Source organism: Mobula birostris, chromosome 22, assembly GCF_030028105.1.
Source record: "Mobula birostris isolate sMobBir1 chromosome 22, sMobBir1.hap1, whole genome shotgun sequence".
Classification (NCBI taxonomy): domain Eukaryota; kingdom Metazoa; phylum Chordata; class Chondrichthyes; order Myliobatiformes; family Myliobatidae; genus Mobula; species Mobula birostris.
The window spans coordinates 18,556,840-18,826,100 of NC_092391.1; the positions used below are offsets into that span (position 1 = coordinate 18,556,840).

The 269,261-nt window shown below is 43.3% G+C and overlaps 1 protein-coding gene across 1 annotated transcript; it reads right to left on the minus strand.

Moving 5' to 3' along the window:
• Nucleotides 1-23,259: 23,259 nt before the first annotated feature.
• ass1 (argininosuccinate synthase 1) lies at nt 23,260-212,357 on the minus strand. Its single transcript, XM_072240198.1, has 15 exons — nt 212,250-212,357; nt 200,239-200,351; nt 179,807-179,875; nt 178,041-178,229; nt 162,603-162,659; nt 160,866-160,940; nt 130,001-130,071; nt 129,689-129,719; nt 109,051-109,141; nt 103,545-103,629; nt 97,874-97,938; nt 54,889-55,020; nt 38,356-38,512; nt 25,894-25,959; nt 23,260-23,443 (listed from the first exon to the last, which is right to left on the minus strand). The coding sequence occupies exons 2-15, from the start codon at nt 200,344-200,346 to the stop codon at nt 23,404-23,406; spliced, it is 1,236 nt and encodes a 411-aa protein (XP_072096299.1). The 5' UTR covers nt 200,347-200,351; nt 212,250-212,357; the 3' UTR covers nt 23,260-23,403.
• Between the last annotated feature and the right edge of the window lie 56,904 nt (nt 212,358-269,261).

Consider the following 269,261-nt stretch of genomic DNA (forward strand, 5'->3'; position numbering starts at 1 on the left):
CACTGTGTAGGTTGTTGACGCAAACGGTGCATTCTTCTGCATGTTTCGATCTTTTGATGTACGTGTGACAAATATAATCTTTCTTCTTCATTGCGGTGAGAATTGTAATCGTACAAAACTATCCTAAGGGACCACAATGGAAAGAAAGGCCAGCCAATGCATATCTTAGTGTCAAAACATCCTGTTGAACGAACTCAGCAGGTCGGGCAGCACCTGTAGGGGCAAAGGGTCTCATTCCGGGCTGAGACCCTGCATCAGGGCTGCTTGACATGCTGAGTTCCTCCGGCAATTTGCTTTACTGTAGCTTTCATCAACTGCATCGCCTCATCTCTCCACCTTCTAGTGTCATGTTCGAGGCAGGAAAGTCGCCAAATGCAGAAAGACAAAGAGGGTCTCATGCCATTATATAACCATATAACAATTACAGCACGGAAACAGGCCATCTCGGCCCTTCTAGTCTGTGCCGAACTCTTACTCTCACCTAGTCCCACCGACCTGCACTCAGCCCATAACCCTCCATTCCTTTCCTGTCCATATAGCTGTCCAATTTAACCTTAAATGACATCACAAGAAGGTGCAGACCACGGTGTCCACAAACTGAGGCACAAGAGACTGCAGGTGCTGGAAACCTGCAGCACCACACAAAGGTGCTAGATGGGCTCAGCATGTCGGGTGGCATCTATGGAGGGAAATGGGAGTTGACGTTTTGGGTCGAGGCTCTTCATCTGGACGATCCGAGTCCATAAGACACAGGGGCAGAATTAGCCCATTTGGCTCATCAAGTCCGCTCCACATTTCCATCATGACTGATTTATTATCCTTCTCAACCCCATTTTCCTGCCTTCTCCCTGTAACCTAGCAACCTCCACTCTAAATACACCCAATGACTTAGCCTCCACAGCCGTTTGAAGCAATTAATTTCACAGACTCACCACCCTCTGGTTAAGAAATTCCTCCTCATCTCTGTTCTAAAAGGACATCCTTCTATTCTGAGGCTGTGCTTTCTGGTCCTAGAACCCCTCACTATAGAGAACATCCTCCACACGTCCACTCCATCTAAGTCTTTCAATATTCAATAGGTTTAAATGAGACCCCCCCCCCCCAACCTCATTCTTCTAAACTCCGGTGAGTATAGGCCCAGAGCCATCAAACACTCCTCATACCTTAACCCTTTCATTCCCGGGATCATTCTAGTGAACCTCCTCTGGAGCCTCTCCAATGCCCACACATCTTTTCTTAGTTAAGGGGTCCAAAAAAGAGTCCTGGTGAAGGGTCCTGCCCAAGTCCCTCCATAGAAACTGCCTGACCCACCGAACTCCTCTCGTGCCTTTGTGGGTTATTTTTCACAGAAAGTAACACGCACAAAGGCACCAGAGATGACTTTTCATTCCATCCAATTAAAGTGAAAAAATGTGACATATTTCTGACAGGAGAAAACCTGCAGATACTGGAAATCCGAGCAACACACACACACACACACACACACACACACACACAAAATGCCGGAGGAACTCAGCAGGCCAGGCAGCATCCATGGAAAAGAGTATAATCGACGTTTTGGGCCGAAACCCTTCAGCAGGACATATTTCTGATTTTGATTCAAGCATATTCATCTTTGCTTGAGACATCTATAAACCATGCTTCAATCTGTGCATGTGTAGTTCAGAAAGACTTTTAAAGTGGGCACGAGTATCTTCATTCAGGCTACTGTTGGAGCACAAAGGCACTATTTTAAGGAAAGTCTTTTAAAATGCATCTTCTGTCAATGGTTCTGCCACTGGAGGGAAAAAAAAGAAAGAAATAGAAACACAGTTACTTTGATACAATCTTCATTCAATGCAACATGTCAAATCACAACAGGGTTGTCAGGGCCTTCAAAGAAAAAAATATAGATTTAAAATAAAAATTAAAACAATTCACACTGACTGCCTCGGGGAGAAGTATCTTGGAGACCTGAAATAGCAGCCTTCCACACAGACACCAGCAAGCATCAATTTCATCACAAATCACCCTGGGAGGGTGACAGCTGTAGTAGAAGAAATTACCAGAGAGGTAATTCTGACACATAGGAACCTGCCAGTTATTACTTTGGTAATGATGGTAATTATACTGCTGACGGTTACGCTGCAGTAATAGCCAAAACAAGAAATGAATCACCAGCCTCAGTTTGAGGCTCGACGCGTCCATCAAATGAGTCGGGTTTAGAGAGTTTCTATCTGATTAATCCCGTTGTGATATGATAATCCCACTGGAGCTTCTTGGACTCTTCTTACGTTACTTGCTCTTACTTTAAGCGTGCAAAATGTTTATGTTCTTCTGCCAGTGTCTCTCCATGCTCGCCCTACCTACTATGGATGGGCGTTTTAGTATTCGCTCTGCTGCTGGCTGTGTGTGCGCCTTCGCTCCTCCGCCGCTGGAAGTTAGTGACCTTACCCGTGTCATCTCGACAGACCGGGTAACGATGCGATGGGCAGCGTTGGCCAGCCTTGGGGCACGAAGGACCACGAACGAGAGGGCGTAAACTTGGAGTCGTCATCAGGAAGAGTCTGTGCGCCCTTTGCTCTGCCATCTGGGAAGGAGGATCAAAGCTGATGTATTAACTTTCCAGAGGGATTTGGAAATACCCTCGGTGGAGAAAATGCTCAGAATTGCAAGCCTCTCCTCTCTAGTCCGGGGGGCACTGAAGGCAATTACTGAGTTTCTGCTGTTACTCCAGTTCACTGAGACCAGCCTGGAATGTCCCCAGTCCATCTAAATCATCACAATACCCAGCATGGTTTCAGCCACTGACGACTCGTTAGTTGCACTAAGTACAGGGTGTGCTTACTACTATACATTGCCAATTGCTCTCTCAAAAATACACTCGGTGGCCACTTTATTAGGTACCACCGGCACCAAATAAAGTGGCCACTGAGAGTATGTTTGTGGTCTTCTGCTGCTGTAGCCCATCCACTTCAAGGTTCGACGTGTGGTGCGTTCAGAGATGCTCTTCTGCCCACCACTGTTGTAACACGTGGTTATTTGAGTTTCCGTTGTCTTCCTGTCGGCTTGAACCAGTCTGGTCATTCTCCTCTGACCTCTCTCATTAACAAGGCTTTTCCTTTCCCCATAGAATTGTCACTCACTGGATTTTTTTTTGTTTCTCACACCATTCTCTGTCTGCTCTAGAGACTACTGTGTGTTAAAATCTGAGGGCATCAGCAGTTTCTGAGATACTCAAACCACCCCGTCTGGCACCAACAATCATTCCATGATCAAAGCCATTTCTTCCCCATTCTGATGTTCGGTCTGAACAACAACTGAACCTCTTGACCATGTCTACGTGCTTTTATGCATTGCATTGCTGCCACATGATTGGCTGATTAGATATTTGTATTAACTTACTGGTGTACATAATAAAGTGGCCACTGAGTATACATTGCCACTTCCTCTCACAAAAAAATACCTTAGATGCATTCTCAAATAATAAATGCAAAGATTGTCATTCACTCTAAACAAGGGCTTGTCATTTGCGTTGGGAATTATGCCCTCAAGTCAGCACCAGTACTGGATCTTTCTGCTTGATGGCCTGATCATTTGGCCAACAAGATGACTGTTTAGCCACTAATCCACTGCAAGGAGAGACAGATGATTCTGAAGCCTTCTGGATCTGAGAAGGAAGCCAGGTTGACTCGCTATTATTATCCTCTGGCTTTGTAAAGACTCTTGTGCTCTGTATTGAGGAAAAGGTTAAAACATTTAGCTGAAGCACATCATTCCATGAAGTTTAGCATAGCCTGCAACCTATTGTGTTGTCTGTCTGAAAAGTTTAATTTTTAAAAGAATGTACTTCCAACACAGTAAGTTTTAGATTCTTAAAAGGATTTTTTTTTTGGAAAAATGTTATTTAGGTAGAAGTCATCAATACAGTGTTATTGTCCAATTCTTCCATTAATGGTAGGAGATCTTTCCATTGGAGTCAGGAATCGATTAGAATATATACAATTCACAAAAGCCTCATTCAGGGCAAGGCCAGCACACTCACACAGTTCAGTCGCCTATTTGACTCTTTAAAAGAGATGAGCATTAACCCCTTTGCCTAACACATTTCCTTCTGTTGAAAGGCGTTCAATGCAGCCCTCGGCCCAGCCTTAGGTGATGTTATGTTGAAGTCTTTTGACATTCAATCGAGGTTTATTTGAAAATCCTTGTAAAATTATCAAAATGAACAGATTACCTTCCCTGTTCTGCTTTCTCCTTTTATCTCCCTTGGAATGTCATTCTAATTACGCAGGTGAGGACTAAATGAATCGACCAGTTTGTAGGGGCTTTGTTGTGCCTGAAAAGGATAGAAACAAGGTTAAATATAAGAGTCCGTCCATCATAAAGCAGCGGTTTTGACAGTAGATCCCAGATACAGCTTTTCCCCCACGGTCACAGTCCGCTGTGTGCTCGCACAAGGCGAATGGAGGGAGGAACGAGTTATAATGTACAGAGGCATTTTCAGCTCTGGGGTTGAAGGTTCAAGTCCCACTTCAGAGACTGGACCACATTACCTGGCACTCCAGTGGAGTGATGAGGGAATATTACACTGGTGGAGGTGATGCCTTCTAAACAGGGGAGTCCATTTACCTTCTCCGGCGGATATGAAATGTACAATCAGCCTTTGGAAATAACAGTCGCCTGTATACCATGTTCTATAGGATTGCTTTTATTGTTATATTTATTGGGTTTTGTTCAAAGTTGAAAGCAAATTCTATTATCAGAATACATATTATTCGCCACATACAGCCCTGAGATTTGTTTTCCTGAATCTGTGGCATACTCAGCAAATCTATAGAATAGTAACTATAGCAGGGTCAATGAAAGATCTACCAGAGTGCAGGAGACTACGAACGGTGCAAATGCAAATATAAATAAATAGCAATAAATAACGAGAACATGAAATAACAAGTTAAAGAGTCCTTAGGGTTCTTGTTGTGTTCTTTATGCTGCATTGGATCAGAGGGAACAACCATTTTGTTCCCCTTTAAAGTGCTGTACTGAAGAATGACATTAAACTATCTTGAATCTTGAATCATAGTGATTTTTTTTCATTGAAGGGGAATGCCTCCCATGTATCCTGCCCAATATTTATCCCCAGCCAACATTCCAAACGAGAACATTGGGCTGTTTTCAGGAAAAGGGGAAGTACAACGAGATCTAGGTGTTCTTGCACATCAGTCACTGAAAGTAAGCATGCAAGTACAGCAGGCAGTGAAGAAAGCTAATGGCATGCTGGCCTTCATAACAAGCGGAATTGAGTATAAGAGCAAAGAGGTCCTTCTGCAGTTGTACAGGGCCCTGGTGAGACCACACCTGGAGTACTGTGTGCAGTTTTGGCCTCCAAATTTGAGGAAGGACATTCTTGCTATTGAGGGAGTGCAGCGTAGGTTCACAAGGTTAATTCCCGGGATGGCGGGACTGTCATATGTCGAAAGATTGGAGCGACTGGGCTTGTATACTCTGGAATTTAGAAGGATGAGAGGGGATCTGATTGAAACATATAAGATTATTAAGGGATTGGACACGCTGCAGGCAGGAAGCATGTACCGCTGATGGGTGAGTCCAGAACCAGAGGCCACAGTTTAAGAATAAGGGGTAGGCCATTTAGAACAGAGTTGAGGAAAAGCTTTCACCCAGAGAGTGGTGGATATGTGGAATGCTCTGCCCCAGAAGGCTGTGGAGGCCAAGTCTCTGAATATTTTCAAGAAAGAGATGGATAGAGCTCTTAAAGATAGCAAAATCAAAGGTCATGAGGATAAGGCAGGAACTGGATACTGATAGTGGATGATCAGCCATGATCACAGTGAATGGCGGTGCTGGCTCGAAGCACCTATTGTCTATTGTCTATTGTTGCTGTGGGAGTTTGCCAGTTTATGACAGAAAATTCGAGGATCAGTCCAGGAGGTGAGAAAGCAGTGGCAAGAAGGCTGAGGCTGAAGGGAAAGGTGCTGAAGTGTCACACGGTTCCTGCAGCCTGTGGGAGGTGCGGTATTGTAGCAGTTAGTGCAATTGCTTTACAGCACCAGCGATCACCGGCTGGAGTTCGATTCCCGCCACTGTCTGTAAGGAGTTAATACGTTCTTTCTGTGACCACGTGGGTTGCTCCCATTTCCTCTCACATTCCACAGATGTACAATACTGTGCTAAAGTCTTAGGCACCCTGGCTACATATTTGTCAATGTGGAGCGCTGAGCGAGTTCGTAAATCTGGCGGGAACAAAGGATGTTGGGAATGGCGAGCGTGGAGCGCTGCAGGGTGGCGTGGATGCAGATGCACCTTGCCCTGAGACAGCAGAAAAGGTCATTTAATTCCAAACAAATGGGTTCTTGATCATTACAGAATGTCTCTGGTGCTTCCCACTCCCTCCCCTCTCCCTTCCCCTTTATTGTGATGCCACTCTGAGTGAGCTGCAAATGGAGATGAAGTTCATGGCTGCACAATCTCCAAGGCCTTGCACAAAAAGAGTATGTATGGAAGAGAGGTGAGGAAGAAGCCCTGGGAAGGTCCACACCTTCTAAAGTGGAACATTTTGGCCTCAACACCAAGCAGTACATCTGGCATAAGTTTAATACTGCACATCAGCCAGGTAACATTACCCCTACTGTAGAGTCAGGTGGAGGTAGCATCACGCTATGGGGATGCTTTTCAGCAGCAGGGACTGGAAATCTGGTCAGGATTGATGGAAAGATGAATACTACTGAATTCAGAGAGATCCTAGATAAAACCTGCTCGCCTCTGCCTGAAAGCTTAAACTGGAGGGGAAGTTTGTCTTTCAGCAGTACAACGACCCAAAGCACACTACCAGAGCGACCATGGAATGGCTTCAAATGAAGAAAATTTATGTTGTTGAGTGGCCCAGTCGGAGACCGGGCCTTAACTCAATTGAACATCTCTGCCAAGACCTCGAGATTGCTGTCCACCGCTGCCTCCCCAATGAACCTGGTACTGCTTGAGCAGTTTTGCAAAGAAGAGTGGGCAAATCACACTCCACCACATTGTGCAAGGCTAGTAGAGACTTATCCAAGCCGACTACAGGCTGTAATAGCTGCAGGACGTGGCTCAGCTAAGAACTGAACAAAGGGGGTTGAATACTTTTCAACTGCTGACATTACAGTTTTGGAATTTCTAGTTTTTCATACTTTACAATTTCCCCTCTATTTTGGGCTCTATGGTGAATAAAGGAGCATGTTTCACAAATAAAAATTCTCAGTTAAATTGCTCCAAATCCCTGGATGTAATACTCATTTATGTGAACAAAGGGTTGGGAGCTGAATACTTGTACTGTATAAAGAGTAAGAGAGACAACAGTAGGTATTGGATGGCTGGAAAATGATGCTGGAGAGGTAGCAATCTGGGGCAAAGAGATGTAGTATAAACTTAATCAGTCTTCACTGAGGAAGACATGAGCAGCATGCCAGAAATTCAAGTGTGTCAGGGGCAGAAGTGGGTGCACTTGCCATTACTATAGAGAAGGTGCTTGAGATCCTGTAAGGTCTGAAGGAGGTAGCTGAAGAGATCATGGAGGCATTAGTAATGATCTTTCAAGAATATCTAGATTTTGGAATGGTTCCAGAGGACTGGAGAATTGCAAATGTCACTCCACTCTTTAAGAAGGGAGGGAGACAGAAATAAGGAAATTATAGGCCAGTTAGCCTGACTTCAGCGGTTCTGCAAAAGTCTCAGGCACCTTAGCTATATACATATGTGCCCAAGACTTCTGCACAGTATAGGTTAGGTTAGGGTTAGTAAATTGTAGGATGGCTATGTTGGTGCCAGAAGCATGGGGACATTTGCAGGCTGCCCCCAGTTCAATCCTTGGACCGTGCTGGTCGTATTTATAAAAAATGCATGGCACAGTGTTTCGATGTTTTGATGTACACGTGATAAATAAAGCAAATCTTTTTACCTTTAAACGCTGTCGTTTCATGATGGAAAATTCATGGACCAGTCCAGGATGAGCCATAGAGGCATAGAGCACTATGGGACTGAAACAGGCTATTTGGCCCCTCTAGTCTGTGTTGAGAATGATGGGAAGGGTGTTAAAGGGTCACATGGTGCAGTGCAGGGCTGTAATCTCTCAAGGAGGTTTAATTGCATGGTACAGATCAACAAGCCAGTGCAGTGATGGTCAGTCCTGAGTAGGAGAGTCAGATCCTGTCCGAGGTGTAAAACTGATGTTTTGTTCCTTTTGGTAATTCAGGTGGGAAGAGGGGAGAATTAAAGTCAGCAGAGGAGGAGGAATGGGATCCCACCTGATGACGTGGACAACATTCACGTATTCAAGCCAAGCATAAATCGCAAATTATATAAAAGTTACTGGACGAAGGGGAGCAGAAGGAGAGGGGTATAGCTCGGCTCTTTACCTCTTTCCTGAGAGGGTCAGTATTGACATCGTAGTACCTGAGCTCTGAACCTGCCACAGGGTATTTCAGATCGGTCAGCTCATGCAGTGGAATGGTGAGACCAGAACTCCGGTCCGGGGCGAGGAGGTCTAATTCAGGATGGCACCTGCGCATTTTCCCTCTTTCTACGCCCAGTAACAAGAAGTTGGGGAAAAAATGCTTCTGTTCCCTGTCTTCAGTGATCACTGAAAGTGGCTCCTTTGGAACCAGCACTCTGGCATCTTGAGAGGCAGCAGCTCCAGAAAAAGGCCGAAGAAAATCGACTTATGAATCGGTTATGGGGGATTGATCAAACGGACCCTACAATTCATGTTCTCAGTATCACTTATTTTTTTATTTGCACAGTTTGTCTTGTTTTTGCTCATTGGTTGTGTGTCAGTCTTAAGAACATAAGAAATAGGAGCAGGAGTAGGCAATTTGGCCCATCGAGCCTACTCCACCATTCAATAAGATCATGGCTGATCTGGGCATGGACTCATTTCCATCTACCTGCCTTTTCCCCATAATCCTTAATTCCCTTAGTATTCAAAATTCTATCCAACCTTGTCTTAAATATACTTACTGAGGTAGCCTCCACTGCTTCATGGGGCAGAGAATTCCACAGATTCACCATCCTCTGGGAAAAGCAGTTCCTCCTCATATCCATCCTAAACTTACTCCCCCGAATCTTGAGGCTATGTCCCCTAGTTCTAGTCTCACCTACCACTGGAAACAACTTTCCTGCCTGTATCTTGCCTATTCCTTTCATAATTTTATATGTTTCTATAAAATCTCCTCTCATACTTCTGAATTCCAGCAAGTACAGTCCCAGGCGACTCAATCTCTCCTCATGGTCCAACCAGTAAACACCCGCTAAAATTTCATCTCAGGTTAGGATATGGTGACGTATACTTTGATAATAAATTTACTCTGACCTTGACTTTGAAAACATCAGAATAGGCCACTCAGCCCCTTGAATCGGTTCCTCTCTTTCGGTATTGGAATTTGTTTATTATAGTCAGACGTACCAAGATACTGTGAAAAGTTTGTCTTGCATGTTGTTTACACAGATCAAGTTATTACACACAGTGCATTGAACAAGGTAAAATAATAACAATGCAGAATAAAGTGCAACAGCTCTGGACAGAGTGCAGTGCAGGTCAACAATAAAGTGCAAGATCACAGTGAGGTAGATTAACCAATTTGCCCCCGGGATCAATAAAGTATGACTATGACTATGGTGAGGTTGAGGAACCAACTTTGCCTGTAATGTATCTTGCTTTCCTTCATGCTCCTGCCTCACAGTGGAAGCTGTCAATCTCAGAGTGGCATTACCTGAGTTTACACCTTCTGCTTTGCTGGACAAGAGCTTTGCAACTTTTATCATCTGAGGAGTGAATAAAACTCCCTAAATTCTCTCCTGAGTGGCCAAGTCTGATTTTAAGATTCTCTCCCTAAACTAATCCTGCACTTAGGAAAGGGGACGGGAGTTTTGATTGCAGGTAATCTCACCCTGGGAAGATCAGTTAAGCTCTGTTATTGTGCGTTCCAAGGCTGACCACTCGGTTAGCTTTTTGGCTCGCTACCTGAGAAAGGTTCTCCCTGAGGTCCTGCAGCTTGACACTGCCCTGACCAAACTTGGCAATTTTCAGCCACAGGGTTACAGAGGTCATCACGGTGTCATTATCCTAAATCTGTTCTTCGTGGCTTCCATATCAGGGGACAGCGCAGGGACATGAATAGTCAGTGGTGTTGGGTTTCGAGAGTCCACAGCAGTCACCTGTTGCTCCTCTCCCTGCGGCCCTCAAACGTAACTGCAACTAATTCACCTTTCCCTTTTTGTATTGTTGAATTCAGTCCTTCAAACTGGCCCTCCTTGGAAAAGTAAGCGCTCGAGTGGCCAGCAGGTCACTGACCATTACTTTATGACCATATGGGGCTGCTCTTTTAGACTCCTGTTTTGTTCTCTGATTTTTTTTCCCCAGTTTGCATTACCATATCAGTCTCGACTATCTATTGCCTCAGGGTGATTTTTTCGCCCTCTCAGTTCTCTGATCCAGGTTAAATAGGGTCTAATCTTCAGTCAGTATATCAGGGAAAATATAATGTTACCAGTTGATCCACAATGAAGATAAGTTACAAAAATAGATGCAACAGGGAGCAGCTTAGCCATTTTCTAATTAAAACGGTCTCCCTGAGACCAGGTGCTCATTGATAGGTTATTAATACGATAATTTTTTCAGATGCAATTATTTCTTTCCAGTGCATTACAAAGACCTGGATGGCACAAAACTCCTTTGTAGGCTGTAATGTGCAGAGGATCTTAAATTTAATGGCCAATGTGAGGTTAACAAGATATACACTCAGTGGTCACTATATTAGGTACTTCCAGTACCTCATAAAACGGCCACTGAGTGTATGTTCGTGGTTTTCTGCTGCTGCAGTCCATCCACTTCAAGGTTTGATGTGTTGTGCGTTCAGGAATGCTCTTCTGCACACCGCTGTTGTAACGCGTGGTTTTTGAGCGACTGTTGCCGTCCTGTCAGCTTGAACCAGTCTGGCCGTTCTCCTCTGACCTCTCTCAATTTGCCCACAGAACTGCTGCCCACTGGCTGTTTTTTGTTTCTCTCTTCATTCTCGGTAAACTCCAGAGCAGGGGGTTCCCAACCTTCTTTAATGCCATGGACCCCGACTATTAACCGAGGAGTCCATGGACCCCAGGTTAAGAACCCTTGCCCTAGACACTGTTAAGTGTGAACATCCAAGGATATCAGCAGTTTATGACATACTCAAAACACCCCATCTGCAATCAACAACCATTCCACAGTCAAAGTCACTTAGATCACATTTCTTCCCCATTCTGATGTTTGGTCTGAACAACAACTGAACCTCTTGACCACGTCTGCATGCTTTTATGCATTGAGTTGCTGCGACATGACTGGCTGATTAGATACAAACAGGTGTACAGGTATACCTAATAAAGTGGCCGTTAAGTGTACACTCTCTGTCCAATTGTTACTAATGTCCATATTGTCACCAGTTCATGTGATTAATGAGACTATCATTGAAGTGATAAAGAAATGGACGAGTATTGGTAGAATTTGATGAAGATATAATTTGTTGCATTCATGACATGGCCACCAGGAAGTCCTCTGAATGGATGGAATCAAGATGCCTGGTGCTTGGACACCTTCAGGCCATCGTAAGAGGTGGTCATTTCCATTCTGATTATTAAACATGTCTCCTGTTGGTTGGCTGGTCCGCCAGGCTGGGTGGTAACAAACAAAGGGGGTTCTGATGACCCCTAGTGCCATTTTAAGAGGAAGCGTGCAGGTGATGTGTTGACTGGCAACTTTTGAGCTGTTTTTCTGGAACAGGGATGAGAAAGAATTCTCCATGCCCCGAAGTCTGATCTGCACTGTGCAAGTCACTGGCTGCTCCTCTTTGACCCCTTCCGTTACCCCCAAACAAGGGTTCATCTCGCTTCAGGGCCACCATCTCTGGACCACATCAGTTCTGGGACAGCTGCTCCCAGGTACTTACTTTGAGATGTCCTGTGGCTGCATTGAGTTAGTGCTTAAACAAGGCCCCATCCTCTGAACAACAGGACTTGTCCTAAAGATTCAAATTTGCCCAGATGGTACGTAACTCCAGGCTGTTTTATGTGCAGGCCAGTGTCCAACTCTTCCAATTTGGGAAGTTAAGCCAGGGAAGCACTTGCAGGGTCCTGGAGGTGGCCTGTGTTTGTGAGAGTGTGAAAGGAGCTTGTTTTGCTGTTGTTATCCTGTTTCGTTCTGTTGTTGCTGTTGCTGCTTGGGTGTTGTTGCGCTCAACACTGTGGGCATACTATGTTGGCATCAGAATGCGTGGCGACACTTGTGGGCTGTCCCCAGCACGTCCTTAAGCGTGTTGGTTGTTGATGTAAATGAGGGTCGGAGTGTAGTTCACTGACAATGGTGACAGGAGCAGAGAAGGTTGTCACTCTTCCCTTCATTAGTTGGGTGTTGAGTTGGGGATATCATGTTGTGGCTCAGTAGGACGTTGGTGAAACCACTCCTGGAACACTGTGTGTAGTTCTGATCACCAGGCTACAGGAGGCTGGAGAAAGCACAGAAAACTTCCACAAGGGCGCCGTTGGTGCTGGAGGGATCGAGTTACGAGGCGAGACTGGTTTGGCTGTGATGGTTTTCCCTGCAGTGAAGGAGGTTGAGAGGTAACCTAATGTGCAGGTTCATAAAATCAGGAAGGGCCAAGTTAAGGTGACTGGTCAGTCTTCTTTTCCCGAGGGAGAAAGGAGTTTTAGGAACAGCCTCTTCCCCTCTGCCATCAGATTTCTGAACAGTTCATGAATCTATGAAAGCTACCTCATAATTTTGCTCTCCTTTTGCACTAATTGTAATTTATAGTAATTTTTATGTACTTAAGCAAAAAAAAACCTGATTTCCAGACTGATGTCAGTGATAATAAACCTGATTGTGATTTTGGACAGGGGAATCTAAAACCGAGGAGCGGAGGCTTAGGACAGAGCGAAAAAATTTAAATGGAACCTGAAGGACAAGTATTCATAGAGGGATGTGGGTGTAGGGAATGAACTGCCAGAGCGGAAGTTGTAGAAGCAGGTACAGTTACAACATACAAAGTTCAAAGTAAATTTATTATCAAAGTATGTCACCATATACAATCCCGACATTCATTTTCCTGCAGGTATATTCAGCTAATCTATAAAATAGTGTTGCCACACATTCTGATGCCAACATAGTATGCATAGGAGGAGGAGGAGAAGATGATGGCGCGATGCAGCGCGCGCCGCCTCTCCGATGTTGATATTTGTTATTTGTCAAGTAGGATACCATGCACAATTCTGATTTGATGGAGGCAGACGTGAGAGCACGGAGGAACATCTGGTGAAACTTCTGAAATGCCTGTTTCGCTGCCCCCCGCTACTGTGTGATCCGAAATCTCCAGAGGGGAAGGCCCTGACTCCTTGGCTTTGCTTGTTGCTTGGCGGCCGGGGCGGGGTCAAAACGCTTGGCAGAGATGGTGCTCAGTGCTCGGTGTTGGAGGCTCGAAGATTTCGTACGGACTGTGGTCGGGTGCTTCCAGGACGCTGCATCGGCAAGTTTGCAGCGCTGGAAGCTCATGGCAGGGAGAGGTTTTTCCTTCTACCGTCTGCTTGAGATGTTGGGGCTATCAGGACTTTGAGACTTTTTTTTTACCGTGCCCATGGTCTACTCTTATCAAGTTACGGTATTGCTTTGCACTGTTGTAACTATGTGTTATGATTATGTGGTTTTGTCAGTTTTAGTCTTGGTCTGTCCTGTATTTCTGTGATATCATACTGGAGGAACATTGTATCATTTTTTAATGCATGCATTTCTAAATGACAATAAATGAGGACTGAGTGTCCTCATAATCTAATCTAATCTAGTAACTATAACAGGATCAATGAAAGATCAACCAGAGTGCAGAAGCACCAGACTGTGCAAATGCAAATATAAAAAAAAGCAATAAGTAACGAGAACATGAGATAATGAGGTAAAGAGTCCTTAAAGTGAGGTCATCGGTTGTGGGAAACATCTCAGTGACGGGGCAGGTGAGTGTAGTTATCCCCTTTTGTTCAAGAGCCTGATAGTTGAGGGGTAGTAACTGTTCTCGAATCTGGTGAAGCGCGTCCTGAGGCTCTTGTATCTTCTACCAGAAGAGATGGGCTGGGTGCTGGGGATCTCGGATGATGCATGCTGCTTTCCTATGGCAACGTTTCATGTAGCTGTGCTCAATGGTTGGTCACAGTAAAATACATTTAGACAGGTATGTGGATAGGAATCATTTAGAGGGCCGTGGGCCAAATGTAGACAAATGGGATGAGCTAAGAAAGGTTCGTCTGACCATGGTCGAGTTGAGTCAAGGGGTCTTTTTCCTTTCTGGATGATTCTACAACGCAAGGCTTTAATTTGTCACATACAGACCACTACATGAGAAATAGACACTGTATAACTCATCTCCTTCTACCTAAGGCCAAGAACTTATCAATCACCCCTGCTGTGGACCACCTGGAGGTCCAAGACGCTCTCGTTACATGCACATGCAGTTCAACTCTTTGAGTGATAATGCAGACAGTTTGAAGTTAATAGCTCATCTTCTTCTACCTTAGGCCATGAACTTATCGATCACTCCTCATGTGTGTGTGTGTGTGTGTGTGTGTGTGTATTTACTTAATGTAACTCAGTTTTATCTCCATATTTATTTATCATGTATTGCATTGCACTGTTGCAGCTAAGTTAACAAATGTCATGACATATGTTGGTGATATTAAACCTGATTCTGATGTATCAGTGGACACAGATAGTAATGTGCTTTATACTGTGGTAAATATAGCATGAATCAACTTGTTTTGCTGACTTGTAAGTGTTAAACGACGTTGTAGCTTCCAAATACTGTTTGTCATTTAGCAAGAGATTGCACCTATTGAGGTAAAAAGATAATGTGAGTTCCTTTTCTCTCTGTGCACTTTGGGTGTTTGATGGTCTGCCTTTTTATATGTGTATCTTTGGGTGTCTTTGATTTGTGGCTGCCTGCAAGAAGGTGAATCTCAAGGTTGTATAATGCATACATATTCTGATAATAAATGTATTTTGAACTTTAAACAATAGGATAACAGTGCATCTTAGCTGTACAGATTCTGTAGTTTATTATAAAAAGAAATAGTAGCATCCACATCATAAGATATAAGAGCAAAATTAGGCTATTTGGCCCATCAAGTCTGCTCCGTCATTTAATTATGTCTGATCCTTTTTTCCCCTTCTCAGGCCCACTCCCCAGATTTCTGCCCATAACCTTTGATGCCACGTCCAATCAAGGACCTTTCAATCTCTGCCTTAAATACACCCAACGACCTGTCCTCCACAGCAGCATGTGGCAACAAATTCCACAAATTCACCACTCTCTGGTTAAAGAAATTTCTCCACATCTCTGTTTTAAATGGATACTCCTCTATCCTGAGACTGTGCCCTCTTGTCCTAGACTCCCCCACCATGGGAAACATCCTTTTCATATCTACTCTGTCTAGGCCTTTCAACATTCGAAAGGTTTCAATGGGATCCCTCCCCAACCCACCATCCTTCTAAATTCCAGTGAGTACAGACCCAGAGCCATCAAATGTTCCTTGTATGATAACCCTTTCATTCTCAAAATCATCCTTGTGAACCTCCTTTGGACCCTTTCCAATGCCAGCACATCTTTTCTTAGATGAGAAGCCCAAAACTGTTCACAATATTCAAGGTGAGGCCTCACCAGTGCTTTATAAAGCCTCAGCATCACATCCCTGCTCTTGTATTCTAGGCCTCTTGAAATGGAGGGCCGTACCCTCCAAATATCCGGACCTGCCTCTCGGTTTTTTTGCACTACCTTACTTCCCATTTTTCTATTTTCTATTTATGATTTATAATTTAAATGTTTAATATTTACTAATTTTAACTATTTTTAATATTTAATATTTGTAATCCAGGGAGTGTGAAGTGCAGAATTAAGTATCGCTGTGATGATTGTACATTCTAGTACCAATTGTTTGGTGACAATAAAGTATAAAGTATGAATGCCTTCCTCACCACCAACTCAACCTGCAAATTAATGCTTAATGTGTTCTGCACAAGGGCTCCTAAGTTCCTTTGCATCTCAGATTTTTGTATTTTCTCCCTGTTTAGAAAATAGTCCGCACATTTATTTCTACTACCAAAGTGCATGACCACGTATTTTCCAAAATTGTATTTCATTTGCCACTTTCTTGCCCATTCTCCTAATCTGTCTAAGTCCTTCTGCAGCCTAGTTGTTTCCTCAACACTACCTACCCCTCCACCAATCTTTGTATCAACTGAAAACTTGGCAACAAAGCCACCTATCCCATCTTCTAAATCATTGATATACAACATAAAAAGAAGCGGTCCCAACACCAGGCCCTGCGGAATTCTTCGGAATCACTGGCAGCCCAAGAAAAGGATCCTTTTATTCCCAGTCGCTGCCTCCTATCAATCATGGTTACTGGCTCTAACCATGCCAGTAACTTTCCTGTAATACCATGAACTCTTAACTTGGTAAGCAGCCTCATGTGTGGCACCTTGTCAAAGGTCTTCTGAATGTCCAGATATAGAAAATCCACTGTATCCCCTTTATCTATCCTATGCGTAATCTCGTGAAAGAATTCCAAACACAGGTTTGTCAGGCAAGACTTTCCCTTAAGGAAACCAAGCTGACTTTATCCTATCTTGTCCTGTGTCACCAAGTACTCCATAACCTCATCCCTAACAATTGACTCCAACATCTTCCCAACCACTGATGTCAGGCTAACTAGTCTATAACTTCCTTTCTGCTGCCTTCCTCATTTCTTAAAGAGTGCAGTGACATTTGCAATTTTCCAGTCCTCTGGTACCATGCCAAAGTCCAATGATTTTTGATTGATCATTACTAATGCCTCCACAATCTCTACCTCTTTCAGAACCCTCGGGTGCAGTTCATCGGGTCTTGGTGACTTATGTACCCTTAGGACTTCCAGCTTTTTGAGCACCTTCTCCCTTGTAATAGTAACTGCACTCACTTCTCTTCCCTCGCACCCTTCAACACCTAGCACACTGCCAGTGTCTTCCACAGTGAAGACTGATGTAAAATACTCATTTAGTTCATCAGCTATCTCCTTGTCCTCCGTTAATATTTCTCCAGCCTCATTTTCTAGTGGTCCTATATCCACTCTCATCTCTCTTTTAACTTTTGCATACTTGGAAGAAGCTTTTTCTATCCACTTTGATATTGTTTGCTAGCTTGCTTTCATATTTCATCTTTTACCTCCTAATGATTCTTATAGTTACTCTCTGTCGGTTTTTAAAAGCTTCCCAATCCTCTATCTTCCCACCAATTTTTGCTTTGTTGTATGCCCTTTCTTTTGCTTTTACATTAGCTTTGACTTCCCTTGTCAGCCTCGGTTGTAATATTTTGCCATTTGAGTATTTCTTCATTTTTGGAATACATCTAATTTGCACCTTTCTCATTTACCCCAGAAACGCATGGCATTGCTGCTCTGCTGACATCCCTGCCAGCAGCTCCTTCCAATCTACTTTGGCCAACTCCTCTCTCGTACCACTGCAATTTCCCTTAATCCACTGAAATACTGTTACATCAGACTTTACTTTCGCCCTATCAAATTTCAACTTGAACTCAGTCACATTGTGATCACTGTCTCCTAAGGGTTCTTTTACCTTAAGCTCTCTGATCACCTCTGGTTCATTACATAACACCCAATCCAGTAAAGCTGATCCCCCAGTAGGCTCAACAACAATCTGCTCTAAAAAGCCATCTCGTAGGCATTCAACAAACTCACTCTCATGACATCCATTACCAACCTAATTTTCCCAATCGACCTGCATGTTGAAATCTCCCATGACTATCATAACATTGCCCTTTTGACATGCCTTTTTAATTTCCCATTGTAATCTGTGGTCCACCTCCCAGCTACTGTTGGGAGGCCTGTACATAACTGCTATCAGGGTCCTTTTACCCTTGCTCAAACCATAATGATTCAACACCTTCCGATCCTATGTTACACCCTTCTACTGATTTGATGCCATTATTTACAGCAGAGCCACGCCATCCCCTCTGCCTGCCTTCCTATCCCTCCAATACAATGTGTAACCTTGGACATTCAACTTCCAATTACAACCACCCTTCAGCCATGATCCAGCATCATACCTGACAATCTGTAGTAATGCAACAAGATCATCCACCTTATTTCCTATACTCCGTACATTGAGTTATAACACTTTGAGTGCTGTATTTGCTACCCTTTTTGATTCTGCATTCCCAATGCACTGGTACTCACCCTGCTGGCTGCAATTTTGTTCTGTCATCTCCCTGCCCCCCCTGACAGTCTGACTGTAGACTATCTTTGCTTTTTTACCATCCGTCCTATCCTGAGTCCTTTCACTCCGGTTCCTACCCCGCTACCAAATTAGTTTAAAACTTTCCCAAAAGCTCCAACAAACCTGCCCGCAAGATTATTGGTCTCTCTTGGGTTCGGGTGCAACCCATCAGTTTTGCACAGGTCATACCTCCTCCAGAAGGGATCCCAATGATCCAAGAATCTGAAGCCCTGTCTCCTGCACCAGCTTCTCAGCTCTGCATTAATCTGCCAAATCACCCTGAGTGCACCCTCACAGGCAGCAATCCAGAAATTACTACCCCAGAGGTTCTGCTTCTCAGCTTTCTGCCCAGCTCTCTAAATTCTCTCTTCAGGGCCTCTTTGCTTTTCCTTCCTATGTCATTGGTACCAACATGTACCAAGACATCTGGCTGCTCTCCCTCCCCCTCCAAAATGTTGTGGACTCGATCCAAGATGTCCCTGACCCTGGAACCTGGGAGGAAAACATACCATCCTGGTGTCCCATTCACGTCTACAGAATCTCCTGTCTGTTCCCCTCACTATTGAGTCCCCTATCACTACGCTCCCCTCTTCTCCCTCTTTCCCTTCTGTACCATGGACCCATGCTCAGTGCCAATAACCTGGTCTCTGTGGCATTCCCCTGGGTGGTCATCCTCCACAGCAGTATCCAAAATGGTGTACTTATTATTGAGGGGAAAGGCCACAAGGGTGCTCTGCACTAACTGCCTATTCACATTTCCATTTTCCCTGATGGTTGCCTCCTGCGACTTCAGGGTGACAACTTCCCTGTAACTCAGATCAATGATCACCTCACTCCCCTGTACAAGCCAAAGGTCATCCAGCTGCTGCTCCAGATCCCTAACACGGTCTTCAAGGAGCTGCAGCGGATGCGCTTCATGCAGGTCCCCCAGGACTTCAACATGCGGCATGAAGAACACACAACCGCCATTTACTACGCTGGGTTCAATAACAGAAAAATGAGGGAACCTTAACAGAAACTTACCCAGAGCCAATGCCCCTTTTGAGCTGAAGCCTCCTCCGAGTCAAAGCCTGACAATCCTACTCTCACCAATGTCCTAACTCCCAACAATGGCTGCCCGGCTTGTCCCTTCTGTACTTTTAAACAAGTATCGCTGACCTACAAGAAACCTCATTGCTGTGGCCTGCTCTTGCTATTGATGGGGCCGCTGGAAGGACATTCAGGAAGTATCCACTCGACATCAGATATATGAGCTGTCTCGGGCATTGGGATTGCAGCCTTAGTTCACCTCCCACAGATGTCTGCATCCTGTTGGTTGAGGCCTCACCAAATCTGGTTCAACATGTCTCCACACCACTGAGGAGGTGCCAGAACCTCAGAGTTGCTATTTTTGGAAGAGATGTTGAATCCACATCTCTGCCTACCTTCTCGGACAGGAGGATGAGAAGTGACTTGATAGAAATGTATAATATAACAAAAATGACACCGATCGAGTGCACAGCCAGAGACTTCTTCCCAGGGCGGAAATGGCTAACGTGAGGGGGCATAATTTTAAGATGATTGGAAGTCGAGGGGGATGTCAGAGGTAAGTCCTTTACACAGAGAGTGGTGGGTGTGTGAAATGCCCTTCCAGAGGCAGATATATTAGGGGCATTTAAACAGGCATATCAATGGTTAAAAAATGGGAGGGTACTGCAGGAGGCAAGGGTTAGATTGATCTTAGAGTAAGTTAAAAGGTTTGCACAACATCGTGGGCCCAGAGGTCTGCACTGTGCTGCACTGAACTGGTGTATGTTCTATGTTAACAGGTAACAAGGCATTATACTGAGAATGTAGAAGGGGAGCCCTCCTTGTTTTCCTAGTCACCCCTTAGTAAACAAACTGAGCATTTGTCACACTGCTGTTTCCATTATACACAACTGCTGCCGCATTTCCTGCATTGGTACATTGCACTTTTACCTCATTGCCTGTCTGAACTGAGATTTTCTCCACTGCCTCGACCAATCAGAAAGACAAGATGCTGCCCTCATTAAGTGAAGAAAATGGGAGTCACCGAGCCCACATGAACAAAGAACACAATTTCTGTACTCAACAGATCACATCTGTGCTCTCTGACACAGCTCAGGTGACTACATCTACAATAAATGTCATTTTTAACTTATTTCAAGATATAGGGATAAAAGAAGTTGCTTCCTGCAGAATCACATTCCAGGTAGTTTACTAAGTTTGGAACTAGGGACTTCATGGGAGTTTGTTTGAATTATGAGCCAACACTGAACAAACCTTTCCAAATGATATAATGGTTCATATTGCCAGTTAAGAACATTAAGAGTATGGTTCGTGATATCTGTGCCAAACACAATGCTGAATTAAACAAAATTTCTTCTGCCTATACATGACTTCCATTCCTTCATATTCATTCTAACAGCCTCTTTAACACCACTTGCCTCCTCTCACTCTCACCTGACCATCACGTCCCTCTGATGACCCTCCTCCTTCCCTTTCTACCACGATCTTCTCCAATCAGATTCCTTCTTCTTCAGCCCTATACCCATTCCACCTATCACCACCCAGTTTCTTACATAATTCTGCCTACCCCACCAACCCACCTCCCCCTCACTGGCATGCTTGCACTCCTTACCCTCCCCCTGCCTACTTATTCTGGCTTCTGCCCCCTTCCTTTCCAATCTTGATGAAAGGTCTCAGTCTGAAACGTCAAACTGTTTAATCCACTCCATAGATGGTGTCCGACCTACTCAGTTCCTTCAGCATTTTGTGTGTGTTGCTCTGGATTTCCAGCATCAGCAGAATCCCTTGTGTTATCCTTCAATAGTGAGTGCAGGGGTAAGTTTCCTTGTAGGATGTGTGGGACAGACTCCGGGAAAAGCAGTGTCCATCGGAGGTGAAGCACTTGTCATCCAAAGGATGTCCGCTGAGGTACACTGTATCTGGCCAAGATTACCATGCCTCACAAGTGGAGTCATTAAAAGGCTGGAATTGATCATCACTTCCACCACAAGACTCAGTAGATTAGATATTGATCTTGTTGACCTGCAGGAGGCCCTATCAGCCTGCAGAAGGGCATGGTACTTCAGCATTGCTCCACCGCATGGCAATTGGTGGGTTAAACCTTTCCAAATAGAGCAGTGGTCAATAAATGATTATTTCTTGGCTCCCCTGTCTTCAGGCTACCTTGCTTGACCTTCCTCTTGCTGCTTTCCGAACACTAAAGAAATTGCTTCAAAGATTCATGGTTCTGTCAAATGGATCCAATCAAGTTCTTTTTTTTTATTTTGGTATACCACACGCTGCTTTATCATTTCTATGCTTCAAAAGTTAATTTGAAACTTTTTGAAAAAAGGCTTTAAACTCCAGCACTTTGTACTTGAAAACAAACTTCAGACTTGGATTTGTTCAACGGTTCTCCGTAGCTTAGTCACGTTGGTTTTGTTCTTCACTGCAGCTCCGAGATCCCAAGGCTACATCCATCTCTCTTGCTACACACCAGCGATACCACACATGACAGCCTCCACTCTCCTCTCCTATCACATTCTGTCTCCTCCAGCCCTTGACCTTTCCCATCCACCTGGCTTCACCTCTCACCTTCCAACTAGCCTCCTTCCCCTTCCCCCACCTTTTTATTCTGGCGTCTCCTCCCTTCCTTCTCAGTCCTGAAGAAGGGTCTCAGCCCAAAACACTGACTTTATTCATTTCCATAGATGCTGCCTGACCTGCTGAGTTCTTCCAGCATTCTGTGTCTGTTGCTTAGCATTAGGTGGTGCCTACAGTATCCTTGCCTGTAGAGTGCCGTTTCACTGGAGTGATGGCAGTGCTGAGAGGGAACAATTAGGAAACTAGGCTTTATAACCTTAGCTCGTCTCTCCTGGAAAATTGAAGACATGCTTAAATGATCTGATGGTTTAAATACAGGGGAAACATTTTTTTTGGTGGGAGAACAGAGAACAAATGGGTGTATTACTAACATTAGAGGTGACACATATAGAACTGAAATTAGTAAGAATTTTTACACAAAACATAGAGGAACTTTGAATTTACCCCTTTAAAAGACTGTGGGTACTGGTACAAATTTATTAAGTGAAATTGATAAATCTCTGTTGAGCACAGGTACTAGAGGATTTGGAATTAAATGGAGCCAAGAAGTAGATAAATAAATACTTGAACAAGTTAAAACAATCTTAACACAGACACTTGTGCTCACGATTCACTGATTCTTCCAGACCAGAGGAACATTACGCAAGACTACAAAATGGCAAGGCTTCGTTAACATTTTTATCATCTTCAGATTTTTAAAACAAAAAGCCTTGCATCACCTACTCTTGAACTATCCAGCTCCGAGCTTTATTCCGTTCATGATAACTGTGCTGTGGGCCTTTCATGTTTCATCCAGATTTTTCATAAAAGCCTGTAAGGTCTGTAAGTTCTACCTGTGGCCCAGGGGTTTTCTCCGGGTTCTCCAGGTTCTTCCCACGTACATTCCAAAGACAGTAAGTCCTGGGCAAGCTATGTTGGCACCGGAAGCTTATGACACTTTCGGACTGCCCCCAGCACATTATCAACTGCGTTGGTCGATGATGCAAACAGCACATTGCACTGTGTGTTTTTATGTACATGTGACTAATATAGCTAACCTTTAATTTTTAAAAATTCAATCAAAATAATCTACATATTAAAGGAAAAACAAAAATTTAACATCTTGAATGTTAATACTCAGTTTCCTCCAAAGATTCAAAGGTACATCTAACATCAAAATACGTATACAGCATACAACCTGAAATTCGTCTTCTTCACCGACATCCACAAAACAAAGAAACCCCAAAAAATGAATGATAGAAACATTGAAGCTCCAAATGAACCCCCCCTCCCCTCACACATGCAACAGTAAAAGCATTGACCCCCCTCCCTCTCTTGAAAGGAACAATAGACAAGCATCATTTGAGGGGTTTGTTCAAGATGATTCATTTTATTCAAAATGAAACCAGCAACATACATGGAACTTGCACTTTCAACAAAATGTTTTGCGATATGTATATTAAAATGCATTTTACAAAGTAAATGCCAGAATTCGCACAGGATTTTCACTTATTTGAGCTTTGGAGACGATGATATTCTTTCAACCTGTTTAAAAACAGATTAGGACATTTAGCTATTTGCAATAAAAATGGAAATGCAAAAAAAAAGGTAGAGAAATTGTTCAACATAAACTTGAATAAAATCCATTTTTGTCCTTTCAAGTGAAAATAAAAATACTACAACTGCTCGAAATCCAAAATAAGACCAGTCAAAATGCTGGAAACACTCAGTAAGTCAGTCAGCATCCATGGAGGGAGAAGGAGCGAGGGAAAAAATGACTGACAGAATGAGACATTAGCTCTGATTCTCTTTCCTCAGATTCTCCTTCACCTGCTGAGTGTTTCGAGTATTTTCTTGTTTTTTATATTGTACCTTCAGAGCTCATTAATTCTGTGCAGACGCCTGACTGATTGCTTCTCTGTTCTTTCTAAAGCGTGGATGTGCTGTGTACAACGAAGGTTGTACAGCTTCTCTGATTCTGAAAGGGGTTTGTTCAGATCCTCTGCTGTGCAGGGAGCCACTGTTCTTCTCCATCGGACATTACCTGTCATTCTCAGTGCCTCTTTCTGGACAGAACTGCCCTTACCCCCCTCCTGCTCAGAGAGGTTCTGGGACGCCCATTTGTAATTTGCTATTGAAACAGTTTCAGAGCAAGTTAAGACAGACTGAAACAACTGTCAAATTTTGCAAAAAAAAACCACACACACACAATGTCAGAAACATCCAAGTTCTGGTAAAAATTAAAGATACCATTAAAATTTAAAGTTATTTAAAAATAAATATAAACAAGAACCTATTTAAAACAAATGAATATATTTTATTTAGCTCAATTAAAACCACAGGAGCAAATTGGGCCATTCAGCCCATCGAGTCTGCTCTGCCATTCGATCATGGCTGATTTATTTTCCCTCTCAACTCCATTCTCCTGCCTTCTCCTTATTTAAATGACATTGTTACTCAAGAACTTATTAACCTCACTGTAAATATACCCACTGACCCATATACTCCACTAGGTTTCGTTGCAATGAATTCCAGAGGCTCACCACCCTCTGGCTGAAGAAATTCTTCCTCATCTCCGTTCCAAAGGGACCTCCTTGTATTCTGAGGCTGTGCCCTCTGGTCCTAGCTCCCCCCACTGTTGGAAACATCCTCTCCATGTCTACTCAATCTAGGTTTTTCAATATTTGGTGGGCTTTAATGAGATTCCACCCCCGCTCTCATATTCTTCTAAACTCCAGTGAGCACAGGACCAGAGCCAGAAAGTACCTCATACATTAACTTTTTCATTCCCGGGATAACTTTTGTAAACCTTCTCTCCAACACCAGCTTATCCTTTCTTAGATATGAGGCCAAAACCTATTCCCAAGGCTGCGTTAAATAATAAAGTTACTCAATATACCCTCTTCTCCCTTGCAGTTCTTCTCTATTCTAATGAATAGGTCATCTGAACTGTACCAGTTTAAATTGTCATAGATGCATCGATTAAGTACTGGAAACTACGTATGGCCTATGGCCTCAGTGCTGGGCTCCTGGTGAAGATCTTAGCAATCAGTTGGATGAGGATGAGACTCTGCAGGGCCATGGTGGCAACTGTTGGCAGTCCCGTGCAAATCACCAGCAGTTTTGTGCAAGGTTCGGGCCACTTTTGGGGACAGAAATTCCTCAACAGGTTAGGACCTTATTCCCTACAGTGTCGGAGAATGGAGATTTAATAGGGGTATGCAAAATGGTGATAGACAGAGCAAATAGAAGCAGGCTTTTCCCCACTGAAGTTAGGTAAGAGTAGAACTAGAGGTCATGAGTTAAGGGTGAAAGGTGAAATATTTAAGGGTACCATGAGGGGGGGCTTCTTCACTCAGAGGGAGGTGACAGCGTGGAACAAGCTGCCAGCAAAGGTGATGGATGTGGGTTCGATTTCAACATTTCAGAGAAATTTGGATAGGTACATGGATGGTAGGGCTAGGAGGGCTATGGTCTCAGTGCAGGTCGATGGGACAGGGCAGATTAATAATTTGGCATGGCCCAGATGGGCTGAAGGGCCTGTTTCTGTGCTGTAGTGTTCCATGACAATCATAATGTAAGGTGGGTTTTGAGTTCACAGATTTTTAGCTGGAATAAGTACTCCCAAAATGTTGTTAATAAATCGTAACAAATTAGTTAAGATGTGAGAATGAGGGAACATGTGATTGTGTGTGAGACATATAAATACAGTGGTTTCCAGCTCATGCCTGACAGAGTGGGTATTTTCTACTTGATCCAGGAGATAAATAAATTAGAGGGAGATGCACTCGTGCCCAGTTTCAACATGACTACAGCCTGTCCTTAGGATTAGTCAATGGTTCCAATTCACAAGCAGAAGGTAGTCGACCTTGACTACAACTCGGTTTGGCAGTTCAATTGTTCAACGTTTCAGATCGTGTTTGGAGTTCATGAATCACTTACCCATGCAAATAGCATAAAAACCTTTGAACTCCCAGGGCGAAAGATTCACTCACCTTAAGGAGCAGATCCGAATAAATCCGCCTGCATCAATCGGGTCGTAATCCCCCTGCACGTTCATGCTGGAAGAGAGAAACAAGACAAGGTCACCCATCCTCCACTCTGCTCAGAATTGCAAAATCACTGCAAAGGATTTGTACGTTCTCCCCAAGACCGTGTGGGCTTCCTCCTGGTGCTCTGGTTTCCTCCCACATTCCAAAAGATGTGTAGTTAGGTTGAGGGTCAGTGAGATGTAGGCATGCCACGTTGCACTGGAAGCAATGGCAACACTTGTGGGCTGCCCCAACACAATCCTCAGACTGGACTGGGCATGACGCTCTTCACTATGTGTTTCAATATACATGCGACAATTAAGAGTTAATATTTTCTTTTCGTTCCTCATCAGACTTTCAGATAACACATCACAGGTCTATCAGAAATTTGATCAAGTTGCAGTACTTATTGGAAGAGCTGGAGACCGTATGTCAAACACAGAACAGCTGAGAGAAACGTGCATCTCTGATCTCTGCTATACGCTGAGCTCTGCACTCAGACACACCATTGAGATAATACACCAAGAACAAACACTTGCAATCGTACAAAGCTTTGATGAACCAGGAGGGGAATACGGTGAGGAAATGGACATCTACTTAATGGTTGGAGAGGTGACAATGGATACTCTCCATGACCTGCCAGGATGGTGCTGGATGTACACTTAATCGTAGCACTCAAAAGGGAGTGAGTAAATCTCTGAAGGGAAAGAAACAGCAGTGTGGCGGGGGGAGGGGGGGAGAGAACAATATTAAGAGGATTCAACGAGCAAACCAAATTCCAAACATGATCATTATTCAACTAAACTAAATAGAGTTGAAAGTTCACACATTTTTTTCCTCACACAGAGGTTGGTTGGAATCTGGAATTCCCAACTCTGAAGAAGCAGAGATTTCGGGACTAGACAGAGCTCAATAGGTTTTGGCTAGACAAAGGGGGTGGGCAGGTGGGGGAAGAGACAGTCAGAGTGGTGGAAGAGTTGGGGCAAATGGAGCTGATATACATATTTTTGCTTTTATTGAACGGCAGCATGGAGGATGTTAAACAAATGAGGATAAATTCATCAATATGCGTGCAAATCAAAAAGGAAAACTGTAGGGGGACACTGGGTGCATATAGGAGAGGGACAAGTGCGACATTGAGCCAGGGGAGATAAGAGACAGAGGGAGAACTGGGGTATTTAACAGCAGCTGAACACAGAAGATGGGAACATCTCAATACAAAATTCAGAATCGGTGACAGGTGAATCGGATCTGCGTGGAATGAGATACTGGCAGGAATGTTTGGGATGAGCTGATGTAAACAGATTGTAGAGGTTGGATGGGTTTTCATCCAATAGCCAATCTTTTAGGCTATTGTTATTGTAGAAATAATTATAAAATATGAATCTAAACTCACTGTGGGCCGAATTATGAATGCAAGATTATGACCACTCAGAGACAATGAACAAGGGGAAATTTAACAGCAGTCAGATCTATTGATGATTAGATAGATAGATAGATAGGTACTTTGTTGATCCCAAAGGAAATTACAGTACCACAGTATCATTACAAGTGCACAGTGCAACATTTCGATGTAGTTATAAAGAAGGCAAGACAGCGGCTATATTTTAGACCATAAGATATAGCAGAAGTAGGCCATTTGGCCACTTTATTAGGAGTTTGAAGAGATTTGGTATGTCAACAGATACACTCAAAAGCTTCTATAGTTGTACTGTGGAGAGCATTCTGACAGGCTGTCTGGTATGGAGGGCTATTGCACGGGACCGAAAGAAGCTGCAGAGGGTTGTAAATCTAGTCAATTCCATCTTGGGCACTAGCCTACAAAGTACCCAGGACATTTTTAGGGAGCGGTGTCTCAGAAAGGCAGTGTCCATTATTAAGGACCTCCAGCACCCAGGGCATGCCCTTTTCTCACTGTTACCATCAGGTAGGAGGTACAGAAGCCTGAAGGCACACACTCAGTGATTCAAGAACAGATTCTTTCCCTCTGCCATCCGATTCCTAAACAGACATTGAATCTTTGGATACTACCTCACTTTTTTTTTGATATACAACATTTCTGTTTTTGCATGTTTTTTTAAAAATCTATTCAATATACGTAATTGATTTACTTGTTTATTTATTATTATTATTTTTATTTTTTTTCTCTCTTATTGCCTGAACTGCTACTGCTAAGCTAACAAATTTCACGTCACATGCTGATAATAAACCTGATTCTGAAAATATATAAATATTAGAACAGAAGTAAACAGAATAAAAATGAGTTACCGCAAACAGTCTAACAGGAGGAGGTTACTTATTTATCCTTGTAAGCGGAACAACTGCTACACATGCCCTTACACTTTCTCCCTCACCACCATTCAGGGCCCCAGACAGACCTTCCAGGTGAGGCGACTCTTCATCTGTGAGTCGGCTGGGGTGATATACTGCGTCCGGTGCTCCCGATGTGGCCTTCTATATATTGGCGAGACCTGATGCAGACTGGGAGACCGTTTCGCTGAACACCTACGCTCTGTCCACCAGAGAAAGCAGGATCTCCCAGTGGCCACACATTTTAATTCCACATCCCATTCCCATTCTGATATGTCTATCCACGGCCTCCTCTACTGTAAAGATGAAGCCACACTCAGGTTGGAGGAACAACTCACCTTATATTCCGTCTGGGTAGCCTCCAACCTGATGGCATGAACATGCCCCACCTCCCCCTCGTACCCCATCAGTTATTTATTTATATACACACATTCTTTTTTTCTCTCTCTCCTTTTTCTCCCTCTGTCCCTCTCACTATACCCCTTGCCCATCCTCTGTTTTCTTTCCCCCCCTCCCCCTTTTCCTTCTCCCTGGGCCTCCTGTCCCATGATCCTCTCATATCCCTTTTGCCAATCACCTGTCCAGCTCTTGGCTCCATCCCTCCCCCTCCTGTCTTCTCTTATCACTTTGAATCTCCCCCTCCCCCTCCCACTTTCAAATCTCTTACTGGCTCTTCCTTCAGTTAGTCCTGATGAAGGGTCTCGGCCCGAAACGTCGACTGTACCTCTTCCTAGAGATGCTGCCTGGCCTGCTGCATTCACCAGCAACTTTTATGTGTGTAACAGTAGGGGGTCATCACTTCCCTGGCTATAGATTGACTCATTATAACGCCTAATGGCCAAGGGTAAGAATGACCTCATATAGTGTTCTCTGGAGCAGCGCAGTTGTCTTAGTCTGTTACTAAAGGTGATCCTCTGTTCAGCCAAGGTGGCATGCAAAGGGTGAGAAACATTGTCTACAGCTAGGTTAGTTGTATGCCTTGGGTGTTAGGGTGGAGATATGTCTCTACCAAAGGAGGTGTAAGGTGCTCCTTCCCTCCGCTAGCCTGCAGGTCACCCCTGGGCAGGGTGCAGCACCTGCTTAGCAGCCCCCCACCCAACCAAGGACACGTGAAGTCATGGGAGCAGGTGGCGGATGATTGTATGAGCAGCTGGCCCATATCACAAGTCCAGGTTATGTCACCAATCTCCGGGGTCACTCATCTTGTAAAAGAACTGCCCAGAAGAAGGCAGTGGCAAACCGCTTCTGTAAAAAAATTTGCCAAGAACAATCAAGGTCATAAGACCATGATCACCATGGCACGGAATGATGGTGATGATGAGCTATGTCAAAATCGTGTCGATAGATACTTTTTGAATATGAGATAATGACAGTTTTACTCAGGGAGTTGCAAGGAGATCCACGGTAAATGTTACAGAGTTCTGTAGCAGAGTAAGGCTGCTGAAATATTGTGACCACACCTCAGCAAGCAGGGAGGAGACGCAAGAGACTCCAGACACTGGAAATGTGGAGCCGAGAACAAAACTGCTGGGGTAACTGCGCTGATGCAGGCTGCTTACCTGACTCAATGACCAACCCTTTGCCTCTGCAGATGCTGCTCGGCCCGCTGAGTTTTCCAGCAGTTTGATTTTTGTCAGCTATGGGCGGTGCTCCCTTCCCGGGGGCTTTCTGGTAAAGGGAAGTTGGTTGGAAGGGTAGGATAAGGTGAGTGCTGACAGTGCAAGAAATGGTTCGAGATGGTCTTGTCTGTGAGTGAGAAAATGGCTGCAGACTGTGACAACGTTTTCCGTTAACCAGGCAATGAAAGCTGAACTTGCACTTCTTCCCCCCATATAATAACTCTGAGGCAAAAAAAAATCAACTCGCTGTCAAAACCTCAGCAAAACAAATGCAAAACTACTCAGTACCTTGCCCAACTTTGGTCCTCTCAGTAAAAGGATATTGTACATTATTTAAAACTGATGCAATACGTTAGTTAGGTTTATTGTCATTCAGCTGCATACACATATACGGATGGCCAAACGAAACACCATTCCTCCAGATCAAGGTGCACCACACAGTACATATAACTCACACACAACACAATGGTAATATTACCCAAAATAAATGTACAAGTAATAAGGTGCATTTATGACACAAGTCAAAAAAACTGAACAGAATAGGCTACTGGATTTTCATATGTGATGAGAATTGGGTGGTAGCAGTGAGTTCAGTAATCTCACGGCCTGACAGTCCTTGCCCCAACACCACAGTGCGTCCTGCCTGATTGTGGGTGGGGTGAGGGATCAAGGAGATTGTTGGACAGACGGTAGGGTGTCACAGTTGCGTAGCAGTTAGTGTGACACTATTGCAGCTCGGGCCGTCGGAGTTCAGTGATAAATTCTGGTGGCCTCTGTAATACAGTTTGTACGTTCTTCCTGGGTACCTCTGGGTTTCCTCCGGGTGCTCTGGTTTCCTGGCACAGTCCAAAGATGCACCGGTCAGCAGGTTATTTGGTCACGGTGAAACCGTCCTGTGATTAGGCTAGGGTCGAATTGGTGGGTGGCTAAATAAATAAGAGCCCTGTGTAAGCAGAGCTCCTGGTGAGTATCTCAGATGGGGAAGAGGGACCTTGATCCCCTCAGCTGTCCTTGCAATCCTTTGTAGGGTCCTGCAGCGAGATGCCTCGCAATTCCCGTACCAGACGGTGATGCAGCTGGTCAGGACTCTGCCAATGCTCGCCTTGTAAAAATTGTTTAGAATGGGGGTGGGGGGGCAGGGGAGCCTCACTCGCCTTGATCTATTCACTCAGCAAACCTCACGAAACTGAAAGAAGCTTTTGCGGTGTATCTGGAAACACAATACCTCATCTAAGAAGTATTAATATTTATCTCAATAAGAGCAGTTTTCCAATTTCTCTTACTATCAGTACAATAAGCACAGACTGCTGATGAGGTAATTCCCAAGGGCACCTGTACCTCTGTGGTAGCTGCTGTTCACTAAATAGCGTTTGAATCCAAGGTTTTGCTCACACTAATATTCCAGTCTGTTCCACCCTCACTAAATGTAGGCTTAAGTGATCAATAAATGCTTCAAGTATAATGCACATTGACAACAACGTGTTCATGAAACATGCAACACTTTAATTTTACTCCTTAGACTTTTATTACAGCCTGTTTGAAGGCAAGTCTAAAAAGCCACAACATATTGACTTTTCAACGGACAGCTTCTGTTCAACAAATTGATTTGCTTTTCTTCTTTGACACTCAGGGCTAATAAAATGAAATCTCTCAGTTAAACCACCAGAATTTTATTTTTTTAAATTAAAAGCCAAGTTATTATGTATTTATTTTGTTGATCTAAAGTACGTAGGCGGCACTTAACGCTTCCATAGAGTGGGAACTTAACAATGAGAGAAAATTTATCAAAAGCAGCTTTTGTTGTCAGTTATAAGCAGACAATGTCAAGGATGCAGAGAATTTTCAAGGCAACATGGACAAGTAAAGGCACGGCGAATCTGACTGCAGCATTGTATTTGCCCAAAGAGCAACTCAATAAAAATTAAAACAGATCACATGGTTGTGGACGGTTTTTAGGTGCAGTTAACAGGAGTCACTTGGATGTTTAACAAGACAACGCCCCAATACTCCCAGGGACACCTGCCTGGAAATCACGGGTGGCTTCTGGTCCAACCTGGGCAATGGCAATGGAACTGTCTCTGTCCCATTTGGCTGCAAGTATATTCTGAGAGTCCTCCAGCCTCCCGGATAACCGCGTGCGCCAAAGCTGCAGGTTCCCAGAGAATGCGTCAAGAAACTGGAACTGCATCTCAGTGGCCTTTGGCTCATACGGGAGAATGAGGAGGTGATGGACAGGAGCTACAGGGAGGTAGTCACCCCTAGACTACGGGAGATAGGTAACTGGGTGACTGTCAGGTGAGGGAAATGAAATGGGCGGCCAGCACAGAATACCCCAGGGGCTGTTCTGCTCAGTAATAACTATACTGCTTTGGATACTGTTGGGGGGGGGAGGGAAACGCCCTACCTGGGGCAGCCACAGCAACTGGATCTTTGACACTGTGGCTCAGAAGGGAAATGGGGGCAACAGCAGTGACAGGGGAGCAGACACAAGATTCTGTGGACACGATAGAGACACCCGGATGGTACCTTCCCTCCCTGGTGGCTGGGTCAAGGAGATCTTGGATCGGGCCCACGGCATTCTAAAGGGAGAGGGTGAGCAGCCAGAAGTTCTGGTACATATTGGCACTGACGACGTTGGTAGGGGAAGAGAGGAGGTCCTGAAGAGAGAATCTAGGGAGCTAGGTAGAAAGCTAAAAAGCAGGATCTTTATGTAGTAATCTCTGAATTGCTGCCACACACCAGGGTAAGAATGGGATGAGGGAGTGCAGCGTAGGTTCACAAGGTTAATTCCCGGGATGGCGGGACTGTCATATGTCGAAAGATTGGAGTGACTGGGCTTGTATGCACTGGAATTTAGAAGGATGAGAGGGGATCTGATTGAAAGATATAAGATTATTAAGGGATTGGACATGCTGGAGGCAGGAAGCATGTTCCCGCTGATGGGTGAGTCCAGAACCAGAGGCCACAGTTTAAGAATAAGGGGTAGGCCATTTAGAGTGGAGTTGAGGAAAAACTTTTTCACCCAGAGAGTGGTGGATATGTGGAATGCTCTGCCCCAGAAGGCAGTGGAGGCCAAGTCTCTGGATGCTTTCAAGAAAGAGATGGATAGAGCTCTTAAAGATAGCGGAATCAAAGGTTATGGGGATAAGGCAGGAACTGGATACTGATAGTGGATGATCAGCCATGGTCACAGTGAATGGTGGTGCTGGCTCGAAGGGCCGAATGGCCTACTCCTGCACATATTGTCTATTGTCTATTTGGCAGATGAATGTGTTGTCGAGGAACTGATGCAGGGGGCAGGGTTTCAGATTTCTGAATCATCCGGACCTCTTCTGGGGAAGGTTTGATCTATACAAAAGGGGTGGGTTACACCTGAATCTGAGGGGGACTAATATCCTTGGGGGCAGGTTTGCCAGAGTTGTACAGGAGGGTTTAAACTGATTTGTCAGGGGAATGGGAAACTGGGTGTTAGGGCTGAGGACGGGGCAGTTGGTATACAATCAGAGACAGTGTGTAGTGAGAACGTCAGGAGGGTCAGGCAGATGGCAGGGCAAAATTGCAGTCAGTGGGATAAGTTAAAGTGTAACAGGGGGACAAAATTGAAAAAGGTGATGAGTACAGGACTGAAGGTGTTATATTTGAATGCATGCAGTATACAGAATAAGATAGATGATCTTTTAGCGCAGTTAGAGATTAGCAGGTATGACGTTGTGGGCATCACTGAGTTGTAGCTGAAAGAAGATTATCATTGGGAGCTTAACATCCAAGGAAACACATTATATCTAAAGGACAGGCAGGTAGGTAGAGAGGGTGGGCTGGCTCTGTTGGTAAAAATGATATCAAATGGCATAGGATCGGAAGATGTGAATCTTTGTGGGTACAATTATGGAACTTCAAGGGAAAAAAGACTGATGAGAGTTATATACAGACCTCTGAACGGTAGCCAGGATGTGGGCTACAAATTACAATGGGAGATAGGAAACACATGCCAAAAGGGCAGTGTGCAGGTGGATTGCGAAAATCAGGTTGGTGCTGATTTTAGTTTTTGGACTTCGAGGGACAGAATTTGTAGAATCCCAACGGGAAGGCTTTTTAGAGCAGCTTGTGGTTGAGCCCACTAGATCAGCTATTCTGGATTGGTTCGTGTAATGAACTGGATTTGGTTAGGGAGCTTAAGGTAAAAGAACCCTTAGGAGGCAATGATCATAATATGATAGAATTCACCCTGCAATTTAAGAGGGAGAAGTTAAAATCAAATGCATCAGTGTTACAGTGGAGTAAAGGAAATTACAGAGGCATGAGAGAGGAGTTGGCCAAAGTTGATTAGAAAGGGACACTGGCAGGGATGACAGAGCAGCAATGGCTGGAGTTTCTGGGAGCAATTTGGAAGGTGCAGAACAGAAACATCCCAAAGAAAAAAAGAAGTATTCTAAAGGCAGGATGGCTCAACCATGGCTGACAAGAGAGTCAAAGGCAACATAAAAGCAAAAGGTAGGGCATATAACAGAGCAAAAATTAGTGGGAAGTTAGAGGATTGGGAAACTTTTAAAAACTGACAGAAGGCAACTAAAAAAGCCATCAGGTTAAGATAAAATATGAAGGCAAGCGAGCCAGTAATATCAAAGCGGATGCCAAAAGTTTTCTCAGATATATAGAGAGTGAAAGAGAGGAGAGAGTAGATATTCGATTGCTGGAACATTACACTGGAGAGGTAGTAATGGGGGACAAGGAAATGGCAGATGAATTGAATAAGTATTTTAGTCTTCACTGTGGATGACACTAGCACCATGCTGGAGTAAGCATAGTTGTTATTGCAGGTCATGTAAGGACGTACATCCTAGCTGTACTGTGGTTGGGTGGGTGGGGGAAGGAGGATCTTCAAATGCCCCGGAAGTTACTCCAGCTCCCCGTGGCTCTCAATGAGAGGGAGAATATGAGGCCTCCAATAAAAATTGCAGATCAAGCCTCATTAATGTTATTGGACATGAAGCATACATTTAAAAATGCATCATTATACTGGCCTGAAACGTGGACTCCACAGATGCTGCCTGACCTGCTGAGCTCCTCCAGCACATTGTGTGCATTTCTCTAGATTTCCAGCATCTCGTGTCTATCATCATACCCTTCTGCAGTTCTCAGTAAAGCAGATACACAACACAAGAGCTTCTGCTGACGCTGGAAAGCCACACAAAGTGCTGGAGGATCTCAGCAGTCAGACAGCATCCACGGGGAGGCAAAAACAGTCGACGTTTCGGGTCCTGATGAACGGTCTCGGCCCGAAACGTCGTCTATTTATTCCTCTCCATATGAATTGGTTTGTGAGGACTATCCACATTTTACCCAGCCTCCTGTTAACAGCCAAACTGGGTATGAAGATCCACCTCAGACAGAACCCTCTGGAATACGCTAATTTAATGAGCTAGAATGTTGCAACAGCAATATTGCTAGTCACATCCTTCTAAACAGAAGGTGCATTTAAAAGTATCACCTTAATCTAGAAAGTTGCTGGACTTTGGTCTGCAGTTTCACCTTACAATATATCTCCTTGTACTTTCAAGTGTCTGGGACCCAGCCACTGTGGGGGTCTGTCAGGTCAGTGTACTAGAGTGTATATATAAATACATCTACTACATTCAGGAGTATAGTAAAGTACTGGAATTGGCCCAAGGTTACAAAAGGTCCAGTGCAAACACAAGCATTCATTTCTTCTTTGCTTTACGGTGAGATCACAAACTGAATCCCATCCTTCTGTGTTACTCTGCTATGAAGACACTTGCAGAAATCACTTCACACGTATGGTACTTTGCAGCCATTGTGAGTAGCGGCCAGGGGAGAAGATCATCTGCCTGCCTGCCTACCTCTCAGCTGCAGGTGCTGTGACTAGGATGCCCAAAGGCAGATTATCTGTGATATATAAAAAAACCCTTAAGTAATTCTTCAAAGCCCACTTCAGTTTTAACTATTTTTAAATGTCCAGTTCCCCTCACTTCTCTCCATATAGGTTTCAAAACATCACAGCAGTTACCATCCAAACTGCAACTGATGAATTATTTGCAAGAATAAAAAAAAACAAGCAATTTAGAAGAATTTACAATGGTGCTGGATGTCTTTCCAGAAATCCATGCTTTTATTTTTGTGCAATCGAGTGGGCTATATGCCATATAATTACATTACTTTATACCTACTGTGACCAGTCACTTCCAGCCTCCTGTACTGCTTACTGCTATTCTTTTATTAGTATGATTCCATCATCATTCAAACACTTTAAAGGCGCTGATGTAGAAACTGAAAGAGAAATCGCTTTGGAACTGACAGTGAATAAGTGGTCCTGATTACTTTTACTTTATTCATTTAGCTCCTTCTGTGACTGTAAGCCACAAAGAAGGGGATTATTAAGGGTTACTCTGTACACATTTGGCTATAAAAGAGAAAATCAGCTGTGGTATTTATCCTACCCGACACCTTCCTTTCTCAGGAATGAAAAACATTTCGATGCCTTGACAATCTTTAAAAAGTCGGGTTGACAATGAAGATAAATAAACTGTGTGTGAAACACAATACAACATTAACGCTGCTTGAGTAATGGTGTTTACTTATTTAAAAGAAACACAAGCATAAAGGACACGTTTTATTGCCTTTAGAGTGGACTGCAAAAAACTTTACATAGACCTGTATTGATCTCCAGAATGGTACCATGGGCTATTGATCTGTGTGTGTTACTGTTGAATTTTTTTTTGCAGCTGTAATTGGTGGATTGAAATCAATAAAGATTATAACACATAAAATGCATCAGAAGCAAGTAAATAGGAGTTAGTTTTTTTTTAGGCAGTGAGATAGTCAATAGCTAATCTCGCTCTGTAAACTGTAATGTATCATCTCTTTGTATATGATATTTAAAAGACATTAAACTCAATGCAGGAAAAACAATGTATAATTCCTTTCCCCTTCATACCTATATCAATATAGCATCATGGCCTGGTATGGAAGCACCAATGCCATTGAATGGACAGTCCTACAATAAGTGCTGGATACAGTCCAGTCCATCATGGGTAAAGCCCTCCCCAACATCGAGCGCATCGCAGGAAAGCAGCATCCATCATCAGGGACCCCCACCATCCAGGTCATGCCCTCCTCTCACCACTGCCATTAGGATAAAGGCACGGGAGCCTTAAGAATCACACAACCCAGGTACAGGAAGTTACTACACCCCAACCATCAGATTCTTGAACCAAAACTTCTCTCAACTTCACTTACCCCGTCACTGAACTGTTCCCACAACCTATGAGCTCACTCTCAAGGTCTCTCCCTCTCACGTTCTCGCTGTTTATTGCTTATTTATTTATTATTATTATTTCATTTTCTTCTTTCTTTCTGTATTTGCATGGTTTGTTGCCTTCTCGCTATCTGCCCTGTTGGTGTGGTCTTTCACTGATTCTATTATGGTGATTGGATTTATTAAGTATGGCAGCTAGAGGATGAATCTCAGGGTAGTATACGGTGACATATATGTACTTTGATAATAAATTTACCTTGAACTTTGATTTATACTTGGATAAATGAATATAACCTAATTTCACTCAGAAGCACCGGATGAATTCCTAAACCATGTTAACAAAAATCTTACATTAACAAACATAACTGCACCATGAACAGTCATTTCTTCTTAAGTTTAGTTCCTAGCACAATATTTCAATGCAGTTTGGAAAGCATGCATTACAAGGACATTGGAGGTAATTGAAGTCAGCGTGGGTAAACTGGACACACTCAGGAATACAGTATCGAGTTCAAACACAAGATGCACAACTTTTGATTTGATGCAAAAATATATCCCACCTTTCCAATTTTTTTACAGCATAAATGTTGAAGCAAATGCCAGTTGTTAGCTTTTCGAATACTGTCCCTTTCATTATGCCAGGAAAACATAGTGCAATTCTTTTAAAATTTAAATTCTGGATGTGACTCAGTTTGTGGACAGTTCAGAGTGGCACAAATTCATAAAACAGGGGTCCATTTCCTATATTTCTGGGCAACAAGTAATTTATAGTGATTTAATTTTTAACCGACTTTACTATTAAGATACAAAACTCCTCCTAACTGCACAGTTCCTTTCCTAAATTTCCTGGTTTTGTATTTTGACTTTACCTTCAAATCGGAGATTTTGGTCATTAATCTAATTCATAAATGTCAAAAGGGTTGCAATGAAATGCAAATCGGACCCAACAGTGGTATTTATTTTGAATAATTCCAGATGCTATATTAGGGACATTTATAGTTCATATTTTGAAATCAAGAGACCAAATGGTTAACACACACAAAATGCTGGAGGAACTCAGCAGGTCAGGCAGCATCTATGGAGATGGTTCAGGCCGAGACCCTTCATCTGGGCAAGTAGTTCTTAGTCATCCATGCGTATCTTGTGATCGGAATTTTCAGCACTCAATTTTCCACGGTGCTCAAACAACACTGCAAACCAAATATAAACTGTGACGTTACCCACCTGACAAGACTTTCATTGTACAGAGAAGTAGGTGATTCCCGACCAAGGATGTAAACTTGTCCCTTGAGCACAGAAAGCTGAACTTTCCCTCCGACGTTCTCCTGTGACTTGTTGATGCAGTGACGGACAAAAGTACACTCAGGACTGTTCCAAAAGCCTACCAAATCAAGGAGTAATTTTCAAACGAGTGTTAGGCATAACTGGAAACAATTAAAAAGTCATTTCAGTGAGAAAGCATCAGGAGCCATACATTTATTAAGTGTGCAACACGTTGTTATATTCACTGATTGAATCCCCAAAAAAATGCAAAGAATATTGGCAAAGTAAACACAATTAGCCCCTACTGAGCTGCTGTATCTGGGCTGCACTGCAGAACGATGTGAAAACTTACATGCATAGGTGACAAAAGTGTGCTGTAGTCAGATTTCTGAATAATTCAGCAACCCACAATTTCAAACACAAGGATGTTTGTGTGGTTTGGTGGGTAATTTTTGAGAGATGTTTTTAGATCTATTAGGGCTCATTTTCCTCTCCAGCCCTCTTGCCTGCGCTGTAGGCAAAGAAGTGCAAAGGCACAGTCAATAGAAGGACAAGTATTGGCAAATGTCACTGCCCCTACTTTGCCCCAGCTTACGGGCGTACAAAACTTGCTAACTTTCTCCCCCACAAAGAAGAGAAAATCTGCAGGTGCTGGAAATCCAAGCAACATACACACACACACACAATGCTGGAGTGGAGGAACTCAGCAGGCTGGGCAGAACCTGTGAGGACTTCAGCTCAGAACGTCGACTGTTAACTCTGCCTGGCCTGCTGAGTTCCTCCAGCACTTTGTGTGTGTGTTACTTTCTCCCCACCTGCCACCACATTAAGGTAAACAGTAATCGTATTCCATTTTTCTCTCAAAGCACATATTTGTACAGACCCAAAGCTAAATTAAAGAATATCATCACCCAATATCAAGATAAAAAAGTGAACGGAAATAGCAGCAAGGTAGTAATCCTAACTTATTAAAGCTATAGAGTCGAGAATTCTTTCACTTTCTTTAAAGAGGCCAGAACTGGGCCACTTCCTCTCTCATCCGCTGATCTAGAGAAGTGCCTTGTTCTTTTTCTTCATGGCAGGTCATCTGCACACAAGAGAGATAAGGGAGAGGAACGGGAGAATGGAGCGAACGGATGCGTTAGGGTCACTGTCACTTTCTGTTCTTCAATGCTCACTGCAGCATGCTTGTCTGAAGAAGCAGAGTACTGTAAGACCTTCAAACATTAACACCACAAAGGTGTAATGGAGCAGAGACTCGCGAGCAGAGTGCATCTTTCCACTGTTACCAGGAGATGTCACTCCATAACTCTGGTCATAAAAATGTCTGTGATAAAGCCACCATTACCAGGACAATGAAACACTGACACACGGTCCTTCTATTCCCTATGGTTCTCTTTTGTAAAGCTGGTACTTCTAGTAGGCATGTACACACAGTTTAACAAAACTAGAAATCTACAGAGCTAACATGAAATATTCAACATGGATTAAATAACTTTTAAGAGCTGACTTGGAGACTCTAAGCCAGAGAAAACCAACCTATCAACGGATAAATAGTTAAATATAAAGGATTCTGACAACTCTTAAGACCCAGGCTACATAATTTGCCCAGTACGAATCCACAAGCAGACATAACAGTATGCACCAGCTCCACTGCTTTACCCCTCAGGGTATTCGTCAACCAAACAATCTCTGTTTTGTGATGTACACTGTACCTGCATCACACTGCACTGGTACCTTAGCAACAAAACTATTCTTACCAACAGAGTGTCAGGGCTGTTTCCTGTAATAGTAGTTTTATTGGTTCAACTTCAAATACTCCAAACAGCTCCAATTTAATAATAAGCTGGAATGTGCCTGCTTAACTTGGGTTGACAATATCTTGATGCGTTTGCTGAATCGGGCTATTTGAATCAGCTCTACGTAAAACTTCCGACTTGCAAACGTTTGTATGAATGATTTCTTTATTTACATTTTTTTTCCCTGGGAAAGGGTTGGGTGTTTAACATCTAAAAACAAAAAGTCACCACATGACAATTTCACAAATCTACTGGGAATCACCAAACTCATTACAGGAGAGGGACTCCCAAAGAAAGGGCTGAAGAATGGCTCCTTTCAACTTTGTCCAGCCCCACCAGCCCCGACAATGAAGTCACAAAGAGGGCAGTTCAAATTCATCCTGCAGGCTTTTGAGCTGTGAATGAACAGCTGAACCTGTTTTCTTCTGGGCTTGGCGTGGCCTCCTGATAGCTTGTTGAAGTATCCCATGAGGGACTCCTCAGACCTTCGAGTAAATCTAACTGAATAGCCAAGGCCTGACCTATTACTTATCACGATTGAAATCAAAGGCCCATATGTTTCATTTTGCAAATCTACACGTTTTTGTTGATGCTCACCAGTAGCCTCTTTCCAAAATAACATTGCTAATTAGAGCTCAAAGGAGCTGGCAATCTCCAGTTTCTCTCTCTCTCTCTGCTCTCTCTGTTAACAACAAGCTATCACAGGCACATCTGTCCATTTGACTTGCACACACAATGCGAAAACAGGAGCAGGAGGAGATTACTTGGTCTTTAAAGTCTCCTCTACCCCCTCAGTGGGATCATTGATGACCTTCTACCACAATCCCACTCCCCGGTGTTATCACCGTATCCCGCTAATCCCACAGAATCCAAAGATCTATTGATCTCCAACTCGATGACGGTCCTCAATAGTATGTGGAGGTCCGTAGATCCACAACTTTTCGTGAAGTCATTTCTCATCTCAGCCATAATGGCAGGCACCGTAGAAAGAAGGTGAAATATTGCACCAGGAGACCAGCCAAAGATGACCTAACTGAGCATCAGCAACACTCACAACACGCTGGAGGAACTCAGCAGGTCGGGCAGCATTCGTGGAAAAGATCGGTCGATATTTCGGGCCGGAACCCTTCATCGAAGCTGCCCAAACTGCTGAGTTCCTCCAGCGTGTTGTGAGTGTTGCTTTGACCCCAGCGCCTGCAGATTATTTTGAGTTTACTAACTGGGCATGAGCTTGGCATAGTTTTTATAACCTCAGTTGAAGAGATTACCAGAAAAAACTATGCTCCCTCTAATTTGTAATGACCAGTGTGCACAAAAATCTTGTGCCATGCAATTTTTTGCCCAGTGACAACAACATGTGCAGGCTGAATAATTCCTTCAATAAAAACAGTTTAAATAAGCCAGTTCTAAAATCTGCAGACAAATCATTGCAAACTTCACATTGTCGACACCATCTGCATCAGAGACCGGAAAAGGAAATGTGATTGTGTACAGTCGTGCAATATACTTAACGTGCCAATGAGGTAGAAGGTGACAACTTTTTATGTGCAGTTAAATTCCTTTGTGCGCTTGTAGCAAAAGACGTGTGGACGCACACTCCTTAGAGGGAACATTGCAGTAAAGTGATATTTTGACACATAATGTGGTGAGAGAAGACTTAATTAAATATCAGACCACAAAACAACATGATTATCCACAGGTCTAATCGTAAATCCAGTTTTCTATTACAATGATGGGTGAACGCTGTAATATAATTACTGAAGTTCCTGAAATCTGGGTGTTGTCGTTGCTACATTTCATGTCTCTGCTTTTGTCTGCGGTTTCCTGTTACCACATTAGCACAATCCACATCACGATTTACCAGTTATAAGATCATAATACCATAAGATATTGGAATTAGGCCATTTGGCCTGTCAAGTCTGCTCTGCCATTTCGTTATGGCTGATCTGATTTTCCCCTCAGCCCCAGTCTCCAGCTTTAGACCATAAGACCATAAGACATAGGAGCAGAATTAGGCCATCTGGCCCATCGAATCTCCTCCGCCATTCAATCATAGCTGATCCTTTTTATTGAAATCTCCTCCTCAACCCCAGTTCCCGGCCTTCTCCCCGTAACCTTTGATCCCATGTCCAATCAAGAACCTATCAATTTCTGCATTAAATACACCCAGTGACCTGGCCTCCACAGCTGCATGTGGGAACAAATTCCACAAGTTCACCACCCTTTGGATAAAGAAATTTCCCTGCATCTCTGTTTTGAAAGGACACCCCTCTATCCTAAGGCTGTGCCCTCTTGTCCTAGACTCTCCCACCATGGGAAGCATCCTTTCCACATCTACTCTGTCTAGGTCTTTCAACATTCAAAAGGTTTCAATGAGATCCCCCTCTTATCCTTCTGAATTCCAGCGAGTACAGACCCAGAGCCATCAAACCTTCCTCACATGATAACCTTTTCATTCCTGGAATCATCCTTGTGAACCTCCTCTGGACCCTCTCCAATGTCAGCACATCTTTTCTAAGATGAGGGGCCCAAAACTGTTCACAATACTCAAGGTGAGGCCTCATCAGTGCCTTATAAAGCCTCAGCTTTTCCCCCATATCCCTTCATGCCCTGATCAATCAAAAATCTATCAACCTCTGCCTTAAATATACATATAAACTTGGCCCACACAGCTGCTTGTGGCAAAGAATTCCACAGATTCACCATACTTTGGCTAAAAAAATTCCTCCTCATCTCCATTCTAAAAGGACCCCCTTCTTTTCTGAGGCTGCTGTTGTTCCTCTCCAAGCCTTGTGGTGCATTGGGTGACAACCTTGCCATTTCTTTGACATTTGTCTGTATTTTTATGAGGCTGAGTTGCTAGCTCGATGCTCTACCCAGCATGGATGAAAAATGTGCAAGGTGGCCGACTGGATTCAAACCGGGGATCACTCGCCTCACAGTCCGATGTGGATCCCACTACATCACCGGCCAGCAACCTCACGAGTTATTAGCTCTCACTACTCTTTCTCCTACAACAGCACAAATCCTAACACCCTAGTCCCAGCCTTTCAATCTGGGGGAACATCCACCAAATTCTAAGCCATCAAGTCTCTTGAGAGTGAAATATTTCGATAAAATCACTTCAAATTCAGCTCATCTCAATTGCATGGAAACCTAACTAACTCAAACTCTCCTTGTAGGACAGCTTCATCGCTTCAGGAATCCAACCACGGGCTCATCAAAGCATCCTTCCAACTCAGCCCTCCGAAGACAATGCATTTGCAACGGGTAATATCACAGAACCATCTTATTCCAAGCCAAGATGATGGCTGTAATGCAGTTTCCCATAAGGATGGTAAACAGCTTAGTAGTGCCAAGTATATCTTCTTTGAAACTAAAATGTATCTGTAACAGAGAAACACTTCTGCTGTTAATAAACTGCAAGTGTATCTTTAGGTTGAAAAGTTCTGTACTGCAAACTTAGTTGGAATCAAATTCATTGAAGCACAGAATTGCTCAACACAGAATGGGGCCCTTTTGACACACCTCTTTACACCTATCTACACTAATCCCATTGGAACCATCTCCCTCTGTGCTTCTATTGTCCCTACTCTTGTACAAATGGTTCCTAAGGTTGTCATAGCCGGGGATGGTAGTGGGGATAAGTTCCCACTACCTATAAACTGCTCCAAATGGCGTGCGTCTCTAACAGCCTCTGACAACCAAGTCCAACTCTTGGCCTTCACCCGTGGCTTAGCTACTAGGCCTGGCGGAACTGTTTCTACTGACAAGAGAAGGGGCAAAGGCGGATCATTGGCGCCTCAAAACCAGCTGCTTCGGGCAGGTGGGGCTCGTCAGCCTTGGACAGCAGCCCGCCTAGGAGAAAGAAAAATCTGAATTTAAGCCTCTGCTGTCTTGTGGCCATACCCACCCATGGGAAAGGCTTTGGGAGAAAATCCTGAGGAAGAAATCCAGAGCCGGGGTCCCTAAGGCAGTTTGATGCCATTCACAACTTCACTCTGGCAACCTCTGCGACGGCACTGGTGCCAAGCTGTATCGGCACTTGCCCTTCCCTTGGACTACATCAGTGACGTGGAGAGGGGGAACCCACTGCATGGGCAACAGCTGGTTCTTCAAATTTTCCCACCCAGGCTTGTGCCCTGGAGAGAACACAGTCCACCAGAAGCACAAACCCATGATCCCCTGGGATCGACGTCTGCCTACTGTACTTGTACAAATGCCTTTTAAACATTGGAATTGTTTCTGCCACCATCACCTTTTCTGGCAGCTCATTCCAGACGTTCACCATCCTCTGTGCCTCAGACCTCCTTCCAATTTCTCCCCTCCTGTCAAACCTGCACCCTCTAGTTTTAGACTCACTGCATTGGAAGAAAAGATTTGGACTATGCAAACAATCTATGCCCCTCATCATTTTATAAATCTCTTTAAGGTCACCTCTCAGACTCCTCAATTCCAGTGAGAATATACCCAGCCTTTCATCATAGTTACAGCTTCCTGTTCCAGCAATCACCCTTTGGATGTGGAGAGGGTGTTTCCTACGGTGGGGGTATCCAGAACTAGAGGGCACAGCCTCAAAATTGAGAGGCGACCCTTTAGAACAGAGGTAAGGAGGAGTCTTTTTTAGCCGGAGAGTACTAAATCTGTGGAATGCTCTGCCACAGACTGTGGTGGAGGCCAAGTCTATGGGTATATTTAAGGCAGAAGTTGACCATTTCCTGACCAGTCAGAGCATCAAAGATATGGTGAGGAAGCAGGTGTGTCGAGCTGAGTGGGATCACGGTTCAGCCATGATGGAATGGCGGACTAGATTCAATGGGCTGAATGGCCTAATTCTGCTCCTTTATTTTATGGTCTTATGGTCTAAATTCTGTCTGCACCCTCTCACTATCCTTCCTGTCTTGTAACAGCCAGTACCGCCAGCAGTACTCAGAGTGCCGACTGAAACGAGGGACACTAATGCAGAAGATGGAACAATTTACATGTTTGGCTCATGAACTAACATGACCTGTTCTGGTTTACACCAAACGACTCCACTTACTGCATCCAAGACACAACTTACATTTAACTTAAACAGCAATCTTGACAGTCTTTTGGCAGCTGGTGGTGAGCAACAGAACCGACCACCGCAAAAAAAAAAGCTCTGACAGCAGTGAAGCAGATGGCAGGAAATATTAACAAAACCAGGGATTTAGTGTTATGGGCAAGTTCCAGGGTGCCACTCGATGGTGCAAGGAACAGTTATCATGAGGGGAAAGTTTTTAAATTAAAACCAAGTGAAGCTTGTTTCCAGTTGTGGAAAAACAGACGTGGACTGTTGGGAAGATCTGCTTCTACACAAGCCATTGAGCGACATTCACATACAAAAGAAATTCAGCGAAGGAGCATCTAGACCCACGATCTGTTAGTGTCAGCACCCGTCACCAAGCACATCAGATGCATGGGAAACTCAGAAGGGAAATTATGAACTTCATTAGGGACATTGAATAAACTCCTGGACATGGATGATAGAAAAATGGAGAACTATGTAGGAGCTAAGTGTTAGATTGATTTAGAATAGGCTAAAAGTTTGGCACAATGTCATGAGCTGAAGGGTCTGTACTGGGCTGTGTTCTATCATCCACTCACAAAGTTTCAAATTCTATTTTAAAAAAGGGATTTCATAGAAATGCAGTCATCAGACAAACGTTGCTCAAAATGATAAAGTATCTAAGCCAACGTTCTTTACTTCACTGGTGTGTTCATTCTATTTCTTACATCTTGCGAATTCTTGGCCAGGTTGACATCGCAGGGATAATTAATGGGCTGTTTTTGTCTTAGAGACTCACTCGATGAGAAACAAACCAAGGCGGCCTTAACTCATTTCACTTAAGACCTTTACTGCGTTCGGATCTGGAGTTTATCATCATGGGTCTGGCGTTATTTAAATTCTAGCCCCAGAGGCAAAATGACAATGTTTCCAGTTCATTGTGCTCGGTACCGAGGGAATTCCACAAAGGAAAGGCCGACTGAAACTGACATCTTACCACTTAAGAACTCTAAGCCTGTTTCACGTTGATTCTGTCACAGATAGCAGATGCCAAGTGTTGTTACTGCCTCAACAAGGTATTCTGAAAATTTCAGCTGACATTCATCAAAAACAAAATCATCTGCTATCGTATTCACATGCTTTATAACCCCTTAGTGTAACACAGCAGCTTCTATGAAGAACAGGTCTCTGACAAAGTAGTTTCAGGGATGTAACATTAACCCAGCCACTCCACACACCTGAAAACATCATTCTTGTCAAGTCTGCTGTTGCTAATGAAGAAAAGCAATTAGGTATTTAGTGTTTCTTAGATAATAAAGGTATGTGTGGGACTGCCACTGGACTAACCTCTCAAATCTTTCAATCACCCACTTAACCTTAGGAATTATTGCCTAACCTTTCCTTTCCAACGGCTTGTCCCTTTTCCAGAACACACAGTGAGTTCAGTGCTATTGAAACCCAAGTAAGTCTAAATCATGAGTTCAGTAGAATCTTATTAAAAACTTGCCATTAAGTTTTGAAGGGACTGGGAAGAGTTAAGAATCCTCTAGCATTAAGCTTTGCTGACAGAATTCAAAATGGGATTTAAAATATTTTGCTCCCTCAAATCTATGACAACATAACAAATTATTTAACTGATTTCCCCATGTTAAACAGACGAAGACAGAAATTGTTTTAGACAAAAAAAAACATTTTGAAATCTCTAAAATCAGAACTTAGCATTTGAAAACTGAGATCTAAAATATCTATGATTGTGAAAAAGCATTACTGATACTCAAACGAGTGAGTATTTAATGTAGATGATGAAAATAATAACACTCTAATGCAAGACAGGCCGGGAGCAGAAACGGTCTCTCCCTGATGCTATGATATTATACATTATAAACAGTTCTAAAATAAGGTGATTTTCTAAATGATTTCCTGTCTCTCCTCAGCTAGAACAGTGGCTCAGTGACAGCTCTCCGCAGTAGGACAACCACTTCAGTGATTATATAGTGTGGGAGGGAGGATATTTACAGGTGCACAGAATACGTTCCTTTCATCTTCAGTCCCAGGTAATTTCTATCATTGATCTCACCTTCCTCTTCCAAGGTTGGTGCTATTTCTTTGTAACCAACATCTAAACATTAATAAAACAAATCCTATCAATTTCAAGCTCATTAAAAAAAAGACAATAGGATTAAACACCTGGGCTGGACCCTAAGAGGAGGATTTACGGATTTAAGTCTGTTTCAAATGTTCATTTCAACTCAACAAAAGCAAATAATCCTTGGAGAAAGAGGCTAGTTGTAGCAATTAGAGAGATTGTATTTATTTATTTATTTGGAGATACAGTGGAGTAGGCCTTTCCAGCCCTTTGAGCCTTGTTGCCCCAGCAACACCCAGCAACCCTGATTTAACCCTAACCTAATCATGGGACAACTTACAATGACCAATTAACATACTTGGTATTTTCCTGATAGGCTACCTCTTCTGCCTGTAAAGAAGTTTATATCAACCTACTTGCTTTTCTAAAATCTGATCATCAGAAGCTGTTTTCTTATTTTGGTCATTATTAACTGATTGCCCACCATGCACACGTTTGAAGATTTCCTGCAAACCCAAGCCTTCAGAATGAAAGAAGTTATAGCAAGAAAGGGGGCCCATCCATGAGCACTTGGCACAGTCCAGGCCCTTTACCCCTCGATATTTTGCAGACTTTTTGACCTACTCTAAGATCAATCTAAACCTTCTTTCCGAAACTGCCTTCCACTTTTCTGTCATCCATGTGCCCATCTGAGAGTTTTGTAAATGAAGTTCATAACATCCCTACTGAGTTTCCCAGGCACTTTACATGTTCGGTGACAGACACCAACATCCGGCAGCAGATCGCGAGTCTGGATCAGGGGTTCCCAACCCTTTTTTTTATGCCATGGGCCCTTACTATTGACCAAAGAGACCATGGACGCCAGACTTGGAAGCCCTGGTCTAAACGCTCCTTCAATGAATTTCATTTGTGTGTGAGTGTCAGTCAACGGCTCGTGTAGAACCAGATCTTCCCGACACTCGAAGTCTGTGTGTTCCAACAATTGGAAACAAGCTTCTGTTGGTTAAATTTTTAAAACTTTCTCCTCATGATAATCGTTCATTGGACCATTGTGTGTGCCCCTGGAACCTGCCCATAGCACATAGTCCCTGATTTTGCTAATATTTCCTGCCTTCATTGCTATAGTTTTTTTTTTGCCGTGTTTGGTCCTACTGCTCACTACCAGCTGCAAAAAGAATCTTAAGACTGCTGATTGTGTTAAATAAGTTTCTTGTTTGTTATGTCTCCTCTCTCGCTGTGAAATGGGGACACTTCTTTTCCCCTTATTAGAGGGAGAAAGAGCCTGTGGTGTACTGCAAGTCTGTGTCTTTATTGATGCTTGCTGCACACCTGAGTGCTCGTTGGGGGGGGGGCTGATAATTTTTGCTGGTGGTGGGGGGGGGGTCACTGCCTTCCTGCTGCTTATGCATGGGAGGGGGGAGCTGGGGGGGGGGGCTTTGGGGTTCTTACGGTTAACTGTCATTCATTCTTTGGGGCACTCCTCTGTTTTCATGGATGCTTGTGAAGAAAAAGAATTTCAGGATGTGTATTGTATACGTTTCTCTGACATTAAACATACCTATTGAAAATACCCTAATGTTAGAAATTTTTCAACTGCTGAAGCTAGGTGCTGACGGAAGTTAACCACCATTCTGGAACAACTTATATTAAAAAGATGCAGAAGAGCTGACCGAAGCCCGTGAAGAGTTAAATGTCTGTACTCTTGAATCAAGATACTCCAAGGAATGCAGGGTGTTGAGAGAGATGTTCCCCAAGTGGTTTCAGTGACTAAAGGCCACCACGTATCAACGAGATAACAAACTGGAGACACAGGAGACTGCAGATGTTGTACGCTGGGGCAGCAAGCAACCTGCTGGAGGAACTCAGAGGGCTGAGCAGCATCTCATCTGGCAATTCCAGAGTTTGCTGCCGATATGCCGCCTAATTAACATTCAGTTTGAGAGGACTTGATTACGGATGTGATGCTGAGGCTTTATAAGGCATTGGTCAGACCCAAGTTTTGGGTCTCTTACCTAAGAAAGGATGTGCTGACGTTGGAGAGGGTCCAGAGGAGGTCTATGAGAATGATACCGGGTGTGAAAGGGTTAACACTTGAGGAACGTTTGATGTCTCTGGGCCTGAACTCGCTGGAGTTTAGCAGAATGGGCATTGGGATGTCATTGAAACCCATCAGATATTTAAGGGCATAGATCAGGGGTTCCCAACCTTTTTTATGCCATGGACCAATACCATTAAGCAAGGAGTCTGTACACCCCAGGGTGGGAACCCTTGGCCTAGATAGTGGACATGGAGAGGACGTTTCCTATAGTGGGGCAAATCTAGAACCAGAGGGTGCAACCACAGAATAGAAGGATGTCCTTTTAGAACAGAGATGAGAGAAATTTCTTTAGACAGAGGGTGGTGAATCTGTGGAATTCATTGCCACAGACGGCTCTGGAGGCCAAGTCATTGGGTATATTTAAAGCAGAGGTTGATAGGTTCTTGATTAGTCAGGGCATCAAAGATTACGGGGAGAAGGCAGGAGAATGGGGTTGAGGGGGATAGTAAATCAGCCATGATGGAATGGCAGAGCAGACTTGATGGGCCAAATGGCCTCATTCTGCTCCTATATCTTATGATTCGTGACTGTAATTGATTCTTGCCTTGAGGTAAGGAAAGGTTTAAAAAACAAGTTAGGTAATGCATCTATTCTTAATCACCATTCAATGTGTATCTGAATGGAGAGCAAATATGCAGTGACATTTATCAAGGTCCCGACTGGCTCAGCTGTGAATCTCTCCGTGACTGAATAACTTGTCTACATTCACTGCATGGTTCATTCACGACGGGAAGCCACTGGGGTGAGTTACCGCAGGTCTCATAGGAATAGATCCTTCTAACAAATTCAGAAAATGAATGGGAAAAGTCAGGCAGGACTACGTCTGAAATAAAGTTAGAAAATGAAGCAAAGCCACTTGAAAAGGAAAGGTGAAAAAGCTCCAAAAGTTAATCTTAAATGTGGTTGTAGACCATCCACCTGAATTGGCTATGTAATATATTTTACTCAATACATTCATGAAAATCAAGGCCCACAACAGTTGAATCTATAAATGGAATCTGAACTAAAATGAATCTAATATTCTATTTCCATTAGATTCCACGGTAGATAATGGACAAAAGAAAAATGCAGAGCCATGTGGGAAGGAAGTGTTCGATTGATCTTGGAGCGGGTTTAAATGTAGGCCCAACATTGTGGGCCGAAGGGCCTGTAACTGTGTCATAATGTTCCATGTTCTAATGGGTAGGCCTCCTCTCTTACAATAATTTCCTTTCATTTTGAAGGGCTGGGTTTGAGGGAAAACTTCAAAAGTGCACATGGTGGGTAAAGATTAATAATGAGCACAAAACTACTGGATTGTTTCAAAAACACATCTAGTCCTGAAGGGTTTAAACCTGCCAGCTGATCCACCAACGGTGGGTGATCTTAAATGCCCCCTGAAATAGCCCAGCAGGATGTTCAGTGCAAGGACAGTTAGAGATGAGTAATAAAAGCTTTCTGTGGCCCAGATTAAAAAAAATAAACTGGATCACGCAGAGACAATCTGACTTTAGGGCAGGGAAATCACATCGGACAGGTGCACTAGCATTCTTTGAAGGGGTATCAGTCAAAGTGGGTAGAGGGGGAACCAAACACGAGGAAATCTGCAGACGCTGGAATTTCAAGCAACACTCAAAAAAAATGCTGGTGAACGCAGCAGACCAGGCAGCATCTCCAGGAAAAGGTATAGTCAACATTTCGGGCCAAGACCCTTCGTCAGGACGAACTGAAAGAAGAGCTAGTAAGAGATTTTAAAGTGGGAGGGGGAGGGGGAGATCTGAACTGATAGGAGAAGACAGGAGGGGGAGGGATGGAGCCAAGAGCTGGACAGTTGATTGGCAAAAGGGATATGAGGCTGGAGAAGGGAGAGAATCATGGGACGGGAGGCCTAGGGAGAAAGAAAGGGGAAGGGAAGCCCAGAGGATGGGAAAAGAGGGAGAGCCACACAGGTTTGGATTTTCAGAAGGTATTCAGCATGCAATTCAGAAGGCTGCTTTGCCAGATAAGAGATCATGGCACTGGGGGTAATATTAAAGAGAGAGGGAGAGAGCAGCAGATAACTTGTGGAAGCAGTAGGTGGATGATAAAGGTGTCATTTTCAAGTTGACTATCTACAACAACTGAAGTGCCTCAAACCAGGTTCCCACTTGTACAATGTCATGAACACTGATTTCTGTAACTTTCCGTAATTCTTCCCCTTCCCCTCTTCGTCCATTCCCCACTCTGGCCCCCACTGCTCTACTCCACACCTACCTTCCACCTCCTTGTGGTGCCCCCCTCCTTCCCTTTCTTCTATGGTCCATTCTTTTCTCCTATCAGCTTCTTTCTTCTTCAGCCCATTACCTTTTCCACCTATCACCTCCCAGCTTCTTAGATTTTTAGCTTGATCTACATACCCCACATTGTGTACACGTGCACCATGTGCGGTTTAAACTTTCTCCCAACAAAGCAAAACTTGTGAAGATTGGAGTTTGTGGCATCAAAAGAAATCTTGAGAGACAACCAATAATTCTATTTATTTCCTCTGTTCTTTTTTAGGGGCAGCCACATCAATCTCATTCCTGTTTGCAGGCAATGCCATAGCTGATAAAGTTTAGAAGAGTTCAAAAGCTTGGAGTAAATTTATTATAATTAGTCTGCAAGTACCCTGAAACCTCAACCTTAATAACAGATGTTGGTGTCGGATTGCGAGGGGGAATTCGTTGAATGCCTACAAGATAGCTTTTTAGAACAGCTTGTGCTTGTGCTTACACAGGAAATGGCTATCTTAGGCTGGGTGTTGTGTAATAACCCAGATCTTATTAGGGAGCTTAAGGTAAAGGAACTCTTAGGAGACAGTGATCATAATATGTTTGAATTCATACTGCAATTTGAGAGGGAGAAACATAAGTCATGTGTGTCAGTATCACAATGGAATAAAGGGAATTACAAAGGCATAAGAGAGGAGCTTGCCCTGCTGGATTGGAGGGGGATATTGGTGGGGACAATGGCAGAGCAGAGATGGCTGAGGTTTCTGGGAACAGTTCACAAGGTGTAGGATAGACATGTCCCAAAGAAGTAGTTGTTTTCAAATGGCAGGGGTAGGCAACCATGACTGAAAAGGGAAGTTAAGGACTGAATACAAGCCAAGGAAAGGGCATATAATGTAGCAAAGATGAGTGGGAAGTTGGATGATTGGAAAATGTTTAAAATCAGACAAAAGGCAACTAAAAAAGCTATAAGAGGGAAAAGATGAAATATGAGGGCAAACTAGCCAATAATATAAAGCCAGGTACCAGAAGATTTTTCAGTTATATAAAGAGTAAAAGGAAGGTGTGAGTTGATATTGGACCACTGGAAATGATGCCTATGAGGCAGTAATGGTGGACAAGGAAGTGGTGAACTTAATAAGTTCTTTGCATCTGTCTTCACTGAAGAAGACACTAGCAGTATGCCAGAGGTCTGTGAGTGTCAGGGAGCAGGAGTGAGTGCCATTGCTATTACAATGGAAAACTTGCTAGGCAAACTCAAAGGTCTTAATGTGGATAGGTCACCTGGACCAGATGGCCTACATCCCAGAGTTCTTAAAGAGGTTGCTGAAGAGATAGCAGATGCATTGGTCATGATCTTTCAAGAATCACTTGATCCTGGCATGGTCCTGGAGGACTGGGAAAATTACAAATGTCACTCCACTCTTTAAGATGGGAGGAAGGCAAAAGTAAGGAAGTTATAGGCCAGTCAGCCTAACCTCAGTGGTTGGGAAAGTGTTGGAGTCAATCAGTAAGGATGAGGTTTTGGGGTACTTGGAGACTAATGATAAAATAAGTCAAAGTCAGCATGGTTTCTGACAAGGGAAATCTTGCCTGACAAATCTGTTAAGAGTTCTTCAAAGAAGTAACAAACAGGGTGTACAAAGGAGAGGCAGTGGCTATCATTGAGAAGGCATTTGATAAGGTGCCACACATGAGGCTGCTTAACAAGATAAAATCCCATGGCATTACAGGAAATATTACCATGTATAGAGGAATGGCTGACAGGCAGGAGACAGTGAGTGGGAATAAAGGGGTCTTTTATGACTGGCTGCCAGTGATTAGTGGTGTTTCTTTGGGGTCAGTATTGGGACCGCTGCTTTGCACATTGTTTATCACTGTTTTAGATAATGGAATTGATGGCTTTGTGGCAAAGTTTGCAGATGATATGAAGATGAGTGAAGGAGTAGGTAGTGCTGAGGAAGCAATGCGATTGCAGAAGGACTTAAGACAAATTAGAAGAATTGGCAAAAAGGTATTAGGTATACAGTATCAGGAAATGTACGATAATGCAGTTTGGTAAAAGGAACAAGAGCGCAGACTGTTATCTAAATGGGGAGAAAATTCAAACATCAGAGGTGCAGAGGGACTTAGGAGTCCTCGTGCAAGACTCCCAGAAGGTTAATTTATAGGTTGAGTTTGTGGTAGTAAAGAAGGCAAATGAAATGTTGGCATTGATTTCAAGGGGAAATAGAATATAAAAACAAGGAGATAATGCTGAGGCTTTATAAGACACTGGTCAGGCCACACTTCCAGTATTGTCAACAGTTTTGGGCCCCATGTCTCAGAACAGATGTGCTGTCATTGGAGAGAGTCTAGAGGAGGTTCACGAGAATGATTCTGGGAATGAAGGGGTTAAGATATGGGGAGCATTTGGCAGCTTTGGGCCTGCACTCACTGGAATTTAGAAGAATCTGGGGACATCTCATTGAAACCAACTAAATGTTGAAAGGACTAGGTAGGGTGGATGTGGAGAAGATGTTTCCTACGGCGGGGGTATCCAGAACTAGAGGGCACAGCCTCCAACTTGAGGGGCAACCCTTTAGAACAGAGGTAAGGAGGAATTTTTTTAGCCAGAGAGCAGTGAAACTGCAGAATGCTCTGTCACTGACTGCGGTGGAGGCCAAGACCGTGTGTATATTTAAAGTGAAAATTGACAGTTTCCTGTTTGGTCGGGGCATCAAAGGTTATGGCGAGAAGGTAGGTGTATGGGGTTGAGTGGGATCTGGGATCAGCTACAATGGAATGGTGGAGCAGACTCGATGGGCTGAATGGCCTAATTCTGCTCCTGCGTCCTATGGTCTCTTATTATCAAAATAAGTATATGTCATCACACACTACCCTGAGACTGATTATCCTGCAGGCATTCACAGTACAAAAAATAAATACAATAGAACCAGTGGAAAACTACACACAATGACTAACAAACAACCAATGCGCAAAAGAAGGCAACCTGCACAAATACAAAAAAAAACAAACAAATAAAGAAATAACACTAAAAACACAAGTTGAAGAGTCCTTGAAATGACTCGATAGGTTGTGGATTCAGTTCAGAGTTGAGGTGGGTGAAGTTATCTACTCTGGTTCAGGAGCCTGATGGTTGAAAGGTAATAACAACTCGAGAGTCACTTTGCATTTTTGACAGCCAGAATGGATAGTTTGAATAGCATTCCAACTTTTATAAACCATAGTCTGCTACTTTTTTCCCTGCTTACCATTGTACAGCTGCTCTGAAAACTTCACTGCCAAATCCCGTTTGATTTTCCTCACTTCCTTGTCCATGGTGAAGGCCTCGATGTCCGTGTGAGCATGGTACAGAATTGTCCCACCTGGGGTCTCATAGATACCTAACCATTTACCGAGAGAAGAAAGAGGAAAAAAACACAAAAAATTATTGTTGACTGACAAAAATAATCACTTTTCTGACAGAAATAGAGTTGGACACCATTCAGTCCCAGCTTGCTCTAAAAGGCATCTGTCATTATCTGCTCACTGGGACTCACGCAGTCCACTTCACACCTTGCAGTGAAAATTTCCAGATTCCTTGTTCTATCTGCACTCATTCTGACTAAATGACAGGGTTTAAGCACTGATTCCCCTCAATGTATGCCCAGTGGCCTCCCTGAAAGCCTGTAATTAAACAACTGCCAGTAAGCAGAGAGAAACTCAGCTGTGAAAATTAAGCTGTCACCAAGTGCTCAGAGCTGGTCCTCGTCTTCATCCGTTCAAAGGGAAAGCATTTGGAAAAATCTGATTAGGTTTGTAAAATACAGCTCTGAGCTGCTTTCCCAGCTTTTGCACTTGGCGGTGGATAAGGAGAGAAATATTGTTAAAAGGAAAGCAAAAACAGGCAGATTTATCTTTTGGTATGGCAAGTTGTGACAATTATTTAACCACCTTAATTCTCAAGTATGACTAAATATTTTTCAGCTGTAAAAGTGCATGTTTCCTTCAGCAACACAGCTGCAGACAATTTCCATTTTTATACATTTAACATGAAAGTTAGTACAGGTTTCCAAAATCAACATGTTAACCTGTGGAAGATGTCTTTGGTATTTTATACCTCCTTCTACATTTACACTGAAGCTACATTCTCTCTTTGGATTTTATGTTTTCCGATTAACAGGCTGATATTCCACATACTTCAATTAAATGCAGACAATAATACACATTCAGTTCCTTGTGCCTGCCTCAGTCACTCACTAAGATTATGGCTGAACTGTATCTCTGCTACGTTTCTGAAACAACCCCATCAGTCTGACTTCCCTTAACGTCCAAAGACCTATCTATCTCTGCCAAAGATATACTGAATGGATTAGCTGCTGCAGCCCTCTGAGTTTACGAGGTTCACTGCTCTCTGAGTAAAGAAATTTATTTTAATCTCCAATCCAAATTTCTTACTTTGACACTGTGATCTCGGGGCCTAAACATACCAGCCAAGGGAAAAATCCCAGCATCAACCCTGTCAAGATCCAAGAGAACTTCAGATGTTTTAATCTGATCTCCTTGTATTGATCTAAATTTGTGAGAATATAGGCTCAGTCTGATCAATACTTGAGGGGATATCCCAGGAGTCACTCTGGGGAATGGTTTGTCACATTCCCTCTATATAGGTCAGAAGACCAGACTTGCATATGATCAAAGTCAAGGTTAATTTATTATCAACGTACATGCAGGTTACCACACACTAGCTTGAGATTCACTTTATTACAGGCATTTACAAGAAAATAAAGAATTTATGGAAAATGATACACAATCAAAGACTGAAAAATAACCGAAGTGAAAAAGAAGATAAATTGCACAAATATAAAAAATAAATAATACTGAGAACAAGTTGCAATCTCATCAGAATTCTATATAAATTCAGAAGGCTCAGATTCATTTTATTTTACTTATCACATATACAGCCCAAAAGAAACTCTGCTTTTGCCAATGTTGACTGCACTTTCTTCAGCTACCTCATCCCTGCCCATTCACCCAGTTATTCCTCAGAAACCCCTCCCCATCCTCAGGACTCCCTGTGGTATCCCTCCAGTTACAAGATTCAACCTGAGATGACACATTAATCCCCACTCATTGTTTCTGTTAATGGATTATACCTAGTAAATTATCCCCAATCCCAAATGTTCTAAATCTGTTTAATAATCTCTTGTTGGCATTTCCTTGCACACTTTCCTGATAGGCCAAATGCACCACACACCCCACTACATCCCAATTGCCTAGTCACTCAGTTTACAACAAAAAACTCAAATAGATATGCCAAACCTGATCTTATTTTCATAAATCCCTGACCTATCCTAAAATAAAGTGTTCTGTTGTCATGTCCTTAATGATGTTCTAATGTCTTCCTTGATTTGCACAAGTTAATGGCTCTACAGTTCCATGTCTTCTCCCACCCGACTTTCTTAAATAGATTAGATTATGAGGACACTCAGTCCTCGTTTATTGTCATTTAGAAATGCATGCATGTATTAAGAAATGATACAATGTTCCTCCAGAGTGATATCACAAAAAAAAAGGACAAACCAAAGACTAACACTGACAAGACCACATAACTATAACATATAGTTACAGCCATGCAAAGCAATACCATAATTTGATAAAGAACAGACCATGGGAACGGATAAAAAAAAGTCTCAAAGTTCCGATCGACTCCCGATAGTCCCCGATAGCAGGCGGCAGAAGGGAGAAACTCTCTCTGCCATAAACCTCCAGGCACTGACAACTGTTGATGCATTGGAAGCACCTGACCCCAGCCGACTCTGAGTCTGTCCGAAAACCTTGAGCCTCCGACCAGCCCTTTGACACTGAGCACCAAGCACCATCACTGCCGAGTGCTTCGACCCTGTCCCAGCCACCGGGCAACAAGCAAAGCCGAAGATTCGGAGCCTTCCCCTCTGGAGATTCAGGATCACACAGTAACAGCGGCAGCGAGAAAGGCATCTCAGAAGTTTCTCCAGATGTTCCTCCGTTCTCTCACGTTTGTCTCCATCAAATCAGGATTGTGCACGGCACCCTACTTGACAGATTACAGATATCATTCACTGGAGTGGCCGTGCAAGCGCAAATAGTGTGGTTACATTTGCGATACCATCCCAGAACCTGTGGAATTGTAGATGGTGACAGTCCATCCATCATCACTGCTGTATCTGCATCTCTTCAAAACCTTGAGATGGATGACAGACATCCACAGAATTTGTGAATTACTGGCCAAATTTCATTACTCCAATATTTCTTCCCCCACCCAAATGGTTGTTGTGACACTAGTGTGGTAGCGTAGTAGTTAGTGCTTGTCACGCTCACTTTCGACTTCCACCACTGGCTAGCAGTCTTGTGAGAAGGATAGCTGAATGCGCAAGTCTCTCCCTGCCAGTACGCAGCCTCTCCAACAGCAAGCCTCATGGAGTGCCTCCTCCTCACTGGCGACACACGGAAACTGAACTCCTTTCGGACTCAGGCTTAAACAACAGAGGACGAGGAGGAGGTCTGGCCCCTGCACGCGTAGCACGCAGGACCACCGGTGAGTGGACACGCCCTGGTGCTTGTGAACCAGGTCCCCAGCTGTAAGCAAGTAGCCCCGCTGCCTTGTGGGCAGCCTCAGGAGAGACAAAGGCTACAGGAGTAAACGCAGACAGCAAATTCGGAGTGGAGCCCCTAAGGGGGTTGGACGTCACTGAACACCAGCCGAGCTGGTGCCAAATGTTTTGCTTTGCCTTCCTTTGGACTAGACCGGTGAGGCTGAGAGGGATCTTGACAACTGGGTATCTCAGGATCTCCATACCTTCCACCCAGAATTGTAATCCATTCTCCCTCGAGACTGACGGATGTCATCATCACCTTCCCACACCCCCATACTAATGTCTTTCAGCACCATATTCACTGTAGACCACTTCTTTTGGAGTGAGCTTCATGTGTTCTTCCATAAAGCCAAATACAAGATTATTAATTTGCCTGTAATTTCCCTATTCCGAGTAGAATTTTCACAGGCCCAGTCTGTGAAAGACTATGCTACCTGTTGCTATTCTTCTCCATTTTACGATTGAAGCTTTAAACACAGCCTGTTTTTATATTTCTCTTCCCTCATTAATATCTCGGTCAGCAAGTTCTGAACATCTCCCAAACCTCAGGGTGAATGCAACATTATTACATGCCTGATCCTTTGATCTAATGCAACCAACATCAAACAGTAAAAGAAGAAAAAAAAACCCTCCCAAAATGCTGGAAATACTCAACAGGTCAGGCAGCATCTGTGAAAACAAGTTTGATTTCTAAATTATCTCGGTATTAATGAAAAGTTATAGACAGGAAACATTAATTCTGTTTCTTTTACCCAAGACATTGCCCATCCTCTCATATATTTCAGCATTGTGCGTTTTTACTCTTAGCCGAGAAGCTCTTTTCTCTGCTGTTATTTTTGTGCCTTTACGGGATATTTCATGGAATCATAGAGCCGTACAGCACAGAACAAGCCATCTGGCCCATCAGACCCATGCTGACCATTCCATCCATCTACACTATTCTCATTTGCTCGTATTAATTCGCCTCCTTCTTTTGTCTCGCCTATTCAAGTGCTTAAACGCCTCTTTTAGTAGGTCATCTTCACTCCTATAGTCAAACTCTTTCCAACTCCCACCATTTACAAAACTCTTCCTTTGCCAACGATAACTGCACATTCTCGTATCTGCCCAAATGCTCCAGGTAAACTGAGAGACTGTATCTGGTTCCACCCCTTCACCTGACAGAGCATTCCAACTATCAGTCACTTTCTGTGCAGAAGATCTTTCCCTCTCAATCTCCTTTAAAAGTTCCTTCCTACCACCTTAAACACGTATGCAAAAGTATAAGAGACTTAGGGTAGGTAGATTCTTTTCCCCAAGGTAGGGGCATCAGAACCATACCCCTACCTTGCGGAAAAGAATCTACCTACGCTAAGTCTCTTATACTTTTGCATACCTCTAACACAGGGGTTCCCAACCTGGGGTTCGTGGACCCGTCAGTTAATGGTAGGGGTCCATGGCATAAAAAAGGTTGGGACACCCGTCAGCTTCCTTTGCTCCAGAAAAAGCAAGCCCAGTCTATTCAATCACTTCTCAGAACTTAGAAGTCCTCAAATCTGGACAACTTCCTAGCCGATCATAAATCAGGTGTTAAAGACTTAAGTGCTAGTCACTGCCTGTCTTTTTGTTCTATCTTAATGTAGCATCCCAATCTACTATTGCCAGCTCACACTTTATGTTTACATAGTTTGTTTGGCTTGGGGTCAAGACACTCCTTTCAACATTAAAAAAAATCAATTTCAATTTTAATATGAAATTGTATTTTATGATGACTGACCTATAGAGTGCTAGACTTTTAATAATCCTTTGCCATAGCACAATGTCAGGTTTAAAGCAGCTGTTCCCAACACTTTGATCTCAGAATCAGGTTTAATATCACTGGTCTATGGCATTAAATTTGTTGTTATGTGGCAGCAGTACATTGCAATACATAATAATAAAAACTGTAAATTACAGTAAAAAAATATATGAAATAAGTAGCGCAAAAAAAGAAAAAAATAGTGAGGTAGTGTTCATGGGTTCAATGTCAATTCAGAGATCCGATGGCCGAGGGGAAGAAGCTGTTCCTGAATCATTGAGTGTGTGGCTTCAGGCTCCTGTACCTCCTCCCTGATTATAACAATGAGAAGAGGACATGTCCTGGGTGATGGGTGTCCTGAATGATGGATGCCACCCTTTTGAGGCATCGCTCCTTGGAGATGCCCTGGATGTCCGGGAGGCTAGTGCCCATGATGGAGCTGAGTGAGTTTACAACTCCCTGCAGCTTATTTTGATCCTGTGCAGTGCGCCCCCCAGCCCGGTATCAGACAGGGTTGCAGCCAGTTAGAACGCTAGAAAACTCTTGGCTATACTCCATGAATATGGCTACCATAGTATTACTGTAATTTGGTTTGTCTGAGACCAAAATATAGAAGTCCCTCATGATTATGCTAAACACATGTTAGTTGTAAAATTATTTTCTGATTTTGCTATGTCCTACGTTACCACTAATGTCTCCTGCCCTCTGTTTTAAGCTCCGCCCAAATAAATCCTACTTTTCTGAGCTAAGCTTCTTTCTCTCTCCCCCCCCCTCACCATTTTGCATTTTAGTGAAGTTAGAGAACTGAAATAGTTAATTCCCAACCCTGGTTACTGTGACAATGTCTGCTCGATGTATACTAAGTGGCGGCCAATTATTCTTAGTTGTAGCAATATGCTGCCTAACTTGTTTGGACTATCACAATCAAGCAGATAAAGGGCCTTAATATTTTTCATTTTACCTTTCGTACTTATTTTTCTTGGAGGTACTCTTACATTCACGTGCCCTGCTTCTTCCTGATACCTGATTCCCATTATCAATTTTGCTACCTTACTCACCTTTTCCCCTTGACTTTCTTGCCCTTTTTCAGCATCCTACCTCCTAATACTTGGTTTCAAGGGTTGCTAGTGTAGTGCATTTAATACTTCAGTAATATTGTAAACATATTGTTTGATTCGGCAACTGTGTTTGTTTACATAATTCAGTACAGGTTATATGCAAAAAGTATGTGAATGGCATACGTTATTATGCCACCGTGTCACATATGAGCGTCTCACTAAAAGATAGGTCTCCTAGCTTCCGTGCTTTTCTTTCAATTCAGTTCTGGAGTTACAAACTATAACAGTGGGAATGAGTAAGTTTTAAAACAAATCTGAGGCAACTACCCACCTGTTAAGATATAGCATGTTTTTCTTTGCAAGGGGAGAGAGAGAGAGACGATAGAGTTTTTAAAAAAGCGCAGCATGTGGTTCTTTAAAAGGAGAGAGAGAGAGAAAGAGAGAGAGAAAGAGTTCACGTTAAAAAAAAGAAAGACAGAAAAAGGTCGAAGTTAATAAGTGACAAGTTCGGCCACAGGTTCGTAATACATTTTTAAAAATCAGAAAAACTGGCTATATCTGAAAGATAGACACATTTGATTGCACAATAGATAACTGGATTATGTATACTGAATGAATTGAGCAGTATTTTAAAGCAAATGGAATAGCCAATAAGAAGTGAGTGCCAGTGTTACTGAGTTCAACAGGTAGAAAAGCATATAGTTTGTTAAAAGTTTAACTGCTCCAACCAAAACAGCCAAAATGAGCTTTGTTGATATCATGAACATAATGTGGGAATATTTAGAATGAAATCAATTGTTGGCTGCAGAATGCTTTAGGTTTCATAATCAGAATCAAAAGAAAGGAGAGTCCATTTCAGCTTGTGTAGCTGAATCGAAGAAATTGTCTGAGCATTGTCAGCTCAGTGATGGGCTTAATGATGCACTGAGAGATCAGTTAGTTTATGCAATCTTACAAGAAAGCATTCAAAAATGGCTCCTAACTGAAGCACAAGTCACATTTAAAAGAGCAGCTGAAGCCGCTGTATCAATGGAAACAGCATCCAGAGGCAGAAGTGAATTGCAGCCAGGAGTGAAAGTGAATGTGAACAAAATTGCAACATCTAAACAGAAACTTTCCTGGCTGAATAAATTTTGTTACCACTATGGCAGGGGCTCACATACGCCATACCAATGTGAATTTAAAGGTGAAACATGCAGAAAATGCAACAAAGTAGGACACATACAAACAGCAGGTCAGGCAGACAAAATAAATGCACTGCACAGGGAAAAGAAAAAGTACATGAACTTGAATGGCATTTCAAAGATACTGAACTGAAGCCTGCAGATATCCAACTAATAACTTACAGTATACTGGAGAAAAGATAATTTCTGAGGGAATGACATTTCTAACAGTGAAATACAACAGCCACAAGCCACATTGGGCTTGTATGTGGTTTAAAAAAAACAGGAGTGCCATCATTGTGAGGTCATGATTACAAGGGTATGCTCAGAAAATTCAAGCAGTGGTGGATGCCCCAAGGCCAAAGGACATGCTGTTGGATTGTCCTGTTTACCCTTGGAAAAGCAAATAACTGAAAATTTACTGAAAACGACACTCCTCCTGTTGTATTCTCCCTAGTGCAAATCAACGTCTCCCTATTACGGCAGAGATGATCCAAAATGAAACCAGAAAAGACGCCATACTGTCTCAGGTCTATATGTCAACCCAGAATAGCTGGAATGTGCAGCAGAAATTCCAGTTCTCCCATTTTTACCATCGCTGGGATAAACCTGCCTTTGCCAGATGTTGTTTTATGTGGAGAGTTGATATACCATCCAAGCTGAGAGTTAAAGAGTTGGGGGAGCTACATGCCGGCCATCTAGAACATCCCAGAAATTAACTGGGATGGATCAGCAGATCGAGCAGCTTGCCATGCACTGTTCAGAATGCCAACACGTCCAGAAGACGCCAAGAGCAGCACAATTCACAACCAACAACTCACCAGCCACGCAGTTCCTGGGGTGGCCCTTGCACTCACGTTTGGATCTCTTTAAACCCAACCTCAGAAGGATGACGCAGGACATACAGATGAGACAAATTGAGGGCTCCTCAAGCAACTAGGTTTGATGTTTCACTCCTGGCAAGCGGTTCTGGCGAAAGACTACAGAGCTGATCAAAAGTGGGAAGACTATGTAGAGAACAGCACCACTCTCCTACACAGTGGAGACTGCATCTGATGTCATCTGAAGATGACACATCAATCAGTCGAGGGGAGCAGAGTCGATTGTTAGAGAAGAAAGGTGCCCAGAGCTGTCAGAATCATCTCCTGCAGTCCCAGAGTCAACTCCTACAACCACCACTTAGAAGGTCCCAGAACCTCAGATTGTTTCACAGTCACAAGTCTCACCTATCAAGCAGAGTGACCCACTCCCGTCGTTAGGAATATGTTATCCCACAAGTGTAAGAACCTTTCCACAGTGATTAAATCTTCAGGCCTGAATGAAGATTCACTATGCTGTGGATGTCAATATGGTAGTTGTATGATATAGTATACAGTATTAAGACTAGAGGGCAATAAGTTACATATTTGAGTTGAGGTGCACTCTATGGTGAGTTCGTTTATAGCTAAGTAGGGAGGAGTGTAGTGTATTTCATATTTCACTAATATTTGAATAATAATGTAAATATATTGTTTGATTAAGCATTCTTGTTTGCTTACATAACCATTATGGGTTATGTGTAAGAAGTACATAAATGGCATACATCATTATGTCACCACATCATATGCAAATGATTCACTAACAGAAGAACAAAGTATACACATTTCCCAGCTGCCATGCTTTCCTTTCAATTAGTTTCTGGAGCTACAAGACATAAAAGCTAGTTGTTCAATGTAAATGAACACAAGTGAAGTCATTCAAATGGAAGAACTTTGTTCTCCCACTACTGGAGCCTGTTCCCAATTAACTAAAATTATTTCTCCCACACTAGTCTTTGAACCAAATGTTTAGCTCTCTGACTCCTGCTGAAGGGCCTCAGCCCGAAACGTCGACTGTACTCTTTTCCATAGATGCTGCCTGGCCTGCTGAGTTCCTCCAGCATTTTGTGTGCATTGTATTAATTTAACTCTCTGATCTTATTGGTCCAGTGGAAGTAGAGTTATAGAGCACCACAGCACAAAAACTGGCTTTTTGGGCCACCTAGTCCAAGGCAACCTGGTCTTCAGCCTCATCCCATCTACCTACATCCAGTACTGTACTTCTGCTGGCAGCCTGTCCCATGCACTGGAAGAGTTCCCCCTCAAATTCCCTTTAAATGTTTCACCTTTCACCCTGCCCTTATGACCCAACGCGAAGGGAAGTGTGTGCAACCCCCACCCTGGTCCATTACTGTCCTAGTAATGTCGCAACGTTGCGAAATGCGAGTTTCAGAAGCTTGTTGCAGATCGCAATACACAATGCATCACTGTGATGCAATGATTTTGAACTGCATCCACAAACTAAACCTGCCCTTTCAGTTTTAATTTATTTCATGATTAATTAAGCTACCTATCTATGCTCGTTAGTTATAATTTTAACTAGACTCAAATCAAGTGTCAAAATGCCATTTTTAGTTAAAATGTTTAAAATTTCAGAGTAAAATCCTTAAAATTGGAACCAAATTAACTCAAAACATCATCAGATTAAGCCACTGAGCTATAAACAAACAAGGTGTATTTTTATCCTGTAATCTTTACCTTTGACTCATTAAGCTTCTGATTGATCAAAGTCATTATGTTAAAGCACTGGATGTTTTATGTTCTCAAAATCAGCAGAGGAATAGATTAAAGACATTCAAAGAGATCAACAGATAGTTAAACAGGTACTTCACAGTTCTTAAAAACAGATCAGAAAATAAAACTTTGCGGGAAATGTAATCCATTTGTGCCTAACCAACAAATTAAGGGAGTTGGTTATCTTCCAAAAATCAAAATTTCTGGGAAAGTTCAAGCGGATTAAAAGCACGAAATATACTAGCACGCCTGAGGAAGGGAGGGTGAGTGACCTGGAATTGTGAACCAGTTACCTTAACATCAATTGTGAGGAAAACGTTGGAATTCACTACAAGGAAAAGCACACACAAAATGCTGGAGGAACACAGCAGGCCAGGCACCATCAATGGAAAAGAGAGAGTCCGTGCCGAAGGGTTTCGGCCCGAAACGTCGTCTGTACTCTTTTCCATAAATGCTACCTGGCCTGCTGAGTTTCTCCAGCATTTTGTGTGTGTTGCTCGGAATTCCAGCAGCTGCCGATTTTCTCTTGTTTGTGGTGACTGACAATTTATGAAGGGAAGTATAGGAAGCAGATAGATGGTTTACATGGAAACTGCTGGGCGTATTGTACTTAAGTTACCAAAGTGTTGAAAGGAAATAAGAATCCCTCAGGTGTGCTGTTCCTACCACATTAGGGCAGGTCAGTTCTCAGTGTGGGTCCCAAATCAAGAATTCACTGCTCATTAACACATTCACTGGGATTAATTCATGCGGCCATTGGGAATAGAGCCGAGGCTCCCATTTCAATTTTGGACTAGATGTGTAAGGGATGAAGTGGTTGGCTTTCTAAATATGCAACAGCTATGTGTCTGGCAGAGTACAAGAAGGATAATTTTACCCTGGATGCAATCCAAGTGATGTGTATGGAATTGGGCAGCCTGCAGCATATCCTCGAGTGCGTTGGTTGCTTGCAAAAATGACGTATTTCACTGTATATTTTGGTGTACATGTGATAAATAAATCTAAACTTGACTCTGAGATCTATAAAAAATCGGAGTAAGTTTTCTTTTAACACATTTTCTATATTTATCTGCTTTAAACAGGAGACATCCTTTTTAACAATCACTGACATCTGGCTTTCACTATTTCAGTGTTTTCCATGGAGTCATTAAATCCCAATTTATATATGTAAATCAAAATGTGACAATATTCCATATAACCAAATCCTAAGGAGTTTGAACAACTCAGACTGAATGGCAATGGTACCATAGTAACACACACATCAATGGAAATAAATACACAGTTGATGTTTCAGGCCTAGATCAGCACTGGAAGCAAAGAGAGAGATGTTCGGTATTTTAGAACATGTTTCTTAAATTTAAAAATAAAATTGCGGTAGGTTTCAAATTTTAAAATCGTATCTACTTTTAAATATTCTTCTGATTTGAAATGTTTGTGTTAAGCTACATGAAGTTTAAAATCGAATTATATCCTACAACTGTGGCATGAAAGGAACCTCAGTTCAATTTGACAGAACAGCCTCATTTATTGTGGAAAATACAAACAGATTAATTCAACAGTGAAACCTGGATCTGTTCCTACTGTGGTGATATCACGTGTAAGAATGTGATAGGAGAGAGTTCTAAAAGTTCTATGTTTTCCAGAAGATGTTTCTTTATTAGTAACCCACGGTACGTATAAATATAAAGAACACAACACCTACCATTATTTACAACTGTTACTTACTGCATGACTACAATTTTCCTGCAAGCAGGGACCTCATGGGGATTGAAAGCTCTGTTATAGAGACAATATTAACTTAACAGAAAGGGATTAGTTTCATGGTAACCAACATGGCTGACATGCCAATACTCTCGAGCCATTATGTAAGAAGCATGCAATCCTTCACAGACTGGAATCACAGATCACTGAAGACCAGCTTCAACACAAATACATACAATTAAAAACTGGTGGCTTGCAGAATGATAGTGGTTGTAGGTTTCAAATAAAACTTAAAAGTAAATTTTATTGGAAATGTGTTTTATCATTCTCTGTGCAAGGGCAATGTTGTATACCATAAGGTTTAACCTGATTCTTCATATATTTTTTGAATGAAATCATTCACTTCATTTCATTTTTTGAATGAAATCATTCGGGCAGGGTGGTTTATTACTGAAGATCTCCTTGCCTTAAACAGCCTAAACTATTAAATGAACTATCGAATGAATGGTGGTGGGGGAGATTTAACAGGCTCTCGTTCCCTCGCATTCCACCACATGCACGTAAAACTTTTTAAGCTCAACCACTGCAGAAATGGGAACAGAAAGCAAATAGCAAATATCAAGGGCAAGAGTTAATTTAGGCTGTAAAAAAATTATTTATATATTCAGATACATGAAGTTCTTAAAATATCTTTAGGCCGAGGACAAGTGGATCCAGCACAGTCAGGAGGCGAGCAGTTGAAAATCTCAGTACTTGTTCCCATCTCTATTTGCTCTTTCTTTACTCCAAAGTTTATTTTACTTACAATTTTCTCTTATTTTCTTTAATTCCTATTTATCTTTAATTCTGTCAATTGCAATAGGTTAGCAGCAATTGTTTTAGGCAGTTTCAGTCACATTCATCACATCTGCCTGTCAACAGGACATAAACAATGACTATTCTATTAAAACGTTGCTTTCTGTCCTACTGTATTGAGTGATTCTGACATTTGTCTTATTGGTGGAAGAAAAAAAAAGGAGGAAGGCAGCTTTGGAAGCTAGTAATCTTCCTGCATTTCTGTCTAAAGAGAGTGAATTCGTGTACTCCATCAGGAAACAGAGGATGACACGTGTAAAAATTAAGTAATTGCTTGTCAGAACCAAGTCAAATAATCTGCTCACTTCATGCTGATAGGCACTCAGCTTTTCTGCACACTTGATGCACTGCGGCTCCCTGATGTTTTCCTGTTGAGCAAGGATACAGCAAGAGGCCAGAGCTACGAGTAGCTGTTGGTTTCAAACAATTCCGTTTTGCACAGGGGAAGACAAGTCAGACCGAGAATTGGAATCTTGATGCAAACAATAATCTGCTTCTGATACAAATTTGTCAACAACAAGCCTAATATTCATACATCTTATTTCATATTCCACTGAATATTAAAAATATCAGTACCTTAAATTTGTACAGTGTTTTCCCCAAACTCCAACAAGATTTGGTTTGTAGCTGAATATGTGTTATCTTAAGTAATATGTTCTAAAAAGGACAGCATACCAACAGCCCTGCTGAGCTTTCCCCTGAGAAGACATTTCCTATTTTTGGACAATGATCGCATCACAGAGGAGCATATACTATACTATCCAAGCTTCTATTTTTACACGTAATAATTAAAAATAGTTTGAACAACTGAACTGCAGTTGAACGAGACTGGTATTCATAAAGGCATCTTTCACTCCCTTTTCTGAGCGTCTCCAAAACCTTTACAGCCAATGAAGCATCTGTAAACATCAAAAAGGTTAATGGGTCTGTAAGTGATGTTCATTAAACGAACCGTATTGGCCAGGACATCAGCCTCTCCTATCCTTTCTTCCCAATAGTGATGTCCCACTGAAAGGACTGATGTCAAAGTAAATTTATCACCCAAGTACATACATGCCACCATATACTACCTTGTGATTCATTTTCTTGCAGGCATTTACAGGAAAATGAATAAATACTGTAGAATTGATGAAAAATGCTGTACATATGACTGATGAACAGTAAGAAGACAAAGTGTGCGAATAGAAAGATCAATAATACTGAGAATATGGATTGTAGAGTCTTTAAGAGTGAGTCTGCAGATTGTGGAATCACTTCAGCTTTGAAGTGAGTGCTAGTTCAGGACCTTGATGGTTGTAGGGCAGGGATGGCCAACCTATGGCACATGTGCCAACAGTGGCGCACTGGATGACGAGAAGTGGTGCATTGCACCCCAGTGATAATCATAAAAAAGTAAGCCTACTCATGCAAAAAGTATTAACCAAAAACCGATTTGTAGAGAAAAAAAATCTATAACAGGAATTCAAGTAGCTTAAATGGGTTTTACTGAGAATAAATCTAAAACTTAGCTATTATTTTTAGTGATTTTATTATTTTGTGCACATCTTTTGGCGAATGTTATCTCTGTTTTCAATTTTAAAAAAATGTTCAATGAGTCAAACTAGGAATGAAGGACTTTTGTTCTGCAGTCGTTCCATAACTGTTCCAATACACGTTTGATACTTGTTTGATCCTGAGGCGCCAGGCATCTGCACCAGCGGTGCGTCGCAGGATTTGTGCTTTGTTCGTCCTTTGTGAACATTTGCAGTTTTGTACTTTTTCGAAAATTAAGCCTTGTTTTTACTTATCACAGTGCAAAAGAAAAGCAGAAGGTGATAGTAAGTGTGAATTCAATGAACAGTGGGAAAATGAGTTCCTATTTATAGCGGGTCTGTCAGGAAAACCATTGTGCATTGTTTGTAAAAACATATTCTCACATAATAGAAGACATGGTCTTAATAGACACTATAAAACACAACATCAGACTGAAATAGAAGGAAAACTGAAACTACTGCTTGGGTCTGAGACACGGAAAGAATCTGTGATTAAGAAAAAGGAAGAAATCAAAAGAAGACAAAATATATTTCTTAAAAACCTTATTAAGGTAAGTAATGTTTATCTTGTTTTATATTAAATCAAAATATCATGTAAAAATGCTAAATCTGTCTATATTAACATAAGTTTACAAGAATTGAATGGGGGTACAAGAGTTGTACGGCACATCTGAACTCGTGCGTGAAAAAATTGATGCATGGAATGTAAAAGGTTGGCCACCCCTGTTGTAGGGTAATAATTGTTCCTGAACGTGTTGGTGTGGGACCCAAGGTTCCTATACCTTTTACCCAATGGTGATTTGGATGGAGGGAGTCCTTGACAATGGATGCTGCTTTCTTGTTGCAGCCCTGCATGTATATGTGCTCAATGATAGACAGGGCTTTGCCAGTGATGGACTTGGCCGTTTTCACCAATTACTGTAAACGTTTCCATTCCTGTGATGTGGCCACGGTTTCTATCTCATTCCAAAGACGTCACTTCTGACAGTGCAGCAGCAGCCAGGTACAGTCCTGGAGAGTTGGCTTCAATGCTTGGAGTCAGCGGCCATCAAGTGCTTCTCGTGTGTGACAAATGATACTCCAATCTACCAGCAAAGCTACAAACCCACCCATTACCTTCTCCTGCCAAAAAGACGTTACAAACTCTAAATTCATGCATGATTCAAATAATGACCCAACTTATGCAAGACTTGTGCAACTTTTCTTGGATAACAAGGAGGAAGCTTAAGTCTAGCCTCCAAAGGTCTTCCACTCTCTCCTCAGAGGTCAGTGTGGTTGCTGTTACTAAGAAGAATGTGCTTGGGAAGCTGAAAGGTCAATGTGCGAAGGTAAATTAGTCACCTGGACCAGATGGACTACACACCCCAGGGTTCTGAAAGAGGTGGCTAAAGAGATTGTGGAGGCATTAGTAGTGATCTTCGAAGAAGAATAACTAGATACTGGAATGGTTCTGGAAGGGGAAAGTCGTAAATGTCATTCCAATCTGTCAGAAGGGAAGGAGGCAAAGGAGAAATTCTGGGCCAGTTAGAATGACTCCAGTGGTCAGTGGTTGGGAAGATGTTGGAGTCCATTTTTAAGGATCAGGTTTCAGGGTACTTGAAGGCACACAATAAAATAGGCCAAAGTCAGCATGGCTTCCTTAAGGGGAAACCTTGTCTGACAAATCTGTTGGAATTTTGAGGAGGTAACAGGCAAGATAGCCAAATGAGAGTTGGTGGATATTGTTTACTTGGATTTTCAGAAGGCCTTTGATGAGAAGCCAGACATGCGGCGGCTAAATAAGATAAAAGCCCATGGTAATACAGGAAGATATCAGCATGGCTGACTGGCAGAGGCAAAGAGCGGGAATAAAGGGGCCCTTTTGTGGTTGGCTGCTGGTGTTCCTCAGGGGTCAGTATGAAGACTGCTACTTTTTACAATATATTGTTAATGAACTGGATGATGGAATTGATGCCTTTGTGGCCAAGTTTGCATTTGATACAAAGATAGATGGCCAGGCAGGTGGAGCTGAGGAAACAGGTAGTCTACAGAGGAACTTGGGCAGATTAGAAGAATGGGAAAAAAACTGGCAGATGGAATACAGTGCAGGGAACTGTATAGTCATGCACTTTAGTACTTTATACTTTATACATTATTGTCGCCAAATAATTGATACTAGAACATACAATCATCACAGTGATATTTGATTCTGCGCTTCCCACTCCCTGGATTACAAATATTAAATATTAAAAATAGTAAAAAATTAGTAAATATTAAAAATTTAAATTATAAATCATAAATAGAAAATAGAAAAATGGAAAGTAAGGTAGCGCAAAAAAACCTAGAGGCAGGTCTGGATATTTGGAGGGTATGGCCCAGATCTGGGTCAGGATCCGTTCAGCAGTCCTATCGCAGTTGGAAAGAAGCTGTTCCCAAATCTGGCCGTACGAGTCTTCAAGCTCCTGAGCCTTCTCCCGGAGGGAAGAGGGACGAAAAGTGTGTTGACTGAGTGGGTTGTGTCCTTGATTATCCTGGCAGCACTGCTCCGACAGCGTGCAATGTAAAGTGAGTCCAAGGATGGAAGATTGGTTTGTGTGATGTGCTGCGCCGTGTTCACGATCTTCTGCAGCTTCTTTCTGTCTTGGACAGAACAACTTCCATACCAGGTTGTGGTGCATCCTAGGAGAATGCTTTCTACGGTGCATCTATAAAAATTAGTGAGGGTTTTAGGGCACAGGCCAAATTTCTTTAGTTTTCTCAGGAAGTAAAGGCGCTGGTGGGCCTTCTTGGCAGTGAACTCTGCTTGGTTGGACCAAGTCAGGTCATTTGTGATATTGACCCCGAGGAACTTAAAGCTTTTGACCTGTTCCACTTGCGCACCACTGATGTAAATTGGGTCGTGCGGTCCGCTACTCCTTCTGAAATCAACAACCAATTCCTTCGTCTTGCTGAAGTTGAGGGATAGGTTATTGTCTTCGCACCATGCCACCAGGTTCTTAATTTCCTCTCTGTACGCAAACTCATCATTACCCGAGATAAGGCCTACAATTGTTGTGTCATCAGCAAACTTATATATTGAGTTCGATGGAAACTTGGCTACACAATCATGGGTGTACAGTGTGTACAGCAGGGGGCTGAGTACACAGCCTTGTGGGGCACCGGTGCTCAGAGTGATTGTAGAGGAGAGCTTGTCCCCTATTTTTACAGCCTGGGTCCTGTCTGTGAGGAAGATGAAGATCCAGCTGCAGATCTGAGTGCTAAGGCCCAGGTTCCGGAGCTTAGGAATCAGTTTATTTGGAATGATGGTATTAAAGGCAGAGCTTTAGTCAATGAAAAGGAACCTTACGTATGCGTCTTTATTCTCCAGGTGTTCTAAGGAGGAATGTAGGGCCAGAGAGATGGCATCTGCCGTTGACCTGTTGCTCTGGTAGGCGAATTGCAAAGCGTCGAAGTTGACCAGTAGGCTGTGGTTGATGTGTGTCATAACCAATCGCTCGAAGCACTTCATAGCAATTGATGTCAGAGCCACAGGTCGATAGTCATTCAGGCATGCCACTTTGCTCTTCTTCGGCACTGGGATTATCATTGCCTTCTTAAAACACGAGGGAATCTTACACTGAAGCAAGGAGCAGTTGAAGGTGTCAGCAGACACTCCAGCTAGCTCGCTTGCAGGAATAAGGGTGTGTAAATGCGGAGTGAATTCAGAAATCGAAGGTGCAAAGGGACTCAGAAGTCGTCGGTAAGGAAGGCAAGGGCAAAGTTAGCATTCATTTCAAGGGGACTATAATATAAGAGTATGGATATACTGCTGTGGCTTTATAAGACATCTGTTAAACCACATTACTGAGAAGTTTTGGGCCTCATTTCCAAGAAAGGATGTACTGTCATTGGAGACAGTCTAGAGAATGTTCACCAGAATGATTCCGGGAATGAAAGGGTTAATGCATGAGGTGTATTTGATGGCTTTAGACCTATACTTGCTGGAGTTTAGAAGAATGGGAGGGGGGTGGACCTCATTGAAACCTACTGAATATTGAAAGGCTTAGATAGGGGGGACGGGGAGCGGATGTTTCCAAAAGTGGGAGAGAGAAGAAAGAGTGAATAATGGAGCAGACACAATGGGTGAATGGTCAAATACTCATCATATGCTTTATGGTCTAAAATTTCTTAATCTACTCCTATCTCTCCAAGTGGTGAATTTTTCTGTTTGCTCTTGTGGTCTTTCTACACTTCACCGTCAGCCCACACGCTGTCACTGCGTATTCATTTCTTGTCGTGCACTGTCACTGATGGCCGAATTTGTGATTGCAGGGCTCTCTGATATTGAGAACATCAGATTACCTGGTTTCTAAACAGTGAAACTCCACAGATCTTCATCAAGAAAACTGACTTGAATGTCAACGTCCCTTGCCCCGAAAGAAGTCATCGGTGGAAGTGGAAAACAAGGCAAGAATTCTAGGAGAGATGTTGCTATCACCAAGCTACATCATGAAGGGGATGCAGGCGACAACTCCGATACGTTCGATGCTTGTGCGAAATTCAGCCGAATACAAGATGGAAAGGTATTCCAGTTTGTCCCTCTCCAGAGACTGAGAATAAAAAACTATCTTACTGAGGGTGGATTTACAGTAACTGTTGCCATCTTTCTGTAAGACTTTAAATTGACAGGTGGGGATTAAATCAGATTCAGGTTTAATATCACGTATCACGGGCAGATGTCGTGAAATTTGTTGTCTTTGCAGCAGCAGTACAATGCAATACATAATAATAAAGAAAAAAGTGAATTATATTAAGTGTATATATAATAAAATAATTTCAACTATATAGGACGCTGGTCAGACCTCACTTGGAGTACTGTGCTCAATTCTGGCCGCCTCACTACAGGAAGGACGTGGAAACCATAGAAAGGGTGCAGAGGAGATTTACAAAGGATGTTGCCTGAATTGGGGAGTATGCCTTATGAGAATAAGTTGAGTGAACTCGGCCTTTTCTCCTTGGAGCGACGCAGGATGAGAAGTGACCTGATAGAGGTGTACAAGATAATGAGAGGCACTGATCATGTGGATAATCAGAGGTTTTTTCCCAGGGCTGAAATGGCTAGCACGAGAGGGCATAGTTTTAAGGTGCTTGGGAGCAGGTACAGAGGAGATGACAGGGGTAAGTTTTTTTACGCAGAGAGTGGTGAGTGCGTGGAATGGGCTGCCGGCGGCGGTGGTGGAGGTGGATAAGATAGGGTCTTTTAAGAGACTCCTGGATAGGTACATGGAGCTTAGAAAAATAGAGGGCTATGGGTAAAGCCTAGGTAGTTCTAAGGTAAGGCACAGCTTTTTGGGCCAAAGAGCCTGTATTGTGCTGTAGGTTTTCTATGTTTCTATGTTTTTTTAAGTAAATAGTGCAAAATAAAAATTATATGAGTAGTGAGGTAGTCTTCATCAAAGTTGCTGGTGAACGCAGCAGGCCAGGCAGCATCTCTAGGAAGAGGTACAGTCGACGTTTCAGGCCGAGACCCTTCGTCAGGACTAACTGCTTCCTTCAGTTAGTCCTGATGAAGGGTCTCGGCCTGAAACGTCCACTGTACCTCTTCCTAGAGATGCTGCCTGGCCTGCTGCGTTCACCAGCAACTTTGATGTGTGTTGCTTGAATTTCCAGCATCTGCAGAATTCCTGTTGTTTGATTGAGGTAGTGTTCTTGGCTTCAATCTCCATTCAGAAATCAGATGGCAGAGGGGAAGAAGTTGTTCCTGAAATGCAGAGTGTGTGCCTTCAGGCTTCTGTACCTCCTCCCTGATGGTAGCAGTGAGAAGAGGGCATGTCCTGGGTGTGGGGGTCCTTAATAATGGATGCCACCTTTCAGAGGCAACGCTGATAATGTTAAAGATCCAATGGCAATATTTTGAAGTATAAAGGACTAATCAAAATATTGTGGAAAGGCAGTTAGTTGGCTGATTCAGTTCAAAGAAAACCAAGATAGTAAATTTTAGTTGTTCCTTTAAAGCAATAAAAGCTCTTATACCTGTTCACAATTGGGACAGCATGGTAGTGTAGTGGTTAGTACATCGGTTTACAGTGCTGGCAATCACAGATCTGGGTTCAATTCCTGCCCCTGTCTATAAGGTTTTGTATGTTTGTACTAAACGTTCTCCCTATATCTGCGCATGTTTCCTCGCACATTTTCAATTCGTACGGTTACGGTTACGGTTATTGAGTTGTCGGCATATTACTTTGGCGCCAGAAACATGGCAACACTTGCGGGCTGATCCCCACACAATCCTCACTCAGAAAAGAACATGTTTCACTGTATTTTTCAATGTTTTGACATAGGTGTGACAAATAAAGCTAATCTCTTCCCAATTGGTATGATTTAGAAAAGGAAGAATATATAAGCAAAAGATGCGAAGTTCTTTAACAACTGCAGGCAAGAAATCTATAAAAATGTCAAGTGCCGCACTACATTATAAACAAAGAGATAATGGCTTTAAAAGCAATGACATGATGCTGCACTTCAACAGAATATTGTTCAAGCCATTTTTCAAAACTGCAACCCTAGCTACCCAATTAAAGTCGTGAAAATTATACAGGGAACATTCACAAGCAATTCAAAATATAATTTAAAAGAAATGCACTTTCCCCAATGAAAGTGAACAAAGGAAGGAAAGAGAAAATTTTGAGGTTTTCAAATTTAAGAGAGGTTTTACCAGAGAAAATTGTCAAACCATCAGCATTTTGCAAATTATTAACAAGGTAGAATGACAAGGGAAGCAGAGAAACTGGAAATAATTTCACATTAAGATTATTATTAGAACATGGAATCCCCTACCACAAGTGGTTACAGAGGCAAAAACTAGATCACATAAAAATATGTCATCACAAATATTTGTAAAGGATGAATATGAAAGGGTGGAGATATGGAATTAGAGCAGACGGCTCCAATTTGAAGAGATAGCACTGGCAGAGGCACAATGGCCTCCTTCTGTGCCCTAATTTCTATGATTTCTGAACTGAAGTGTTAAATCGAGTATAGCAGAATGAAGTTAAATACCGCAATAATGTTAAATGTTACGCTTTTACAGTTCTAGTTCCTGGTCAGCAGTAGGCGTCAGAATGGAGGAGCACTTGCTTTGACAGGGGCTTGATACTAAAAGGCTGTGGATACAAATCTGACTTGAGAATACATGGCGACAAAGGCGAAGTGTTGGCAACTGCTTATCTGCCTCGCAGATTAAATGAAGTCTGACATTTCAAGGATCTTTTGCTCTCCTGTATTTACAAGAACTCAGGGGAACAGTGACAGCTCTTCAGCTGTAGGCACAAGACAGCATGAGATCACTTGGCAACTGCGCTTCTGTCGTTAATACAGACATTCTATTTTATTTGTTTACCTTTCTACATCACATACCTTTTACATTATACTCCATACTATAAACTAATCATTGTTTAAGCATTAAGGAAATTAGAGTAACCTGGATGATTTGGTAAACGTTTATATAAACTGGAATCGTAAAATGGAGATTTAAAGTAGTTCTTTTATTTTGCATAGTGTTGTTATTTTAAATTATAATATTGTCTTCCTGCGCAGAGGAAGATTAGAAGTCACTCCTCAATATTTCTCTGGTATGGGATATTTCAAAGTAGTCTTCACCCTAGCCCATACAATAACCTTATTTCGACAGTTCCTTTCTCAATATCCATAACATTTAGAGCTCTTGAAAATTCAAGATATAGATAAACACCTGGATGAAATTTTACAAGGGGATCTACTCCAGCAATTTACAGACCTTCACATCTCTTAAGAGTCCCAAGACAATTTACATCTCAACTTGATTTTGTTGGCCGTGGTCACTTTTTGTATTGCAACTCAGCTGCGAACTGCACAACAGATACTTTACAAGGAGCAGTAACTGGATAACCTGTTTTAATTATACTGGTTGAGGATAAATCCAGTTCCTTCAGGTTTTTATAGCCGGGGGTGGTGGAAGGGATAAGCTCCCACTATCTATTAAATGCTCCCAATGGCGTGCGTCTCAAATAGCCTCTGATAAGCAAGCCAAGCTCCTGGCCTTTACATGTGGCTACTTAGCCCAGTGGGACAGTTTCTACTGACAGGAGAAGGGACAAAGGCAGGCTCTTGGCACCTTAAAACCAGTTGCTTTGGGCGAATGAGGCTCTTCAGCCATGGTTGGCAGCTCATTTGGGAGAAGGAAAACTCTGATCTCAGACCTCCACTGCAAGTGGCTATACCGACTCATGGGGAAGGCTTCGGGAGCAAACCCCGAGGAATAATCCGGAGCTGGAGTCCCTAAGGCAGTTCTACGTTGAGTTTGACATTGACTAGTAACTCCTGCAGTGCTGCTGGTGTCAAATTGTTCCTTCCGGCGTTCCTTTTGATTCATCAGCCGCATAGAGATGGGCAGCCTGCTGCATAGGCAACAGCTTGCCCAAGGGAGGCCATACTTGAATCTCCTTTAATGTATATATTGTTTGTTTTGGCATGCCTTTTGAATACAGAACTTTATCTCTGACTTCCTACTGCTTTCTTGCTGAGCACGCCCTTTATTGCTGGACGCTGGTGCTGCTCTTTCCCACAACTGTAAATCCTTTGTCTGTTCTAGAGTCATGGAGCACCACAGCTCAGAAAGCGGCCCTTCAGCCCATCTAGTCTGTGCTAAACTTTTTCTCTGCCCACTCCCATCAACCTGCACCTGAACCACAGCCCTCCATACCCCTCTCATCCACGTACTTATCAATATTTCTCTTAATAAGAATCAGGTTTATTATCACCCGCATGTGTCGTGAAATTTGTTAACTTAGCAGCAGCATTTCAATGCAATACATAATATAGAAGAAAAATTAAAGTAAATAGATAAATTACAGTATATGTATATTGAATAGATTAAAGACTGTGCAAAAACAAATAATATATATATTAAAAAGTGAGGCAGTGTTTACGGGTTCAATGTCCATTCAGAAATCAGATGACAGAGGGGAAGAAGCTGTTCCTTAATCGCTGAGTGTGTGCTTTCAGGCTTCTGTACCTCCTACCTGATGGTAACAGTGAGAAAAGGGCTGGAGGTCCTTAATAATGGATGCTGCCTTTCTGAGACACCGCTCCCTGAAGACGTCCTGGGTGCTGTGTAGCAATTAATGTTGCAATTGAACTATTTCTGTCAGCAGTTCATTCCACACTGTCGTCACCCTCTGAGCAAAGAAGCTCCTCCTCAGGTCCTCTTAAATATTTCACCTTTCACCCTTAACCTATGACCTCTAGTTTGTTTCACTGTTTGCTACTCTCCCGAATTGTTAATCTATTGGTTGCAACACTTAGTTTAGCAAGCAATGATGACCTGATAACATTGCAGCAAGAACATGGCTTATTTAAAATGACATCAATATCAAAGGAGCTTCACTGTAACGCTGGTCTGAACATCCAGAGGCCTATGCCTGCTCAGCGTTATATTTTGAAAGCACCATTGCCTGTGTCAGTCAGGGTTACTGTTTATAAACCACGAAGGCATGGTGGCACAGCAGTTAGTACCACTGCCTCATTCCTCCAGCGACCAGTGTACGGTCCTGACCTTCGTGAGGTGAGTGTGCGGGGACACGAGCTGGCCCCTCCACATCCCAAAAGGGTTAATGGGCTGCTGCACGATGCCCCCAGTGTAAGTGGGGAGGCAGAAGAAGGATTGGGGCAAGCTGATTGACATGTGGGAGAAAGCAGGTCGCAGAGAAGTAAAGTGGGTTATAGAACTCATGCCTGAGAGCTCGCAGAGACTCTGGGGGACATTTACACGAAATGCTGGCAAAAGAAAGCAGCCTCTATCATTGTGGTAAACCATGGATATAGGTTGTGACTGGGTTACCTGTCTGGACACGCTCCTTGCTGACTGCTCCTGTGGCTCCTCCCGCAGACCCCTGAATAAAGGCGATTGTGTCACTGCTCCTCCCTCAGTCCAGGACAGATACTCAGCATGGACCTGTGTCCATTTACTGTTAATAAAAGCCTTTCAGTATTTACTCTATTTCCAGTCTTTTGGAGTAATTGATAGTGCATCAGACATCAGGGACCCCCAGCATATGCTCACTTCTACTACTGAGCAGGAAGCACTGAGGTCTTAAGTCCCACACCACCATGTTCAGAAACAGTCGTTACCCGACCGAATCACCATGGATAACTTCACTCACACTGATTCAGGAGCCTGATAGTTGTAGGGTGACTCTGAACTGGTTCTACAACCTACAGCCTCATTTTTAAGGACTGAACAATTCATGTTTAATCTTTTTTATTTGCATGCTTTGTCTTTTTTTGTACATTGGTTGTTTGCCAGTCTTTATTTACGTAGTTTTTCACAACTTCTATTGTATTTATTTCTTTTCCTGTAAGTGCCCACAAGAAAAACGATTCACAAGGTTACATATATGTACTTACATAGAAAATTTACTGTGAACTTTGACTTTAGTTTCCTTTTATTTCACAAGAAATTATGAACCATATTCATAATTGGAAAAGTTGCTGGTTATCTCGGTGCCATGGAATCTAAAAAGGCAAATACAACACTTTCCACAACACCTACAAAACGATGGAGGAACCCAGCAGGTCAAGCAGCATCTATGGACAGAAATAAACAGTCAACGTTTTGGGTCCAAGGTGAAATGTCTCAGCCTGAAACGTTGGACTGTTTATTCGCCTCCGTAGATGCTGCCTGACCTGCTGAGTTCCTCCAGCATTTTGTGTGTGTTGTTCTGGATTTCCAGCATCTGCAGAATCTCTTGCATTTCCATAGCACTAAAGGATCGAACAGCACCAGGATAAGGAAAGGTAATGTTATTAAGGTTCCTTTATCTGGTCATTGAGTTCTGTTCCTTTTTTTAGTGCTGGTTATGTAAACAATATGCTCAATACAGATTAAGTGAGTGGGCAAGAGAGTAGTCAGTGGATTTCATTATGGAGAAAATGTGTAGCTACCTACTTACAGTAGGTTTGAAAAGCAATGCTTAAAGTCTTCACAGACTGCTTCTTGCTAGAATTCAGGAGCTGGGGAGCCCTTGTACATAAAAGTACCCAAATATAATGCAGACAGAGCAAACATTTACAGAAACAAACAATATCCTTTATCATAAAATGGATTAGCATAAAGCATAAAGACTTATGGCAACTGTGCTGGGTGTTGGCAAGACTACTCTTAGGACCACTGTGCAACACACCAAGAATGCCGGAGGAACTCAGCAGGCCAGGCAGCATCTCCGAAAAGAGTACAGTCGACGTTTCGGGCCGAGACCCTTCGGCAGGACACCTGGCCTGCTGAGTTCCTCCAGCATTTTGTGTGTGATGCTCGGATTTCCAGCGTCCACAGATTTTGTCTTGTTTGTGTGAGGACCACTGTGGTCCACTTGCCTTTGAGCAGCACAACAGTGGCACATTAGATTGCTAGATAAGAGAACTGTTCTATGAGGAGAGATTAAATAGACGAAAGAGGTGATCACATCGAAGCAAAAAGCATGGGAGTTCAAAAGAGATCTAACAGAGTAGGTGACAGGAGGATTTTTGCCCTCTTTGAGAATCTAGAATTAATATTGGTTACAGAAAACAAAAGACAAGGAGCAACTTCTTCATTCAGGCTGTTGTGAATCTTTAGAATGTCCTTCACTGGGTGCTTTGAACGTTTGGCTACAGAGTACACCGGAAACAAAGGATGACGACTTCTGTTTCAGGTGGGAATCAAGAGGATGATTCAGGAAGATGAAGTTCAAAGGGCCAAGTGACCCAGTTCGGCATGTACTTCAAGTTGCTTTAGTTATGACAGTATTGCAGTGACCGTGGCACTATTACAGCTCAGGGCGTCGGAGTTCAGAGATCAATTCTGGCACCATCCATACATTCTCCACATGTCCGTGTGGATTCCCTCCCACAGTGCAAAGACATACCAGTTAGTAGGTTAACCAGTCACTGTAAATTGTGCTGTGATAAGGCGAGGGTTAAATAGGTGTGTTGCTGGGAGGCGTGGGTCATTGGACAGAAACGGCCTGTTCAGCACTGTATCTCAAAATAAGCAAAAAGAGGAGGGGAGGGGATAGGAGGAAAGGAAAAGGGAGGGGAATGGAATTCTATTTTAGCAGAAAACTTGTCCATTTTGTTTACAGAATAAATTAGACTTTGAATGAAGGACAGGAATATGCTAATTAAGCTAACGTCTGGTCAATGGCCTTTCATTATGTTGATTTCAAATAATTTAACAGTGCTTGTAAATGGGAGGAAATGGCAGAAGTCACTGATTTAATTCTGTGCATTTCCACCATGATCTGTAGCTGTTATCTTCTGAAAATATGCGGTATTTATTTTCCCCTGATCATAATGGACTTAAAATAGCACTTGTTATAAGATTTGAAAACAAGTTTCTATTATTTTAAGCAGAACAACAGAATCTCTCTCTCTACATAAACCTTGCATTTGTCAATTAACAATATCTATAATAGGCCCAACTGCTCTTTGATAATGTCAGCACAATGTATTCATTGATCTATTATATATGATGTGATGCATCAAGTTTTAAAATGCACTGCGGCTACAAAGCCTTTTAATTAGGGCTTTTGTCAGACTGGCACACAGTGCAAGAATTCTACAGCTTGAGGTGTTAATACTAATTTCTGGATCCATTCACAATTTCTTTTCTTCTAACCAAGGCAGAAAGTACACAAAAAAAAGAATACAAAATCTCTGTTCTAAATGTCATGCCTGTGTAAACAAAAGCATAGGTGATTAAAATGTTAATAAACATGGCACAGAACATAGAAGCTCATTTATGACATTGTTATTCAGTTGTGAATAGGCAAACAATCCAGGAAGAGGCTTCAATGGGACTGTGTACGCAAACCCACATTTGCCACTGACAAAGACAAGCCATCAACAGCTTCACCTGGACCTCATCCTTTGCTCAAGTCCCTGCCTACATGGACACTTGTGCATTTTTGCAGCCAATAGATTTATATTTACAGCTTGCTTAACATCAAAGTTGGCAATAAACTAATAATGTGTATTCAGATACCCACTAAAATGTCAAGTAGTGCCATCAGTTGCTGCAAATTCAAATGGCTTCTAATATGGTTAAATGGAGGTCAAATAACTCCAGTGATCTGATCGGCTTCTATAGAGGACAAGAAATTTTATGAAGATATTGGACTTTACAGAATTATTAAGTAACACCAGCAGTTGTGACACTAAACAAAATGGCCAATAATCGAGTCACTGAGGAAATGTGGCAATTTAGTGATATCATAAGACCATAACACATAAGAGTCAAATTAGGCCATTCAGCCCCTCAAGTCTGCTCTGACATTCAATCATGGCTGATTTATTATTCCTCTTAACCCTATTCTCTAGCCTTCTCCCCGTAACCTTTAACACCCTCACTAATCAAGTACCTATCTCTGCTTTAAGCACACCCAGTGACTTGGCTTCCACAGTCTTGGCAACAGATTCCACAGATTCACTACCTTCTGGCTAAAGAAATCCCTCCTCATCCCTATTCTAGAGAGAGGAGAAATGGGTTAAAAATTCTATATCTGAATGCACGAAGTGTCAGAAATAAGGCGGATGAGCTTGAAGCTCAGGTGCGAATGGGTAACTACGATGTTGTTGGGATAATGGAGACATGGCTGCAGGGGGATCAGACCTGGGAATTGAATGTACAAGGGTATACGTGCTATCGAAGGGACAGAAAGGTGGGCAGAGGGGGTGGGGTGGCCCTGTTGGTGAGGAATGAGATTCAGTCCCTTGCAAGGGGGGACATAGAATCAGGAGAAGTAGAGTCAGTGTGGATAGAACTGAGGAACAGTAAGGGCAAAAAGACCCTAATAGGTGTTATCTACAGGCCCCCAAACAGTAGCATGGATATTGGGTGCAAGTTGAATAGGGAGTTAACAATGGCATGTGGCAAAGGAAATGTCGCAGTAGTTATGGGGGATTTCAACATGCAGGTGAACTGGGAAAATCAGGTTGGTACTGGACCCCAGGATAGGGAGTTTGTAGAGTGCCTACGGGATGCATTTTTGGAGCAGCTTGTATGAGAGCCGACCAGGGATAAGGCTATTCTGGATTTAGTGTTGTGCAATGAAAAGGATTTGATAAGTGATCTTGAAGTAAAGGAGCCATTAGGAGGTAGTGACCACAATATGATAAGTTTTTATCTGCAAGTTGAGAGGGATAAGGGCAGATCAGAAGTGTCAGTATTGCAGTTGAACAAAGGAGACTATGGAGCCATGAGGGAGGAGCTGGCCAAGGTTGATTGGTCGGATATCCTAGCAGAAAAGACAGTGGAACAGCAATGGCAGGTATTCTTGGGAATAATGCACAAGGTGCAAAATCAGTTCATCCCCCGGAGAAGGAGGGATTCAAAGGGGGGAAAGTGGCCACAGTGGTTGACAAAGGAAGTCAGAGATAGCATAGCATTAAAAAAGAAGTATAATAGAGCTAAGGTGAGTGGGAAGACGGATGATTGGGAAATTTTTAAGGAGCAACAGATCTTAACTAAGAAGGCAATACGGGGAGAAAAAAATGAGGTATGAACGCAAGCTAGCTAGGAATATAAAGGAGGATAGCAAAAGTTTTTTTTGGTATGTGAAGAGAAGGAAGATAGTTAAGAACAATGTTGGGCCCTTGAAGAATGAATTGGGAGAAATTGTTATGGGAAACAGAGAAATGGCAGACGAATTTAATAAATACTTTGGATCTGTCTTCACTAGGGAAAACACAGGCAATCTCCCAGATGTATGGATGGGCCAAGGACATAGGGTAACAGAGGAACTGAAACAGATTGACATTAGGAAGGAAACGGTGATGAGTAGATTGACGGGACTGAAGGCTAACAAATCCCCAGCTCCAGATGGTCTGCATCCTAGGGTACTAAAGGAGGTGGCTCTGGAAATTGCGGATGCATTGGTGATCATTTTCCAATGTTCCTTAGATTCAGGATCAGTTCCTGAGGATTGACAAATGGCTAATGTTATCCCACTTTTTAAGAAAGCAGGGAGGGAGAAAACAGAGAACTATCACCCTGTTAGCCTAACATCAGTAGTGGGGAAGATGCTAAAGTCTATTATTAAAGATGAAATAGCGGCATATCTTGATAGCAGTGATAGGATTGGGCCGAGCCAGCATGGATTTACCAAGGGCAAATCATGCTTGACTAATCTATTGGAGTTTTTCGAGGATGTAACCAGGAAGATAGATGCGGGAGATTCAGTGGATGTGGTGTACCTTGACTTTCAGAAGGCATTTGATAAGGTACCACATAGGAGATTGGTGGGTAAAATCAGAGCTCATGGCATTGGGGGGAGGATATTGACATGGATAGAAAACTGGTTGGCAGATAGAAAGCAAAGGGTAGCAGTGAATGGGTGTTTCTTGGAATGGCAGGTGGTGACTAGTGGGGTGCCACAGGGCTCGGTATTGGGACCACAGCTGTTTACAATTTACATCAATGATTTAGAGAAAGGCATTGTGAATAACATCAGCAAGTTTGCTGATGATACTAAGCTGGGTGGCAGTGTGACATGTGATGAGGATGTTAGGAGAATTCAAGGTGACTTGGATAGGCTAGGTGAGCGGGCAGAAACTTGGCAGATGGCGTTTAATGTGAATAAGTGTGAGGTTATTCACCTTGGGAGCAAGAACAGGAAGGCAGATTATTATCTGAATGGTGTGGAGTTAGGTAAGGGAGAAATACAAAGAGATCTAGGAGTACTTGTTCATCAGTCTCTGAAGGTGAATGAGCAAGTGCAGCAGGCAGTGAAGAAGGCTAATGGAATGTTGGCCTTTATTACAAAGGGAATTGAGTACAAGAGCAAGGAAATCCTTTTGCATTTGTACAGGGCCCTGGTGAGGCCACACCTGGAGTATTGTGTGCAGTTTTGGTCTCCAGGGTTAAGGAAGGACATCCTGGCTGTGGAGGAGGTGCAGCGTAGGTTCACTAGGTTAATTCCTGGGATGCCCGGACTGTTTTACGCAGACAGGTTAGAGAGACTGGGCTTGTACACGCTGGAATTAAGGAGATTGAGGGGGGATTTGATTGAGACATATAAGATTATTAAGGGATTGGACAAGATAGAGGCAGGAAATATGTTCCAGATGCTGGGAGAGTCCAGTACCAGAGGGCATGGTTTAAGAATAAGGGCTAGGTCATTTAGGACAGAGTTGAGGAGGAACTTCTTCTCCCAGAGAGTTGTGGAGGTGTGGAACGCGCTGCCTCAGAAGGCAGTGGAGGCCAATTCTCTGGATGCTTTCAGGAAGGAGCTAGATAGGTATCTTATGGATAGGGGAATCAAGGGTTATGGGGACAAGGCGGGAACTGGGTATTGATAGTGGATGATCAGCCATGATCTCAGAATGGCGGTGCAGGCTCGAAGGGCTGAATGGTCTACTTCTGCACCTATTGTCTATTGTCTATTCTAAAGGAATGTCCCTCTATTCTGAAGCTGTGTCCACTGGTCCTAGATTCCCCCACTATTGGAAACATCTTCTCTCATTCACTCTACCTAGGCCTGTCAATATTTGGTAGGTTTCAATGAGATCCCCTTCCCATTCTTCTAAACTTCAGCAAGTACTGGCCTAGAGCCATCAAACACTCTTCATACATTAACCCTTTCATTCTTGTGAACCTGCTCTGGACCCTTTCCAAAGCCAGCACATTATTTCTTAGATATGGGGGCCCAAAACTCTGCATAATACTCCAAATGTGGTCTGACCAATGCCTATTTTAAGATTATTACAGAGTATGTTTAAAAATCCATAGGCTAAATTAACTCAATAGAGATTGGGAGTTTTTTTGAATCAAACCCTAAAATTCAATGCTACACAGGGATGGTCAAAGATGTGAAATATGTACCCTAAAGAGCAAATACGTTAAACACACAAATCCTCTCAAACTGCCCTGCAAAGTTCATCTGTTTCTTTAGCATATGATTTCTAGGTGCTACGTGTTATTCATGAGCATTACAAAACAAACTCATTGTCAATCTTCTCTGTCTCTTATGATTTGATGTTTTATTTCATTGTTGCTCAGAGCCTGCTTCTATATTTTTCTGCACTTTCTCCCTGCTATTTTTAGTCTCTGGTATTATCTGGCCGAGTACCCCTTATCCATAAACTTCCAAAATCCAGTTCTTTTTTAGCTCTAACATGATGTCACAAATGGAAAATTCTGCAAGACGCTGAGAAGGTTCCTGGGCGAAACGTAGGTCTCTGAGCATCACAGACAGTTCTGAGAAGTGAGCACATATATGTAATGAAAAGAAGTTAATGAAAAATAGAAAAAGCACTGCATAAAAGCGGGAAACGAAGATCTCGATTGTGTATTGAAAGAGTGGATTGGTCAGCGTTGACTGAACATATGCTGTTTAATGGTATGCTAAGGTCAAATAAGCTAAGGTCTATCACAATGAACTGAAAGTTGAAGGTAACTGAATATTCAGCAGGCTTGTTGCAGAAATTTAAGAAAAGGCACGATATTAAATTTTAAATCACCTGCTGATCACGAAGCAGCAGAGAAATTCGTTGCTGAGTTTGCTAGATCGTTGCTGATGAAAAATCTAACTTCAGAACAAGTCTATAATACTGATTGTTTTTATACCTTACATAAAACCGAAAAAAAAGAAAAATACAAATACTGCGTACTGCAGTCATTTGATCAAAACACAGCATTGTAGGGAGACTAGAAGCCTGCAGTGCTGCTTTTGTTAGTCTGCACACATTACATTAATGAATTGTAATGTTTTTTATTGGTAAATACACATATGTGCTGAACAAGACAAAGACTGGTGACCGGTAGCATATAAATTCAGTATCAGAACTTATGGTGTTCACAAGCTATCTCATTATATATTCCAAAATCTGAAATCTGAAACACTTCCGGCCCCAAGTATTTTGGATAAGTGGGACTCACTCAGTGGCCACTTTATTTACTACACCTGCTCATTAATGCAAATATCTAAATCAGCCAATCATGTGGCAGCAACTCAATGCATAAAACCATCCACACATGGTCAAGAGGTTCAGTTGTTGCTCAGACCAAGCGTCAGAATGGGGAAGAAATGTGGTCTAAGGGATTTTGACCATGGAATGATTGTTGGTGCCAGATGGGGTGGTTTGAGTATCTCAGAAATTGTTGATCTCCTGGGATTTTCACGCACAACAGTCTCCAGTGAGTGGTAGCTCTGTGGGTATAAACACCTTGTTAATGAGAGTCAGAGGAGAATGGCCAGACTAGTTCAAGCTGACAGGAAGGCACCAGTAACTTAAATAACCATGCATTACAATAGTGGTGTGCAGAAGAGCATATCTGAATGCACAATACATTGAAACCAAAAGTGGATGGGATACAGCAGCAGAATATCATAAATACACACTGGGTGTCCACTTTATTAGATACAGGAGCTACCTAATGAAGTGGCCACTGAGTGCAGAAACTTACAAATATTGGAATGGGTTGTGGTGTTATTGTAGTTTAACTTTCCTAAGCTTACTTGTATTTTTATATAATCACTTACATACATGTAATCTTTCAGTGAATTTCCAGCAATTAATGGTACAGTTGCTTCAGAAACTTGTTAGTTCCCAGTAGCAGGTGAAATGCATTTGTGTTCCCACAGCCACTTTCATTCTATATGGTCCTTCTTGATTCACGTTTAGTGTAGAATATTTAATTGAACACCTTTTGAATGTCCTTGTATACAACATCAACTACACTGCCCTTATCAACCTTCTGTTCATTCACAAACAAATAATCACTTTGATCTCTTTTCCAGATCTGTACTGACTTTATTTTATTTATTTCTCCTGGCTCATTGCCACAACTGTTCCCAGATCTACCCTTGGTTCCATCACTTGCCGAACGCTTTCTTTTATTTTTGCCTCAGACCAAAGGCTTTATTTTTTCTGCAAAAACAGATTGGATTTACAAAATGCAGCACTGTTTGGTATACAATTAATGCACTTACCAAGGGACGTGAATTATCCCATTAGGTTTTAGGAAGCGTTGAGAGGCAGTTAATTATGGTTTTCACAGATGTTATTGATTTCTGTTTAGCACTGATTCCTAGTTAAATTAATTAATACCCAGAGCCCAGAAGTATAATCAGCTGCTCTTATTTAATTATCTAGTCCAACAAGAAGAATTTCCCCATTCCATTTGTTGTGTGACATCAAGGAGATTCCTCTTTACTAAGTTCAGCATAATTTTGCAATTATATTTAAAAAGGTAACAAGCAAATGAAAGGACAATTGCCTTACAATGTTGAGTACCGCTTCTAATAGAGCTGCATTAGTTTTATTGAGTTCTCTGTGATATAACAACTCATCTTTACTCTAGTAAAATATCCCAAGGCACTTGACTGGGACATTGTCAAAGAAATCAAGTCACATTATTTGTTAGGACAGATAACCAAAAGCATAGGCACCTAAAGACTCACAGAAATATAGCAAGCCTGCAACTTAGGCATTTGACCTAATAAGCCACTGAGAAACAAGTGCTCTGTAACGACATTCACCATGCACTGTGCAGCTCTGCAGGTATGGGTTTTTTAAGTATGCATCCATCTGTACAACTTCAACGTGATGAGGGCTTCTGTCTCGACCACCTGTTCAAACAGCAAGTTACAGACCCAGACACCCTCTCGTCAGGGGGTCCTCAGGCCCCTCGGTTAATGGTCAGCCTCCATGAAGCTTGGGAATCCCCACTCTAAATGAAAACATTTTTCTCATCTACTTTCCTTCTAACCATTATTTTATATCTCTGCCTACTTCTTCCTGATCCCCTTGCTAGGTTGTGTTGGTGCCGGAAGCATATGGTTGTGACCAGACTGTGTTGGTCTTTGATGCAAATGACACATTTCACTGTATGTGACAAACAAAGCCTCCTTCCCTTTCTCCCATGGTCCACTCTCCTCTCCTATCAGATTTCTTCTTCTCCAGCCCTTTACCTTTCTTACTCACCTTCTAGTTATCCCCCTTCCCCTCTTCCCACCTTTTTATTCTGGCACCTCCCCCTTCCTCTCAGTCCTGAAGAAGGACCTCGGCCTAAAACATCGATGGTACATACAGCTCCACAGATGCTGCCTGACCTGCTGAGTTCCTCCAGCATCGTGTGTGTGTTGCTTTTAATCTTTATCTCTGTTTCCTTTGAACAATGTTTATAGAGGAGCTGGCTACCATAAGGAATGATGATTGTGCAGAAGTGGTTGAGGCAACATGCAAACATATGACAAATAAAAATAATCTTTAGAAACAGCCAGATCCCTTATCACTTTACACTCCTCAACTAAATCTCCCACCAGACTCCTCTATTCCAAGTAACAAAGACCACAGTTTATCCAGCCTTTTCCTCATGGCTGAAGTTTTTCAGTCCTAGCAATGTCTGTAGAACTCCTTTGCATCCTCTCCAGCACAATCACGGTAACTGCAGATAGTCGTGGACACAGCTCAGCACATTACAGAAACCATCCGCCCCTTTATAGACTCTGTCTATACTACTTGTTGCCTCAGTGAAGCAGCCAGCAAAATGAAAGACCCCACCCACCCCAAACATTCTCTCTTCTCCCCTCCTCCATCAGGCAGAAGATACAAAACACAAAATACTCTGCAGATGCTGGGGTCAAAGCAACACTCACTACAAGCTGGAGAAACTCAGCAGGTCGGGCAGCATCCGTGGAAACAATCAGTCAACGTTTCAGGCCGGAACCCTTCGTCAGGACTGAAGAGGGAAGGGGCAGAGGCCCTATAAAGAAGGTGGGGGGAGGGTGGGAAGGAGAAGGCTGGTAGGTTCCAGGTGAAAAACCAGTGAGGGGAAGCAGGGAGGGGATAGGCAGGAAAGGTGAAGAAGGAATAGGGGAAAACGCAATGGGTAGTAGAAGAAGGCGGAACCATGAGTGAGGTGATAGGCTGCTGGGGGAGTGAAACCCGACGCAGATTGGGGGACCGCTTCGTCGAGCACCTCCGCTCCGTCCACCACAACAAACAAGATCTTCCGGTTGCCACCCACTTCAACTCTGCTTTACATTCCCATTCAGATATGTCCATACATGGCCTCCTCTACTGCCATGATGAGGCTAAACTCAGGTTGGAGGAGCAACACCTCATATACCGTCTAGGTAGACTCCAGTCCCTTGGTATGAACATAGAATTCTCCAACTTCTGGTAATTCCCTCCCCCTCCCTTCCCCTATCCCAGTTTCACTTTTCCCCCTCCCTCAGCTGCCTATCACCTCCCTCATGGTTCCGCCTCCTTCTACTACCCATTGTGTTTTCCCCTATTCCTTCTTCACCTTTCCTGCCTATCCCCTCCCTGCTTCCCCTCCCCCACCCCTTTATCTCTCCCCTCACTGGTTTTTCACCTGGAACCTACCAGCCTTCTCCTTCCTACCCTCCCCCACCTTCTTTATAGGGCCTCTGCCCCTTCCCCCTACAGTCCTGACGAAGGGTTCCGGCCCGAAATGTCGACCAATCGTTTCCACGGATGCTGCCCGACCTGCTGAGTTCCTCCAGCGTGTTGTGAGTGAAGGTACAAAAGCCTGAAAGCACGAACGACCAGGATTAAGGACAGCTACTACCCTGCTATAATAATGGTTCCCTAGAGCGAGAAAGCAAACTTATGGTCTCACAAACTACCTTGTTATGATCTTACACTTTATTGTTTACCTGCACTGCATTCTCGTACACTTTATTCTTTCTGCATTGTTATTGTATTACCTTCTTCTACCTTAATGCACTGTGTCGTGATTTGATCTGTGTGAACTGTATGCAAGACCAGCTTTTCCATATTATCTCAGTAAATGCAACAATAATAAGCCAGTTCCAATACCACAGTCACGAAGGCTGTGGTAAAGAGGCTGGAGGAAGGGTAGGGCCTTGGCAGCAAACCACAATGCTGCCCAAACTGCAGTAACTAAGTTCAGAGATGATCAAATCCCTGGACTGGCGTAAGTGCAGATACCTCAGAGTCGCATTCTGTAAAGGATGCAGGATAATACATGAGAGAGGTAAATACATGAATTAGTAACAGGACTGGGCTACTCAACCAATGAAGCCTTCAAGGATCAAGAAAAGGATGAGCACATTAATGCTTTTGATCTAAATCAGTTGTACAAATTTCAGCAAGCTGTACAATGGCACAACGCTTGTTACACCAAGCAAGGACCCCTTTACTCCTGCTGTGCTTCCTGTTGTCCAGCCAATTGTCTGTCCAAAATGTTGCTAGTAAGCTTTTATTTTCTGCAGCTCCTTGTCAAATGTGTTCTGGAATCCTAGTGCGTCCGGAGGTTCCCCTTTCACCATGGCACACATCACTTGCTCAAAGAACTCAAATAAATTGTTTCAATTTTATCAACACACACAAAATGCTGGAGGAACTCAGCAGGCCAGGCAGCATCTATGGGAAAAAACACAGTCGACGTATGGGGTCCTGCTGAAGGGTTTCGGCCCGAAATACCGACTGTACTTTTTTTCCTAGATGCTGCCTGGCCTGCTAAGTTCCTCCAGCATTTTGTGTGCGTGTTGCCTGGATTTCCAGCATCTGCAGATTTTCTCTTGTTTGTGTTTCAATTTTATTGTCTTTTAACAAAATCTTGCCAACTCTGCCAATTTTCTTGATTTTATTTTTCTATGCCCTGCTATTATTATCTTTGATAATAGTTTCTATTATTTCACAATGCATTTTGTTAAGATAGTTGGACACTGATTTCCTGCTTTCTGCCTTCCTTTTTCATTAAAGCAAAAGTTCCCAACCTTTCTTTATGTGATGGACCAATACCACTTTGCAAGGGGTCCGTGGAATTCATTAATTAATACCTATGCACGAATTTTCCCACTGGCTATTTCTTTAAAAACCTAAGATGAAACTCTATCAGAACCTAGAGATTATCAGCACATAACACGACAATTCACTCAGCACCCATACTCAAGCGATCCTCTCTCTCTCTCTTTTGATGGTGAGTGACAACCTGTTGCTCCTCAAGTCAGGGGGACTTGGAAAAGCAACCTGGAAGATTGTAACATCAGACGGTGAGCTGCTTGTCTCCCGCTCATGTTATTGCAGGAGTGATCCCTTCCTCGCTAGTGACAGAGAATCTGTTTGAGATACTGCAGTGCTGGGTTATGGACGGTAGTTTTTGATGGACTCTAGATCAAGGTCTCTTTGGGGGCTTTTGCTATTGCTTGCAGGGTGGGGGTGCTTTTTGCTGGGGCAAGTGGGGGAAATGGGAGGAGCAGGTCTATGCTTCCACTGCTGCTTGTGCATGTGGGGGAGATGGGGCTTTGGGGTTCTGCTGTTTCTGTCATCCATTCTTCGGGATTTTTGTTTTGAGGATGTCTGCAAAGAGTAAGAATTTCAGGTTGTGTACTGTATACATTCTCTGATATTAAATTGAACGATTTGAACTACTTTACTGGTGATTATAATTTTCCAACTCTCCCTTCCAATTCCAACTTGCATTTATCTCTGGTATGTCCTCTATAGTGAAAACCAATGAAAAATACCCATTTCATTCATCTACTGACTCCTTTCTTTCCATGATAAATTCCCAGACTTGCTGACTATAGAACTAGCACTCAATTTTTAATACTTTCTAATTGCCTATAGGAACTCATGCTGTTTTTACATTCCCGGTCACCTTTATCTAATTTAATTTTTCCTTTGTCATCAAGCTTTTAGTAACTCTTTATTGATTTTTATATCCTGTCTAATATTCTGGCTTGCCACCTGTCTTTATACAATTATATGCTTTTACTTTAAGTTTGACACCATCAAAATTCAAAAAAAAAAGTTCAAAGTAAATTTATTATCGAAGTGCAGTATGTAAACATCACCATATACAGCTCTGAAATTAGTTTTCTTGCAGGCAGTCACAGTAGGACAGAGAAATACAACAGAATCCATGAAAAGCTACACACAAAGACTGACAACCAACCAATGTCAAAAAGAAGACAAACTGTCTTAAAGAGCAATTACAGACTGCAAATTGCAGTGATAGAAACACAGACCAAGTACTTTTAGTAGTTTTGTGAGCTGCCCGTAAAAAATCGCTGTGTATCACCACCGCCATCTTGACTTTTTAGTTAATTACAGATGGTGGGCCCTCCCCTTGGAATGTCTCCTTCTTGTTGAAAGAGATTCCCTTCGGGTTCTCTGAAAGGTGCCCTGATACAACAGCCAAGGCATCTTGGCTAACCAATCTTTTACCCAAACTTGCTAGTTTATTAATTAGGGATATTATTATTGAGCAGAGCAGCTCCTCCGTTCTTTCACTAGCTTCCTGTTCATGATAAATGTCAATAATATTTATGTCATAAGATCCCCAGTTATGCCAGCCTGCAGCTAACTCAGTGATGGCCATCAGATCATACATATGGTCATCCCTCTATGAGTTTGCAGATGGCACCACCATGGTGGGCCAAAACTCAAATAACAATGAGTCGGAGCACAGGAAGGAGATAGCGAGCTTAGCAACATGGTGTCATGACAACAACCTTTCCCTCAATGTCAGCAGCACAAAATAGCTCGCCATTGACTTCAGGAAGGTGGGTGGTGTACGCGCTCCTGTTGTCATCAGTGGTGCTGAGGTTGAGAGGGTTGAGACCCTCAAGTTCCTAGGAGTCAACATCACCTGTCCTGGTCCAACCACATTGACACCATTGCCAAGGAAGTTCACCAACATCTCTACTTCCTCACAAGGCTAAAGAAATTCAGCATGTTTCTGTCGACCCTCTCCGATGTTTACAGATATACCATAGAAAACATCCTATATCAAATTACATAGCCATAATGCATTCAAATAGGACAGAGACTCCGAACCTTATGATGCCATTAACTGAGAGATCCATGGACCCCGAGTTGCGAATCCCTCCCCTATTTGAATGCATTATGGCTTGGTAAGGCAATTGCTCTGCCCAACTCTGCACATCACTGAAACCAACCCCCCCTCCATGAACTCTGTTGAAACTTCTCACAATCTCGGTAAAGCAGCCAGCATTATCAAATAACCAACCCACCCCAGTCTCCTTCCTCCTCCCTCCCATAGGGGAGAAAGTACTAAAGCCTGAAAGCACGTACCAGCTGTCTCAAGGACAGCTTCTATCTCACCGCCGTAGGATTATTGAATGGTCCCCTTTACAATAAGACGGATTTCTAACCTCTTACTCTATCTCATTATGGTCTTGCACTTTCGCTGTAATTGTAACACTTTATTCTGCATTCAGTTATTGTTCTTCCCTTGTACTCCCTCAATGTACTGATGTGATTAAATGATCTGTACGACAAAGTTTTTAATTGTACCTCAGCACATGTGACAATAATAAACCAATTTACCAATTTCCTTTTTGTTTCAGATGCAGAGACTTTAATTAGTATCTTAATTATTTTTATAAGCTGTAGCCTTGTGCGCAGATTTGTTCTTAAATTTATACTCTCTGTCCCTTTCTGCCATAAACTGATTATTTCCCGTATTTAATATTTTTTCTCTCTAGTCTTGTCTATACTGTTTAATTTATTACATCCCCTCACCTTTGATCTTTTGCCAACACCATTTGCTTTGGAAGTATTTGAAGGTGACAAGGAAAGCTTTAAAACCGAGCCTCTGGAAGAAGGAGAGAAAGGTATTCCATATGCTCCGGTGATGGGTACATGTTGGGACATGGGCAGCAAACCTCTGAAGGTCTAAATCAGGGGTTCAATGGACCCCTTGTCTGATGGTGTTGGTCCATGGCATAAAAAAGGTTGGGAACCCCTGGTCCATATCAAGCACCTCAATAGTATCAGGTCTGATCGAAGTGTTGAGCTGGGGTTGGGATTTGAGAGTGAAATTGTTGTGAGTGGAAACATAGACATGGAGTTTGTTTGAAACAGAGGTCAATAGTCCTGGGATATGGGGTGTCGGCATGTGGCCAAGTGGTTAAGGCATTCGCCTAGCGACCTGAAGGTCATGAGTTCGAGCCCCAGCGAGGCAGCATGTTGTGTCCTTGAGCAAGGCACTTAACCACACATTGCTCTTTGACGACACCGGTGCCAAGCTGTATGGGTCCCAATGCCCTTCCCTTGGACAACATCGGTGTCGTGGAGAGGGAGACTTGCAGCATGGGCAACTGCTGGTCTTCCATACAACCTTGCCCAGGCCTGCGCCCTGGAGAGACTGAAGACCTTCCAGGCGCAGATCCATGGTCTTGCAAGACTAATGGATGCTTTTAAAATGGGCTTGGTGCAGGAAAATGCCACTGAGACAAGAGGATCAGCCGTGATCCTGACAAATGATGGAGCAGTTTTGAGGGACTGGACGTCGTTCTTCTGCTCCTAATTCAAATGTTATTTCCAAAGACCCACTTAAACAGGGAAATCCCACAAGCACTCCTATCAAATCCTGTAGAAGCTACAGACCCAAACCTACAATCTGGGAACGGGATGGTTCCATCTTGGCAACTGCAATGGAAGTGTCTTACGTATTTATTTAATGATACAGCATCGTAAAGGTCCTTTGAGCTACACCACACCAGCAACCCCCAGCAAAACCCCATTAACCCTAACCTAATCATGGGATCATTCACAATGTCCGGACTGTGGGAGGAAGCCAGAGGACTGGAGTAAGTCTACACATTCCTTGGGGAGGACGTGCAGAATGGCGCCGGAATTGAACTCTGAACTCTGGAACGCCCTGAGCTGTAATAACATTGCACTATCCACTACACTACCGTGAAGTCCGCTAAATGCGATATGGAATGTTTGGAGGATACATGCTACTGCAATAATCTGGACTAGCAGATTTTCTAGGCTATTGGATGTCTCTCCTACTCATAACCAAACCCATTTGTGTCTGTTGCTGCCTGACCTGCAGAACTTTTCCAGTACTAGACCATAAGACCATAAGCTATAGGCCATTCAGCCCATCCAGTCTGCTCCGCCATTTCATCAAGGCTGATCCATTTTCCCTCTCAGCCCCAATCTCCTGCCCTCTCCCTGTATCCCTTCATGCCCTGACCAATCTCTGCCTTAAACGTACATAAAGACTTGGCCTGCACAGACGCCTGTGGCAACAAATTCCACAGATTCACCAGTCTCTGGCTAAAGAAGTTCCTGCTCACCTCCACTCTAAAAGGACACCCCTCCATTCTGAGGCTGTGTCCTCTGGTGTTAAAGACTCTCCCAGCATCCTCTCCATATCCAATCTATCAAAGCCTTTCAGCATTCGATAGTTTTCAATGAGGTCACCCCTCATTCTAGTGAATACAGGTCCAGAGCCATCAAATGCTCTTCATATGACAAGCCATTCAATCCTGGAATCATTTTTGTGAATCTCCTTTGAACCCTCTCCTGCTTCAGCACATCCTTTCTAAGATAAGGGGCCCAAACCTGTTCACAATACTCCAAGTGAGGCTTCACTGGTGCTTTATAAAATCTCAACATTACATCCTTGCTTTTATATTCTGCAGTTTTCCCCCCAGTTTTCTTTGTCAGTAGACATTCATGCGCCTTTCTACTCAATATCATTTCCCTGTTGTACTGGCAGCCTGCATTACACTTTCTCTGGAACTGTAACACTTTCTTCTGCATTCTATAATTGTCTTTCCTTGCACTATTTCACTGCACTGTTTTAATGAGATGGTCAGAATGGATGGTATATTAAACAAAGTTTTTCACCGTACTCCAGTACACGTGACAATAATAAACCAATTTGCCAATAGAGTCGTGACTTCCTTGTGAGGCTATTCCACAGGGTAACACGTAAAATTTCTGAAGTGAACAAATTCCTCATCATGATTTAGTACCATCTAGTACTGATTCCAGCTCCTCCTAATATATTTCAGGCCAAACATTATCTGGCAACAGGTTTTGTACTGTTGTTTTTGAAGTATCCTTTAATCCACTCCCAGATGAACTCTGGAGTCCTTCTGAGAGTGGGGTAAGTCCAAGACAAGGTAATGAGCTGGTCTGTATTTAAATCGCTCACATTGTCTATCCCAACGAGATTTAGTCAAGATCTAAGAACTGGAGAGAAAACGAAGGAAATCCAAATTCTGTTTCGCGTTGTAGTTTGGCACAACGGACTGGTTACCTCGGCAACCAGAGGGAAATCAGATGGCTGTACATCTGTAAACATCCTATAGTCCTGTTAAGATCAGCAAATTTCTTTCCCAAAGGCATTAATTAACTGGGCAGATATTATATCGATATGATAGTTTCAACATTATGGTTAGAGGATAGTTGTTCCTTTCAGTTAAAAGGTAAAGTTCCTCCGCACACCTTGTTTGGCGCATCGGGTGACAACCTCGCCGTTTCTTCAGCATTTGTCCGTTTTACGAGGCCGAGTTGCCAGCTCGACCCTCGAACCAGCGTGAACGGAAAGCAGGCAAGGAGTCGGCCGGATTCGAACCCGGGACCATCTGCTCCAAAGTCTGGCGCGGATGTGGCCAGCAACCTTTTAGTTACTGGCTATTTAATCAACCAAATGCAAGTTCTCCCACTCCATTGATGAGATTCTAAGCCAGCACTGGTCCAGGCCTCTGAATTAGCAGTCCCACAGTACAACCACATTCCCCAACAGAAGTCAAGTACCACTCATAACCGGTCGATCAGGTTTCACCTATACAGTATATCATCCAATACTTTTCCTATGTTCAACCATGCTGAAATAACAATGATATGTGTTAATAAAAGTGATCCAAGTTCCCAAAAGTATACAGAACAAGTGGGCATCCTGAAAGGGTGATCCTGCAAATACACAAGGCACCCTGAAACCCAGATCTCCTTATTCTATGACATTTCCATCAGATTTCCCAGACATGATTCCCAGAAAGTACAAGGCGTGGAACCATTTGAAGATAAATTCACTGATCTCTGAATGAGGCAGGCAGATGCTGACATATATACTTGACTCATAGGGAGAATACAGCATCAAAACAGATTGGAAAAAAAACATAAATCAAATGCATCAGAAGTGCCTTACCGCGTGATTTCATGCCAATGAAGCGATTCTCTACGATGTCTATCCGTCCAACCCCATGCTTACTCCTGGAAAAAGAAAGATGAATGGCAGAGTTGAGTTTCCTTTTCAATCGGGTGAAACACCCCCATAAAGGTACAACAGGGCATTAACTAATAGGCTCAAGTGATGTAGACATTAATATGGTTGAGGTTAAAAAGGGCCAGTCAACTGAGAGGCAGTGAGATAAACTCGCACAATGAACATTCTGCCTCATTAAAGGATGTCAAAATTTTTTAGTTCGGCTGCACAGTTCCAAGGCACAGAGCCTGGCACTTTGTCGGGTCCTGAATAGGAGTGAAGTCAGATTAGAATTAAATGAGACTGATCTTTTCACACCCTTTGAAGGGAGACGTCGAGTGGTACACAAAGAGGCAATTCTCCATGTCGACAGCATGCTGCTGGAGCTGTGCTGTATGTGAAGCAGCTGATTAAATCCGGAAGAAGACCTCCAGGACTGCCACATTCAGGGTACACACATAGACAAAAATCCATGCAGAATTCTCACAGTCCAGCCAGCTATAGGCAGGCACTCAGGACATCACAGTAGGCTCGAGGGGGAAAAAAATACAGTAAATCCTATCTCATTTATACATGTCTATTCAGCATCACATAAAAACTCATTGCAATGCAAATCCCGCTTTCATCTTGCAAACACACAGCACTTAAAGTGGCTTATTATGAAGAATGGTAACCGAGGAAGTTGACAATTAAAAGTGACAGTAACCAGGAGACAAGATTTTTTTAAAAAAATAAACCTCTTTAACATCACAGCTGTATTCATACAACTCTCATTGTGCGTGTGAAGTCATTTTGCCGATCTTTTAAATAACAGTTTAAAAGGGGATAAAGCACAGTTTTATATCATTGTAGTATTTTGTCCCAATACAACACATAATTGCTATGTCACGCATTCTTTCATGAACAAAACAAAACAATAAACTTCTACCTAAACAAAACTCAGAGTTGATGCTTGTTTTATTTAACACAGTATAAACCCTTTCCCAGGCCTTTTATCCCTCAAAAGACCGAGCCTACATTAAATCACATCGCTTTCAAATGGACACCGTCTGAATTTCAAATCACTATTAGTGAAAAATATAAACACTAATTTTAAATTACTTTTCATTTGTGATTTTGCATGAAATAGACAAGGCATGAAGCTCAACACATCAAACAGAAGTGATCTCCTGTTGGTCTACGCTTGTGATACTTACACATTCATCTATTTATAATCATCCCATTGATACCATTCTGGATTCACTTCATTTTTGACTTTTTAAACAATTATTCAATTGTATTGAAGGCGTATAAATTGCCCAAATCAGCTTTTGTGATAAAATGTTCACTGGTCCATCGCAGTTGTGATATTACCACACTGTATTAACATGCACAATATTAGAAAATAAAGAAAAGGGTAACAGTGAAGAAATTCCAGAGCACAAGAGGGATCGTGGACCTGCTACCGTAGACTAGACCTTGAACTCAACCGCTCGGAGGCAGGTTGGCCAGTGGCTGTTTGGAAAAGGGCCGAGGCTGCCTCCCAACACCTGAGACCTGGGTTCAGTCCTGACCTCGGGTGCTGCTGGTGCAAAGTTTTGCACCTTCTCCCTGTGACCACAGGGCCTTCCCCCAGACTCTCCAGTTTACCTCTGCACCCCAGACATGAGCGGGCTGGTAGGATAATTAAACTGCCCCTAGCTTACAGGTGAGTGTCGGAAACCATGAGGATGTGTGGAGAATAAAATGGGATGAGTGCAGACTTACAGGTGGGCGGTTGATAGTCAGAGTAGACCTGGCAGGTGAAGCCCCAATGTCTTTGTAATTCTTTGCTTTAAATGGCTGTGATCTTGTTTCACTCTGGCTACAGTCAATTTTCAGTCGTGTAATGATGATAAAGAAAGTTAGATAATCATTTTTCTTAGCATTCCTCTCTTCCCATGATGTTATCTATGGGGGGGGGGGTGATATTTTACTTCTGACTCCTGTCTTTTAATTGACATTTTGCCCAGATGTACAAGCCTCACTAGTGAGTGTTGGCAACTATTTTATAGTCTGGAACCTCTATAACTTTACTGGCCACACTCTTGGTCTTTCTTGTCAGACGCTAATTAAGGGCTGTGATTCCGCCTGACATTTCACCCTTTCCCGAGAAGGCAATATAAGTTAATTGCACTCTCTATGGCTCACTGTTGCTTCCCCCAGCCCCTTGGGCATGCTCCAGCATTCAATTACATAACGGCCATTATGTACCTCAACTCTAATCAATACCCTGACCCAACAGAACTCTGTCAATGTCTCTTCAATTAACACAACACCCACTGCTCTTCTGAGGAGAGATTACCACTACCTTGTTTTCAGGACGGTTAACGATTTCACTTCTAGTTAGTCTAAATTTAATTTTAAGATTATGTTCTCTCCTTGTGGATTCCACCCCACTCAAACCACCCCCCCCCAAAGTTGCTTCTTTTTACCTATTTTATCAAATCTTTTAGCCACAAGCAGATCTAATTCTGGACGTTCTCAGAAATTCCAAATGCAAGGGAATGTAGTCACAATCCCCATGGTTTAATCCTTTAAATTCTAGTATCTGTTCAGTGAATTCTAGTATACATCTTCTTTGTACCTTACACCCTCCTTGAAAGATGCACCTTTTAGGATCAAATTTCGGATTTATTTATCACCTAGATACACAAAGTGAACTGCATCATTTGCATCACAGCCAGCTCGCCTGAGGATGTGCTGGGGCAGCCCGCCAGTTCCCAGTCCGTGTATGGAATTTGCAGTAAGGTAAAGACAGGCTGGGGCAGTTGTGGTCAAGTAGTGAGACAGCCCGAGGCAGACGGGAAAACAGAAGGATGTGAAACACCCAACAGCTAAAGGCCAATTTATACTTGTGTGTCAAATCGATGCCGTACCCTACACCGTACCCTATGCCGTAGCCTGACGTGCACCTCCCCAAAAATGTAACTACGCGTCGCGGCAACGCAGACCGCAACAACTGTGATTGGTCCGCTTGGTAGCGTCGCATTTCCTCCTACGCTGCAATAGCTTGCCGTTGGGCGACTGAAAGGAGGGAAGGAACTCTGGCTGCAATGCTTTCCATAAAGCTTTACAGACCTCCGAAATTATGGAGGACCCTGTGCTCGACGCCAGTTTGTAGCTAGCTGCTACAGCCTGTTGACTTCCACCGGAAGCTAAAACTCGAATGGTGATTGCCAGTCTCAGAGTATACTGTGCGTACACTGATGCGAAATAAATGGTTGAAGGTGATGAACCAAATCGTCAAATCTACCTGCCGACATCTGAAAATATTTGAAATGCATTTCCTCGTCCATGTCTCTCAGTGGCCGGACAAGCACAGAAAATTCACCCTCCTTCAGTTTCAGTTACCATTGTTTGAAGTTTGAGTTTCTTTGTGGTGAGTTTCAACACGAAGAAACTCAACACAGTGGCATAGAAACCCCACCGCCAACTAGTGTTTTGGTGGTGAATTGCAGAGCGATGCAGACACACCAACGCACAAGTATAAATGCTCACAACGGTGTAGCCCACTTGCGTAGGCTGCAGCGTAAGCTAGTACACACAAGTATAAATCAGCCTTAAGGCTCCACAGTCTTTACAAACGTTAAAGTATCATCGGCTGTCTGCTCAAAGTTTCGATTGACTTTAGCACCTCTAATGTGAATGGAAATTAATCTTGCGAGTGAGGAATTGAAACATATACAATTTACAATGATCAATATTAGTAACTGATGAGCCAGTTCTGTATAAAACTAGCAGTTATCCGTTCAGACTTGGGAATAGTGTGGGTGACAGGGAACCGTGCTGTTCTCCTTGTACACAAATAAATAAAAGGAATGTTTGAGTGGTAAGAGTGCATGCATTCTCGGCCCAGTTAGTTTAGTTATTTTATCATATTTTAGTGTCAGCAATGACAGTTACTTTGACACATATTGCAGCGGAGTAACAGTAGTATCTGGATAATGTTACTGCCTGTAATGAACTAACTGAATGACACTTGCTCGCAACCTGTAAGTTCAAAGTAGATTCATTATCACAGTATGTATATGTTACTATATATTATCCCTGAGCTACATTTTCTTGCGGGCATCCAGCTCTTGCTGGAACTTGCAATTTCCAGCATCTTCCGCAAGATGAGCAAGTGGATAAATAAAATAAAAACACAACAATGCTTCAGACTTCAGGCCAGCTGCCCACCTCAGGGCATGGCCTTTGGGATCTATATCAGGGTGGGGGAACTGCCATGCCAGGATCCCGCCTTCCAACTGTTCTTTGTAATGGACTGGAAGTCCTTCTGCCCCGTACAAAGAAACGGCGGTAAAAGGCAGGGATCTAGCTGCCTTGCCGTCATCATTATGGCAGGAGGCTGCTGGACACGGTGGAGTTGGTGAAAATTCCAGTGGGTGCTGGAACGTCTTTTTCACCTGCACTCCCGCCGTTGGGCCAATGCAAATCTTGGTGCTGTATTCACAACACGCTGGAGGAACTCAGCAGGTCGGGCAGCATCCGTGGAAACGATCAGTCAACGCTTCGGGCTGGAACCCTTCGTCAGGTTCCAGCCCGAAACGTTGACTGATCATCTCCACGGATGCTGCCCGACCTGCTGAGTTCCTCCAGTGTGTTGTGAGTGTTGCTTTAACCCCAGCGTCTGCAGAGTATTTTGTGTTTGTGCTGTTATCATAGGGCCAATAAAAATCAATTAAACCAGAATCAGTGTCAGTGCTTACGTAGCTGCGCAGATAAAACAACTGCTACAATCCATAACTAACAATCATACTAAATATTGAAAGCTTCCCATATAGGATTTTAAAACTATGTAAGATCTGTACACAATCCCCTGAGACAGACAGACACACACACACCGAATCCCTCCTACAGCACTGACGCAGTCTTCTGTGCTAAGTGTCATCATTAAGCATATTGTTATTGCTGCAAACCACCCCCCCAGCCTTAATTTGCCCTCTCTACTTTGTCCAAGTTACCCCTCCCTCTGAATAGGCCTGCATGCTCTGTTCACCAACTCAACTCCCCACTCCCGTATTTCTTCCCTTTCTCTGCGAAGGAGCTGGCAAACTCCAGCCTTTCTGCACCTGAGTCACAAGAACCGGAACGTCACACTTACCGCATCAGTTTGTGATACATCCAGTTTGATCTTAACAGGCAAAAAGGATTTAATTGCAACAAAATATTTATAACTGTATTTCCAAGATTAATTCCTGGAACTTAACTAGCGCAATGCTCTTACTGACTGGGGCGCCAGAGCTCAATCCTGGCGTGCCCTGTAAGGAGTGTCCATACATCGTGCCCGTGGAATGCGTGCGTTTTCCCTGGGTGCTCCGGTCTCCTGCCACAGTCCAAAGGCACACTGGGCCGGTTAACTGGTCATCGCAAATTGTCCCATAATTAGGCTGGGGTTAAATTGGGGTTGTCGGGGGTCAGAGGGCCTTCTCTGCGTTGCGTCGCTAAATAAATAAATTCATTAAGCATTTCAAGCTTTTCAGTCGGTCTGCTGGCACGAAAGACTGGTTTGCTACCCTACGTACTGTAATAAGTAAAAAGGGAAATAAATTACTCTGTAGCTCTATGTTGAAAATGTCTGTAATTCTCTTACCCAATTGCATTGAGGTACATGAAGAGTTCAAGGGCAGAGCTGTAAATGGTCTTATCACCCAGGTTGGTGACCTTGACAGGAACACCTGCAACACAACGGGGGAAAAAAAGAAAGCATTTTAAGGCCTAGGTTCTATAACTTCATGGATGGTGCATTAAATAGGGCTGACAAATATGAACTATGACTATACCCTAGTCACTAAGAACTCAGTGAGCCTTGGCTGAGGAAGCTGTATTGAGACAAAAAAAAAACCTCCTTTCTTTTTTGGCCGTGAAATCATGGCCAGGCCCTTTACTAATTAAATTTCACACTTCGGCATTGTGTGCGCCACAGCACCTTCTGTCCCACCAGTACCTCATGCAGGCTGGACAAATGAGCGAGTAGAATAGGCTTTTTCAGGCTGATAAATGGGGGGGAGCACACAGTGCACAGTCGGCATGCACACATGCTCTACATTATCTTGCCCTACAAAGGTGAATGTCTGTAGAAGTCCATCAAGGGGAATAACCCCATGAATTAATCATTGCCCAAAACAGGCAAAAAAAAGGAGATGTCATTGGCCTACTTAATAGCTGCACGAAATGAGCAATAAATGGAAGAGGAAGCAGTTGGGGGTTTGGAAGGGGAGAAGCAGAAAGCCAGTCTCTAATCTCCTTCACATCCATCTGTCTACCTTATTAGCATTTAGCATGGCAATCAGTTGCCAATCAGAGTAAAATAGCCTTTTTAGCCTTTTCTCCACAAAATGTAAGCTCCATATTAATGATTACTAAACCCCGGCAAATTTTTGAGCCTGCGCTATTGTCTTCCGCTCATCCTCGTGAGCGCCAACATAGTCATCCTGTTGTCCATAATGCCTCTTAAGTCTGAAAAATAGTTAATAATTAGATTAAAACTTCAAATAAATTAACTCTTAGATGAATAGTTATAGCAGGGGGGCTTAGTCCAGTACAGCCATTAAAATGTATTAGATTTTGGTGCACCCATTCCCAGACACAAAAGTTGTTAACATAATAGCGCTGTAGAAAAGCACTCTGAAATAAAAACACAATAAAAAGCAGTGTTAAAGGGAACGTTTAATAATGTAGCACTTTCAAGATGCTTCCATTTTTATTTTTTTTTAATCGACAGTCAAATGATCACCTTATATTCAATTAACATCATAACTTAGTGGTTCTTGGATTTATGCCCACTTAATGATAATGTGGCGCCACTACTTTTGGAGTGTACTGGTGTGTGGGTAGATGATGCTATAACTGAAATTAGCCTTGTTCAAGCATTGCCAACTTTGCACGTGGTTTGGAAAATGGACGTGGTGCTGCTCATGCCCATGCAATAACAAGCAAGGACAGGATCAAGGTTCTTGGATTCTCTGTGAAAGCATCTGGGAATTTAGGAAGATTCTGGAGCAATGGTGAGGAACTCAATGCATGACAAGACTGCAATCCTTAAGCTTCTGTGGAAACACTGGGCCAATGATAGGGAGCTTAACATCCAGGGACAGAGATCTAAAGAGCATGTTAAAACAGTTCAATCATCATCTCTGTACTGAAGTTTATTCTAATTTGTAAAGTGTTCAGTGTTCAAAGTTCAAGGCAAATTTATTACCAGGAACGTACGTCTATGTTACCATATATTTAGCTTGAGGTTTCTTTTCTTGCAGGCATTTACAGGGGAAAAAAGAAATACAATAGAATTTCACAAAAAACTACGTCAACAGACAGACTGACAAACAACCAATGTGCAAAACTGAACAAATAAAAAGAAATGAAGAGAACAAGAGTTGTAACAAGACCAAGAAAGTGAGACTATAGGTCACAGAATCAGTTCAGAGTTGGGGTGAGTGAAGTTACCCACGTTGGTTCAGGAGCCTGATGGTTGAAGGGTGATAACTGTTCCTGAACCCGGTGGTGTGGGACCTAAGGCTCCTGTACCTCCTGCCTGACAGTGAGAAGCCTGGATGATAGGGGTGTTTGATGATGGATGCTGCTTTCTCGTGGCAGCGCTCCCTGTAAACGTACTCGGTGGTGGAGAGGGCTTTGCTTTTGATGGACTTGGCTGTATCCAAAGTTAGTGCAGTTTATCCGAACTGATTGATTCCGAGGATGAAAGAATTGTCCTCTGAATAGTTGAGTGAAGAATGAGAGGTTTTCTTATATTGAAAGATTCAGGAATCTGATAGGGACCAATAGGATAGATACTACAAAGGCCATTTCTTCTGGCCTGAGAGGCTGAAGATAAGAGACACTGCTGCAGGACCAGGGGTCCAAAATTTAAGACTGAGAGAAGAAGGTTCTTTACTCAGAAGACTGTAACTCTTCATAACGTTCGATAATCCACGGTGGCCATGGATGCACATTCAGCATTTTCAAGGTCAATACTGACAGAGCTTTGGGCACTGAAAGAAATTCAAGTGTTATGGGAATGGGATGGAAGTGAAGAATTCAGGCAGGGGATGGAAGTGAAGAATTCAGGCAGAGGATCGAATTTGGAAGAACTGGCTCGAAGGGCCATGGTTCAAGCGTTCTTGGGGCTTGAAGACAATGGAAATGTGACTTTGTTACGCTTATAGTGAAAGCTCTTCAAAATGCAACTTAGTGGGTCAATAATGTTAATAAAAACCTTGCATTATGCAGATCTTTATGAATCAGACTCTTACTATAATCCGCCAAAGAGTAGGGCTCTGGGCATTACTACTTTGAAGACGCTGGGTGGATGCAAGCCTGAGACTAAGATTAAGCATAGAGGCCTACCACATGGCATCAAAATCACACCGTAGCCAAAATACCAATAGAAGAGAAAGAGCTCCCCCTTCTTAGCTTGAAAACAAATTCTGGCAAATAGATAAATGAAGATCACAGAGAAGGGTAATCTGGTACTGGCCAGTGAGAAGGAAAAGATAGATACCCTGGATGACCAGAGCAATCGAGATTAAAGTGAACAGCGAGGCAGATTGTGATAAATATTAGGCTGGTAGTAGAGATTCAGATGGAAAGGAAGACATAGCAAATTGCCTGAGTGGTAAACGAGGGGCAATGCATGTAAGAGAAAGCATTTATGGATGATGTGGAATCATAGAAACATTCAGCACAGAAATAGGTCCTATCAGTATCAGAATCAGGTTTACTATCACCAGCCTGTAAATTCGTTAACTTTGCAGCAGCAGTACAATGCAATACATGATAAAAGGGAAATAAAACTGTGAATTACTTCAAGTATATAAGTAGTTAAATAGTAGTGTAAAAATAGAAATAAAAACGTAGTGAGGTAGTGTTCGTGTATTCAATGTCCGTTCAGAAATCAGACGGCAGAGGGGAAGAAGCTGTTCCTGAATCGCTGAGTGTGTGTGTGCCTTCAGGCTTCTGGACCTCCTTCCTGACGGTAACAGTGAGAAGAGGGCATCTCCTGGGTGACGGGGGTCCTTAATGATGGACTCTGCCTCCTCGAGGCATCACTCCATGAAGATGTCCTGGATACCAGAGGGTAGTGCCCATGATGGAGCCGACTAAGTTTACAATTCTCTGCGGTTTACTTTGATCCTGCGCAGTAGCCCCCTGCCCCCACAGTGGATGCTGATGCAGCCAGTTAGAATGAACTCCACCATGTCAATGCTGATAGCGATGCCCACCTGCACTATTTGCCCACGTTAGATTCATATCCTTCTACGACCTTCTTTTTAAACCTCGTGATTGTATCAGTCTCTGCCTCCTGCACTGTCAACTCCTTCCAAATATTCAGCACCTTTTGTAGAAAAACTTCACCCTCAGAGTTACTTTAAATTTCTCCTGTGTAAACAAACTTAACTTTTTTAAAATATGTTTTTTTAAATTGAGCTACAGTGTTCTTCCGGCCCTTCGAGCCACACCACCCAGCAATCTCCCAATCTAACCCTAGCCTAGTCACGGGACAATTTACAATGACCAATTAACCTGTCAGCCAGTACGTCCTTGCACTGTGGTTAGAAACTGGAGTGCTCGGTGGAAAACCCATGCGGTCTCGAGGAGAAGGTATAAACTCCTTACAGGCAGCAGCGGGAATTGAACCTGGGTCGGCACAACAATGTGGGCTGAAGGACCTGTACTGTGCTGTATTATTCTATGTTCTATGTCTATGTTGCCAGTACTGCAAAGCGTTGTGCTAAGTACTATACTACTGTGCAGTGGTACGGGTAGTGGTAGAGGTGAATGCTTTAGGGACATTTAAGAAAGTCTTAGATAGGCATGTGGATGACAGAAAAATAGTGGGCTATGCAGGAGGGAAGGGTTAATTGATCTTAGAGCAAGTTATAAGGCCAGCACAACATTGTGGGCTGAAGGGCCTGTACTGTGCTGTAACGTTCTAGGTTCTGTGAAAGGTTTTAGGAAAGGTAGGAGAGAAACAATACAAAAATCAGAGAGGACAAAAACAATGGAACAGAAACCATAGTTTCATCAATCGAAAAATTACGAGGAGCTCATGGAGTACACCCTCCTGTATCGAGGGAAGTTAAGGATGGACAGTGAGAGAAGGTCAAGAGGCAGACTTCCAATCCTCATTTGAAATGGGAGTGGTACCAGAGGACTGAGAAGTCAAAAAATCTGCGTCCAAGATCTAGTAAGTACAGCCCAACGGCTGTGGTATTAATGCTTACATATGCCACTTGGTTAATGAATGACAGTCAATGTAGGTCTGTAGTATCTGCCAAGCTCGATTAAGCTTTTCAAAGGAATAATCCTGCACTGATGGGAGAGGGCTGTGCATTTGACGTGGTGAAAGGCCTTTGATAAATAGCTTTACAATAGATTGGTTGGAAAAATTGAAATCCATTAAGTATACAATGAGGTCCATCAGCTAACAGGATTAACACTAATGCACTTTTCATTACTGATGTAAACTTTGGAATATGGGGCATTTTCTGAAGTTTGCAAAATGATGCAAAGTTCCAACGTGGCAAAAATAATATTCATGAGAATGGGGACTGAGGAAATTATAAATGGTGAGATGAAATTTAAGGTGGCAAAGTGATAATTGAAAATATTTAGAATAAGAGGACTAAATAATGAATATGAACTCAATATGAACTAAATGATGCAGCTTTGACGAGGTATACAGGCACTTCATTTCCGACGAAATTCAACAGCATATGACAAACTGGCAAAAAAGAATATGGGTTTACGAATACTAACGCACAAGGAGCCAAGCCATGGTTACTTCAAATAGTCATAAATCACTGATTAGGTCCCAGCTGAAGTTCAATGTCCAATAATTATAATGCTATACAAATGCAAATTCCTCCTGCAATTAATTTTAAATGGACAGGAAATCATGGGCCGTCCAAAGTTGGGAGTGACAAACCAAGCAAGCAAATACTTAGGTCCTTATGTCAGTTTATTTTTCAGCAAATTAGATATTGATTATTTTAAATTTTGCAGTTCAGAAACTAATTATGGCTGCCTGCTAGTTTTATATAATATCTTTCCTTGAAACTCCACCCTCCACAATAAAATGGAATAAAATAATCCCTTACCGTGCTTGAATTCAATCTCCAGTTTGTCAGGAATGTCCGTGGACTTTATTGGGTCAACTGTCATGGTCAGCATACCATCTGGTGCATGGTTCTGTCATATTAGCAAAAGAAAATCAACTTTAGCTATAATATTTCACTAGCACACTTAAAATGTTGTCAGGCTTCCAAAATCGCCATTCTGTACTCTGATATTAGGCGGTACTTAAATCATTTTGAGAGAGGAAGATTGGCTGCTTGTGTTTAGTTTCTCCAATACTTGTAGTTTATTTGCTATGCAGTAATATAACAAAAGGCTGAAAAAATTCTGTTTCCCATCTGAGGAGAGCCTACGCTGGCCAATTTCAAACAGAAAAATGTCTTGTGAGGATAGGTTGAGCAGGTGGGACCTTTTCTCTTTGGAGCGAAGGACGATAACAGGTGACTTGATAGAGGTGTGCAAGATAGTCATAGTCATAGACATACGTTATTGATCCCGGGGGAAATTGGTTAAAAGAGATGATAAGAGACATAGAAAGAGTGATGGATACAGCCTATTTCATCATAGGCAGAGCTCCCTCCACCACTGGGCTTTTCTATAAGAAGCATCGCCACAAAAAACCAGCATCCATCATCAAGGGCCCCCACCATCCAGGCCATGCTCTCCTCTTACTGCTACCATCAGGAATGAGGTACAGGAACCTTCGGTCCCAGACTACCTGGTTCAGGAACAGTTATCAGGCTCCTGAACCAGCGTGGATAAACAACTTCACTCACTTCAACACTGCACTGTTCCGACAACCTATGGGCTCACTTTCAAGGACTCTTCATATCATGTTTTCTGTATTATTTATTTACTTATTTATGTATTTGCACGGACTATTTGCACGTTGGTTGTCTGTCGGTCTTTGTGAGTAGTTTTTCATTGATTTTATTGTATTTCTTTATTCTACTGTGAATGCCCACAAGAAAGTGAATCTCAGGATGACGTGTATGTACTTTGATAATAAATTTAGTTTGAACTTTGAAATGGCTGATCGGAGGGTGCATCATTTTAAGGTGGGGCACGTATAGAGGTAGGTGGGTGTGGTGGAATGCACTGCTGGGGTGGTGGTAGAGACAGAAACATCAGTGACATTTAAAAGACTCTGAGTTGGATGAAAGAAAAATGGAGGGCTATGTAGGAGAGAAGGGTGAGATTGATCTTAGAATAGCTGAATAGGTTGGCACAACACCGTGGGCTGAAGGTCCCATGCTAAGTTATATCATTCTATATCCTAAGAGCAAAAGATATTCATGAAATCGCTGCTTCTTGAAATAGCTTCCACCCCTTGCTCTGACATTCGCAATATACTTTCTGTTTTACCTTGTTCCCTTTAATGAACAGGTTCCCGTCAGTGAGTTTCCCCTCAATGTTTCACTTAATATAGCACTTCAGTACCAGAGTCAAGGCACTGCCGAAGTAGAAGGAATCTCAGTTTGCGTGTGAGAGAAAAAAAAAACTTGCAAATTTTTCAATTTAGTTTGAGTTCATGGTGAAAATTCCAACCATTTTGAAGTAAATGTTCTGTGAAAATTTGAGCAGAAACCTAATCATTTCTCATGCTGTTCTTAAAAAGGACTTTAAATAATGGAACTTGCACAGGTAGTTGAATTCACACTCAACAAAGGGTTCAAAGACTGAAGCAGTGACCTATGGAATAACAGATGACTAAGTATTTGAACTGCGTGACTCAGATTTATCTAAAAGGAGCTTCCACTTTACATTCCCCCACCATTTTGCAGCATTGTACATTCGAAAGAAATGTAGTGGTGCAAAAAGACAAAAAAAAGCTTTTTTTAAAGATGTTTTTACTTGTCAATTCATTCTGCAAGCATTGCAGTCTCTCCTAATGCTGGTTCTGTGACTTACACTCAGTAGCCAGTTTATTAGCTACACCTGTCCACCTGCTCGTTAATGTCAATATCTAATCAGTCAATCACGTGGCAGCAACTTAACGCATAAAAGCACGCAGACATGGTCAAGAGGTTCAGTTGTTGTTCAGACCAAATATCAGAATGGGGAAGAAATGTGACCAAAGTGACTTTGACTGTGGAATGATTGTTGGTGCCAGAGGGGGTGGTCTGAGTATCTCAGAAACAGCTGATCTCCTAGAATTTTCACACTCAACAGTCTCTAGAGTTTACAGAGAATGGTGCGAAAAACAAAAAAAAGTCCAGTGAGCAGCAGTTGTGTGGGTGAAAACGCTTTGTTAATGAGAGAGGTCAGTGTGGAATGGCCAGACTGGTTCAAGTTGACAGGAGGGCAACAGTAACTCAAATAACCACGCAGTACAACAGCGGTGTGCAGAAGAGAATCTCTGAGCGCACAACATGTCGAACCTTGAAGTGGATGAGTACAGCAACAGAAGACCACAAACATACAGTCAGCGTTCACTTCATTAGGTAAAGTGATCACAGAGTACATGCTACACACATAAAAGTTGCTGGTGAACGCAGCAGGCCAGGCAGCATCTCTAGGAAGAGGTGCAGTCGACGTTTCAGGCCGAGACCCTTCGTCAGGACAGAGTACATGCTGTCTCACATGGATACAGGTTAGTTTGTTCTATGTGATACAGGATACAAGCTAAAGAACCTCAACCTTTATATTGCAGAGGAAGGCAAATCGTAGGTTGCCTCACACAGAGGAAAAAGTTAGAAAAGCAGAAGGGGGGGGGGGAAAAATGTTTATTAAAGATCTTCTTCCCCTTTCATCATCAATGGGCTTTAGAATCAGACTCAGTCTCAAGTTTAATATCACGGACATTTGTTGTGAAATTTGGTGTTTTGCAGCAGCAGTACAATGCAATACATAAAAACAGCTATAAATTTCAATAAGATATATAATTAATGCTGCTCTAGACGCCAGCAACATAACAGGCAGTAACTAACATCAAATTAATAATTAGTGCAAATAATAGTGAGGTAGTCTTCATGGGTTGGTTCATTGTCCATTCAGAAATCTGATGGAGAAGGGGAGGAGATCTTTGAATGTGTGCCTTCAGGCTCCTGTACCTCCTCCCTGCAAAGCAGCACTGGCAAGGTTTTAACTAAACTTCAAACGTTCTGATCTGGGAAACTTGAAGGAAATAGTTATGCATTTTTACAGCAAATAGGAATAAAATGCTGGGAGCACACATTTATTGCCTGGATCCATTAGTGCTGTGTCACCAACATTTGCTTTCATCATAGAAATGTACTCCCGGGCAAATCTCAAAGTAAATACAAAACCCACAACAGCTACAAAATAAAATGTGAATGAAAGGAGGGGCAACAACAACTGACAAACAGGAGAAAATCTGCCGATGCAGGAAATCCAAGCAACACACACACAAAATGCTGGAGGAACTCAGCAGGCCAGGCTGCATCTATGGAAAAGAGCACAGTTGATGTTTCGGGCCGAGACCCTTCGGCAGGATCTGTGTTCTTAGACTACCCGTTTTTAAATGGAACAGATGTAATAGTTTAAACTAGTTTAAAACTATCGCATCTATGTACTCTGATAGTTGAGTTTTGCAGGCTGTCCTCAGTAATGAATTAATTCTAAACAAGAGAATCTGGCTTCTCATCTCTCTTTTCAGTCCTGATGAAGGGTCTCGGCCCGAAACGTCGACTGTTTACTCTTTTCCATAGATGCTGCCCTGGCCTGCTGAGTTCCTCCAGCATTTTGTGTGTGTTATAATGAACAAATTCTGTTTTTACTTAAGTCCATAAGTCAGAAAATATAAAATAAACACTCAATGTGGTAAACACTCCTCCACATGAAGGACATCAAAAGTGTACAAGACTAATCGGAAAGAACAATTACTAAAAGTGGAGAGGGAGAGAGGGGAAACTAGTTATGCCATTTGTGGGAATGAAGGTATGTACGTAAGCCATATGCTTTAATTTTACAATACAGGTTGAGTATCCCTTATCCAAAATGCTTGGCCCGTTGAGTTCCTCCAGCATTTTGTGTGGGTTGCTTGGATTTCCAGCGTTCACAGATTTTCTCATGTTTGGGACTGGAAGTGTTTTGGATTTTTTTGGATTATGTTATATATAATGAGATGCTTGGGACTGCCATCATTTCAACTCTGAATTTATGTGCTACTGGTAAGCAGTCTTTGTCTTACGCATGTGCATTATGCATATGTACTTAACAGTAAAAATTAATTACATACCATTAATGTAATGAAAATATAGTGTGTTCGGGTAACAAAAGCAGCATCAGGAGAATCAGCTGCTGAACAGCAACAGGCAATGGCAGGCTTTCAGACTCCATATATGATGTCGTGTTTTGATTAAATGATTACAGTATACTTTATTTGTATTTTTTTTAGGTATTATGTAAGGTATAATAAAGGTAATAATCAGCATCATAGACTTGTTCTGGTGCTAATTTTCACGAGCAGCATAAATTTCAAAAATTTAATGCCGTGCCCTTTGCTAAATTTCTGCAATGTTCACAATTACTTTTAATTTTCAGTTCAATATGATAGAGCTTTGCTTCTTTCATGATCAGCAAACTGTTAAATGACATACAGTATGTTCACTCCGACGCTGACAAATACACTCTGTCAATACACAATCGAGATCTTCATTTTTTCATTTTATGCAGTGTTTTTCATTAACTTCTGTTCATTATATATGTGAGCTCTCTTCTCAGGACTGTCTGCGGTTCACAGAGACCTACGCATTGCCTGGAACCTTCCCAGTGTCTTGTGGAATTTTCCATTTGTGACATCATGTCAGTGCTCAAAAAGAAAAAGAGGATTTCGAATTTTTCATATTTTAGAATTTCAAATAAGGGGCACGACCTGTACTATAGGAATCTCTTTTATAGTCATGGGAATCTATAAGATCCTATTTGAAATCCTGTTCTCATCTCTAACTTTGGCAGCTGAAACACAGATAGGAACTGCAGAAGGTGACAGTGAAACAGGGCATTACCAATCAAGCTCAGCACTAACTACAAATCCTGCAAGGGTTCTTCACAAATTAAAGCATTTACATGTTTTTCTCCATGTAGATGGAGAAATAATTGCTGCAATATTTCACAGTTTGCAACAACTTCTCTCTTCTTCAGCAACCAAAATAATCAGATTATTGCAAACTGTAATTTCATGCGCATACGTTTTCAGCAATTCTCAGAGGATCTTCTTCCCCTCTACCATCAGATTTATGAACGGACAATGAACCCATGAGCCCTGCGTCGCTATTTTTAATCTCTTTTTGTGGTGATGGAACAAAAATAAGCTTCAGATATTAACTTATGATATTAATGTATATATAAAGACTTCCAGAATGGAAATTTTAAAAAGTTTATTTTGAATTTGGTGATGTTGTGATAATATTAAAAGGTTAGAAAAACCATGGCTTTAATTCCCCTCAAGCTGATTTCATCTCATCCTTTGACATGTGCTCAGCTGGAGTGAGAGCAGGCTTAGAAAAGCTAGTCAAGCAAGAGGCAAAGCCTGCAGTTGATATAAAATTTGAGTTGATTTGGTATTGAATGAAAACCATTGCAGATCTATGACCTTGGCAGATGTCTGACCACCACAGTTTATTAAAAAAAATGGGTATTTTGTGTGCCTGTGATAGGAGAGCTTAAGATGAAGCCATTTAGAGAATATTTCTGTGTCAATAGATGGAATGCTTTATTTAAGATACTAGCAGTATCAATCGTGGCATGGTGATAGGTCTTTTCTTTTAAAGATAGCTTGGCTACAGGGCAAGAATACAGTTTATGAATTGTATCAAACACTGCGTACAAAGGTTAAAACTTGTTCTTAATTGCAACAATGTGAATTATAATGAGGGATGAGCCTGAGGTATTTGACAAAAATTAGCATAACCCACAAAAATATCCTTCCTCCTTCAAAAAAGTTTGTATTAGAAAGAAAATTGTCCAAATATTTAGAGTAGATTGACAAAACAATGCAGCCATCCTTAACAAAATCCATATCTGTCAATCTTCAACACTGGACTGCTGGCACAATTAATTTAGGTTACTGAGCAAAGGAAGTCATTGAATGGCTGTTGGGATTGGTTGTGCTATAATAGTTACTAAATAGTAAACATGATGCTATAATGTTGAGATTATTAAAAAAAAATGAGAAAGATCTTTAAAATATTTTTCTACTCAAATCTACTTTTCCTACTATCGGTCGTTCTCCAAATTAGGGCTGGGTTTTGTTCCTGTGAACTGTTCGTAAGCTAATCAGTTTGCAAGTCAGAAATATGGCCAAGACCGAGTTCATGGATACCAGAAGGTGCCTACAGCCCTGCAGCAACAGGCAAATCCATCCTCCTGGCTCCCAAATGGTCTTTTGTATGAATGGGCTGTATGCTAGTTGAGTGTTTGTAATCTGAGGAGTATCCGTTTGCAACAATGTGCTTTGTAAATCGGGAAGTTTCTGTAGTGTGATCAGGAATTTACCTCTTAGAAACATTTTGTCTACAAAGTCAGATTTCTACAATCCAAATCCCATATAGCATTCAAAAAAGGATAAGTTTAAAAACTTAGTGTTAAGTCTGTATATGACCAAAATACAATCAATTCATTCACACACTGTGAAGACAAGACCAGCTGTGATGCCAAGAAACATGCAGCTTTTGATTTAATTAAAAAAGGTCTGAATTTGTGTTATGATAGTCATTCATCTGTTCATTCTTTATGTATGACGTGGGCGATCATAGTTTTTCCATGACTGTAATTGGTCTTGGCAATTTTTCCTGGAGAAACGGTTTGCCATTGCCTTCTTCTGGGCAGTGTCTTTACAAGATGGCTGACCCCAGCCATTATCAATACTCTTCGGAGATTGGCATCAGTGGCTGCATAACCAGGACTTGTGATATGCACCAGCTGCTCATAAGACGATCGACCACCTGCTCCCATGGTTTCACGTGACCCAAGGGTGATCTGCAGGCTAGCAGAGGGAAGGAGTGTCTTACACCTCTTTTGCTAGAGACATATCTCTACCCTGTCACCCCTGATAGTCATAGGGAAAATTGGATTAGGTTCACAACCTGCTCTTCCTTTTGTTAGAAGTCTGGAAGACTTCTAATCTATCTTTTAAATAAAAGAGTTTTGTAGTAAAACCATTCTCTTGTCTCAGATGAGCAATTCAGAGAGCCGAAGATGGCCACAGGACATTAGAATTATTTCATGTCATAAGCAAGGGAACACATGAAACGGCAGGAACTGTTTCCGAGTTTTAGAAATACAAAAGACCGACAACAAAAGTACAAAAATAACACTCTTTGTGAACTAATGGCAATGTTGTAAAGCTTAGAGATGACATTTACACAAATTTGTTAAAAAGCGGTGATTAATAAACACAAGAAATTCTGCAGACGCTGGAAATCCAAAGCAACACACACAAGATGCTGGAAGAACACAAACGGTCAGACAGCATCTATGGAAATGAATGAAAAGTCATCATTCCGGGTCGAGACCTCTCTTCAGGACTAGAGAGGAAGGGGGAAGATGACAGAACAACAAGATGGTGGGAGGGGAAGGAGGATAGCTGTAAGGTGATGGGTGAAGCCAAGTGGATGGGAAAGGTAAAGAGCTGGAGAAGAAAGAATCTGACAGGAGAGGAAAGTAGACCATAGGAGATAGGGAAGAAGGAGGGGCACCAGGAAGAGATGATCGGCAGCTGAGAAGAGATAATAAACCAGATTGGGGAATAGAAGAAGACAGAAGGGGGAGGGGAATTTTCTTTTACCAGAAGGAGAAATCATTGTTCGTGCCATCAAGTTGGAGGCTACCCAGATGGTGTTACTGCCACACCTGAAAGTGGCATTATTGTGGCAAAAGAAGAGGCCACAGACTGACACATCAGAACAGGAATGGGAATAGAAAATAAAAAAGTTCGCCACTGGGAAATTCTGCTTTTGGCAGATGAGAGTGGAGGTGCATAACAAAGGATAAGTGCCAGGAGGGAGATTAGTGGGAAGAGACGAATGGACAAGGGAATCACAGAGGGAGCGATCCCTGAGGAAAGCAGGGAGTGGGGGGGAAGTAAAGATGCCTTTGGTGGTAGGATCCTTTGGAGTTGGTGGAAGTTGTGGGGAATGATGTGTTGGATGCAGAGGCTCATGGGACATTAGGACAGGACAAGAAGAACTCTATCACTGTTAAGGTGGCAGGAAGGTGGGGTGAGCACAGATGTTCAGGAAATGGAGATGCAGGTGATGGCAGCATCAATGGTGCAAGAAGCAAAACCCTGTTCTTTGAAGAAGGAGGACATCTCTGATATCCTGGAAAGGAAAGCAGTATCCTTGGAGCAGATGCGGTGGAGATGAAGGAACTGAGAAAAGGGAAAAGCATTCTTACAGGAGACAAGGTGGGAAGAGGTATAGGCAAGGTAGCCATGGGAGTTAGTAGGTTTATAAAAGATATTGGTAGACAGTTTGTCTCCAGAAATGGAGACAGAGTGATTGAGAAAGGGGAGGGAGGGGTCAGAAATGGACCAAGTGAATTTAAGGGCAGGGTGGAAGTTGGAGGCAAAGTTGGTGAAAGTGACAAGCTCAGCGTGGGTGCAGGAAGCAGCTCCAATACAGTCAGTAATGTAGTGAAGGAAGAGTTGGGGAGTATTTCCAAGGAAGGCGTGGTTTGGTGATTAACTTTGATTAACAATAACTAAGAAGCTGACCAGACTGCTATGTGGAGGTCAGATGTTTCCTTACGAGTGAGAGCAGCAAACCAAGTTAGATATCATGGCCCATAGCCTAGGAACTGTAACATGTCTAAAAGCTAGTATCATGTTTGAGTAAAGGTGCCAGAACTGGATATTGCTTTTCCCTCGTACTGATGTGATGAAATGAACTGTATGGATCAAAACAAACTTCTTCACTGAGCTTCAGTATATGTGACAATAATAAAACAATTTAATATACCAACATCGGTTGAAGGAAATACAGGTTCTTGATGAGAAAGGGCATCAAGGGTTATAGGGAGAAAGCTGGAGAATGGGGGTTCAGGGGGATTATAAATCAGACATGATTGAAAGCTGCAGAAGACTTGATGGTCCGAATGGTCGTATTCTGCTACTTTATCTTATGTCTTAAGCGGAGGCAAATGTAGGTGCTACATCTGGGGGAGTAGACCAGTTATGATTGGGCCTTCGGCACCACTAGAAGGTTGATGTGTGCTTCTCAGTTACAACTGATTTCAGCATGAAAGCCGGGCTGTATTTGTAATCAGCCAAGCACAGAGCAGTTACTTCAATGATGCCAGAGCACACCCAGCTGCCTCAGTATTCATACTGACGTGTGCAGAAGACCCATACCCAATTTTACTAAGTGAGCTCCCTGGGTAATGCAAGCTTCCTGGTTGATTAAAATATACATTAAAAATGTGCATAATACGATGTAATTTCTAGGCTTAGGACTTTTTAAGTGCATATTAATTTATTATCTGATAGCTGTAATCTTGATCTGAACAAGACACTCGTGACTTCATTCTAAATTCAGGAGAGAACAATTGAACATCGAACGTTACAGCACAGTACAGGCCTTTTGGCCCACGATGTGCGACCTTATTCAAAGGATTCAAAGTACATTTATTATCAACCCTGAGATTTGTCTTCTCCACAGACAGCCATGAAACAAAGAAAATTATGGAACCCGTTCATAGACAAACATCAACCCTACCTCGCATAAAAAACAAATTGGGCAAAAGGCAACGTCAACCACCCCCTCGCCTCACCCCATCCCACCACCACACGTAAAAAAAATCACACAAATGGCAACTAAAATATCAACACCTCCCCTTGCGCAAAATACATATCACGCAAATCGGTGAGAAATGGAGTCGAGGCGAGCTTCCTAGCCTCGAGGCCACTTGCCTCCCAGAACCTTCTTGGAGACAGGAAAGTGCCAGATTGCCCAATCGGCCTGAAAACACCCCATCAAAACTGCAGATCACAGGGTCCAAAAGTACCAGGACCACATTTAAAAGAAAAGGAAGACGTAAAAGGAGTGAAAGAAATAGTTTTGTGGAGAATATCGCCCATGTTCGTGTTCACTGACACTGCCTTATAACCGAATCTAAGATCAATCTAACCCCTCCATCCTACATAACCCTAAACTTTTTCTACTATTCATGTGCCTATCTAAGAGTTTCTTAAACTTCCCTAGTGTACCTGCCTTTACTACTACCCCTGGCAGGACAATCCACACTCTCACCACTCTCTCTGTAAAGAACTTACCTCTGACATCCCCCTATACTTTCCTCCAATTAACGACAATAAGTTGGGCTGAGTGAAGGGTCTGTTTTCATGAGGTGTTAGTCTACAGTTCTAACTCTCCTCAGAGTCATTTCTTGACCAAATCCAAACAGAAGAGCTCTGAAATTCAACTCCCGGCAGTATTGTTAAACATACACTTATGTTTAACAACAGACTTCTCAACTTACAAAATCTTGAAAGTTTCATCTTGTAGCACATTTGGTACAACTGAACAAGGGTGAACTCCAAGGCCGAGGTGATCATCAGAGAATAGGAAGTGACCTTCTTCAGAAATCGCAATAGTCTGCTCCAGTTGGTTTAATCACTGCCCTCGTCATTGGTGGCATCATTTGGCTGTGTGGCATCAAAGGACCCAAATAAATCTAATGGGCATCAAGGGGATTCACATCTCACATGAAAGTATGTGTAGTTTTTGACAATCAACCATACGAGTCACGGGTCACTGCCCTAAACCCAACTATTTCCAGCTGCTTCAACAAACTTTACCCAAAGTTCAATTCATTTTGCAAATACTCAAAATGAAAGGCGTCATCGGCTCATTCAATAAAACCAAGACAACATTCCTGCAGAGTCTAATAAGAGGCATTCATGCCACAAAAGTGCCAGCCAATCATCATCTCTGATACAAGATTCCTAATTCCTCCCCTTTGCTTCCAAAGGCATTACAGTCTCCAAGCTCCCCCCTATCAATGACCTGGAGTCACCACTGACAAGGAATTCATTAAGGCCTTCCTTTGTACAGGACAATGTCAGAGGCTGGGTATTCTGTGGCAAGTGACTCACCTCCTGGGACTTGAAAGCTTTGCTACTATCTGCCAGACAAGAGGCAACAGTGCAACGAGTACAGCTCCATCAACATCTGAACAGCATAAAGACACCCAAGAGATTTTGCAGATGCTGGAAATCCAGAGTAACACACAAAATGCTGGAGCAGGTCAGGCAGCATCTATGGAAATGAATAAGCAGTTAACGTTTTGGGCCCAGCCCTGATGGAAGTGTCTTGGCCTGAAATGTTGACTGTTTATTTCTTTCCATAGATGCTGCCTCACCTGCTGAGTTCCTCCAGCATTTTATGTTTGTGACTCCAAGACAAAATAGCCAGCATGGCTGGCGGTCTATCCATCACCCTAATCATTTGCTTCTGCTGTTCCTTTCTGTGCCTTGTGGCACATGGGCAGCACCCTCACCATTTATTTAGCATTTTTGTCTATTCAGTACTCAACCCAGCACGAATGGAAAGCAGGCAAGGAACCGGCCAGATTCAAACCCAGGACCTCTTGCTTCGTAGTCCAGTGCGGATGCCACTATGCCACCGGCCAGCTACTATCATCATTCATTGGTGTACAATGCCACATTAGCTAAATGCAACCTTATTATTTACCCAACTGCTCCAATAACATCTCCTAAACTGAGAGGATGTATTTTCTACCACCAAGGAGGACATGAGATGATCATGTCCTGCAGATTCCCCTTGAAGTCGAATTCCATCTGCTCTTGCAAATGTAATCATTTTCTTTCAACATTGCTAGATCCAAATCCTGACACTGCCTTTGTGACGAGAAGCTTCACCAGAAAGGGAGCAGCAGTTCGAGCTCAGAACCCTATTCTCAAGGGCCGTTAGGGATGAGCAACAAAGATTAGCCTTGCCTGTGACATCTTCACACCGAAAACAAATCGAAATTAAAGGGAGAAGAATTAACAGGGACTGGGATGGATACGGCACAAAACAGGAAAGCAGGTGCACTTGGGGTTCAATAATATTTCTCCCTCTTTTCACAACTTCCCCGGAGCACTGCCCGAGTAGGGAGATCATCAATTGACCAGTTCAGAGCTGCGTGATTACACTGAGAATCACTGCATGGAATGGGACCCAATCTAATCACAATGATAATAAAGGCCATGATTTTAATCTTTCTGACTTACACCATCTAAAATGTACCATTCAACTGAAAAAACTCTGCCGTGGTCTTTAACAATAAATTTCATTTTACCTTTTACGTATCATTGTAAATTTAAGTTCTGGTGGCACTTTTCTATTTCAGTTTTAAACAGTTATAAAATACTGCATCAGCGCTGGGACTGGGGTGATTGACGTACTGGTATGAAACAGACAGCAAACAATGAAGCAGACCACAAGCTATAGCAAGCACAAGGTAATATGTCAGTGTGGCGACTAACAAAAACATTTTTATCTTATTCAGATCATACAAATTTCTGGAAATTAAAGCCGACTCTTTTAGACCTTGTGGTGATTTCCATTGTATTTTCTGTTTTACAGACAGTAGCAAGATGTTGCAAATAAAATTGCTATGTAATAGTTCTTAAGTAATGTTTAAAAACACACAGACACTGGAAATAAAGCCATGGAAAAATAATTTCCTTAACAGACTCACTAGAGGCAGCTGATACTCCAAGCTCTGTTATTTTAAGAACCGCACAATTACACAATGACCTTCACTGGTAACTCTAGGGTTAATGTTGCCATTGTACAGAAACAAGGTGAACCAATTAAAGAGTAATGATTGAAAGATATTGACTTGAAGCACTTTAAGCTCACTCCATATACATTTTATTTAAACACAATAACCAGTCTCTTCCTACATATAGAAAATTTTACTTAAATTATTTTGTTCCTCTTTACCAAACATTGAAAGAAGGATTCGGAATGTCCCTCGTTTTAATCTGACCTCGACTACTTCTTAAAATGAAAATGTACTGCTGCTCGATCAGCTTTCTGTGATTGCTCGGCGTTCCGCTTGCTGCAGCTCAGGAAAACAAATCGTTTTGTACACTGTATCACTGCCTTCCATTTAGCCCTCACGGTAGGAGGGCCAGTCTGCAATGTCAGCCGCAGAGACTCTGAAGAAAGTCTACCCAGAAAGGAGTGAAGAGAAGAAATTGGAGGCAAATGGGCCGTGAACTAAACCATCATGTAGAGCTATCGATGCTGATAACATTTATTCAATCGCTTGATATTGTTGAGCTTGGCCTGAATGAAGTCTTTCAGGCTGCTGCATGAAGTTAAAGCAAGTAAATTTCTATCTTTTCCAGCATTAGCTGCCTCATTGCCCTTCAATCAGCCTCACAAAAGCAGAAAATGGTTATACCATCTGCTTTCAATTCTCTGTAGCCAAATGTTCTTGTTGCGTCACTGCACACATTCAGAATCCGTTCCCTTCACCCACCACCACCACTCCCCACTATTAGCCTAGAGTTCCACTGCAAAGCAAATTGGCCTGATCAAAGAAGTTTGCATTTAAAAAAATCTTTAAAACTCTGATTCTTAAAGTAAATTACATCTGTGTCGATAAAAATATAAACAAATTTTAATTGTATGCCTTCATCGCAGTAAGAGTCACTGAATAACTAAATCTTGAAACGGGCAGGACACACGCAGCAATTTCTCCAATTAAACCTTGGCATAATTGTGTCAATTTGTACTTACCAGACAAGTATGATTACCTATTAATCATAACTCTTCCAAATGTATCACTGTTGATGCATTTAATTGCAAAGAAAAGTCAACCCAGTATTGTATTAAATATCTGGAGATCTCCTTCAGGACTGTGTGTTTTTCCACAGGCAGTTGAGCTGACTATTTTCCCTTGTATATAGATCAGACCAGGTTTTTAGAAAATTAAAAATACGCTGAAACTATATAAAATCAGAAAGCACAATTCTAAAATTTTAATAAATCTTCAATGTTTCTAGTAGCACAAATTCAGATGACTTGGTGATCTCAAAGTGAGATTAGCAAGAGTTGAGTCACAATGACGAAAATCTTATCACAGTTTGCTTCACATTGAGAAATAAACTAGGTGCTGTTTTTCCATAAAACACACTAACTTATCAACAAATTGGACTGTAGCCCAGCTGGAAAAGCAGTGGCCCCACTGATAAAGATCACTTAGATGTTCCAATGAAAATACAAATTAAGGACTGATCTAGGTGTCATCCCTTCAGAACCCAGTTTCCATTGGTTGCAGCAGGCAGCAGTGACTGCTTCACTCAAAAGAGATTTCTGGCAGTCATCAATGAAAGCTAAGTTGTAAAAACTTTAACTAAAGTTACTGCGAAGTTATCCATCATGTTATTCTTCAGTTACTCCAGTTCTTCGTTCCAATAGTTATCGGAGGTAGTTTGAAATTGGTGAACAGTCTAGACCAGAGCCAGCAGCTTGCTTCAAATATATTCAACTCAGAGATTAACCACAGCCTAGTGGAACCTATGCAAGATTAAGGAAAGGAGTCTTTGAAGACTGTGACCTACAGGTCAAAAGAAAACTTTTGGTCTATAGAGCAGTCGTCCTTCCTATGTTACTGTTTGGAGCTGAATCATGGACAGTAGACATCTGAAAGCCCTGGAACAATGCCACCAAGGATGTTTACGGAAGGTTTTGAGGATCAGATGGAAAGACAGATGCATTAACTCCAGTGTAATGGAAGATGTCAACATGAACACTATCTCCTCCATGATAAAGCAATACCAACTCCAATGGTTAGGCCATGCCATCCAATGGCTAACTCACATCTCCAAAACAGATTCTTTACTCCAGTTGAAGGGAAGTCAGTGAGCCCCTGATAGGCAAAGAAAACCTTTCAAAGATAACATCTAAATCAGCCTGAAGGTACTCAACATTATATCAAAAAACTGGGAAGGTTTGCACTCAATAAGATATACATGGAGGAAATCTGTTCAAGAGGGAGCTGCGCTACATAAGAACGACCTCAGCTGGGCTGCAGAGAACAAGCAGCAGCTGTGAAGGGGGGGGGGGGGGGGGGGGTTGAACAACCAAAAGACCCAAACGCTAACCACAGCCACCAATTACTCGTACCAACACTGCACCGCAAGATGTGGATCTGGGATCGGTTCCTACAGCCACTGAGGCCTCACCAATAGACAATCCCCTTAGGAGAACATCTTACTCGACTTGAATGATCGCACCGCTCACCAAGCCATAAGGGCAACTCTTTATAAACTTCAAGCGGGTGCAGTTTCATGTCCGAACACAAAATCAATCACTATCCATCCAGCTACCCAATCACTAGTTGCTCTAAACAGGATCAGTAGTTCCTGCCTCCATTTGGCTACAGATTTACAAAAGCAAAAGACAGCAGATCTGAGAAAACTGAAAACAAAACAAATTGTGCAATTCATACTTCAAACATAACAACAGATAGATTTCATTTCAGACTCTCCATTAGAAGTGCTCTGATAAATACTACCGACCTTAAATATAAACTGTTTTTCTCCCCACATTAAACAATTAATGTGGGGAGGATATACCAGCTTCAGAGGCAGTGCAGAGGAGGGCTCACCAGGTTGATTCAGAGATAAACTATGAGGAGAGATTTAGTCGCCTGGGACTTCAGAAGGATGAGAGGAGATCTTATAGAAACTTATATAAAATTAAAATAAGATAGAGGCAGGGAAGTTGTTTCCACTGGTAGGTGAGACTAGAACTAGGGGACATAGCCTCAAGATTCGGGGGAGTAGATTTAGGATGAAGATGAGAAGGAACTGCTTTTCCCAAAGAATGGTGAATCTGTGGAATTCTCTGCCCAATGAAGTAGTGGAGACTACCTCAGTAAATATATTTAAGACAAGGTTGGACAGATTTTTGCATAGTAGGGGACTTAAGGGTTACGGGGAAAAGGTAGGTAGGTGGAGATGAGTCCATGGCCAGATCAGCCATGGTCTTATTGAATGGTAGAGCAGGCTCGATGGGCCATATGGCCTACTCCTGCTCCTATTCCTTATGTTCTTATGTTCTGTTTCCTAGCCCTTTCTAATTGTGTTCCTAATAGTTCTGTGGGAGCCAGATTTTAAGATGATTAACCACTCCACTGATCAACAGTTACCCTGAGGGCCTTTGTCATGAAACATGGCTGTAAAGGGCACGTGGGGCAGGTAGAGCTACATTTTGACATTTCACTTGTATCCAAACAGCAGGAGGAATGTTAAACTCAGTTCCATAGTGGATAAGCGATAAACTCATGGCAGAAATATACCCTGTGAGGGAACTTGATGAGCACGAGGAAAGTAAGGATAGAAAATAGATTGAAAGGATTATCCAAATCAGAATCAGGTTTAATATCACCAGCATATGTCGTGAAATTTGTTAACTTTACGGCAGCAGTATAATGCAATACTTGATAAATATCGAAAAACAAACTGAATTACAGTCATTATGTATATGTATATTAAATAGTTAAATTAAAATTAATGCAAAAACATAAATAAAAAAAGTACAGCTAGTGTTGGTGGGTTGAACAGATGCCCTGAGGGCCCTTGTCATGAAACATGGCTGTAAAGGCACGTGGGTGAAACTGGATGGCAGAGAGGAAGAAGCCATTCCTGAATTGCTGAGTGTGTGCCTTCAGGCTTCTGTACCTCCTCCCTGATGGTAACAATGAGGTGAGGGCATGTCCTGGGTGGTGGAGGTCCTTAATAATGGACATCGCCTTTCTGGGGCACTGCTCCTTGACGATGCCTTGGATACTGTGGAGGCTAGTACCCATGAAGGAGCTGACTAGTTTAACAACTTCCTATGGGAACTCGCATGGGCCCTAGCTATGCCTGCCTCTTCGTTGGTTATGTGAAACAGTCTGTGCTCCAAACCTATTCTGGTACTGCTCCCCAACTTTTCCTTCGGTACATTGACGACTACATTGGTGCTGCTTCCTGCACCCATGCTGAGCTCGTCAATTTCATCGACTTTACTTCTAACTTCCACCCAGCCCTCAAATTCACTTGGTCTATCTCGGACACTTCTCTCCCCTTTCTCGATCTCTCGGTCTCCATCTCTGGAGACAGACTGTCCACTGACATCTTCTACAAGCCCACTGACTCTCATAACTACCTCAACTATACCTCTTCCCACCCCGCCACATGCAAAAATCCCACTCCTTATTCCCAGTTCCTCCGCCTCCGCTGCATCTGCTCCAAGGATGAGGCTTTCCGTTCCAGGATATCTCAAATGTCCTCTTTCTTTAAGGATCGTGGTTTCCCTTCTGCCGTCATCAATGATGCCCTCACCAGCATCTCCTCCATTTCCCGCACTTCGGCTCTCACCCCATCCTCCTGCCACCACAACAGGGACAGAGTTCCCCTTGTCCTCACCTATCACCCCACCAGCCTCCAGATCCAGCACATTATCCTCCGCAACTTCCGCCACCTTCAACAGGACCCCACCACTAAGTACATCTTTCCCTCTCCACCCCTCTCCACCTTCCGCAGGGATCAGTCCCTCCGCAACTCCCTGGTACACACGTCCCTCCCCACGGATCTCCCACCCGGCACTTATCCCTGTAAGCACAAGTGCTACACCTGTCCCTACACCTTCTCTCTTGCCACCATTCAGGGCCCCCAAACAGCAATTCCAAGTGAGGCAACACTTCACTTGCGAGTCTGTTGGGGTCACCTATTGCATCCGGTGCTCCGGGTGTGGCCTCCTCTACATCGGTGAAACCCGACGCAGATTGGGGCACCGCTTCGTCAAGCACCTCCGCTCCGTCCACCACAACAGACGGGATCTCCCAGTAGCCACCCATTTCAACTCTGCTTCCCATTCCCATTCAGATATGTCCATACATGGCCTCCTCTACTGCCATGATGAGGCTAAACTCAGGTTGGAGGAGCAACACCTCATATACCGTCTAGGTAGTCTCCAGCCCCTTGGTGTGAACATAGAATTCTCCAACTTCCGGTAATTCCATCCCCCTCCCTTCCCCTATCTCTACGTCACTCTGCCCCCTCCCCCAGCTGCCTACCACCTCCCTCTTGGTTCCCCCTCCTTCTACTACCCATTGTGTTTTCCCCTATTCCTTCTTCACCTTTCCTGCCTATCACCTCCCTGCTTCCCCTCCCCCACCCCTTTATCTTTCCCCTTACTGGTTTTTCACCTGGAACCTACCAGCCTTCTCCTTCCCACCCTCCCCCCACCTTCTTTATAGGGCCTCTGCCCCTTCCCCCTACAGTCCTGATGAAGGGTTCCGGCCCGAAACGTCGACCAATCGTTTCCACAGATGCTGCCCGACCTGCTGAGTTCCTCCAGCGTGTTGCTTTGACCCCAGCATCTGCAGAGTATTTTGTGTTTAACAACTTCCTGCAGCCTACTTTAATTCTAAGCAGTAGCGCACCCCACCCCATACCAGGCGACGATGCAGTCAGAATGCCTTCCACGGTACATCTGTAGAAATTTTTGAGTGTTTTAGGCGAGAAACCAAATCTCCTCAAACTCCTAATGAAACGTAGCCACTGCCTTGCCTTCTTCGTAGCTGCATCGATATTAGGTAGAGGGATGAGAGGTACGAGTTTGGACCATAAATATCAATGACAACATTGGCTCCAAATGTTAGTTCCCGTGCTTGGCTTTTGTTACTGTGTGCTCACTCAAATGTGATGCAATTAATTTACATCTCTCGATGTAATGATGTGAAATCTTCCCCGCAGGGTCAAGCAGTAGATCTGAATTTTCAAATCAGGACAGCCAAATCAACTAACATCGAGGTTGAGAAGTCTTCCCACCTCAGATTTCTGGCCAGACGTTTATCACAGCAGCATCTAAGGCCCTCAGCCGGAGAAAGTTCGATTCTAATGTCATTTCCCCCAGAAGGTTTTAACACCTCTTTCGGGTGACAGTACTGCTGCTATGTCATTGTAACCGCTCAGCTCCGGTGTTGTCTCTGGACTACTTTGGGCATCACAGCTGGATTCAACCTACCTACACATGCACCAGTACTGAAGGCAGATGCCAGAAGGAAAAATACCGATTGGTTTTTCGCTCCTTAATGCTCGCCAGAAGTTTAAAAGCCAGCAGGAAGTTTCTTCTGCTGTATGACTGTAAGATCCAGGTTGAGGCTTGGATATGGGATCTTCTAATACAAGATTATACAACTTAGGTGTGTGAGTTGGGGAGGGGAGGGGGTTGTTGGGAGTGCGGAGGTCGTCTTCCATACAGAAGGTTTAAAAAGTTATCGATCGAAGTGAATTATAATTCTCATCTAGGAATCCAATAGTCTATACAAGGAATTCAAGCAACTGAATTAGAATAAACATTCATAAACCCATTAAAGTCCATAAGGTTCCATTAAAACAGATGACAACGGAACTCATGCACCAGCATCACTGGTTGGAATTTCACACAATACTACGACCTGAATTCTTTCACATTATCTGCAATTAATTCAGCAAAAGTAAAATTGATGCCAACTTTTTATATCAAATTCACAAAAGTAGCTTGTCAATTGTCACTAGCTAAGTAGAAAGGAAATGGAAATTCTTAGCATGCTGTAAAGGTGCTGCAATGGTTATTTAAGGTGCAGATTATATTTTTTTTGCACTTTGGTTTATTTCAAGGTAACAAAACCTCCCAAGGTTGGTGTGACATTAAACCATTCAAGCGTCAATCTTAAGCCTTGCACCATTGGCACAACCCAGAGATACCCCTCCAGACTCTTTGCAGCAACACTTCATTTAGTTCATTCGTTTAGAGATACAGCACAGTAACGGGACCTTCTGGCACACGAGCCCGTGCTGCTCAATTGCACTCGTGCGTCCGATTAACCACTAACCCCTATGGCTTTGGAGTGTGGGAGGAAATCAGAGCCCCCAAAGGACACCCTTGCAGTCACGGCGAGAAGCATGAACTTCTTACCGACTGTGGCAGGAACACAGACACGCCTTAACGGTTGCAACTTCCCATTAATTTTTAAAGTGTTACCACATAGATCTGTGTGGTGCCAAACACAGATAGGGATGGAAAACCTTTCCTCCAACATTCAATAATCTAAAGGCAACATGTTACATCACTTAAGGACAGTTTTAGTTTTGTAATTCTTTCAAGCAAAGTTTCATTACTGCAAAATTCATTTTCCTCTAGATTATACAAAACCCACCAGCAGCTTACCCACCACTCTCCCACATAAATGAGTAAACATGATAGTAAAAACAGATAAAAGCCTGCAGTGTGGACATGAAAATGGCTAATGGCAGTGGGGAAGCCAGCCTATTGGATGCTGCTGCATCGAAAATTGTATTAGTTCATGACCTTCGATCAAACAAGACCCTACGTTGCACAATGGGAAAAACCACTGCTGCAAGCTGGCAACTTTGAAGCAGTCCTCTGTGAATGTGCCTCATCTGTCTAATTGCTTCTTTATTGTTTGGATGTGACATTGTATTGTACAATGTCACACAGAGTGTTTCCCTTCCCATTGATCTTAACAGCAATAAAAACCTTTAAAACACAGATGATAATGGTACCAGGGCTTGGCCTTGCCATTTCACCCTCTACCCCCATGAAATTTCAAATTATGGGTCATAGACATAACACTTTATGCTAATGGCATATCTGAGAGTATTTCAAGGTCATGAAATATTACCTTGGGGTTTTCCAAGATCCCAGACTCGTAGCTGTGGGAAAACATAAAATCAATGTACACAGAGTGAAAGTTACAGTGTGAGAGTCTGAACTTATTATGATTGCAAATATTTTAAATAATAATTTACTTAGTAGTTAAAATTAAAATATTACAAATCTGCAAAGAACACTGACTACAGTGCATGTCTATCAGTAATTAAAACTTAAACTCTTGCATATTCAATCATCAGACAGCTCGTGATAGAGGAGCCAAGCTCAGAACTCTGTTTTCTCTTTCTAAAACCACACAGATCAGCTGCTGGACTTCACTCACCTGATGTGCATGATGTTGGCATCCATGCTCCAGGGGCTTTTGGGAGTGACCGGAATGGGAATGCCATGTTCCTACAATCCAAGCAGAATTCAAAAAAATCATAAGTTGGCATGTGCTACAGGGGGTGGCTCACAAATAAAACATTTCTCACTGCCTTGAGTGACAAAATACTAGGTAATTGCTCATAGTAAGAAACAGAAGTTCAAGTTTGTCTTTAAAAAGCACTCAAGAATTCCAATCTATTTAACCTCAATCCATCTATTGAATGGATATAATTAAACAGCATCATTAGGTTTAGTTCCAGTATCTGTATTCATAGTTATTTGTCATTCCACTCATTTTAGAGTCAACTGACATCCACACACCCAAACCTCAACAAATATTACAAACACAGGAATATCTGCAGATGTTGGAAATCCAAGGCAACACGCTCAAAATGCTGGAGGAACTCAGCAAGACAGGCAGCATCTAAGGAAATGAATAAACAGTCGCCAACGCTGACTCTGTTTTCCTTTCCATAGATGCTGCCTGACCTGCTGAGTTCCTCCAGCACTGTGGGTGTTTTGCTCTCAGTAAGTATTACTTCACAGTATGTAGAACTCAGGATATAATTCAAAGGGAAATGATGTGTGGAAATATTCATGATCAACACAAGCCTTCTTCCAACTCATCAAGTGAATCCCAAACCTTTACTCCCCTAATAAGCTTGAAACTTTACCTTAATTGCAACTATACTGCAAGCAAGTTTTCCCTTGCACCTGAACATACATCTACTCGTGCAAGTAGCAATGAACATGTACACCTCCATCCTATTTATGAACCAAAGCGGGCAAAATTCCAGACGACATCGCACGAAGTTCTGCACGAGATTTCCTCCCCACATCACAACTGAGTTTCCACAACAGTGACCAATCAGCCGCTTGGTAAGGATATAAAGGCCAAGCATTCGGAGGACACGCCACACTCGACAGCACACCGATGACGTCTCCTTGTGTGGTGATGAAATGTTTGCAAGTAAATTGCTGAGATCGGAAAACGACTCAACTCAACAATAAACTCAACTTGATTTACTATTGTTTGTATAGATTTGGCAAGGTACCAAACTCTCTGGCAAACTTCTATAGATTCACAATGGGTAGTATGCTAGCTGGTTGCATCATGGCCTGGTATGGAAACGTCAAAGCCCAGGGGGAGCAATGGCTATGGAAAGTGGTGGACACACCCCAATCGAACACAAGCTAACCCCCCCATCACTAAATACATTTACATGGAGAGGACAGCATCCATCATCTGAGACCCCTGCAATCCAGGCCATCCCATCTTCTGACTACAATTTGGCAAGAGGTACAAAGCATTTGATTCCACAGCACCAGGTTCAGAAGTAATTATTACCCTACAATCATCAGCCGCCTGAACTGGCATGGAAAACATCAATCACCAGAACTCAGAACTAATTCTACAACGTACAGACTCACTTTTTGCACATTGGCTGGTCGTCAGTCTTTATCAGTTTATGTATAGTTAGTAAATACTATCGTATTTCTTTTTGCCCTGTAAATGCCTATAAGAAAATGGGGCTCAGGGTTGAAAATGGTAAAAATATATGTACTTTGATAATAAATTTACTACTTTATTTTTACTGTTGGCATCAACTGCATCAGTTAAGTTGTAAACTATAACCTGTTGCCTGAGTAAAGTTTCCACTGAATTCCTCACTGTAGACATGCAGTGAAGTTTGATCTTTGCATCAATTGGACACATGTAGGCACTATCCCTCAGAACTCGGACAACCATAATTTCTAGACTTACAATATTGTAGATGTGGCCAGTGAATTTTACTCACTGTTTGACAGTTGCCAATTCCAGTATCGAATTAAGTCCCACTTTAAAAGTCAGGCATAGCTTATGAATTTCTCCTGAAAGTTCACAGTTGTTTTGCATATAAGTTTGCCACAAGTGATTTCCAAATTATAAATAAGCTCCAAAAAGTGAACGAAAGGCTATACCAGAGAACTTAAGAGGAAATTCAATTATTTAGTAGCTTCAGCACCTTCCAGTACTTTGTTCGATACGATGCAAGGATAAGAACTGTGAAGTCCTTAAGAAACAATCCACATTTGTTTACAGGGATGCTTGGGAAGGGAGAGGTGAGGGAGAAGAGGATGTAGATGTGATGTACCGAAGAATGATTTCCTAACTTCCCATAGTGGGATTCCTTCTTTAGATCACACACAATAAACTGAAGCATAGATAACAAACTTATATAGTAATTCATTACCCTGGGCACGTTTACCTTTAGTCAGCACTACAGAAAAGTACTCCTGGTGACCAGTGGCAGCAGTTCACAACACTTAGACTAGCAGAAATGCCAGCAGCTACTGACGCTGTCAGAAAAAGCTGCAGAGTGAAAGCTTTCACATGAAAGCAAACTCCAACAATATCAGCAAAACCCAAACAGTTCTCCACAGAAAAGACACTACTCATTCGCCAGAAACAAAGAGAAGACGTTACTTTATTTTTTACTTTCAGAGTTAAACCATCTCATTTTAAAGTTAAGTTTATCAATAGTTCCTCTTCTAAATAATCTAGAGTTAAAAAAGTAAACTTTACTGCCTAAGCACTTTGTGATGTAAATCACATTGAAAAGAAAAATCAAGGTTGGATTCCATAATAGTGCTGAAGATGAGGTAGCTGGTTTACAAACAGAGGCAGTGTGTAGTGAGGAGAGGCTGTAGATAGGGCAGAATTGCAGTCAACAGGATGAGTTGCAATGTAAAAGGCAGACAAAATTAAAAAGGTGAATACAGGTCTGGAGGTGTTGTATTTGAATATACACAGTATACAGAATAAGGTAGATGAACTTGCAGATTGGCAGGTATGACATTGTAGGCATCACTGAATTATAGCTGGGAGATTAATGTCCAAGGATATACATTGTATTGAAAGGACAGGCAGGAAAGCAGAGGGGGCTGCTTTGCTCAGTTGGTAAAAAATGAAATTTTATAGGCATCCGTTATTCTCGTGAGACCATGGATTTGAGCCTTGGAAGGTTTCCAGGGCGCAGGCCTGGGCAAGGTTGTATGGAAGACCTGCAGTTGCCCATGCTGCAAGTCTCCGCTCTCCGCGCCACCGATGTTGTCCAAGGGAAGGGCATTAGGACCCATACAGCTTAGCACTGGTGTCATCGCATTATGAAATTAGATCACTAGGAAGAGGTGACATAGGGTCAAAAAGTGTCGAATCACTGTTGATAGAGCTAAGGAACTGCAAGGGTAAAACAACCTGACGGGAATTGAATACAGATAGTAATAAGGATGTGGCCTAAAAATCACAATGGAAGATAGGAAGTGCACACCACAAGGGCGATGTTACAGTAGTCATGGGGGACTTAAGTATGCAGGCAGATTGGGGAAAGTCAAGTTGGTGCTGGATCCCAGAAGGGGGAATTTCTAGAGTGCCTACAAGATGGCTTTTTAGAGCAGCTCATGGTTGAGCCCACTAGGGGATCAGCTACTCTGGGTTGGGTGTTGTGCAATGAACCAGAACTGATTAGAGAGCTTAAGGTAAAAGAACCCTTAGGGGAAAGTAATCATAATATGATAGAATTCACACTGAAATTTGAGAAGGAGAAGCTAAAGTTAGATGTATCAGTATTACAATGGAATAAAGAGGCATGAGAGAGAAGTTGGCCAAAATTGATTGGAAAGGAAAACTGGCAGGGATGATGGCAGAGCAACAATGGCTGGAATTTCTGGAAGCAATTCAGAAGGCAAAGGATATATACATCCCAAAGAGGAATAAGGATTCTAAAGGAAAGATGACACAACTGTGGCTAACAAGAGAAGTCAAAGCCAACATAAAAGCCAAAGAGAGGGGATATAACAGAGCAAAAATTAGTTGGAAGTTAGAGGATTGGGAAGCTTTTAAAAACCAACAGAAGGCAAATAAAAAAGTTATTAAGAAGGTAAAGATGGAATATGAAAGTAAGCTAGCCAATAATATTACAGAGAATACCAAAAGTTACTTCAGATACATAAAGTGTAATAGAGATGTGTGCGTGGATACCGGACTGCTGGAAAATGATGCTGGAGAGTTAGTAATGGGTAACAACGAAATAGCGGACGAACTGAATAAGTATTTTGCATCAGTCTTCACTGTGGAAGACACTAGCAGTATGGTGGAAGTTCCAAGTGTCAGGGGTCATGAACTGTGTGAAGTTACCATAACTAGAGAGAAGGTTCTTCGGAAACTGGAAGGTCTGAAGATAGATAAACCACCTGGACCAGATGGTGTACACCCCAGGATTCTGAAAGAGGTGGCTGAGGAGATCGTGGGGGCAACAGCATTGATCTTTCAAGAGTCACTAGATTCTGGAATGGTTCTGGAAGACTGGAAAATTGCAAATGTCACTCCACTCTTCAAGAAGGGAGAGAGGCAGAAGAAAGGAAACTATAGGCCAGTTAATCCGACCTTAGTGGTTGGGAAGATGTTGGAGTTGATTACTAAGGAAGAGGTCTCAGGGTACTTGGAGGCACATGATAAAATAGGTCATAGTCAGCTTTGTTTCCTCAAGGGGAAAAAATTGCCTGACAAATCTGTTGAAATTCTTTGAAGAAATAACAAGCAGGAAAGACAAAGGAGACACGGTGGGTGTTGTGTACTTGGATTTTCAGAAGGCCTTTGACAAGGTGCCACATGAGGCTGCTTAACAAGCTACGAGCCCATGGTATTACAGGAAAGATTCTAGCATGGATAAAGCAGTGGATGTTTGGCAGGAGGCAAAGAGTGGGAATAAAGGGAGCCTTTTCTGGTTGGCTGCTGGTGACCAGTGATGTTCCACAGTGGTCTGTGTTGGGACCGATTCTTTTTCTGTTTTATATCAAAGATTTGGATGATGGAATGGATGATTTTGTTGCAAAGATGTCAGATGATATGAAGCTAGGTGGAGGGGCAGGTAGTTTTGAGGAAGTAGAGAGACTACAGAAGGACTTAGAACATAGAACATAGAATAGTACAACACAGTACAGGCCCTTTGGTCCACTTAGATTAAGAGAATGGGCAAAGAAATGGCAAATGGAATACAGTGTTGGGAAGTGTATGGTTATGTACTTTGGTAGAAGAAATCAAAGGGTTGATTTTCTAAAAGGAGAGAAAATACAAAAAATTGAGGTGCAAAGGGACTTGGGAGTCCTTGTGCAGGATTCCCTAAAAGTTAATTTGCAGGTTGAGTCTGTGGTGAGGAAGGAAAATACAATGTTAGTATTCATTTCAAGAGGACAAGAATACAAAAGCTAGGATGTAAGGTTGAGACCTTACTGGTGAAGCCTCACTTGGAATAATGTGAGGTATGTGCCCCTTATCTTGAAACTGGAGAGGGTTCAAAGGAGGTTCATGAAAATGATCCCAGGATTGAATGGCTTGTCATATGAAAGACGTTTGATGGCTCTGGGCCTATATTCACTAGAATTCAGAAGAATGAGGGGTGACCTCATTGAAACCTATCGAATGGTGAAGGGCAAACACGAGGAAATCTGCAGATGCTGGAATTTCAAGCAACACTTATCCCCTCCCCCTCCCACTTTCAAATCTCCTACTAGCTCTTCTTTCATTAGTCCTGACGAAGGGTCTCGGCCCGAAACATCAACTGTATCTCTTCCTAGAAATGCTGCCTGCCCTGCTGCGTTCACTAGCAACCTTTATGTGTGTTGAATGGTGAAAGGTCTTGATAGAGTGGATGTTTCCTATGGTCTATGGTATGAGAGTCTAAGACCAGAGGACTCAGCCTCAGAATAGAGGGGTGTCCTTTAAGGATGTTGAGGAGAATTTCTTTACCCGAAGAGTGGTGAATCTAGAATTCTTTGACACAGACAGCTGTGGAGGCCAAATCTTTATGTATATTTAAGGCAGAGATTAATAGATCCTTAATTGATCAGGGCATGAAGGGATATGGGGAGGAGACAGGAGATGGGGGCTGAGAGAAAAATTGGACCAGCCATGATGAAATGGCACAGCAGACTTGATGGGCCAAATGGCCTAATTCTGCTCCTATATCTTATGGTCTTATGGTCATATCCGCTTAAAGCCGACTTTTTTTTTAGAATTTTAAATATTCAAACTTCAGGCCACTTTTCAAATTTGAAACTTCTGGATTTCACTTTCAAGATAGAAATTGCTGAAGTGGAGATGAAAATTTCAAGTTTATCCAAATAGTTATGATTTGTGCCTCAAGCCAACACTCAGAGCTCAAGCTGCAGGTCCTATCAGTTGACAGAATCTACAGATCTTTCTGAGCAATGGTCAAGGCATCAGATTTGGCCACAGATGTGAGAGGGTTTGAGGTAGGAATGGCCATTGAAGTTACCGTCACTGTAGGAAAAATAATATTGCTTAGAAATGTGTCCCAAATTGATCATTCTAATCCAGTTAATGTAGTTGATATCAAATGGAACAAGTTTCAGAGGTAGAACACAAGGCACTACTTCAATTGATAGGCCTCACTGTCCTGGATGAATTTCAAATATAAATATATTGTTCAAGTCTTCTGCATAGTTCTCACTGGCTGGAACAGCGTGGCATCTTCGGGGAGGGAAGAAAATGAATGACCTCAAAAATATTTATGGCTGCAATAGCCATGTTGACTAGCAGAGGGATGACTTTTGGAACATACGACTTGCTGAATATTGCCGCTGTACAAAACTAACTGGTATAAACCTTGATCAAAGATGAGCCACCTAGTACATATCATGCCTGCCACACCTTTGGACCAGAATATGTGGATCCTGGGTTGGTCATCTGAGGAACCACCAGTATAAGAGAGCATCATACGCAGCTCGACCGCTACACCATCAGTTCACCAGTGGTCTCAGTTATTGTTGAGTTAACAATGCCCATATTATTGCAGGCAGAATTGTTACTTTACAACGGCACAAGAAAGAAATAGGTCAAGCTTGGACAATGGTGTAGCCCATCCATCTCAAGCTTCAATGCACTCACAATGTTTCCAGATTCACTTGACACCAAATGGAACAAGTTTCAGAAGCTGAGCACCAGACACGAAGGCAATTGATTGGCCTAATTGCCCTGGATGAATTTCTAGCAACTAAATCTTCTGCACAGTGAGCAATGTTCTCAGTAGCCCAGAAGGAGCATTCTCAAAACTGAATTTGGGCAGGATTGGGTAGAGGGAAGGAAATGAAAGGGGAGTTTGAGCTGGATGGAACCTTAGGTGGCTTTTGCCTTGATGAACACATGGTGTTCAAACTCTCAAGAGCAAAGGAAGAAACAGGGTAAATAGGCACAGTATACACTCATTGCCCATATTATTCGGTAGACCTGTACACTGTTCATTAGTACAAATATCAGCCAATCATGTGACAGCAACTGAACACATAAGAGCATGCAGATGTGGTCAAGAGAATCAGTCGTTGGTCAGACCAAACAACAGAGTGGGGAAGAAGTATGATCTAAGTGACTTTGACGATTGCTGGTGCCAGATGGGGTGGTTTGGGGCTGATCTCCTAGGATTTTTGAGCACAACAGTCCCTAGAGTTTACAGAGAATGGTGTGAAAAACAAAAAAAAATCCAGTGCACGGCAATTCTGTGGCGAGAGAGTTCAGAGGAGAATGGGCAGTCTGCTTTAAGCTGATAGGAAGGCGACAGTAATTTAAATAACCATGCATTACAACAGAGTTGTGCAGAACGGAACTTCTGAGTGCATTGAAGCTTGAGATGGATGGGCTACACCAGCAGCAGCAGATCGCAAACCATAAACATATCTAATGAAATGGTCACTCTGTGTATGTTGGTAGATATTGGATGAAATACTTCTTAATTGAAGTTTCACAAATTAACAGGAGGCATCTAATATGGCTTACAACAGAAGTGAAAGGAAATTCTATTCACCACTTGCGTGCCACACTCCCTGCAACAGAGTCAACGGAAAGCAGATTAAGAAAGGTACTGGCTGATGCCACAACAGTGTTCAAAGATGGCACTGGAAAACTCAAGCATATCAGGGGTAAAATAGTGTTAAATGAAAATTCCACACTCAGGTTTTACAAAGCCCATCTGGTTCCTTATACCATCAATGATAAAATAGCCAGTGAGCTGAATCACATGGGTTCTGAAGGAATTATTTTTAAGGTTGAGTGGAGCCTATGGGCAAAGTCAGTGGTCCCAGTGGCCAAGAGGAATGGATCTATCAACATCTGTTTTGATTTTAATGTGAGCATCAAGACAGTACTAAAAGTAGATCAATACCCTCTGCCTGGGATTGCGGATAACTTTGGAATCCTTTCTGGAGGGAAACATTTCAGCAAAGTGGACTTAGCTTCCAGATGGAGATGGAAGCAGAGTCCAAAGTGTTTCTCACCATAAACACTCACAAGCGGCTTTATCGCTATAATAGGCTTATTGTTGGAGTAGCATGTGAACTTGCACTCTGGCAGAAAGCCATGGACCAGGTATTGCAAGACTGCCCAGGCACTCAGTGTTACTAAGAAGCCATCGTTGTTACCAGGGAGGATGACAAGGAACATCTCCAAAACCTCAAGACAGCATTAAAAAGATTAGAAGATTATGGGCTCAGAGCAGATGCAACATGTGTGAATTCTTTAAATCAAGCATCACTTACTGTGGCCACACCATTGACACACAAGAATTTTCACAACTGTGCTGAGAAAATTCAAGCAGTAGTGGATGCTGCAAGTCCAAAGGACGTGTCACAGTTGTGGCCCTGTTTAGGATTTGTCAATCACTAAAACAGGTTCCTGCGAAATGTGGCTACTCTGCTCCATCTGTTGAATTCATTACCACAGATCGAGAAGAAATGACAATGAGCAAAGCAGTGTGAGGTGGCGAAGGAAATGGTGACATCAGACACTGTACTCACACATTATGATCCACATTGTCCAGTGAACCTTGTCTGTGACACCTTGCCTTATAAATTGAAGTGAAGATGGAAGTGAAGCCTTTGCATCACATTCCCAGAGAAAAATTACGCACAGACTGACAGAACGCCCTTGAGTCTGGGGTGTAAAATGTTTCAACCAGTACTTGTATGGGAAAGAGTTTGCCCTCATTACTGATCATCAACCACTGGTGTCTGTTTTCAATCCACAGAAGGGTGTTCCACTAACAGCAGCGGCACGAATGCAGAATTGGGCTCTGTTTCTTGGAGGACACAATTACGAGATCAAATTCAAGACAGCACTAATTATGGAAAGCTGATGAAGTGTCCCATTTACTCTTGGAAAAGGAAACGTTGGAAAAAGTTACAAGGATGGATACTATCCTTGACACAATCTCCATAATGCAAATTAATGTCTCCCTGTTATGGCAGAGATGATCCAAAGAAAAAAACAGAAAAGACCCCACACTGTCTCAGATCTACATGTCAACCAAAGTGGCTGGAACGTACAGCAGAAGTTCCAGTTCCCCCATTTTTACCAGATCTGGGAAGAACTTGCCCTTAGCGGGAATTGCCTTATGTGGAGATTGAGAGCAGTTATACCAACCAAGCTGAGAGCTCCATGCCGGTCATCTAGGTGTGGTCAAAATGACAGCATTGGCTTGAGGCTTTGTCTGGCGGCCTGGGATTGAGAAGTAGACTGAACAGCTTGCCTGTAATGGTTCGGGATGCTAAGACATCCAGAAGATGACAACAGCAGTGTCTCTCCATCCCTGGGCATGGCATGCATTGCCCTGGCAGAGGAGTTATGTGGATTCTGCCAGACCATTTATGGGCACATATTTATTGGTAGTTGTGAATGCAGCTACAAAGTGGCCAGAAGTGTTCCCAATAGCCTCCACTACAGACTCGCACACTGTTGATGTGTTGAGAAGATTCTTCTCAAGGACGGGTATTCCAGAACACTTAGTCAGTGACAGTTTGTGGGGAACAGTTTCAGTCATTCCTGAAAGTGAATGGAATAAGACATACTACATCTGCACTATACCACCCAGCTACAAATGGCTTGGTGGAAAGGTTTGTCCAGAGTCTAAAGAACACACTGTGAGCGATGTCAGCAGAACACACTACACTAACACTGCATCAGAAGCTCACCAACCTCCTCCTTGCATATCGCAATGCAGCACACTCCACAACCGACAACCCATCGGCTGTATTGTTCCTGGGTCGCTCCTTGCACTTGTGCTTGGACCTCCTCAAACCCAATCTCAGAAGGAACGTGCAGGACAAAACAACTGAGACCAACTGATGGCTCCTCAAACAAAGAGGTTCGACGTTTCACTCCTGAACAAACAGTCCTGGGGAGGGGCTACAGAGGCAATCATAGGCCGGTACTTGAAAAGATTAAGGACTGAACTGGTCCACTCTCCTACACAGCCAAAATTGCGTCCGATACCATCTGGAGATGACGCATCGATCAAATGATTGCGAAGAGAAGAAAGGGTCCGGAGCTGTCAGAACGACTTCCTGCAGCCTCAGAGTTAACTCCTACAACCACCACGGAGGAGCCACAAGTCTCACCTGCCAAGCAGAGTGACTTCCCTTGTCAGGAAAAACATTATCCCACAAAAGCAAAAAAATCCTCCACAACAATTAAATCTTCAGGCCTGGATGGGACAATTTAAACATTTGATGCTCTAAATGTTTATATAGTATGGCTAGAGAGCAATTGTTGATGCGTGGCCAAGTGGGTAAGGCACTCGTCTAGTGTTTTGAAGGTCATTAGTTCGAGCCTTGGCAGGGGCAGTGTGTGTGTCCTTGAGCAAGGCCCTTAATCACACATTGCTCTGCGACGACACCGGTGCCAAGCTGTATGGGTCCTAATGCCCTTCCCTTGGACGACATCGGTGGCGTGGAGAGGGGAGACTTGCAGCATGGGCAACTGCTGGTCTTCCATACAACCTTGCCCAGGCCTGCGCCCTGGAAACCTTCCAAGGCATAAACCCATGGTCTCACGAGACTAACAGACACCTATAGAGAGAATACATTCCACCTGCGTAGAAAGTTGAGATGCATTCTATATTGATTTGGAGTTTATTGCTAAGCAGGGACAAGTATTGTGTGCTTAATATTACAGTAAAATTTGAGTAATATTGCAAATATTGTTGATTAAGCATTCTTTGTTTACATTATTCATTCCGGGGTATACGTAAGATGTACGAGAATGGCATACGTCATCGCAGCACCGTGTCGTAACGGAGCGCCTTACTAAAGTAAAACGAAGTAGACACGTTTATCCTGGGTTTTTCTTTTGATTAGCTTTTGGAGATACAAAACAAAACAGGATAAGAAGAGGCAGATGAAGTATGGATTTTCACTGGCTGAACGCAGATAGATTCAATTGCAGCCTAGTCTATGGTACCACCCAGCACCACAGGGACTGAAGAGCGTCTTGTGATTCAGCTTCAGTGGGTCTCCCGAGTTTGAAAAACTGTATAACTCACTTGCTGTTGTGGGTCCTTTACAGGCATGAACTCACTCCTATAATAAACTGCAGCTGTCCCCAATATCCTATAGATCTGTTCTAGATTAAACATGAAAAGAGAAAGCCATTAATGGCTAATGAGTTGTTAATGAGTTGTAGTGAGACAAATGCAGTTGTCTATTATTGTTCTGCTACAATAAATGTTAATTAGCAGCTATTTACTTGATGCTTTTACCTGTCTTTGATTTCACCTCCTTTGCAGCCCCCGGCCCTACACTGCCTCCTCTTCCAAACCCCCCCCCACCCCCGAGCAGTTTTGCATCAGCTCTGAGTGGTGTCAACAGGTTACCCACTGTTACAAAGTGTCTTCCTCATGTCACAAGAAGATGGAGCAATTGTTAATGCTTGAGCAACCAAACCACTGAATGGTTCATTAGGTTTCAAGAGGTTGTTTTTTCATTGAATGCCTTTTAGCTTCAATGGGCTGTTATCATTAGCACAGGGTGCAGCCCCAAAGAGGTGGTCTCACATCAGTACGGACACAGTCTGGGGCAAAGACAGTTACTTCTCACTTCCACCCTCTTTAAAATACCTGCTACTATTTCTTGTGACATTTATTTTCTTTCGCTTATTAACAAAGAGGTAACCTGACTATACATGACATTGGCATCTGACATTTCAATAGGAACAAAACTACAATTTAAAATTGAGTAATATTAAACTCCAGCTTTTATAAATAAAAAGAGAATTTATATTTCTAAATTAAATTAAAATTGGTTTCTGAGATTTGCCCTTGATTCGGTTCACAGGCTGTGGATGTTGCTGGTAAGACTGCATTTAGTATCCAGCGTTAAGAGGAAAAATCATGAATTATCCTTGGTGATGGACTGGAGTTATGTTCGGGACATTCTGAGGAAAGGCAGCAGATGATCGTCACTGCAGGACAGAGTGAAATAGTTATGCATTTACAAAAATTCAGTAATTCCATGATTATTTCAATGAAAGTGACTTGTAGGCTTGTTAAAAGTTAAGTAAATCTGGAATTTAAATTTCCCAGCTGTCGAGGTGAGGTGCTTACTCACTCCTCCAGACCTCTGGCTTTGAGCTGTATACCGTAAACCATTATGCCACAGTGCTCCAAAGCACACTCGAGTCTAATTTATCAAAGTCAAATATATTGCAGTTTCATCAAGAGACACTAATGAAACGCAAAATCCACAATTGAATTTTTTTATGAAATTGTGAGCATTTTGGAATTATTGGGGAAAACTTAAAATTTAAACTACTAACACAGAAAATGTCAACGACTAACATTGAGCAGCTTTCCTGCGTACTGTTAGTCTGGCTCCATAGGATACATTCATTAATGTCTGGATGAAGTAAAAACAAAAAATGCTGGAACACGTTCCACCCGGTACAGTAGATTAGAGTCTATTTATCTATTTATTGAGATACAGTGCAAAATATGCCCTCCAGTCCTTCGCGCCCTGCCACCCAGCGACCCTCGATTTAATCCTAGCCTAATTCGGGGACAATTTACAATGACCAACTAACCTACCAACTGGTACATCCTTCGATTGTGGGAGGAAACCAGAGCACCCGGAGGAAACCCACTCAGCGACGGGGAGAACGTACAAACTCCTTATGGGCAGCAGCAGGAATTGAACGTGGGTCGCTGGTACTGTAAAGCGTTGTGCTAACCACTACGTTACTGTGCCACAAATTACAAATGTGCTATTTTATTCTAGATTTTATAAATACAGATTTCTTTTAAAAATACTTTTTTCCCTCTCATCTTTCTAATCAGTCCATCTCTCCTTTACTAATTCAATTTATATGTTAGGATTTCAAATTCTAACAGATTGATTTAGGCTTTGCTTTTTTTTCCCACATGAATGATTGAAGAAGTACAATTACGAGGGCCGTTCACACAGGTTTTAGGTGTCAGGTACAGGAACCTGTTCTTTATGAATAGTTGGCTGACAGCAACTTGCTGTGCAAAGGCCATTCAAATATCTACAGGCAATGAAAGTCTCTCCAAGGGCTATGCAACATTTTCACTATAATTTGGTGCTAACATGAGTCCTTTGCATTCCAAGTCCATATTTTATTCTGAAGAATGTTATTATGATTTTTGTGTCATATTGCTGCAGGCAAACACCTAAAATGTATCTCTCCAACATACAATAACCTGCATATTGAATTGAACTTACTAACCTAAAATGTAAAAGGAGTACAGCTCCAAGTCTTTCCTCTTGAAATTGTCCTCAGAACATTTTTTTTACTTGTAGCTTGTCTTCTATCATCCATTATTTCTTTGTATATTTATGTATAGTTTTTCATAAATTCTATTCTATTTCATTTTATCCCTGTAAATGCCTGCAAGAAAATGAATCTCAAGATTGTATATGGTAACATAAATCAACTTTGATAATAAATTTACTTTGAACTGATCACCTATAAGTTATACTTTATACTTTATTGATACTGGAACGTACAATCATCACAGTGATATTTGATTCTGTGCTTCCCGCTCCCTGGATTACAAATCGATAGTAAATATTAAAAATTTAAATTATAAATCATAAATCGAAAATAGAAAAATGGGAAGTAAGTTAGTGCAAAAAAACCGAGAGGCAGGTCCGGATATTTGGAGGGTACGACCCAGATCCGGGTCATTGGTTATTGGTAATCTAGGAAAACCTCATTCAGGCATTTGGGTGTAGCAGTTAGTATGAGATTATTACAACTCAGGTGGGGGGGGGGGAATTAAAGTTTGGAGTTCAATTCCAGTGTCCTCTATATGAAACAAAGGTTTGTATGTTCTCTGTGTGTGTGTGTGTGTGTGTGTGTGTGTGTGTGTGTTTGTGTGTGTTTCCTCTGGGTGCTTCCACAGTCCAAAAATTAGCAGATTAACTGGTCATTGTAAACTGTCTTCTGATTAGGCTAGGGGAAGGGCCTGTTCTGTGCTTTATCTCAAAATAAATTTGTTCATCGACCTCATTACCATATTTGGAATGGGGATCAAACCCCCAGGTTGGAGATGCGGGAGGAGGGGGGTGCTCCTTGTGATTTTCAATCTAGGAGCCAGTGAATATACCCAAGTCTTTCAACTGGGCATTTAAGGACAATAGTTGCTGTTCAATCTGTTGCTTTTCGCGCCTTGTGGCACATCAGGCACCATTTTTTCCGTTTCCTTAGCACTTGTCTGTTTTTTTTTGAGGCCAAGCTGCTAGCTCGATGGATGGAGAGCAGCAAGGACCGGCCGGATTTGAACCCGGGACCACTTGTCTCTAAGTCTTGTGCTGATGCCACTACACCACTGGCCAGCTGAATTCCGGACAATTTTTTCCAGGACAATTTACCCCCATTCCTTGCAGGGGAATAATGAACAGAAGGGTTCTACAGATGCTGGAAATCTTGAGCAACTTACACAAAAAGCTGGAGGTACTTGCTGAGTTGCCTGACTTGCTGGGTTCCTCCAGCATTTTGTGTGTATTGAATGAAGTACTAACGCGAACGCAATTCTCTCTTCAACACTTGTGTAGAGCAGACAAAATAAATCACTGCCACATTTACTGTAATATCACCCACAACTCTCCCATAACTAGATAGAAAAGAAAAACATACAGTATATTTAAAATGTCATAACATCATGACATCCTTAGCAAATAAGAAAGTAAATAGTGTAGTGGCAGATCAAACCACATTTCTGGCAGTTTAGTCAAGCAATAATTATTTAAATCACATGCACAGCCATTAATTTTCTACTCTAGTGTATTTATATATTGACATGAAAATCTTCGAGAATTTGGAAAATGGAGTGTGATCTTGTATAATTCTTTAGTAATCTTTCATAATTCCTAAATACCTAAATGCAAGTTTTTCTTGCATATTTTCTTTCCTTGAAAACACGGGAAGGATTAAATGTTGATTGATTCTTACTTAATAGATTGCAAAGATTTTTACAGAATCATTACACTCAAGGTCAGTTTTTGAAGAAACAGCTAATTGGAGTCCAGATCCACTAAAGGCAAAGAAGGGAATTAACTCAGAATCTTCTAGCAACTCCTCTTGGGAACTACACATTGATTTCAATCTGTACTTCTGCAAGCCTTGTCATGAAAAGCATTTGCACTCAGTGGCCACTTTATTAGGTACAGCGGTACACCTGGTTGTTAATGCAAATATCTAATCAGCCAATCATGTGGCAGCAACTCAATGCATAAGAGCATGCAGACATGGTCAAGAGGTTCAGTTGTTGTTCAGACCAAACATCAGAATGGGGAAGAAATGTGATCTAAGTGAGTTTGACCATGGAACGATTGCCGGTGCCAGATGGGGTGGTTTGAGTATCTCAGAAACTGTTCATCTCCTGGGATTTTTACACACAACAGTCTCTAGAATTTACAGAGAATGGGGCAAAAAACAAAAAAAAAATCCAATGAGCAGAAGTCCTGTGGGCAGAAACACCTTGTCAGAGGAGGACGGCCATACTGGTTGAAGTTGACAGGAAGGTGACGGTAACTCAAATAATCACGCATTACAACAGTGGTGTGCAGAAGGGTTTCTCTAAACACACAACACGTCAAACCTTGAAGTGGATGGGCTACAGCACTACAAACGTACACTTACTGGCCACCTTATTAGGTTCCGGAGGTACTTGACATAGTGGCCACTGTATGACTGTACAATCGTCCTGAGTTGTAGTTCTCATGATCAAGCCTGCCAGCATTTGCTGACCTAGGGAGTAGTGACCATGTCCCCATTGTGAAGCTATACTCCATGTAGCAAAGTAGAAAATAGAAAAGTAAACTAATGGCCAGACACAATCACATCAATGATTATCATTTATTTTCAGCAAGCTGAAGTAGAAACCTCAGCTGTTTTTTAATCATTATTTTTGCTTTATACTAACAGGTAGGAAATCTCATTCATAGAACAGGGATAGCACAGGCCCTTTGGCCCACTGTGTTATGCCAAACCAATTAAGTTAGTAATTAAATGGCCAACTAACTAATCTCTTCTGCCTACACCATGTCCATATCCTTCCAATTTCCTGACATTCCTGACATAAACGTCTCAATCAGAATCAGGTTTAATATCATCGGCATACGTCGTGAAACTTGTTGTTTTGTGGCAGCAGTACACTGTAATACATGATAATACTGTAATACATGATAATAAAAACTGTTAATTTTGGAAAATATACCTATAATTAAATAAGCAGTGCAAAAATAGAAAGAGAAAAAGGAGTGAGGTAGTGTTCATTGTCCATTGAGAAATCCGATGGCAGAGGAGACAAAGCTATTTCTGTGTGGTGTCCCTTCAGGCTCTTGTACCTCCTCCCTGAAGGTAGCGGTGAGAAGGGGGGGCATGTCCTGGGTGATGGGGGCCCTTAATGATGGATGACTTTTTGCTCCTTAAAGATGTTCTGAATATTGGGGAGACTAGAGCCCACAATGGGAGCTGACTGAGCGAAAGCTTTCTGCGGCTTATTTCCATCCGGTGCAGTGACCACCCCATCACTCCTACCTGCCCCCCGCCCCAAACCAACACACCAGATGGTGATGCAGCCAGTTAGAATGCTCTCCACAGTCACGGTACAGAAGTCCCTAATGTTTCCACCCCCACCACCACCCAGGCAGCACATTCCAGACACCCACCAGGTTCTGTGTAAAAACTTGTCCCTCACACCTCCTTTGAAATTACACCCCACCCCCTCAGCTTAAACACATGCCCTCATTCAGTGAATGATGTACAAAGCTTGACCAGCGTTTGGAAACACATCGACAGAATCCCAACCCAAACTGTGGCCAATCCGAAATGAAATCCAACCTGAAGATTTAACTCACCATTGCTATCCAGAAGCATGGACTGGTCATTCAGCCCACATAACCCAGTACTGCAGGGCCCTCATACAGCCAGCCTCTAACTTGTTAATAGTGAAAATTCAAGCTGCCCGTGCATGGATTTAAGTGGAGTCCTGAACTTTCGCACATACATAGCATCAAGATCCGGGGGAGTAGATTTAGGACAGAGATGAGGAGGAATTGTTTCACCCAGAGAGTGGTGAATCTGTGGAATTCTCTGCCCAATGAAGCAGTGGAGGCTACCTCAGTAAATATATCTAAGACAAGGTTGGATAGATTTTTGCATAGTAGGGGAATGAAGGGTTATGGGGAAGAGGCAGGTGGGTGGAGATGAGTCCGTGGGCAGATCGGACATGACCTTATTGAATGGTGGAGCAGGCTCGACGGGCCAGATGGCCGATTCCTTCTCTTATGTTCTTATTTATAAAAACCCAGGCGAGCTCAATCTGACCCCAACCCAGAGGATTAATAATACTTTTTCCCAAAGAAGACCCGAATTCTTAGTTGGGTCCTGCTAGATTTGGAATAATCACCATGCTCTGCTCAGTGGGAATTAGCACCTAGTAACAACACAGAATCCAAGGCAGTATGTGAGATTAATAGAGGTTACTAGGATGCACAGTGGTTTGGGTTTTAGCCAATTTACAATTTACCTTCAAAATGTTATGTGGAGGTTAGCTGTACCTTCCCTGAGATTAAACAGCTGGGGTCAGTTTTATAGGAACAACTTCAAGGCTATTTCCACGATTACTTTGTTCTCTTTTTGCACTACTTTTTAAATATTTCTTACTGTAACATATAGTAATTTATTTACTGTACTGCTGCCACAAAACATCAGATTTTATGACATATGTCGGCGATAATAAACCTGATTCTGAATTACTAGAGTCAGGGCTTTATGGTTTGGCTCTTGGTAGGGTCACAGGGTAAAGGCCAGACTGGGAGTGGTCCACCAGTCCTCCAGGTTTGGGGGTTCAGCTCAGGGCCAACAACCCTGACTGGTCAAACAAAATTGTTACAGAAACAGCAACGAAGAACCCTTCGAACTGAGGGTGACAGTATTCCTGAGTCTCCACCCGGGACTTGCGCGACTGACAGCGGTGAAAACTGAGAGGAAGCTGCTGAGACGATGAAGGAAGCCCAGAACTCCTCCAGAGACGGAGGACCTTCATTGCTGCCCTCAATGCCAGTGACGCAATGGGCAGTAAGTCAAGTCACTTTTTATTGTCATTTCGACCATAACTGCTGGTACAGTACACAGTAAAAACAAGACCATGTTTTTCAGGACCATGATGCTACATGAACAATACAAAAACTACACTGAACTACGTAAAACAACAGAAAACTACACTAGACTACAGACCTACCCAGGACTGCATAAAGTGCACAGAACAATGCAGGCATTACAATAAATAATAAACAAGACAATAGGCACAGTAGAGGGCAGTAGGTTGGTGTCAGTCCAGGCTCTGGGTATTGAGGAGTCTGATGGCTTGGGGGAAGAAACTGTAACATAGTCTGGTCGTGAGAGCCCGAATGCTTTGGTGCCTTTTTCCAGATGGCAGGAGGGAGAAGAGTTTGTATGAGGGGTGCGCGGGGTCCTTCATAATGCTGTTTGCTTTACGGATGCAGCATGTGGTGTAAATGTCTGTCATGGCGGGAAGAGAGACCCCGATGATCTTCTCAGCTGACCTCACTATCCGCTGCAGGGTCTTGCGATCCGAGACGGTGCAATTTCCAAACCAGGCAGTGATGCAGCTGCTCAGGATGCTCTCAATACAACCTCTGTAGATTTACACTTTAAGCCATTTTCTCTTCTATGCCCTTACTCAATACAGATCTACAGACCTCACTTTTAACATCACACGATCCATTCAACATCTACAAACTCTTAGGAAAAGAGTTATTCTTCATACTTCTTCTATGTTTTTTCTCATTTTAGTACCAATCTCTAATCACATGTTTGCCCCCTTGTTTTGTCTTCCACCAACTAATCATTTCAAGTGTAACAACTCTGTTGATTCTGAACAAGTTAGAATGTCACTGAAGAACTCTACGAGGGAATACTGATACACGTCTATAAAAGAAGTGGATTTGATTGAGCCAAGCTTTTCATTTGACCCTTTCTCATGTATCAGTAATCACTATCTTCAATTTAACCATATCTAGCTCTCTACAACAACACACACAAATTGCTTTCTGCAGCTGACTCCCTTGTAGCTGGCATCCTCTGAATGTTACTAATCAGCTACTAATGAGAGCCCCCACGAAACTTGCTGTCTCAATCTGTTGACATATGGTCCACAATCAGGAATGTCACACTAAAAGAAGAACAGAGTCATTCAACAGATGCAACAGAAACAGCACAAGTAAAGCAAAACCCGGATTTTTTTTTTAAGCAAGCAATAAATTAAACAAGAAGTGCAAACTTTCAGCCTGGAACAAATTAGACCGTAAAACCATAAGGCATAGAAGCAGAAGCAGGCCACTCGGCCCATTAAGTCTGTTTCACCATTCCATCATGGCTGATTTATTATCCCTGTCAACCCCAGTCTCCTCCCTTCTCCCTGTAACCTTTGACACCCTGACCCATCAAGAACCTATCAACTTCTGCTTTGTGACGAAAAACCAAGTTATCAGAAGATTGATGCTAATGAGAGAGAGACAAGGGAGACAATGGAGAAACATTCAAAATGCTAATAAGAGAGAAGAGAGAGATTAACGAGAAAGAAACACTTTTCAGATATTGACAGACCGATTGCTTTGAACCTGAACTGTTTGAAGTTTGATGGACAGGTGATACCCCAGCAGGGGGATAAAAGGAACTGGTTCGCTAAGGCACGACACACACCACGAGATCACGAGATAACGAGACCCTGGAAGAGCGGTGTGCCCCCAGAAGTTGGTGGGCATTGGAGGTCTGGTTCGAGGGAACCGACCATAGACGCACAAGGTGAAAAGGGTACGATCGGTGGGAACCTAGTGTGTGCGTCCGCCCTTGCCTGGGTGCTGGGTTCACCTTGGAAGAACGGTTGTACCCGGAACAGAGGGGTCACAGTCGGTGACCACAGAAGACATAAAAAGGGTTCGCCTGAAAGCTAACTGCGAAGAACATCAAAGGTCTGTTTGAATCAAAATTTGCATTCTCCTTCTCTCTCCAACGGCACAACAGCGATTACTGCGAACTGTACTAAGCTGAACTGAACTCTGCGTCACTTGAGACTGATCATTTTACCCCTAGACTGCGATAGAGCTTGATTGACTCCTATTACCCTAGTTCTGTGTACATGTGTGTTTCATCATTGCTAACCTGTTGCATTTATATCCTTACGATTAGAGTACTGTGTTACTTATTTCTTTAATAAAACTTTATTAAATTCTAGTAATCCAGACTCCAACTAGTGGTCCATTTCTGCTGGCTTGGCAACCCAGTTACGGGGTACGTAACAATTCCCATTGGTTCTCTGGTCTGTCCACTTCAGCTCTGTGAATTTGATGCTCTATACTCACACTATGATTGGATGCATTAGCAATCTAATATCCACCATTTCAGCTTAGTTAATCCTCTTTCTTTTAAGTAAACTTGAACCCACAATTGCATTCACCATACAACAAAGATTAATGTCATATCCTTCAGCTGACCCAGCATGACTTACCCCTGTAATTTGCAACCACATTAACTAGTTCTCCACGCAGTTACTCGGGCCATTAGCTAAGCTGCTTATTTGGGACAACTCTGAAAGAACAAAAGCTAGTCAAGAAAATAGATGGGATTTCCTTTGTTTATTTGGGACATTATGCCTCTTAACTGGGACTGGAGGCTGTTGCCGCACAGTTGCTAACTAGTATCAGTCGCATGCACTTTGGTAACCATTAAACTACACTGTGCTTAGAGTGAAGTTTTTAAATAGTGTTAGTGGCATGTGTTTGTGTCCAAAAAGCAGTGATTTTTGTCACTGATCATTGGCAAGAAATAAGCAGTAAGACAATTCAGAACTGTTTTGCTCACGGTGGTTTCAACCATTCAGTCTTGGAGATGTGAGAAACATCTAGGAGTGAAAATGAAACCATTTCCCTACTTCAGCAAGTTAGGAACTACAAAGAATTTTAAGGTATCGACAATCATTTTGAATGTTACAATAAAAATGAAGATTTGGAGGATGCAACAGTTTCTCACTAGTGTTAATCGTGTGCACTTATTTAGCCATTAGACACTACACTGCGCTCAGAGCGAACAGTTTTTAAATGGCGTCAGTTGCGTATGCTTGTGTTATGTTATTCATTTGGAGTGACTGACGCTGAATTAAAAAGCAGTGATTTTTGACAATACTCTATGCAGGAAGGCAATGAAGGTAGTTCATTATCTACACAAGGTGTCTGCGCTGATTTTGTTCATTTACAATCATCAAGAGAACATGGCAGCGTACACTGAATGAATTCCTCCGTCAATAACCATTAGGTTTTATAGTACAGTAGCAGTACTTGTAGTGTTCTAATTTATTCTGTATTTCAATTAAATACATAATTTGTTGCTCAGTTAAACATTGTTTCTTTTTTAAACCATTTCCATGAAACTTCGACAAATTGGGGCAGCCGCTTAATTGGGTCAAAATGTACTGGTCCTGAGGTGTCCCAGTCAACTGGAATCCACTGTGTTTGTGTGAATTAATTCACAAAGGTACAATATGAAACACTTAGAGAAAAATCATTTCAATTATCCAACATAAACCAAATATTTCACTTCCAAACTGTAAAACACTACGACTAAAAGCCTGAAGAGTTTGAAAATTTTGCCAAGTTAAAATAAACAGGCTGTTAAGAAATGGAGTAATGAATATACAAAAGTAATTACAATTAATATACAAAATAAATCTACATAAATAGTCATAGAATAATGTAGAGTTTGGAATGAATTACAATCTATAATCCAATCATAGATCTCTCATGGTTGATGGCAGGTTATGAGGGATCGATACACAAGGAATTATTACAATGAAATGCACAAACTGAAGGCTACAGTTGCTAAATAAGAGAACCAAAGAATGAACACTTTATAATAATAAACTGAAATCCCAGCCTTGAAGTTACTTTTGATTGCCTAAACTTCAGTGCCAAAACATTCGTGCACCCACTCAGTATTTCCAATGTCAGTGCACAGACTGGGAAATTAAATATTCTATATTTGTTACATTCCAAAACAAATCACAGATTAGCATGCATATTAAAACATTCAAGACACTTCACAGGAGTTAAAAAGAACACCCAAGGCCCAACACCCGGGTCAGTTGACCCAAACTGTAGACCAAGTAGCACGTTTTCAGGAGCTTCTTTTGTTGTGGGGATATTGAGAGTTTCAGTGAGGGCTTTAAAAGTCCAGAATCTAGGCAGATGAAGTAGAGCAAATAAAATCAGGACTGCCCAAGGCCAGACTGAGAAAAGTGCAGAGACCAGATCACTGAAGGCTACAAAGGTTACAGACACAAGGCCATGGAGAATTGGAAAACGTGGATTAGAATCCTGCTGGACTGGGAGCCTATATTGACCAGTAAGTATACAGATATTAGATGAATGGGAATCAGTGCAAATTAAGATTGAGGTAACAGAATTTGAGGCTTTCTAGTTTATGCAGAGCAGAAAATGTCATCCAGCCCAGAAGAGCAGTTGAGTGATCAACTACAGAGGCAGCAAAGCTTCGACAGTGAACGAGCTGAGACAGAGTTGGGTGACTTTTATGAAATGGAAGCAGGTGGCCTTGTGATGGAGCAGCTATGTGGTCAGAAGGTCATCGCAGGATCAAATATGACCAAGGTTGTGAGAAGTCCCGTTCAGCCTGAGGCAAGTGACCAAGAAAGAGAGGTTGCCGGCAGTCTGAACGAAGTTTGCAGGGAGAACTGAAAGACAAATGCTTCAGTCTTCCCGATATTCATTTAGAGGAAATTAAACAACTTATATAGAACACTTTAAATAGGTGGAGGGCGAGGCTACAGTTAAAAACATATATGCAACATTATTGTAAATGAAAACATTCTTTGTGCAATTTCAGTTACTGCAAATACTAGGCAAGTCATAAAGAGCTGACTGGAAGACTTGCCATAGAATGTTAAAATTTGATACAAGAGCCCAAATTACATTTGGCTTAGTTCTTTTCCATAATGAAGAGGTAGTAATTATACACAATGTACAAGTTGACCTAAAGTATAACTGCTCCATGTGTGGGCAATAAACAGAAAGTCTGTACATTTCTGTAACTCAGTGACCACTGATTTATAGATTTGTGGTAACAAATCACTAATAACACAATTAAAGTTAAAAGCAATAGAGAACATTTGGTTAAACGGAGATTTTAATAGACTAAAGTTACATTAAATCATTCTCCCTGAAGTGTTTTCTTTTGAATCATGGATACAAGCAAACAGATAAACCAAGAGGATGGTCATGAGGTCTTTCTGAAATGACAAAAATAAGATGGTTGGCTCCGTCCCTTTCAATCGAGAGCATAGAGGCCAGTTGAACTGTGAAGTTTATGTTATGTGTTCGCTAAATGCAAATCGAAGGGCAAGAACCAAGAACATCTAATTTTCCAGGCCCACGGATGGCACTGAACGGTTTCCCTGGCGCCAAGAAAGAAATACAGGAAGACAGGAAAATATTGATGAATTCAGATATTATTATCTATAAGAGCTTTTAACTGTCACTGCAGCCAAGATCTCCACTGTTGACAGCTCTACTCATGATTTTATGTAACAGATATCATGAATAAGATGGGTGTGCTATTTAAAATGATTACTGAAGATTTAAGTGGTGATTGCAGGAATGTAATCTGCGGTGGAGGGAAATCACAGCACTGACATTTCTATTTCTTGTACAAGCTTCATGTTCTCTTTAAAGCCTTGTCTGCCCTCTTGTGGTACTCAGCCGTTACTGCAAGCACGTTGACCTTGCAGTACTTTTAGCATCAGTAAATAATTACCTCTTGTGTAAACTGCGACTGTACGGTGACGATTTCATTGGTTATTTGTTAATAACCTACTAGACTAAACAAGCAAGCTAATTGTTTACACACCAGCTCAACTAGCACCATGAGAAGTTATTAAAATGTTAAAACAGCTTAGCACTGCAAGAAATAACTATTAATTTAGGTTTACGCAAACATTAAACAGACGTCATTGTAGCATCTCTTTGCATGTGGAGGGCTTTCTAATGCTTGCATCGAGAATACTGTGGCAGTTCTATTAATGGCACAAAAATCTACCAGCCTCGGACAATGTGGGTCAGAGTCACAACCAACAGGCTCACTGCATTTCAGTTTGTACCACAAGCAGCCAATTTAAGTCAAAGTATATTTAGTTCCAAAGTATGTACACTATATACAACCTGGAGATTCATTACAACACACACAAAATGCTGGAGGAACTCAGCAGGCCAGGCTGCATCAATGAAAAAAGAGTACAGTTGACATTTCGGGCCGAGACGTTTGAGTCCTGAAGAAGGGTCTCGGCCCGAAATGTCAACTGTTTACCTTTTTCTGTAGATGCTGCCCGACCCTCTAAGTTTTTCCAGCACGTTCTGCGGTGTTGCTTTGAATCTCCGACATCCGCAGATGTCCTCGTGCTTGGGGTTCCTCTCCTGACAGGCAGTCGCAGAGCAGAGAGACCCAATCAAAGCCATTAAAAAACAAAAGATCGCCAAATACCCAATGTGCAGTAAGCAAAAGCCAGCAAACAACAGAAGTTCATGAAAGTGAGTCCACAGCCATGAAGCCAGTTTCACTGCAGCCAACTCAGTGAATAGAAGCAGCAATCCAAGTATGGGAAGCCTTGGCTTCCAACACCTGAACTGGACTAATGTGTAGTTATTCTACATTATAGTTCCAATGCAATTTTCTCAGCTTTAAATATTGGGCTTTGATTAGACAGATACAATGGATACAGTAACGAATTTGCTCATAATACCAGAGATGACACAGCTGGGAAAACTTGCAATATGGATCACAAAATCAAATCATTTATGTCACAAGAACAGATCCTGGAAGAGCAAAATTATCATGGTTGCATTTTTCTTCACGCATCCTGACGGACCCATGCGTTCCTGACATGAGACACAGTACTTTGTAAAGTTACTGAATCCAGCACACGAAGTTACAGTTATGTATGGTCTGTATGGAGATGATGGGCTGAAGGGCCTGCTTTCATCCTCTATGACTACGATATTGCCCCCTCCACACAGTCAACAACTCCAATAACAAGGGTGGAACGACAGTGTAGAGACTAGCCCAGCGCTTTACAGTGCCAGAGATCTCCAATCAGAGCTCGGTACCAGCTGCTGTCCGTGAGGAGTTTTTTAGTAGGTTTTGCCTACGACCGTGTGGGTTTCCAAAGGGAAACAGTTAGGGTTAGTGAGCCGCGGACACAGTACGTTGGCGCCCAAAACATTGCGACACTTGCCCCCAGCACAATCCTCGGGCTGTGTAGGTCGTTGACACAAATGACGCATTTCACTGTATGTTTCGACATACATGTGACAAATAAAGCCAATCTCTTTCATCTCTATATACCTGCCCTCATTCTACTTCCCTGTGACGCAAGAGGAAGCCATTTGGCCACCCATGTATACCCAGCTCACAGGCCAATCCTATCCACCACGAATCGATCCTCGTTGACCTTGCCAAACTGCCGTCATTCCACACCATGAGGATCTGGAAGATCCTCTGCGTGTCCTGGCCAAGAAAGATCTCCAACCACGCCCTACTCCTTCAGCGTCACCAAGAGAACATGGCCACAATCATCATGAGGAAACGCTGGAGATGGATTGGGCACCTGACGAAAAGAGAGGCAAACTCCATCATTAAGACAGCATTACAATGGACCGAGGAAACACGGGAAACCAAAGACAACTTGGTGCCGTACCAAAGAGGCAGATATGAGGAGCCGGACCCACACCTGGGGGACAATAGAGAAGATGGCCAAGGACAGACAGAGATGGAGGACCTTCATTGCTGCCCTAAATGCCCATGGCATTACAGGCAGTTAATAAGTAAGTACTATCCTCCTTGCATTCACATTAACCCAGCTCCATCAGCTGCAATTTTTAGTGGTGGGAGGAAACCAAAGTAGCTGGATTAAACCCGGAGCACGTGCAAACTCCACATAGACAGCACTCAAGGTCAGGATCAAATCCAGATGACTGGAGCTGCAAGACCCCAGCTTCAATAGCTGCACCACTCTTCTACCCACTGTTAATACTAACAGCTCTTTACAAGTAATTTCAAAATAACTAATCCCATCCGTGGATGATTTGTGGACCAGTGAACAAAGTTTCAAAACGTGTGGGCAAAATGAAAATGTGAAATCAAATTATTTGTACACAATGATCCAGAGAACGTTCTAACTGGCTGGTATGGAGGGGATCAAAGTAAGCTGCAGAGAGTTTTAAAATTAGTCAGCTCCATCATGGGCGCTAACCCCCGTAGTATCCAGGACATCTTCACGGAGCGATGACTCAAAAAGGTGGCGTCCATCACCCACGGCATGCTCTCTTCTCACTGTTACCATCAAGTAGGAGGTACAGAAGCCTGAAGGCACACACTCAACGATTCAGGAACAGCTTCTTCCCCTCTGCCGTCCGATTCCTGAATGGACGTTGAATCCTTGAACACTCCCTCAGTACTTTTTTTTAAATTTCCTATTTTTTGCACTACTTGTTTACTTTAACTCTTTCATATCTAGTGTATTTAATTTAATATTCAGTGTAACTATTTAATACTTAGTGTAATTCACAGTTATCTTTCTCGCTCTATTATTACATATCGCATTGTCCTGCTGCTGCAAAGTTAACAAATATCATGCCATATGCTGGTGATATTAAACCTGATTCTGAGAACTCAGTGACTGTTGGATAGTGGAAAATGTTTTTTTTGGGGAAAACACTGGATTTTTGATGGACGAAGAACATTGCAGGACTATGGAAAAAAATAGCCAGGAAAAGGGAGTGAATAGACTGCTCTGCCAGGACTGGTGTGAAATCTGTGGACGGAATAATCTCCTTCTGTGCAGTGACAATTCTATCATTGTACCGATAGCTTTTGATGCACAGATGGCGGTAACTCCATAAGTTAAAGCAAAGACCTGGACAACCTCAGTTACCTACCAACTTCAATGAAGATCTTGTTACCTACCAACTTCAGTGAATTTGGAAATTCAGCCCGGCCAGATTGAAAAGGTCAGGGTGTCAGGGCCAGAGGCAAGGGCCGGGCAGTGTTCAGCTCACTGAGATTTACTTGTCTCTGTGTTGAACTGTGGTCTGCAAATAAAGGGGTCCTGGATCGGCTGCAGTGATGACTGGCTTTGTGGCTGTGAACTCACTTTTAGGAACTTTAGTTCTCAATGTTAATTCCTTACTTTTTATTGTTTGCATGATTTGTTCTTTTTTTTGCACATTGGGTGTTTGATGGCCTTTTTTAATGGGTTCTATTGGGTTTCTTTGTTTTATGACTGTCTTTGAAGAGACGAATGTCAAGGTTGCATATAGTATACATACTGTGATAATAAATGTACTTTGAACATTAAAGGCCAAATTAATAATCAATCTACAATATAATCTAAAACCACAATACTTCTCATTATATTTCCAATTCCCTCAAGTTGTACACTAAAATTATAGCATCTAAGTTGTTTATTGACCAATATTCAACAGCTAACTTTAATTGATACTATGCATTTACATCTCTGCAATTATTTGATTTTAAAAACAGAGGAATTTCTGATATCATTCATTTCTCCCAATCTAAAACAAATAACCCATGACAGACTGTAAATGGTGAATAAAATGTTTTATCAAATTTGGCAAAGTCATATTTTCACCTTCCCCATCCATACCACACCAACTCCATCCAAAGTTTTTTTTAAATGTAAGTTCCTGTTCTTAAAATGAAGTAAAAATTATTGAAAGCATAGTTCTATATTTGTATAATATAAATTGCCCGGCTGCTATATCTAAGGAATGATATTGCAAGGATGTCAGCTCAAAGGACTGAGCTTTATGCAAAAATTTGTGCAACTTAACTAAAAGCACGACAATCACTTAAAACGAGGTTAGAAAAAGCCAGCTGAATACGTCAGACATGTTCTGATAAAAACTCGTATCTAAGGCATGAACGTGTTTTTGTCTACACGATGGTGATAGGCTGTGCATTTCCTATATCAACATTTCTAGTCGGGTGACCAGTACTTGCGGAGTCCTTTAACCACTTTTATCCATAAAGATATAGAATTGTATTTCAAACCATTGTTCCTTTACAAGAGCACCACATAGACAATGCCAGAGGAACTCAGATAGCATCAGTGGAGGGGTAAAGAACAGGCATATGAGCACCTCCCATGTTCCTACTTCATCCACGTTCCTCCTCACCTGGTCTCACTTGTCACTGGCCTCTCTGCGGATGCTGCCTGACCTGCTGAGTTCCTCCAGCATTCCTAGAAGAATGTGCCACTGTTCTCTAGCCCGATTATTAATGGTATCTGCATCCATCACTGACTTCGGTGCATTGGCATCAAGTTGTGTTCACTGACACCCACGCCAGCAAGACACTTTCTGCTCCTTGGATCTACCAAATCTTTCCTTCCCAAGAAGTGCTGTAAAGGCAAGGATGTCTAATCCCCATGACTAAGTATGGTCCAACCTATTCTATATACGATTTAGTTAGTGTCTCTGGACTTCTGAGGCAGCTAGGTGCTCAAAACAACCGGGACACATAACGGTTCCAGCTGTTAACTTTACTTAAAGGAGGTGAACTTTAAACAAAGTCAAGCAGCTGTTTCAGACTTTAAGCCAGTAGAGTGAGCCTGTGCAGTCTACAACCCAATGGGGTAACTATTGAATTTCCCAGTTTCAGGTAACCTGCTTCCCATTGTCCCATTTCTCTCTCCTCCCAATCAACCCAGCTGCTCATAATCCAACTGAATCTCACCCCAGCACCTCTGACCCAGTCTCTTTCCCCCTCCTCTACCCACTCGATGTGCCCACCACACATACACTCCAGTGGTTCCCCTCAGCCCCTACCCCTCGACTGTTCCCACCCACCAACCCTCTCTGTCCCCACCTACTGCCGACCCTACCTCCTTTATTCAGTTCCACAGTCTACATTCCTTTCCTGTCAGGTTCGACCACCTGCAACCTTCCGTCGCCTCCACCTATCACCTCGGAGCCTCTGTCGCTATTTTCACTCTACCCTCCGCATAAACCAATCCTTACACACCAGCAGCTCCTGCTCCACCCTTCCCCTCGCCTCTTCGTACTGGCTATCTACCCCCTTTCTTTTGGTCCAGATGAAGGATCTCGACCTGAATCGCTGGCTCTCCATCTACTTCACGGACGCTGCTTGACCCACTGAGGTCCTCCAGCAGCAGTTAGTGGGTTTTTTTGCTACAAGCATTTCTCACAATTCGATTTGCATAAAATAACGAGAGGGCCAGCAGAGGGTGTTTATCCAAGAACGCTGACCTCTGGATTCCATACTGATAAATAACTTCAAGGAAGCTTTCAGCGTCAGCCCGATATTACAGATTTATAAATCACCTGCTGCTCTATACACGAGAAAAATACACAAGTCTCAATGAACAGGAGAAGTTCAAGATGTACTTCCTCTAAATTGGAGGATGTGTTGCTGCGATGAGGTCACTCTCAGGTTGGAGGAGCAAAACCTCATATTCCGTCTGTGTAGCCTCCAACCTGATGGCGTGAACATTGACTTCTCTAACTTCTGCTTCTTCTTCTCTCTAAATTGTCCCTCTCTCCCTTCCCTCTTCTCTTCTCCTCACCTGCCTATCACCCCCCTCAGGTGCCCGCCTTCCTTCCCTTCCTCCCATGGTCCACGCTCCTCCTATCAGTCTCCTTCTTCTTCAGCCCTTTACCACCTATCGTCCCGCAGCTTCTTGCTTCATCACCCTCTGCCCCAACCACCTGTCTTCACCCATCACTTGCACCCCTTCCCCTTCTTATTTTGACTCCTTCCCCCTTCCTTTCCAGTCCTGAAGAAGGGTCTCGGCCCAAAACATTCACTGTTTATTGCTTTCCATAGATGTTGCCTGACCTGCTGAGTTCCTCCAGTGTTGTGTGTGTGTTAATATTAGAATTCGAATGGTATGTACTTACTAAAACGAGGGTCTGCAGAATGTTCTTAGATTTTGCTTTAAATGTTGGTCCACACCACCATGTAAAGCACAACTCTTGGTAAGTATGTCAAAAACACACAACTACATCTATGGCTGTACCTTTTGATCCTTCCACACAAGGCAAGTTTCTAGTCCCTCCAAGTACCAGTTAGAGGGAGACAGATGTTTAGAACACACCACCTACAATGCAACAATATCTACTGGACATTTTAAATCTAAAAGATTATATCCCTAAACTCCTCTTAATACGATGTGTCAAAAATGCCACTGTTATTTTAATTCCTCTTCTATTAGGCACCAAATTACACAAAGGAAGGAACTAGAATTATGCAAAGATTAGGACAGCCAAACAGAAGTTGGCTTTTTTTTTTAAGTTTATCAAAAAAGCAATTTCAGAAAAATCATTTAACTTTAAACGTTCCAACAAACCTTTGCATATGCTATCAGATCGTGGCGCCCCATGAAACGATTATAAAACTCCGGTAACCTCCAGGGTGAGATGATCTGTGATTAAAAGAACAAAATACAAAAGGAATCAATCCAACATGATCAATGCAAAGAAGGGTTTTTGAATTCACTAAATAACTGTGAAAACTTTCTCTGGAAAGAAGAGAATTTTAATATTTCTGACTCAGGGAGTTGACCAGGGACGTTAAATTCTACAGATTTTTTTTTTGAGATGCAGAAGCTTCAAAGCTCTCAAGAAATGTACACAGGCAAAGTTGTGAAAGCAGTTGGACTATAAGAGCATCCTTCTAGATCAGGGAGTTTCCAACCTTTCTTTTATGCCATGGACCAATACCATTAAACAAGGGATCTGTGGACCCCTGCTCTAGATTCACACACATGCTTATCGCAGATGGAACCACACGATCACCACTTTCATTTGATGCCTAGAGTGATGCAAAATTCATTTCTATACCCCTTTTTCCAAAATCCATACAAACCCCTTTGAGGAGCACCATGCATTGGACCACTGTAGACAATCACATTTGGACTGTCTATTCTGGTAGAACCAAGTTGCATTGCAAACAAGCACGCCATTCTCCAAAGCACTACATTTCTACTTTTTTTTCCACAAGCAAACATTTATTTTAAGCATCACCTGATATCTTATTGCTATTGGCCCACAACCGAAATGGCCATTGTTGGCTTCTCCTAAACCATTAGGGTTCATCAAAATTCCTAGGTCACTAATTGTGTTTTTTTTCCAAAAGATTCTAAATATCCATTTTTCATTATTTATCCTTTTTATAATGAAAATATACAAGAATGTATTTAAGTGTGCCTGCTTTAGGTACAGCAATGATTCTATATAACAAAGTTGTTTTCAATAAACAATACAATTCAGTCTCTCCTTCCTTTTTTCAATCTCAGTCTGGCATTGGCTCATTATTACTTTTGTTTTATTCATCTACTTTGATACTGCTTTGCGCCATTTACTTTGACATATTGCCTGGGTTTATTACAGCAAAGCTGTTTTTTTAAAGTATCTTGTACCTGGCATCAGGTCAATTAAAATGAGAGCGAGATTCCGCCTTGAACCATTTGCCCATTATAAGATCTTTGTGCTACTATTAAGTTATTAGTTTTGAGGTTCAGAATGGAATTATCCATCCCATTTAAATTAACGTCAATGGAGCAACAGAAGAGTTGGCAAAACTAGAAGAACAGTTCAGCACATGCTGGTTGGACAGTCTATCTCACCAGTTCGTTCTGTTCCAGGCCCTATTGCTTATAAGGTGTAGCAAAAAAAAAGTTCTCAACCATGAACTAGACAAAAGAAGGAGAACTAAGACAAGGCATGCTCTTCACTCTTCAAAGTCCAACCAAGTCCTCTGGCTAAACAAAAGCTCTATTTACCCCTTATAAAAGGCATTGCACACAGAAATGCACTTCCAAAAAGTACAGTGGTGTCCTGATAAAAAAGCTGGACAGTTGATATCAATTTTTGGAAGTCACAGTCAGCACTTGAAGGACTGACAGTTCTTCAGGTTTAACAGTAACGAAGGCCCCAGCCATCCCATTGCTCCCCTCTTCCCTTTCATAAGCCAGTTAGTCTATTTTGCATGTCTTGTCTGTCATTATCGTTAGCCGTATCATCTGGGAAACATTTACTCCAGCAGAATTACGGAAAGTTTAATGCTAGAAATATAAAGTTCATACCTTAACTTCAGGATAGAGCGCATAGCAAGTCAGTTCAAACCGGACTTGATCATTTCCCTGAAAAGGAAACGAGTGAAGTTAAATAAATTGAAACCACAAATTTACACTCATTCAGCAACCACTGCCCACATCCAAACAGCTCCTCCAATTACTCAGTGTAGAAGTAAAATGTTAGGCGAGGCATCATTGTTGTGAATTTGTATAAACACATTGAGTATATTTACAGCAAAGGTTTGATAGCTTCTCAGTTAGTCAGGGTGTCAAAGATTACAGGGAGAAGGCAGGAAAATGGGTTGAGGGGGAATAATGAATCAGCCATGATGGAATGGTAGAGCAGACTTGATGGGCTGAATGGCCTAATTCCACTGCTATGTTTTATGGTCTTATGGTCTTTGTCGTTTGTTTACACCAACCTCTTAGGCTTCTTCCACTGAGGTTGGGTGAGACTAGAACCAGAAGTCATAGGTTAAGGGTGAAAGATGAAATATTTAGGGGGACATGAGAGGGCACTTTTTCTTCACTCAGAGGGTTGTGAGAGTGTGGAATGAGCTGTCCAGAAGTGTGGATGTGTTCGATTTCAAGACTTAAGAGAAATTTGGATAGATGTATGGATATATATGGTGTAAGCTATATAGGTGGCGGGGTGGAGATATGTCTCTACCAAAGGAGGTGAAAGGCCCTCCTACCCTCCGCTCGCCTGCAGGTCACCATTGGACAAGGTGTAGCACCTGTTTAGCTCCTGAACAGGGTCACGTGAAGCCGAGGGAGCCGGTGGTCGAAGGTCGCATGAGCAACTGGTGCACATCACAAGTCGGGGTCATGCGCCCACTAACGCCAGGCAGACAATCTCTGAAGAGTATTTATAATGGCTGGGGTGACCCGTCTTGTAAAGGCACTGTCCAGAAGAAGGCGATGGCAAACCACTTCAGTAGAAAGATTTGCCAAGAACAATCATGGAAAGACTATGATGGCCCACATCATATTATACAGCATACAATGATGATGTCATATTATACAGCACATAATGATGATGTCATATGATATGGCACATAATGATGATGATGAGGACATAGATGGGATGGTTATGGAGGACTATGGTCCAGGTGCATGTCAATGGGACTAGGCAGATTAATAGTTTGACATTATTACCCTGTTAGAAGGATGGCAAGACTTTTAACACTTCTATAACATGATGACTTAATTCTTCTTAAATACAGATAGGAAGCCTCTTATTTTAAAACAATTCATGTCATCCATTAAAAGGGTGTGCAGAGAAATATCACTGCGTCATTGGGTTAACTCAGTGATCTTCCTCAGAAGTCTAAGTTCCTTTGTACAGAGAGAAAATTACGTCGGCAATTATAACAACATCCAACAAAGCATTTGAATAAAACATACAAATGATAATTTTCAACAAAGAAAATCTGATAGCATATAGAAGATAATATCTTCAAACCAAATCTTGGAGTTGACCTCTAACTTAAACCCAAGAAACACTTCTGACTTCTTGCCAATCTATTTTCCAAAAGTCTAAAATGTTACTCCGTGTGTTTTCAGAAATTCCAGCAGATTTTGATTTGGCAGAACTAATGTTAAAAGATGGACAGTGGCCCCAGCTTGTTTTAAGTGAAACTCATTCTCTTTTCCCATGTCTATAATTTCTCTCCCACATTAACCTTCGAGCATATATTTGACTCTTATTATGCAAATTAGTATACATTTGCATGCAGCTCAGGTGGTGATCTGGAGATCAGTAACCTCTGTGATTATGTTTGTGTTTAATCTGAACCCAAGCTATTCGCACTCACTCAGTAGAACCCCCTTCTCAGTCCTACATGGCACATGATCCTCCCAGTGCAAGTCCAAGGAGGTGTCCCTTATCCCTGGAGAAGAAGAGCTGCTGGAGGGACATTGGTGGAGGGAAATGGGGAGTCAACATTTCAGGTCGAGACCCTTTGGTCTGGACTGAAGGAGTTGAGGGGAGACAGCCAGTATAAAGAAGCGAGGGGAAGAGGCGGCAAGAGCTGGCAAGCGTTAGGCAGGTCCAGGTTAAGGGGTTGACTGGCAGCGAGAGGGAGGGTGGAAATTGTGATAAAGTGATCAGTGGAGGTAACGAAGTGGTGGATCTGATAGGGAAGAAAGGCAGAGCAGAAACAAAGAAAGGAGACTGCAGACTCATTTGCCTCCCTTCTCCTCCCTTTCCTGGGCAGACAACACAAACTTTACTACTGATGATCTCAGATCGATTCCCGCGCTGCCTGTAAGGAGTTTGTACGTTCTCCCCATTACCGCTTGGGTTTCATCCCGCAGTCCAATGACGAACTGGTTGGTAGGTTAATTGGTCATTGTAAACTGTCCCGTGATTAGGCTAGGATTAATTTGGAGAATTGCTGGGCGATGCAGCTCGAAGGGCCGGAAGGGCCAATTCCACGCTGTATGCCAATAAATAAAAGCAGAGAACAGCATCCATCCCTCAACTGATTTGATCCCCATCTCAAGCACAGTTCCCCTCACCCATCAGCTCCCACCTTAAACAGCCTCCTGTACCATGGCTCTGTGATCAGTGTGCTTATTCTCCTGCAATGCCTTTGCACGTCTCTCAGACCGCAAACATTTTGTATCCGATGTGCATGTGCAATAGCCATTTTCCAGATCCCCACAACTTCCCTGCCTGCGCTCACCCCCCTCCCACTCCTCCTGCCCCGGATTTGCAGAGCTAATTGGAAGGGGCATGAAGTGCTGATATAGATTTCCCTCTCCCCATTACGCTGCAGAGTCCGAATCTCGGGCTGCAGCTCATTATCTCTGAGCTGAAGATCCTGGAATAGGGAAAACTGAAACAAGTTCCATCACCTCCCACATATGGTGACTGAAAATTATGAACCATCGTACCATGCCCGTCTCACTTCAGAATATTTAATTCTTTGAAATATAAAAGCTGCTTTTTGCTTGTGTGTCACAAGTCCCGTTCACTAAGTCTACACTCCGTAGACAGTACACACCATGTGCTTCAGCAGAACCCAAAGATTTATAATCCAAGTTCTCAACCAGAGGACAACGGTTTCCATTTACCAAATCTAGCTGGTTATCTAATTAACTGAATGACTTTCAGGCTACTGACTTACTACTGTAAATGAAAGTGAACAAAATCTAAACAAGTATAGCTTACTTACACAAGTAAATATTTGAAACAGCTCTTTGTAGTTCTGTATCGAAAGCCTACACTCTCGGAACACTACACTCAGTGAGCATTCTACTCTGTACTAAAACATGCCGTGTTCTGTTGTCTTCTTAATCCTATTGCCCTGTCCCCCCTTTTAACGTGTTCAAGACCTGCGGAATTTCGTATGTTCAAAGACGAGAAGTCTCCTTGTAGCTGTTTGCCATCTCCTCTCTCGCCCTGAATCACCTCTCCACTAGTCTGGAACCCTTCACTCCTCCTCGATTCCTCTCCCCTTTCCTTCAACTTATTTTGAGCTCAGCCGACGAAGATCATTCCCAAAGTACTCATTTTTTTGTTTCTTGGTGAATGCCAAGCTCCTCCTGGAGAAAATAAACAAAGATTACGTGACCGGGACTGGGTGCGACTGATCTCTCCACAAGCCCGGCTGAATTTTAGTGGCCCCAGGCTGGAGGCCCATCCTGTCTGGGGTAAAGGACTGTGTATGTGTATGGGTGGGAGGGAGGAACTGGACTGTGTATGTGTATGGGTGGGAGGGGGGAACTGGGCTGTGTATGAGTATGGGTAGGAGGGGGAAACTGGGCTGTGTATGTGTATGGGTGGGAGGGAGGAACTGGACTGTATATGGGTACGGGTGGGAGGGAGGAACTGGACTGTGTATGAGTACGGGTGGGAGGGAGGAACTGGACTGTGTATGAGTACGGGTGGGAGGGGGGAACTGGACTGTGTATGTGTATGGGTGGGAGGGGGGAACTGGACTGTGTATGTGTATGGGTGGGAGGGAGGAACTGGACTGTGTATGTGTATGGGTGGGAGGGGAGAACTGGGCTGTGTATGTGTATGGGTGGGAGGGGGGAACTGGACTGTGTATGAGTATGGGTGGGAGGGAGGAACTGGACTGTGGATGTGTATGGGTGGGAATGGGGAACTGGACTGTGTATGTGTATGGGTGGGAGGGAGGAACTGGGCTGTGTATGTATACGGGTGGGAAGGGGGAACTGGGCTGTGTATGTTTCTGGGTGGGAGGGGGGAACTGGACTGTATATGTGTCTGGGTGGGAGGGGGGAACTGGACTGTGTATGTGTCTGGGTGGGAGGGAGGAACTGGACTGTATGAGTATGGGTGGGAGAGAGGAACTGGGCTGTGTATGTGTATGGGTGGGAGGGAGGAACTGGACTGTGTATGAGTATGGGTGGGAGGGGGGAACTGGGCTGTGTATGTGTATGGGTGGGAAGGAGGAACTGGACTGTGTATGAGTATGGATGGGAGGGAGGAACTGGGCTGTGTATGAGTATGGGTGGGAGGGGGGAACTGGGCTGTGTATGAGTATGGGTGGGAGGGGGGAACTGGGCTGTGTATGTTTCTGGGTGGGAGGGAGAAACTGGGCTGTGTATGAGTATGGGTGGGAGGGGGGAACTGGGCTGTGTATGTGTCTGGGTGGGAGGGAGGAACTGGGCTGTGTATGTGTATGGGTGGGAGGGAGGAACTGGACTGTGTATGTGTATGGGTGGGAGGGGGAAACTGGGCTGTGTATGAGTATGGGTGGGAGGAGGGAACTGGGCTGTGTATGAGTATGGGTGGGAGGGGGGAACTGGGCTGTGTATGTGTATGGGTGGGAGTGGGGAACTGGGCTGTGTATGAGTATGGGTGGGAGGAGGGAACTGGACTGTGTATGTGTATGGGTGGGAGGGGGAAACTGGGCTGTGTATGAGTATGGGTGGGAGGGGGGAACTGGGCTGTGTATGTGTATGGGTGGGAGTGGGGAACTGGGCTGTGTATGTGTATGGGTGGGAGGGGGGAACTGGACTGTGTATGTGTATGGGTGGGAGGGAGGAACTGGACTGTGTATGTGTATGGGTGGGAGGGAGGAACTGGACTGTGTATGTGTATGGGTGGGAGGGGGAAACTGGGCTGTGTATGAGTATGGGTGGGAGGAGGGAACTGGACTGTGTATGTGTATGGGTGGGAGGGGGAAACTGGGCTGTGTATGAGTATGGGTGGGAGGAGGGAACTGGGCTGTGTATGAGTATGGGTGGGAGGGGGGAACTGGGCTGTGTATGTGTATGGGTGAGAGGGGGGAACTGGACCGTGTATTTGGGAGGAATGGTCCCGGGTTCGAATCTGGCCAGTCCCTTGCAGGCTTTCTATCCGTGCTGGGTTGAGCGTCGAGCTGGCAACACAGTCTCGTAAAAAACAGACGAATGCTAAAGATACGGCAAGGGGGCCGGCTGGTGGCGCAACGACATCGGCGCCAGACTCTGGAACGGAGGTTCCCGGGTTCAAACCCAGTCGGGTCCGCCTCCGAGCATGCTTTTCATCTGTGCCGGGTTGAGTGTTGAGATTGCAACTCGACCTCGTAAAACAAAGGGAAAATACTGCGAAAATGTCTGTGTGAGGAGTGGCGTGCCACACAGTCTCTCGCCCCCGCTCTGCACCTTGGAAAAGCCATGAAAAATCCATCACCACGGACATGCACACGCACAGACTTGCACGCACGCAGGCACACGCCAAGAAAAAAAGAAACGGCAAGGTTACCACCCCGATGCGCCACAAGGCGCGGAGAGGAATAAGAATGTTTGTGTATGGGTGGGTGGGTCGTAGAGAGGAACTGGCCTTGTCTGGCTGGTGTTGCTTTGTTATTTGTTATGCTCTGCGGAGAGCAACCCAAAACACAACAAGCAACAAAACTGTGGGTGGGCTACGTCAGCGCCTGAACGTGTTGCGGCACTTACATGCTGCCCCCAGCACGTCCTCAGGCTGTGAAGATTGTTAACGCCAACAGTACATTTCACCACAGGCTTTGATGTACGCTGATAAATAAATCTGAACCTAAATTAAAGACAATTAATAACTCTCTTGTCCCTGTTTCCAAATCCAAGTGTTAACTGTTAAAAAAGTACCCAGCTTAATGCTGCTTGTTAAAGTATTCTTGGTGCTCCAGTCTGAACACTCTGAGCTATAAACACACTGAGCGCCGGTTCCAGGCAACTGTCTCCCCCTGCTGGTGCTCCACCGGCATTGCGACAGTAATCCTTCAGCGGGTGGCAAAGCACCTTGACAAGGTGCAGGCAGGACTGCCCGAGACCTCGCAGTGCCGAGAAGTGGGGCGAAGCTGTGCACCCCGAGGGGGGCAACACAAGAGCAGGCGTTGTTGGGAACTGTCGGCCACTGCTCTGTGTGTCGACAAGCCGTCTACAATCACCTCCTGTTGAAGGTGACGGAAGCTGCTGTCTTTCACTGAGTTTCTCTGCTGCAACAAGTAACTGCTCGCTAGGAATCTTGCCATCCCTGTGACATAGGGCGCTCGTACACAGTCAGGCCTTCATAAAAGAGCCTAGAAATCCTTAAAATACTGAACTAATTATCTGATGGGGAGAAGGTTCAAACATCAGAGGTGCAGAGGGAATTAGGAGTCCTCGTGCAAGACTCCCAGAAGATTAATTTACAGATTGAGTCTGTGGTAAAGAAGGCAAATGCAATGTTGGCATTTATTTGAAGGGGACTAGAATATAAAAACGAGGAGATAATGCTGAGCCTTTATAAGACACTAGTCAAGCCACACTTGGAGTATTGTATTGTCAACACTTGGGCTTGAGTGGGATCTGGGATCAGCCGTGATGGAATGATGGAGCAGACGATGGGCTGAATGTCCTAATTCTGCTCCTATGTCCTTTGATCTTATGGTCTGAACTGAATAGTCCTGGACTGGTTCAAGGGCTCTGCGGTTTGATCTTTAATACTCTGTGTGTTATTTGCTCATTTTTGCCGTTTGCGTGATCTGTTCTTTTTTGTACCAGATGGGTGTTTGATGTTTTTCTTTGAACAGGTTCCATGGTGTCTCTTTGTTTCGTGGCTGTCTGCAGGAAGACAAATCTCAGGGTTTGTATGCTACATACATACTTTGATGATAAATGTACTTTGAATCTTCAGGCCCTACCGTGCATGAAACTGGCCTGTCCACCAGCTTTCCCTTTTAGCCTCTCCTCACAATCGGTACATACATCTTGAAACTACTAAAGCACCGCTTCATTGCCACAGAAGAAAACACTTTAACTATTTCACTGCCCAGCTCAGAAGGATGAGGGCAGGAGGGGTATCCATGGAAACCTGCTGGATACTGGAAGGCCTGGATAGGGTGGACGTGGAGAGGATAACTTCTTTAGTTGGAGAGTCTGGGATCCAAGGGCACAGCCTCAGAGTAAAGGGACATCCGTTCAGAACTGAAATGAGGGGGAGTTTCTTCAACCAGCAAATACTGAAACTGTAGAGTTTGTGGATGCAAAGTCATTGGGTGTATTTAAGGTGGAGTTTGATAGGTTCTCATCGGTAACAGGAGGAGGAGAAGATGGTGGCGTGACGCAGGGCGCAGTGGCCACTCCGGTGAATGATATCTGTTATCTGTCAAGTAGGATGCCGTGCACAATCCTGATTTGATGGAGAGACGTGGAGGAACATCTGGTGAAACTTCTGAGACTCCTGTTTCACTGCCGCTGCTACTGTGTGATCTAGAATCTCTGGAGGGGAGGGCCCCGAGTCCTTGGCTTTACTTGTTGCTCGGCAGCCGGGGCAGGATTGAGGCGCTCAGCAGAGATGGTGCTCGGTGTTGGAGGCTCGAAATTTTCGGATGGACTCAGAGTTGGACTGTGGTCGGGTGCTTCCAGGATGCTGCATCGGCAAGTTTGCAGCGCTGGAAGCTCATGGCAGGGAGAGCTTCTCCCTTCTACCGTCCGCGTGAGATGTTGGGGCTATCAGGACTTTAAGACTTTTTTTTACCGTGCCTATGGTCTGCTCATATCAAATTACGGTATTGCTTTGCACTGTTGTAACTATATGTTATAATGATGTGGTTTTTGTCAGTTTTAGTCTTGGTCTGTCTTGTGTTTCTGTGATATCATACATTTCTTAATGCATGCATTTCTAAATGACAATAAACAAGGACTGAGTGTCCTCATAATCTAATCTAATAATGGTTACAGGAGAAACAGCCATGTTTGAGTGGTGGACCCAGCTCAGTGGACCCAGTAGCCTAGTTCTGTTCCTGTATTTCATGGTCTTGTGCCCTGGCAGTGCCAGTCAAGGGCCGAGTCCGTCACCAGGTTCCCAACACAGCAGCAGAGAAGCGCATCTCAACAACCAATGCCAAAGTGATCTCACATAAAACACAAGGGTGCTCTTGTTCCTGCGATCAGACCCGAGAGGCACCAGAGTCCAAACGGCATGTTTAAAGCCACAGAACTAGACAGCAACAGCTAATGTCTCTGAGCTCGGGCAACGCTATTCCAAACCGTGAATGAGCTGCCTCTCTCACGTGTACACTTCACTCTCCCTTCCATTAGCAAAGAGTAGGGAGAGGACACACCTACAGTCTATAACAGGGTGGTTGTGTTCAGAAACCGAACACCACAAACCAGCATTTGTCGCTCCATTTTCAGTGAGGCAGGCGAACTAACTCTCTCAGGCTCTGAAGTTACACGGTGGAACGTTAGTGAACAATATTCAGAGACTGAAATCACACACTGCCCTGCTTTAGCAGAGATGGTCACCCAATACAGTCAAACAGTTACGAGTGCATGGGGAGAAATTTCACATCTGTGCATCCAAGCTCCCGTACGAGTGTCCCACAGTGTAACCGTATGGACTCAGTGTTCAGCAGATGGAGGAAAACTAGGCTCACCTGCTGCTTGGAGCAGTAAAATCAGATGACATTACCTGCTCAGAACTTTACATAACAGTTTGACCAATGCTCAGTGATTAATAACAGTGGCAGCTTTGCATTGTAATGGGCACGAAGTGGAAGAAATTGAGCCGGAAACTGTGGAACTAAGACAAGAGGGTGGTGTCTGTATCTAAACCAGCTCCTCCGATACATTGGTGGCCAACTCTGACCGCCTCCTCCGACTCCTTGGCCGACTCCTTCGACAGCTTGGCCGGCTCTGCTGCCGATACCAGTCCAGCTCCTCCGATCAACAGGGAGCTCACTGATGGAGTAGCCCAGCAGTAACCTGCTGATCTTAGACTGGAATTGTCTTTGGATCATAAAAAATAAAATTTACAAAGAGAAAAGGACCTTTGGTTGGGCCTCCAGAGGGCGCTGCGCTTGCATGCGATGTGCCCGAGAAGCCCCCGCAACTATTTTATCATTGCGCCCGTGCATGCGTGTACTTGTGCAGATGACAATGAACTTAGTTAGTCAAACTAAATTCTGTCTCTCCGGTGTATGTACAGTACATGCCTTGGAGAAGGCAGATGAGCAACATCCCCAAATCCAGTGGGCTCACAGCTGTAGTAATATCCGGCCATGATTAGCTATAAACAGCCAAAATTTGTAAAAATGTATATTTCTGGCAACATTTTGCTGCAAATATTTAGTATCACACTTATCTACGTTTATTTATTTAACTAGAGTTACAGAGCAGAACGGGCAAAGAGTCACACTGCCAGCAGTCCACCTTTTCAACCCTAGCCTGATTACCAAACAATTTACAATGATTAATTAACGTACTAACCGGTACCTGTTTGGACTGTGGGAGGAAAGTGGAGAAGTTTAAAATAAATAAATACATGCACTAATAACATGCTTTTATTGCAGTGAATTATTCAATTGGTTTAAAATTGCAAATGCTAATTGCATTTAAATCTTCTTTAATTATTGCTTATACTACTTTTTAACAGTGCAAACTCCTGATGTAGATTTTGGATGACCAGCTTACACCTCAGAGCTAAATACCCCGAGGATGTCATCAAATGTTGCCCACTTACTCCAGTACTGGACAAATATTGCCACCTAGTGACAAGACAAGGAACTTCTCCCAAACACAAACACAAGAGATTCTCAAAGTTCAAAGTAAACTTATTAACGAAGTACATACTGTATTCATTTTCTTGCGGGCATACTCAGTAAGTCCAATAGCCATAATAGAATCAATGAAAGATCACACCAACAAGTGTGCAAAAGGCAACAAACTGAAAACACAAAAGAAAGGAAAAAAAGAAATAACAGATAAATAGATAAACAAGCAATAAATATCAAGAACATGAGGTGAAGAATCCTTGAAGGTGAGTACAGAGGTTGTGGGAACGGTTTAGTGATCGGGTAAGTGAAATTATTCCCTCCCCCCACCCCCCACTCGGTTCAAAAGCCTGATGGTTGAGGAATAACAACTGTTAGGTGGTGTGAGTCCTGAGGCTCCTGTACTTTCTTCCTGATGACAGCAGTGAGAAGACGGCATGACCTGGGTAACGGGGTCCCAGATGATGGATACTGCTTTCCTGTGACAATGCTCTGTGTGGATGTGCTCAATGGTGGGGAGGGCTTTACCTGTGATGCACAGGGACAAATCCACTACTTTTTGTAGGATTTTCTGGTCAACGGCTTTGGTGTTTCCATACCAGGCTGTGAAGCTGCCAGTCAATACACCCTCCACCATACATCTTTAGAAGTTAGTGGAAGTTTTAGATGTCATGCCAAATCTTTGCAAATTCCTAGGGAAGTAGAGGCACTGCTGTGCTTTTTTCGTAATTGCACTTACATGCTGGGCCCGGGACAGGCTTTCTGAAATGGTAACACCAAGGAATTTAAAGCTGCTGACCCTCTCCACGTCTGATTCTCCGATGAGTACAGGTTTATGGACCTCCGGTTTCCTCCTCCTGAAATCAATAATCAGCTCCTTGGGCTTGCTGATGTTGTTGTTGTTGTGGCACCACTCAGCCAGATTTTCAATCTCCCTCCTATAAGCTGATATGTCACCAGCTTTGACTTGGCCAATGACGGTCATGTCCTCAGCAAACTTGAATACGGCGTTGGAGCTGGGCTTAGCCTCACAGTTGTAAGTGTAAAGTGAGTAGAGCAGGGGGCTAAGTACAGTCTTGCGGTGCACCTGTATTGATGGAGATTGTGGAGGAGATGTTGCCGAACTGAACTGACTGGGGTCTGCAAGTGAGGGAATCAAGGGTTGAATTGCACAAGGAGGTTTTGAAGCCAAGGTCTTGAAGCTTGTTGATTAGCTTTGAGGGGATGATGGTGTTGAATGCCGAGCTGTTGTCAATAAAGAGCATCCTGATGTTTGCATCTTTGCTGTCCCGATGTCCCACGTGTTGAGTGAAGAGCCAGTGAGATGGCATCTGCTGTGGACCTGTAGTGCCGGTAGGCAAAGTGAAGTGGATCCAATTCATTTTTCAGGCAGGAGTTGACACGTTTCATCACCAGCCTCTCGAAGACACTTCACCACCGTGCTAATGGACAATAGTCACTGAGGCAGGCTGCCATGCTTATCTAAGTGAGAGGTTAAAGATCTCAGTGAACACTCCAGCCCAGGTCTTTAGTACTCAGCCAAGGACACTGTCAGGGCTGTATGTTTCTTGTGGGTTCATCCTCCCGAAGCGTGCTCGCCCATCAGCCTCAGAGACCAAAAACGCAGGGTCATCGGGGGTGAGAGTTTGTGAAGGGTCCTCCATATTCTGGTGGTCAAAGCGAGCATAGGTGTTCAGCTCACCTGGAAGCGAAGCCCTGCTGTCACCAATGTCACTTGATTTCACTTTGTAAGAGGTGATAGCATTCAACCCATTCGTTCATGAATTCAATTTTTGTCCAGAATAGCCCAAGGGATGGCTTTCTGGAGACGGTACCTGGACCTCTTGTGACTTTCTTGGTCACCAGGCTTGAATATCTCTGATCTGGCCCTCAGCAGATTGCAGATCTCATGGTTCTTCCAAGGCTTCTGATTGGGGAAGACTCTGAATGAACTTAGACCATAAGACCATAAGACATAGGAGCAGAGTTAGGCCATCTGGCCCATTGAGTCTGCTCTGCCATTCAATCATAGCTAATCCTTTTTTTAGATCTCCTCCTCAACCCCAGTTCTCGGCCTTCTTCCCGTAACCTTTGATGCCATGTCCAGTCAAGAACCTATCAATCTCTGCCTTAAATACACCCAACGACCTGGCCTCCACAACTGCATGTGGTAATAAGTTCCACAAATTTACCACACTTTGGCTTAAGAAATTTATCTACATCTCTGTTTTGAAAAGGCGCCCCTCTATCCTGAGGCTGTGCCCTCTTGTCCTAGACTCCCCCACCATGGGAAACATCCTTTCCACATCTACTCTGTCTAGGCCTTTCAACATTCGAAAGGTTTCAATGAGATACCCTATCTTCCTTCTGAATTCCACCAAGTACAGACCCAGAGCTATCAAATGTTCCTTGTAATGATAACCCTTTCGTTTCTGGAATTATCCTTGTGAACCTCCTCTGGACCCTCTCCAAAGCCAGCACATCTTTTCTAAGATGAGGGGCCCAAAACTGTTCATAATACTCAAGGTGAGGCCTCACCAGTGCCTTATAAAGCCTCAGCATCACATCCTTGCTCTTGGAATGAATACTAATATGGCATTTGCCTTCCTCACCACCAACTCAACCTGCAATTTAACCTTCATGGTATTTTGCACAAGGACTCCCAAATCACTCTGCATCTCAGATTCCTGGATTTTCTCCCCGCTTAGGAAATAGTCCGCACATTTATTTCTACTACCAAAGTGCATGACTATGCACTTTCCAACATCATATTTTATTTGCCACTTCCTTGCCCATTCTCCCAATCTGTCTGTCCTTCTGCAGACTGCCTGTTTGTAGGATTGTAGGACACACTCGTCTATGACTATTATTATAAAGTCTGTGACAACCATGCTGTGTTCTTTCAGATCATCTTGAACACGACCTCGAAGCAACCCCGTGCTCATTCCTCCGTCACTCGCGACCACCTCTTTGGCCAAGTGTGTTGGGACCTCTTGTGCCACACTTGATATGCTGATAGTAATTGGGTCGGGTTTTCTTCAAACAAACCTGATTGAGATCACCAGTCATGACATGAAATGTGCCAGGATGGCATCGTGCAGTATCTGAAGCACTCGATTCCAGGCATGTAAACTGTGGTCAGGACCACAGAGGGGAGCTCTCTCGGTAAATAGAATGGCTGGTATTTGATTGTTAGATGCTCAGGGTCGGTGGAACACGAGTATGACAAGACCTCCCCACCAAAGCACCGCAGAGATTTTATCACGAATCACGCACCTCCAACTTTTAGCTGTGTATCGAGAAGCTTCAGGCCTGATTGGTGTTTTTAACCAAACCTAAGCTTGGCATTGGAGCTGTGCTGAGCCACGCAAGTGTAAAACGAGTCGAGCAGGGGGCTAAGCACACAGCCCTGTGGTGGACCTGTGCTGGGGGAGCCACTGGAAGTCCACAGAAACAAACACAAGATGCCGGGGGAGCTCAGGCAACATCTACAGAAAGGATAAGACGATCGACATTTCAGGCTGAGACCCTTCACCAGGTCCTGATGAAGCATCTCAGCTTCAAACATCGATTGTTTATTCCTCTCCATAGCTGCTGCCTGACCTGCTGAGCTCCTCCAGCATTTTGTATGAGTTAAAAAAGTTACCCGCCACTGTTTGTAAGGAATTTGTAAGCTTTCAAGTCGAGTCCAGTCAAGTCACTTTTTATTGTCATTTTGACTATATCTGCTGGTACAGTTCACAGTAAAAACGAGATGTTTTTCAGGACCATGGTGCTACATGAAACAATACAAAAACTACTCTGAACTACGTGAAACAACACAAAAACTACACTAGACTACAGACCTACCCGGGACTGCATAAAGTACACAGGACAGTGCAGGCATTACAATAAATAATACACAAGACGAGAGGCACAGCAGGGGCAGAAGGTTGATAGTGTGATGACTTGGGGGAAAAACTGTTACAGAAATAAACAGCTGAAATGCGGCGTCCGGGATTCCGTTCGTTTCTGTGCTCCAGCCGAGTATTTCGTTGGAGTCGGACGTCGTCCAATTTAATGTCCATTGGAGAGCAGAAAGGACGGGACAGCTGGCCGGCTAGGACTTGCTTTTTTCCTGGCACAGACTCCTGCCCACTCGCACGCGACCTTGGAACGTGGGAGGAAACCAGAGCTGCTGGAGGAAACCCACGTGGTCACGAGGAGAACGTACAAACTCCTTACAGACAGTGGCGGGTATTCAACCCTGACCTTGCAGCTGGCTGCTCTAAAGTATTGCACTAACTGCTGTGTTGGCCATTAAGGGAAAGGAGAAAGAGATGAAGGATGAACCAACTGTGCCGAAATAACGCCTCCTAAGGTATTTTTCAACCAGAACTTTTTTTAATGGACTTTGCCAACTAATGGTTCCATTTCTGGAAGGAGGGCGAACCATGTAAGGCCTTGTACCGGAGTGTAGTGGTCAGTGTAATATTTTTCAGCACCAATGATCGAGGATCAATTCTCGCCACTGTCTGTGAGGAATTTGTACGTTTTCCCTGTGAACATGTGGGTTTCCTCTGGGTGCCCTGGTTTCCTCCCACAGTCCAAAGATGTACAGTATGGGTTAAAAATGAGTAAGATGTGGGCATGCTATGATGGCGGCGGTACCATGGCAACCCCCAAACACAGACTCGGACTATGTTTATGTTGGTTGTTGGGGCAAACGGTGCATTTCACTGTATGTTGTGATGTACTTGTGACAAACAAAGCTAATGTTTCTTTGAGCAATGTTTGTAGACGAGCTGGTCACTGTAGGGAATGATCAACCGGCAGAAATGGCTGAGGTATCATGTCAACTGCATCTGTGGAAAGACCCCGAACCAGAGGGATGACTCATTTACTCCTCATACACTCCACAGAACAGGCCCCTCCAGCCCGCAGACCGTGCTGCCCAGTAACCCAACCAATTTGTTGTCGTCCCTCTCCGTGCCTTGTGGCGTATTGGGTGCCAACCTTGCCGTTTCTTTAGCGTTTTTTTTTGTTTCTCGTGAGGCGGAATTGCTAGCTTGACGCTCAACCCAGCACGGATGGACAGCGTGCAAGGAGCCTGCCAGATTCGAACCCCGGGCCACTCTCCTCAGAGTCTGGTACAGATGCCACTACAGCAGGCACAACCCACCAACGTAACCCTCGTCTAATCACAGGCCAATTTACAATGACCAGTTAACTTACTAACCAGAATGTCTTTGGACTTTCCTCTGTTCTTGATACTAAAAGCCAAATCCAGTTTCAAATTTGACAAATTTATGAAGAATATGGGGACCTATATTATAGGAAAACCCATTGAGTGCCACAGTGATCTCCCAGCAAGTGGCATTTATCTATTATGTACAAACTAATTAGCCATATCAGTTATTGTAAAACTACATTTTATTTCTGTGACGACGAAGAATAACTATTCCAAATCAAGTTCCCGTGAACATACCTTTCCGGTAGCTCCATGGGACACAAACTGAGCTTTCTCCTGCTTGGCAATCTTGACCTGACCCCTGGCGATACAGGGTCTAGCCAGCGATGTCCCGAGGAAATATCTATCCTCATACACAGCGCCTGACTGCACCCAAGGCCAGATGAACTCTTCTACAAATTCCTTCCGCAGATCTTCAATAAAAACCTGGAACAAAAGCACAATGGGTATCGTTATGCATGGCTCTCAACACAAAACCAAAGGATTAGATAGTTTTATTTATTCATTTACGGGATGTGGGCGTCGCCAGCTAAACCAGCCCTAGTTGCCCTTGAGAAGGCAGTGATGAACTGCCTTCTTGAACCGCTGCAGTCCCTGAGGTGTAGGGACACCCACTGTGCTGTTAGGGAGGGAATTCATAGACTTTCAATGGCCTAATACATATCCAGCCTTATGAACACATCAATCATGATACAACATTCTCCCCACCCAACATTGTGCAATCATAGTATTTGTAGGAGGCATGTATCTACTTTCTGTCTGTAGTGTATTTTGTGGTGTGTTTAATATGGGAGTCGGTCACATTTTGGGGCGCAGTAGAAGCAAACGTGTACAGTTACGTATTCATGCTTTGTCTTAGTTGTTTAGCCTAGTGAACAGTGTTGAGCCACGGGGAATTACATTTTTTGTTGACCGCTTAAATACGTTAATTAATTGTGCTAACTTCGCTTAAATGCGCTTTGAACGCTAATTGGAAGGTTATTAGAATGCATAGTTATGCTGATTTGAACGCTAAGACTCCGTTTTGTGCGGGGGGAGAATGTTAGCGATTGGGATGCCGTTCTGTTTTGTACGGGAGGGGGTGAGTGGGGAGGTTTGCTGTTTCTCTCGGAATGACTTTCATGTTCTTTCTTTGTTTCGTGGCTATCTGGAGAAGATGAATCTCAGAGCTGTATACGGGTACACGCCTCGATAATAAATGAACCTTTGAAGATCGCAATAACACTAATTTAGCTTGGTTAGTATTTTTTAAATCGCAATAACATCATTGATCTTTGCTGGTTTCATTATAAAGATCGAGTTAGAAATTTGTCACTTGGAAGCATGTCCTACAGTGTCAAGTACCCTGGCTCAGTCTCTCAGCAGTTTTGGTTTGTTTTCAAGTAGCTACTACAGTACTGTAGTTGTTCCTTTTGTAGAATGAAGGAAAAACACACAAACTTTTGAATAACACACAAAATGCTGGAAGAACTCTGCAGAAATAGACAATTGATGTTTCGGGCCTCTAGGTGCTGCAGATAATTTAGTTTGCTGAAAAGTGCCGAAAATAAAATCCGTTGAAATAATGAAGTCAATAAGTGTGACCACAACAAAGCATTCCAAGTTGATCTGCAAGGGTAATTTTCAAACAGAATTTGACATAGACAAACAATGGAAGGTGTAAAGTCAAAGAGGGCAGGTACTGAGGAGTGAAAAGCTGAGAGAGTGAACACTGGAATTTAAAGAAAGATCAAAAAACTGCAGAAGCTGGAAATCTGAGATAAAAACATAAAATGCAGGAAACTCTCAGCAGCTGAGGCTTCATCCATGGAAATAGAAACAGTTAACATTTCAGGTACACGACCCTTCATCAGAACTGATAAACTTGAACTATCAGATGGAGCCAATGAATTACTTTGGATCGAGGGGGCACTGATGGTTGAACCAAGCACCAACCCTCTCCAGCGGCATAAAGGCGGCAGTTTCCTCTGGACCACAAGTATTACAGCACAACACCATCTTACCTTCTTGGCTCCCAAAGACTCAGCCTTCTTTCGAGCGGCTTCAAAATCTTCATCCTGCCCAACGTCAGCCTGTTGGTGATGGAAAAAAGGATTATTAATTTTACTTCAAGCATCGGGACCGCACAAAGTACTTAATCACCATCTCATAACCATAACCTCCCACTTGTATAATGTGTTCCAGTTAATGATGGGAGGCGGAGCGAAGTTAAGATGGCGCTAAACGGCGACTCCTTTACTTGCATCTTCAGAAACAGCTCTATTTCCATCTTTAACATCTTTATTTTTCCCTTTCAGGGTTCTTTTGAAGACCCTGACCTGGAGTTACACGCTGACTTCAGTTCTTTGCCGGAATGGGACCCATTCTCGGGGTTTCATAGCTGGCCATTGTTCGACCCGCCAAAGGTTCGGCCTGAGAGAAGCCTAAGATCTCGGGGCTCTGGAGACAGGGTCAAGGGTCGGTGTCAAAACAGGAGACCCGTGTGTCATCGAGGGAGTCGGGATTTTTGCTGTGGGCCCAAAGACCCAGGATCTTTGCGACCGTCGGTCACAGAACTTGGAAAAAGCCACGTAACAGACTTTCAACATCGTAAACCAGCGAGTTGTTTGTTACACCTCCCCGCTCGCTGGGGAAAAAACAGAGACACCTCCTTCTCCCTTATTAAGGAGAGAGAGGATCTGCGGTATGTCGAATGCCAGGTGTAACGCAACGTCTTTGGGATAACTGCAAGTCTGTGTCTTTGCTGTGGGCTTGCTCACCTGGGTGACCAGGTGGCAGTGCCAATGCTTTTTTTTGCTGGTGGGGGGAGGGGGGAGTGTTGCTCGCTGCCGCTTACCCACGGGAGGGAGAGGTGCTGGGAGGGGGGACTTTGAGGTTCTAACGTTTATCTGTCTCTTTCAATATTTTTATTAATTTCTACATAAATACAGAGCACAAGAACTATATGCCAAAAAAAACCCAATACATTTTAATCACACTTGCAATCTCATTACTCTATATTCATGTAAATTAAGTTAAATCATAATATTGAAATATGATTTTTATTATTAAACAGAAAAAAATCTAAACCCACCACCAAGATCCAAGCTGCTTGGTAAAGAAAGAAAGAAAGAAGGAAAAAAAAATCCTTATCATATAGCGAAATATGTTATCAGCCAACATCTGTACTTTAACAGCAAATCAAAGAATTTGAAAATAGTTCAAAAATGGTCCCCACAATGTGTGAAAGTCTTGGCTAGAGTCAGAAATTGAACAACAGATCTTTGCTAAATTTAAACATGACATAACATCACGTAACCATTGAGTGTGAGTAGGCAGAACGACATCCTTCCATTTAAACAAGAGCGTGCTCCTAGCTATAAGAGAAATAAAAGCCAAAATGTGTGAATCCCAAGTCTCACGTTTATCTGTCATTCATTCCTTGGGGCACTTCTCTGTTTTCCTGAATGTTTGTAAAGAAAAGGCATTTCAGGATGTACATTGTATACATTTCTCTGACATTAAATTGGACCTTTGAAACTTTGAAGAATCCAACGTGCCTTCCTAGAGTCACAGAACCCTACAGCACTGAAACAGGCCCCTCAGTCCATGTGGAACTGATCTCCTCCCTAGTCCCATCAATCTGTACCCAGATCTTATCCCTCCATACCCCTCCCATTCATATACCCATCGCAACTTCTCTTAAACGTTACATGTGAACCCTTATCTAGCACTTCTGCTGGCAGCTCATTCCAGTCTTACACCATCCTGTGTATGAAAGAGTTTCACCACTTCATCTGCCACCTTCAGGGATCCTTGGATTTGAAGTCCAAGCTTCATCCCTTCCTCAATATTCCCTAGGTTAGTGTGTGCCCAAACTGGTGTTAATGTTCTGAACAATTCTCTCTGTCCCATGGTAATTTTGAGCCGAGACCATCAGTGATTAATGAACTAGTTACAATAATTATGGACTTTTTTTAGATAAAGGATGAGGAATGTTGCTTATTTATGTGCACTTATTGTTTTACTATTAATAGAAGTATGATAGAGACCAATGGAAATAAATAGGAGTATTTTAGAAAATCTGTTAGAAATTAATAATAATCTTTCAAAAAGACAATTGAAAAATACAGTAATTTCTAAATACTATTGTTACTGTAGCCATTTACAATCCAAATATTGGCGTGCACACCAGGTCAGAGAGAATTTCGAACTGTTTCAGCTAACGACACGTGTTCCTGCTGGCGCCACGCTGGCGTGAGGTGCTTCCTGTGAAGACATCTCACCGCTCCCAGGTTGTACAGAACTACTCGCTGCTTCATTTGGCAGGAAAGATAATAGTTACGGATTTTTTTTATTATGGTGGGATTGAAAGGATCGAGGGGCGGTGCTAACACTTGTGCAGGAGCCTCCTTGGCCACACATTCCATAGGTGTGGCTCCCCTGGCCTAGGGTCTGATTGTATGCTTGGGAAACACTCCCCATTCTGTTCCTTAAAGCCACGCAATACCTTTCAGCACTGTGGACCTACACTCCAAGATCCCGTTGTTCTACACTACTCAGTAGCTGTGTGATCACTCATGGTGTTCTCCTGAGGGATTGTCTATCGGTGGGTCCTCCGGTGACTGTAGGGATTGATCTGGGGATCCACATAACCGGGATGTTTGGGTGGATTCCTTTCACGGAGAATGCTGATGCATGACATGGGGAGGCCGATGCCCAGGTAGCCAGCGCACAGTGCTTGACAGATCAGGTCAGGGTCAAGGCCACAGAGGACCCTACATTGCTGCTGCCTTCACTGCCATTGTGATGTGTCATCGTCTTCCACCAGTCCCACCACTTAGTTGGACTGTTCACTGACTGCAAACCTCTCCCTTAACCTGACCGCCATGGGTGATCCTACCAGGAGTTAAATGCCAGATTGCTAAACTCCCAACGGCATCGCTTTCAGGGTCTCAGGAACTCAAATAGCCTCTCCACCTCAGTAATTTTCCACTGACTGTCCATTCCCCAGTCCTGACCTGCAGCTTCATTTTTGTTTTTTTTTTGTATTTGTACAGTGTGTTGTCTTTCGCACGTCTGTCTGTCTGTCTGTCTCGGTTGTGTGCAGTTTTTTATTGCTTCTCAGTTTCTTTATATTTACTGTGAATGCCCGCAAGAAAATGAATCTCAGGCTTGTACGGTGACATACATGTACTTGGATGATAAATTTACCTTAAATTTTAATGCACCTTCATAAATGTATTAGTTCAATCCGTGCTGTCTTTCAGATGAACATTAAATAGTCTCTGCAGGTCGTCACAACAGAACTGTGAGAGCAGGGGAGTTGTCCCCAGTGTTCTGGCTGATATTTATGTCTCACTCAACAGCAGTAAACATATTCACACTGCCATTTGGCAGCACTGCTGTGCTGAAACTGCCTGCTGCATACCAGTGCCAAACACTTCAACTGTCGTCCACTTTGCATTTCATGAAAGAGACATGACAGGTGTTAAAGAAATGTAACTTTCTCTTTCTGAAGCAATATTGAGAAATGTAAGGTAAATAAAGACCATAGCCCATCAGATATAGGAGCAGAATTAGGCCATTTGGCCCATCGAGTCTGGTCTGCTCCACCATTTCATCATGGATGATCCATTTTCCCTATCAGCCCCAATCTCCTGCCTTCCCCCCAAATCCCTTAATGTCCTGACCAATCAAGAATCTATCAACCTCTAAATATACATAAAGACTTGGCCTCCACAAGTAATTAACCTGGAACGAAACTAAATTTATTTCAAATATTCATTAACTTTAAGAAGCATAATTTCCCTGCTCCATCATCTTGCCTCAATTTCACAAACTTTTCTGAAATAAGGGGTAAAATTAACAGCCGGGCCAAATCTTTCCCCATTTCCATTAAACTCGCCAGGTGGGTATTTTTTCCTCTCTGTTGCAATTTCTCATTCTCAGAAACAATTTTAAGAATGGATAGAAATTCTGGATTTGGCACTTAAAATCTGAAAATCCATTCTGCAATGTTTTTACCCAAGGAGCAACAAATGTGCCACGTTAGTCACACAGAGCCTGTGTACACTGAACCTGCAGAAGGACGTTTGTCCACCAGAGGGCACGCTGGCTTCACAGAGCATTCAATGTAAAAGGATCTCAGAATCAGCCTCAGTAATCCCATTGAATGATATATCCGTCTTATTGACTGGCAGATACGATTTTAAACACTTCTTGTAGAAGATATAAAGTTCACACAGCCTGACAAGTCCCACAAGAAACTTCCCTGTACTTACTGAGTACCAGCAAGCCGGGTGTAATTATCTCTCCCCGCTTGCTGCCCGATCGATGTGCTTTAAAGGGGAATTGCAACGGGGGGGTCTCCCTGCCTGTTGTAGAGGAGGTGTGGGTTGAAAGGAAATGATCTTTGGATCAAGTGCGGCAACAAAACCAGCCAGGAATTCACTTGTGCTCTCAGGGGCTCGTTAATTGACACCGCACAATACACTCTTGATCAGTTTTGCATGAAGTAATCAACCGCCTGCTGCTTCGTGCATGAGTGTTACTGGGCAGCAGGCCCAACCCCCCCCCAGGGCAGAGCTGGTGTAGACATACCAGTGAGGCCCTGGGCACGGCGGATTCTGGAACCCCAGAGCTGGTAACACACGCAAATCGCTGGAGGAGCAACAATGATGTTTTGGGCTGAGAATCTTCAAAAGGAATGGACAGGAAGGGGACAGAAGCCGGAATTGGGTGGGGGGAGGGGGGAGGAGTACAAGCTGGCAGGTAATATCCGATAGGTGAAAGGGGAAGGTGGGAGTGGGGATGGGGATGGGATAAGAAGCTGGGTGGTGATAGGTGGAAGAGGTAAAGGGCTGAAGAAGAATGAGTCTGATAGGAGAGCAGAGTGTGTGACGGGGCAAGAGGCTGATGAAGGTGTTTTACACTTAACCTCACAGAAACATAGAAAACCTACAGTACAATACAGGCCCTTCGGCCCACAAGGTTGTGCCGAACCTTAGAAATTACTAGGCTTACCCACAGCTCGCTATTTTTCTAAGCTCCGTGTAGCTATCTAAAAGTCTCTTAAAAGACCCTGTCGTATCCGCCACCACCACCGTTGCCGGCAGCCCATTCCACGCACACCACTCTCTGAGTAAAAAACTTACCCCTGACATCGTGGGCCAGTGAGTTAGACCAAAGAAAAGGGAAGAGAAATCGTAAAGTGGGTATTGTGGATGCAGCTGCTGTTACGTCCTGGAGAGTCTGTTTTGCTTGCCGGCAGCCAGGGCACCTAGCAAAGGACTGTCGGACCAGGTATAAGACAGTGAAGGAGTTGATATGCTACAGCTGTGGCCTATCGGGACATGGCTGGTGACAGTGTCCAAAAGGGAGGGGGAAAACCCAGGCGAAGGTCACGGCAGACACCCAGTCACTCACCCCATTAGCAACCAGTCTGACTGTCGATCAGATCAAAGAGTTAGTAATGGCGCCTCTTAGGGCAGAAAAAGATGTGGCAGCGGGCTCCACTGTCAGCTCTGGTGACCCGCGGGTGTACACAACGGCATTGTTAGGGGGATGGCAATGCAATATGTTAGTGGACACAGGGGCATCAGTATCGATAACAGACTTACCCTTACCAGCAACTGGACAGGCCAGTTATATCAGGGGTGTAGGAGGGAAAACAGTAAAAGCAGAAAGAAGCGAGAAGCAAATACTAGAAATTGGGGGAGTGCAGCTTCCAGTGCATTTCTGAGTACGTTCAAATAATGAGGGCACGATCCTTGGAATAGACATCCTAAGGACAGCAGGAGCTGTTATAGATTCGGGAAAGGGAGAAATAATATGGACGAGTCAGGGGCAGCGAATGCATACAACCAACAGAATACACAACCTGCCTAGCATAGTCACAGCTGCCCCGATCATCAGAGACTGCATCCCGGATGGGGTCTATGGGTTACCTTGTCAGCAGTTCCCAGCAGTGTGGGCTACACACAAGCAAGATTATGGTCAAGTAAAGATAGGCCCAGTTAAAATAGAGGAGGGTCTGTATAAACCCCCTAAGCAGGACCCTATATAAACTGACACACTGACCGCTGTTCAGGGTATAGCGAAGGAACAAAAACACCAGGGGATACTCAGAGAGGCTGCGGCCACTCCAGAACATAAAGTTTTCCCAGTTCCTCCGAGGGCAGACATTACTGTGAATCATAGAAACATAGAGAATAAGGAAGCAGAGGAACAAAAGGCAATTGAAATTGCAAATGTGCAGGAGGAAACGACAGAAGCCAGTTTAGTAAAATTAAATGAAGAGGTAGCGGCAGAAGAGAAGGAAAAATGGAGGCGAAAAGCAGCAAAGGAGAGACCAGGTGGGTGCTGGACACACGGGGAGGAAAGAGTCGTGGTGGCCCCACCCTGTAGTAGACAGATACTACTGAAGTTATATCATGGGGTGATGCATGAGGGAAGGCAGAGCATGATCACAACCCTCCGGCAGGACTGGTGGGGGCCAGGGATGGGTGGGGATGTTGAGAAATTCTGCCGCCGTTGTATCATTTGTGCCCAGCATAACCCTGGTAAGGGCAGAAAGCTACAGCTGGCAAATCAGCCTCGGCCGAGGGGACCCTGGGAAAACATCCAGATAGACTTCACAGGGCCCCTGCTAAAAAGCCGGGGGAAAAGCTACTGTCTGGTAATTATGGATCACTTCATTCAGTGGGTAGAGGCTTTCCCAACAAGGGACTGCACCGCCCGCACTGCTGCATGGATCCTAGTTCAGGAAACCCTCCCAAGGTGGGGAACCCCAGTTCAGGTGGATTCAGATCAGGGAGCACATTTCACGGGGAATATGATGAAGGAAATTTGCCGACTGCTTGGGATTCGACAGCGGTTCCACGTACCCTACCACCCCCAGAGTTCAGGGATGGTAGAAAGGATGAACCGAACAATCAAGAATGCGTTAGCCAAATCTATAGCTGAGACAGGAAAGACATGGGTTGATGTATTACCAGGAATCCTGATGAGATTGCGTGCAACCCCGAACTGCACATTGGGTCTCAGCCCCTACGAATTATTGATGGGGCGAGTAATGCGACTCCCCTATGGGGTAATTACGGGTTGTGGGGAGCCTGGGGCTTACAGGGATAGAATGACCCAATATGTGAAAGACCTTTGTAACCAACTTAAAGTGTTAAAGGACCGAGCGAAACAACAACAGCGAATCGCTGATCGGAGAGAGCCAGGGTCCTTCCACAGCCCGGTGACCAAGTCATGGTGAGGGTGCTGCCAGAGAGGCCGGGGTTTGCCCCCAAGTGGATAGGACCACAGACGCTACTCTTAACCAATGATACGTGTGTCTGTGTGCAGACTCGGCGAGGCAGCCAGTGGAAACACTGGACTCAGGTTAAAGCATACAACTCACCCTCGTGTTGCTCCCACAGACAGAGCAGGGGACCAAATGTACCCAGTAACCATGTAATTACAGAGAACCTAAGAGAGGAACACCAGCCGGCCATGCCAGACCTGACCACAGCTGATGAAAACACACCCGGAGAAAACGCAAAGGCAGAAAATGCCAAGAACATGGCAGAAGACACTGAGAACGTGTTGGAAAACCATGAATAGCCTGCTAAAGTGTGATGATGATAGACTGGAGAATAAAGATGAGGAGTAGATTATAACAAGAGCTACACCTGCCCCTACACCTCCTCCATCACTACCATTCAGGGCCCCAAACAGTCCTTCCAGGTGAGGCAACACTTGACCTGTGAGTCTGTTAGGGTCACATACGGTGTCCGTGTGGCCTCCTGTGTAATTAGTGAGACCCGACATAGATTGGGAGACCACTTCACCAAGCACCTACGTTCCATCCACCAGAACATGCGGGATCTCCCAGTGGCCACTCCCATTGTAATTCCACTTCCCAATTCCATCCCGGTATGTCCATCCCTGGCCTCCTCTACCGTCACCATGAGGGCACAGTCAGGTTGGAGGAACACCACCTAATATTCCGTCTAGGTAGCCTCCAGCCTGATGGCATGAACATTGATTTCTTGAACTTCTGGTAATCCGCGCCCCCCCCCCCCCCCACCATTGCCCATCCCCTTTTCCTTCCCTCACCTTACCTCCTTGCCTGCCCACTGCTTCTCTCAGGGTGCTCCTCCCCCCCACTTTCTTTCTTCTACTGCCTTCAGTCCTCTCCTATCAGATTCCCTTCTCCAGCCCTGTATCCCTTTCACCAATCAACTTCCCAGCTCTTCACTTCACCCCTCCCCTCCTATCACCTCGTGTTTCTCCCTCCTCTCCCGGCACCTTTTACATCTCCTCCTCAGCTTTTTCCCTCCAGTCCTGCTGTAGGGTCTCAGCCCGAAACGTCGACTGCACTCTTTTCCTAGATGCTGCCTGGCCTGCTGAGTTCCTCCAGCACTTTGTGTGTGTGTGTGTGTGTGTGTGTGTGTGTGTGTGTGTGTGTGTGTGTGTGTTGCTTGGATTTCCAGTGTCTGCAGACTTTCTCCTGTTTGTGATCAATTCTCCGTTTGACAGAAGAGCAAATCAAGCTGCATCTTCTTTATCACTATTCATTTGTATCACAACCTCGGTTCATATCACTGCTTCCAGCCACCATTGTACCGGCACAACGATGCCAGCTGCTGATCAAATTGCCTCAGTCGACACTCACTACAACTGAATCGGAACTTTTACTTAACGGTGCAGTTTAATTTCCGTTCCAGTCCTTTGTATGGTTTGAAATAAAATGGAAAATTACAAAGAAGCATCATTTATAATTCGGTGCATTACCATTGTTTCTTTTGTGCTTTCAAAGTCTAAGTGGGATGCTGTGGGATGGTGTGGATATCTAACATATTAATGCACTGTCAATGGACACAATCCAGAAGCCGAGACTAATAACCCAGTTATGACAATTGGCATTCTATAATGTAGATCGGAGAATTTAAATTCAGTTAATTACATTTCAAGGATAAGCTATTATGATTAGCATCAGCCATGAATCCAGTGTATTGTTGTAATAATCCATTCTGTTTGATAAGCACGATGAGGGTAAAGAATTCAGCTCCATTTACTCGATAAGGCTTGCAAAGTCACAGAAGTAACAGCTCCGTGGGAGCCGAGAGAAAGTGGAATATTAAACCCATCGGCAGGAAGTGAAGGACTGATGAACGTCTGGGAGGCTCACAGAATATAGAATGCCACAGCACAGTGTAGGCCCTTCAGCCCACAATGTTGTGCTAACCCTATAACCCACTCTGAAATCAAATCTGGCCCTTCCCTCCTACATAGCCCTCCGTTTTTTTTATCAAAGTTCAAGGGAAGTATCTTATCAAAGTACATATCTGTCAGCATACGCAACCCTAAATTCATCTTCTTGCAGGCATTCATTGTAGATCAAAGCCTGGTAAGTCCCCTCTGCACACCTGTTTATGTTTTGGACGTACAGAGTCACTTAGCTGGACTGAAATCTGAAGTCTTTGGAATGGTACAAAATGGCCATTTGGTTGATAATTGTAAACGTCAGGCAGGCAGAGGAAAGGGTGCCCAATGGAATTCCCTACAGGGATGAGTAGTGAGGAAGCAAGGAATGCATGATGGAAGGCGGGACACCAAGAATAAAGCCCTGTCCAACATGGTTGGGGTGGCAAAGGGGATCCTTTCCTGGCTGCGCATGAAACAGAAGGGCAGAGGGTGAAAACAGAATTGTAAGCAAGTCGGGCCACAGCCAGTGTCGGCCATAAAGCTCTGGCCACCACACTGCGGGAAGATTAAACTCCAATAATCATCATCCTCTGTACTTCAGACCGGCAAATAATCGCATAATACTCCTATTAATGTACCACACATACTTTTAGTTCACTCCCCACACGCCCCCCAGTTGTTTCACAGCAGTTCAATAAAGTTCCCACTGACCAGTTGTTTAAAGGGGGCAAGGGTAGCAACATAGGAGTGCGCAAATGGGTAAGCAAGTTCAGGGGAGACTGACGGATATGCTTTGTTGTGAGGAAGGATTGGTTCAGCTGTGTAATTAGTAACGAGAGAGGGTCTACACTCAGTAGCCACCCAACAACCAACAAACAACCGATTTGAAAGAAGTCTTAAACTGATCTTGGGAAGCATTCTGTTTCGTGACATCAGGGAATGGTACAACTGTTTCTCCCTTCAGATTTCTGAATAGTCCCATGAGCAGTATCTCACTTTCAGCTTTCTCTCCAAGTCTCGTTTACAGCTGTGCGGACCAATGATTACTCTGAACAGGAAATTTTTACATGGCCTGAAAACCGCATGGCACTTTAAAAGTATTTTTTATAATCTGCATACTATGAATACAAGACCATAAGACCATAAGATATAGGAGCAGAAGTAGGCTATTCGGCCCATCGAGTCTGCTCTGCCATTCAACCATGGGCTGATCCAATTCTTCTAGTCATCCCCACTCCCCTGCCTTCTCCCCATACCCTTTGATGCCCTGGCGAATCAAGAACCTATCTATCTCTGCCTTTAATACACCCAATAGCTTGGTCTCCACAGCTGCTCATGGCAACAAATTCCACAGATCTACCACCCTCTGACTAGAGTAATTTCTCCGCATCTCTGTTCTAAATAGACGTCCTTCAATCCTGAAGTCGTGCCCTCTTGCCCTAGAGTCCCCTACCATGGGAAATAACTTTGCCATATCTAATCTGTTCAGTTCTTTTAACATTCAGAATGTTTCTATGAGATCCCCCCCCCGCCCCCCTCATTCTCCTGAACTCCAGGGAATACAGCCCAAGAGCTGCCAAACATTCCTTATATGGTAACCCTTTCATTCCTGGAATCATTCTTGTGAATCTTCTCTGAACCCTCTTCAATATCAGTATATCCTTTCTAAAATAAGGATCCCAAAACTGCACACAATATTCCAAGTGGGGTCTCACATCCCTGCTCTTATATTTTATACCTCTAGAAATGAATGCCAACATTGCATTTGCTTTCTTCACAACCGACTCAACCTGGAGGTTAACCTTTAGGGTATCTTGCCCAAGGACTTCCAAGTCTCTTTGCATCTCTGCATTTTGAATTCTTTCCCCATCTAAATAATAGTCTGCCTGTTTATTTCCTCCACCAAAGTGGATGACCATACAGTTTCCAACATTGTATTTCATTTGCCACTTCTTTGCCCATTCCCTTATACTATCTAAGTCTCCCTGCAGGCTTTCTGTTTCCTCAGAACGACCCACTCCTCCACCTATCTTTGTATCATTAGCAAATTTAGCCACAAATCCATTAATACCATAGTCCAAATCATTGACATACATCGTAAAAAGCAGCAGTCCCGACACTGATCCCTGTGGAACTCCACTGGTAACCAGCAGCCAGACAAAATAGGATCCCTTTATCCCCACTCTGTTTTCTGCCGATCAGCCAATGCTCCACCCAAGCTGGTAACTTCCCTGTAATTCCATGGGCTCTTATCTTGCTAAGCAGCCTCCTGTGTGGACACTTGTCAAAGGCCTTCTGAAAATCCAAGTACACCACATCCACTGCATCTCCTTTGTCTATCCTGCTTGTAATTTCCTTAAAGAATTGCAGTAGGTTGTCAGGCAGGATTTTCCTTTCAGGAAACCATGCTGGCTTTGGCCTATCTTGTCATGTGCCTCCAGGTTCTCCGTAATCTCATCTCTAACAATTGATTCCAACAACTTCCCAACCACTGATGTCAGGCTAACAGGTCTATAGTTTCCTTTCTGCCTCCCACCCTTCTTAAATCACAGAGTAAGATTTGCAATTTTCCAGTCATCCAGTACAATGCCAGAATCTATCAATTCTTCAAAAATCATCATTAATGCCTCCACAATCTCTCCAGCTACTTCCTTCAGAACCCGAGGATGCATTCCATCAGGTCCAGGAGATTTATCCACCCTCAGACCATTAAGCTTCCTGAGCACCTTCTCAGTTGTAATTTCACTCCACAAACTTCACTTCCCTGACACTCTTGAAAGGCTGGTATACTGCAGACATCTTCCATTGTGAAGACTGATGCAAAATAGCATTCAGTTCCTCTGCCATCTCTGCATCTCTCATTACAATATCTCCAACGTCATTTTGTATTGGTCCCATATCTACCCTCGACTCTCTTTTACCCTTTATATACTTAAAAAAGCTTTTAGTATCTTCTTTGATATTAGTCACCAGCTTCCTTCCATAATTCATTTTTTCCTTCCTAATGACCTTCTTAGTTTCCTTCTGCAAGTTTTTAGAAGCTTCCCAACTCTCTATCTTCCCACTAGCTTTGGCTTCTTTGTATGCGCTCTCTTTTGCTTTTACTTTGGCTCTGACTTCACTTGTCAGCCACGGTAGTGTCCTTCTTCCCTTTGAAAATTTCTTCTTATTTGGAATATATCTGTCTTGCACTTCCCTCATTTTTCATAGAAACTCCAGCCATTGCTGCTCTGCTGTCCTTCCTGCAAATGTCCCTTTCCAGTCAACCTTGGCCAGTTCCCCTCTCATGCCATTGTCATTTCCTTTATTCCACTGAAATACCCACATATTGGACTTTATTCTTTCCCTCTCAAATTTCAATGTGAGCTCAACCATATTGTGATCACTGTTCCCTAAGTTAACCTTAAGCTCTCTTATCACCTCCAGATCATTGCACAACACCCAATCCAGCACAGCCGATCCCCTCGTGGGCTCAACAACAAGCTGTTCTAAAAAGCCATCCCTTAGACATTCTACAAATTCTCTCTTGAGGTCTAGTATTGACCTGGTTTTCCCAATCCACTTTCATGTTAAAATTCCCAACAATAATCATGATATTGCCCTTCTGACATGCCTTTTCTATCTCCTACTGTAATTTGTAATCCACATCCCAGCTGCTGTTTGGAGGCCTGTTGACAACTGCCATTACGGTCTTTTTACCCTTGTCATTTCTTAACTCAAACCATAGAGACTCTATACTTTCCAATCCTATGTCATCTTTTTCTACTGATTTAATATTATTTCTTATACATGGAGCCACACCACCCCCTCTGCCTCCTAACCTATCTTCCCGATACACCGTATATCCTTGGATGTTCAGCTCCCAATGGCAGCCATCTTTTAGCCAAGATTCAGAGATGGCCACAACGTCATATTTGCCAATCTGTAGCTGAATTTCAAGATTGTCCATTTTAATTCCTTATGCTGCGTGCATTCAAATATAACATTTTCAGTCCAGTATTTTGTTGCTTTCTGTTTTAACTGCAGCACGTCTCTATTGCCCTGTAACTCATGCCACTGATTGTGATTAAGCCTCATCTCCTGCTCTGTTGCACGCTATCTTTGATTTATTTCTGTTTTCGTCTTCCTCAACCCTATCACCCCGGTTCCCATGCCCCTGCCAAATTAGTTTAAATCCTCCTTAACAGCTCTATTAAATGTGCCCGCTAGGATATTGGACCCCTTTGGGTTCAGATGTAACCCGTCCATTTTGTACAGGTCATACCTCCCCAGAAGAGGCCCCAATGATCCAGGAACCTGAAGCCCTTCCCCCTACACCAGTCTCTCAGCCACGCATTAATACGCCTGATTATGCTATTCTTGCACTTGCTAGCACGTGGCACTGGCAGCAATTCTGAGATTACTGCCCTAGAGGTCCTGCTTTTCAGATTCCTACCCAACTACCTGAATTCTCTCTTCAGGACCTCCTCCCTTTTTCTACCCATGTCATTGGTACCAACGTGTACCAAGATTTCTGGCCGATCACCCTCTCCCTTCAGAATATTCTGCACCCAATCCGAGACATCCTGTACCCTGGCACCTGGGAGACAACACACCATGCGCTTATCTCTATCAGGCTGACAGAACCTCCTGTCTGTTCCCGGCACTGTGGAATCGCCTATGACTACTGCATCCCTCACCTTCTTCTCTCCCTTCTGCACCACGGAACCAGGCCCAGTGCCAGAGACCTGATCGTCATGGTCGTCCTCTGTCAGGTCATCCCCCTCAACCGCATCCAAAACAAGATAACGATTACTGAGGGGGATAGCCACAGGGGTGCTCTGTACTATCTGACCTCTTCCCTTCACTTCCCTGACTGTCACCCACTTATCTAACTCCTGCAGCCTCGGAGTGACTAACTCCCTGTAGCTCCTCTCTATCTTCTGTTTAGAATATTTAGAATGAAAATTGAAAAATCACATACTTTTGATTTTATTAAATGAAGGCTATAATGAAACACAGTACAAAGAAAATCTTTCACATTTCATAAACTTTTTCCATATCTGTCTTTATTCCAGCTGCATGGCAAAGAAGGCTATGTGCCTGGGAGCATTTCAGTTACTGCACACCCGCTCAGCTTAGAGGGAACAGTTCTCCCTATTAGACCATAACACCCATAAGACATAGGAGCAGAATTAGGCCATTGAGTCTGCTCTGCCACTCAATCATGGCTGATCCTTTTTTCCCTCCTCAGCCCCACTTCCTGACAGTCTGACTGCACGTTATCTTTGCTTTTTTACCATCCGTCCTATCCAGAGTCCCTTCACTCCAGTTCCCACCCCCCTGACAAATTAGTTTAAACCCTCCACAACAGCTCTAACAAACCTGCCCGCAAGAATATTGGTCTCTCTTAGGTTCAGGTGCAACCTGTCACTCTTGTACAGGTCATACCTCCCCTGGAAACGACCCAAGAACCTGAAGCCCTGCCCCCTGCACCAGCTTCTCAGCCACACATTTATCTGCCATATCATCCTGTTTCTACCCTTACTGATGCGTGGCACAGGCAGCAATCCAGAAATTACTACCCCAGAGGTCCAGCTTCTCAGCTTTCTACCTAGCTCTCTAAATTCTCTCTTCAGGGCCTCTTTGCTTTGCCTTCCTATGTCAATTGGTACCAATAGGTACAAAGACATCTAGCTGCTCTCCCCACCCCTTCAAAATGTTGTGGACGTGATCTGAGAAGTCCCTGACCATGGCACCTGGGAGGTAACCTATCATCCGGGTGTCCCATTCACATCCACAGAATCTCCTGTCTGTTCCCCTGACTACTGAATCCCCTATCACTACCAATCCCTCCTTCTCCCTCTTTCCCACCTGCACCAAGGACCCATGCTCAGTGCCAGTAGCCCAGTCTTCATGGTATTCCCCTGGGAGATCATCCCCCACAACAGTATCCAAAACGGTGTACTTATTATTGAGGGGAATGGACACAGGGGTGCTCTGCACTAACTGCCTATTCACATTTCCATTTCACCTCCTGCAACTTAGGGATGACTACTTCCCTGAAACTCTGATCGATGATCTCCTCACTCTCCCGTACAAGCCGAAGGTCATCCAGCCTCTGCTTCAAGGAGCTGCAGCTGGATGCACTTCACACAGATGTAGTTCCCTGGGAGACTCTGGGTCTCCCAGAACTCCAACATCCAGCATGAAGAACACACAATGGTTATTTACTACACTAGATACAACAAGAGGGAAAAAAGAGACCCTTAATAGAATCTTGCCCAGAGCCTACGCCTCTTTCAAGCCGTAACCTCCTTTCAGTCAAAGCCTGACACTCCTACTCTCACCACTGGCCTACTCCCAACAATGGACGCCCCGCTTGTCCTTTCTGTACTTTTATTTAATTCACTGTTCCCCGCTCCCACCGCTGATTGGGCCGTCAGAATGAGCCCGAACACCCGCGATAACCCTTTTACACTATTCATTTTATTTCTCATAGTAACTTAAGAGTAATATTTTATCTCTTGCAGTGCCGCAAAACAACAAACCTCAAGTCATAGTTCAGTGATAACAACCCCGATTCTGATTCTAATGACCCCATTAATAACTCTTTGCTCAACAACATTTGCTTCGCAAGAAGCCAAGTGTTCATTCATTGCAGGAAAGCAGCTGGTCAGGGCAAGACTTAACAAAAGTTTGATTTTAAAAAAGTCTACGACGGAAAGCAAATCCTTTCCCAGCAGATAGTATCACAGAAGCTAAAGATTATCCTGTTCTAATTCGAGCTCTCCTTCAAAGCTTCAGCTTGAGTTGGTATTTCACTCGAGCTCTCCTGGCAACACTGAATGGAACTCCAGCTGAACCACTGCATCGACAGGTTCTGGAGGAAGAAGGAAAAGCCAACGAGGGTCAAAGCAGAATGTTCATATGATAGGTGACGAAGTGGGCAAAATGAGATGAGTTGTTGACTGCTGCTTTGTGAGTCTTTACACAGCATAGAAAGTCCTGACTCGTGCCTCGGTGTTAACCTCAGGGGATTTAAAAGCTGTTGGATCCCAATGCTTGTGCAACCCCCAGAGGTAGTTTAGAAGTCAAGAATGAGGCTTAGAAATGGCCGCTAACGATCAGTTTATTAAACATTACAAAAGCAAAGAAGAATGGTGAGAGAAAACAAAGAGAAGGACATAAAGAAAATAACAGAAATTCTGTTGCAACAATTAACCAATAAGATAGCCAAATTCAAGCAACATGGTGCCTGTCACTGAAATCAATAAGTTTTCGGAAAAATACAGAGGCAACTGTATCTACTGGAAACTCAATGAATGATTCCATGTATATAGGTGAATATATAAAAATGCAAACAGCAGAGAGTTAAAACTACAAGAAAGATAATAATTCTATACCCCAATCCAACAAAGCCGACTCTCCTTTTCAGCATTTACGCCATGCTTCTTTAATCAGAAAACCACCAAGGGAACGTACAAGAAACCAAAGAAGTGTTCAAATCACCCTGTGAAATTACACAGTGAAGTTACAGCAGCAAGTTGTGGAAGAAGTTAGTGGGTCAAGCAGCATCCTGTGGAAAGAAGGGAACTGTCAACATCTCAAGTTGAAACCCTGCAGCAGGACCTTGAACCCTGCAGGTTGTAGCTCTGGAATTCATTAACAAAAATCAATTTAGTTTAACTAAGGAGCACCCAAATCACGGTCCATGGTCATGGCTCGGATCGGGGTCCCTTTAATTTTGCTTTGTTTATGTTACGATCCGGACCACTGACTCCCTGTTTCCCTTTGGTTCCCTGTTTTCCCGTGTCCCTTGGCTTTGGTGATTGGAGGCAATTTACTCTCGACTGAACCGGTAGTTTATAGTCTCCGGCTTTCAGCCGTTTGGCACGAGAGTGTTTGCAAAGTCACCAAGGTACGGCGTGCCAATGTCATCGGGCCGGAGCCAGCCTAGTCTCCACCCAAAGCGAGTGCCGGTAATTCGCCTTTCCCCTCCGGAGCAACCCTGTTAAGTTACCTCGCCAAAGCGAGCCTGCAGAGTTTCCTCACCGAGGTGGGTCCGTCAGTTAACCTGCTGGAGGGAATCAAGAACTGCTGTCTACTGTTCCTGGGCCGAGTCGAGAGCTCGGCACTACCCAGCGGCATCCAAGTACCGAGTCAAGTCCTGGCCCAGGCGGTCTGTGATTCCTCTCCTACCCCCCTGTCTGAATCCCTTCTCCGCCCCTCTCGCCTCTAGCCCTCGTCTGCAGCCCCCGCCTGCACCTCGGACTAGTTCCATCACCGGAGCTAGATAGGTACTGTCTGGTGTTCTTTCGTGTTGGGTCTTGTCTTGTCCTCGTCTCCGTGGGGTAAGTCAAGCCAACTTGCCGTTGCCCTGCGGGGGGTCATGCCTTGTCCTCACCTCTGTGTGGTAAGTCAGGCCGTCTTGCCATTGCCCCGCGGGGGTCATGAGTCCTGGCCCTATGTCCTGTACACAAGGAGGGGTCTCGGCTCTGTTGTGTATGTGAGAGTCTCGGCCCTATGTCCTGTACCCAAGGAGGGGTCCCGACTCTGTGTTCTGTGTATGTGTCCATGGTTCCATGTACCTGCTTTCCGGAGACCGAGGCCCTGTTTTTCCATGTTCCTCCTCTCCCTAGCCCATGTCATGTCCATGCCTGGTTCTGGGGTCCGAGCCCGGGGCAGGACCCTGGTCCTTGCCCAGTTTCTGGCTCAGAGTCCATACCGTAGCCTCTTCATGTCGCCGCTAGTTCTGGGATCCAATTCCGAGTCCTAGCCCAGACCTCTAGTCCCAGCCTAGTCGTAGTCCTGAGTCCTTGTCCAGTTCGCTATTTCCTGCTCCTGCTTTGCTCTCCTGGTATCAAACAATAAACTCAATTTAATTAACCTCACAAGATGTGGCTTGCATTTGGGTCCACCCTTGCTCCCAATGCCCCCCACATTGTGGCATCCACAAGTCAAATTCGGCTTTGCGGATCTTAGATCAGGCCGTTAAAAAGAGACCTGTGTATTTATTCATAGATACAGCGCAGAGCAGGCCCGTCCCTCCCAATGAGATGCACCACCCAGCAAGCACCGACTTAACCCTAGCCTAATCAATAACCAATTAATCTACTAACTGGGGCATCTTTGGACCGTGGGAGGAAACCAGAGCACCCAGAGGAAATCCACGCACTTCACGGGAAGGACACACACAAACACCTTTCAGATGGCGCTAGAATCGAACTCCAAACTCGGGAATGTCCTGCGCTGTAATAGTGTCACACTAACTGCTGCACTACCACGTCATTGTCCATTGTTCCTCTGCCCGACCCACCATTCTCACTGAAGCAGGTTTAGATCCTTGGGAAAAGGCCCTTCACTACACTGTACCTGCACATTGGACTTTACTCACAGTACTGAAATGCTTTTGTGCTGAAGAACCTGTCGCAGTAAACAAATACTTACGCAACTTCCAAGGGAAAAAAACTTTGAACTTTATTCAACGCCGTGTGCTAACCAGCTAATTCTGCACATTTTCCGTGAGACCATTGTCTGCATGAGGATTTTCCAACGTCAGTATCTGCCCTTCCAAATGGGTTCTGTGAACGTTCCACTATATTATTCTCTGATGTTAGTCGTCAGCTGGATGCAGGGCTTAGAGAGTTTCTTTCCTCTGACCGAAGCTGCTTGATCTTCCTCAGCTCCTCCAGCAAATTGTATGTTGCCTAAAAGCACAGGGCTCACCCCAGGACTTCATCCAAGCAACAGGGAGTACTACATTGTTAGTACTGTTGTTCGGTAAGGTACCAAACAAATGGAAGCTATGTAGTTCTTCTTCTTCTGACTTCTTATGGCAGTTGGCAGTCCAATTTAAAGGTGCATTACCGCCACCAACTGAACATCCTGATGAACCGACAGACTCTCTCAGCGTGGAAGCAATGTCATTTTTCAGAAACAGGATGTGAAGACAAAATGTAATCAATAAATGTAAAATGGAGTGCGTGTCTCAATGGAACATCTCATGCCAAGTAAAGTCACTGTGTTCATCCAACAGACACCAGCAGGAGCTCTTACACACCGAGGACTGTTGCAATTTCCCAAAACATGCCACAAACATGTGGAGTTGTCAAGCCCAGTTAATATCTTTATTCTAAAATTCTACAGTTCATACCTTTATTCTAAAATTCTACTGCACCTAGGGTTGCCAACTTTCTCACTCCCAAATAAGGGACAAAAGTAGCAGTCAAATACGGGACACTTGTGTTTACCCCGAGAAAGACTACCATGACCATGAAGCCTTGCGCGGACATCTGTGTGCGCATGTATGACGTGAGCATATGTGACGCGCGCATGCGCGTACGTGCTGATTTTTTTCCTCACAAATCAGTTTTGGCTTAATCTTCCCGACTAGTCATAGTCATAGTCACACTTTATTGATCCCGGGGAAAATTGGTTTTCGTTACAGTTGCACCATAAATAATTAAATAGTAATAAAACCATAAATAGTTAAATAGTAATATGTAAATTATGCCAGGAAATAAGTCCAGGACCAGCCTATTGGCTCAGGGTGCCTGACCCTCTAAGGGAGGAGTTGTAAAGTTTGATGGCCACAGGCAGGAATGACTTCCTATGACGCTCAGTGTTGCATCTCGGTGGAATGAGTCTCTGGCTGAATGTACTCCTGTGCCCACCCAGTACATTATGTAGTGAATGGGAGACATTGTCCAAGATGGCATGCAACTTGGACAGCATCCTCTTTTCAACCATCACCGTCAGAGAGTCCAGTTCCATCCCCACAACATCATTGGCCTTACGAATGAGTTTGTTACTGTATATACTGTACATACATTATTTCTACTTTATATAGGCTGTGTATTTATCATATCATTCCTGCTTTTACTATATGTTAGTGTTATTTTAGGTTTTATGTGTTATTTGGTAGGTTATTTTTTGGGTCTGGGAATGCTCAAAAATTTTTCCCATATAAATTAATTGTAATTGCTTCTTCGTTTTACACCATTTTGGCATGAAAGGTTTCATAGGAACGCTCTACCTTAGCGGGGGAAATATGGGACAAGGCCGGTCCCCTATGCGACAAACCAATTTAGCCCAATAGATGGGATGTCCCCGCAAATATGGGACAGTTGGCAACCCTAACTGCACCCCATTTTGTGTTAAAGAGTAGAATTTCTATCCTAATACCATTTATCTTTTTCATTTAAGCCTAAACTCAGTGAATGGAGATAAACACAAGGTAATATTAAACTAACAGATAAACTCAAATTATTCCTACCAGGTATGCGATAACTTCATATCCTTGTTCCTTCAGCCAGACCAGAATGCATGAGGTGTCTAAGCCACCACTGTAGGCAAGAACCACGGTACCCTTTGACTGAGACATTGAGCCTTAAGAAAATAAGGGAGAAAATTAAAATAAACAAGGCCGTAAAGTAGTCCCAGTATTTTACAAGAAATATTCTAATCCCAGTCACAAAGATTAAGTCAAACAACTTGAAACATCAAAGAAACCAAACAGTGGAACTGGAGATGATGGAAATCCAGACTAAAAACAGAAAATGCTGGAAATACGTAATAGGTCATACTGTATCTGTGGCAAGAGAAACAGACCTGTCATCAGCTCTTGAAAAGTCCAGCTACAGTTTTAAGATCTACAGAGAATATAGTTATGAATTAGTATGCTTACACATTTATCCAAATAACTGACAATACAAAAAAAATCAGACAGAAGTGTTTTTATTAAAGAGCAGAATAAACATGATGATTACATCACTCTGTTGTATAAAATTATTCTTTAGTTGGAAAGAGGGTTGTTAGTACTTGTGAATGGAATGATATGACGATTCACTTATGACAAGTGATCTCTAAAACTACAAGAACCCTTTCAATTTCACCAATTATCACGGGCTTCTGGACTGCCTGCAGTGATGAAATGGCTTTGTGGCTGCAAACTCACTTTCCCAAACTTTAGTTCTGATTGTTATTTGCTCACTTTCTATTGTCTGCGCGATTTGTTCTTTTTTGGGCATACGTAAAGCAGAGGTTGGTAGGTTCCTGATTAGTGAGGGTGTCAAAAGGTTACGGGGAGAAGGCAGGGGAAAGGGATAATAAATCAGCCACGATGGAGTGCCAGGTGCAGCCTCGATGGGCTGAATGGTATAATTCTGTTCCCATGTCTTATGGACAAGTACGCCGAGACCTCTCTGTTACCCAACTCATCATCCTCCCATTTTTAATAGAATCTTGTCTGCTTGTTGCCCACAAACGCACCTCCTCACATTCCTCCTGCAAATTTGGCCTACCTGACCAACGTACAGTTCAGGGTGGCAAAGCAGAGTAGCAGGTAATGCAATTGATTTACTGCACCAGCGACCACCGGCTCCCGCTGCTGTCCGCAAGCAGTTTATACATTCTCCCTGTGATCAAGTGGGCTTCCCTGTGGTGCTTCCGTTTCCTCCAGCACTCCAAGGACGTATGGTTTAGGATGAGTGAATGGCAGGCGTGATGCGTGCCAACACTTGCAGGCTGCCCTCAGCACAATCCTGAATTGATTTGATCAAAATGACAAATTTTGCTGTAAAGTTTCAATGTACATGTACTTAGGTTTACACTTATTCTTTATTGTTGCCAAACAATTGGTACTAGAACGTACAATTATCACAGCGATATTTGATTCTGCGCTTCCCACTCCCTGGATTACAAATATTAAATATTAAAAATAGCAAAAATTAGTAAATATTAAAAATTTAAATTATAAATCATAAATAGAAAATAGAAAAATGGAAAGTAAGGTAGTACAAAAAAAACTGAGAGGCAGGTCCGGATATTTGGAGGGTACGGCCCAGATCCGGGTCAGGATCCGTTCAGCAGTCTTATCACAGTTGGAAAGAGGCTGTTCGCAAATCTGGCTGTACGAGTCTTCAAGCTCCTGAGCCTTCTCCCGGAGGGAAGAGGGACAAAAAGTGTGTTGGCTGGGTGGGTCGTGTCCTTGATTATCCTGGCAGCACTGCTGACAGTGTGCGGTGTAAAGTGAGTCCATGGACGGAAGATTGGTTTGTGTGATGTGCTGCGCCATGTTCACGATCTTCTGCAGCTTCTTTCTTTTTTTGTGACAAATAAAGCTAATCTTTGCATTGACACTTCCTGCAGTCTGGAAATCCCTTCTGCACTTTCAACCACACTACCAGTTCTGACACCAAACTTCATACTTGAGGAGACCTCAGCCAAGCCCAAATACTTCATTTAAAAGCTGGACAGTAACATTCCGACAGAACACCGCTCTTTGCTTTCTGGTTACCGCAGTCTGCCAGGTGGGTGGGAAAAGCAAAGGTTTTTTTTATTCTGGCACCTTTCCTGAATTCCTCTCTAGTCGTGACGAAGGGTCTCAGCCCAAGACGTTGACGGTTCATTCATTTCCATGGACGCTGCCTGACCTGCTGAGTTCCTGCAGTATTTTGCATGAGTTGGTGTGAATTCATTTTAACGTTTTCCCGTCGATTCCGCGGGGTTTTAGTTTATCCTCTCTCACGAAGGACTCAGAATCAGAATCAGGTTTAATATCGCCAGCAAATCTCATGAAATTTGTTGTTTTGCAGGAGCAACACGTAATTTAAAAAATATAAAGTACAATTTACAAGCTGGTTATACATCATTTTATTATTTTTTTAATATATACAAGCTCTTCATTGATACTCATAAAATTCACTATTAGTCAAACACAACTGCTTCCAAAACCCTCACTGTTTTCCCATAATTTGTCTCTTGGAATGTTTTATCCACCCTTCAGAAACCTTTCCAACAATTCCCCCACCACTGCCGTCAGAAAGGTTAGCCTGAGCTCTCTGGGTCCATGCTTCTCGTCCTTTTAAAGAACGGTACAACGCTGGCCACCTTCTAGACCTCCTAACCCACACGTGGGCAAAAAGCACCTGATGTGTAACATCAAACTAGCAGAGACTTTGATATTTGATGGCATTCGTAAAAATGGTCGATTTTCCCAGCAGCTCCACGCTGAAAAGAAATGGTTACAGTCCCCGCCCAAGGTTGTTTGCCGAGCTGGTGCTGAAACATTCCAGGCTCCGCCGTGACATCACCGCGAGTCCCCTCGACCCTCCCAGCTCGATTTGGTTCGGTTCTTCCATCTAGCGGAGACAGTGCGGGGAGAAGTCTGCAGCCATAGCATCAAGCCTTCCACACCCATCCACCTTCCAGAGCTTGCACACTGGCATGCTCCTCTGATGCAGAACATTACACTCCAGGGAGCTGGCAGAGATGTGCACTGTGCTCCGGGCAACCTGTGTAATATCACATCTTGTGCAGATCTCAGCTCTACTTTTGAAGTTTATTAATAGGGTGTAGGGTGTGTCATTCAACGCTAAGTGACTTACCTCTCCCAAAAAGGCACCAGGTGTTCAAGACTTAACTGCTGACATGGACAGAAATGGTTAGATAGTCATGTCCTCAGAGGATACCCAGAGATCTCCTGCTTTCCACCAAAAATACAAAAAAACCAGAGGAAAATCTGAGGAGATAATGCTCTCAAGGGCCCTGCCATTACTTCGCAACTCAGAATTCCACGTCTCCCATCATCTGTTCCAGCAGCAATGCACTTCTCCATTTAAACTGTTCAGTGATGACAAGATTTAGCTGGTGGTTCCCTTTCAAATGCACAGAGTGAACTTTCCTGTAGTAACTGCCAGCAAGAAACAGGCACTGATTAATTCAGTTTCCTTCCCTTTATTCCTGCTTCGTTAAACCCACTGCTCAGAGTCTCACGTTCAGGTCGAATCCAGGCGCCAGGCCAGATACAGACATTGATGTAGATTGAAAACGTCAGTGTGTCAGGGATTGAGGAGAGGGATGGGCTGATTCATATCGCTACTCCGTGACTCGGCTCTGCGTTGAACTATGGGACTGCCTTTGCGGACTTCAGTTCAGAACATTATTTGCTCGCGGTTATTTTCTGCCTGATTTGTTTTATTTTCACTGCACCTTGGCGGGTTCTTTGGGGTATCTTTGTTTCACGGCTGCCTGTTAGGAGATTTTTTTTATATTTCAAAATATACCTTATTCAAAAATAAATATATACAATAAACCATTCAATAACTTTTCATCCTTTACATAAGTTTCCATTATAGTCAGTACATATCCGTATTTATAGCCACCCACGTGGCACTCCAGTAGTTCAGCTTACCACATCATTGTTGAGGGGTCTACTCCCCGCCCCCCCCCACCCCTCCCGCTCCCACAGGTGGAGAAACCTGTTAGGAGATTAATCTCAAGGCTGTATAATGTATACTTTGATAATAGACGTACTTTGAACTTCACCCCCTCCCCATCTCACCTATCCCACATCAACTTTGCAACACACGCAAAATGCTGGAGGAACTCAGCAGGCCAGGCAGCATCTTTGCAGACTGAGATTCCCCTACCTGTTTCTTATTAAATTTAGGGGTGGGTCCAGTTCCCTCACTCCATACACACATCTTTAATTTATTTTATCTTCCAGCCGTGCCGCCCAATCATAAGCTTAATCTCCGCCCAATCACAGGACAATTTACAATAACCAATTAATGCTACGTCTTTGGACTGTGAAAGGAAACCCATGCGGTCACGGGGAGAATGTACGAACTCCTTACAGGCAGCGGCGGGAATTGATTGTGCTAACCTCCACACGACTGCCTCACACCGATTGCGCTGTTACCTTTGGATGTTTTACAAGGGGAAGTGTTTTTAGTTAGAGTTCCAGAACTAAAGAAGCCCGAGGCCAAGTTTCTGTCATTACCTCAATATGCTTTGAATACAGCTAACTCAGTATCTATGATAAGAGCTGAATGAGTTTGCCAGCTCCTGGAGCAAGAAATTTGGTACTAGCTCCAAGAATGTGCTCTAATAATATCACCCGCTCTGCTCGTACACGGGGCATATTGAGCAATCTCAAAGTATTCTAGTAACTCCAACATTAAAAAAAGTACAGGTCCTGCCCAGGTTACAACAAAAGTTCTGTTTGTAACCTGACACTTTGTAACGTGGAAATGAGAAGAGCAGCCGCCAGCCAGCCGCTCTCACTGACTCTGAGCGAGAGAGTGAGTCCACTCAGCAGTCCCAGCTCTGCTCAACTCAATTAGGCATAAAACAGAGGAGCAGAATCTGGCCATTCAGCCCATCAAGTCTGGTCCCCCACCCAACTGTTTTCTTATAACAAAATATACTTTATTCAAAAATAAAATTACGCACAATAAACCATTCAATGACTGTCAATTCTTTACAGATGTTTCCACGATGGTCTATATATTTCCACACTCTTAGCCACCCACGTGGCACTCTGTTGTTTCATCGTTCCACATCATTGTTGAGGGGTATACTCCCCTCCACCCGGCCCCTCCCACTCCCGCGGGAGAAGAACCCTAAAGGCTGATTTATACTTGTGCGTACTAGCTTACGCTGCAGCCTACACAAGTGGACTACGCCGTTGTGAGCATTTATACTTGTGCGTTGGTCTGTCTGCATCGCTCTGCAATTCACCGCCAAAATGCTAGTTGGCAGTGGGGTTTCTATGCCACTGTGTTGAGTTTCTTCCTGTTGACACGAAGAAACTTCAGACTTCAAACAATGGTGACTGAAACTGAAGGAGGGTGAATTTTCTGTGCTTGTCCGGCCACTGAGAGACATGGACGAGGAAATGCATTTCAAATATTTTCGGATGTCGGCAGGTAGATTTGACAATTTGGTTCATCGTCTCCAACAATTTATTTCGTATCAGTGTACTCACAGTATACTCAGAGACTGGCAATCGCCATTCGAGTTTTAGCTTCCGGTGGAAGTCAACAGACTGTAGCAGCTAGCTACAAACTGGCGTCGAGCACAGGGTCCTCCATAATTTCGGAGGTCTGTAAAACTTTTTGGAAAGCATTGCAACCAGAGTTCCTTCCCTGTCCTTCAGTCGCCCAACGGGAAGCCATTGCAGCGTAGGACGAAATGCGACGCTACCAAGCGGACCAATCACAGTTGTTGTGGTCTGCGACGCCACGACGTGTAGTTACATTTTGGGAGAGGTGTGCGTTAGGCTACGGCATAGATACAGCGTAGGGTTCGCAGCTACACCCTACCTACGGCGTACATTTGACGCACAAGTATCAATCAGCCTTAAACCTTGCTCCTTCCCCACTGGGCTTGCGGTGGCTGCACCAAGTTTCAGCACGTACTCCTGCAGCCGGGAATGTGCCAGTCAGCAGCATTCTGCCACGGACATCTCCATGTGCTGGTGGACAACAAAGTTTCGGGCCAACCAAAGAGCGTCTTTCACCGAATTGATGATCTGCCAGCAGCATCGGATGTTGGTCTCCGTGTGCGTCCCCGGGAACAGCCCGTAGATTAGCGAGTCCGCCGTTTTGCAGCTGCTGGGGGTGTTGTAACTCAGAGAGAAGGCATATGGAAATACTCCAGTCCCACCCAGCAGCCCGAAAGCCTGCCCTGCCGGTCCCCAAAACACTTTTTTGTGGGTATGGGTTTGAGTTCGCAAATTAGGGAGGAACTGTAATACATCATTCTCTGTGTAAAACAAAACCACTGAAAATAGAACATAGAATAGTACAGCACAGTACAGGCCCTTCAGCCCACAATGTTGTGCCGACCCTCAAACCCTGCCTCCCATATAAGCCCCCACCTTAAATTCCTCCATATACCTGTCTAGTAGTCTCTTAAACTTCACGAGTGTATCTGCCTCCACCACTGACTCAGGCAGTGCATTCCACGCACCAACCACTCTCTGAGTAAAAAACCTTCCTCTAATATCCCCCTTGAACTTCCCACCCCTTACCTTAAAGCCATGTTCTCTTGTATTGAGCAGTGGTGCCCTGGGGAAGAGGCGCTGGCTATCCACTCTATCTATTCCTCTTATTATCTTGTACACCTCTATCATGTCTCCTCTCATCCTCCTTCTCTCCAAAGAGTAAAGCCCTAGCTACAGCATTTTTGAACAATATGTTATCAGTTGTTTAAACACATTTTAGACTCCAAAAACTCCATTATTCCACTGTCTACTTCCCACGGAACAATACGGTAATATCAACATTTTTTTAAAGTAAAATGGACCCTAATATCTCAACTTCTTTCAATCTGTGAATGGATTCTAATCTTTATGGAAAACGTTTAAACTGTTATAAAAATTACAGATTTTCCTATTTTGGTTTGCTATCCATCAGGATTTTCTACCCTGTGTGACAGCAGACGGACTGCAGGAGGTAGGGGACAGGAACTGTCATTAGGTAAAAAGAGGGGAAACCCATTCTCCCAGCTCACTGAAGCTTTGTGCGGGTCTCTTTGAGCTCAGCAGCAATAAATCTCCCCTCCACAATGACCGGATAATCAGGGCTAATGAGGCAAGTTACTTAAGTGTACCATCAAAAAAAAACTTTTAAGATTGGCAGTACTTGTTGTCAAAAACTATTATAGTCATAGTCATAGTCATACTTTATTGATCCCAAGGGAAATTGGGTTTCGTTACAGTTGCACCAACCAAGAATAGAGTATAGATATAGCAATATAAAGCCATAAATAATTAAATAATAATATGTAAATTATGCCAGGAAATAAGTCCAGGACCAGCCTATTGGCTCAGGGTGTCTGACCCTCCAAGGGAGGAGTTGTAAAGTTTGATGGCCACAGGCAGGAATGGCTTCCTATGATGCTCAGTGTTGCATCTCAGTGGAATGAGTCTCTGGCTGAATGTACTCCTGTGCCCACCCAGTACATTATGTAGTTACATTAGTTAGTCTTATAGAGTTGCCTGTTTAATAAAAATCCCCCAGAATATAGGCCGACTTACAAAACACAACTAGGGGAAAGTCTAGAGTCTTTAAGTGAACTGTCTAAATTTAAGTACAGATATTTGTATAATGGACAGCTTATTCACATTTATCATTATTATTAGTTTCTTCTTTTTGTATTTGCACAGTTGATCTTCTTTTGCACATTGGCTGTTTGTCAGTCTTTGTAATTTTTAAATTGATTCTATCATATTTCTTTGTTCTACTTGAATGACCACAAAAATAAATAATCTTAGGGTAGTATATAGTGACATATTTGTTCTTTGATAATAAATTTACTTTGAACCTTGAAAATATTTTAAATGCGACAAGAGCTTTAGATTTCTGATTTTTTTTGTAATACAACATGGTTTATTCTCACGCCTGCTACTAGCTTTCATTTGCTGACCCTGACTTTTAATCCTGCAGAGTAATTATACAATATTATGTTTAAAAATCATTTATTGCCTCACTGTTACAATATAAAACAAATCACTCATTGTTCAGTTACAGCAATATCTAGATATCTTGTTTTAATGTTGCAAGTAACTTTTTAAGATGCTTCAGGAACCAAGTATAAACTTAAAACTGAACCAAGCGAGATGATATTAGCGTCCCGATGACAGATCTCAGCCTGAAACATCACCTCTTTGGATGCTGCTGGATCTGCTGAATTCCTCCAGCATTTTGCGTATGTAACTTAAGATGATATTACAGCAACTTGACGAAAGGTTGCTCGAAGACATTGCTGTTTTAAGGAATTGAAAGGATGAAGAAGTAAGTTCCAAAACCTTGGACCTTGGCCGACAATACCATAACAATGGAAATCAGATAGGAGGAAGAAACCGGATACCTGGGGAAAGTGATGATGGAAGTTTAGACAGGAGGAGCAAGGGACTGAGAAGTTTTAAAGATGAGCTTTGTTTATCACATGTACATTGAAACATACAGTGAAATGCATCATCTATGTCCACAACTAACATCATCGAAGGATGTCCTGGCGGCAGTCCATAAGTGTCGCCAGGCTTCTGGCGCCAATATAGCATGACCACAACTTACTGTCCCTAATCCTATCCTGATTTTGGAACGCCGGAGAAAACAGGAGCACCTGGAGGAAACCCACGTGGTCACGGGGAGAATGTACAAACTCCTCACAGACAACGGCGGACTTGGACCCGGATTGCAGGCGCCGTATTAGCATTACGCAAACCGCCACACTACCGTGCCGCTCTAACTTGGATGAAAAATTGGAAGAGGAACAAATCATTGTTTTCGGGAATTCACATGGGTGAGTGAACACCAGAGCAATGGGTGAATGCACTTTGGAGAGAATTAGGACAGTGGAGTTTGTGTGACCAAACGCTTAGAGCAGCGCAGTTCTCTAGCTGTAAAAAACAACCACTGAAAACGTTATGGTTTAAGACATTGAAAAGAAATTAGGAGTGCTTTGCAACAGTTAAATCTACAACAGGCACCCAAGGGTGTTACTGAAGAAGTAGGTGGCTCTGATGATGTAGGAAGAAAGTCTCGGATGTCTAATGAAATAGCCAGCCGTAAGACTGGGGTTCGATTCCCACTACTGTCTGTACGTTCTCCTTGTGACCACATGGACTTCCTCCTGGTGCTTTTCTCCCACAGTCCAAAGGTGCACGGTTAGGGATAGTGAGTTGTGGGCGTGCAACGTTGGTGCGGGAAGGAAGCATCGCGACACTCACGGGCTGCCTAGATCAATCTTCGCTGATTTGATTTGATGTAGAATGATTCATTTCGCTGTATGTTTCAACGTTCATGTGACAAATAAAAACAATCTTAGTAGCTAGGATACAGAGTTCTGTGGTAGGGACTTGCGTCAATGATGGGAATATGCATGGGACCAGGAGGAGCACATCCTCACAGACAGGGGATAGAAATGGGCCGTGGGGGTTGGGGCACTGAGGGAGAGCCCAAGGACACCTCCCTCTCCACGTAACAGTGCCTCCCTTGGTGCAACCTCCAGGTTTCCCTGAGGCCTAGCGAAGGCCAGCTGTTTATCAGCCACCTTGGAAAGGTCAAAGCCTGAGGCAATGCTCATCTCCCCTTTGGCAAAGATGATGTTCACAGTCCTTTGGGAAAAAGAAGCCCAGGTTGGTGATGGGGCAATACTCTAAAGGATGGGCTTTTGCGAAAAGCTATGGAATTGGTTGTATTCACTGAATGGGAGTCCACTAACAGTGCTAATGTACAATGATTCAATTTTCTGAGAGCAATTTGAAGAGAAATGAATTGTGTGGCTCTGGTGTGGAGTTAACAGTCTCAACTGGTCAAAGTGTTGTATCCATTTTCTGAAAACCAGCAGGGGATCCTGGAAGCCTGATAGGATAAATTTCACTTTTTTTGCAAACTGCTATAGAGTCCAATTTAAAAGTTTAAGACTTCCTTAAAGTGCTTAAATGTACAAGTCTTAGCTGCAGCTCAGAAACAAAGGCCTGCAAACCTACCCCACAGTCCATCAGCATCACCAGATACCGGATCACATTATCTAGGCCAGTGATTCTCAAACTACAGCCCATAGGCAACTGCCAGATTCGCTGCTAATCAAATGTCAACTCAGATTTTAAAACATTTTTACTTGATTGCTTGTTTAAAACAAGCTTCGCAGACCTTTGACAGCTCTGCAATGACAGGTATTGTGCAATAGAAATTCATATAGTTACCGGTTACAAAACGCTTTAGATATCCTCCAAGGGGAGGTATTGCGTACCGTATAGAAAGCTGGCAAAGGATACAGCGGGACATAGATCCATTGCAGGAATGGGTGGAGAAAGGGCGGGTGAATTTTAACCCAGCAAAATGTGAAGGGATGCACTTTGGGAGAAGAAAGGGACTGGGACCGTGCACAGTTAATGGCAAGACTCTTCACAGTGTTGGTGTGCAGGTGGATCTTGGAGTCCGAGTCCATAACTCCCCGAAAACGACTATGCGGGGTACTGTAGATAGGGCGCCTTCAGTAGTTGAGAAACTGAGGTTAAGAATCAAGGAAGTTGTGCTGAAATTTTATAAAACTTGGACTGCATCCGGAGTAGTACACTCATATCTGGTTTCCTCATTATCAAGAAGAATAGAGAGCGTACGGAGAGGGCGCCGAGCAGGTGGCTGTCCGGGATTACAGGGCGTTAGGCAAACAGGTTGTTTTCTCCGCAGCAGCGGTGGCTGAGAGGTTGAGACTTGATAGAGGTTTATAAGATTATGGGAGGCGCAGATAGACGGCCAATATATTACCACCCGCCCCCCCCCCGCCAGTAGTCATGCTTTTCAGTTGAGAGGGGATGTGATGGGTGCCTGGGAGGTGACAAATGCAAATACGATAGCGATATCCATGGGACATGAATAGGCAGGAAATGGATGGACGTAAAGGAATTAGTTTAGCTAGTAATTTGGTTACTAATTTAGTTAGTTCAGCACAATATTTTGGGCGGCAGGGCCAGTTCTTGTTCTACCCTGAAGGAATTCTCATTTCCCTAAATCCACCTCTCGCCAGTCATCACAATTGTTGCTGGCATTATTTCTGTCTGCATCATCAGGAAGCTCTGAATACAGATTTCTGAATCGGATTCAGTATCACACGCAAAGTGCCGGAGGAACGCAGCAGGCCGGGCAGCGTTTTTGGAAAACGGTGCAGTCGACGTTTCGGGCGAGATCCTCCGGCGGGGCTGGAGACCTTTTTGTGTGTGTTGTTTGGATTTCCAGCATCTGCCGATTTTTTCTTGTTTATGATTAGATTTAATATCGCCGGCATATGTCGTGAACTTTGTTAACTTCGTTTCCAACAGTGCTTACAACCTACTGAACGAAAGTTACAGTTGCTTCAGGGAAAGGTTATTCCCAGTGGTCCCATACTAGTCTTGAAATGATTGACTATACTGCATAATGGAATCCAGATTAGAACGTAGAAACAAAAAAAAGCAATTTCCCTCGGACGAACAGTCCATTAGATCTCAAAGGCCGGTCTTTTAAGGTCAGTAGAATGTGGTCGTTTTGTACCAACATGGAGCCCTTATTACGCCACTCCGCAGGAGATCAGGACAACTTTGCAATACCCAGAGGCAATGTCATCATCTCCAGCTGGATTTGAGGGAGTTTTACTATCGACAAGAAAAAAAACCTAGTAAAATATAACAACCGAACTAAATGATTCAGTGGGTCGAACAGGCGAAGTTTCGGATGGAGACCTGCATCAATTAGTCTTTATCAATCATTCTTTTTATTCTCTGTTTTACTGTAAAAGAATTTGACTTTAAAAAAATGTAAAGACAATCCTTTAAGGATTACAAATTAGGGCTGAGGAAATAAAATCACGCCGCATGTCAAGGCATTAGTTTTTGGAAATGGAGCCCAACTAGTTTAAACAATGCCGAGCAGGTAAGGGAATCGGGAGAGATGCCGAGGTGACAGGGGCTGGGAGTGTTCCCTGCTCCGGGTCACCCTCCCCATGCAGCCTCACCTGTGTCCTCTGTCCTGAGCGCTGCGTCCCGATCCGTCGCGTCCCGACCCGCTCTACCTTCGCGATCTCACTCGCGTCTTTTTTAAAAATCCGCCCCTCTTCATCGCGCCGCTACTGATTCTGCGCGGGTCGGGGCCACCGGCAAGGGGGCGGGCCGGCGGGTCTTGATTGGTAGACGCTCAGGTTGGGGGCTGTGCTCTCTCTCTCTCTCTCTCTCTCTCACCCGTTCCCCGCCCCCGGCGTCATGACGTCACGCGCCGCACCCAAACTCCGCCCGCTGCCTGTGCTTATTGCGCTGTGCGGGCGTGGGACGTGCTTGCAGTTGAGAGGGAGCATTCAGCTGATTAAGTGGACGGGAGCTCTGACGTCCTCTAAATGAGGCAATAGGAGGTGGCAAAGACTCTCTCAAAATGTATCTAGAGCACTTGAATTGTCATGGGATAGAGAGCTACTTCGTATGCACGCCAACCATCATATCTACCAAAGTTCATTTATTATCAAAGTATGTATACATTATACAACCTCGAGATTCGTCTCCTTACAGGCAGCCACGAAACGGACCGCCCCCGAAAAAAAAGTCAAAATGAAAGTACATACACCATATACTACCTCAAAGCAAATAAAGCAAATCTGAAAAGAGAATGCTGTCTAAGTTGCATGCCATCTTGGACAATGTCCCCATCCACTACATAATGGACTGGGTGGGCACAGGAGTACATTCAGCCAGAGACTCATTCCACTGAGATGCAACACAGAGCGTCATAGGAGGTCATTCCTGCCTGTGGCCATCAAACCTTACAACTCCTCCCTTGGAGGATCAGACACCCTGAGCCAATAGGCTGGGACTGGACTTATTTCATAATTTACTGGCATAATTTACATATTACTATTTAACTATTTATGGTTTTATTACTATTTAATTATTTATGGTGCAACTGTAACGAAAACCAATTTCCCCTGGGATCAATAAAGTATGACTATGACCATGACTATGAAGTAGTATTTATCAAGAAAGAATGTTCAAATTATACACCTTGAAATCTGTTTGCTTACAGACAGCCACAAAGCAAGGGACCTGAATAACCTAATAAATAAAGACCAGAAGAACTTGAGATTCATTTTCTTGCATGCATCTAGGAAAATTAAGAAACACGATAGAATTTATGATTTAAAAAAAACAGAAACAGAGACAGACAAAGAATGTGCAAATTAAGACAACAGTATAAATAATAAAAAAAAATACTGACAACATGAATTGTGGAGTCCTCGAAAGTGAGTCTGTAGGTTGTAGAATCCATTCAGAGTTGAGTTGAGGTTTACGGAGTGCTGGTGAGTGGAAACGGATGGTTTGGTATGTACCAAAGAGCCCGTCCTTCTGCATGTCTCTAGGACTTGGTTCGTCCCCATTTCACTTGTAGTAAACGCTGACTGAGTAATTACAGCACACCATGTCAGTTACATGAGCAGATCTTCTGCCAAGTAATTGGTGCCAAGTATGTCAAGTCACAAATCTATTATATAACTATTTTATAGATACATAATCAGGAGTGTATATACTACCCCCAGGTGTGGTCTTCTGTTGCTGTGGCCCATCCACTTCAAGGTTCAACATGTTACGCATTCAGAGATATTCTTCTGCACACCACTGTTGTAACACGTGGCTCTTTGAGTTACTGTCACCTTCCTGTCAGCTTGAACCAGTCTGGCCATTCTCCTCTGACCTCTCATTAACCAGGCGTTTTCACCCACAGAACTGTCACTCACTGGATGTTTTTTGTTTTTTGCACCATTCTCTGTAAACTCTAGAGACTGTTGTGTGTGTGAAAATCCCAGGGGATCGGCAGTTTCTGAGATACTCACACCACCCCGTCTGGCACCATCAGTCATTCTGTAGTCGAAGTCACTTAGATCACAATTCTTCCCCATTCTGATGTTTGGTCTGAGCAACACTAAACCTCTTTACCATGTCTCCATGCTTTTATGCATTGAATTGCTACCTCCTGATTGGCTGATTAGATATTTGCATTAATGAGCAGGTGTACAGGTGTGCCCAGTAAAGTAGCCACTGTATATATACAGTGGATTCCGGTTAACTGAGACACATCAGCAAGAGTACATTTTGGCCCAATTAGCTGAAGCTTCACGGAAATAGCTAAAAGGTATAAAAAATGCAAACTACCGTTTAACTGAGAAACAATTTACTATTTAAATGAAATACAGAACAAATTAGAACACTACCGATGTCTCTACAGTAGTTTAAAACTGCGTATTAGTTCCAAATAGATATTGACAGAGGAATTCATCTGCAATGTCCTTTTGACGTACTGTAAATGAACAAAATCAGCACAGATACCTCGTCAGAATCAGAATCAGAATCCGGTTTATTATCACCGGCATGTGACGTGAAATTTGTTAACTTAGCAGCAGCAGTTCAATGCAATACGTAATATAGAAGAATAAATAAATAAATAAAATAAAAAATAATAAATCAATTACAGTATATGTATATTGAATAGATTAAAAATCGTGCAAAAAACAGAAATACTGTATACTTAAAAAAACGTAAGGTAGTGTCCAAGAATTCAATGTCCATTTAGGAATCAGATGGCAGAGGGGAAGAAGCTGTTCCTGAATCACTGAGTGTGTGCCTTCAGGCTTCTGTACCTCCTACCTGATGGTAACAGTGAGAAAAGGGCATGCCCTGGGTGCTGGAGGTCCTTAATAATGGACGCTGCCTTTCTGAGACACCACTCCCTAAAGATGTCCTGGGTACTTTGTAGGCCAGTGCCCAAGATGGAATTGACTAGATTTACAACCTTCTGCAGCTTCTTTCTGTCCTGTGCAGTAGCACCCCCCCCCCCATACCAGACAGTGATGCAGCCTGTCAGAATGCTCTCCACAGTACATCTATAGGAGCTTTTGAGTGTATTTGTTGATATACCAAATCTCTTCAAACTCCTAAAACTCCTGTCTTGCCTTCTTTATAACTACATCGATATGTTGGGACCAGGTTAGATCCTCAGAGATCTTGACACCCAGCAACTTGAAACTGCTCACTCTCTCCACTTGTTATCCCTCTATAAGGATTGGTATGTGTTCCCTTGTCTTACCCTTCCAGAAGTCCACAATCAGCTCTTTCGTCTCACTTGTGGATAATGGACTGCATCCACACATTGCTTTAGATGATTGCATCCTCCAAATCTTCATTTTCATTGGAACATTCAAGATGATTGTAGATACCATCAAATTCTTCATGACTCCTACCTCGTTGAAGTAGCAAAGTCATTTTATTTTCACTCCCGGCCATTTTTGGCATCTCCAAGTCTGAATGCTTGAAACTGTGGTGAGCAAAACAGTATTGAATTGTCTTACTGTTTATTTCTTGCTAACTATCAGTGACAAAAACCACCGCTGTTTGAACACGAATACACACAACTGATGCTATTTAATAGCTGATCGCTCTCTGCAGGGTGTAGTGTTTAATGGCCACGCAAGTGTATATGACAGACACCAGCTAGAAACTCAAACAAGAGTCCTGATGAAAGGTTTTGGCCCGAAATGTTGATTATACTCTTTTCCATAGATGCTGCCTGGCCTACTGAGTTCCTCCAGCATTTTGTGTGCGTTGACTAGTGAGAAAAGGTTCGGCCACAGTCTCCTACCCCAATTAAGTGGCACAGTGCCCAAATAAATTAAGCGAATCCTGTCTATTTTCTTGATTTAGCTTTTGTTCTTTAAGAGTTGCCCCGAATAAATGGCTGGCCTGACTATGACCCAATTAACCAGAATCCACTGTATATTAAGAACTTTGACAAGGAGACTGATGAATTTGATGATATTTCACCTGTTCTGTTTGGAAGACGTTAGAGAAGGTGGAGATAAAAGCTAATATAATGACTTTGTGGACAAACTTATGAATAGATTGTGGAAGCAGAGATTGTCCTCTTTACAGTTTGATATGTTCTGGAGCCCAAAGAAAGGAAATAATGGCAGAAGTGTCAAGAACTAGAGGAGACAGATTTATGGACAATGGTAAAATAACCTGAGGGAAGACATCTACTGCCTGTTATTCTGCTGGCATTTTGTGCAGCAGTGAAGATCCTCCATCTCTGGCGGTGTTCTGGGCTTCATTCATTGTGTCAGTAGCTTCCTCTCAGTTTTCACTACTGTCGGTCATGCAAGTCCCAGGTGGAGACTCAGGAATACCGTGACACTCAGACGGTGGAGTGACTCCTCATTGCTGTTTGCCGTAACAGTTTTGTTTTACCAGTCAGGGTCGTTAGCCCTGAGCTGAACCCCGGAACCTGGAGGACTGGTGGACCTCTCTTACCCTTTGACCTTTTTAGCGTGAGTGACTGTACCAAGAGCTAAAGCATAGAGCCCTGATGCCAGCCATCGTAACTCCCTGATTTATTGAGGCACGCAAGCCTCCAAACCCTACAACAATGTTGTGCTCCTCTTGGGGGAGGAGAAAGACAGAGGGAACATTTACTTGTAGATCAAATAGACCAGATCTGGAATTCGATGGCTGAGAGGGCAGTGTGAGTAGATTGCTTTCAAATAAGACGAAAACTCAAAGAGGAATATATTACGGGGTGAAATAGCGTGAGAATGCTCTTTTGTAACAATCGAGTGTAGGCTGAAAGGACTGAGTTGATTCTTTCCATGCTGACACTGTGCTTGTGGATCTATACCAAAGCTCAGCGTGGGCAAGCAGTGCAAATCACTCTGTTTATCAATATCACAAATGTGTTCTGAGTGGAAACTCCAGTTAAGTAACAAAATAAACCTAAATAGAGTAAAATGAAGTCAGTTTCAAGTTAATTTTAACTCAGTTCAGTGACACAGCAGTTTTCCTGGTTACATATGATGTAACTGGGGTTTTCCAACAATAATACCATAAGGAAATGCTCCTATATTAAAAGTGCCCCACTCAAAGTTGATCATTGCCCAACTAATTAGTTCATTCATCTTTTAAAGAGGAAAGACCTGATCAGAAGGTGGATAATGGTTGAGGAAGTCTAACATTATTAAAGTCAGGTAAGTGAAAAGAGAGAAATGTTTTAAAAATATTCCCAGTAGTAATGAAACCAGCACAATGTAAGTTGGAGATGTCATTATCATTTTCAATAAAAACAAGTCAGAAAGTAATGGATCTGCCCATTCTCTTCTCCAGCCCACCCTTCAATTCTATTCACATTTTTCCCTTGGCAGCTTGGGCTCCACACAGGCACAAATAAACATCAGTAGTTCGGTGTTTACTGGCAAAAAAAAATGCTATGAAGTAGATCTGTTTCCTTTCAGTGTTCACCTCCTTGTGTGTGGCACAAATAAGATTTTCAGTGTTGTGTTGTAGATGAAAATCACTTCATCCAACAAACAGTATTCTGGGGGGGAAGAGGAAGCACACAGAAACACTTACCTCGTCATTTGTCATAGTTAGTCATTCTGTTTCAGTTCTACCACTTCTGTACAGTTATTCAGGCTGTCTTTTCAAGCACCAAGGGAATAAATTAACTATGAAATGGCAGACTCTGGCCGTGGCACAACCCACAGCTTCAAATCTAGTTTTCCATCCCAATCCGTGTGGCAAATCACAGGGAGCTGCAGAAGGGCGCGCAGCCAAGTGGTTAGGGCATTTGACTAGTGATCTGAGGGTCGTGAGTTCGATCCTCAGCTGAGGCAGAGTGTTAAGTCCTTGAGCAAGGTACTTAATCACATATTGCTCATACACGTTATAGCCCAGCGATGGTGTCTGGTGCAGTATGGACAAGACAAGCAGGAAGTGGTGCTCAGGGCAAGATAAAAATCTAAGGATGAAAATTGCAGCTGAACAAGAAATGGAGTGGTATGATTAACTAATTGAATGAAGTATAATGAAGTATAATGACGGGTTAAAGAGGAATGTCAGTTTTGGTTTAATGGGATAGGCAAAAGGCGTCAGACTGGTTTAGAAGAATTGGGGCAGGTGATCACTGATGAAATCCAGCAGCTCACACAGGAGTTTTAGTGGAGAAACAGTATGTACTCAAACTGGGTGTGAAGAAGAAGTGTGGCCCTGAGCTGGTTGGGGCTTAATTATAGAATGACGGGGAAGAGATAGTCTGGACTTTTTGTTGCTAATTTAAATGTCTATAAAACCATAAGGCATAGCAACATAATTAAGCCATTCTGCCCATCGAGTCAGCTCTACCATTCCATCATGGCTGATTTAATATTCCTCTCAATCTCATTCACCTGCCTTCACATAACCTTTGACGCCCTGACTAATCAAGCACCTATCTACCTCTGCTTTAAACATACCCAACAACTTAGGCTCCACAGCCGCCTGTGGCAAATTCACCACCGTTTGGCTAAGGAAATTGTTCCTCATCTCTGTTCCAAAGAAGGTTGTACTATTCTGACGCTGTGCCCTCTGGTCCTAGACTCCCCACCATAGAAAACATCCTCTCCACAGAGAGGATATCATAAGACCATAAGATATAGGAGCAGAAGTAGGCCATTCAGCCCATTGAGTCTGCTCCACCATTCTATCATGGGCTGATCCAATTCTTCCAGTCATCCCCACTCCCCTGCCTTCTCCCCATACCCTGGGTCACATTGCTTTTTCTTTTGGATTGGTATTCTATCAATTGTGACATGTGGATTAAAAATACATTATTTTTAATAGGATAATTGTAATTAAATTTAAATTAGAATAAATTACTTTAATAAAATAGAATAAGACAAGATTCCAAAGAGTATTCTCAGATTTTTGTCAAGCTGCATCATGTCAATGTTATATTATTCTCTTCATATTTTCTGATCTACCCCTGTGTATCTTTTTCCCAAAGTAAGAAAGGAGCAATTTCAGTTTCATGTCGTCCACATATTTCAAAATAAAATAGGCACTCTAGGGATTGTATGAACGTTTTTCTAAATTGGTGATTGGTAATTACCAGGACGACACGGTAGCGTAGTGGTTAGCAAAACACTTTCAGTATCAGCGACCCGGGTTCAGTTCCCGCCACTGCCTGTCAGGAGTCTGTACGCTCTCCCCGTGACTGCGTGCGTTTCCTCCGGGTGCTCCAGTTTCCTCCCACGGTCCAAAGACGTACCGGTGGTAGGTTTATTGGTCACTGTACATTGTCCCGTGATTAGGCTGGGGTTAAATCTGGAGACTGCTGGGCAGTGCAGCTGGAAGGGCCAGAAGGGCCTATTCTACACTGTATCCCAATAAATAAATAAATAAACAAATAAAAGAATCGCTTTATTATTGACACATGTACAGAGGTACAGTGACGCTCTCTGTTTTTAATGCCATCTATCCTGATCATTTCAGCACATCAGTGCATCGAAGTGGTGTACTTGCTTGGCTGCTTTCAGTATCCGTAGGAATGACTGGTCACTTAAGAAACCTCATACAAGCTGCCTATATGACTAGCTAGAAGAGATGGGAAAGTTAAATCCCCTTCATCGGAGAAACAATATATTTGTTGTTCAAATATATTTTGTCACAAGTGAACAACGATCTCGTAAGGGAAGATCTTTTTGCTCTTACACCATAGCATTGCACAATATCTTTTCCAAATAATGTTGTAACCTAATCCTTTCATTGCTTCATTCTGTAAATACTGTTGCTTATCAAGGCTCATTTCTAGGGAAGCTAAAAACATTGGCTTGTGGTTATCTTTAAGAATCCTAATCTAATGGGCCTGACCAGTTCCTAAATACCCTTATCTCATTTACCTTCAACCATCTAACTTATTCGCAAATATTGATGTGGTCTTCACGTTAATTACAATCGATTTCAAAAATCCACAAGATATTCCTCAAACTCTGCCTGAAATTTCTTCATTGACATCATATTTCCTATTTTAGACCAGTTCCCTAAAATCCCCTGCATGGTCTGCAGAAGCAAAGTGTTTCAGTTTTAAAATATTTCCTAATATATGGTACTTGTGTTACAGGAAAGTATTAGAAACTAGAGCATAGAACAGCACTGCACAGGGACAGACGACAAATTAAATTTCTTCTGCCTGTACATGTTCCATTCCCTGTATATATTCATGTGTCTATTTAACAGCCTCTTAAACGTTGTATCCGGCCCCACCACCACCCTGAGATATTGTTCATGAGTTTGTGCACCTTTGAGAAATTTGACAATGGAAGAGGATAAGCTGTTCCTAAAATTGTTGAAAGTGCACCTTCAGTCTCCTGTACCTCCTCCGTGATGATCGTAATGAGAAGGCACCTCTCTGCCAGATAGTGCTGCAGGCCTTCAGAATGCTCACCGCATTACATCTGTATAAATTTGCTAGAGTCTTCGGTGACATGCCAAAAGGTCTCTTGATAGCGTCTCAGATGTACCCACACTATTTCATTCTCCCTGTTTCCTTGCAGTTCCTCTCTTTTCTCATCACCATATTTATGATGTGTGGATGGGCATGATTTGAACTGTAAACTTCTCTGAGAGTTTTTATTATTAATTTTATAGGATGAGCTGTTGCGAGGATTTAGATGAAAGCTCTTCTTGAACCATTGCAGTCTGACAGGGTGGCGCAGTAGTGTAGCGGTTAGCAGAACACTGTACTGCGCCAGCGATCATTCATCTGGCTTTCAATTCCCGCCATCTACAAGGAGTCGGTACGTTCTCCCCGTGACTGCGCGGGTTTCCTCCAACATTCTAATGGTGTATGGGTAGGGTTAGTGAGCTGTGAGCGTGCTAGGTTAGCGTGGCAACACTTGCGGGCTGCCCAGAACGACCTTCACTGATTTGATTTGACGCAAATGACGCATTTCACAATATGTTTCAATATGGTTCTGTACATGCGACAGGTAAAACTAAGCTTTCATCTTTAATCTTCAAAAACGTATTGGCAGCTCCTTTTCCCATCGGAATGGTGCACACCATGTCACTGAATAAATATTTAGTACCTCTGGCCTTACAGCCAATTCCTGGGTGTACGCCATGAACAGAACCACAAGGAGACATTAACTCATTCTTGCCTGCGCAATCAAAAACCCCTACTCAGGATCAGAATTAGGTTTAATAGCATCGGCATATGTCATGAAACTTGCTGTTTTTTGGCGGCAATACACTGCAACACATTGTAATAAACACAATAAATCACAGTAAGAAACATATATATAAATTAATTAATTAAATAAGTCACTCAAAAGAGGGGAAAGGTACTGAGGAGGTGTTCGTTGTCCATTCAGAACTCAGATGGCAGAGGGGAAGAAGTTGAAGCTGTTCCTGAAATGTTGAGTGTGAGTTTTCAGGGCCCTGTACTTCCTTTTTGATGGTAGCGATGAGAAGAGGGAATGTTCTGGAGGACGAGAGTCCTTAATGATGGATGCTGCCTTCTTTGAGGTATCACCTTTTGCAGGTGTTTTCGATGCTGGGGAGACTAGTGCCAATGATGGAGCTGACTGAGTTTACAACGTTCTGTAGCTTTTTGCTCTGTGCTTTCTCCCTACGGCTCAGCCTTAAATTCAATTTTCTTCTCTGTTTAATTCCCATGCTTAATCTTTTCCAGTTACTTTCTTTTATTAAACTTTCTAGATGTTCTTGAGCACAGGACACTGTTCTATCTACATAGTAATCACCTCCCAGAAAAGCTAGGTCATGCATTTTAAACATGACCACCTTTTCTGAAATCCTTGCTCTGGTTATTGTCTGTGTATTTCTATACCTCGTAATTCTATCTATAAGTTCAGCGTTCCAGAATACTCAGATTCAGATTTATTTATCACATGTACGTGAAAAAAGAGAATGAAATGCAATGCGTCGTTTGTGTTAACAACCTAAGGATATGCCGGGGAGGGGGGCAGGCCACAGGTGTTACCACACATTCCAGCACCGACGTAACACGCCCTCAGCAGAATGACACAGAGCACATCAAAACGTAACACAAAATAACAACAGCAAAACAAGCCCCTTTCCTCCCTCCCACCTACCCTCACAAGCAAACAGACCTCCAACTCCATAACAGGCCTCTAGTGTCCAGTCTCCACTCTCCAGGCTTTAACTTTGTCTTCCGAGCTTCTGATCAACCTTTGGGCTTCTATCTTCAGTGGAGACCCCCAGATCAGCTAATGACAGAACCTTCACTGTTGAGGCTTCTTTTTGGAAAGGATCCTATTCTCCAAAATCGGGTGCAGAGAACATCACTCTGATGTGAAAACACCAGTGGGTTATTGGTCAGGGGATCATAGAAACATAGAAACATAGAAAATAGGTGCAGGAGTAGGCCCTTCAGCCCTTCGAGCCTGCACTGCCATTCAGTATGATCATGGCTGATCATCCAACTCAGAACCCTGTATCAGCCTTCCCTCCATACTCCCTGATCCCTTTAGCCACAAGGGCCATATCTAACTCCCTCTTAAATATAGCCAATGAACTGGCCTCAACTGTTTCCTGTGGCAGAGAATTCCACAGATTCACCACTCTCTGTGTGAAGAAGTTTTTCCTCATATCGGTCCTAAAAGGCTTCCCCTTTATCCTCAACCTGTGACCCCTCGTTCTGGACTTTCCCAGACTGAAATGGTTCAAGGAAGTGACTCCTTTCCACCTTCTCAAGGGCTGGTAGAGATGAGCAATAAACAGTGACATCCACATTAAAGTTCAAAGTAAATTTTATTATCAGAGTACATATACGTCACCACATACAACCCTGAGTTTCTTTTTCCTGTGGGCATACTCAGCAAATCCATACAACAGTAAAATAAATAACAATTATTATTGAAAATGGTATTTCAATCAGAATCAGAATCAGGTTTATTATCACTGACATGTGACGTGAAATTTGTTAACTTAGCAGCAGCAGTTCAATGCAATACATAATCTAGCAGAGAGAAAAAAATAAATAAAATGAAAATAATAAATAAACAAGTAAATCAATTATGTATATTGAATCGATTTTAAAAAGAGCAAAAACAGAAATACTGTATATTAAAAAAAATGAGTTGGTGTCCGAAGCTTCAATGTCCATTTAGGAATCGGATGGCAGAGGGGAAGAAGCTGTTCCTGAATCACTGAGTGTGTGCCTTCAGGCTTCTGTACCTCCTACCTGATGGTAACAGTGAGAAAAGGGCATGCCCTGGGTGCTGGAGGTCCTTAATAATGGACGCTGCCTTTCTGAGACACTGCTCCTTGAAGATGTCCTGGGCACTTTGTAGGCTAGTACCCAAGATGGAGCTGACTAGATTACAACCCCCTGCAGCTTCTTTCAGTCCTGTGCAGTAGCCCCTCCGTACCAGACAGTGATGCAGCCTGTCAGAATGCTCTCCACGGTACAACTATAGAGGTTTTTGAGTGTATTTGTTGACATGCCAAATCTCTTCAAACTCCTAATAAAGTATAGCCACTGTCTTGCCTTCTTTATAACTACATCGATATGTTGGGACCAGGTTAGATCCTCAGAGATCTTGACACCCAACAACTTGAAACTGTTCACTCCCTCCATTTGTGATCCCTCTATCAGGATTGGTATGTGTTCCTTCATCTTACCCTTCCTGAAGTCCACAATCAGCTCTTTCATCTTACTGACGTTGAGTGCCGGGTTGTTGCTGCAACACCACTCCACTGGTTGGCGTATTTCACGCCCTCAATTGGAGGATAATCAGACCATGATAAGGTACATAATCTCCAAATGTAATTGCTTAAGTTTTTTTTAAAGTTTTTCACTTCCATTTCCCTCAGATATTTGGATGTAGACCATTTGGTGCTGATATTTGTTGCCTTCTAGTTTGATCATCTCTGATGAAATATATATGTCCACAAAATATCACTGTATTTGTAATGTTTTAGAAACATAGAAACATAGAAATAGGTGCAGGAGTAGGCCATTTGGCCTTTTGAGCCTGCACCGCCATTCAGTATAATCATGGCTGATCATCCAACTCAGAACCCTGTACCTGCCCTCTCTCCATACCCCCTGATCCCTTTAGCCACAAGGGCCATATCTAACTCCCTCTTAAATATAGCCAATGAACTGGCCTCAACTGTTTCCTGTGGCAGAGAATTCCACAGATTCACCACTCTCTGTGTGAAGAAGTTTTTCCTAATCTCGGTCCTAAAAGGCTTCCCCTTTATCCTCAAACTGTGACCCCTCGTTCTGGACTTCCCCAACATTGGGAACAATCTTCCTGCATCTAGCCTGTCCAATCCCTTTAGAATTTTATACGTTTCAATAAGATCCCCCCTCAATCTTCTAAATTCCAGAGAGTATAAGCCTAGCCGATCCAATCTTTCATCATATGAAAGTCCTGCCATCCCAGGAATCAATCTGGTGAACCTTCTTTGTACTCCCTCTATGGCAAGAATGTCTTTCCTCAGATTAGGGGACCAAAACTGCACACAATACTCTAGGTGTGGTCTCACCAAGGCCTTGTACAACTGCAGTAGTACCTCCCTGCTCCTGTACTCAAATCCTCTCGCTATGAATGCCAGCATACCATTCACCTTTTTCACCACCTGCTGTACTGCATGCCCACTTTCAATGACTGGTGTACAATGACACCCAAGTCTCGTTGCACCTCCCCTTTTCCTAATCGGCCACCATTCAGATAATAATCTGTTTTCCTGTTCTTGCCACCAAGGTGGATAACCTCACATTTATCCACATTAAATTGCATCTGCCATGAATTTGCCCACTCACCTAACCTATCCAAGTCACCCTGCATCCTCTTAGCATCCTCCTCACAGCTAACACTGCTGTGTTTTGCAGATTTATTTACATGTTAATAACACTTAGAGTTAAGTGCTTTCATTTTCCTTCTCCAAGGCTACAGAACCCGACAGTTTGCAGCCCTAGTTTTGCACCTGAGCCCAGGATGAGCTTGGAACCACAATCTCTAAGATTGTCTATACCCTCCTCTTTAACTACATCGATATGTTAGGACCAGGTTAGATCCTCAGAGAACTGAACACCCAGGAACTTGAAACTGCTCACTCTCTCCTCTTTTGAACCCTCTATGAAGATTGGTATGTGTTACTTTGTCTTACCCTTCCAGAAGTCCACAATCAGCTCTCGTCTTACTGACGTTGAGTGCCAGGTTGTTGCTGCGGCACCACTCCGCTAGTTGGCATACCTCACTCCTGTACGCCCTCTCGTCACCACCTGAGATTCTACCAACAATGGTTGTATCATCAGCAAATTTATAGGTGGTATTTGAGCTATGCCTAGCCACACAGTCATGTGTATATAGAGAGTAGAACAGTGGGCTAAGGACACACCCCTGAGGTGCACCAGTGTTGATTGTCACCAAGGAGGAGATGTTATCACCAATCTGCACAGACTGTGGTCTTTCGGTTAGGAAGTCGAGGATCCAATTGCAGAGGGAGGTACAGAGGCCCAGGTTCTGCAACTTCTCAATCAGGATTGTGGGAATGATGGTATTAAATGCTGAACTATAGTCGATGAACAGCATCCTGACATAGATGTTTGTGTTGTCCAGGTGGTCTAAAGCCGTGTGAAGAGCCATTGAGATTGCATCTGCCATTGACCTACTGTGGCAAGAGGCAAATTGCAATGGGTCCAGGTCCTTGCTGAGGCAGCCATTCAGTCTAGTCATGACCAACCTCTCAAAGCATTTTATTACTGTCAATGTGAGTGCTACCTGGCAATAGTCATTAAGGCGGCTCAGATTATTCTTCTTATGCACTGGTATAATTGTTGCCTTTTTGAAGCAAGTGGGAACTTCCGCCTGCAGCAGTGAGAGGTTAAAAATGTCCTTGAATACTCCCGCCGGTTGGTTGGCACAGGTTTTCAGAGCCTTACCAGGTACTCCATTGGGACCTTCCATGTTCACCCTCTTTAAAGACAGCCTAACATCAGCCTCTGAGACAGAGATCACAGGATCACTGGGTGCAGCAGGGATCTACACAGCTGTAGTTATATTCTCCCTTTCAAAGCGTGCATAGAAGGCATTGAGTTCATCTGGTAGTGAAGCATCACTGTCATTCATGCTATTGGGTTTTGCTTTGTAGGAAGTAATGTCTTGCAGACTCTGCCAGAGTTGCCGTGCGTCCAATGTCACCTCCAACCTCGTTCAAAATTGTCTCTTCACCCTTGAAATAGCCCTCTGCAAATCATACCTAGTTTTCGGGTATAGGCCTGGGTCACCAGATTTGAATGCCACAGATCTAGTCTTCAGCAGACGACATACCTCCTGGTTCATCCATGGCTTTTGCTTAGCTTCCAGTTAAGCAAAATCTCTTCTCTGGTATCGTCTGAAAGAAGGCAAGCACCATGAGGGAGGACCTTAGAGTTATCGGGTATGGTAGGCAGTCTCATTATTAACGACGGTCTATAGTGCTGGGTACTTATTTTATCTTCTACCTCAAGTCAGGTACCAAGGTGGTACTGTATACGGCATATTGTACATACTTCGATAATAAATGTATTTTGAACTTTGAACCTTCTTTCCTTTTGCATCACAACCTGGTACTCCAGCTGCAGTGCTGTCGACAAAAAAGCCTTGCAGAAGGTGGTTAGGGGAGCAGAAAAGGTTATTGGGGTCTCCCTACCTTCTGTCCAAGACCTCTTTCAGAGTCGATGCCTCCAGAAGACACGGTACATCATTAAAGACCCCTCACACCCCCTCCATGAACTGTTTGTTCTTCTGCCATCAGGCAAACTTTACAGGAGCATGAAAACTAAAACCATAAGGCTACTAAACAGCTTCCTCCCACAGGCAGTCAGACTGCTAAATAGCTGCTCCACCTGACTCTGCTTTGGACACTTATAACTTGATTTTAACTGACATGTGGCTGTTGTGTTTTACTATTTATTGTTATGTTTTTATTTAGTGTTGCGTTTGTTATGTTATGATTGCACTGCTCCTGGGAAACGCTGTCTCATTCTGTCCTGCAGAGCTCATGTACGGTTAGAATGACAATAAAGTTTTTTGAATCTTGAATCTTGAATTATTTCTTGATGTATTTTTGTCTTCCAGCTTCGTGCCGATTTCTCTTTCTGGTGTCTTTTGGTCATAGCCATGCCTCTCCCGTTAGACAAATGAGAAAACTGGTCAAGGATGGAATCGGACACTCATTTTCAGAATTCCAGGGTCTAGTTGCCTGGTATTGTTCGCTTAAATTCTGCATTCCAATATGTGGGACTCTAAGCCACATCATTCTGTTTCAGAATCTAGCACACTGACTGAGTCTGTACCTAGAAAAACAATGATAGAATTGATAACAATGACAGAACCTGTTTACGGTGGCAGCATATTAGAGATTTACTGTGCAAATAGTGATTATGTTTGTATTAGCTCTCTAAATGCTCTCCCAGTTTTATAATTTTATAATTTTAAATGTAGTTTAGAATGTTTGTATTGCATTCTACATTTTCTTTTCCAAATGTTTATCTGTTGCTTTTTTAAAATGCTTTGGGATTTTAACCCCATGCTGTTTTGAAAGGGCATTTATATCTTTCTAACTCAATATAGATATAATGGACCCGGCTGGTGGCGTAGTGGCATCAGTGCCAGACTTTGGGACGAAGGGTCCCGAGTTCGAATCCAGCCGGCTCCCCTGCACGCTTTCCATCTGTGCTGGGTTATGAGCTGGTGATCTCTTTGGAAACTCACCCGGCGGAAGGCAATGGCAAACCACTGCTGTAACTTTCCTCGTACGCGGTTCCCCATGACGTCAGAGAGGCGTGGAGGGAAATCGTCCGCTAACCGGAGAAACTCCAGATGCGACATACCTTTCCTTTCCTATAGATATAATGTAGATATTTTTCCTGTGCATCCTCTTGGGGAAAAAAAACTGAGAGAAAAACAGATATAAAATATAAAATTCTACGAGCTGTTTAATGGAATGAATCAAAGGAAAAAAATGCAATTTGTTAAATCCTTGTACCCAGAACCAAAGATCCAATTGAATTGACCTTAGATGTTGTTTACATTGCTCAATGACTTAGATTTACAGAAAATTTTTTATCTTCTTACAGTATCTAAGTTAAATAGTAACTCATTGTCATCAGTATACAGTTAACTAATCAGCAGTTTGCTGGATAAGCAAGTACTTTTTCCACACAGCCTGAATGCAAATTTCAGCTAATGAGCTTTGAGCTTTGAGCCCACATTCAGCTAATGAACTCTAATTCCTGAATAAAACACCAAATGGGCTCATTTGACTTTGATGGTCCTATTTTTAAAAAGAAAACGTAATTTAAAAATAATCCAGAAGACACTAGAGCACAAGAATATAGGAGCAGGGATGTTCCACTTGGCCTCCGTTGGATGCCTGAACATTCAATGTGATCGTGGCCCCAGGCCTCAAGTGCTCTCTTTGTAAACTTCCCATCAGCCTGAATTCCCCAATCTCCCAAAAACTGATTTATCTCCTTACTAAATATCTCCACAGGCCTAGCTTTCTCAAGGTGAGGTCAGATCTGAAGTTGTTCTTCAGATTTAAATAACTAACTCCTTTTCTTGTAATGATGTCCCCTTGCTTGACAATCTCCCACTTGTGGAAACATCTCAGCATCCACTCTCCTTGCCGCTTAGGGTCCGAAATGGTTCAACAGGATCAGCCCTCATTCTTCTAAACAGCAAAGAATGAAGATTCAACTCATTTAGCTGTCATAATTGGACAACCCTCTCGTCTCTGGAATTTGCTTAGTCCATTCCTTCTGGACTGCCTCCCTTGCTAGTATATCGTTATTTAAATAGGAGACCAAAACAGTACAGGAGACGCGGGTTCAGTTCCCCCTGCCACCTGTAAGGAGCTTATACGTTCTCCCCGTGACTCTGTGGCTTTCCTCTGGGTGCTCTGGTTTCCTCCCATAGTCCAAAGACGTACCAGGTGGTAGGTTATATTTGTTAGAGTGAGTTTTTTTGGGTAGATGATTTGTTTACACTTAAATGACTTCTATTTGACAATGCGCTTCCTAAAAAGGTGTGAATACCAGATGCTTCTGGCACCGTAGTTTGACAAGATGCTGTAGTTTCAAAGACAGTATTATCTATACATTATAAATATTAATTGTCTTCTATGTTAGCACGTAAAATGCCAAATAAATATATTGTGGATTGAACTAAGGGCTGTGGATACCAACCCAGACATGTTGGCATCGGAAGGAAAGGATGAAGTCAGAAGGTGTGATATTTTGTATGTAGCTTCAAAAGGAAGCATTGTCTATAACTTTTTAAGTAGCGATTGCCTTTGTGATTAGCATATAAATATCGAACCCACATTGGGCTAGCAGACCTTTCTGCGGAAAGCATCTCCGTCTGTATGATGCCTGCTGTACCTTGTTGTGTCGAATAAAGAAGCTGCTTTGTATCTACCAGTGACTCTGTCTCTCCAGTGATTTCATCCACGCTACGACACATTGGTCACTGTATCTCGGCCCATGATTAGGCCAGGATTAAATCAGGAGGTTACTGAGCAGTGCAGCTGGAAGAGTCAGAAGGGCCTATTCCACACGGAATCTCAATAAATAAATAAAACCATACACAATACTGTAAGTGTGTCTCACTAATAACCCGTACAATTGTAGCAATGCACCTCAATTTCTCAGCTCCAAACCTTTTGCAGTGAAGAATAAAATCAGTCTCAGAATTAGGTTTAATATCATTGGCATATGTGGTGAAATTTGTTAACTTTACAGCAGCAGTGCACTGCAATACATGATAAATAAATGTAGAGAAAAAACAGTTACATTAAGTATTTATATATCTCTTTAGTAGTTAAATTAAAATAACTTGTGCAAAATAACAGCAATAAAAACGTAGTGAGGTAGTGTTCATGTGTTCAATGTCCATTTAGCGATCAGATAGCAGAGGGGAAGAAGCTGTTCCTGAATCGCAGAGTGTGTGCCTTCAGGCTTCTGCACCTCCTTCCTGATGGTAAGAAGAGGGCATCTCCTGGGTGGTGGGGGTCCTTAATGATGGACGCTGCCTTCCTAAGGCACCGCTCCTTGAAGAGGTCTCAGATTCTACTTCCTATCTACTTGATGTTTAGAGACGCAGGCAAATTATAGCCAGGTCCCTTTGCACTCGGTTTGTTTGCAAGCCTCACCCCCCCCCACCTCCATTTACATTATAGTGCTTTTAAATTCCTCTTCCTGAAGTGTGTGGCTTCATGTTAAATTCTGTTTCCCAGGTTCCCACCCATCCACTCAACCTTTCCATGTCCTGTTTTAGAATCCAAACATTCTCAATCTCAAGGACAGCCTTTACAGCACTATTATAAGACTATTGAATGTTTCCTTATTACAATAAGAGAATTTTGCTTCATAACCTACCTTGCACTTTATGGCACTTTCCATTTAACTGTAATACATTATCCTGCACTTGGTTGTTCTTTCATCTTGCACTGCCTCAATCCAGCATTGTAATAAATTGACCTATAAGACATGTTTTTCACTGTACCCTGGTACAGATGGCAATAATAAACCTCCCACCCAAAACTGTATCATCAGCAAACTGGAATACTTTACAACAGGAATTCTGCAGATGCTGGAAATTCAAGAAACACACATCAAAGTTGCTGGTGAACGCAGCAGGCCAGGTGGCATCTCTAGGAAGAGGTACAGTTGACGTTTCAGACCGAGACCCTTCGTCAGGACTAACTGAAGGAAGAGTGAGTAAGGGATTTGAAAGTGGGAGGGGGAGGGGCAGATCCAAAATGATAGGAGAAGACAGGAGGGGAAGGGATGGAGCCAAGAGCTGGACAGGTGATTGGCAAAAGGGGATACGAGAGGATCATGGGACAGGAGGTCCAGGAAGAAAGACTGGGGGCGGGGGACCCAGAGGATGGGCAAGGGGTATATTCAGAGGGACAGAGGGAGAAAAAGGAGAGTGAGAGAAAGAATGTGTATAGAAAAATAAGTAACAGATGGGGTACGAGGGGGAGGTGGGGCATTAGCGGAAGTTAGAGAAGTCGATGTTCATGCCATCAGGTTGGAGGCTACCCAGACGGAATATAAGGTGTTGTTCCTCCAACCTGAGCGTGGCTTCATCTTTACAGTAGAGGAGGCCGTGGATAGACATGTCAGAATGCGAATGGGATGTGGAATTAAAATATGTGGCCACTGGGAGATCCTGCTTTCTCTGGCGGACAGAGCGTAGGTGTTCAGCAAAGCGGTCTCCCAGTCTGCGTCGGGTCTCACCAATATATAAAAGGCCACATCGGGTGCACCAGACGCAGTATATCACCCCAGCCGACTCACAGGTGAAGTGTTGCCTCACCTGGAAGGACTGTTTGGGGCCCTGAATGGTGGTAAGGGAGGAAGTGTAAGGGCATGTGTAGCACTTGTTCCGCTTACACGGATAAGTGCCAGGAGGGAGATCAGTGGGGAGGGATGGGGGGAACGAATGGACAAGGGAGTCGCATATGGAGTGATCCCTGGGGAAAGTGGGGGGGGGGGGCGGGGAGGGAAAGATGTGCTTAGTAGTGGGATCCCGTTGGAGGTGGCGGAAGTTACGGAGAATAATATGTTGGACCCGGAGGCTGGTGGGGTGGTAGGCGAGGACCAGGGGAACCCTATTCCTAGTGGGGTGGCGGGAGGATGGAGTGAGAGCAGATGTACGTGAAATGGGGGAGATGCGTTTAAGAGCAGAGTTGATAGTGGAGGAAGGGAAGCCCCTTTCTTTAAAAAAGGAGGACATCTCCCTCGTCCTAGAATGAAAAGCCTCATCCTTAGAGCAGATGCAGCGGAGACGGAGGAATTGCGAGAAGGGGATGGCATTTTTGCAAGAGACAGGGTGAGAAGAGGAATAGTCCAGATAGCTGTGAGTCAGTAGGCTTATAGTAGACATCAGTTTATAAAGCTGTCTCCAGAGACAGAGACAGAAAGATGTAGAAAGGGGAGGGAGGTGTCAGAAATGGACCAGGTAAACTTGAGGGCAGGGTGAAAGTTGGAGGCAAAATTAATAAAGTCAACGAGCTCTGCATGTGTGCAGGAAGCAGCGCCAATGCAGTCGTCGATGTAGTGAAGGAAAAGTGTGGGACAGATACTGGAATAAGCACGGAACATAGATTGTTCCACAAAGCCAACAAAAAGGCAGGCATAGCTAGGACCCATACGGGTGCCCATAGCTACACCTTTAGTTTAGTGGAAGTGGGAGGAGCCAAAGGAGAAATTATTAAGAGTAAGGACTAATTCCGCTAGATGGAGCAGAGTGGTGGTAGAGGGGAACTGACTAGAACATCGACTTCTCTAACTTCCGCTAATGCCCCACCTCCCCCCATACCCCCATCTGTTACTTATTTTTATATACACATTCTTTCTCTCTCTCCTTTTTCTCCCTCTGAATATACCCCTTACCCATCCTCTGGGTCCCCCTCCCCCCCCTTCTCTTTCTTCCCGGACCTCATGTCCCATGACCCTCTCTTATCCCTTTTGCCTATCACCTGTCCAGCTCTTGGCTCCATCCCTCCCCCTCCTGTCTTCTCCTATCATTTTGGATCTCCCCCTCCCCCTCTCAAATCTCTTACTCACTCTTCCTTCGGTTAGTCCTGACGAAGGGTCTCGGCCTGAAACGTCGACTGCACCTCTTCCTAGAGATGCTGCTTGGCCTATTGCGTTCACCAGCAACTTTGTTGAATACTTTACACTAACTTATACAGATAATAAATAATCCTTGAGTACTCCACTTATTCCATCCTCAAGCCTGAAAATGTTTGTTTTATTCTCACTCTTTCTCCTTTGTCATAATTAGTCTTCATTCCAAGCCACCCTTTTCCCTTCCATTCTCCTATGGTCCACTCTCCTCTCCTATCAGATTCCTTTTTCCCCCCAGCCCTTGACCTTTCACCTGCACCTGGCTTCACCTATCACCTAGCTATCCTCCTTCCCTTCCCCCAACTTTTTTATTCTGCCGTCTTCTCCCTTCCTTTTCAGTCCTGAAGATGGGGCTCGGTGGGAATCATCAACTGCCATTCATTTCCATGGATGCTGCCTGACCCCTAAGAAATGTTCCCTCTAAGGAGTGCACATGCACACACCTTTTGCACAGGAGCCACTGGTAATGATAACTAACAGGAGTTAGACTTTGGGCAAGGAAACACTGAGGGGGAAACGTTTTTAATAAAGAACTAAACACTTAAAACACCGAGGGTAGAATTCAAAGACCAGCAGCAGCCACTGACATCTTAAGAACTTAGAGTAAAAAGAAGTAATTTTAACAAGTACTCAGATTCTGTAGTTTTCCCACACATTTGACTGATTAAGAAAAAAGGCAACATACTGGTGATAACGTTTTATCAAAAGTCTCACAGCCTAATAACAGGACTGAGAACTGAACAGTACACTCATTGTTAATTATAGCTGGTCCATATATAAACTTTAGAGCCAGTGGTGTAGTAGTATCTGCTCCGGACTTTGAGGCAAGTGGTCCCGGGTTCAAATCTGCCCAGCTCCTTGGACACTTTCCATCCGTGCTGGGTTGAGTGTCGTGCTAGCAACTCGGCCTCGTAAAAAACAGAAGAAAATACGAAAGAAATGGCAAGTCTGTCACCTGATGCACCACAAGACACAGAAAGGAACAACAATATAAACTATTACAGATTGAATCTATTCTGAAGCAAATCAGAGAGACAGTAAAAGTGTGATAATGAATTCATTGCAGTGTTAGCTAATCAGATCGGCTGCATCTTGTGCAATTACTGGTCATTGTTAAAAGTGGATTTATCTTGTCAGAATATTAAATATACTTTCCCCTCTTTTTACTTTCAGATATACAGTATCTATCACTAGGTATACATTATTCACTTCAGTACCTACCCATTTCTTCAAAGAGGGTATCCCACAGCTCTTATACAAGACTGGCACATCAAGGACAAGTTAATCATTAATCATGTTACATCTGAATTCATTTGAATGCTTATACATATAGGGAATTTACCATTACTAAAGGTCTTCTGTCTAAACTGGGTTTCATCTCCTAAGTTACAGAGAAAGGTTGAACAAGTTGGGTCTTGATTCTTTGGAGCACAGAAGGTTGTGGGGGGACTTGATAGAGGTATTTAAAACTAGTAGTAGTAGTAGGTCATACTTTATTGATCCCAGGGGAAATTGGTTTTTGTTACAGTTGCACCATAAATAATTAAATAGTAATATGCAAATTATGCCAGGAAGTCCAGGACCAGCCTATTGGTTCAGGGTGTCTGACCCTCCAAGGGAGGAGTTGTAAAATTCGATGGCCACAGGTAGGAATGACTTCCTGTGACGCTCAGTGTTGTATCTCAGTGGAATGATTCTCTGACTGAATGTACTCCTGTGCCCAACCAGTACATTATGTAGTGGATGGGAGACATTGTCCAGGATGGCATGCAACTTGGACAGCATCCTCTTTTCAGACACCACCATCAGAGAGTCCAGTTCCATCCCCACAACATCACTGGCCTTACGAATGAGTTTGTTGATTCTGTTGATGTCTGCTACCCTCAGCCTGCTGCCCCAACACACAACAGCAAACATGATTGCACTGGCCACCACAGACTCGTAGAACATCCTCAGTATCGTCCAGCATACAGGGGGATAAATAGAGTTGACGTGGATAGGCTTTTTCTATTGAGAGTGGGGGAGATTCAAACAAGAGGACATGAGTTGAGAGTTAAAGGGCAAAAGTTTAGGGGTAACTTGAGGGGAAACTTCTTTACTCAGAGAGTGACACACATCAAAGTTGCTGGTGAACGCAGCAGGCCAGGCAGCATCTCTAGGAAGAGGTACAGTCGATGTTTCAGGCCGAGACCCTTCGTCAGGACTAACTGAAGGAAGAGCCCTCCCACTTTCAAATCTCTTACTAGCTCTTTCTCCAGTTAGTCCTGACAAAGGGTCTCAGCCTGAAATGCCAACTGTACCTCTTCCTAGAGATGCTGCCTGGCCTGCTGCGTTCACCAGCAACTTTGATGTGTGTTGATCGAATTTCCAGCATCTGCAGAATTCCTCGTGTTTACTCAGAGAGTGGTAGCTGTGTGGAATGAGCTTCCAGCAGAGGTGGTTGAGGCAGGTCTGATGTTGTCATTTAAAGTTAAATTGGACAGCTATATGGACAGGAAAGGAATGGAGGGTTATGGGCTGAGTGCAGGTCGGTGGGACTAGGTGAGAGTAAGAGTTCGGCATGGACTAGAAGGGCCGAGATGGCCTGTTTCCGTGCTGTAATTGTTATATGGTTATAAACCATAGTAATGCATACAAAATACTGGAGGAACTCAGCAGGTCAGGCAGTATCTATGGAAATGAAAACCATCAATGTTTCAGGCAGAGACCCTTCATCAGGACTGGACGAGAAGGGAGAAGAAGCAAGAGTCCTTGCTGTCTAAACTACTGAGTCTTTGCTGGGCACAGTCCCACAGAATATAGAACATCAGCAGTACAGCACAGTATGGGCTCTTCAGCCACACTGTTGTGCTGACCCTTTTAACCCACTCCAGGAGCATTCTATCCCTCCCCTCCTCCATATCCCTCCATTTTCCCTTCATCCGTCTGCCTAAGAGTCTCCTAAAGGCCCCCAGTGTAACAGCCTCAACCCCTGCAGTGCCTGCCAGACACTTAGCACTCTGGTAAAACAAAATTACTTATTCTTCACTCTGTTCATGTGATATGCTACATACTGTAAATGGAGATCTAGATCACATGCAAAATGCTGGAGGAATTCAGCAGGTCAGGTAGTATCAATGGAAATGAATAAACAGCCAACATTTCCTTCAACTGGAGGCTTAGACCACAAAGTTTTGAAACAGTCTTATCATATTCGAAGTGTCACTGGTTAGTCTGTTCCATACCTTGCAACACTTATTAATACACTTCAGTGTGTTATTCATGTATGATTCATCTGTAGATTTTATCCTTGTTTTCATAAGTTATCGTGCATTATGTGTGTTATCTGTGCTACTGTGCTTTATACCCTGGTTCAAAGAAACATTGTCTTGTTTCTATATACATTATATGGTTATAAATGTTATATACACATATATAGTTAAATGACAATAAACTTGACTTGACTATTGATATTAATGAGGACACTGAAATATTTTGTCTATTTTGGATCTTCGGACTTTAGAAGGTGTGTGAGTGTTGTAGAGAAGGTGTAGAGGAGACCTGCTCAGGCAAAGGTATAAGGACAGATTGAGAAAGTTGGGGTTCTTCTTGGAAAATTGGAGGTTCAGAGGAGATTTGATGGAGCTGGACAAAGTCATGGTGTGTTTACTGTTACATGGTGGGTTCCTGTTAGCAGAAGATTCACTGACCTGGGCACCAAAATAAAAATTCTCAGCAAAGGATACCAGGAGGAGGTGAAGGAAAAGGGAGATTATTCGGGATCTGGAATTCACTGCCTGTGAAGGAATCAGTCAGAACTTCCCAAAGGGAATTGGATGGCCACTAGAATGAGAGCAGTTGGCAGGATTGTGGGAAAAGAGCAGAGGGACAGGAGTGACAAATGACTCTGGTAGTAGCTGGCATAGAATTGATGGACTGCATGGCCTCCTGTATACATAATAACCATTTTAATTAATGAAGTGCATTTTGGATCTTCTTTTCCTGTTGTAGTCTTCATCTGTCCAACATTGAGGGGTGAAGCCCTGGCAGAGGTGCTGTTCTTCAGCTAAACAGAGGTTCCAACATCACTCTCCGGTGCCATGGTAGAGTCACAGAGAACAACAGCAGAGAGATAGGCCCTTTGGCCTATCTAGTCTGTGCTGTCTAGTCCCATCAATCTGCACCTGGACCATATCCCTCCATACCCTTGCCATCCATGTACCTATCCAAATTTCTCTTAAATATTGAAGCCAAACTCGCTTCCACCACTTCCACTGGCAGCTCATTCCACACTCTCACCACCCTCAGAGTGAAGTCCCCCTTAAACATTCCACCTTTCACCCTTAACCCATGACCTTTAGTTCTAGTCTTACCCAACCTCAGTGGAAGAAGTTTGCTTGCATTCGCCCTGTCAATAACCCTCATCATTTTGTATACCTCTATCAAATCTCTCCTGCACTTCAGGGAATGAATTCCAAAACTGTTCAACTTTTCCATACAACTCAGGTCCTCAAGTCCCGGCAATACTGTTCAATTTCCCTGCAACATCCCAACAGGAGGAAAGAAAAAATCCCACTACTTTTAAATATTAGCACACTGCTCTCCCTGGCAGTCTGAACAAAGCTCATCCTTCAATCAACAATATTACAAGAAGCTGCTTCAATAAAGCTTTAATGAATTGACAAGTAAGACTGATTTGGGTGGCGAGGCGAAGATACAGGTCTATCAAACGAGGTGTAAGGTGCTCCTTCCCTCAGCTCACCTGCAGGCCACCCTGGGGCAAGGTGTATGTAGCACCTGGTTAGCCCCCCGATCAGTGTCATGTGAAGCCACGGGAGCAGGTGGTGGGTGGTCGTATGAGCAGCCGGTGCATATCGCAAGTCCTGGTCATGCAACCACTGACACCAGGCAGACAATCTCTGAAGAGTACCTGTATTGATAATGGCTGGGGTCAACCGGCTTGTAAAGGCACTGCCCAGAAGGCGGCGACGGCAAAGCACTTCTGAAGAAATATTTGCCTAGAATAATCATGGACACGGAAAGACCACGACCGCCCACGTTATACGACACGCCCCAAAACAAACGAATGAACGAAATAAGGCTGATAGTGGTTTCAGTCCGTTTCTTCAGTGCACGAAGCAGATGGAACATCCTTGCAAATATTTATGAGGGGATTTATGAAAGTTATTGAAGCTTGTTTGATTATTTCAATGCCAGAAAAGAATAGATAGAATTATTTGCCTACAGGGTACAGTGTAAGAATGTGTTGGCAGCAGGTATATAGTTGCCTAGTGAAAAACATACCCTTGTAACGATCTTGACTGCGTTCCAGGTGAGAGTGAAACCTCTCCTCCTCTCTACACATTAACCAGCTCACTTTGGAAAGAATGACATCAAAGTTAATAATGACCATGCCCCTCTGCTGCTCATAATAAAGCAAAACACCCCTGATAATCTTGTAGAAAACTAGAAATCAAGCTATTGCTGTATTAAACTTTATTTATGCCCATTACTTAAATGTACCAAGACCAATCTGAATAAATATACATTTCTAAATGTGAGTCTCGCGTGACTCCATCAGGGCTTCCACTTTATCACATGTACAAACATTGCAAATGACAAACTTTGTATAATGCCATTAGCTTTTCATTTCTGGTGACCTGACAGGGGGAAAAAAAAAATAAGCAGCAGGAGCTAAGATAAACCAATTTCGCAATTCAGAGTATGAATGTTCTACTTGGATTTATCAAGTCAGTAAGCCAGTTATGCTAAGCCAGGACATCACCACACTAAAACTGAAATCAGCTTCCCAAGTACAGAATAATGGGTTCCAGTCCATTTGAGTGAAATATCTAACTTAAAAACATTCAAATCTTTGGAAAATTCACAAGGAAACTAATTCAGAGTAAGGATTCCATGTGCAAACAGAGGCAACATATTCTGAATTGGTAAAGGGCAAAAGAATGTGTCCGATGCAGACTCTGTGGTTAGGTCACAATTTTCCTGACATCATGTAACAAAGTTATGATGGAAACAAATTTTTGCTGGCACTCAGATTTAAGATATTTCACTAACCCTCTTGTTAGGGGCTTGAGGAGTTTCGGCATATCACTAAAGACTCCTACAGGTTTCTGTAGATATATAGTGGGGGGCATTCTGACAGGCTCCATTACCACCTGGTAAGGAGTCTCCAATATGCAGGAACACAGGAGGCTGTAGACCCAGCAGATTGATCATGGGCATCATCATCAATTCAGAAATGCTGCCTGTCTTTGCACATTGGATCCTTGATCTGATTTAGTTTCGGACATCAAGAGGGGGTGCCGCAGGAAGGCAGCATCGATCACCAAGGACCCTCACCACCCAGGACAAGCCCTCTTCTCATTATACCTGTAGGGAGGAGGAACAGGAGCCTGAAGATTCACACTCAACAATTCAGCTTCTTCCTCTCTGTCATCAGCTACCTCATTAGTCAATGAATCCACAAATTATTGCTTTTGTCACAGTGGGGAGCGTTGGGAACAGACCCAAATGCAAGACACAGACACTGAAGTACTAGGAACAGGAACAGACAAAACTAAATGATGGGACAGGAACACAGACTAGGCTAGGGGAGCAGGACCAGGGCCAGGGACTGGGAATAAGGAGCCTGGGCGTGGACTCCAAGCCAGAGACTGGACAAGGACCCAGAAACTGGGTCTTGACTCAGGCTCGGACCCCAAAAACCAGGCAAAGATGTGACAAGGCTTGGGATCCTGGAAACCAGGCAAAGATGTGATGAGGCTTGGGATCCTGGAAGTTCTTGGAGGCTAGACAAGGGCATGACAGGGCAAGGGTACTTTGAGGCAGCTCCTGGGCAGGACACAGGACTCCATCCCATAGAGGCAAGGACAGGGAGGAATAGACCCAACCACAGGGTAACAGCAAACAGCCTGGCTTACCCAACGGAGGCAAGGGACAGGAAGAGAACTAGGTCCAGGGTGGCTCCAAGACTCGAGGTGACCAGTAACCTCGGCAGGCTACGGAACAGCCAAATCCATATCTTGATAAATGCACTTAGCCTTCCATCAGTGGGTTACTCCAAGGTGAGACTGACAAGACAAACCAGCACCCACACTCAATCCCAGAGCCACTTATATTCCCAGCCCCAAGATGAGCATCAGGTGCTTATGGTTAAGTTCAACTGAAACAAGGGACAGCCGGAAGACCCGGAGTTTGGAGTTTAGGGACCGGACCGTGAAGCGGAATGCTGACTACGGACCGGACCATGACAGCTTTTCTTTGCACTTCTAACATATTTTAATATTTTATAGTAACTTTACTCTGTACTGTTACTGCAAAATAACAAACTTCATGATATATAAGCCAGTAATAATAAATCAGAAATCTGAAAAATGATCGGCAAAATCAAAGGCTTTTTCCAGGTTAAAATATTCCATGAATGGGGTTTGGAGTTCCCACACAATGAAATCAAATTCATAGTCCCCTAGATGGACAAGTTCCACACTGTGATTTGGACTGCTACGTGGAAGACCCCTTTGCAGAGAGTCAAAGAGTGCTGCAACTCAGAAAACAGGCCCTTTGGCCCAAATAGTCCCATTGACCAGGTGGATTTAATAATAATAATAATAATAATAGTAAGTACTTTATTGATCTCCAGGTGGAAAATTCTTTCATTACAGCAGCAATCTTCAAAAACACACGTGCAGTGTACAGACTTAACTAATAATATAGACAGAATAATCATATATACAATAATAATGAGCATTAATGTTCAATAATAATATACTAAGTAATAAAACAGAGACTGTGTTCTCCTGTTGCACAGAGATTAACTGTTGTATATGGTTATTGCATTTGGTAGGAAAGATTTATCTCCTTTGTGGAAGATGGTCACATTTTCAGAGGCATTTAAGTCCTCTGGCACATCACAAGTACGGAAGCTGAAGTTGTGAAGTCATATTTTGGGTTGTCCTATGGATTGAATGCAGTATCTCTGTAACTTAGTCAGCACTCGCTCAGCATTTCCTTTCTCCAGTGCAGGGGAGACCTCATTGTGAACACCAGGTTAACAGAGGTGCAAGGGCAACCTAGCATGATTGACTGGGTCCCCGGATGTTGGGAAGGAGAGAGATGAAAGAAAGAGTGCTGAATGTTATTTCAATTAATACCCCAAAACACTTATACTTCACCTCTGTTTCCATGTTACACAATATTTCAGTTCTCTGATAGAATGGCGTGTGGGGAGCAGGGCTCCAGAAAGTGGGAAGACTTTCGCCTTTCGGCGCCCAGGGTGATCCAACCTCGCACCCGGGCCAGCTGTACGGGCATCGAACCTCCTCTGCCCTGACTTCTCCCCTCCGAATGGCTCACTCCACAGATCTCACGGCTTCACTGCTGCAGTCGGAGATTCACAACTGCTTCAGAAGGGCGACAAAATCATACCAGTGCCCAAGAACAGGAGGGTGAACTGCCTCAGTGACCATCGCCCAGTTGCACTCACTTCTACTGTGATGAAGTGCTTTGAGAGGTTGGTCACACATCAAAGTTCAAGTTCAAAGTATACTTATTATCATAATATGTATAAATTATACAACCTTGAGACTTGTTTGCTTACAGATAGCCACAAAGGAAAAAAACCGAAAAAACCCAATTAAAGAAAAAATACCCGATATGCAAGAGAAAGGGGAAAAAAAATACAAATCATGCAAGTAATTGAAGCGCACAAGAACACTCTAAGCCAAATTCAGCACAAAGTCAAAGTCAGCATGGTTTACATCAGGGAAAGTCCTGCCTGACGAACCCGTTGGAATTCTTTGAGGAGATTACAAGTAGGATAGATAGAGGGGATGCAGTGGATGTTCAGAAGGATGAGGGGGCATCTCTTTGAAACCTTTCGAATGTTGAAAGGTCTAGACAGAGTAGATGTGGAAAGGATGCTTCCCATGGTGGGAGAGTCTAGGACAAGAGGGCACAGCCTCAGGATAGAGGGGTGCCCTTTCAAAACAGAGAGCAGGGAAATTTCTTTATCCAAAGGGTGGTGAATTTGTGGAATTTGTTGCCACAGGCAGCTGTGGAAGCCAGGTTGGGTGTATTTAAGGCAGAGATTGATAGGTCCTTGATTGAACGTGGCATTAAAGGTTATGGGGAGAAGGCCGGGAACTGGGTTTGAGGAGGAGCTAGAAATAAAGGATCGGCTATGATTGAATGGCGGAGCAGACTCGATGAGCCAGTTGGCCTAATTCTGCTCCTATGTCTTATTGCCTTAAATTGAGTCCTCAGATCTGAACCCTGGAGTAGCCCCAAAGCCTCATATTAGTAGGCATAGAGCACAGCAGCCAGGACAGTCTCCATAGCCTCTGCATCATCGCGAGAGAGTGAGCGAAATTGGCTCTTGCCCGGATCTCAACACCCTCTTTTCAGTCTATCTGGGTTGGTGCTAAGTTGACCAAACAACAGAAAAGCGAAATGCTCCGTGTCCTGGAGAGAGTAGTGAACATTGTGGAGAATGATCAAAATTGGCTCTCGTCCCCAATCTGGGCCAGCACTTACATAGTCTAAAGAGTGAATTGCACCTCACATTAGGACCCACCTACTGCAAAGTGCTCAGGGCCTGAAAACCACACCACCCAGCGACTTGCTTCGGGCCCAGATTTCGCCGCCTAGCCCAAAGCCAGCCTCAAGCTCTTCAAATCAGCTCGGTGCCCAGAGCAACCCAGGCCAGTTGTACAGGCTCTGAATCTCCTCTGCCCAGGCCCTGACTTCTCCTCTCCGGATGGCTCATTCCATCTGCATGGATTCTGCAACACACCATCTCGGCTTGTTCCCCGAACTCGCCTCACCATCGCCTGCTCCCTCATTGTTTGCGGCAATAATTTATAGTACACAATTTACCTCAGAAAAGGTGTTTTTAATGATGTCTTTAGTTGAATGTCTTAACCTTTTAAACTGCCAGTGAGCTGTCGCATGCGTTTGGTGGCGCCATCTTAACCGGATGTTTGGCCAGATTCAACTGTTGCTTCAGCAAGGACCTGGACCTGCTGCAGTTGCCTACCCCACAATAGGTCTACAGCAGATGCAATCTCACTGTCTCGACACTAGGCCTTAGATCACCTGGACAATGGCAATACCTACACCAGGCTGCTGTTTATTGATTACAGATCAGCACTCAACACAATCACACCCTCAATTCTAATCAACAAGCTCCAAAACCCGAGCCTCTGTACCTCCCTCTGCAACTAGATCATTGATTTCTTCACAAGGAGACCACAGTCAGTGCTGATTGGAAATAATATCTCCTCCTCTCTGACAATAAACACTGGCGCACCTCAGGGGTGTGTGCTTAGCCCACTGCTCTGCCCTTTCTACACCCATGACTGTGTGGCTAGGCACAGCTCAAACACCATCTATAAAGTTGCTGATTACACAACTATTGCTGGCAGAATTTCAGATGGTGATGAGTGGGCGTACAGGAACAAAATAGATCATCTGGTTGAGTGGTGTCACAACACCAGCCTTGCACTCAGTGTCAGCAATATCAATGAATTGATTGTGGACTTCAGGAAGGGTAAGTCGAGGGAACACGTACTAGCCCTCATCAAGGGATCAGAAGTGGAAAGAGTAAGCAATTTCAAGTTTCTGGGTGTCGACATCTCTGAGGATTATCCTGGGCCCAACCTATTGATGCAAAGAAGGCTATATTTAATTAGGAATTTGAGGAGACAGTATGTTACAAAGAAGGCTATAGTTAATTAGGAGTTTGAGGAGACAATATGTCACCAAAGACTCTTGCAAATTTCTACAGCTGCTCCATAGAGAACATTCTAATTTGTTGCATCACTGTCTGGCATGGAGGGGCCACTGCACAAGACTGGAAAAAGCTGCAGAAAGTCATAAACTCAGTCAGCTCTGTTGTGTATTTAGTATATCAGTAATACAGGGCTGTGCAAAAATCTCAGGCACATACACATAGATAGGTTTCCTGAGACTTTTGCACAGTACTGTATCGGTGGATTAATCATTCTTGTTCATTTAAATAATTGATTACAGGTTATATGTAAAATTACTTCAATGGCGTACATCAGGGATCTCCAACCACCAGGCCGCGGACTGGTACCGGGCCGCAAGAAACGATATGATTTGGCGATATGAATCAGCTGCATCTTTCCTCATTCCCTGTCATGCACTGTTGAGCTTGAACGCATGCGAGGTCATTACCCACGCGTCATCCATGTCAGCGCGGGAAGGAGATCAACTCCTCGAGCTTGCAAATGACAGCGGGCTGAAAAGTATGTTTGACATAACATCTGTGCCGGCATTCTGGATCAAAGTCAAGGCTAAATATCCTGAGGTAGCCACGAAAGCACTGAAAACGTTGCTTCCATTTCCAACAATATCTCTGCAATGAATGCAACAAAAACTAAATTGCGGAATAGACTGGACATAAGGAACCCCCTTCGAGTATCGCTGTCTCCCATCACCCCTCGTTAGGACCATCTTGTTGCAGGGAACAAGTATTCAGCCCAGGGCTCCCACTGATTCAGTGATATTGGTGTGTTGCAATGATTTTATATGTTCATATGGGGAATATATGTGCTGTGTGTTTAATATCCAAACGTTACTTAAAATGTTATGATGCTATTGACTTATAAGTGACTTAACAATTACAGCACAGGCCACCTCTGCTCTCCTAGTCTGTGCCGAACGCTTACTCTCATCTAGTCCCACCGACCTGCACTCAACCCATAAACCTCCATTCCTTTCCTGTCCATATATCTATCCAATTTTTCTTTAAATGATAATATGGAACCTGTCTCTATCACTTCTACTGGAAGCTCATTCAACACTTACTTCAAGCTCCCCTGTCCTCCCCTGATAATTGACTTATCACTATATTCATGCGAGGAAAATATGCACTGTGTGTTTAATATTAAATTTGTTAGAGAAACCCTTTAGACATGAAATTGAGCGTATTAGCCATTTATCACCTATATTCCGGTCGTGATTAACACCCCCCCGCAAACAGAATCGCCAAAAACCATTTGTAGAAAAAAATCGGCATGTACACGCATGCGCAAGTCACGCATGCGCACTGGTGCCCGCGCAAAGCTTCGTGGTCATTGTAGTTTTTCTCAGCGTAATCCCAACGTATTTGACTGCTACTCTTGTCCGTTGGCAACCCTTCCCCCCATCCCCGGGTCGGCTGGTCCGCAAGCAAATTGTTAATATTAAACCGGTCCGCAGTGCAAAAAAAGATTGGGGACCCCTGGCGTACATCATCACACCACCATGTTACAAGTGCGTGCTTCAATATAAAGTAAGAACAAAGTTTCAGAGTTACAAAACACAACAGTGGTGGTGAATAACTTTTAAAATGAACCCAAAACAACTACCTACCTGATGAAGCGCAGTGAGGTGATCAAGTTTAAAAAAAGCAGAGGGAGACATTTGACTTTAAAAAAAAGGCAGATAACTGATGAATTTATGGGTTCATAATCAATGAGAACCTGGTGACAATAATCATAAATTAATAAAAAAACAGCAGAAATTGCTGGCTACATTGGAAAGATAGATGCATTTGATTGCACAATGAATAACTGGATTTTGTATACTGAGCCAATTTAGCAATACTCTAAAGCAAACGAAATAGTCAAAGAAAAAAGAATGCCTATTTTACTGAGTGTAATCGGTGGGAAGGCAAACAGTTTGCTTAGAGGTTTAACTGCTCCAACAAAACCAGCTGAAATGTATTTTGCTGCTATTATGTAAGTAATGCATGAACATTTAGAACTGAAATCATTGTTGATTGCAAAAGGTTTTAGGTTTCATAAGTGGAATTAAAAGGAAGGGGAGTCAATTTCATCATACGTGGTTGAATTGAAGTGATTGCGCATTGTCAGTTCAGTGATGGGCTTAAAGATGCACTGAAAGATTGGTTAGTTTGTGGAGTCTTACAAGAAGGCATTCAAAAAATGGCTCCTAACTGAAGCACAACTCACATTTAAAAGAGCAATTGAAACAGCAGCCAGAGATGCAACTGAGTTGCAGTCAGAAATGAAAGTGAGTACAAATAAAATTTTCAGCATCTAAACAGAAGCATGCCTGGCCAAACAATTTGTGTTACCCTTGTGGCAGTGGCTCACATACACCAGACCAAAGGCAAAACTTGTAGAAAATGCAATGAAGGGGAACATATACAAAGAGCATGTCGGGCAGACAAAAATTAATGGGCTGTGCAGGGAAGAGGAAAGGATAAAAAGTCACGTTGCAGTTTCAAAATGAGCACTAGTCTGCATGCTGTTTATGAGAAATCTGATAATGATGGGAGTGTCACAGGACTGAGATTTACAATGTGCAAATTAACAACAGACACGTAATATGGTTTACACCAGATGTGAATGGCAAATCAATTAAAATGGAATTGAACATTGACTCAGCTGTTTCAGTCATTCTGCAAAATAAGTTTGAATGAAATTTCAAGGATACTGAACTGAAGCCAGCAGATGTTCAACTAGAACTTCTGGAGAAAACATAACTAGTGTGGGAATGACATTCATAACTTCAGTTTGCTTTACTTAACTTACTTTATTGTCGCCAAACAATTGATACTAGAGCGTATAATCATCACAGCAATATTTGATTCTGTGCTTTGCGTTCCCTGGAGTACAAATCAATAGGAAATATTTAAAGTTTAAATTATAAATCATAAATAGAAAATAGAAAAGGGAAAGTAAGGTAGTGCAAAAAAACTGAGAGGCAGGTCTGGATATTTGGAGGGTACGGCCCAGATCCAGGTCAGGATCCGTTCAGCAGTCTTATCACAGTTGGAAAGAAGCTGTTCCCAAATCTGGCAGTACGAGTCTTCATGCTCCTGAGCCTTCTCCCGGAGGGAAGAGGGACGAAAAGTGTGTTGGCTGGGTGGGTTGTGTCCTTGATTATCCTGGCAGCACTGCTCCGACAGCGTGTGGTGTAAAGTGAGTTCAAGGACGGAAGATTGGTTTGTATGATGTGCTGGGGCTGTGTTCACAATCTTCTGCAGCTTCTTCTGGTCTTGGACAGGACAACTTCCATACCAGGTTGTGATGCACCCTAGAAGAATGCTTTCCACGGTGCATCTATAAAAATTAGTGAGGGTTTTAGGGGACAGGCCAAGTAACAGTGAAATGCAACAACCAACAAACCAGACAGAGCTTGCATGTGGTAAAAACAGAAGGACCAGCATTGTGGGGACATGATTGACTGAGACAACTACAACCTGTTTGGAGATTCAGCCACCTCTTGCATGCCACATCCCTGCAATATACTCAACTGAAAGCAAATTCAGGAAGGTACTGGATAATGCCACAACAGTATTCGAGAGTGGCAATGGAAAACTCAAACATATCAGGGTAAAATAATTTAAAATGAAAATGCCACTCCCAAGTTTTACAAAGTCCATCCAGTTCCTTATATCCCCCATGGTAAGGTAGCTAGTGAGCTACGACTGTGGTCCCATTAGCCAATTGGAATGAGTCTGTCAGGAACACTGTTGACTTTAAGGTCGCAATCAACCCAATACTAAAAATAGACCAATACCCTCTGAGGATATTTTTCCAAACCTTACTTCAGCAAAGTTGACTTAGTTGAGGCCTAACTTCAGGTGGAGATAGAATAAGATTCCAAAGTGTTTCTCATCAAAAACACCCACAGAGGGCTTTATCACTAAAATAGGCTTACTTTTGGAGTAACATCTGCACCTGTGCTCTGGCAGAAACCTATGGACCAGGTGCTGCAAGGTTGTCCGGGCAATTAATGTTACTTAGATGACATCATTGCTACCGGTGAGGATGACAAGGAACATCTCCAAAATCTCAAGAAAGTGTTTAGAAAGTCTAATGCCCGGGCTCATTTTTTTTAATTGTTATGCTGTTCTGTTTTCGATTTTTGTGCTGTCCCCTGCAAGCTGCTTGTTTGGGTTCCTGTTGAAGATGAGAGACAGGTGAATTGTGTGCCATTCAATTAGGTTGGCGGGATTAAGGGGAGGTTTCTCTGGTGAGGGACACTAAGCTTGGGCTTGGGGCTTTTGGTTGAGGAAATGAAGAGAGAAGAGGTCGTAGGATTCGACCCAAAGCGGGACCTGGGGTGAGATCGAAGGAAGATCGGCGAAGGGGAAACCATGAGCTCCAACTTGTGCATATTAGACTGTTTCATTAAAATGGGCCCTTCTCTTTTTTTGTTCTTTCTTTACTAACCCTTTAGTCAAATTAAGAATTATAAAGCTGAAACTTTCAGCTGTATGTGGTGTACTGCCTGTTATTTTGTGGTACTTATTTGTAACAGGATAACGAATCACGCCGCATCCACACAATCGGGGGTTTGGGGTGGGCTCACGCCTCAGTCGCACACGTTTGGCGGGGCTGGAGATTGTCTTCCCTGGACTTATGCAGCCGATGAAACCAGAGTGTTTCAAAAGATTAGAATATTATGGGCTCAGAGCACAAGTGTGAATTATTTAAACCAAGCATCACTTACTGAGATCACACCTTTGTTGCACAAGGATTACACAAGAGTGCTGAGAAAGTTCAAGTGGTGGTGGATGTTCCAAGGCCAAAGGACATGTCACAGTTGAGGCCCTTTTTAGGATTTGTCAATCAATAGAACAGATTCCTACCAAACCTGGCTACTGTGCTCCACCCCTTGAACTCATTACTACAGACTGGGTTGAAATGGCAATGGACGTGTGAGAATGCTTTCAATAAGATAAAGGAAATGGTGACATAGGACACTGTACTCACATATTATGATCCACATCATTCAATGAAGCTTGGCTGTGATGCCTCGCATTATGGTATCGGTGCAGTCATGTCACAGGTTACGAGTGATGGAAATGAACACCTCATAGCCTTTGTATCATGTTCCCTTACCGGTGCAGAAAAAAATTAAGCACATATTGACAGAGAGGCCTTGAGTCTGGTCTGGGGTGTAAAACGTTTCAACCAGTACTTGTATGGGACAGAGTTTATCCTCATTACTGATCACCAACCACTGGTGTCCATTTTCAATCCGCCGAAGGCTGTTCCACTAACAGCAGCAGCACAAATGCAGAGATGGGCTCTGTTTCTCAGAGGACACAATTACAAGTTCGAATTCAAGAGGACAACCAATCTTCGAAATGCTGATGGATTGCCCTGTTTACCCTTGGAAAAGGAAATACCAAAAAAGTTTACACAAGAAGACAGTCCTCTTGACGAATTCTCTCTAACACAAATCTAAGGTCTTCCTATTACAGCAGAACACACTGACACTGAATCAGAAGCTCACCAATTTCCTCCTTGCGTATCGCAGTGCAGCACACTCCACACAATGAACGACTCAACAGCTATGCTGTTCCTGGGCCATCCCTTGTGTTCACACTTAGATCTTCTCAAACCCAATCTCAGAAGGAGTACGCAGGACAAACAGCTGAGAGAAACTGAGGACTCCTCAAACGAGGAGGTTCGATGTCTCACTCCTGGACAAGCAGTCCTGGCGAGGGACTACAGGAGTGATCAAAAGTGGGTACCTGGAAAGATTAAGGACAGAACTGGACCACTCTCTCGCACAGTAGAATATGCGCGTGATATCATCTGGAGTTGATACATCGAACACTTGAAGAGAGAAGAGAAGAAAGGGGACAGAGCTGCCAGAATCATTTCCTGAGCCAATCCCCACAACAACAACCACTGAGGCAGCCTCAAATTGTTTCACAGCCACAAGACTCTCTTCTCAAGCAGAATGTCCTCCCCTTGTCAAGAAAGACATTATTCCACAAGAGTACAATGCTGTGGATGTCTGTATAGTAGTTGTATTACATAGTATACTGTATAGATCCACTCAATATTGAGTTGGAGTTTATTGCTAAGTGGAGGAGTGTAGTGTATTATATTTCAGTAATATTTGAGTAATATTGTAAATATATTGTTTGGTTAAGCATTCTTATTGATTTAAATAAGTTATTACAGGTTATATGTAAAAGTACGTGAATGGCGTACGTCATCACGCCACCATGCCATAAGTTAGTGCCTTGCTGAAAGTAAAAATGAAGTTTACACACATCTCTCAGGCTCCCTCAGTCCTCAGTGGTACAGTGGTAGGGTGCTGGATTTTCAATCTGGCGGCCTGAGTTCAATTCTGGATCGGGCCATTTCCCTTGCTAAGGAAGTCAGTGTGGACGTCTGGAAAGTGTCAATGAACCATGGAAATACATGGCTTCTCTGTAGAGAGTTCCCGGGAGTTTACATCATGGATGACCTCACCTGGTCCCTTAATATCATTTCCCTGAACAAGAAAGCAGAGCAGCCCCTCCACTTCCTAAGGAGATTGAGGCGAGCAAGGCTCCCCCCCACCCCCCATCTCAACTGCATTTCACAGCAGCAGCATTGAGAGCATCCTGACAAGCTGCATCTCCATCTGGTGTGGGAGCAGCCAAGCTTCGGACTGCAAGTTCCTACAAATGACTGTGAGGATCATCAGGGTCTCCCAACCATCCATTTGGGGATATTTACCAGGAGTGCTGCGTACACAGGGCCTTAGGATCCCACCCATCCATCCAGGATCCTCTCTGACTTTCCACCAACTGCAGGAGACTCCATTGCCTAAAAACAAGAACGGTCAGAATGGGAAACAGTATCTTCCCTCAGGCCATTAAGCTTCTGAACTCCCTGCCGCATTGCCTTCAAAGTGTCACTGGTTAATCTGTTCCATACATTATGAAATCTAATTTATACACTTTAGTTTGCTATTTATGTGTGCATCTGTTGAACCTATCCGTACTTTCATAAGTTATTGTGTGTTATGTGTACTACTGTGCTTTACGTCCTGGTTCAAAGAAATGTTGTCTCACTTCTGTATACAGTATATAGTTATTTACATTATATACATGTATATAGTTAAATGACAATAAACTTGACTTGTTTTTCTTTCAATTAGTTTAATGTTTTGGAGTTACACGACATAGCAAAGGTGATAGGTGAAGGCAGGTGAGGGAGAAGATAGGTGGGTGGGGAAGGTGGAGGTGAGAAGCTGGGAGGTGAAAAGCTGGGAGGTGAGAAAGTGGAAGATGAGAACCTGGGAGATGAGAAACTGGGAGGTGAGAAGCTGGGAGGTGAGAAACTGGGAGGTGAGAAACTGGAAGGTGAGAAGCTGGGAGGTGAGAAACTGGGAGGTGAGAAGCTGGAAGGTGGGAAGCTGGGAGGTGAGAAGCTGGGAGGTGGGAAGCTGGGAGGTGAGAAACTGGAAGGTGGGAAGCTGGGAGGTGAGAAGCTGGGAGGTGGGAAGCTGGGAGGTGAGAAACTGGGAGGTGAGAAGCTGGGAGGTGAGAAGCTGGCAGGTGAGAAGCTGGGAGGTGAGAAACTGGGAGGTGAGAAACTGGGAGGTGAGAAGCTGGGAGGTGAGAAACTGGGAGGTGAGAAGCTGGGAGGTGAGAAACTGGGAGGTGAAAAGCTGGGAGGTGAGAAAGTGGAAGGTGAGAAGCTGGGAGATGAGAAACTGGGAGGTGAGAAACTGGAAGGTGAGAAGCTGGAAGGTGAGAAACTGGGAGGTGAGAAGCTGGGAGGTGAGAAACTGGGAGGTGAAAAGCTGGGAGGTGAGAAAGTGGAAGGTGAGAAGCTGGGAGATGAGAAACTGGGAGGTGAGAAGCTGGGAGGTGAGAAACTGGGAGGTGAGAAACTGGAAGGTGAGAAGCTGGGAGGTGAGAAACTGGGAGGTGAGAAGCTGGAAGGTGGGAAGCTGGAGGTGAGAAACTGGAAGGTGGGAAGCTGGGAGGTGAGAAGCTGGGAGGTGGGAAGCTGGGAGGTGAGAAACTGGAAGGTGGGAAGCTGGGAGGTGAGAAGCTGGGAGATGGGAAGCTGGGAGGTGAGAAACTGGGAGGTGAGAAACTGGGAGGTGAGAAGCTGGGAGGTGAGAAGCTGGCAGGTGAGAAGCTGGGAGGTGAGAAACTGGGAGGTGAGAAGCTGGGAGGTGAGAAACTGGGAGGTGAGAAGCTGAGAGGTGAGAAGCTGGGAGGTGAGAGGGAAAGGGCTGAAGAAGAAGGAATTATAGGAGAGGAGAGTGGATTTTTTTAGATCAAAGTCTGTCACGAGCCTTGTGGCCCCTCAGGCCGATGCTTATGCCAGTTTCCAGAGGAGAGTGGACCCTGGAAGAAAGGGAAGGAGGAGGGACACCAGAGAGAATTGATGGGCTGGTGAGGAGAAGAGAAGGAGCTGTAGGGGAGTTGAATGAGGAATGGAAAAGAGAGAAGGGGGGAGGGGAGAGAAATTACTGCAAGTTAGAGAATTCAGTGTTCATGCCATCAGGTTGAAGGCAACCCAGACGGAATATGAGCTGTTGCACCTCCATTCACAAATCCACGGCTGATCATGTACCTTTACAACATTTGCCCCACCCAACCTCAACAGGAGACCATTCTTAACATCAAACGTGGAGTAAAACTGAACAGAGATACAATGAGTTTAGCTGCTATCAGTTTTTCTGCATTAACAGAAGACTGACAACGAACGTCATATACAAACTCAGTTCCAATAAAAAAGACGCCCAGTTCTATAACACCTTTCATATTCAATTTGCAACACTCCAGTGCCCTCTGTACAGAATTAAATATTCCTTTGAAGTATGCAATCAGGAAAAATGACAGATAGTCAAAGAACAAGTTATCTCTGAAGCAGCAGACCCCATTCAACTTAAATACAATTTTAATCAGCAAACCATTGCAACAACTAATATTATGAATCGTATTGGAACAATAAATATCTTAGTGAAGGCTCAATTGGCTTCCTAGTGCAAAGCCTTCTCTCCTTTCCAGTGCAGATGAAAAGCTTTGAGATCATCTTTCTCTTCTTCTAAGAGTCTCTCAGGATCAAGGGTGAGTTGTATTCACTCTAGTTTGGTGGGTCCAGAGGAGACTATTGAAAGCATTGTGGTCTGAGATGGGCAGCCGGTACCTGACAGGTCAGCTGGGAGGTAGTTTGTGAAGAGGTGCACTCCATCCATGACTCACAACAAGCTTCTGTGCTCTTCCAATGCAGGGTCTCAAGGTTCTCAGGACCCATCCGGAATGTTTCACTTTTTTAAGGTGACGATGTGCCAGGAACTCCAAAATTATGTATCATCTATATAAATTTATGTTAACCTACGTTTGACCCTGTCTGATGCTTCAACTATAAAACACTAATCCCATGGTATTTATACCTTGATTCAGTGAAGATATAACATTTTGTTCAATGATGCTTTTCCTCTGTCCTTTTGTTAATCTCTTCTAGTGATATAATGTGGAATATGGTGTCTATTTCTGGAGTTAGTGTCACGTGTAAGATGGCCCACTCCCAATGTAGCTGGATGAATGTAACAACAGACTCAACACTGGGGATGATGGCCTTCCCACTAAATTTAGAGGATTATTTGGAGGCATCATTGGTGGCATTTTTCTTAGTGGCTTGAGATGCCTATTGTAGGTAATCCAGGTCTTGGAAACAGACAGAAGGGCAGTGATTACTGCTGCCTGGTAGGTCATGTTTTGTACCAGGTCTAAAGTCTTGACCTTCGAGCATCTTCCTTCTCGTTTGGTTAATGTCTGTGACAATGTACTGAAGGTAATGGTGAATTTCTTCATTGATATTGGCTTCACTGAATCATAGAATCACACAGCACGGAAATAGTCCCACTGGCCCAACCAATGTACCTTCCTGGGATCGCTACACTGCCTGTGTTTGGTCCAGGTACCAACCTGGATAGTGGAAGACAGTGATTTTGGCAGCAGAGCTGCAAAACTTATATTGTTGCATATTTAATACTTAAGTAATAGTTGAGTGCTATTACTACGTCAACTCAGGCCTAGGGGGCCGGCATCAGGCACAATGACAAACTCTCCACTTCTCCCTCTCCCTCATCAGTGTGTTCAGTTCATCTACATTAGCTGTGCCGCTGTCTTCTAGGAGTGTGTTGACCATAGTCTTGGGAGGCACCCAGGGTTCATCCTCCCGCGCTTGGGCTCCCATATGTTGACTAGGCTGGCAGGTAGCTCGGGGTGGCGTAGACAGTGCCCTGCGAGCTGCAGTCTTCTCGCCTCAATTTTAGTGGTGAGCATTGGTAGGTCATCATAGAGCTCGACGTTCGTCATGTGCTGTTGCCAACTCACGTCAAGAGCCATCCGGAGCATTCATGTATAGCAACCATCTAGAGACTTTCGCCTAGTCTTGGTGAGTGTCCTCGTCTTGCATCCGTACGTGAGAATGGACTCTATGACTGCTATGAACATCCTCTTTTTAAGCCCTCTGGTCGGGTTCGACTTCCAGATTTCCTTCATGTCGCTCATAGTCCTCCACGCCAGCGCCTTCCGTATCTTTATGTCCTTCTCCGAACTCATCATTCTTGACCCGAGGTACCTGTAGTCAAAGACTTTCTTGATGGTATCATTCTTTACGGTCTTGAGAGTACCTTTGTCGCAGTTAAACACCATGCATTGAACTGCTGCTGCTAAATTAGCGAATTTCATGACACACGCCGGTGATAATAAACCTGATTCTGAATTTCCTTGCTCCTTCTCAAAGGGTTGCCAGAATATCATTAACATGTGAATGCACAGGAAATGGAACCTTTTAGAATATCTCATTTGCAAGTCGTAAACTCTGACAATGCATCGTTGGCTTGGTAACACAGAGCTGCCTGTTCCATTTGATGACAATGGATCACCGATCTTTTATTCTCCCTAGCTTCTATAAACCCCTGAGGAACTTCGACTGAAGTGGCATCTTTAATGTACACTCAGTGGCCACTTAATTAGGTGCTGCCTGTACTACTAAAGTGGCCACTAAAATTTATGCTCGTGGTCTTCTGCTGTGACAGCCCATCCACTTCAAGGTTCAACATGTGTGTTCAGAGATTCTCTGCTGCCCGCCACTGTTGTAACATGTGGTTATTTGAGTTACTGTCGCCTTCCTGTCAGCTTGAACAAGGCATTTTCACCCAGGGATCCGCCGCCCACTGGGTGTTGTTTTTATTTTCTGTGCGTCATCCTCTGTTAACTCTAGAACAGGGGTGGCCAGCCGGTGGTCAACAGACCCCTTTGTTACTGGTAGGGATCCCTGGTATAAAAAAAAGTTGGGAACTCCTGCTCTATAGACCAGGGGTCCGCAACCTTTTCTGCTCTGCGGACCGATTTAATATTGACAATATTCTTGCAGGCCGGCCAACTGGGAGGTGGCGGGGAGGTGGGTAGGGTTGCCAGCGGACAAGAGTAGCAGTCAAATACGTTGTGTTTACCCCGAGAAGACTACCAGTGCGCATGCGTGTACGTGCCGATTTTTTTCTACAAATCGTTTTTGGCGATTCTTTTCGGGGATGGGGGGTGTTAATCATGACCGGAATATAGGTACTAAGAGTTATAAGTCACTTATAAGTGGCTAATACACTCAATTTCATTTCTAAAAGGGTTTATCTAATGAATTTAATATTAAACACACAGCGCATATTTTCCTCGCATGAATATACATCAATAGCATGAATATAAGTCAATAGCATCATAGCATTTTAAGTAACGTTTGGATATTAAACACACAGCACATATTTTCCCCATATAAACTTATAAAATCATTGCAACATGCCAATATCACTGATTCAGTGGGAGCCCTGGGCTTGTTTCCCTGCAACGATACGGTCCTACCGAGGGGTGATGGGAGACAGCGATACTCGAAGGGGGTTCCGTATGTCCGGTCTATTCCGCAATTTAGTTTTCGTTGCATTCATTGCAGAGATATGTTGGAAATGGAAGCAACGTTTTCAGTGCTTTCGTGGCTATCTCAGGATATTCAGCCTTTACTTTGATCCAGAAGGCCGGCAGAGATGTTATGTCAAACATACTTTTCAGCCCACCGTCATTTACAAGCTCGAGGAGTTGATCTCCTTGCGTGCTGACATGGATGACGCACGGGTAATGACTTCGCGTGCGTTCAAGCTCAACAGTGCGTGACAGGGAATGAGGAAAGATGCAGCTGATTCATATCGCCAAATCATATCGTTTCCTTGCGGCCCAGAAGCGCATGCTTTGCGGCCTGGTACCGGTCCGCAGCCCGGTGATTGGGGACCGCTGCTATAGACCGTTGCGAGTGAAAACCGTAGAATTTCAACAGTTCCCTTGAAATACTCAAACTAGTCTGTCCAGCACCAACAATCATTCCACAGTCACCTATATCACATTTCTTCCACCATTCTGATGTTCGATCTGAACAACAACTGAACCTCTTGACCATGTCTGCATGCTTTTATGCATTGCGTTGCTGCCACTTAATTGGCTGATTAGATATTTGGGCATGTAATAAAGTGAGGAAGGAAGGAAAATTGATGCCTAGGATTTACCAGATTCTGCGTGGAGAGCTATTAGGAAATAATGGGTAAACGTGGGAGTATTGAACAGATTCTACATGTGTCCTAATTTAGGATGGTTACTGACAAAGGCATTGCAGACTCAGGTTGTACTGGATAGAATTTCAAGACTCGAGGGATCCAGGAAAATTAATTAAGGAACAGATAAAAACAAAATAAAAATCTTATATGTTTTTTAGCTCATTCCCAACGTTGATATTTTCAACACAAAATAATCTGCATATGCTGGGGTCAAAGCAACACTCACAACATGCTGAAGGAACTCAGAAGGTTGGGCAGCATCCGTGGGAAAGATCAGTCGACGTTTCGGGCCGGAACTCTTCGTCAGGACTGTAGAGGGAAGGGGCAGAGGCCCTATAAGGAAGGTGGGGGGAAGGTGGGAAGGAGAAGGCTGGTAGGTTCCAGGTGAAAAACCAGTGAGGGGAAAGATAAAGGGGTGGGGGAGGGGAAGCAGGGAGGGGATAGGCAGGAAAGGTGAAGAAGGAATAGGGGAAAACACAATGGGTAGTAGAAGGAGGTGGAAACATGAGGGAGGTGATAGGCAGCTGGGGGAGGGGGCAGAGTGACATAGGGATAGAGGAAGGGAGGGGGAGGGAATTACTGGAAGTTGGAGAATTCTATGTTCATACCAAGGGGCTGTAGACTACCTAGATGGTATATGAGGTGTTGCTCCTCCAACCTGAGTTTAGCCTCATCATGGCAGTAAAGGAAGCCATGTATGGACATACCTGAATGGGAATGGGAAGCAGAGTTGAAGTGGGTGGCTACTGGGAGATCCCGTCTGTTGTGGCAGACGGAGCGGAGGTGCTCGATGAAGCGGTCCCCCAATCTGTGTCGGGTTTCACCGATGTAGAGGAGGCCGCACCAGGAGCACCGGATGCAATAGATGACCCCAACAGATTCGCAAGTGAAGTGTTGCCTCACCTGGAAGGACTGTTTGGGGCCCTGAATGGTGGCAAGAGAGGAGGTGTAGGGACAGGTGTAGCATTGTGCTTACAGGGATAAGTAACAGAAACTGGAATTATATTAAATATAGTTATATTCAACATGATTGGGATTAATTTTCATTTCCTCTTCTAGTTTCCCTGTGGTTGGAGTTTTGTCATTTCCAGTAAGTGATGGTGAGTCAGCAGAAGGCTTTGAAATCACATCCTTCATCCGTGACTGTGGCAACAGGCGCACTCTGAAGCTGATTTATATTTGTGTGTCAAATGTACACTGCAGGTACCGTGTATCCTATGCCGTAGGGTGACGTGCACCTCCCCAAAAATGTAACTCACGCGTTGCGGCGACGCAGACCGCAACAACTGTGATTGGTCCGGTTGGTAACATCTCACTTCTTCTTACGCATTTACGGTTGCTTTTCTTCGCCATGTCTGTATGCTGATGCGAGATAAATGGTTGGAGACGATGAACCAAATTATCAAATCTACCTGCCAACATCCCTAAATATTTGAAATGCATTTCCTCGTCCATGACTCTCACAAAGAAACTCAGCACAGTGGCATAGAAACCCCACCGCCAATTAGCGTTTTGGCGGTGAATTGCAGAGCGACGCAGACACAACTACACATGCTTGCTACAGCGTAGGGCTACACGAAAGTATAAATCAGGCCTACGGTGTAGCCTGTACGCACAAGTATAAATCAGCCTTGAGGAAGCTTGCATAGTCTTCGGGAGGACGTACAAACTCCATCTAGTGGTTAGCATTGAACTGAGGTTTCTGGAGTTGGCGTACGGTGTGCCATCCCGTTAACCCTCCAGATTCCATTACTGAGCTTGTTGTGAATATAGATGTTGTGTCTTGTAACTCCAGAAACTATTCGAAGGAAAATCACAGGAGTCAGGGATGCATGTTTGCTTATTTTTTCTTTTAGTGAGATGCACACATACGACATGGTAGTGTAATGACACTTGCCACTCACGTACAGACTACGAAATGAAGTCATCACCCTGACACAGTGGTGTCAAGGAAACAACCACTCTCCCAATGTCACAAAAACAAAGGAGCTGGTGGTGGACTACAGGAGGAACGGAGACAGGCTAACCCCTGTAGACATCAATGGATCTGGGGTTGAGAGGTTGAATAGCTTTAACTTCCTCGGCATAAACATCACCGAGGATCTCACGTAGTCTGTACATACCAGCTGTATGGTGAAAAAGGCACAACAGCACCTCTTTCACCTCAGATGGTTGAAGAAGTTTGGTATGGGCCCCCAGATCCTAAGGGCTTTCTACAGGGGCACAATTGAGAGCATCCTGACTGACTGCATCACTGCCTGGTATGGGAACTGTACCTCCCTCAATTGCAGGACTCTGTAGAGAGTGGTGCGGACAGCCCAGCGCATCTGTAGTTGTGAACTTCCCACTATTCAGGACATTTACAAAGACAGGTCTGTAAAAAGGCCCTGATGGATCATTGGGGACCTGAGTCACCCCAACTACAATTTGTTCCAGCTGCTACCATCCGGGAAACGGTACCGCAGCATAAAAGCCAGGACCAACAGCCTCTGGGGCAGCCTCTTCCACCAGGCCATCAGACTGATTAATTCATGCTGAGACAACTGTATTTCTATGTTATATTGATTATCCTGTTGTACATAATATTTACTATAAATTACTATAAATTGCACTTTGCACATTTAGACAGAGACGTAAAGTTTTCTACTCCTTATGCATATGAAGAATGTAAGTAACGAAGTCAATTCAATTCAATATAACCCATAATGATTAAGTAAACAATATATTTACAATATTACTCAAATGTTACTGAAATGTTAAACACCTCACAGTCATCACTGCTTAGCTATAAACTCTATCTCGATATCTCAACTATATGCACAATATACTATATACAGTACTATATATATATATAGACATCCACAGCATGGTAAATTTTAAATTGTCCCTTAATTTGCCTCAGTATACTCCTTCTGAGATTGGGATTGAGGAGATCCAAGCACGAGTGCAAGGAACGACCCAGGAACAATACAGCCAATGGGTTGTCGGTTGTGGAGTGTGATGCATTGCGATATGCAAGGAGGAGGTTGGGGAGCTTCTGATGCAGTGTTAGTGTAGTGTGTTCTGCTGACATCGCTCACAGTGTGTTCTTTAGACTCTGGACAAACCTTTCCACCAAGCCATTTGTAGCTGGGTGGTATAGTGCAGATGTAGTATGTCTTATTCCATTCACTTTCAGGAATGACTGAAACTGTTCCACAACAAACTGCAGTCCACTGTCACCGACTAAGTGTTTCTGGAACACTAGTTCTTGAGCAGGGACTTCTCAATACATCAACAGTGTGTGGGGCTGTAGTGGAAGCTATTGGGAACACTTTATAGCTGTGTCAACAACTACCAAGAAACTTGTGCCCATGAATGGTCTGGCAAAGTTCATATGAATCCTCTGCCAAGGAAATGCAGGCCATTCCCAGGGACAGAGAGGTTCTGTTGTTGGCATCTAAAAGACGTGTTGACATCCTACATAATGTACGGCAAGCTGCTCGATTTGCTGCTCTATCCCAGGCCACCAGACAAAGCTTCAAGCCAACACGTTCATTTTGACCATGCCTAGATGACCAGCATATAGCCCCTCCAACACTTCAGCCCTCAGCTTGGATGCTACAACATTAGGGAAAATACTTCAAGAGGAGTGTCCTCATTTGTAAATTTTTCAGGTGTTTCCTTTTCCAAGGGTAAACAGGACAATCCATCAGCATTTCAATAGACAATAGACAATAGGTGCAGGAGTAGGCCATTCGGCCCTTCGAGCCAGCACCGCCATTCACTGTGATCATGGCTGATCTTCCACAATCAGTATCCAGTTCCTGCCTTATCCCCATAACCTTTGATTCCGTTATCTTTAAGTGCTCTATCCATTTCTTTCTTGAAAGCATCCAGAGACTTGCCCTCCACTGCCTTCTGGGGCAGAGCATTCCATATATCCACCACTCTCTGGGTGAAAAAGTTTTTCCTCAACTCCGTTCTAAATGGCCTACCCCTGATTCTTAAACTGTGGCCTCTGGTTCTGGACTCACCCATCAGCGGGAACATGCTTCCTGCCTCCAGCGTGTCCAAGCCCTTAATAATCTTATATGTTTCAATAAGATCCCCTCTCAGCCTTCTAAATTCCAGTGTATACAAGCCCAGTCACTCCAGTCTTTTAACATATGACAGTCCCGCCATCCCGGGAATTAACTTGTAAACCTACGCTGCACTCCCTCAATAGCAAGAATGTCCTTCCTCAAATTTGGAGACCAAAACTGTACACAGTACTCCAGGTGTGGTCTCACCAGGGCCCTGTACAGCTGCAGAAGGACCCCTTTGCTCTTATACTCAATTCCCTTTGTTATGAAGGCCAGCATGCCATTAGCTTTCTTCACTGCCTGCTGTACTTGCATGCTTGCTTTCAGTGACTGATGTACAAGAACACCTAGATCTCGTTGTACTTCTCCTTTTCCTAACTTGACTCTATTTAGATAATAATCTACCTTCCCGTTCTTACCACCAAAGTGGATAACCTCACATTTACCCACATTAAACTGCATCTGCCATGCATCTGCCCACTCACCCAGCCTGTCCAAGTCACCCTGCATTCTCATAACATCCTCCTCACATTTCACACTGCCACCCAGCTTTGTGTCATCGGCAAATTTGCTAATGTTACTTTTAATTCCCTCATCTAAATCATTAATATATATTGTAAACATGAAGAGTGGTCCTCTTGAGCTTTATCTTGTAATTGTGTCCTCTAGGAAACAGAGCCTAAATCTGCATTTGTGCTGCTGTTGTTAGTGGAACACCCTTCTGTGGATTGAAAATGGACATTAATGCCTGATAATCAGTAATGAGTGTAAGCTCTCTCTCTCATACAAGTACTGGTGGAAACGTATTTTGGTAGATTCTGGTTTCACACCCAAACCAGAATCAAGGCCACTCTGTCAATCTGTGTGTAATTTTTCTCTGCAGTGGTAAAGGAACATTAGGCAAAGGCAATGAGGCGTTCACTTCTTTCACTCATAACGTGACATGACAGCACCTATACCATAAGGTAAGGTGTCACAGGCAGGCTTCATGATGTTTGAGTACAGTCTCTGAGATCACCATTTCCTTTGCCTTTTGGAAAGCCACCTCACACAGCTTTGTCCATTGCCATTCCTTCACAATTGTGACATGTCCTTTGGCCTTGAGGTACCCACCACTGCTGGAATTTTCTCAGCACACTTGTGTAAATCTTGCACGTCAATGTTGTGACCACAGTAAGTGATGCTTGGTTTAAATAATTCGCACTTGTTGCATCCTGCTCTGAGCCCATTATCTTTCAATTGTCTTAACTCTGCCTTAATATTTTGGAGATGTTCCTTGTCATCCTCAACAGTAGCAATGATGTTAATGATGTGACTGAGTGCCTGGGCAGCCTTGCAGTCCATACTTTCTGCCAGAGTGCAGGTGCAAATGCTACTCCAAAAATAAGCCTATTATAACAATAAATCCCCTTGTGAATGTTTATGGTGAAAAAGAAACTTTGGACTCTTCTTCCATTTCCATCTGTAGTTAAGCCTCAAGTCCACTTTGCTGAAGTTTTTCCCTCCAGAAAGGCTTGCAAAGATGTCCTCAATCCAGGGCAGAAGATAATTGATCTTCTTTCAGTACTACATTAATGGTGACCTTAAAATCACTACAGATCCTGACAGACCCATTCTTCTTGGCTGATGGGACCACTGACATTGCCCATAGGCTCCACTCAACTTTGGAAAGAATTCCTTCAGCCTAAATGTGAACTAGCTCACTGGATATTTTGTCATGGATGGTATAAGGAGCCAGATGAGATTTGCAAAACTTGGGTGTGACATTTTCATTTAAAACTATCTTATGTTTGATATGTTTGAGTTTTACAATACCATCCTTGAACACTGCCGTTGCATCATCCAGTACCTTTCACTTCAGTTGACTCAGTTGCGGGGATGTGGCAAGCAAAAGGTGGATGGATCACCAATCTAGTTGTAGTTGAGTCAGCCCATGCTTGTCCTTCTATTTTTATCACATACAAGCCCAATCTAGCCGGTAGGTTGTTGCATTTCACTGTTACAAATGTCATTCCCACAAGAGTTACCTTTTCTCCAGTACAAGTTCTTAGTTGGACATCTGCAGGTTTCAGTTCAGTATCTTTGAAATGCTGTTCACTCATTTTGTGGAATGACTGAAATAGCTGAGCCAGTGTCCAATTCCATTTTAATTAATTTGCTGTTCACTTCTGGTGTAAGCCATATTGCTTGTCTGTTGTCAGTTTTCACATTTTAAATCTCAAGGCCACTCGTGTCATTAACAGATATTTCATCAACAGCATGCAGAGCAGTGCTCTTTTTGAAATTGCAACTTGACTTTTTATCTTTGGCTCTTCCACATGTACTCCATTTATTTTTATCTACCCCAGATGCTCCTTATATGTGCCCTAGTTTGTTTTAGTTTCTGCAAGGTTGCCCTTTAAACTTGCATTGGCCTGGTGTATGTGACCGCTGCCACAACAGTAACACAATTCGTTTGGCCAGACTGGGTTCTGTTTAGATGTTGCAATTTTGTTCACACTCACTTTCATTCCTGGCTGCAACTCTGTTGTGTTTCTGTCGGCCTTTTCTATTGATAGTGATTTCAACTGCTCTTTTAAATGTACGCTGTGCCCCAGTTAGGAACCATTTTCATCGCTTTCTTGCAAGATTATACAAACTAAACAGTCTCTCAGTGCATCATTAAGCCCATCACTGAACTGACAATGCTCAGACAATTTCTTCAGTTGAGCTATGTAAGCTGAAGTGGACTCCCCTTCCTTTTGATTCAGCTTATGCAACCTAATATGTTGTGCAATCAGCAATGGCTTTGCTTCTAAATGTCACTGTCTTACTTTCACAATTATCAACAAAGCTCATTTCGGTTGGTTTGGTCAGAGTAGTTAAAGTTCTAAACAAACTGTATGCTTTTTCCACCTATCATGCCCAGCAACACTGGCGCTCATTTCTCATTGGCCATATCACTTCCTTCAAAATACTGCCGAATTTGTTCAGTGTACATCATCCAGTTATCCGTTGTGCAAAAGAATGCACCTAACTTTCTGACGTAGCCAGCCATTTCTGCTTTGTTCATCTTTATTATTATTACCCAGTATTCACTGTTTATGAACGCATGAATTTCGTCCATTTTCTGCTTCTTTTTAAACTTGTCCATCTCTCCCCCCCTTCCAAAGAAACATGTTCTGTAATTTTTTTTCCTCAAACATCTTTCTCTCCCCCTCCTAAGAAATAAAAACGTGTTGCACTTAACTCAAATGGCTTCTTGCTGCATTTCAACAGGGAGGTAGTCATCTCAAGTTAGTTTTAAAACCTCCTTGTCACGACAGTTATGTTTTGTAACTCCAGCAATGAATAGAAAGAAAAACACGGGAACCAGGGATGCATGTTTACTCGCTTTTTCTTTACTGAGACGCGCACATATAACGTGGTGGCATAATGACATATGCCATTCACATTCTTCTAACCCATAACGTAAACAAAGAAAGAATACTTGATCAAACAATATATTTACAATATTACTCAAATATTCCTGAAATATTAAATATTAGGTCATTCAGTTCTTTGAACTTGCTTGCAAGGTCGAGTTTTCAAGTCCATGCCAGGGACTGGAAGTTGGAGGCTGGTGTGGGTGAGGAGGTGGATGGGTTGACGTGTGGGAATTGGGCTTGTTTTGCTGTTGGTTATTTGTTCTGTTGTCGTTGTTGCTGCTTGCGTTTGTTCTAGTGAACATCATGGACATGCCAGAGTGTTTGGAGACACTTGCAGGCTGCCCCCAGCACGTCCTTGGCTGTTGGTTGATAATCCAAATGGTACATTTCACTGTATTTTCTGAGAAATGTTTTCCCTGTATCCAGCCTGTTGAATCCTGTCAGAAGTTTGTATATTTTAATAAGATCTTCTCCCTTTCTTCTAAACTAGAGGCTCCCAACCTGGGGTTCATGGACCCCTCGGTTAATGGTAGAGGTCCATAGCATAAAAAAGATCAGGAACTCCTGTTCTAAAGTTTGATGAACATGCATACAGTTGACTCAATTTCACCTCATACAGTAGTCCCACCATTTTAGAGGTCAAACAAGAACATTTGTAGCAACCCCTCTACAGCAAGTATATACTTCCTTGGGTCAGGAGACCAAAACTGCACACTTTATTCCAAGGCTCATTAAATTGTACTATGGTATCCTTGTCTCTGTACTGAAAACTTCCTACAATGAATGGCCAATGGACTATTTACCTCCTTAACTCTTGCTGTCATACACATTTGCTTTCCGGGACTGGCAGTTGAAATATTTAAAGGATATTAGGACAGATAAATTGTAGGAAAGATTTAGAGCAGGGGTTCCCAACTTGGGTCCACTGATCCCTTGGTTAATGGTATTGGTCCATGGCATAAAAAAAGGTTGGTAATGCCTGGTTTAGAGGGATATGGGTCAATTGTAGGCAACCGGGACTAGCTTATTTGGGCATCTTGATCAGCATGGACGAGGTGGGCTGATGGGTTTGTTCTGCACTCGATTACACTGACCGTAAAACTCTGAGAACACCAAGAGAATTTGCACATTTATGTTTCCCAGTCTATCTCCATTTCAATAAGATTCTGTCTTTCCACTTTTCCTACTTGAGGAGAACTTCAAAACTACCTTACACTGCACCAGCTATGCATTTTCCAGTCACTCAACTTTGACAACTCTTTGCATCCTCCTCAAAACTCCAACCCCCATGCAATTCTTTATTGTTGGCAAATTTGGGTTCCATGATCCTAATCTTTGGTATATATCACAGATAGCTGTAACCCAGACACCAATGCTTGTAGTATCCCATTAGTCATTGCCCTGCACCTTAATATTCCCCTTCTGTTTCTAGTTTGTTAATCTGGGGAATATATTACCCTCATTTCTTTAGTGTGGTGAATCTGTGCAATTCATTGCCCCAGATGGCTTTGGTGGGCAAGTCATTGGATATATTTAGAGCAGAGGTTGATAGGTTTTTTATTAATAAGGGCTTCAAAGGTTACATGAAAAGACAGAAGAATGGGGTTGAGAGGTTATGTCAACCATTCGATGGGCGGAATGGACTAATTCTGCTCCTATGTATTATGGTCTTATTTCATGTACTTTAATTTTGCAAATTTATCTATTAAGTAGTAATTTTTTTCAAAGCCCTTTGATATTTTAAATTCACCACATTTACTCATTCTAACTTGGGCATTTTGCCAATTAGCTTCCCAAAATACTTCAGTAGGATTACCAAACATAACTTTCCATTCATAAATCCAATACTGTAGGTGATACACACTCACGACAGGCGGAAGGGAATTTTCTTGTATGCCTCACTCTGTGATGCAATGCCCCTAAATGCCCAAGTAATGATGAAAGGCTAACTACTCTCTACTTCTCTGTGTTCTCCCTTCCATCCTTTTATAATATTGCAGCTACATTTGCTGCCCTTCAGTCAGCAGAGTGAACAGTGGCCTCAAACACGGTGACTGGCAAAATGAGCCAAGTAAGGAAAAGGATGTCTCATATTTATTAGCACCTGTCGCAATTCCGGGGATTTGTGTATTTTCCTCATTGGGTGGGGTCAGTATAGTATTTCCCAGACACACCACATCAGACCTCAGCAGAGTTAGACTGGCTCAGTTCTTTCCCATCTGTCACGCATTTACATGTCGTAATGTGGAAAATGCTAATTTGTCCCAAGTCCAGCTTCACGAAACAACAGCAAGTTACAAGCAACACTGAGAATGCGGGAGGAAGTCAGCAGGTCAGTCAGCGTCCATGGAGGGAAGGGAAGGGAGACCAAAGCCAAAGTGGAGGTGCAAAGCTGGCAGGTGATAGGTGAGACTATGTGAGGGGGAAGGTAGGTGGGTATGGGAGGGGGAAAGCAAGGAAATGATCTGAAAAGCTGGGAGGTGACAGGTGGAAGAAGTAAAGGACTGAAGAAGAAGCAGTCTGAGTGGAGAGAACAGTCAATCATTGACTAAAGGAAATGAGGTGGGAAACCAGAGGGAGGTGATAATATATGATGGGTTTGACAGAGAACTGACAACCACGATGTCTGTGCTAATGGAGAAATGTCCAAATTTGCGGAATGTAGCCAAGATACGGTCCCAGAGTTCGAAGATGTTTGACATAGGCAACAAGGACTACAACAGTGTGCTTTCTGAACTGAGACTGGGGTGGTCATGAGGGTGGGGGAGCAGAGGATGGGTGAGAAAGCCACCAGAATGAGGGAAGACAAAGGGCACGGTGGGGTGCTGAGCAGAGGAGAGTGGTTGCCAGAGGTTAGAGCAATCGGCATTCATGCCAGCAGCTTGGAAACTAAGAGCAAGTTACAAGATCAAAGTACTGTTTTAGTCACGAGGCTGAGAGTTGGAAGGTATCCAGGACAGCAGTAATGATCCCCTGTTTGCCCTCCAAATGGAATCTTTCATGGTCACTTCACAGAACTGAAAGTCTCCGTTCAGAAAGCAGCAACCTCAGCACAGCAGTAATTTCTGGTTGCCATTGTTTCTTTTGTCAGCCACCTCCGACCTCCGGGGTTGCAGCTTGGCGGCACTCAGCAAATCTGGACAATTCTCTATCAATAAAGGCAGTCTGGTCATCAGCTCTCTGTGACAGACTGCTGTATGAGGGAGTGATCTCATTGAAAACTACCAAATATTCAAAGGCCTGGACAAAGTGGATGATGAGAGATTGGGGGAGCCTAGGACCAGAGGTCACAGCCTCAGAATGGAGGGATGTCCATTTAGAACAGAGATGAGGTGGAATTTCTTTAGCCATAGGATGGTGAATTTTTGGAAGGCATTGCCACAGATGGCTGTGGAGGCCAAGTCTTTGGGTACATTTAAAGCAGAGCTTGATAGGTTCTTGATTAGTATAGGTGTCAAAGGTTACAGAGCGAACGCAAGAGGACAGAGTTGAGATGGACAGTAAATCAGCCATGATGGAATGGTGGAGCAGAATCAATTTGCCCAATGACCTGATTCAGTTTCTGTGTCTTATGGTCTTCCACTTATCACCATCTAGGTTCTCACAATCATGCTCTGTAATTCCTGTTACTCCTCTGAAGTTATCAGTTGCTTGTTGGACTTTTCTCCACGACAATCTCTTGAATCCAATACTATTAGCAAAAGTGCAAACAACAGCAATTCTGCAGATGCTGGAAATTCAAGTAACACACATCAAAGTTGCTGGTGAACGCAGCAGGCTAGACAGCATCTCTAGGAAGAGGTGCAGTCGACGTTTCAGGCCAAGACTTAATGTCCTGACGAAGGGTCTCGGCCTGAAACGTCAACTGCACCTCTTCCTAGAGATGCTGCCTGGCCTGCTGTGTTCACCAGCAACTTTTATGTGTGTTGCTATTAGCAAAAGTGGCTGTTCTACCTCTACCAGACAGGCCAGTCTTGAAGCAAGCAGTAACCATGAAAATGAAGTCAAAGCAAGCCTTATGATGAAATATCACTTTAGTTGATTTGTTTTGTTTCAAAATTTCTGGAGAACAATTTGCATCAAAAAATGAACAGAAGTAAACAGCAGGTTCTGAATCATCTCAGTACAGGTTGTGAGGAGAGAGCATGCACCCTGTCGTTCATTTTGGCTTTTCAGAACCAAACAACACCAGCCTCCAGAATGACTGAAAGGATGGGGATATTGTTTCTTGAAAACAAGAAACTCGGTTAGCAATCCAACTTCCAACAAGATGAAAAGCTCCTGAGTATCAGGGATTGTTATTGGAGGCAGCCATTTTATGAACCAGGTTCTCAGTGCATTGGCAGACCCTGATAAGGCACAGTTTTGTTGCAAAATTTTAAACTGACCTGTATTGTACCTGTAGTGCATGGGCCAATTTAAGGAGCTGCAGGTATCTCCGGTGGCTGAAAAGGTTTAGTGTACTCACTGCATCAGATTTGTGTGATGACCCCACCTCACCCTGCCCCCGCCCCCCAAACTCTTATTGCAACAGATGAATCCAAGATAAAGATCTGCCATTATTCAGAACTTTCACATCAGGTGTCACCCCAGTAACAAGCACAAAACTCTGGAGCAGCGTCTATGGAGGGGAGTAAACAGTCGATGCTTCAGAAGACCTTTCATCAGCATCGGAAAGGAAGGGGGCAGAAGGTGGGAGAGGGCAAGCAGGAGAAGGCAGCAAGTGATAGGCCCACCGGGCAAGGTGGAAGGTGGGTGGGTGAGGATGGAGGGGTGAAGTACAAAGCTTAGAGGTGATAGGTGGAAGAGGTAAAGCGCTGAAGGAATCTAATAGTGGACCATGGAAGAAAGGTGAGGAGACAGGGAACAGGAGGGACATGATGGACAAGTACAGAGATGAGAAGGGCTGAGAGAGTGATCAGAATGGGGAATGGATAAAGAGAGGAGGGAGAGGGAAGAAATTACCGGAAGTTCGAGAAATCGATGTTCATGCTATCAAGTTAGAGGCTACACAGAAGGATTATTGGTTGTTGCTCCTCCAGCCTGAGTTTGGCCTCATCATGGACAGTTGTGGACTGATGAAGGTCTTGGCCTGTTTAATCCCCTCCATATCCCCTGCCTGATGTGCCGAGTTCCTCCAGCATTTTGTGCATGTTCCTAAAGATGTCCTGTATCTGCAGAATCTCTTGTCTTTAAGATTACATCCCAGAATGCTTTATTGACAACTTCTGAAGTGTCTTGGAAAGCAAAAATAGAAATGCAGTTGCCCAAAATCTGAAATAAAAATAGAAAATGTTCTAAGTACTCAGCAGGTCAGGCAGCATCTGCAGAGACAGGCACAGAGTTAACAATTCAGGTTGATACCTTTCATTCCAACTCAACACAACTCTTCAGATTTTTTGGAGATACCCATTGGTTGTTTGTCTCAGTAAGCGAAAAAAAATGCAGGTGCTCTTTCATAAAAGCTGAGAGGATTTGTATTCTAACCAGAGTGGTTTGCTTACTATGGGACTTTCCACAGAAGTCACAAGGACAGCAAATAACATGGAGACTCCGCAGGTGGATGGCAATAAAAACAGAGATTCTACCGGATGGTAGAACAGATTTGGGGAGTGGGGGGTGAACAGCCCAAACTCTGTTCCT

What these genes read in the sequence shown, in the direction of transcription:
- ass1 (XM_072240198.1), bottom strand. Translation starts at nt 200,346, where the DNA reads ATGTCTCAGTCAAAGGGTACCGTGGTTCTTGCCTACAGTGGTGGCTTA. An exon ending in AGTCTTTGGGAGCCAAGAAG is followed by an intron (nt 178,230 to 179,806) that starts GTAAGATGGTGT and finishes CTTTTGTTCCAG; the next exon opens with GTTTTTATTGAAGATCTGCG. An exon ending in CCCATGGAGCTACCGGAAAG is followed by an intron (nt 162,660 to 178,040) that starts GTATGTTCACGG and finishes TTTCCTTTTCAG; the next exon opens with GGAAATGATCAAGTCCGGTT.